This window comes from Eulemur rufifrons, chromosome 28 (genome assembly GCF_041146395.1).
Source record: "Eulemur rufifrons isolate Redbay chromosome 28, OSU_ERuf_1, whole genome shotgun sequence".
Taxonomy (NCBI): domain Eukaryota; kingdom Metazoa; phylum Chordata; class Mammalia; order Primates; family Lemuridae; genus Eulemur; species Eulemur rufifrons.
Genome location: NC_091010.1, coordinates 42,912,398 through 43,200,755, shown reverse-complemented (window position 1 = coordinate 43,200,755; position 288,358 = coordinate 42,912,398). Strand labels below are relative to the sequence as shown.

The 288,358-nt window shown below is 37.7% G+C and overlaps 7 protein-coding genes across 15 annotated transcripts in view; 5 read left to right on the top strand and 2 right to left on the bottom strand.

The window, feature by feature from the left end:
• Positions 1–18,496, top strand: part of LOC138376338 (cytochrome P450 2C21-like) — a 26,301-nt gene extending 7,805 nt beyond the window's left edge. The window contains exons 4-9 of one of the 2 annotated variants that reach the window (XM_069460584.1): positions 597–757; positions 1,973–2,146; positions 3,452–3,593; positions 5,877–6,064; positions 15,290–15,431; positions 17,591–18,496. In XM_069460584.1, coding sequence (XP_069316685.1) covers positions 597–757; positions 1,973–2,146; positions 3,452–3,593; positions 5,877–6,064; positions 15,290–15,431; positions 17,591–17,772 — 989 coding nt within the window. In that variant the 3' untranslated portion in view covers positions 17,773–18,496. The remainder of the gene's footprint in view (positions 1–596; positions 758–1,972; positions 2,147–3,451; positions 3,594–5,876; positions 6,065–15,289; positions 15,432–17,590) is intronic. The other variant, XM_069460586.1, reaches the window with a different exon arrangement.
• Positions 18,497–50,399: 31,903 nt separating this feature from the next.
• Positions 50,400–80,475, top strand: LOC138376063 (cytochrome P450 2C20-like). Of its 2 annotated transcripts, XM_069460045.1 has the most exons (9): positions 50,400–50,700; positions 61,564–61,726; positions 61,889–62,038; positions 64,262–64,422; positions 65,592–65,768; positions 69,131–69,272; positions 71,198–71,385; positions 77,226–77,367; positions 79,730–80,474. In XM_069460045.1, the coding sequence occupies exons 1-9, from the start codon at positions 50,533–50,535 to the stop codon at positions 79,909–79,911; spliced, it is 1,473 nt and encodes a 490-aa protein (XP_069316146.1). In that variant the 5' UTR covers positions 50,400–50,532; the 3' UTR covers positions 79,912–80,474. The 2 variants fall into 2 exon arrangements, with proteins under 2 accessions (XP_069316146.1, XP_069316147.1); XM_069460046.1 differs by lacking the exon at positions 65,592–65,768 and having other exon boundaries at positions 50,401–50,700; positions 79,730–80,475.
• An 18,600-nt stretch (positions 80,476–99,075) lies between these two features.
• LOC138376067 (cytochrome P450 2C21-like) lies at positions 99,076–125,394 on the top strand. 3 transcript variants are annotated; one of them, XM_069460055.1, is made up of 9 exons: positions 99,076–99,266; positions 102,080–102,242; positions 103,589–103,738; positions 107,053–107,213; positions 108,432–108,605; positions 109,894–110,035; positions 112,319–112,506; positions 121,731–121,872; positions 124,060–125,394. In XM_069460055.1, the coding sequence occupies exons 1-9, from the start codon at positions 99,099–99,101 to the stop codon at positions 124,239–124,241; spliced, it is 1,470 nt and encodes a 489-aa protein (XP_069316156.1). In that variant the 5' UTR covers positions 99,076–99,098; the 3' UTR covers positions 124,242–125,394. The 3 variants fall into 3 exon arrangements, with proteins under 3 accessions (XP_069316156.1, XP_069316157.1, XP_069316158.1); XM_069460056.1 differs by lacking the exon at positions 108,432–108,605; XM_069460057.1 differs by lacking the exon at positions 121,731–121,872 and having other exon boundaries at positions 124,060–124,171.
• Positions 125,395–138,242: 12,848 nt separating this feature from the next.
• Positions 138,243–169,846, top strand: LOC138376064 (cytochrome P450 2C20-like). Of its 2 annotated transcripts, XM_069460047.1 has the most exons (9): positions 138,243–138,497; positions 149,888–150,050; positions 150,212–150,361; positions 152,638–152,798; positions 153,969–154,145; positions 158,444–158,585; positions 160,497–160,684; positions 166,638–166,779; positions 169,098–169,846. In XM_069460047.1, exons 1-9 carry the CDS (start codon positions 138,330–138,332, stop codon positions 169,277–169,279), a joined length of 1,473 nt encoding a protein of 490 aa, XP_069316148.1. In that variant the 5' UTR covers positions 138,243–138,329; the 3' UTR covers positions 169,280–169,846. The 2 variants fall into 2 exon arrangements, with proteins under 2 accessions (XP_069316148.1, XP_069316150.1); XM_069460049.1 differs by lacking the exon at positions 153,969–154,145 and having other exon boundaries at positions 138,244–138,497; positions 169,098–169,845.
• Positions 169,847–178,488: 8,642 nt separating this feature from the next.
• LOC138376065 (cytochrome P450 2C20-like) lies at positions 178,489–210,620 on the top strand. 2 transcript variants are annotated; one of them, XM_069460050.1, is made up of 9 exons: positions 178,489–178,746; positions 190,500–190,662; positions 190,825–190,974; positions 194,260–194,420; positions 195,596–195,772; positions 201,779–201,920; positions 203,519–203,706; positions 208,989–209,130; positions 209,838–210,607. In XM_069460050.1, exons 1-9 carry the CDS (start codon positions 178,579–178,581, stop codon positions 210,017–210,019), a joined length of 1,473 nt encoding a protein of 490 aa, XP_069316151.1. In that variant the 5' UTR covers positions 178,489–178,578; the 3' UTR covers positions 210,020–210,607. The 2 variants fall into 2 exon arrangements, with proteins under 2 accessions (XP_069316151.1, XP_069316152.1); XM_069460051.1 differs by lacking the exon at positions 195,596–195,772 and having other exon boundaries at positions 209,838–210,620.
• A 6,040-nt stretch (positions 210,621–216,660) lies between these two features.
• LOC138375979 (cytochrome P450 2C19-like) lies at positions 216,661–239,857 on the bottom strand. Of its 2 annotated transcripts, XM_069459864.1 has the most exons (9): positions 239,555–239,857; positions 238,042–238,204; positions 237,723–237,872; positions 234,408–234,568; positions 232,862–233,038; positions 228,777–228,918; positions 226,484–226,671; positions 223,408–223,549; positions 216,661–221,561 (listed from the first exon to the last, which is right to left on the bottom strand). In XM_069459864.1, exons 1-9 carry the CDS (start codon positions 239,720–239,722, stop codon positions 221,380–221,382), a joined length of 1,473 nt encoding a protein of 490 aa, XP_069315965.1. In that variant the 5' UTR covers positions 239,723–239,857; the 3' UTR covers positions 216,661–221,379. The 2 variants fall into 2 exon arrangements, with proteins under 2 accessions (XP_069315965.1, XP_069315966.1); XM_069459865.1 differs by lacking the exon at positions 232,862–233,038.
• Positions 239,858–256,446: 16,589 nt separating this feature from the next.
• Positions 256,447–287,887, bottom strand: LOC138376120 (cytochrome P450 2C18-like). 2 transcript variants are annotated; one of them, XM_069460155.1, is made up of 9 exons: positions 287,518–287,887; positions 283,115–283,277; positions 282,802–282,951; positions 277,399–277,559; positions 274,711–274,887; positions 267,130–267,271; positions 262,853–263,040; positions 258,818–258,959; positions 256,447–256,985 (listed from the first exon to the last, which is right to left on the bottom strand). In XM_069460155.1, exons 1-9 carry the CDS (start codon positions 287,683–287,685, stop codon positions 256,804–256,806), a joined length of 1,473 nt encoding a protein of 490 aa, XP_069316256.1. In that variant the 5' UTR covers positions 287,686–287,887; the 3' UTR covers positions 256,447–256,803. The 2 variants fall into 2 exon arrangements, with proteins under 2 accessions (XP_069316256.1, XP_069316257.1); XM_069460156.1 differs by lacking the exon at positions 274,711–274,887.
• Positions 287,888–288,358: the final 471 nt, after the last annotated feature.

The following is a 288,358-nucleotide window of genomic DNA, read 5'->3' as shown; positions in this document are numbered from 1 at the left end:
TTTCTATATAGATTTTTAGGTGTCCATATAATGTCTTTCTATTTTTAGTAGAGACGGGGTCTCGCTCAGGCTGGTCTCGAACTCCTGACCTTGAGCAATCCACCCGCCTCGGCCTCCCAGAGTGCTAGGATTACAGGCGTGAGCCACCGCGCCCGGCCTACATTTATGTATTTTTAAAGACAGGGCCTCACTATGTTGCCTGGGCTGGCCTTGAACTTCTGGGCTTAAGCGACCCTCTTGTCTCAGCTTCCTGGGTAGCTGGGTCTATAGGCACACACCACCATACCTGGCACTATAGATATTTTTAAATGATCTCTTTTTATTTGTATTATTTCTGGTGAATTAAAAAAAATTTTGGAAAATAATGCAAATAGACTATTTGGGGGAAAATTAACAACTGGACTGGATCAGACGCTTTTGTTTGGGAAACACAATAAATTTTATTTTAGGCATGTGGAGTTTATAGTAGTGACATGTCCAGATCGTTCTTATTCTTAAAAAAATCTTTGAAGCCAACCTTTTCCAATTATTTGGAACAGTCAATTTAAGATTTATATGAAAATTATGTACTAACTCCTCATTTCTATTGTTTTTAGCATCTCCCTGTGATCCCACTTCCCTTCTGTCCTGTGTTCCCTGCAATGTGATCTGCTCTGTCATTTTCCACACTCGTTTTGACTACAGTGACCTGAAATTTCAAACCTTGATGAAGCATTTTCATGAAAACCTTATGATTGCAAGCACCCCTTGGATGCAGGTAAGGTCAAGGTTCTACTCAAATGGGTAATAATTTTCTAGCTAATCTATTGCTCTTGCCTGCCTCATTCCTCTGCCCTATTTAAAAGTGGCCAAGGTAATATTTATCAAACTATCATTTGTAAACCATTAGTGAGTTACCAAATCAATTTAATGTGTTGAAATGAAATTTAAAACATGAAATAACATAGAATAGAAAGAAAAATGTAACTTAGAGTGTTTCATTTATAGTCAAGCATTTTTTTGAGAAATTTCTTTTTCTGATTTTTATATCTATAGATAGAGAAGACAGTAATATAAAATGTGTTTCTTACTATGGCACACTGTCAGAAAATGTTAGTCATCTATGGTGTACAATCATTAACAACTAAAATTCTGTATAGATCATAAGATCATGATGTGTCCCACCTGAGAAGGACCTCAGAGAACAAAAAGTCCAACCTCTCATTTTTTGGAACAGAAAACTGTGACCCAGAGCTATCAATCATAATTTCCAAAGTAACCTAATCAAGACAATGCGTGAGCTAGGTCTAGAATCTAGATTCTCTGATTCTGTAACTAGTTGATTCAAAGTGTTAGCCTGAACAAATTGCTTTGGTGCCTACCAAGGGTATTAAGTCATTAGATACACTCTAAAGCAGAGTCAGTGATCTCTAGGAGCAGCAAAGACCAGATGAGTAAGGTAAGTGTGAACATTTCTGAAGTGGAACATGCATAAATTACCAAAAAAATGCTAAGTGATTCAGGCAGGTCATTAATCTTTCTGATGTACTGTTTCTTCATTACAACAAAAGAGTATGAGCCTCCATATGTTTTTAGATGATTCCCTTGAGAAATATGTGTAGGGTAAACTGTTAGGAACACTGGGTTCTAGCTCTGATATCACTAGTTTGGTGTCTCAGAATTATTGACTAACCTTTCTGAACCTCAGTGTTCTCATTTGGAGAGAGGGGACAGCAGTATTAAGTTCCTGACTTCCTTCAGAGAGTTGTGGTTAGGAAATGAATGTGAATGGCTTTGAAGTTGCTTTATAACCTGTGCATACTGTAACTCTAGCGACTTATTGGTGCTCTCTCCTTCAAATTTCAAGTGTGTGCTAGTGCAGAAAACATGTCTTATCCATCTTTACCTGCTTAGCAGATAGCAAAGCGTCGACACATAATAAAGGCCATAATAAATGCCTAGTGAATTAACGGAAGGTTCTTTCTTCTTTCAGCTCTACAATGCTTTCCCTCTTTTACGTTATCTCCCAGGATGTCACGAGGAGTTATTTAAAAATGTTGCTTACCAAAAAGAGTTTATTTTGGAGAAAGTAAAACAGCATCAAGAATCTCTAGACATCAATAACCCTCAGGACTTTATTGATTACTTCCTGATTAAAATGGAAAAGGTATTTTAAAGTGCCCCTGATTTGGTATTTCATCTTTGAGAGTGATGTGATTCATAGATTTGCTCTGTTTTTCCTGGTGAAACTGGGATATTTCATCAGGAAATGCTCTTTCCTACAGATGTAGTCGTTGCTTGGGCAACCTGTTGCTTGCGTAAACCATATTGAGTGCATCAGAATATTTCTAAATTGTCACTGAAAAAGATTTGGCATGTTTTATATTTACCATGTTAAAGCTGGTTATTTAGTTGGGGGCAGATCAACACATACACACACACGCATACACTCACGTACATATATTCAAGATTGATGATAACATATCATGGTACATAGAATAAGTTCTTTGAGTGGAAGATGCAACGAAGGAACACAGGAATGGATAGGAATCCAGAAAGGCTTACCTTTAGAAAAAATCTAGATGAGGTAGGTTTTGAGGAAACTCTGGCTTAGATTAACAGGGAAGACAAAATAGGTCTAGGGAATGATAAGTGTAATAATCAAGCATGTGGAATTTTCAAAGAGGTTAACTTAATTGCAATTGAGGAACAGTGGTGGGTGTAATGACTGATGGGGTTGGGAATAGTGAGTGATGTAATTTGGGGGTAGGCATTTCCAGAGGGTCTGAATGAAAAATTTAGACATGATAAAATAGACAATTGATGCTAGAATTGACAGTGATTAGCAGTGATGGCTTAATAAAAATTATGTTTGAAAGAAATTATAGGCCGGGCATGGTGGCTCATGCTTATAATCCTAGCACTCTGGGAGGCTGAGGCGGGTGGATAGTTTGAGCTCAGGAATTCGAGACCAGCCTGAGCAAGAGCGAGACACCATCTCTACTAAAAATAGAAAGAAATTATATGGACAACTAAAAATATATACAGAAAAAAAAAATTAGCCGGGCATGGTGGCACATGCCTGTAGTCCCAGCTACTTGGGAGGCTGAGGGAGGAGGATCACTTGAGCCCAGGAGTTTGAGGTTGCTGTGAGCTAGGCTGACGCCACGGCACTAGCCTGGGCAACAGACTGACACGCTGTCTCAAAAAAAAAAAAAAAAAAAAAATTATCAAGGAACTGATTGGCTCTAGTGGGTGAGAAAGTGAGGGATCAGAAAGGACTTGGAAGTTTTTAACTGTGATTATATTGTAACCATTTGAAAAAATCCTAACGATTCCTCTAACTTTCCCTACAGCTATAGCACACCTCAAAGTCTGGTTTAACTTGTCAGATACTGATGTTATATTTAGTAATTCTCTGTTACCTGAAAAGCTTTTTATTTATCAAGTAATTCTAACATATCATTGCTAGGAAAAACACAATAAACAGTCAGAATTTACCATGGACAACTTGGTCATTACCGTATGGGATATGTTTGGTGCAGGGACAGAGACAACGAGCACCACAATGAGATATGGACTCTTGCTCCTGCTGAAGCACCCTGAGATCGCAGGTATGATCATACGTGATGGGAAGGGTAAAATTCCAGGTAGACATTGGCAGACAATACTGATAACCATCCCACCCTTTACCTGCCTGGACAATTACAAGAAAATTTCTCATCATTAGTACATTAACCTACCTTGGGATGGATTCAATTCAAACTAGACCATAATATAAAAAAGAATGAAATAATTAAACAACAGAGATTTGAAGGGCAGAGGTCATTAATCTCTCTGCTCTGATGCAGTATCTTTGATTTGGGTTGGGAAAAATACAGTAATAGGGTTGTCTTAGCATCTGGGTAGAACTAGCTTCTCTCGTTCTCCAAAAAGATCCACTCAAGTATGCTTTCCCTGTCCAGATAAATATATGTTTGTTAAAAGATACTTCTACCCAAATGCATTTGCAATGTAGGGATTCACTCAACAAAGTTACAATCTTTCTCCATCAAAAAGAGTGACTCTCCAGTAAAAGAGTTATACCCAAATAAAAAAATTCTTTTTCATATACCCTTTGGGTAAAAAAACTTTTCTTCACAAACATGACTTCTCTTTCAAATGCAACTTCTCTATTGTTTCTACCTCTTGATGTTTCCTTCACTGCTACCTCATGTTTTGTGATTTGGTGCATTTTTAGTATGATTAAACCTTATGAAGCTTATCTCCATGACATTAGCACCAAATTTTTCCACTTTGTTTAAGGTCCTTCTGCCCTGCCATTATAAATAGCAGATACTTTCTGAATAGTGTAATTTAGAAACATAGCCTAAAAATTCCTTTACTAGTGCACATTGTGAGTTAGGGTGCTTCTTGTTTCTTTCCCATGACACAGACTCCCTCAGCCAAATAACTTCTCTAACTCTTACAAGACCTATGTTGATTATGACTAGAAGTCGTATACGACATTTTCCTCCAAACCTTAAAATCTTGCACACATTGCAAAAGCCCTCTGTGTGTCATATTTCCCTGTCACTTCCATTTTTGTTTTCCATTTGGATTTTTTCCTAAGTCATGTCCATATCCATTTCCTTTTTCTTTCTTTCCATTTTCATTCCTCACTGGGCTGTTCAACTGAGCATTCCGATTTTAGAAGTAGTTTCTGACTACTTTCTTTCACCACTCTCTTCTAGATGAAAGTCCAGCCTCTCAACCTGAAAAGGTGAAATTTAAAACTTGCCTGAAATTCCTCTTTATAGCTATCACACCACAGAATTTTCACATGCTCCCTTACAAAGACACATTTTTTAGGTAAATAAATGAATACTATTTGACCAAATTAGCAGCATGGCATTGCTACTTTGAAAAATGGGTTATAGACTCTTAACAGTGGTGGCTTCGAATTCTGACTCTACTAGTAGGCAGCTGTGTGACCTCAGACTCAGGATTACCTCCCCATACCGCTGGTCCCCTATCTATTTAAGTGGGATAATGTGGGAAAGACCATAAAGTCTCTTGGTATCCTTAGGAAACATATTTACTTCTTTGGACCTGTTTCTTTATAAAATACAAAAAATAATGCCTAAAACATATATTTTGAGGAATTATAAAGTAATATAATGAATAGTGCAGAATGTCTGTCGTATATTACATTCTAAATAAATGTTAACTTACTTTTTGTTTCTCTGTGCTGAATCAACTAAGTGTTCTGTTTATTAAGCATTTACTGCACTGGGTAGTTATTTTTTTTAAATAATTTTAATTTCAAAACATTAGGGGGTATAAGTGTTCTTGTTATGTGGATGAGTTTTACAATGCTGAAGTCAGGGCATTTAGTGTGCCTGTCATCAGAATAGTGCACGTTGTATCTGGTAGGTAAGATTTATCCTTCAGCCTCCTCCCATCCTCCCCACTTCTTAGGTTCCAGTGTCCTTTACACTGCTTTATGACTATGTGTATGCACTGGGTAGCTTCTACCCTCTTGAAACTTACACATTAAAAATAAAAATTGGCATACACAAGGTGGTTAAACAACAAGGTCATTAGTGAACCTTCAAGATCCTAGATCTCTGAGTCTACGAAGCAAAAGTACACAAAATAGAAAATCAGAGTGCAGAAATGAGTCTCATGGTTCAATTGTGTTTTATATAATACATGCATATATTTAAGTCTCTAATGAGTTTTCAATTCACCCAGGGAACTGAAACTCTGTTTCTTTTTTTCCCTTATGGAGGTAGTGTCACAAAATTCCCCCATCTCCCCATTTCCAACTTGAATGAGACAATGATTAATGGGTCAAACAAAAGGTACTTCAAGTCTAGTCTGCTTAACATTAATTCTGATTCCTGCCTGGCCAGCTAAAGTCCAGCAAGAGATTGACCGTGTGATTGGAAAACACCGAAGCCCCTGTATGCAGGACAGAAGCCGCATGCCCTACACGGATGCCGTGGTACACGAGATCCAGAGATACATTGACCTGGTCCCCACCAATTTGCCCCATGCAGTGACTGAGGACATTCAGTTTAGAGAATACTTTATTCCAAAGGTGAGAATATTTTATCTATACTCTTCCTTAGTAATCTAAGGCCATCATTATCATGGTGGTAGAACTCTAGATTGCCTAACCTTCTACAGGTGTGGCAGAAGCATAACTCGGGCACCTCACCCTCTGACTGCATCCTCCTTTCCTTCTAGTTTGTTGATACAATTTTCTAAATATAATAGTGCTTAGACTTTCACAGGATTTTTAGTAGATTCATAGCTCCACACTCTGTCTGTCCATTAGCCCAATCTGTTGTCCACTTCCCTGCTTTGCAATGTATGTTTTATTACTCTTACCAGTTAACCAATATCCTATACCCCCACCTCTCTCCATACTGTTTCACTTATTTGTAAAAAGTCCAATACAAAAGTCTCCTTCCTCCTGCCTGCCTTTGGGCTACTGATCCCTGTTGCAAAAAATCATGCAGCCCAGCAGGTTGATATTAGTATCATCAACCCCAAGTGTATGGGTATAATTTTCACTAATGTCAAATGTACTTTCAGTTGTGCTCAACAATCCTGCCTTATAACCTAACTCAACTTGCCTTACCATGCTCCACAGTGACTCTCTTAGCCTTAAACTCTCCTCAAACTTCCAACTCTCCATTATCTTCTTTTTCTCAGGTGACCAGCCCTTCTGTCTGACAGAGAAAATCAGAGCCATTGGAAGGAAACTCTCTCAATTCTCTTCCTTTAGATCTACACACTTAGCTATATCCACAGCCTTTGGATTCTCTTTCATGTCTATTGTTGTTAAGGAAGGGTTCTCCTTTTATCCAATAAAAGCCTTTCTACCTGTGGCATGAATCCCCATGTGTCTGTTTTTATGCTAGTACCACTAAGTTTTGGTTACCATAGCTTTGTGGTATGTTTTGAAGTCAGGTAGTATGATTCCACTATTGTTCTTTTTGGTGAAGATTGTTTTGGCTTCTTGGAGTCTTTTGTAGTTCCATACGAATTTTAGCATTGGTTTTTATATTTCTGTGAAGAGTGTAATTGCTACTTTTACATGGATTGCATTGAATCCGTAGATATTTTGGGTAGTATAACATTTTAGCAATATTGATTCTTCTAATCCATAAACATGGAGTATATTTCCAGTTATTTGTGTCTTCTTCAATTTTTTCAATGTTTTATAATGTTCATTGTAGATATATTTCAGCTCCTTGGTTAAATTTATTTCTAGGTATTTTTTTGGGAGGCGTACTTATTGTAGATATGATTGCTTTCTTGATTTCTTTTTGAGATAATTCACTATTATAGAAACACTACTGATTTTTGTATATTGATTTTATTTCCTGCATTATACAAATTACTGAATTTGTTTACTAGTCCTAATAGTATTTTGGTGGAGTCTTTAGGGTTTTGTGTATATAAGATCATGTTATCTGCAGTCAGGGCCAATTTAACTTCCTCTTTTCCGATCTGAATGCTCTTTATTTCTTTTCTCTTGCTCTGGCTAGGACTTCTAGTACTATACTGAATAAAACTGTTCAAGTGGGCATCTTTGTCTTGGTCCAGAACTTAGAGAGAAAGCTTTCAGGTTTTCCTTATCCAGTATGATGTTGGCTGTCAGTTTGTTACATATGGCCTTTATTATGTTGAAGAATATGAGAGTTTTTTTTTTTAATCATTAATGGATGTTGAATTTTATCAAATACTTTTTCTATGTCTATTGAGATGATCATATGGTTTTTGTCCTTCATTCTGTGATGTATCCCATTTATGTATTTGTGTATGCTGAACCATCTTTGCATTCCTGGAATGAATCCCCACTTGATCATGTTGAATTATCTTTTTGATGTGATGTTGGATTCAGTTTGATAGTACTTTGTTGAGGATTTTTGCATCCAAGTTCATTGGGAATACTGTCCTGTAGTTTTCTTTTGTTGTTGTGTCATTGTCTAGCTTTGCTGCTCTCACAGAATGTGTTTGGAAGAATTTCTTCCCTTTGAATTTTTGGAATAGTTTTAGAAGAGTTAGTATTTATTGCTTTTTGAAACGTTTGGTAGAATTCAGCAATGAAGGTATTTGGTCCTGGCTTTTCTTTGATGGGGGATTTTAAATTACTAATTTGATTCTGTTACTCATTATTAGTCTGTTCAGATTTTCCACTTCTTCATGATTCAATCGTGGCAACTTGTATGTGTCCAGGAATTTGTCTATTTCTTCTAGGTTTTATAATTGGTTGGGTTGTAGCTATTGATAATGGTCTCTAATGATTTTTGTATTGCTGTGGTGTCAGTTATAACGACTCCTTTTTCATCTCTATTTTATTTGAGTCTTGTCTCTTCTTTCATAGTTATTCTAGTTAAATGTTTTTTCATTTTTGTTTATTGTTCAAAATCCCAACTCTGCTTCATTGATCTTTTTTTCCCTAGTCTCTATTTCATTTATTTTGGTTCTGATCTTTCTATTTCTTTCCTCTAATTTTGGATTTTTTTTTCTTTTTTTTTCTAGTTCCTTGAGTGGCGATAATAGGTTGCTTCTGTGAGATCTTTCTATTTTTTAACCTTGGAACTAATTGTTATAATCTTCCCTCTTAGTACTGCTTTTACTGTATCCCATAGGTTTTGGTATGTTGTGTTTCCATTGTCATTTATCTCAAGAGATTTTTAAATTTCCTGTTTTCCTTGAGTCATTGGTTGTTTAGGAGCATGTTGTTGAATTTCCATGTATTTGTATAGTTTTCTAAGTTCTTTTTGTTATTGATTTCTGGTTTTATTGTGTGGTAGTCAAAAAAAATACTTGATTTGATTTCAGTTTTTAAAAATTTGTTGAGACTTGTTTTGTAGCCTACTGTATATTCTATCCAGGAGAACATCTCATGTGCTGTCCTGAAGAGTGTGTATTCTGCAGTTTTTGGGTGAAATGTTCTATAGATGTCTGCTAAGTCCATTTGTTCAAGTGTGTACTTTAATTCAAGTGTTTATTTGTTGAATTCTTGTCTGGATGATCTGTCCATTGCTGAAAGTGGAGTGTTAAAGTCCCCTACTATTATTGTGTTGGAGTCTATCTCTCTTTAGATCTATTAAGGTTTGCTTTATATATTTAGGTGCTCTGATGTTGGGTGCATACACTTGTTATATCCTCTTGACAAACTGACCCCTTTGTCATTGTCCAGTGACCGTCTTTGTCTCTTTTTACAGCTTTTGATTTAAAGTCTATTTTATCTGATATAAGTACAGTCATGCCATGATATCCATGTGGGATTGGTTCCAGGACCCTTTGTGGATGCCAAAGTCCATGCATATTCAAGCCCCGCAGTCAGCCCTGTGGAACCAGCACGTACCAAAAGTTGGCCCCCTGTATTTGTGGATTTCACATCCTGTGAATACTGTATTTAAATTTGTGTTTGATTGCAGATATGGAACCTGCATGTACAGAGGGATGACTGTATTTAATGAAGAAAAATCATGTATAAGTGGACCCATGCAGTTCAAACCCTTGTTCAAGGGTCAACTGTAGAGCTACTCCTGCTCTCTTTTGGTTTTAATTTTCATAGATTATCTTTTTATTTCCCTTTAAATTTATTCAGTTACTCTATGTCTTTTAGTTGGAGAATGTAATCCATTTATGCTTAAGGTATTTAATGATACATTATGGTCTTACTACTGCCATTTTGTTATTTGTTTTCTAGGTTTTTTTGTAGTTTCTTTCTTCCTTACTCCCTCTCTTGCTATCTTCCTTTGTGGTTAGGTGATTTTCTCTAGTAGTGTGTTTTGAATCCTTGATTTTTATTTTTGGTGTATCCAATAGGTTATTGCTTTGTGGTTTTCATGAGGCCCACAAAACACTTTTACTTGTTATAACATCTTGTTATAACTAATTAATTTAGGCTGATTGTAATTCAACTATGATGCTAAAGGTAGGAAAACAAACAAACAAAAACTAAAAAGACTCTACACTTTAACTCCATTGACCCCCACATTTGGAATTTTTGATATCCCACCCCATTTTACATTTTTTATATCACCTATCTCTTGTCAAATTACTGTAGTTATTGCTATTATTATTTTAGAGATGGAGGCTCACCATGTCACCCAGGCTGGAGTACCGTGGCAGGATGATAGCTCACTGTAGCCTCAAACTCCTGGGCTTAAGTGATCCTCCTGCCTCAGTCTCCCAAGTTGCTGGAATTATAGGTGTGGACCATTGTGCCCAGATAATTTATTATTTGTAATAATTTTGTCTTTTAGTTTTTATACTAAAGATATAAGTGGTTTACACAATGTTTACAGTATTACAGTATTCTGAGTGTGTCTAGATATCTACTCATCTCAGTGAGTTTTATACCTTCATGTGTTTTCTTGCTACACATTAGCATCTCTTTCTTCCAGTTTGAAGAACTCTCTTTAGTATTTCTTGTAAGACAGGTATGATGGTGATAAATTCTCTGAGCTTTTGTTTATCTGGAAAGGTCTTTATCTTGCCTTCATTTCTGAAGGATAGCTTTGCTGGGTATAGTATTCTTGGTTACCATTTTTTTTCCTTTGGTACTTTGAATATAGCATCCCACTCCTCCTTGTATGGTTAGATTTCTGCTGAGAAGCCTGTTGCCAGATGAATTGAAACTCTCTTATGTGTTAATTACTTCCTTTCTATGGCTTCTTTCAGAATCTTTTCTTTGTCTTTGACCTTTGAATGCTTGATTGTGGCCTATCTTGGGGTAGACTTATTTGGAGTGAATCTAGTTGCTGCCCTTTAACCTTCCTGTATCTGGGTATTTGTATCTTTCTATAGCTTTGGAAAGTTTTTTGTTATTATCTCTGAATAAACTTTCTATTCATTTGGCATTCTCAAATCTTTCTTGAATTCCCATAACTTGAATATTTGCTCTTTTGATGCTTTCCCATAGTTCCCATAAGCTTTCATTATTCTTATTCATCTTTCTCTTCTGACTATATATTTTCAAACAGCCTGTCTTCAAGGTTACTAATTCTTTCTTCTGCTTTATCAACTCTGCTGTTGATGGCCTCTGTTGCATTTTTCATTTGGTGTATTGTGTTTTTTGCTCCAGGATCTCTGTTTGACTTAAAAGTATTATTTCAATCTATCTATTAAGTTTACTTGATGAATTATAAATTGTCTATATTTTCCTGAATTTTATTGGGTTTCCTTAAAATAGCTATTTTTAATTTACTCTCCACGAGATCAGACATCTCCATCACTTTAGGCTTAGTCTCTGGTGCCTTCTTTGTCCATTCAGTGAGGTCATGGTTCCCTGAATTCTCTTGATGCTTGTGAGCAGGAAGTGATATCTGTGCATTGAAGGATTAGATGTCTATTCCAGTCTTCACAGTCTGGGTTTGCTTGTGCTCATCCTTTCAGAGATTCTAAGTGGGCTAATTATTATATTCCCTGAGCCTGTGGTCACTGCTGCTATTTCAGCACTAGATGGTGCCCTATGCCCAGGTTTGCCATGAGTGTGTGGTTAGTGTGTTGCCACTTTTTCAGAACTAGAGGGTACCTTAAGCCCTGCTTGGGGCTGGGACAGTTCCAGATACTCTGTCCATGGTCACCAGCAAGGGTTATGTGCTGTGGGGCACTGCCTGACATGGGGCCTTACTGTGGCAGGTCTCGTTGCAAGCAAGATAGCATCTCCTATCTACTTCCCGCTCCTTCCCCCAAACATACAATGCCTCTCTCTCTGCTGTGCTGTCTAGGGGTTGGGGAAGGGATGGAAAAGGCAGTCCTATGCCACTACAGCTGCCATAATGCTGGGTCATGCCAAGAGACCAAAACTGCTGTGACCAGCACAGCACAGGGGTACAGCTAATGCTCATGCTACTGTGGCCTGCCTGCCACTGAGGCTCAAGGTTGTGGGAGACAGCAGGCAGTGATGTAGGGCAGAACACAAGACTGTCCCACCAGGGCCACAGGTGTCCATCTGGTGCTGATGCAGGTCCAATGACTCTGTCAGACCTTGTTTGATTCTTCCTGGTGTTCAGTTTCACCCTGGGAGAGCCAGCACTGAGTTTCAAGGCAAAGTTCTGCACTTACTTCCCTCTTATTCCTCCCAATAGATGGAGTCACTCTCTGTGTTGCATGTCTGCGGTTGCGGGAGGTAAAGTGAGGGCAGTCTTTTGGCACCAAGGCTGATGTTCAGGTGGGTCATACCTGAAGCCCACAACTTCTGGGACCAGTGCAGCTGAGGACATGCCCCAGCCCATGCTACTATGGCCTGCCTGCCTGCTGAGATTCACTCACGACACTTAATACTCTTAGGGATGTCTTCCATTAGAATACATTCAATTCCCGCATCAGTGTGGTGATAATCTCCTAGTTTCTTCCTCTCTCTGGGTAGTTATTCTCCATATTCTTTATCCTGTAGAACTTTGGTAGCATTTTTTGAATTCTAGGTTTGCTAGAGATAAAGTTTTAGCTTCTGTCTGGAAATGTCCTTCTATTACATTATTGTTCTGTAATTTTTTGGGGGTGTAATGTCTTTTTCAGGTTTTGGGGTTAGAATTATGCTGGCTTTATTAAATGTTTTGAGAAGTGTTTTTCTCTTTTCTGTATTTTCTGAAAGAGTCAAACTCAAACCTCTGAATTCTCAGTTTAGTTCTTTTAACTTTAGGTGAGTTATTTGGAGTTTGCCCACACTTGTCTAACTCAAGAGCTAGCCAGAGATTTGAAAGTGCTCATAAAAAGAATTTAGGGCTTCTCCTCTCTGGCTCTCTCTTTATCCCCTTTCTCTTCAGGTTCTGTGTGGGGTGAGGTCACCGAATGATTTTTGGTTCTTCAAGCCAGTGAGACTGAAGACAAATTTTAGTCATCCAGTATTTTGCTGCCTGGGGCTTGCCCTCAAAATAAAATCATGAAAATGGAAACTCACCTGCTACCATTCTCTTTTTTCAAGTGTCTTCTGTGATGCAGTACCTTCATGTTTTTGGTAATCCTCCAGTGTATACATATTTATTTGTGAGAGTTCTTCCAATAGCAGCTTCTCAGCAAGTACCCTATTGATATGTCTCTAAGTTCACTAACCTTTCCTTTTGTGGTCTCCAGTGCTATTACTCCCATCCAGTAAGTTTTCATTTTTGCTCTTTTTAATTCTAGAATTTCTATGTTTATAGTTTTCATTCCTCTGCTGATATTTCCCATCTATTTCCTTATTATTCTTCTGTAGTACTTGGGATATATTCATGATATCTTCTTTACTATGGATATTTCACATATATTCCCTTATAATTGTTCCTTTAAATACTTGGATACATTCAAAATATCTACTTTGAAGTTCTTGTGTGATAATCCTGCCATTTAGGATTTCATGGGTCTATTTCTATTGATTGGCTTTTTTCTCTTATTTTGGGTCACATTTCTTTCTTTTATGGGTCTAATAATTTTTTATTGTATGCTGAACATTTTGAATGATGCCTTTTGGGGAGTCTGGATTATGCTGTCTTCCTTTAAAAGGCATTGTCTTTTATTTTAGCAAGCAGTTATATTACTGACAGATGTTTATCATTCTGTTAGGCTTAGTATAATTCTTTGTCATTGTGGGTTAATTTCAATTTTAAATTTGGTCTTTGGGCCTGGCCCTTAGTCCAGGGTAGAGTTTCTTAGTCCAACAGTTTGGAATTTTGGGGGTCAGCACAGAATATCTGAGGATACAAGAAAGTTTACTCTGTCCTAGCTGAGATGGAACTTCAGCTCCATCTGTTGCTATACAACATCTGGTACTTATCTTCAGTTCTCAACTCTCCAGCAGTCATACTCTAACAGGCTTCATGGAGTTTTCTACTGCACATGAGCCACCCAACCCACAGCCATGGGCTTACAGAGAAGGGTTTTGTACACTTTTGAGATCCTCACTATTTGTGGATTCCTCCCCCTGTACCCTAGAATTTGTCTTTGCAAATTCTAGGTGCCAAATTTTGATCTCTGTTTTCTTAGCTTGAAAATAACACCACTTTGCTTGTCCCTCACTACCACACATAGTGGGAGGAAAGTGTTCCCAAGTCAGAAATCCAAGGTGCTTATGGGGACTAACTTCTCTTTAGTAAAGTGTTGCAATCCTGGATTGCCTCTTGTGTAATGACGAAAAACTCTACGTTATAAATGTTTTCCAAATTTCTATTTGTTTAATTGTGAGGGCAACTCCAAAGTAGTTACTGTGTCATAGCCAGAAGCAGATGACCCCACCAGCCAGAAGAAGTGTTTTATCACAACTTAACTTTATCTGGAAGCCCATTTGGGGGCTGAACCTACAAGTTTCCTGTACTTCATGCTGAGGGTGTGTTCTAAGTTCACCCGGGCAGGAAATGAATCACAGGAATAGCTGTGTTACTAGGAAGAGGGTCAGGAGGGACTGATACTTCTTCTTCTCTTTCATTTATCCACATTTATCTCCGCTACCTAGTAAAAGTATGGCCTTTGTTAAGATCCCAAACTATTGTGAATGTAATCATTATCATCATATCAGTAATGAAACCCTTTCTATTGAGTATTTTAACATGTGGTAATCTTTGCATAAAAAAGTATTTCCTATATTATCTCTTCTTACGTTCATAAAAAACTAACACAAACATGTTATTTACATGTTACTAGTGATGAAAATGAGACATTGAACTGTTAAACAACTTAACTATGGTCACAGAGCTAAATTTGGTGGAGAGAACGATTTTACTGATTCTGAAACCTAAACTGTAACTCACTATTATTTCTGAGTTTCAGAAAAACCTACTAGAAATTGAAAATTCTCTGTCCTTTTCATAAGAATATGTGAAAATTCAGTTGAAGGAACTTAGTAGAAGAAGGGGATACTTATCAGTTTCTCATCTTGATGAGAAAATGAAGTTTTTCACAACCAGGCCACTAAACTGCTGAGTTCTGAGGAAGGCTCATAACTGGTTGTTCTAAAGGGAATGAGCTGGATTTTCAGTCGTATCAGCGCTCTTAGAAAATACTGCAATTTATTCGCCAAGAGCAATGTGCTCCAGGGAGCTTCCTGGTTTTTCTGCAAATACATGTTGGTGTCACACTACACACTGGTGAAGATGGCCTTGCAATCAAAGAACAGTGCCCTGGACTGGCCATTATATGATTTAACACCTATTGAGCTTGGTTAATAATTTGTTCTGTGATATGGAGCAAATAAATTCTCCTTTTTTGTGTCTCAATCTCCTTTTATAAAACTAAAGGATTAGATAAGGGATTTCTAATTTTTTTTTCAAGCTTCATGACCTTCTTTATAATCTGCTTTATCTCTTTCTCTTTCTATCAGGGAACAAACATATTAATACACCTGTCTTCTGTGCTACATGATGACAAAGAGTTTCCCAACCCAGAGCAGTTTGACCCTGGCCACTTTCTGGATGAAAGTGGCAGCTTTAAGAAGAGTGACTACTTCATGCCTTTTTCAGCAGGTAAGCTAGCTTTCTTTTTATTTCTACATCAGAGGTTAAGTGAGATGAGGAAGCACTTTTGTGTGGAGGGTATTCTGGGATGGGCAAATTATCATTTGTATGAGGCCAGAGACACCACTCCCAAAGTCCTGGGTGTTTCTCATTGGATTGGTGGCTATACTCACTGATTCTGCTTCCTGACCCCCACTGAGTCCTCAAGATTTCCTTGTAGAGCTCCAATTCTAGAAAGGCTTTTCTCATCTACTCCAAGAGGCCAGTTCACTTAACAAATGTTACTGAACACCTTACAGGTAGCAATCCCATCCTCAGATCTAGGGATCCAAGTGTGAACAAGAAACAGATCTTCCCTCTAAGAGAGAGGAAAACAAATTAACAGGCAAAGAGACTCCAGTGTGACAAATGCTGTGATCGGGGCTTTTGTGTGAGCCCAAAGAGAGGAGCTCCTGACTCTGGTTTTTTCCCCAGGGGGCAGGACCAGAGAAGTTGGAGGGTAAGGGAAATTTTCTTTCAGGAAGTAACATTTGCATATCGTCCCTTGATTTGTAGGGGCCCTGGAAAGAAACAGGTGGGCACACTCCAAAAGTTTAATTAAAGTGAGTTTAATGAAGAGACTGTTTTCAGAGGTGTGGGCAGGATAAGGGAAGAAACAAAGCATTGTAAAGTACTCAGGACTAACATCAGCAGGGAGATGTTACCATCCTAGGCCAGAAGGGACAAGGGAAAGGGAGTGTTATTGGAACGTGAACAGACCTTTAGCCAGGAGAGAGTGGATGTAGGAGAACCATCTATATAGATAGGAACACAGCCACTGCCAAAACTGCGGCCTGGCAGGGTGGGATTGAGGAAATAGACACTCTGACCTTCTCAGCATCTAATCTTCTGAATTTACTCAGCACCCAGAAGGGAACTAACTTCTGGGTTAACGCAGTCCATAGAAGTGAGTTTCCTGGGAACAGTTAGGCACAAAGGCAAGCAAATGCAGAATGCATTTGGAAGGAGGAAAGAAGCGAGAGGAAGATTAGAGAGGCCAAAGGACATTTCCCACAGAAGTAACTGAAACAGAGAGAGAAATAAGAGATTTGCTCCTGAGTATTTAAGAAAATAAATATTGAGCAATCCTTATGATAGTGATCCCAAGATTATGTACCACGCCCAGGGATAATCTCAACAGGAGCCACTGCTGGGCTGCTCCTTGTCTTCCTTCCTGTATTTTGGAGTCCCCTGTTGCATAATGAGCGTGACTCAAATTCCTATTCATTTCACATCGTTTGCTGGCCTGCCTTTTGTCTTGTCACTGTGAGTATTACAAGATAGATCTAAGGGCTTACCATAAAAGTTTATATTCCAGTCTGTGAGAAAGTGAATAATTTAAATTTCATGTGAAGTGTACTGTAGTAGCATTAATGAGTGTTGTGGAAAAACAGATAAGAGTGTGAATTGTATGCCCTGAGCACCTCAAAGAAGTTTGCATGGAATAAATGAAGTCTGAACTGAATCTGGAAGGATATATAGGCTATTGGCATGCACAGTAGAGGGGAAGATCATTCCAGATAGAAGAAGATCTGGAGTCTGAGATAAAACTTGAAATTGCCAATTTGTTTGGGGCGTGGTGTAGTTAGTAATGGCTGGGATGTGGGGAACTGGTTGGAAGGAATGGAAAGAAATGAGACTCTAAGAATTGCTTTTGGCCAGTTTGTGACATTTATTTTTCATACCTGGGAATTCTAAGCTCTTGAAAATTTTTAAAGCAGTTATGTGAAAAGATTAAGATTATCATTTAGAGTACAGACAAGGAGAAATAAATCTATTATTTAGTACTAGGTCAGACATAGATTGAAAAGTAGATACAGTGTTGTGTATTGTTCCAGTTGGGATAGGAGAGTGTGTGTGTGTGTGTGTGTGTGTGTGTAGAAATATGTCAATGGCAAGCCTCAGCATAGCAGTTCTAGCACATACAGAAAAGATGTTTTCATATAGTATGCATACAGAAATATGTGCTGAGGAAATGAAGGAAATCAGGTTTGGGTATAAATAGAAGCAGCCATAGGTTAATTAGTCATTCATTAATGTATTTCTTCATTCCCTATTTATTTAAGCCTCCCTGTGTGCTAACTCAGAAATAGAATTAAATGAAAAATTAATTCATATGTCATTTTTAGGAAAAAGAGTTTGTGTTGGAGAGAGCCTGGCCCGCATGGAGCTGTTTCTAATCCTGACCAGCATTTTGCAGAATTTTACCTTGAAACCTCTGGTTGATCCAAAGGACATTGACACCACCCCAACTGAGAACGGGTTAGGTTCTGTACCACCCTTCTATGAGCTCTGTTTCATTCCAGTCTGAAGAAAGGGCAGCCTACCGAACTTCAGAGCAAGACCCTCCAGCCTCATCTGAACAAACCAGACGCTTTCTGACCTTGTGCCAGCTATTTATCGTCCACCTCTATCTTAATAGCAGGAATGTCATCTCTGAGCCCTGTCTCTTCTAATTTTCCCCACCATTCAAATTTCCCAGCATAAAATAAAGCTCCCCTTTTCATCTCCAATAAGATTCTCTTTTTGTAATAGAACCCTTAGATCATAAGCTCCATCTCATTTGCACTGTATACCAAATGGAAAGTAGACTATAAATGTTAGGGTATAAGGTTAGAGTGTGAGTTAGTGTATGCGGGTTTTGAGAAAGATTTCTCCAGACAGAAATTAGGATAGAAATAAGAGATTTATTTACTTTTCCCAGGCAGAAAACGGCCAACACAGTAGTGAAGGAAGTAGAGAATATTGGTAGAGAGAACCAGGTATTCGGCCTTTTTGTCTAGGGGGAGGTTGTAAATTAGCAGGATATAGTTGAGAAACTGCTGTGTCTGCCCCTTTCTTTAATGCTGGTGGTGAGCTGATAGCAGAAATGGCAAGGATGTCAAAATCCAGGAGTTGCCTACCACCTCTCTTTGGAGATGGGATTAGCACAGGAAATGTGACTCTGCCCTTGAGATATGGCCTAAGCCTGAGAGTTGTGTCCTGCTATTCATTCAGGAACTGCAAGGCTGTAAAACAAATTCTAAGAAAGGCAGTTTCTGGTGAATGTAAAGAGAACACATTTCCTTTCTGTTTGTTAGGCTGTTTTCAGATGTAGTGAAAATGGAACCCTGCAGGTGCCAGTAGGCTAATCAGCTAGGGGGAGAGGAGGAGAGAGAGAGAGAGAGAGAGAGAGCGCGTGCACAAGTGCCAGCACAGGCAGGGAGAGAGCAGAGAGCTTATTTTCTTTACTATTTTTTTTTCCTGCTAGCAAGATTGACACTCATTTCATAAATATCATATTTTGGTTTACTACAAACTGAAAATCAGAAATTGTCCTATGAGATTTAAAAAAAATTTTAAATAAAATAAGTAAAATTCACTCATCTCTCACTCCTATCTAATTCTCCAGGGGAATGGTCTCTTGAAAGTTTGGCATGTATATTTTCTGTCTTTTCTCAGTGGATATTAAAATATAATTATGTGTGCATGTGTATATGTGTGTGATGTTTATGTTGTTAGATCCGGTCCCCCTTGGCCCCAGGAACAGAGAGGCAGAGTCACTGAGGCTGCAGAAAGGCAAAGGAGTTTATTGACTAGCCCCGGGCCAGGGTCCAAATTCCAAAGCACCAACGCAGTGGCCTCTCCAGGAACTAGGACCCCGCCCTGGGGTAAAGGTTAAGCTTTTATACTTTTCTGTATGCTAGTTTTTACACGACAGTTAGTCTGCACACGACACGTTATTCTGCACACAACACGTTAGTCTGCACATGACATACTAGTCTGTACACGACACACTAGTCTGCACATGACACACTAGTCTGCACTTCATCCCCCTTCAGTTTATTTGTTCTTTTTTTAGAACTGGCTGATCGCGTTGGCTTCAGGTTTGTTGACTCTAAGCTTTGGGCTTTTCGCAGTGTTGCCAGCTGTAGTTAACGTCATCCAGGGGAAGAGGAGGGTCTCCGAGGGGGGATGGGGGCTGTTGTTGCATAACTTCTAGTTTTTGGTTACAAGCGATACTGGGAACACACGCCCTGCACAAGCCGTTCATGCGCTGATCATGTCTCGCTCTTTTTATCTACTTAGTTGGTTGGAGGGCACCTGGACTCTCCAGTCCTTTATCAGGAAGCAACTTGCGGTTACCTCCCCGGGGCTTTGTTTTCCTTTACTTTAGTGAAGCCTGCCATACGCTAAGCACCAAGCCAGCAAGCCATATATACAGAAGCAGAACTAGGCTTCTCACATCCAGGAAGCCTAGCCTATCATGGAGTTACCTTTGTTCTTGTCTCTGTTTTTCATTCTGATTAACTATATTTATTAAACAACTAAAAGCAAGCATAGTCGCAGAAGCGAATAGCATCAGTTAGAATCAAAGAGAGCACACATTTTCCTACTATCAATTCCTGTTCTTCATTGTTTATGTATGTATGTATATGTGTATACATGCAGGGAGAAAACAAGGGAAGATCATTCCAGCCAAAGGGAATAACATGAAATAAAACTTGAATTAACTGGTCTACTCAAGGATGTTCTTCTTTTCCCTCTTATTGGCTAAGTACACATAAAAAGACACACACACACACACACACACACACAGACACACACACATACTAAGGAAAACAAGAGGGAAATATGTACATATGGTTATATTTGAACACATGCAAACAGAAATATACAAGGAAACTTCACTGCTGGGCATGGCAGTTAAGCCTACAATCCCAGCACTTTTGGAGGCCAAGGCAGGAGGATCGCTTGAGGCCAGGAGTTCAAGAACAACCAGGGCAACATAGGAAGACCTAATCTCTGTAAAAAATAAAAAAACCCACCCACACACACACACACACACACAAAAAAAAACTAGCTGGGTGTGGTGGTGCACAACTGTAGTCCCAACTACTTGGGAGGCTGAGGCAGGAGGATTGCTTGAGCCCAGGAGTTGGAGGTTGCAGTGAGCTATGATGATGCTGATGCATTCCATCCTGGGCAACAGAGTAAGACCATATAGGGATTGTCCCTGAGCAAGAATTGGCTTGAGCTCAGAGTCAGCGAAGCTGGACGTGCTTCTTGGGTCCAAAGGTCAATGGGTCCAGACCGCTCCTTGAGGCCAGAAGTCAATGGGTCCGGACACGGCCCATTGACTGCTGAATGCTTCCTAGAGCTAGAGGTCAATGGCCTATTGAAATAGACAAACTGTTTTCTATGGCAAATAGCCAAGGTGTGTCTCATTGTCCTGTACATGGGTAATGAGGTCCAAAGGTAAAGATGCAAAAGGTTAAGATGCAAACGTTTGCCTTCCCTTGAGCAATTTCCATAAGAAATGGAACATGTCGCCTCAGGGCTCTAAAGATAGTCACATACCAGGAATTAGCTGCTGGACAAAAGGAGTATAAAAATAAAGCGACTAGTGTTTTCCGGACTGCAGTCTTTACCGTTTTCGTGTGTGTCTGCGTGTTTCTTTGTGTTGTCTGTATGTATGTTTATGTGTTCATCCCCCGTTCTGTAAATGGGCCACAACAGACCACGTCTCAAAAAAGAGAAACAATGGTGGTATAGCACCTCTTGTATTTTCCTGGAAAGAGTTGGAACCCATTGTACTAAGTGAAGTATCCCAAGAATGGAAAAATAAGCATGTACTCACCATCAAATTGGTTTCACTGATCATCACCTAAGAGCACATTTAGGAATAACATTGATCAGGTGTCAGGCAGATGTGGGTGGGGGAGGGGATGGGTGTATACATACATAATGAGTGTGATGCGCACTGTCTAGGGGATGGACATGTCTGAAGCTCTGACTGGGGGGGGCGGTTCGGGGACAAGGGCAATATACGTAACCTAAACTTTTGTACCCCCACAATATGCTGAAATAAGAATAAAAAAATATTTATTTTTATTGCTGCTATCATTGCCATTGGGGACTCAGTCATAAATTCTTTGAAAAGACTGTCTAGAAGAGTTATTCCTACATTTTCTTCTAGAATTCTTATGGTTTCATGTCTTACATTTAAGTCTTTTATCTATCTTGAATTAATTTTTGTGAGTGGCGAGAGATAGTGGTCCTGTTTCGTACTTCTGCATGTGGCTATCCAATTTTCCTAGCACAATTTATTGAATAGGGTTTCTTTTCTCCAGTGTGCATTGTTGCCTGCTTTGTCAAAGATCAGTTGGCTTTAGGTAGATGGCTTTTTGTATCAGTTGGCTTTTTGTACCTCTGGGTCTCTATTCTGTTCCACTGCTGTATGTCTCTGTTTTTGTACCAGTACAAAGCTGTTTTAGTTACTATAGCTTTGTAGTATAGTTTGAAGTCTGGAATGTGGTGACTCTAGTTTTGTTCTTTTTCCTTAAGATTGCTTTGGCTATTCAGACTCTTATCTGGTTCCAAATGAAGCATAAAATTATATTTTCTAGATCTTAGTTAAGTATATATACCACATGAAAAAAATCCTTTCATCCCTTGGTGGAGACTTAGGTTGTTCCTATATTTTGGCTATAGCAAATAACACTACAATAAACATGGAGGTGCAGACATCTATTCAACATATTGATTTCAATTCTTTTAGTACCTACCCAGAGGTGGAAATGCTGGATCATATGATCATTCTGTTTTTAGTTTTTTTGACAGGTCCTCACATTGTTTCCCAAAATGGTTCTACTGATCTACAATACCACCAATAGTGTACAAGTTTCCCTTTTCTCCACATCCTCACCAACACTTACCTTTCATCTTTTTGATAATAAAAATCTAACAGGTGTGAAATGATAGCTTATTGTACTTTTAATTTGTGTTTCTCTGATTAGAGATGTTGAGCATGTTTTTGTATGTCTGTCGACAATCTGTATGTCTTCTTTTGAGAAATGCCTATTCAAGTCATTTGCCGTTTTTTAAAAATAAATTTATTTATTTTCTTGTTATTGGATAGTTTAATTTCCTCATATATTTTAGATATTAGCCCCTTATGCAATGTATGGTTTGCAAATATTTTCTCCCAATCTGTGGGTTGTCTCTTAGCTGTATTAATTGTTTCCTTTTTTGTGTAGTTTTTTTATTTGATAAAATCTCATTTGTTTATTTTTTATTTAATTGCTTGTGCCTTTGTGGTCATATCCAAAAAATCACTGCCTAGACCCAAGCAATGTATATGACTCTGTGTCTGTGGAGGGCTTCCTGCTACTATATTGCAAGGCTATAGTAATTAAAACATCTTGGTACTGGCACAAAAACAGCGACATTGACCAGTGGAACAGAACTGAGAACCCAGATATAAAACCATACTCATGTAGTCATCTAATCTTTGAAAAAGCAGACAAAAACATACCGTGGGGAAAAGAATCCTTGTTCAATAAATGGTGCTAGGAAAACTGGATAGCCACATGTAGAAGACTGATATAGGATCCACACCTTTCACTTCTCACAAAAATCAACTCATGATGGGTAACAGATTTAAACCTAGGTGTGAAACTATTAGAATTTTAGAAGAAAATGTTGGTAAATCTCTTATAGACATTGGCCTAGGCAAAGAATTTATGAAGAAGACCCCAAAGGCAATCACAGCAACAATAAAGATAAATAAATGGGACCTGATCAAATTAAAAAGCTTCTGGACAGCCAAAGAAACTGTCACGAGAGCAAACAGACAACCTACAGAATGGGAGAACATTTTTGCATGCTACACATCCGATAAAGGGTTGATAACTAGCATCTATTTAGAACTCAGGAAAATCTGCAAGAAAAAAATCAAACAACCCTATCAAAAAGTGGGCAAAGGATACGAACAGAAACTTTTCAAAAGAAGACAGAAGAATGTCCAACAAACATATGAAAACATGCTCAACATCTCTAATCATCAGGGAAATGCAAATCAAAACCACAATGAGATATCATTTATCTCCAGTGAGAATGACCTTTATCATAAAGTCCCAAAACAACAAATGCTGGCATGGATGTGGAGAGATAGGAACACTCATACACTGCTGGTGGGACTGCAGACTGGTGCAACCACTGCGGACAGCAATATGGAGATACCTCAAAGAGATACAAGTAGATCTACCATTTGATCCAGCAATCCCATTACTGGGCATCTACCCGAAAGAACAAAAGACCTTCTATAAAAAAAGACATCTGCACTTGAATGTCTATAGCAGCACAATTCACAATTGCAAAGATGTGGAAACAACCCAAGTGCCCATCACTGCATGAGTGGATTAAGAAAATGTGGTACATGTATACCATGGAGTACTACTCGGCGATAAGAAACAATGGTGATATAGCACCTCTTGTATTTTCCTGGATAGAGCTGGAACCCATTCTACTAAGTGAAGGATCCCAAGAATGGAAAAATAAGCACCACATGTACTCCCCATAAATTTTTTTTCACTGATCAACACCTAAGTGCACATATAGGAATAACATTCATCGAGAGTTGGGCAGGGGCAGATGGAAGGTGGGAGGAAGGGATGGGCATATACATACATAATGAGTGTGATGAACACCGTCTGGGGGATGCATACGTTTAAAGCTCTGACTCGGGGGTCAGGTAGGACAGTATACGTAATCTAAACATTTTTACTCACATAATATGCTGAAATAAAAATAATGATAGAAATAAATGGATTAGGCTACAGAATCTCTAACATCCTTTCTGTCACTAATTATTTATAATTCTCTCATTCTATAAAAAGAGAAAGGACCAGACAGGAGCCTCATGACAGGAAAGAAGAAAGTAGAGACACCCATCACTTAGGGAATAAAGTGAACAATCTAAAGAGAGCCATCAAGGTTATTTTATCCAAAATAAAGGACTGTGGTTCTTTTAGAGTTTAAAGCTACATGAACCAGGCATTAAATTAGTGCTACTCTTTGTTCTAGGTAAAAGTTCACTGGGACCTGGGTTCATGAAAGTACTAAATGTTATAAAATCAAACTTTTATAACCCCTATTTTAGTTAACTGGTGCTGCAATGATTAACTCAATGTTTATTTTGAAAGTCACTGATTAGGGTAAATCATTGACTATTGCATCATAGCACACACTCAGTAAATGCTGAATTTGCCTGAAGTGACTGTTTTGCTTGGAGGGAAGCATGTGAGATGGAGGGGTTATGGGTTCCAGGGTCAGCTTTACCAACTGCAGACACCATGTCCTTGGCCAATCTATGAGGCCTCACTTTCTTATCCTTAAACTGATAATTTTACGTTAGGTAAAGGTAATTGAGAGAATCAAAAAGGATATTATTGCTGTGAAAATTTTCTGTGAATTGTCAGAATCCCTATAAAAAGGAGGGTTAAACCTTTTGTACCTGGAGGTCTTGAGAAAAACTTTATTTTTCCTTACAAAATAGCTCAGAAATAACTATACTAACCAACTTAAAACAAATATTATATCTTTACAGGCCTTACCTTTGTACAAGCATTGGCATTAGTGATCTAGTAATGTATATCATTCCAGTGATATACTGATTTCTTTTCCTTTGGATAAATACCCACCAGTGGGACTACTGGATTGTATGGTAGTTCTATTTTATTTTCTTTGAGAAATCTCCATACTGTTTTCCATAATGACTGAAGTAATTTACATTCCCACCAACAATGTATGAAATTCCCTTTTCTCTGTGCACTTACCAGTATCTGTTATTTTTTTCTTTTTAATAACAGCCATTCTATCTAGGGTAAGATAATATCTCATTGTGGTTTTAATTTATTTTTCTTTGATAGGTAGTGATGTTGAGTATTTTTTATATACCTGTTGGCTATGAGTATGTCTTCCTTTGACAAATGTCTATTCATTCCCTTTTTTGGTGGAATTTTTATTATTATTTTTATTCTTGAATTGTTTGAGTTCCTTGTATATTCTGAATATTAGTACCTTGTCAAGTGAATATTTTGCAAATATTTTTCCCCTTCTACATATTTTTTCTTTATTCTGTTGATTGTTTCTTATCTGTGTGGAAGCTTTTTAGTTTAATATAGTCCCATTTGTCTTTTTGTCTTTGTGGCCTGTGCTTTTGTGATCTTAGCCATAAAATCTTTGCCTAGACTAATGTCCTGAAATGTTTCCCCTATTTTTTCTTCCAGTAGTTTTATAGTATTGGGTCTTATGTTTAAGTCCTAAATGCATCTCAAGTTTACTTTTGTATATGGTGATAAGTACGGGTAAGGTTTCATTCTTCTGCGGATGGATATCCAATTTCTCCAGCACCATTGATTGAAGAGAGTATCCCTTCCCCGATGTATGTTCCTGGTACCTTTGTTGAAAATTGGTTAGCTGGAAACATGTAGTTTTATTGATGGGTTCTTTCTCTATTCTGTTTTATTGGTCTATGTGTCTATTTTCATGAGGTTTTGATTACAATAGCCTTGTAGTATATTTTGAAGGCAGGTAGTGTGGTACATCTAGCTTCGTTCTTTTTGTTCAGGATAGCTTTGGCTATTCAGGCTCTTTTTTCATTCCATACTAATTTTAAGATAGTTTTTTCCATTTCTGTGAAGAGTGTTATTGGTATGTGATAGGAATTGCATTGACTTTGTAGATTGATTTGGGCAGCATGATCATTTTAATATTTATTCTTTTGCTGTATGAGCATGAGATGTCTTTCCATTTGTTTGTGTCCTCTTCAACTTCTTTCATCAGTGTTTTATAGTTTTTTTTTTTTTTAGAGATCTTTGACCTCCTTGGTTAAATTTATTACTAGGTATTAATACTGTTAGGTATTTTATTTTTTCATAGCTGTTGTAATTAAATTGCCTTCTTGATTTCTTTCTCAGTTCATTATGCATAGAAATGCTACTGATTTTTGTATGTTGGTGCACCTTGTGACTTTAATGAATTTGTTTACTAGTTCTAACAGGTTTTTTTTTTTTTTTTTTGTGGGGTCTTTACTTTTTCTCTAGATATAAGCTCATATGATGTGTAAAGAGGAAGAATTCAACTTCCTCTTTTCCAATTTGGATTCCTTTTATTTGTTTTTCTTGCCTGAATGTTCTGGCTAGGACTTTTAGTTCTATGTTAAATAGTAGTGGAGAAAGTGGGCATCCTTGTCTTATTCGAGTTTTTAGATTCATTCAATATGATGTTAGCTATGGACTTGTCATATATGGCTTTTATTATATTGAGGCATATTTCTTTTATGCCTAGTTTGTTGATAATTTTTATAATGAAGGGAAATTGAATTTTATCAAATGTCTTTTCTGCATATATTGAGGTGATCATTTTGGTTTTGTTCTTCATTCTGTTAAAGTGGTATATCATGTTTATTGATTTCTGTATGTTGAATCATACATGCATCTTTGAGGTAAATCCCACTTGATCATTGTATTTTCTTTTTGGTGTACTGTTGGATTTGGTTTGCTAATATTTTCTTGAGGATTTTTGTGTCTATGTTCATCAGAGATATTGGTATCTACTTTTCTTTTTTTGTCCCATCCTTGTCTGATTTTGGTATCAGAGTAATAATGTTCTCATAGAATGAGTTAGGGAGAATTCACTCCTCTTCACTTTTTTGGAATAGTTTGAAGAGAACTGGTGTAGTTCACTGAAAGTTTCATAGAATTCAGCACTGAATCTGTCTGGTTCTGTAATTTTCTATTGTGAGAGACCTTTATTACTGATTATTTTTAAATATTTGCATCTCCTTTTCATTTTCCAGTTCTCAAAAGTCTATGGCTCTGTGTTCACTGTGTATTTTGGAATAAATCCTACTGTCATGTTGCATGGGTGCAAAGCAGTGAAATAAGCCTTGAGAGATAAGGGAGAGGAGTTCTTTGGAACAGGCAGAGTTTCCCAGTGATAGAAATATTTAATAAAGTATTATACTTGGTAGGTGTTCATGTAGCTCTGTTGGCATTGGTGATGGGGTTGAGGAGGGTAGACTTCAGAGACTTGAAGAGCTCCTCAGTCAGAAGTTGGCCCATCTATGTGACTTATAATTGTCATCTGTTTCTTTCTTGCCTGGGATCTCTCTCCTAGTCTGTTTCATCTACTGTTAGAAATCATTTTCAGCAATGGTATGAAATAGAAGGAGTTTGGCGTTTCTCACTTGTGACCTTGTGGAATTTCAGGATGGGGAAGAGGGACATTGAGGACTGTTTTTGAGAGGAGGCCTGCTGCATTGTGGAGGAATTGAGAAACACCAAGCATGTGTGACTCTCTACTCTGTATCACTGACCTTAACAGTCAGCTGTCTTCTCTAATGGTGCTCATGGAAACATTTCAGGGGTGGCTAGATCTTTCATCATGGGTCCGGGTTGTCAGCCCCCAGGAGGAGGAGAGAGATTTGAAGCAGAAATCCAAGGTAGCTTGTATCTGTTCTTGTTGTGTTTGTACACAATGACTTGCATTCAGTGTATAAAAGTCTCATTTAATCCTATTCTAGCCCAAAGTTTGTTTTCAAATCCTTACATCATGAAGACAGAAGATTTTGAGTTTCATTTTTACAAATTGTTAAAGAGCAATGGTTTTTTTTCATAGTGTAACCATGGATTATCTATTCTAGAACATTTCACCAAGGAATATTTGTCAAGTGATCTTGGTAGGAATGATCTCATCACAACCTTGTGGAGCATGAAAAAATGATATGCGCTTTCAATCTATTAGTCTATATTTGTGTAGTCAGCCTCACTGACATGTCTGAGGAGTTTTCCAATCTCTATAGTTCTGATGCATACTTTTCTGAGAATAATGATGGTTATCTATGGCTTTAATTGGCTCAACGTCTCTTAATGCATCCCTCATCAACTGCCTTCTCCCTCTAAATACAGGAATATTTTAAAAGTCTCAGCATGTGCTTTTTAATGTTACTAACTACTTACTATATTGGCATATAGTTTAAGAAAATGTGCTAATGCATAATTCTGTAAAATACAGAAGTAGCAGGTTATAAAATGATTTAACTAGGTTTCAATTATTATTAATAACTCTTTAATCTGTCTTTTCTAACTGTAAGTTTGTCTAATTCACTTTTATGAATTTTACCTTGAGAAATTCTACCAAGTTCTCACAGTGAAGATTGGAGAAAAATCCCCTCACGCTTCCAGTAGGGGAAGGAGGGAAGTAGCCATTTTGAGCATTTCTGTTCTTAATAAGATCTGGTCTCAAGAGAAATTATTTTACTAAAATCTACCTACTGGATTTCTGAATGGATACTGTAGTCTCTGGACATTATTTATGTAATACCCCACCTTTTATTAAACATTTCAAAGGCAAAAAAAAAAAAATAAATAAAGTCTACCTACTGGGACTTTATAAGAGCCTAATGGATCTGGGGGTAGGTAAATAATTAACTTTAGATCCTTCTAGCCTTCCTATCTTACCTAAGTGGTTCCGGAGGGAAAGGCTCACTAAAAGACTAAGACCTAATCATTGAAGTGTAGAATATTGCCCTTCCTCCAACAATTTGCTACCACATTATTAAAGGCCTATTTACAGCAGTTTCTTTTAGTACATCATATCTGGACTTCAACAAAAAATTATTAACACAAGGCCTCCTAAAATGCAAAAACCAGTGAAGAGACATATCCAGCATCAGAACCAAACTCAGATATGTCAGGGATGTTGGAATTATCAGACGAGGAATTTAAAGTAACTAAGAATAATATGTTAAAGGCTCTAAAGGAGAAGTAGATGTCATGAAAAAATGCATGGGTAATATAACCAGAGAGATGGGAATACTTTGAAGGGCTAATTAGTATACTGCAAAGAACTACTGAGGTTGAGGATATGTCAATGGAAACTTCCAAAATTTATAAAGTAAAGAGAGAAAGACTGGAAAATTAGAATGGAAAAATCTAAGACTAAATGTCTCTATCTCTGTTCTTGTGCCAGTACCATGCTGTTTTAGTTACAATAGCCTTGTAGTAAAGCTTGAAGTCTGGTAGACTGATGCCTCCCAATTTGTTCTTTTTGCTTGAGATTGCTTTTTCTATACAAGGTCTTCTCTGCTTCCATACGAAGCATAGAATTATTTTTTCTAGATCTGTAAAGAATGATGATGGTATTTTAATATAGATTGCATTAAATCTGTAGATCACTTTAGGTAGTATGGACATTTTATTTTTATTTGTTTATTTATTGATACATAATAATTGTACATATTTATGGAGTACATGTTACATCTTGATACAAGCACACAACATAAAATGATCAAATCAGTGTAAGTGGGACATGATTCACCTGAAACATTCATCATTGCTTTATGTTGGGAGCATTTGAAAACTTCTAACTATTCTGAAATACAGTAAACTCTTGTCAACTATAGTTGCCCCATTGTACCACTGAACATCAGAACTTCTTCCTTCTATTAAACAGAATTACCCCTTCACCAACACCTCTTCATTGCCCTTTCCCACCACCCTTACCAATCTCTAGTAGCCACCATTCTATTCACTACTTTCTTGAGATCAATTTTTTTTTTTAGGTCCCATATATGAGTGTGAAAATGAAATATTTGTCTTTCTGTGCCTGGTTTACTTCACTTAAATTAATGTCCTCCAGATCTATCCATGTTTCTGCAAATGACAAAATTTCTTTCTTTTTCAAGGCTAAATAATATGCCATTGTGTACATACACCACATCTTTTTTATCCATTCATCCCTTGATAAACCCTTAAGCTGATTCCGTATTTTAGGAATTGTTAGTAATGCTGCAAAAACACTGAAGTGCAAATATCTTCTGGTTACATTTTATGTCTTTGCCTCACCCAAGCAAGGTTTAGAGGCATGCCCTTTCCCTCTACAATGCTCACCGTGTCTATGACCATTAGTTGTGAGTTTACTCCCCCAACCCCCTAATCTCTGGAGAATATTACTACCATGTGAGCACCATAGTGTTGATCAGTTAGTAGCAATTTGACACTGAGTACATGTGGACACTATTCCTCCAATCTTGTGATACCTCACTGCTGATAATGGGCTCAAGCTCAATCCAGGAAAATATAAGAGGTGCTAGATCACTGTTGTTTCTTATAATTGAGTAATATTCCATTGTATACATATACCAAATTTTAGTAATCCACTCATGAATTGATAGGCACTTGGGTTGTTTCCACATCCTTCCAATAGTGAATTGTGCTGCCATAAACATTCGTGTGCAGATGTGTTTATTATAGAATGTCTTTTGTTCTTTTGGGTAGATCCCCAACAGTGCTATTGCTGGATTGAATGGTATTTAGTATGGGCATTTTAACAATATTGATTCTGCGAATCCATGAGCATGGTAGCATTATCCATCTGTTTCCATCTTCTACAATTTCTTTTCTCAGTGTTTCATACTTCTCCCTATATAGGTCTCTCACCTCCTTCATTAAACATATTCCTAAATATTTAACTTTCTTTGATGCTATTGTGAAAGGTGTTGTGTCTTCATTTGATTTTTGGCTTGGCTGTTATTTGCATATATGAATGCCACTTATTTGTGTTCATTGATTTTGTATCCTTAGACTTTGCTGAATTCATTTATCAATTCCAGGAGTCTCTTGGTTGAATCCTTGGGATTTTCTAGATACAATACCATATGGTCAGCAAAGAGAGTTTGGCCTCTTCTGCCCAAATTTGGACACCCTTAACTCCCCTCTCTTATCTGATTGCTCTGGCAAGGACTTCCAGCACTATGTTGAATACAAGTGGAGATAGTGGGCAACCTTGTCTGGTTCCAGTTCTTAGCAGGAATGCTTTCAATTTTTCCCCATTCACTATGATATTGGCTGTGGGTTTATCAAATATGGCTTTAATAATTTTAAGGTATGACCCATCTATGCCTGTTTTATTAAGCGTTTTTATCATAAAAGTGTGCTGGATTTTGCCAAATGCTTTTTCTGCATCTATGGAGAGAATCATATGGTCTTTGTTCTTGCTTTTATTTATGTAGTGAATTGCATTTATAGATTTGTGTGTATTAAACCATCCTTGCATCTCTGGAATAAAGCCCAATTTGTCATGATGAATTATTTTTTTTATGTGCTGTTGGATTCGGTTTGCTAAGATTTTGTTGAGGACTTTTGCATCTATATTCATGAGGGATGTTGGTCTGTAGATTTCTTTTTCTATTGTTTCCTATCCTGGCTTTGGTATCAAGGTGCTATTGACTTAGTAGAATGAGTTGGGGAGGATACCATCCTTCTCATGTTGTGGAATAATTTCCACAGTATATGGTATGAGTTCTTTGTAAGTTTGGTAAAATTCAGGTGTGAACCCATCTGGTATTTGAATTTTTGTTGTTGTTTTGTAGTAAGATTTTTAATACTCCTTCAATTTCTGTGCTTGGTATTGGTCTACTGAGGAATTCTATTTCTTCATGACTGAGCCTAGGGAAGTTGTGTGTTTCAAAGAATTTATCCATTTCCTCCACGTTTTGCAATTTGGGGGCATATAGGTTTTTTATAGTATTCAAAGATAATGTTTTGTATTTCTGTGATGTCTGTAATGACCTCTCCTTTTTCATTTCTACTTGAGTTTATTAAGGTCCTTTCCTTTCTAGTTCTTGTCAATAGAGCAAGAAGGCTGTCAATTTTTTATGTTTTTGAAAAGCCAACTTTTGGTTTTATTAATCTTCTTCATGGTTCTTTTGTTCTCAACTGCCTTTAGTTCCACACTTATCTTAGTTATTCCTTTTCTTCTACTAGGTTTAGGATTCATTTGCTCTTCCTTTTCCAGTTCCTTGAGATGGTTTATTATTTTGTTCATTTGTGCGCTTTCTGTCTTTTGGATATGAGCATTTAATGCTATTAGTTTCCCTCTCAGGAATGCTTTTGCTGTATTCCACACATTTTGATAACTTTTGTTCCCATTATCATGTAGTTTAAAGAATCTTTTTTTTTTTTTTATTTCAGCTTATTATGGGGGTACAAAAGTTCAGGGCACACTTGGAGCTCTGACTTGGGGGGATAGGCGGTACATGGGCAACATATGTAACATATGTAAAGAATCTTTTGATTTCCATCTGGATCTCCTCCTTGACCCAATAGTAATTAAGCAATAGATTGTTTACTTTCCATGATTTTGTGAAGTGGTGTGTGTTTCTGTTGGAATTGATCTCTAATTTTATTCCACTGTGGTCTGAGAAGATACATGGTATAATTTCTATTTTTTTTAATTTGTAGAGAACTGATTTGTGGCCTACGATGTCATTGGTTTTAGAAAAAGTTCCATGAGCTGATGAGAAGAATGTATATTCAGTGTTTTTTGGTGGAATGTTCTGTAGATGTCTGTTAGACTCATTTGTTCTAGAGCTCTGTTTAAGTCCACTGTTCTTTTGCTTATTTTCTACTCATAGGATATGTACTGTTCAGTCAGTGGGGTATTGAAATCCCCAGCTACTATAGCATTACTGTTTATCATGTTATTTAGATTAAACAGGCTTTGCTTTACATATCCGGGCACTCTTATTGGTGCATAAATATTAAGAATTGTTAAGTCTTCTTGTTGAATTTTTCCTTCCACTACTACATAGTGACCATCTTTGTCTTTTTTTAGTTTTGGTATTTTAAAGTTTCTGTTATCTGATACAAGTGTAGCTACCCCAGCTTTCTTTTGGTTTTGATTTGCCTGGAAGATTGTTTTCCAACCCTTCACCTTGAGTCTGAAAGTGGCTTTGTGGGTAAGATGCATTTCCTGGAGAAAGCAGATATGTGGTTTGTATTTTTTTTATCCAGCCAGTCAGCCTATGTCTCTTGAGTGGGGAATTCAAGACATTCGCATTTACTGAAAGAATTGGTATGTGGGGTGGAATTCCGTTCATCATGTTGGGTAGAACTGTATTGCTTTGTTTTACCTCTTGAGCCATTATGGTACATGGGTGCGCTGCATCAGTTTTTGGGTGATTTTCCACCAGTGGGTGTCTATTGTGCTGTTTGACATATAATACAGACATGAGTACTTCCTGTAGGGCAAGTCTGGTCTTCACAAATTCCCTCAGGGTTTGCTTGTCTGAGAAAGTCTTTATTTCTTCTTCATAGAAGAAAGTTTTGCAGTATACAAAATTCTAGGCTGACAATTTTTCTTTTTGAGAAGATTGAGAATTGGGCCCCAAATCCCTTCTGGCTTATAAGGTCTCAGTTGAGAATTTTGCAGTTAGTCTGATGGGTTTTCCTTTATAAGTTACCCAATGTTTTGACCTTACAGCTCATAGGAGTTCTTCCTTTGTGTTAACTTTGGCCATTCTGTTGACTACATGTCGTGGTGATTTCCTCTTTGTGATGAATCTCCCAGGTGTCCATTGAACTTCCTGTACCTTGTTATCTAATTTTCTAGCTAGACCAGAGAAATTTTCCTCAATTATTCCCTCAAATAGGTTTTCCAATCTTTGTGTAATTTCTTCTTCATACTCAGGATGCCTATGATTCTTATGTTAGGCCTCCTTACATAATCCCATCTTTCTTGTAGGCTTTGTTCATTCCTCTTATTGCTCTGTTATTTATCCTTGACTGAATTGTTTAATTCAAAAGTGATGTCTTCAAGCTCTAAGATTCTTTCTTCTCCCTGATCCAGACTCTTCTTAAAGCTTTCCATTCTGTTTTGTATTTCCTTGAATGAATTTTTCATTTTCAGAAGTTATGTTTGATTTTTTTAATTCAATTTCTTTAGTGAATTTTTCATTCATTTTCTATATTGTTTTTGTGGTTTCTTTGTGTTGGGTTTCAATTTTCTCTTTTATTGTGTTGAGCTTCCTTATAATCCATATTCAAAACTCTTTATCATGTTGATATTTTCCTTTTCCTTATCATGCATTGGAAAAGTGTTGTTTCCTTTGTTGTTGCCTTTTCAGTCTGATTTTTCATATTTCTGGAGGTCCTTTGATGATTTCTTCTCATCTGGCCTCTCAACCAAGTACTGGAGGTATTGGGTCTGGCTTGCAGGCCTGTCCCTGGAACCCTGAAGATCAATCCCTGACCATGCCAGGGAGAAGACTGCTGGTCCCAAGTTGCCTATGAGGTGTTCAAGCAGATTTGATGATCCTCTTGGTTTGCCTCCGTCATGTTGTCTTCACCTCTTCCCAGCAGTGTGAATTATGTTGGGTCCCCCAATTTCATCTCTGATATGGTGGGTGGTACTTTTGAGTATGAATAAATTTCACCCTATTTGCTTGAGTTGGAGGATGCTATGATGAGCTATATATTTCTTCTGCCTGTCGTTGGTTGATATTTGTGTGAAAGAGCCAGCTGCGGAGGTGTTCTTTTGTGTCTGTGGTAGACTGTTGTCCCTCATGTGGAGTATGTGAGTGCCCCAAGCCTTAGGAGGGGCCCTGTAGCTCCCAGGGGATTTCTTGATCTCTAACCACCACTGCAGTGGGGGGGAGGAGCAAAGTAGTTCATGGCTAGGTTGTGGGAGCCTGAATGGCTTTGCGAAGCCTTAGCAAGGCTCATAAGTTGTTTTTCCAGCCACTATGGGGAGCTTCTGGTAAGAGAGTCAGAACAAACTTTCCAATTCTAGAGGGCTGTTCATGGGGAGGGGCCTAAGCATTGGTATGCTATGGCTCTGGGCTGGGATCTTTCCAACCTTATCCAGTAGCACAGTTTTTCTGTGGGAAGGGGTATGTGCTCCCTGAAATGGCCACTCCTTGGACCCCCACACACCCCGTAAAATTGAGTCAATAAGTGCTGTAAAGGGTGTGCAAATTGACCTCTCTGTTAGTAGGTGGTGCTTGCTGTAAGGAATAAGGTGCAATGTTATTTTTGGCTCCTTGACTGGCTCTAGTCCCTCAGGAGAAGCAGTTGAATGCTTCAGGTGGTGAGTGGTGCCCTCGAACTTTCAGGTGAGTGCTTGTTCTCTGCAACAACAGAGGCAGGTGGGGGAGTGCACCCAGGTGGGGCTGGATTGGGTGTGCTTGCCCTCAGGCTCTACAAAAACTGGCAAGGTAGCTTTTTTGTCAGGGGTCAAAGATCTGCTCTCAGCTTCTGGGCAGAGCTGCCAGGAAGGGGCTGAAGTGGCCCCATCTAACGAGAAAGTCTGTTTGTGCCGGCAGGGTCATCTGAGATTCACATTCTGGTGGTCTGTAGTGAGCTTCTTTACACCCTCATCTACTTTATGGTCTCTTCTTGGTGTCTACGAGCAGGCAGGAGCCCAAGACAGCTGATCTGCCCAATGACTGTGCTGTAGGCTGGGACGTTTCCTGCCCAGGATCTCAGCCTGAGCTGAAAGTGAGGCCCTCTCATGGGGGAATGGGTGCCCCATGATCATGCTGTAGCTAGGACCCACACTACATTCTCCCCCAAGATCTTCCCTTGCAGGCTCCCTCACATCCCAAGATCAATTCACAAATCTCCCCTCTGTGCAGCCGAGCAACACTATCAAGTCCTGGGGGTACAAGACCTGGACTATGGAGCTGTCCCTGGGTCCCAGAAGATCAATCCCTGACCATGTCAGGGAGAAACATGCTGGTCCTGAGTTGCCCATGGGGTGCCTGAGCAGGATTGATGTCCCTCCACCTTTGAGCATGTCCTGTTCTGATGGAATGCCAGGCAAGAAGCACCAGGGAAGGCCAGTGAGCAGGGAGCTTACAGACAGTGCATAACTCGGTCGACTGCAGGACCTCAAAAGGAAAGGCCTAAGCCCCACTCTCTGTGGAAGCGTTGGTGTGGTGATTCAATTATCTCTCTTGGTAGCCATGGTTGAGGGAGGGGATGGCAGGAATAGAGTCTGCATGGCATGCTAGCCCTCTGGTCATCTCCAAACCTCTCTCTGGAAGGCAGCCTGCCCAGAATGTCCAGGCTTCAGTCACGGAAATTACCTGGGGTCCACTGGAACCCTGTGGCTCCTGAAGTCTGGGAACGAATTGGGGAATGTCTGTGTGGGGAAAAAGCAAGACCAAATCTGAGGAGTTGAAGCCCCCTAGGAAGCACAAAGGCATGTGATGGGTACAGAAGCAGATGCGGCCTGCCATCCTGACTTAGGTTTTTGGGGCAGTTAGCTCCCCACAGGGGCTAGAAGCCTGGTGCCCTGTCCACAAGAAGTTCCTAGCTCATTGACAGCAGCATCCCCTGGGCTTTAGTGGTCAGAAAGTCTCTCCAGCAGCTAGAGAACACACTGACTTTCAGTGATGGAAAGGGGAGAATCAAACCACTCCACTAACACTTCTCCCTGGAATTCATGCCTCTTGGGGGTTGATCTTTGCCAATACCTTGCTCTTTTTTGTTTTGCTCTGCAACTTTTTCCAGTGGAGTCTCCAGGAGGTTCTGACACCCTTCCTTCAAACCCACACCTAATCTATGCTGTCTGGTTTTCATTTTTTCACTTTGATCTGAAACTTCTTCTTATTACTGAGATGCTCTGGTAGCTAAAGTCTCTTGTCAGCCATCTTCTGAACCCCTATTCACTTTTACAGAGGCAATGGACCACAGGAGTGGGAAATTTTCTGTAGATCCAGGAGGTCCACGATTAACTGTGGGATCAGGAAAACCTTGGGAATGTGGCAGGATACTCCACAATGAATCCAGAGCACTTTTATCTTCCACCGTTCACGATCATATCTTGCATATTTAGTCTCCACAGCTAGTGTCTGTGTCTCTAGTTATGAAGTTGCCTTCATCTTTTTCTATGACTTTTGATGCCTGCTTTGGGTCTGGCACTGTACACATTAAGATGTCCAGGACAGAGCCCTTCTTTTAAGAGAGTCACATTTTAGTGGGATAGAAAGATAAATAGAGAGCAGGACTCAAGGTGATCTGTGCTCCAGTGGAAGCATAAATATGATGAGGTAACCTAGAAAGGTCAAGCTTCTATTGAACAAATGGGACTGTAGGAGATAAACTTTGCAACCTCATGGTGTGTTGGAGATTGATGAATAGTGGATATGCCTAGAGCTGAGAGCAGAGTATGTGAAGGATGAAAGGAATGATACAGAATGATAAATTGGGAACAGAATGTGAAGGGTCAAGTCATTTGGACCTTATCCTGTAGGGCAGACAGGGAGCCATTTAAGTGAGGGAGTAACATGTTTAAACAGGTGTATTGAAAGTATTCTAAGGAAACAAATCTTCAGGTGAATATTGTGCCAGAGATACAAAGAGAAACAGGGTCTATGAGCCTGCTCATCTTAGCCCTTCTCCCATCAACCCACCGGACAAGAAGTATGAGTCTGTTTCTAGAAAAAGTTTGATGGAAACTTGAAATGTCCAAAGAGCAGTTACAATGTGAGAATACTTAATAAAGTGTGTGGCATAGAGCTGTTACTCCATAAAAATTTATTGAATGAAGGGTACCTGGTAAAATAGGACATTAAGTGAACAGTATGTTTGTTATTGCTGTTCTTTGGTGTTTCCTGCCATCCTTCCAGCCATCCTATCTTCGATCCGTCCATCCCTTCTTTCATTCATCCAATAGTTACTGCATACTTTCTGTGACAGTTCATAACCTCATATTTTAGGAACAGACTTTCTCTCTATTTTGTTTTCTTTAGGAAAATGGATTTGTGTGGGAGAGGGCCTGGCCACATGGAGCTGTTTTTATTCCTGATCTCCATTTACAGAAATTCACCCTGAAATCTCTGGCTGACCCAAAGGATCAACATCACCCCTGTTGCCAATGGCTTTGGCCGTACTCTGCCCTCATACCAGTTTGGCTTCATACCTGTCTGAGGAAGGGCAGACTGTCTGCTGCTGCAACCCTCCCTTATCTGGGCATCATCACTTCATTCCCGGTATTAGGGATGCCTTCTCTGACCCTCTCTGACTTCCATCTTATTTTCCCACTTCCTCAAGACCCATTGAACACTCCGACTCCATTAAGGAGAGTTTCCTGGGTCATTGCACTTCTCTGCATTCTGTTCTTCTCTGCACTCTGTAAAACTGGTATTGACCACCACATATGCTTATACTTAAGAAGTGCTGAGTCATTAATATGATATCACCACAAAGCAGAGCAACATGATTAGTATATATGGTAATTCAGACCCATTGCTCCTCTGCATGTTCTAAATAAAAAGCATTATCATCTTCTGGGTCAGAATGCAGACTTTCTATCTTTTGTGCATAATACAAGTAAGACAATAAAGAAAATAGAGTCCCAAGGGGCCATACTGGTCCTCAGAATGATAAGCACAGAAGAGGACAAAAGGGGAGAGAGTAGGAAAGCTCTCGTGCCTGAGTGTCACCTAGAGTTACTGGAGTTTTGAATTTGAAAGAAAGAAACTGTCCAGGAGCAGCTGCAACCTGTACGGAAATATTAACAGGATAAGCAACAGGTAGGAAAAGACACTAAATGTTAGAATTCATGTCCCTGCTTGGGTGTTACTGTAAATACAAATAAAGAGTTGGAATAGTTTTCTCACTGCGTATTTCCAACTTAGAGTCAAGTATGAATCTATGCTTTCATATTGCTACCCACATGTTCTGAGTGTTATTCTTCTATCCTCAAACAAGAGCAGAATCCCTGGAAAGCCTGACTAGATACTATTATTTTTCTACTTTCTACTACATAGTTTTAAACATAATATAAATGTGATGGTAATTTAATGTTATGGCTCTAAAATCATTAGCCTCATGCCGTCTCTAAAGCACAGACAATGGAACATCTTATATATAACAATATCTAGTCATCCTTTTCCCTTCCTTTTGTCTTGAAGGTATGAAATGAGACATAATATCACCCGTTAACCTTTTCCAAGCTCATTTCCTAGAATAAGCATTTATACTTGGCATGCATTTGTAAGATAACACACGTGTATAGTTGCACATTTATATCTATACATATGGATGTGCATAGGAATATATGCACATGTAACATGTTGTATACACACATATGCATATGAAATTAAAAGTGGTTCTTTAAAATATTGGGTTCATATTTCATATATTATCATGTCCTTGCTGTTTTTCACTAAACTGTATGTCAGGTAAACTTCTAAGGTAAGAGAAACATGGGCAAATGATTTGATTGGACAGATTCCGGAAGAATAAATGGAAATGGCTGTTAATCATATAAATAGCTTAAAAAGAAAAAGTACAAATTAAAAGTACATTTCACTCCTTTAAACCTGCTTCATTAGCAAATGAAAAATTTTTAATGTGTTAGCAAAAGTGTGGGGAAGAGACAGTCTTGAATATTTTTCTAATGTCCTTTTTCCAATGCCATTGATTTTTCCTCTAATTTTTATGATTTTTTTTCTTCTGCTTACTTTGGAATTAATTAGCTCCTCATATTCTAGTTCCTAATATGGATGCTTAGATTTTTGATTTTATGTCTTTCTCCTTCTCATGAGAAGGAAGCATTTTTAAATGCATTCAATGTTATAAATTTCCCTGTGAGCATTGTCTTTACTTTGCAAAACTCTGGTACTTAACACCCAGCATGAATGTATTCTTTAAATTAGCTGACATTTATCAAGTCCCAGAAATATCTTCTGCTTTCTCTTAGCACAGTGGTCCAGAAAAGATTAAAAGAGGAAAGAGTTTTGATATTTCAAATGATTATGATGGCTGAACGACTTTTGGAAAATATTGTATTTAGGGTGAGAGGACTGACTTGTTAAATTATAATTTACTACTTATAGAAAAGTTTCATGACATTGAATTTGGCAATGATTCCTTGAATATGGCAGAAACTCATAGGCAATAGAAAAAATAGAAAAATAAGTCTTCAAAATTAACTCTGTGATACACTGCTGGTGGGACTGTGAACTAGTACAATCTCAGTGGAAAGTAATATGGAGATACCTTAAAGAGATAAAAGTAGAACTACCATTTGATTCAGCAATCCCCTTACTGGGCATCTACCCAAAGGAAAAAAAGACATTCTATAAAAAAGACATCTGCACTCAAATGTTTATAACAGCACAATTCACAATTGCAAAGAAGTGGAAACAACCCAAGTGCCCATCAATACATGAGTGGACTAAGAAAATGTGGTATATGTATACCATGGAGTACTACTCAGTCACGAAAAACAATGGTGATCTACCACCTCTTATATTATCCTGGATAGAGCTAGACCCCCTTCTACTAAGTGAAGGATCCCAAGAATGGAAAAACAAGCACCACATATACTCACACATCAAACTGGTACTAACTGATAAACACTTCTATGCACATATAGTAGTAACATTCATTGGGTGTTGGGCAGTGGTAGGGGGAAGGAAATGATGGGTATATTCATACCTAATCCGTGCAGTGTGCACTGTCTGGGGGAAGGATGCACTTCAACCTCTGACTCGGGTGGGGCAAAGGAAATATATGTAACCTAAGCCTTTGTACCCTCATAATATGCTGAAATAAAACACAATCAAACAAAAAACTCCAAAATTACCTTATTGCATCAAAGGGCACGATTAAGACAGTAAAAAGACAACCCATGGAATGGCAGAAACATTTACAGATCATATGTCTGTTAAATGTTAATATGAAAAATGTATTTTTGCACCACATGTACTCACGATCAGATTGGTTTCACTGATCAACGCCTAAGTGCACATATAGGAATAACATTAATCGGGTGTTGGGCAAATGCGGTGGAAGGGATGGGTGTATACATATATAAAGAGTGCGATGCGCACTGCCTGGGGGATGGACACACTTGAAGCTCTGACTCCGGGGGTGGGGGTGGGGGGGAGAGCAAAGGCAATATACATAACTTAAACTTTTGTACCCCCACAGCATGCTGAAATTAAAAAAAATATATCAGCAGTAGCTGTAAGTTTCCTTGAGCAAAAAATAAAAAATAAAAAAAATAAAGAATTCTTATCACTCAAAACAAACAACAAAAACAACTAACTGGTTAAAAAAAATGGACAAATGACTTTAATTAAAATTTCTCCAAAGAATATATAAGATGGTCAATGAGCACATAAAAAGATGTACAACATCACTAATCATTAGGATAATGCAGATCAAAACCACAATGAGATACTATCTTTCACCCATTAGGGCAAGTGTTACAAAAACACAGCAAATAATCTCCTGATGAGAATGTGGAGAAATTGGAATGATGCTGTCACTATGAAAAACATTATAGTGTTTCCACAAAAACTTAAGAAGAGAATTACCATATAACTCAGCAATTCCACTTCTGGGCATATACCCCAAAGAAATGAATGCAGGGTATCGTAAAGATATTTATATACCCCTTTTCATAGCAGCATTATTCACAATAATCCAAAGGTAGAAGAATCCCAAGTGTCCATTGAGCAAGCAAAGGATAAACAAATTGTGGTGTGTACATATAATGGGAGATTATTCAGGCTTTAAAAGAAAGGAAAATATGACACCTTCTGCAACACAAATACCACTTGAATACATTATGCAAAGTGAAATAAACCAGTCACAATTATACAAAATTCTGTACAATTCCATGTATTTGAGGTACATAGAATAGGCAAATTCACAGTGACAGAAAGTCTCAATGGATTATTATGTAGGTGGTATCAAGGACAGGAGGAAGTTGAGAATGAGGAGTTATTGCTTAATGATACAAAGTTCAGTTTTGCAAGATAAAAAGAGTATTGACAACAGTGGTGTTGGCTGTATAAGGATGTGAGCATACTTGATGCCACTGAACTGTACACTAAAAATCATTAAACTATTTAATTTTATGTTATATACATTTTACCACAATTAATAAAATATTCACATTCCAAAGAAAACTACCACTTATATTATCTAGACAGTACAATAGAATGAAAATAACTTAAATGAGGTTTCTTTAATAAATCTATCTAAAAACTATAATACAATCAAGACAAAAAAGAGCACAAGTGAAGCCACTCATGGGGAATGTGTTGGTGAACAGCTGTGCACTCAGTGACCTCAATCTATGTAGTTCTTTTCACAGGTGTCCTCTCCAGAATATGCCAGATTTGTGTTACTCTCTGGTGACTTCCATGAACTGAGTTCTTGTGAGTAATTTCACCAGACTGAAGCAGTGTTACCCATGGGCAGCTGGGACTGATGAAGCTACTCCACCACGACCAGAAGGATGAGCTTCCCCACTACATCACTAAACTTAGGAAAGGCCCCACTTCCTGTCTATCCCCTGTGCCTTTCTCAGAGTGGTCACTGGAGCAGGGCTGGTTTATCCTGATCCCAATGCCCTGACCTCAGTTTGTCTGCAAATCCTGGAGACGGTGAAGGGTGAGGAGCTCAGAGGGACCACACCTTGGGGGTGAGGCTCCTCACGGAGACTTTTCTTCCTCAGGACCTACCCATGGACCCTGGGCCTTGTAGTGACTGGTTCTAAGAAAAGCAAGGACTCAAATTTCAGGTGTGGGGAAAGGAAGAGCCTCCCTTTTTCTAAAAGAAAAACTGTTTTGGATTTAGGGGAAACTTGACATTGGGAAGTGAATGTGGAGGACATCCTGGCAGCCAAGGGGGTTGTCTGAGGAGAGTGGTGGGGAACCCTCCTGTGTCAGAGGAAGAAGTACCCCAGGCATGGAGAGCAGGGAGTAAATGCTCCCTGCCAAATGCTCCATAGGGACCATCAACTCCCTGAGGATTTATATCTGGAAGTGGGACTTTAATCATAGCTAGGAGATTCTTTTTTTTTTTTTATTTCAGCTTATTATGGGGGTACAAAAGTTCAGGTTACATACGTTGCCCATGTACCGCCCATCCCCCCGAGTCAGAGCTCCAAGCATACCCATTCCCCAGACAGTGCACATCGCACTCATCATGTAGTTATACCCCCATCCCCTCTTCCCATCCCCCATCTCCCCGGGTCAACACCTTCAAGCGTGACCATTCCCCAGACAGTGCGCAACGCACTCATCATGTAGGCATACACCCATCCCCTCCGCCCACCCCCCACCTCAGCCTGATATCCAATTGGTATCATTCCCAAATGTGCATTTAGGTGATGATCAGGGAAACCAATTTTCTGGTGAATACATGTGATGTTTGTTTTTCCATTCTTGGGATACTTCACTTAATATAATGGGTTCCAACTCTCTCCAGGAGAACCAAAGAGATGTCTTATCACTGTTATTTCTTATTGCTGAGTAGTACTCCATGGTATACATATACCACAATTTACTAATCCATTCATGAATTGATGGGCATTTGGGTTGTTTCCACATCTTTGCAATTGTGAATTGTGCTGCTATAAACATTTGGGTACAGGTGTCTTTGTCATAGAATGACTTTTGTTCCTTTGGGTAGATGCCCAATAATGGGATTGCTGGATCGAATGGTAGGTCTACTTGAATCTGTTTAAGGTACCTCTATAATGCTTTCCACAGGGGTTGCACTAGTTTGCAGTCCCACCAGCAGTGTATGAGTGTTCCTGTCTCTCCGCATCCACGCCAACATGTGTTGTTTTGGAACTTTTTGATAAAGGCCATTCTCACTGGAGTTAAGTGACATCCCATTGTGGTTTTTATTTGCTTTTCCCTGATGATTAGGGATGTTGAGCATTTTTTCATATGTTTGTTAGCCTTTCTTATCTCTTCTTTTGAAAAATTTCTATTCATGTCGTTTGCCCACTTTTTGATAGGGTTGTTTGATTTTTTCTTGCAGATTTTCCTGAGTTCTAAATAGGTTCTTGTTATCAGTCCTTTATCTGATGTGTAGTACGCGAAAATTTTTTCCCATTCTGTAGGTGGTCTGTTTATTCTCGTGACTGTTTCTTTGGCTGTGCAGAAGCTTTTTAATTTAATCAGGTCCCATTCATTTATTTTTGTTGTTGCTGTGATTGCCTTAGGGGTCTTCTTCATAAATTCTTTGCCTAGGCCAATGTCTGTAAGAGTCTTTCCTACATTTTCTTCTAGAATTCTAATCGTTTCACACCTAAGGTTTAAGTCTGTTATCCACTGTGATTTGATTTTTGTGAGAGGTGAAAGCTGTGGGTCCTGTTGCAGTCTTCTACATGTGGCTATCCAATTTTCCCAGCACCATTTATTGAATAGGGATCCTTGTCCCCAGAGTATGTTTTTGTCTGCTTTGTCAAAGATTAGATCGCTATTAGAGGATGGTTTTATATTTGGATTTTCTGTTGTGTTCCACTGGTCTGTGTCCCTGCACTTGTGCCAATACCAGGCAGTTTTAAGAACCACGATAGCTAGGAGATTCTTAATCTCATGTCTGCAAGCTTTTGTCTGCAGATGATGAGGTTTCTTTTAGCCTTTTAGGCTCTCAACCAATGATCATGGGCTTTTGTTTCCAGGGATGGAATCTGACTCTGACAAGACAAAATGTCTCTTTCCAGCATTTCCTCTGGATCTTTGATTCCCTTTCTGCTGGTCTCCAGTTCTTCATTTTTATAGCTGATCATGTCATTTGCTATGGAAATTCTCACCTTTTGCTGCAAGTCATGATTTGCCTTGATAGGCAATAACTCAAGACAATCAATTTCTTTGTGGTGTTAAAGTCCAGTCATTTCATTTTCTTTCTCATCAAGATACATATTATAGCTATAGTGCACATTTTCTTTAGCTCTATTCTCTGGGATGGGGCCCTGTGATACTCTCCTAGCAATGAGCACGACTAATGCACAGATCTTGATTCTAAACCACGTTAATAGATAAAAAGTCTCAGGGGTCCTCACAGAAATGAAAGAGTCCTCAGAGAAATGGCAGATTGGAGAGCCGAGTTAGGGAAAATGCAAGATGAACTGAGAATATATTGCTGTGTCAAAAATTTAAAAAATCTCAAGGATTGAATTGGTCATGGAAAAGGACATAGAATCCAGTCATTTAGGAGACGTGAACTCAAAAATAAGGGTAAAATTGGATTATAACAATTCAAAAACAAACAATTGAATTCATGATTACTTACTGATATTAATAAATATATGAATACCTGGAAAATTCATGAGGAATAAATAATTACAGTATTTCAAAGAATATCCCCACAAGATACTTCTAAATTATGCAATTGAAAAGAATTACTTTACAGTGGAGGAGGCAGGCAGGCAATATTGAAATCTGGTAATCAAATGAACATCATTCTTAATGGAACACATTGAAATTGTTTGTCTCCCAAAAATGAGAAGAAAAAGTGTCATCCAATGATATTCCTGCCAGATGCATGCACTGAATTTTATCATTAGGAAACATCAGACAAGCTTCAATAAGGAACATTTTTTGAATATTCAGCCAATACTTTGAAAGAATATCAGTGTTATACAGTTCAAGTGTCAACTGAAGAATGGTTACAGACTTAAGTTTACTAAAGAGACATGACAACTAGTTGCATCATGAGATTCTGGATTCTGATGTGAATTCTGAACATGACATAGCTCATATTTTTGGCACTTATTGGTGAAACACCAATGGAAATGAGGATTAGAAAGTCCCAATTTATTGACATTAATTTCCTGATTTTCATGGTTTTACTCCATCTATATAAGTGAATCACCTTATTTTTGGGAAATACTACAATATCTCACATCTTTCAACTCAGGTCAGCAATTTACTTTCAAATAAGTCAAAGTAAAACAGGTGTTTGTTTATACTAGCAACTTTCCTATATACCTGTGATAGCTAAAGAAAAATGAAGGCACTGTGGATTTATATATGAAAAATAAACTAAGCTTTCAAGCAGTGTAGCAACAATAAAAATGAACAAATGGGACTTAATTACATTAAAAAGCTTCTGTATAACAAAGGAAATAATCAACAGGGTAAATAGACAACCTATAGAATGGTATAAAATATTCATGAACTATATATCCTATAAAGGGCTAATACCTAGAATCTACAAGGAACTCAAAGAGATCAGCAAGAAAAAAACAATACTGTTAAAAAAGTGAGAAAAATACATGAACAGAAGTTTTTCAAAAGAAGATAGACAAATGGCCAACAAACAAATGAAGGAATGCTCTGCATCACTAATCATCAGGGCAATACAAATTAAAACCACAATGAGACATCACCTTTCCCCTGTCAGAATTGCCATTACTGAAAAGTCAAAAAACAATAGATACTGGCATGGATACAGAGAGAAAGGAATGCTTATACACTGTTGTTGAGACTGCAAATAAGTAAAACCTCTATGTAAAACATATGGAGATTCCTCAAAAAAATAAACGTACACTTATCATTTGACCCAAAAATCCCACTACTTGGTATCTACATATAGGAAAAGAAGTCATTTTATCAAAAGGACACTGACACTGGAGTGTTTATTGCAGTACAATTAATTCATAATCACAAAGATGTGGAACCAACTTAAGTCCCAATGCACTCAATTTATGAGTGCATTCACAATATGTGTTTTATATATACCATGGAGTACTGCTAAATTTCACACAAGAAGAAATAGGTAATTTGAATAGGGCTTTATCTATTAAATTAATTCAATCAATAATTAATAACCTCCAAAATAGAATGTACCAGGCCTGTATAGGTTCACTGATGAATTACGCTAAACATTTAAGGGAGAAATTACACCAGTTCTCTACAATCTCTTCCAGAATGTAGTAGCAGAAGGAATTCTTCCTAACTGATCCTATCAGGCCAGCATTATCCTATTACCAAAACCAGAGAAGGACATTATGAAAAAAAGAACTACTAGAGACCAATATATCTAATGAAAACAGATGCAAAACTCCTCAATAAAGCATTATCAAATTGTATTCAGCAGTATATAAAAGGAATTATAACATATACCAGTGCAAAGTGGGATTTATTTTAGGTATGCAGGACTGGTTCAATTTTTAAAAATCCCTTAATGTATTCCATTACTTCAACTTGCTAAAGAAGAGAATATCACTTGATGATATTAATCGATGTGGAAATGTATTTCACAAAATTCAACATACCTTCATGATAAAAACTCTCAGCAAACTAGAATTGAAGGGGAATTCTCTCAATTTGATACAGAGCATCTACAACAACCTTATAGCTAACATCATCATTAATGGTAAAAAATTGAATCTTTCTGGCTAATCACAGGAACAAGGCAAGATGCTTCCTCTCACCACTTCTATTTGACAATATACTGGAAATCCTAACTAATGCAATGACAAGAAAAGGGAATAAAAGCTATATTGGTTGAAAAGGAAGAAATAAAACTGTCGTTTGCAGATCACATAATTGTCTATGTAGAAAATTGCAAAGAATAAAAGAACCCCTGGAAAAACAATAAAGGCAATATAAAACAAAACAGGAACAACAAAAAAATCTGCTGGAATTTTAAGCAATTAGAGGAAAGTTGCAGGATATAAGCCTAAGGTATAGCAGTGAATTAATTTCCTAGTGAATTACATACTAGCAATGAATGATTGAAATTTGAAATTAAAAACATAATATCACTTATATTAATACAAACATTACAAAATGCTTAGGTATAAGCGTGAGACAATATGTACAAGATAATATGGAGAAAACTGCAAAACTCTTATGAAATAAACCAAAGAAGATCTAAATAGATGAAGAGATATTCCATGTTCACAGACGAAGACTCACTATTGTCATCAGTCTTCACAATATGATCTATGGATAAAATGCAATCCTAGCTAAAATCCAAACAAGTTCTTTTTTCTTTTTTAGTTAACAGTCTGATTTTAAAGATTATATGGAGAGGGAAAGAACCCAGAATAGCCAATGTTAAGAAGAACAAAGTTGGGAGACTGACCCTGCCTTACCCGACTTAAAGACTTACTATACACCTACAGTAATGAAGACAGTGTAGTTGCTAAAATATTAGTTAAATAGAATAATAGAACAGAATGTAAAGCCTAAAATATATACTACACAATATTAGAAATATAGTTAACAGAATAATTATCCACACAATATAGTTAACTGATTTTTGACTAAGAAGCAAAGATAATTCAATGGAGAAATGATAGTCTTCTCAACAAATGTTGCTGGAACTATTTGACTTTTTTGCACAACAATGAATCTAGATGTACACCTTACAGTATTCACAGCAGTTAACTCAAAATAGTTCAAAGACTTAAATGTAAAATGCAAAACTATAAATTTTCAATAGATGAATGGGTAAAGTTTGATGCATTGTTTATCTGTACAATGGAATTTTATTTAATGTTAAAAAGAAATGAACTGTCAAGACATGGAGGAAACTTATGCATATTAGTGGATGAAAGGAACCCATCTGAAAAGACTACGTACTGTTTGATTCCAACTATTAATATATGACATTCTGGAAAAGTCAGGACAAAGGCAACACTACATGATCATTCATTGCCAAGGGCTTTTAGGAGACGGAGGAATGTATAGGGAGATCACAGAGGATTTTTAGGGTAGTGAAACTATCCTGTATGGTACTAGAATGATGGGTACATGTCGTGTATACATTAGTCAAAACCCATAGAACCTACAACACAAATAGTGAAGCCTATATCAACTATAAAGTTTGGTTGATGATTTTGTGTAACTGTTGGATCATTGATTGTAACAAATAAACCACACTGATTAGGATAGTTAATGTGGGAGAGAAATATGATTGTGTGTGGGGAGAGGGTATGTGGGACCTCTGTACTTCTTACTTAGTTTATCTGGAAACCTGAAACTCCTCTAACAAATGAATTCTATAATTTAAAAAACCCTCTATAATCCACAACTCTAGCAAAGCAAAGGCTTGCTTTACTCTTTGACTGGGGTGGGCTTAATACTGTTAAGCTCCTGATGAACTATGCTAAGATGGGAATTCTGTGGAAAGGGATGTGAGATGTCACTGAGCTGGAAGTTGGACCATGGAGATTCTATTAATAATATGTCTTGTGCTGATGCCTTGGTGACACTTTATCTCACTAGGTTGCCAATTGCTCATTTCTAAATACCAAAGCCAAGTTTAGACCTGTTGATGTGAGAGATTCATTTAAATTGTCTATGATTCTTTCATTCTGTAAAAAGAAAGGTCCATGCAGGAGCCTCAGCTCAGCAGAAGGGAGGAAGAGCAGAGCAGGGACACCTATGTCTCAAGGAATGAAATGATTGCTCTCCAGAGAGCAACTGAGCTTATTTTATCAAAATAAGGTGGTGTGGTTCTTTCAGACCAATGTGAGTCAGGTAGAAAATTCCTCCCCTTTGCTCTGGATAAAGTGTTTAACATGCCTGTGCTGACTCAAGTTTTAAAGGTTGTAAAAACAAACTCTTTTGACCCCCAGTTTAGTCAATTGTGGTGTAATATTTAGCTAAATTAATGTTCAAGTTGAAAGTCACTGACTAGGTTGAATAATAAAATACTGAATCTTAGTACACAATATGTAAATTTTGGTGTACAAAGTTGAACTGAATGTTTTTCTTGCACGTAGGGTGCAAATCTTGCGTTATCGATTCCAGACTAGCATTTCTACCTGCAGTCTGTGTGTCCTTGGCCAAAGTACTGAATCTGCAAGGCCCAGCTTTCCCTTCCCCAAGATGAGAATAATATTAACTGAGGCAAAGGTAATTAAGAGAATCAAAAGGTATATGGTGTGTGTGAAAATTCTCTGTAAATTGTCAGAATCCCTGTAAATATGACTGATAAAACATTGTGTAACTGGGTGTTGACATAACTTAATTTTTCTTAATAAAACAGGTGGAAATAACTGCACTAGTTAATTTAGGAGGAATATGATGATATCTTTACAGAACACGCCTTTGCTCAAGCACTATCATTAGTGATCTGTAACTTTCATCATTCTGATTGTATTGAGATCCTCATGGCCACTGAATGTCAGTCAGCTTCCATTCAGGTCTGCACATTGTGGTGCTTCTGTGCTGTGGGTCTGTTTAGTGACTTCCCTGCCTCCCATACTCTATTGCATCTACAACTGTTATTTGGTGTACATTATTCCATTCTATTGTTTCTGATAGTGACAGACCAAAAACATCAGAAGCAGCTGTGTCTGGAGGAGACTGTGAGGTGGAGAAGCAGTAGTTTCTGAAACCCTGCCCGCTAAATCTCTGAGTTTGACTCCTCCATCAGTTGTTCTGAGCAACGTTCACCTCTGCAGTGATGGAAAAGGGAGACCCCTGTCTTTTATTTTATATACTTGGGCTGCAATCCAGTGCAATTAAACCAGAATGTCCAGGGTGGGTAGAGGAAAGAAGGCTAAAGAGCATTTTATTTTTATCTCTCTCAGTGGGACAAAGTCCACTCAGAAGACAACAACATCAGCAGATATAGGTGATTCACCATTTTATATGTCAAAGAGCACACACTGAATTAGAGCGTTATAAAAGCCTTGGAATGGAAGCTCATAGTTGTCTGGGTTAGAAGAGAAGGCTGCAATGGACCCAGCTGTGGTTCTGGTGCTCTGTCTCTCCAGTTTGCTTTTCCTCTTCCTCTGGAGACAGAGCTCTGGGAGAGGGAAGCTTCCTCCTGGCCCCACTCCTCTCCCAATTATTGGAAATATCCTACAGATTGATGTTAAGAACAAGAATAAAAGTTTCAGCCATGTAAGTATGCTTTATGTTCCTTCAGTGGCTTGCAAAATTGTAAGTTATAGGACTACCATTTTTAAATAAAATATATTCTGCCTATTTAGGTCTCTCACTTCCTTAGTTAAATGTATTCCTGAATATTTAATTTTCTTTGATGCCATTGTGAAATGCATTGCATCTTTGATTTAATTCTTGGCTTGACTATTATTGGTATATAAAATCTTATGATTGGTGTGCATTGATTTTGCATTCTGAGACTTGGTTGAATTCGTTTGCCAATTCCAGGAGTCTCTTGGTTGAATCATTGAGACTTTCTATATATAATATTATCTTGTCAGCAAAGAGAGACAGTTTGAGCTCTTCTGCCCCCATTTGGATGCCCTTGATTTCTTTCTCCTGTCTGATTGTTCTGACTAGGACTTCCAGCAATATGTTGGATAGAGGTGGTGATAGAGGGCAACCTTGTCTTGTTCCAGTTCTAAGGGGGATGCTTTCAATTTTTCCCCGTTAAGTATGACATTGGCTGTGAGTTTGTTGTATATGGTTCTAACAAATTTGAGGAATGTCTCATCTATGCCTATTTTCTTAAGAGTTCTTCTCATAAAAGGGTGATGAATTTTGTCAAATACTTTTTCTGTGTCTATTGAGAGGATCATATGGTCTTTGTTTTTGCTTTTATTTATATGGTGAATTGCATTTATAGATTTGCATATGTTGACCCATCCCTGCATCTCTGGGATGAGGCCCATCTGGTTACCATGAATTATTTTCTTTGATGTGCAGTTGACTTCATTGGGCTAAGTTTTTATTGAGAATTTCTGCATCTATATTCATAAGGGATAGTAGTCTGTAGTTTTCTTTTTTTGTTTTTTCCTTTCCTGGCTTTGGTATCAAAGTGATATTGGCTTCATGGAAGGAGTTGTGGAGGATTCCATCCTTTTTAATGTTGCATAATAATTTCTGCAGTATAGGTACCAGTTCTTCTTTGTAGTTTTGGAACCAAAGAGTTTGTACCCTCATACTATTTTGAAATAAAAAAAAAATCACTGGTATAGAAAATGTCTCAAGTCCTTTCAAAGAACAAAATGATTCATGAAACTAGTTCTAGAAAATATTTAAAATAGTTGTGGTGAGAGAAAAAAATGGCAGATTAGTGGTCACCTCTTGGCTTTCTGTTTCCAGAGAAGTAGGTGAAGAATTCAGACAACACATGATTGCATCATTCCTGCTCAATAAGAGCATTGTGAAACTGCAGAGAAATAGCATTGGATATGCAACACGGTGGGCCGGTGGGGGATGGGGGCGGGGTGGGGGGGAGGCGGGAAAGGTGAATAGGAGACACGATGGCAAAGACTGGAGAGTGCCAGATATACAAAAGGTAATAGAGTGTGGGATGGCCATGCCTGCCTGGCCAGCCAGTGAAGTGTGATCTGACCCACAGGAGGATGCCCAGCTTCACCACTGACCTACAGACCCACTCAGACAGGGACATGCCTGAAGTTGGTGCAAAGTCCTGGCATGGGAGGACAGGCTCTGTGGAGAGGAGACAATATGGAGGAACATTTTGAACTCCCTGGTGCTCTGTGCTGGGACCACACTGGGCAGGGGAGGGACAGGTCTGAGTGGTTACTTCCCACTACTGCATGAGAGAATTTGGAGACAGGAACCTCACCCTGGTGGTCAGTGGGAGCAGAACAAAGGAGGTGAACTCTGAAAAGGGGACTCTGCCCCTGAAAACCACTGATGATTAGGTTGGGTCAGGGTGAGAAATAAAGAGCAGGACCCTCTGCTAGGCAGATGTGAGACTGTGGGACTGTGATGCAGATGAGACAGCTGGCAGTCTGTTGATTCAGCCTGCTGGACTAGCATCTGCCAATTCCTGAGTGGTCACACCCAGCACTAGCTGTTGAAGTGTGGGCGTCCACCATTATTGAGGTGCACAACTCAGAGATGCTGTGGCATGCTACAGTTTCAGGCAGCACCCCTCCCCCTTCATGGGGACTTCTGTGCCAGTGCAGCAGGCTGCACACTTGAAGGTGGGGAGAAGTGAGAAAAGCTGCCTTCTCTGTGCAGCTGGCATGAATCCCCAAGATTTTGGTGCTAAAAAATAGCACACAACTTGTTGATTTGGATAGATGGGCTGGAGTCAGCAGGTGAATCCTGAGTGCTTCTCCCTAGTGCTAGTTCTCCAGGGGTGGGGGGCCACCATCTGTGGGATCCCCAGCCTGCAGATGCTGGGGAGCATCGTGATGTTGGGCAACACTCCTCCAGCAGCCCAGTGACTTTCATTTGCAGGTGGCAAGAAGTGAGAAAAGCTGCTTTCTCTGTGCAAGTGGTGTGAATCTGTGGTACCTTGGTGCTGAACAATAGTTGGCAGCCTGTTGATTTGGCCTGCTGGACTGACTTCAGTCATCTCATAAGATCATAACTCCAGGGCTTGCTGTCTGCATCTGGGCAGCTGCCGGGATTGGGGTTTGTGGATAGGGAAGGAAAAACCTGCCCAGAGACTTCAGCAATTGTACCAGTTGACCCCTCCCAGCAGGAGCAGCCTTCCAAGTGTGGTGAAAGAGCCCTGAATCACATATTGGTGGCTCACCCTACTGGCAGATCAAGCAACCATAGAACTACACACACCAAGGCTTGCAAGCAGGAGCTATGACCTATCTTACCCTTTCCCCCTCCTCAAGGGGGAACCGGGTCCAAGTAACCCTTGCAAGTTGCAAGACCCTCTCCCAAGATTGAGGCATTCATATACCACATCCAGGAGACCAGAGCCTAACACAGAGACATCAATAAGTGGCTCCTCCATGTAAACTACAATCAATGACCGAGAGGATAATTCCATAGCTTAACACAGTGCCTTCCATCTCAAGCTATTAGAGGGCAGTGGAGTTATATACACAAATGTGATCCACCAGCTGGGTGCTTAAGCTGTGGGACCAAACTCACTAGTCTCCATTGGCAAGAGGTGAAGAAAACACGTCAGAGTTAACACAAATTCCTCAAATACATCTAAGGCAATACAGGACCAGTGCACCTCTCCCCAGCACTGTCAGGAAACGACCCTTGGGGACATGGAGATTGGGTCATAAAGCAGTCCTAGCACCCCCAGTTGTTGACCAAGTAGCCTGATGAGAAAGAATCAGTGAAAGAACACAGGAAACATTAAAGACCAGAGAGAAATGTCACCCCCAAAAGAAATCATTAAATCCTCAACACTAGATACCAAGTTAAATGAAACGATTAAAATGACAAGGGAAGAATTATGACATGGATTGTTAGAAAACTCAATGGAATGGAAGAGAAAATAGAAGCCCAACACAACGAAGCCACAAGAACAATACAAGAAATGAATAAAAAATTCTCTAAAGAAATTTAAATATTATGAAAGAACCAAACAGAAATACTGGAAATGAAAGAGGCATTCAAGGAACTATAAAACACAGTGGAAAACATTAAGGATAGGATGGATCACACAGAGGAATGAACCTCAGAGCTTGAAGATAATGCCTATGTGCTAAACAAATCAGATGAAGAAAAAGAACACAGAAACAAGAGACAAGAACAAAACATACAATAAATGTGGGATTATGTAAAGAAATCAAATATAAGAATTATAGGCATCTTGGAAAGAGAAGAACAAAATATACAAGGGCTGAATAAACTATTTCCTGGAATACTGGAGGAAAACCTATCTGCTCTGGCCAAAAATCTAGATATCCAGGTACAAGAAACACACAGAATTCCTGGGAGACTCAATGTAAAAGGCAATCACCCCATCACATAGTTATGAGGCTGGACAAAAATGAACATCAAAGAGGCAATCCTTTGAGCAGTAAGACAAAAACAGCAGATAACCTACAAAGGAAAATCTGTCAGACTAACTGCAGACTTCTCAACTGAAACCTTACAAGCCAGAAGGAACTGGACACCCACCCTCAACCCTCTAAAACAGAATAATGGTCAACATAGAATTCTTTATCTGACAAAACTAAGCTTCCTTTATAAGGGAGAAATAAAGACTTTCCCAGACAAGCAATCACTGATGGAATTTGTGAAGACCAGACTTGCCCTGCAAGAAGTACTCAGACCTGCATTATACACTGAACAGTGCAACAGACACCTACAAAGGTAAAATCACTCAAGAGTAAAAGTTCAGAACCTTGATTCCACAATTACTCAAGAGGTAAAACAAAACAATAAGCATTTATCCAACAATATGAATAGAAATCTACCCCAAATATCAATTCTCTCAATAAATGTAAATGGCTTGAATTGTCCACTGAAGAGACATAGACTGGCTGGCTGAATAAAAAAACAGAAGCCAAGTATCTGCTGTCTCCAGGAAATGCATCTTACTCACAAAGACCCTTTAGACTCAAGGCCAAGTGTTGGAAAACAAGCTTCCAGACAAATGAAAACCAAAAGAAAGCTGGGGTAGCTATTCTTATATCAGATAACATAAACTTTAAAATGGCAAACTAAAGAAAGACAAAGATGGTCACTATATAATGGTGAAGGGAAAAATCCAACAGGAAGACTTAACAATTCTTAATATTTATGCACCCAACACCAGAGCACCCAGATACATAAAGCAAACCCTACTTGATCTAAATAACATGATAAACAGTAATGCCACAGTAGCTGGGAATTTCAATACCCCAGTGACTGAAATGAACATATCCTCAAAGCAGAAAATACGCAAAAAAAAGAATGAACTTAAATAGAGCTCTAGAACAAATGGGTTTAACAGACATCTAAAGAACATTCCACTCAAATAAAACTGAATATACATTCTTGTCATCAGCTCATGGAAATTTCTCTAAAATCGATCACATCTTAGGCAACAAATCAGATCTCAACAAATTTAAAAAACAAACACAGGAATTTTACCATGTATTTTCTCAGATGAAGAAGAATAAAATTAGAGATCAATCCCAACAGAAACATTCAACACTTCAGAAAGTCATGGAAATTAAACAATCTATTGCTGAATGATTGTTGGTTGAAGGAGGAGATCCAGATGGAAATCAAAACATTCTTAGAACTAAGTGATAATGGGGACACAAGTTATCAAAATCTGTAGAATACAGCAAAAGCATTCCTGAGAGGGAAACTAATAGCATTAAATGTTCACATCCAAAAGACAGAAAGCTCACAAATCAACAAACTAATAAACCATCTCAAGGAATTAGAAAAGGAGCAACAAATTAATCCTAAACCTAGCAGAAGAAAAGAAATAACTAAGATCAGAACATAACTAAATGACATTTAGAAGAACAGAACTATATAGAAGGTTAATACAACCAAAAGTTGGTTTCTTGAAAACATAAAAAAATTTACAGCCCTCTGTGTAGCTTGACAAGAACTAGAAAGGAAATGATTATAATAAACTCAAGTAGAAATGAAAAAGCAGAGATCACTACAGACATCATGGAAATACAAAATATTATCTTTGACTACTATAAAAGTCCACATGTCCAAAAACTACAAAATGTGGAGGAAATGGACAAATACTTTGAAACACACAGTCTTCCTAGGCTCAATCTGGAATAAATAGAATTCCTGAATAGACCAATGTCAGGCACAGGAACTGAAGCAGCAATTAAAAATCTTCCAACAAAAAAGTCTTGGACCACCTGCATTTAACAAACTTACAAAGAAGAACTCAGACCTATACTGCAGAAATTATTCCACAACATTGGGAAGGATGGTATCCTCTGAAACTCATTCTATGAAGCCAATATCACCTTGATACCAAAGCCAGGAAAGGACACACACACAAAGAAAACTAGTGACCAATATCCCCCATGAATATAGATGCAAAAATACTCAACAAAATCTTAGCAAACTGAATCTAACAGCACATCAAAAAGATAATTCATCATGAGCAGGTGGGCTTTATCCAAGTGATGCAAGTTTGGTTCAACATACGCAAATCTATGAATGCAATTCACCACATAAATAAAAGCAAGAACAAAGACCATATGATTCTCTCCATAGATGCAGAAATACATTTCACAGAATCCAGCACACTTTTATGATGAAAACTCTTAACAAAATAGACATAGAAGGGACATACCTTTAAATTATTAAAGCCATGTATGATAAACCCACAGCCAATATCATAGTGAATGGGGAAAAATTGAAAGCATTCCCACTTAGAACCAGAACCAGACAAGGTGGTCCACTATCTCTGCTTCTATTCAACATAGTGCTGGAAGTCCTTGCCAGAGCAATCAGACAAGAGAGGGTAATTAAGGGTGTCCAAATGCACACAGAAGAGGTCAAACTGTTAGTCTTTGCTTACCGTATGATATTATGTCTAGAAAATCCCAAGCATTAAGCCAAGAGACTACTGGAATTGATAAATTAATTTAGTAAAGTCTCAGGATACAAAATCAATGCACAGAAATCAGTGGCATCCACATACGCCAATAGAAGTCAAGCCAATAGTCAAATCAAAGACGTAACACCTTTCATGATAGCATCAAAGAAAATTAAATATTTAGGAATATATTTAATGAAGGATGTGAGAAACACATAGAGGGAGAACTACAAAACAGTCAGAAAAGAAATTGTAGAAGATGGAAACAGATGGAAAATCCAACCATGTTCATGGATTGGCAGAATCACTATTGTTAAAATGTCCATACTAACCTAAAGTGATCCACAGAATTAATGCAATCCCTATCAAAATACCATCATCATTTTACAGATCTAGAAAAAATAATTCTACGCTTTGTATGGAACCAGAGAAGACTTCATATAGCCAAAGCAATCTTTTTTTTTTTTTTGAGATAGAGTCTTGCTTTGTTGCCCGGGCTAGAGTGAGTGCCGTGGCATCAGCCTAGCTCACAGCAACCCCAAACTCCTGGGCTTAAGTGGTCCTACTGCCTCAGCCTCCCGAGTAGCTGGGACTACAGGCATGTGCCACCATGCCCAGCTAATTTTTTCTATATTTATTTTTAGTTGGCCATATAATTTCTTTCTATTTTTGGTAGAGACGGGGTCTCGCTCTTGCTCAGGCAGGTCTCGAACTCCTGACCTCAAGCGATCCACCTGCCTCGGCCTCCCAGAGTGCTAGGATTACAGGCATGAGCCACTGTGCCCGGCCTAGCCAAAGCAATCTTACACAAAAAGAACAAATTGGGAGGCATCAGTCTACCCAACTTCAAGCGTTACTACAAGGCTATAGTAACCAAAACAACACAAGACTGGCACAAGAACAGAGATATAGACCTTTGGTCTTAGATTTTTCCATTCTAAGTGCCCAACATCTATAATCATTAGGGAAATGCAAATCAAAACCACAATGAGATATCACCTAACACCAGCGATAATGGCCTTTATTAAAAAGTCCCAAAACAAGAAATGCTGGCATGGATGTGGAGAGATTAGAGGACTCTTACACTGCTGAAAATTAATGCAATCCCTGCGTAAAGAAATTTGGAGATATCTCAAAGAGCTAAAAATAGATATACCAATTGATCCAGAAATTCCACTACTAGGCATCTACACAAGAAAAAATAAGACGTTCCATAGTAAAGATATCTTTAGCCAAATGTTCATAGCAGCATAATTCACAATTGCAAAGATATGGAAACAACCCAAGGGCCCATCAATACATGAGTGGAGTAACAAAATATGGTATATGCTTACTATGGAATACTACTCAATTACAAAAAACAGTTGCAATCTAGCACCTCTTATATTACCCTGGATAGAGATTGAGCCCATCCTCTGAAGTGAGGTATAACAAGAATGGAAAAACAAGCACCACATGTACTTGCCATCAAATTGGTACTACAGTGCTCACATGGTAGTAATATTCACTGGGTGCTGGTCAGGTGGGAGGGGGGTAGTAGGGGTGGGTAGACTCACAACTAATGGATGCATAGTCCACTGTAGGGGGAAGGATACGCTTGTAGCCCTGGCTTGGACGAGGCAAAGGCATTATATGTAACCAAATGTTTGTACGTTTATAATATTCTGAACCCCCTCAAAAAAAGAAAAAAAAAAGTAAAATATCTATTGCTAAAAAAAAATACTTCTGTTTCCCCATTGTTTTAAGCCCACAATTGTATGTTTTAGAGACATTTTTAAGGTATAAAAATGTAAAAAAATACAAACTCATCAAATTGTATTTTTAAAGGTGGTTTACCCGTTTTAGATAAATTAATTTTGTAATGTGTAAAATAAAGGATTGAAATGGAAAAAAATAAATAAAATATATTCCTGGAAGGATACTGTTATAACAGATCATTGTAAAGCAACATAATGCCTACAAACTTTGATGCTTCTGTTGCCTTTTCTAGTCTGTTACTGTCAGAAATAGTGGAGTCAGGTAATGAATTTTGTGAGTAGAGGAACATTTACGTTGTTGTATGGTAGAACGAAAATAATATAGTGACAATGGATTGGAGTGCTGTGTCCTGTCTTTGTACTGTAGCCATTTGGTATGATTTTGGCTCAAGGTAAATGGTAGGAAAACTGTGTGTGATTAGAGATTTTATTCAATAAGTCAGAATAGCCATAGGTTTTATTCAGAATAGCCATGAAAATTGAACTTCTCTGAATAATCAATCTATGTCTGACATCAAAGAAATAGCTACACATTCAGGAATGAGCATAAGTGAATGAAAGAAAAACGTGATGAGTCAGGGCACAACTGGTGGTATCAGACTTCTTTTGGGTTCTGCAGAAAGCTGCTTTCTCTGGCCCAGAATGCTGGTGGATGGAAAATATGGTGCTGCCTGGAGATGTTACATGTCCTGGCGCTGCCTCTGTGATGTTCGCTCTTTCAGCATCAGTAACAACAGCAGATCCCAAAGAGGTCTGGGCATTAGAATCATCTATTGTGATTTTTAAAAATATAAGGTTTTAGTGTTCACCCAGGGGTACTGAGTGAGGATCCCCATAGCAAGATCTACTCATGTGATCCTGAAGCAGTCAGCTGGGTATTGGTCTCAAGGCAGACATGAGGGACTGATAAATTGCTCAAGGGTCAGAGTTTGAATAAGCAGAGATTAAAATTTGGATGTTCTCTACATCACCTCTGGGACACTGAAAATGAATTTGGAATTCTCTGACCTGAGTCTCCTCATTTGTAAAATAGGGCAAATAAACCTCCTAAATGTATTGAGGTGAGAATTTTTTGATTGCAAAATATTAAAGGGTTAGAAGTGTTTTTGTTAACGAGATAAATTGTGTCATGCTGAAGTCAAGGCTTTGGTGTACCTGTCACCAGAGAAGTGTTCATTGTACCAGATATGTACGTTTTTATTCCTCACTGCACTCCCATCCTCTCCCCTTCTTGATTTCCAATATCCTTTACATCTCTTTGTGGCAGTGTTTACCCATTCTTTACCTCCACTTATTAGTGAGAACATGTGATGCTTGTTTTTCCATTGCTAAGATATTTCATTTAGGATAATGGTCTTCATTTCCATCCAAGTTGCTCTAAAGGGCATTATGTCATTCCTTTTTATGGCTGAGTACCACTCCATGGTGTGTGTGTATGTGTGTGTGTGTGTGTGTGTGTGTGTGTTTGCCTTTTTGAAATTATGAGTTCTTTTCCTTTGAATAGGTAACCAGTCATGGGATTGTTGGATCAATTGGTAGATAAACTTTTCGTTTTTTGATGCATCTTGATACTGTTTTCCATGGAGATTTTACTAGTATATGTCCCACCAACAGTGTATAATCATTCCTTTTTCAGTGCACCAATGCCATCATCTATTCTTTTTAGACTTTTGTATAAGGGCCATTCTAACAGGGGTAATATGAAATCTCACCGGGTTTTTAATTTGCATTTCTGTGGTGATTAGTCATGTTGAGCATTTTTTCATGTGCTTCTTGGCCACTTGTCTATCTTCTTTTGAGAAAACTCTGTTCATGTCTTTTGGGCTATTAGTTTTTACTTACTGACTTGTTTAAATTCATTGTAGATTCTGGTTGTTAGACCCTTTTTGGTGTATAGTATGAGAATGTTTTCTCTCATTCTGTAGATTGTCTGTTTAGTCTCTTGACTTTTTTTCTTGCACTGCAGAAACTTTTTAATTTAATTGCCCCACTTATTAATTTGTTATTTCTGTGTTTGCCATCTGGGTATTATTCATAAATTCTTTGCCTAAGGGAATGTCTAGAAGAGTATTTCCTAATTTTCCTTCTAGAAATTTTATGGTTTTAGGCCTTACATTTAATTCTTTAATCCATGTTGTATTAAGTTTTTTATATTGTAAGAGAGAGAGGGATCCTGCTCAATTCTTCTGTATGTGGCTATCTAATTTTACCAGCACTATTTATTAAATAGGCCATCCTTTTTCCAGCATGTTTTTGACTGCTTTGTGACAATTCAGTTGGTCATAGCTATATGGTTTTATATCTGAGGTCTCTACTGTGCTCCATTGGATTATGTCTCTACATTTACACCAGTGCCATGATGTTCGGGTTATTACAGCCTTGTAATATAATTTGAAGTCAGGTAAGGTGATGTCTCCAGATTTGTTCTTTTTGCATAAGCTTTCTTTGGCTCTTTGCACTCTTTTTTGGTTTCACTTGAAGATTAGGATTAATCTATCTAGATCTGTGAAAAGTGACATTGGTATTTTGATGGGATTGGCAATGTGAGAATCAATTGTAATCTGTTTACTAATTGTCTGGACCATTGCAGGGCACACTGGAGTTCATTGATAAGTAGCCGCTATGACTATCACCATCACATTTATGCATAAAATTCAGACATATTTGAATATGTGTGTGGCAGAATAAAAACATTAACTAATACAGTGATAATATCAGTCTGAATCAGGCACAAAATATCGACCAAATACTGACTACTTTTGCTGTTATTTGCATCTTTCTTCCATTTCCCAGTTCTCACAAGTCTATGGCCCTGTGTTCACTGTGTACTTTGGCATGAAGCCCGTTGTGGTGTTACATGGATATGAAACAGTGAAGGAAGCCCTGATTGATCATGGAGAGGAGTTTTCTGGAAGAGGCCTTTTCCCACTTGCTGAAAGAACTAGTAAAGGATTTGGTAAGTGTACATGTGCCTGAGTCAGCAGTGGTAAATGGGGTAGGGAGGATGGAAACATAGCTTGGTTGGACAGAGCTTGGCCCACTCACATGACTGTGGAGTGTCAGCTCCCTCCTCCTTGCCTGGAATTTCCCTCTTGGTTTCTGTTTCCCATTCTGGTAGGAATCATTTTCAGCAATGGAAGTAGATGGAAGGAGATCCGGCGTTTCACCCTCATGACCCTGCGGAATTTTGGGATGGGGAAGAGGAGCATTGAGGAACGTGTCCAAGAGGAGGCCCACTGCCTTGTGGAGGAGTTGAGAAAAACCAAGGGTGGGTGACTCTCTACTCTCTATCATTGACCTCTACAGACTGCTGTCTTCTCTTAGGACATCCTTGGACAGATTCAGGGGTGGCCAGATCTTTCATTATGAGTCTTGGTTGTCAGCCCTGTAGTGGAGGAGGGAGGTTTGAAGCAAAGAGCCCTGGGAGCTTGAGTACATCTGGGCTGTGTGTACAAGCATGATTGTGTGTACAGTGTGGACATAAAAGGTCATTTTATCTGAGTTTTCTCCTTAACTGTGTCTTTCTTTTCAAATCAGAAATCATGAGTATAGGTTTTGAGTTCATTTTCAGAAAGTGTTAAAGAGCAATGCTTTTTCCATAGCATAAATGTAAGTTACTATTTCAGAACATTTCATCAGAGAATACATGGCAAATGGTCATGGTGGGAATGACTCTATCACACACTTACAGAGCACCTACCACGTGACCTGTGCTTTCATTTAATTGGACTATGTTTGCATGGTCAGTCTCACTGACATGTCTGGGTGTTTCTGCCAGGCCTTGCTCAGTTCTGGCCAGTGAGGATGCTATGTATGGTACTACTTGCTTAAGTATATCTCCGTGCAATTCAAAAAATATCAACATTAATTATTTCTTATTTACCGTTTCTTACTGTATTGATTTCTTTTTTGAGCAAATATATTTTGTAGTATAATTCTGAAAAACACACAAATGAAAATTTATAAATTATTTGTTTAACTATATTTTACCTACTATCAATAACTCTTTACCTTTTCTTTTCTAAAAGCACTTTGGCTCTGTTTTCAGTTTTTCTTATCTCTTTTCCCTCTGTTTATTGGATTTAGTTTAGATATTTATGGTAATTATTTTCCTCCCATTTCCAATTCTACTAACCTATGAAGTGCGGGTAACAATGAATCTGATTATCCACTCAGATTCTAAATTACCCTTTTAAAAATTCTCTCTTTCAAATGAAATGAAAGGAAAGATTGAAAATCAGATTTTATCTGTGCTGATGCACACACATACAGACAGAGGCACGCACACCAGATACAATCCCAAGGCTTTGCAAATTACCTTCCTCCTCTTTGGTTGAAATACAACTTTTTCTGAAAGCTTAGAGAACTGTAATGTTGAAAGGAGCCTGGCATAGATGCAGCTAACTCAGCAGGTTCCTGTTGTTCAATGCTCTACCATTTATTTGGAACACTTTTGATTGAGCTCATTCTTATTTAGGGTCTATAGGCATGTGTTTGGGAGATTTTACATATAACATTTACTGATCACTTAATTACAACATTTTCATGTTAGAGACACCCTACCAAAAGAAAAAGACAACTTTTCTTATAATTTAATTTGTTTACCTGTAATATGACAGACTTGGCTTAAGTTATGGTCAAATTTTAAAATTTATTAAAACATACTTCTTTTGACGGCTATAGAGAGCATTATCCCAGAATGCACAGAGTGGCTTTGCTCAAATGAATTAAATTTGGAGGATGATTGGAAATTATGGAGGCCTACTTACTAGGGAAGGAAGTTTTAAAAAAATCGTTGAAATGAAAAATGAAAAGACTTCATTTATCAATATTTTGTTGGCTTGCCTAACTTGCATTTATATTTGAAATAAAAATTACTCATTTTATTTTATTAGATATACAAATCCATCTTACATTTAGTATTCGTTTGTATTAGTTTTTCATCTCCTGTAACGTGGCTATATTGTATGTTTCACATTTGTTCTTTACAGTGCAGGAATCCACCCACAGTCTCTCTCTCTTCAGTTCCTTTCTATTGCTTCAACACAGGATTCTTGCAGCTATCCGTTATATATAAATACTTTGCATGTCCAAATTATTCACTCTTTTTCTATCTCTATGCTTTAGTGGTCACAGCCTTTGAAAACAGATGTGATTCTGCTATACAAAGTTGGATCATTAGCTTTTAAAAATGTTTTCTCTTTCCTTCCAAAATAATATACACTTTGGCTTAAAAGAGTGTAAGTAAAGGCAATGGATGTGAATTGCCACATGTGAAATTCCATTATTTAACCACTGAGGTTGTAATGTTCAACTCAGGTTTAAGGTAAAAGTGAAGTTTATTGATTTCACGTGTCCTAAATTTAATTTTTGATGTTAGGGGAATTTGTTGATCAGATAGTGCTTAATATATCAAAATTACCTTTACCTGTTACGAAGGTAAATTATTTTATATTTTAATGGTATTTAAAAATTGTTTTGAATTCATTAGCCTCATCGTGTGATCCCACATTTATCCTGAGTTGTGCTCCCTGCAATGTGATCTGCTCCATCGTTTTCCAGAGTCGTTTTGATTACAAAGATCAGAATTTTCTTACCTTGATGGAGAGGTTCAATAAAATCATCAAAATGCAAAGCTCCCCATGGATCCTGGTGAGTCTAGGATTTCTTTTTCCTGAGAAACCACTTACGCTCTTTTCTCTGACAAATCTAAAATTCTACATGGACCAAGCTGTCAGGTGCATGATTGAATACTGCTATCCTTCCCAGAGCTTTATGAAGTGACCATCTGGAATACATGGCTGAGCCCTTTATTTTACACACAGAAAGTGAATGTCCAAATGTAGGGCTGGATTGTGAGCCTATTAGCTCCCTGACCAGTGGCTTTTCCACTCACTCCCAAAGCCCTACTTCTATAAGGTACTTGGGTGACAGCCCAAATACGCCTATGTTATTCGATGCACACCCAAGCCCTTTTGGAAGACTTCCATTATCCACATGTCTTGTCCTCAACACTTAGAGACCTCTTCATCCTATTACTTGGCAAAGGTATCCTAATTTAGGAAGAGAATATCTCCTGCAAGGACTGCAACTATTTGGGACCATAGGAACTGTCAGGAAACACTGCCTAATGCAGGGTGTTTGATGCCTCAGATGGGAACCTAGCTGACAGATAACTGTGTTAAGAATGACAAACTGAATGTTTTTATGGTGTATGAACCAGAAACAAGCATCACAATGTTACCCTATGCTGAGCTGGCATGATGTACACTCTGGCTAAAGAGTAATTGTTTGGTCTTACAGAAGTTATTGAACTAGTCTGATGTACGGTTGGCTTTCAAGATACTTTTGAGAACCACCCTCCTTCTAAAGTGCTGATTCCATTTCTGAGGCTGCTTTAAAGAAAGAAAAACAGCAAGGACCAGTTTTCTGGCCTCAATCATGTTGCCCAAACTCCCTTAACCTCTGCTGTCATCTAAAAAATGTGAATGCTAATAATCCATACCATGTTATCTTTCAAGGTTATAGGGAAGAATTGGTGTGAAAATTGAGAGAACTGATGGAAAATTGTTTTATGCAATAAAAATGATGTATGAGTCTAGGAAATGATTAACATTTTTGATTCTCAGGTCAGAGTTTTCTCCTTCGAATCTTTTTATAAGCATAGAGGATTACTATATATGCACAATAAAAATATCTTTGTCAATAGGACACTATGTTTTACACAATTATACCTGTAATTTCTTAGCACAGCTTGCTATATGGTATATATGTTTTTGTTACATGTTTTTTATTAAATAAATCATTGTTCTCTATTTTAGCTTTGCAATAATTTCCCTGTTCTCATTGATTATTTCCCTGGAATTCATAACAAAATATTGGAAAACATTGCTCTTATAAAAAGTTATGTTTTGGAGAAAATAAAAGAACACCAAGAATCGCTGGATGTTAATAATCCTCGGGATTTTATTGATTGTTTCCTGATCAAAATGGAGCAGGTAAAATGTCAGCAACAGTTTAGTTATTTGATTGTTTGTGCATTGTGTGATTAAAATTGAGGCAAAATTCATGTAACATGCAATTTGCCTATATAAAGTATACACTTTAGTGGCATTTATTGTATTCACCATGTTGTGCAACCACCAGCTATCTCTAGTTTCAAAACCTTTTCATCATCCCAGAAAGCATAACAAATGCATTCATGATCACTCCCCTTTCCCCATCCCATAATGTCGTAACCTTTAATCTGCTTTCTGCCTCTATGGATTTGCCTATCATGGATATAGCATACAAAAAGGACTCGGAGTGTGTGTGACCATTTGTTTCTGGCTTCTTTCACTTAACATAGTGATTTGGAGGCTGACCTACATTGTAGAATATATCGTTATGTTATTCTTTTCTGTGACTGAATAATTTTCCATTTTCCATGCATTCATACAATAATTTAAGCTTCATCTGTTTATGGGCATTTGTGTTATTTGTATTATAAATAACGCTGCTATGAACATTTGAGTACATATTTCTTCATGGATATTTTTCATTTTTCTTAAGTATAGTCCTAGGATTGGAATTTCTGAGTCATATGGCAATTTTAGGGTTATCTTTTTTAAAAACAAGTAAGACTTTTTGCAGGAATGCAACATTTTACATTCTTACCAGTAATCTGCAAGGGTTCCTATCTGTACATAATTGTTACTACTTGTAATTTTTGTGTCACTGAAAGTGATTTTGACTTGCTTGCCCTTCATGACCAAAGATATTGAGCATCTTTTCCCATGCTGTTTCTCATTTGCATATCTTCTTTGCACAAATGGTATTCAAGTCCTGTGCTCATTTTTTAAATTGAGTTTCATGTCTTCTTGTTGTTGAGCTGTAAGAATTGTTTATGTAATCTTGACATTAAACCCATTAAAGTATTTAACTAACCCATATTACATAAATGATAGGAAAATACTTCCTCCCATTCAGTAGGTTGTCAGTTTACATTTCAATTATGTCCCTTGATGTGCAAATATTTTAATTTTGATGAAGTCCAGTGTATCTATTTTTTCTTTTGGTCATTTAGTATGAAATCTATGAATGCATCGGCAAATCTGAGGACATTAAAATTTACCCCAATATTTTATTCTAGGACTTTCATGGTTTTAGTTCCTATCCTTGAATTTTCATCTACTTTCAGAAGTATTTTGAGTATGGCATGAGGGATGGGGCCAACTTCTTTCCTTTGCGTGTGATTATCCAGATGTCCCACCACTGTTTGTTGAAGAAACTCTTCCTTTACATTGAATGGTCTTGCCATGCTTGTTAGAAATTAATTGGTGATACATATTAAAGTTTATATCTAGATGTCAATACGACTTGTATGATTGTACTTGATGTCTCTCCTCATGCCAGTACCATAAGGTTTTCATTATTATAGCTTTGATTTGAAGTTTTGAAGTTGGGAAATTGAGTCCTACACCTGTAGTTACATATGAATTGGGGATTGGCTATGCCATTTTTGCCAAAAAAGCCACTATGATTTTGATAGGGATTACATTGAATATTCACATCATTTTGGAAATCAATTTCCATCTTAATAATATGATGTCTTCCAATTCTTGAAGGTGGGGTGGTTTTCCATTTATTTAGATATTCTCTATTATTGTTATTATTGTGAGCAACAGTTGTCAGTTTTCATTGTATGAGTTGTTCCTAAGGTTCCCCTAAGGTTGTTAGGCCTTTTATCCTTTTCAGTGCTATATAAATTTAACTATTTCCTTGATTTAGTTTCAGATTGTTCATTGTTGATGTATAGAGGCACATCTTAGTTTCACATTGATCTTGTACCCTGAAATATTGCTGAAATAATTTCTTGGCTCTAGTTACTTTCTTTGTGAATTTTATGGACTTTTCTTCATATAGTATCATGTTATCTTCAAATAGAATTAGTCTTATTTCCTCCTTTTCTATCTAAATGACTTTTTTTTTTTCTTGCCTAACTGCTCTGTCTAGGTTCTCAGTGCTATATTGAATAGAAGTGGTGAATGTTGACATACTTGGGGTTATTTTTTCTGGGAAATGGGTAGAGACTCGAAAACTTTGAGGGAGAAGCCTAGAAGCCTAGGTTGCCATGCCTGGAGTGTTAAAGGCAATTCTAGTGTAGGCTCAGAAGGAGACAAGAATTTGTACAGAGAGCCTAAATCAGCTTAGAGATTATTTCAGTTGTATTGTTCAGTATATTGATAGAAAAAGGAATATTACAGGCCATTCTGATGAGGTGACAGATGGAAATGAGGAACAAGTTATGGAAGACTGGAATAAAGATTTTCCTTGTTACAAAGTTACAAAGAAGTTTGCAGAACTATGTTCACTACCTAGGGCTTTATGGAATGTGAATTTATGAGCAATTAGTTAGGATATCTGGCAGAAGGGATACCTAAGCAGCAAGCATTCAGGGTGCCGCACGGCCTCTTTTGGCCACTTACAGTAGAATGAGAGAAGAGAGATGTTTTCAAGCTGGAATTTATTGAGAAGACGGGAAACAATAGAAAAATTTGAAAAATTTCCAACGTGGCCAAGTAAAGAGTAAAAAGGCACCTTTAGGTGAGCAAACCAAGGGAATGGCCAAGCAATCATTTGCTAAAAAGGATTAGTACGTATAGAAAGGGGGCAGGTGCTATTCATCAAGACAGTAGGAGGATGACCCCAAAGGCATTTCAGAGATCTTCAAGCCAAGCTGGGACCTGTAGGACAATGTTTCCAGAGAAGTGCTAGAGGGACCTCAGCATTTGTTGCTGTTCACAATGTGGGGAGTCTGCACCCTGCATATAGGACTAGCGTTCAAGTAAGTTCTCAAGAGTAGATTTGTTATCAAAGTAAATTTGGCCGCCTCTTGCTCACTTGCTCTAGCCCTCTCTTGCTCTTCTGCCTTGTTCCACGGGATGACACAGCATGAAGGGCAAAACCAAAGGTCAGTTCTTGGACTTTCCAGCCTCTGGAACCATGAGAAATGAGCAACTCTTTTAAATAAAGCACTCATTCTGTTGTATTCTTTTATACAACACAAAATGGACAAAAAAAGGACACCAATGCACTTTTTATTATAATTTGGGGGGAAAGAAATACACTGCATAGCTCACCTAGAGGCAAATAGTCTCCATAATGAAATTTATAGGCATGCCAGAGACAGAGAGTAGGAAATGAAATTTCAGTCAACTGATCTGCAGTTTCTACCCTGCCATATAGTAGTTTTGTCTACTAATAATTGCTTCGGGTTATGTGTTGTATAACCTTATAACAATGTGAGGTATTTTAAAATCACTGTAATTAAGTATTCTGGTAAATACTTGGTCAGATAATTTTATCAAATGTTTCCTAGGAAAAGCACAACTCACAATCTGAGTTCACTATGGAAAACTTGCTGAGCACAGTATTTGATGTATTTGTTGCTGGGACAGAGACAACAAGCACCACTCTGAGATATGGACTTCTGCTCCTGCTGAAGCACCCAGAGGTCACAGGTATGAGCACAGATGATGGGCATAGTGAATTGCAGAAAAGATGTTGGGTAGATGTTGCTAGGGTCCTCTATCTTTTGTATACTCCAGAAAGAGGAAAATTCTAGAAAAAGATACTTGTATTTGTCATCTTTGTAGACTATTCTCTCCAAGTGTTCAGCAGAGTGAATGAAATAAAAATTTGTACCCCAAGTTAAGGGGTCATGGAATTTTTGGAACACCAGGATAAAAGAGAAAAGCTTCAAGTGTTTCAGAGAATTCTATTAGATCATGTATAAAGGAGTAGGTTCAGATATTATCAGAATTCTCAATAATATTTTGCCTATTAAAAGAAAAGGGTATGTTCAAACATGTGTGGGATTGTCACAAACTTTATACTCTATTTTCTCTTTCTCCAATACTGGAGGCTGAGCTCCATCTAAATATTAATATTTGAAACTAAGTCAGAGGACATCATGAGCTCCAGCTGTCAGGGCACCTCCTGTAGGAGAAGGAGCGTGTCAGGGAGGCTGCTGTGCACCAGCACTTCATAATGTCCTTGGTGGATAAGACGTGTTGAGGGGAGACTCCAGGAACAAGGGAGAAGTGATCAATAGTCTGTGGTTTCCCAATAATTGGGAAATTATTAGTTGGACTTTGAAACATCCACCTGAGCATTTGAAAATAATTCTAACTTGAGCTATAGAAATTATGAATTCAAGTAAAAAGACATTTCATGCACAAGAAAGTACTAAAAAATAATGTAATCATAGTTGTCTTAGGAGGGAAGAATATGTATGTAGTCAGAATGATGTAAACAAAATAAGCAGAAATTGTGGCCTAAATATATTGAGTTAAATAGAGTGAGAGGAACTGTGTGTGTGGAGGTGTGTATCTGTGTGTGTGTGTGTGTGTGTGCCTATATATGGTGTGGAAATAGAAATTAAAATTCTCATCTCCTATACCAGGAAATCTTTAAATATTATTTAAGAGTAGTTATAGAAGAAATAGAAACATTATTTAGAAATATTAACATCAATTTAGAAGAAGCTGCTAGAATGCTCAAAGTGGCCACATTTGAGAAGTAGGATGATAAAGAGAGTACCATTCTAAGTTCCATATGCATGCACACACAGAGACACACAGAAAAAACACATACACGTAAAAGTGTCATATTGAGTGGAATAAGCCAGACCCCAAAGACTATAAACTCTATGCTCCCATTTTGTGACATGCTAGGAAAACCAAACTTTAGTGACAGGATGCAGTTCAGTGGTTGCCTGAAGCGAGGAAGTTGAGAGGGGCCAAAAGAAATTTTTTGGGGTGATGAAAATATTCCATATCTTGACTATGATAATAGTTACAAGATTGTCTTGAGTTTGTTAAAACTCATCAAACTATACACTTAAAATGGGCGACTTTTTCTATGTAAGTTAGACTTGAATAGATCTCATTTTCAAATTAAAAAAAAAAAAAACTAAACACATACACATACATAGATCCATTCCAATGTATTTTTAAACCTCATACCTTATTTTGCCATTAATGTAATATTTGTTTTACGTTTTTCATTTTGCAAGGATTGCAATTTCTTGACTTAATTTTGTTGTGTTTATTTTTTTAAATATTTTATGTTTATTATATTATACATAAAATAAATGTGGAGCAACATAGGTTCAATGTTTACTATTTGTTAATGTTGTCCTCGATGCTAAGGTATAGGTATGTACTAATGCATTGTGATACCTAGTTTGCAGGAGAGTGGTATGTGTATATATATATATATATGTTATGGCAAATCTCAGTATAAGTGTAGGTGTACATATGGGCATATAACTCACGTACATAATGCTGTTGAGACACCTTCCTCATGTTCATGTAATCTTAAATTGCTATTACAAATGTGATATTTTCTCTTTTTCCTTCACTTCTTACTTGTGTCTTATCAGCTAAAGTCCAGGAAGAGATTGACCGTGTGATTGGCAGACATCGGAGCCCCTGCATGCAGGACAGAAGCCACATGCCCTACACGGATGCCGTGTTGCATGAGATCCAGAGATACATTGACCTGGTCCCCAATAATCTTCCCCATGCAGTGACCCGTGACATTAAATTCCGAAACTACCTGATCCCCAAGGTAAACTGTTGGTCCTCCACTGTACCTCAGTACTCTTGAAATTCCCAAATTCACAGTCTGGTTCCAATCCTCTACCAACACAACATGAGAAGTGCAAAATTCATACGTGTGGCAGGTTGATGGACTTTGTGTTCTTTTGTTTGCAGTTATAAAGCTTTTTAAAAGGTCTTGGTTCCTGGCAGTGTGTGTCTTCCACGTTGATCCTGCCTCTTTAATATTGTTTTGGCTACACTTAAGTGTTTACACTCTCAAATAAATATTAAAAGTATCACTTTGTCATTTTCCCAAAACACCCTCTGGGAATTTTAACAGGGTCATATTAAATCTATAGTTCAGTTTGGAAAAAATTAACATCTCGATGCCTTACATCTTTCAATTTATGCATATGGTTATACTCCCGATCTATTTGGACTTTCTTCTATTTTTCTCAGTAATGTGCTTTTAGTGCTCTGGTTTGCAAATCTTTGGCCAGATTTTTCCTAAAGGATTAGTACTTAGTTGCTGCTATAAACTTTTTTTTATTTCAGCGTATTATGGGGGTACAAATGTTTAGGTTATGTATATTGCCCCTGCACCCCCGCAGTCAGAGCTTCAAGCATGTCCATCCCCCAGACAGTGCGCATCGCATTCATTATGTATGTATATACCCATCCCCTCCTCCCCCCTCCCATCTCCCCGACACCCAATTAATGTTATTCTTATATGTGCACTTAGGTGTTGAACAGTGAAACCAATTTGATGGTGAGTAAATGTGGTGCTTATTTTTCCATTCTTGGGATACTTCACTTAGTAGAATGGGATCCAGTTCTATCCAGGAAAGTATAAGAGGTGCTATATCACCATTGTTACTAATAGCTGAGTAGTACTCCATGGTATACATGTACCACATTTTATTAATCCACTCATGTAGTGATGGGCACTTGGAATGTTTCCACATCTTTGCAATTGTGAATTGTGCTGCTATAAACATTCTAGTGCAGATGTCTTTTTTATAGAATGTCTTTTGTTCTTTTGGGTAGATGCCCAGGAATGGGATTGCTGGATCACATAGTAGATCTACTTGTATCTCTTTGAGGTATCTCCATATTGCTTTCCACAGAGGTTACACTAGTTTGCAGTCCCACCAGCAGAGTATGAGTGTTCCTCTCTCTCTGCATCCACACCAACATTTATTGTTTTGAGACTTTCTGATAAAGGTCATTCTCACTGGAGATAAGTGATATCTCATTCTTGTAAAATTTTAAAATGCCCTCTTCATTACTTTATACCTACTATCTGGAAATACCATTGGTTTTGTCATTCTTATGTCCTCATATGTAGTAACCTTGCTAAGTTGATTAATCATTGCTAATAATTTGTTGGTAGATTCGTCTGGAATTTCTGTGTATATTATCCTTCTGTTTAGGTTATTATTTGTTTTATTTTTATTTTACAATTCTTGTGTCCTTAATTCCTCCTTACTGTATTATTGAACTGGTCAGGATTACAGAATAGTGTTGAATAGAATGCTGATAGTGGGCCTCCCTGTTTCATTTCTGATCTGTGGGAAGTGATGGAGGTTTAGTATTTCATCATTGAGAATGCTGCTTTAAGTAGATTTGGGTATATATTCTTTATGACATTAGGAAATTTTGCTGCCTTCTCTTATTTTTATATAATTTTTGTCATGAATGTGTGGATTATTTTATCAAATGGTTCTTGGCATCTCTAGGTATGATTATATATTGGCCTCACTTTCCTCACTAAATATGCATAAGTGTATACACATAGTTGGATTTGATCTCCATGTTATAGAGGAAATATTATATTTTTATTCATAATACTTTTTGATCTGTAATCTTTTCCTCAAATTTTTTTGTCAGAGTTTTGGTATCAAGATTATGGTGGTATGCGAAAGTTCGTGAGAAATGTTCCCTAATGTGGGTCTGTTTTTATGACCTTCTCCTCCCCCTACTTTTCTTCTCCTGCCCCTTTAGATGTTTCATTGAATCGTCTAACACCTTCTGGATAAATACCAGATATTATATATGAAAAAAATGCAAAATTTGGGACGATGTTTATCTTCCTCCAGAAAGGGAGCATTCTCCTCCCATGGCAGTCATAATGCTGCAACATCTCCTGCCCTGACTCCAAGGTGGATATGATGTGAACACAGTCGATAGTTAACTATAGCTGTGAGCGTATCTCTCTGATATTTTCCCATCTCTGGATCTCGAGACCAGTTTTTTTCCTTAGCAGCTATACAATGCCTTTTTCACATGGTTTCCATACTCATAGAGATGTTCTAGTTGCTATGCTGCAGACAACGCTATTCCACCTGACCTAGGACATATTATTGCTAAAATTAAAAATTATGTATATATAAATATTGTATTTTCATGGGGCAAAAATAAATGAGATTGGCAGGTTGCAAATACTTACATCATTTCTTGGAGGAGATAGAATCGATAACTTTATCAAGTGGTTTTGGGGATCTCCCTGAGGTCACTGATTGGGTACAAGGATTAGCATTTCAGCTCCTTCTGTTTTCACCAAGGATATAGCTAAGAAGGAATTTGCTTCTCCCTGTTCAGGTCTGAGGGTAATAGTAATGAAACTTGGTCTCCTGTAGTTATCTATGTGGGAAATAGACTGAGGAATCAGACAGGGATATCCACTTCCACACTCCCATCCACTGCATCCGACTGGACACCTGCCTCTAGGGAGCGCTGCGTGTGCTGAGATCTCCCATTCACCAGGGAGTAGGGCAGCTGATGCTGTGCCTGGTGAATTTTGAATTGAGAGAGCCCAGAGCCCAGGGAATGACACATTCATTTCCTTCTGTGTGGGTAAGTCTAGTATAAAAATATGCAGCTGTTTGGCTAATTCCATCCTCTTACAAGTGAGATAAATGGGTTCTTTTGCCACAGGCTGGAGCCACTAATCTCGGTTGAGATAATGGTCTAAGACAGGAGTCGGTCAACTATTTCTAGAATGGCCACATAGTAAACATTTTAGACATTTCAGGCCATAGGTTTTCTGCTACATTACTGAGCTCTGCCAGTGTGGCACGGAAGCAGTCACAGACAATGTGTGAAAGAATGAGGAAGAATGTGTGCCAATTTTTATGGAGAATGATATTTAAATTTCGTATATTCTTCATATTTCAAAAATGTTATTCTTTGGCATTTGTAAAAACATTCTTATTGATGGGCTATTCTAGAATAGGAGGTAGGTTAAATTCGTGCATGGTCTTGCAAGTACTGTGTTTGTGCCCAGTAGAACACATTTCTGTTCAGTAGAAATTTATGCAATGATGTGAGACTGATTGTGCTTTTGTGCACCATATTTGAAGAATATTTGCCACCAAATGGCTCAGAGATTTACCTTTATCTTTTCATAGATGTTTTATTGTTTTAGCACTTCCATTTAGATAAAAACATATTTCAAGTTAATTTTCATTTATGATGTGGAGTAGTAATGGTCATGCTTCAATTTTTTCCTTATGAATTTCCAGGTGTTTGAGTATTATTTCTTGAAAGCATATCTGCTTTTATATCTTTAAGAAACATTTTCAAATATTTTTGTTTAAACATTGAGAGAAATAGTTTTAAAAAGTAAATTATAGGCATTTAATATTACAAATTTAGGGATGGATTTTTTCCCATATTTGTACTTAAAAAATTTAATCTAAAGAAAATTAAAACACATACAGACATATATGTCTATATATATGAAAGTGTGTCTATATGTACTTTTATATCTTTCTATCCATTTCTCTATATATCAGCACTTTCCCACGTAGGCCCTAAGAGTAAAGATTGTCTCCTAACTTAATAAAAATAGCATTCACATTCAGGAGTTACTGTTACAATAATATGATCTAATATATAGCCTATATGTAAATTTTTCCAATTTTACTAGAATTATTTTAGTTTTTATTCTCTTGCCATTTACCATCCAGTCAAGGAACACGCATATAATTTGCTTATCGTGTTCTTTAGTCTCCTGTGACCAAGGACACAGTTCCTTTCCTTCATTTGTTTCCTTTCAGTATGTTGACCATTTTTGTGGAGTCCAGGCTAGTAGTCATTTTATATGTTCCTTAGGCTGTTTTTGTGTGATTGTTTTGTAAAGATTAGGTTCCAGTTATGATTTTGGAGGGATAAGGCATAGGTGCTTTGTGTATCACACAGAATCTCATTGGTGAGGTGGGGGCACATATGTCACTTGTGCCATTATTGGTTACGCTCATTTCCTCAGCAATAAGGTGGTATCTGCCAGATCTCTGCATTGCAGAGGTTTTGCTCTTTATGTATATTTAATAAATATCCAATGTACAGTACTTTAAGCCTTTATGTAAATCCTGCTTCCCAAATGACACACCCCACAATTTCAGCTTTAACTGATACCCTGACTTGAATAGTCACAAACTGAGCATTTTTCTTTTTTCTTTTTTTCTTTTTTTTATTTTATTTTATTTTTTTATTTATTTTTATTTCATCTTATTGTTATGGGGGATACAGAATTGCAGGTTACTTATGTTACCCATGTACCGCCTTTCCCCCCAAGTCAGAGCTCCAGGCGTGTCTGTTCCCCAGACAGTGCGCATTGCACCCATCATGTAGGTATATATCCCTCCCTTCCCCACCCCCCCTTCCGGAGTCAGCACCTTCATTTGTTACCATTCCCCAAACGGTGCGTAATGCACTCATTGTGTAGGCATACCCCCATCCCCTCCCCCACCCCCCACCTCAGTCTGATATCCGATTGGTGCGTTCCCAGATGTGAATTTAAGTGACGTTCAAGGAAACCAATTTTCTGGTGAGTACATGTGATGCTTGTTTTTCCATTCTTGGGATACTTCACTTAATATAATGAGTTCCAACTCTCTCCAGGAGAACCATAGAGATGTCGTATCTTCATTATTCCTTATAGCTGAGTAATATTCCATGGTATACATATACCACAGCTTACTAATCCAATCATGTATTGATGGGCATTTGGGTTGTTTCCACATCTTTGCAATTGTGAATTGTGCTGCTATAAACATTCGGGTACATGTGTCTTTGTTACAGAATGACCTTTTTTCCTTTGGGTATATGCCCAGTAATGGGATTGCTGGGTCAAATGGCAGGTCTACTTGAATCTGTTTAAGATACCTCCATAATGCTTTCCACAGGGGTTGCACTAGTTTGCAGTCCCACCAGCAGTGTATTAGTGTTCCTGTCTCAAACTGAGCATTTTTCTAATTTCATCATGCCTTCTGTGGTTTCACGTTAGGATCAATCTCTAATGAATATCTCCCCCATGATTTTATATCAAGACAAAAATCCTGCTTGGCAAAGATAAACAATCAGTTTATTCTTAATACTGTACTTCTTGTTTTCATGTTAGATGATGTCATTTTAAACTTTACTGGATCATATGATTTAGTTTAAAAGAGTCCTATGAACAGGTACTCCAAATATTTTAAGTGCCAACAGAGATTTTGATTTTACACCATAGTCTATATATAGGGTGTGTGAAAACTGAAGTGATGAAATAGTGCAGCCTGTGGGGATAAACCCTGGCTTCCAACCTTGATGATAAAGACAACAGCATCAGAAGGTTTATCACCACAGTGACCAAGTGCTCAGGATTTCAACTGTGATGGGAGAGCCCTTCAGCAAGATCATCACCACTGGTCTTAAACTCATTCTTGTTAATTACTGGATCTGTGTGTCTGGAACTGTTCCTGCTCTTCTTTGGACCTGTGTTTCTTCATCTATAGATCAAAAGATTTATCTAGGTAATTACTATTGTTTCTTAAAGCTTTGTGACTCCTTCATAACTTGGTTACCTATGTCTGTTTCATCCAGGGCACAACCATATTAACATCCCTGACATCTGTGCTGCACGATGACAAAGAATTCCCCAACCCAGAAAAGTTCGACCCTGGTCATTTTCTGGATGAAAGTGGCAACTTTAAAAAAAGCAACTTCTTCATGCCTTTCTCAACAGGTAATAGAAATTTATTTCCTTTGTTATTATAGAAGACAAGAAAACTTTTGGGAATTAGTTGGAACATACATGGATTCTCCTCTGGGGCTGGTGGACATGCTCCTTGTACATGATCAGGAGTACCACTGCCAATATCTATGCACTTCCTTCATCATTATACATCCTCATCATTGGGCCAGAGTCATGATGGTGCTTTGGGGAGTTGAACTGGTTCTTCATAATCAGGAAAGCTGAAGTATAGGTCAATTGAATTCTGCCTTGGATACATCACTGAGGTACTCAAGAACTCCTCCTAGAATGCAAAATGTATTTAGACTTTCCTCATGTGCCACTGCAAAAGTTCTCACTCTGCAATTTCACCGAGTGTCTTCCACTTGGTGTCCTCACCACTCATCTGAGCTTTGGGGATTCATATGTCAACAAGCACAGAATGGGGCCTAGGATGTGGAGAGATAGGAACACTCTTACACTGCTGGTGGGACTGCAAGTTAGTACAACCTCCGTGGAAAATAATTTGGACTTACATCAAAGAGCTAAAAATGGAAATACCATTTGATCCAGCAATAGCACTACTAGGCATCTTCCCAAAGGAACAAAAGACATACTATAATAAAGACATCGGCACTCAAATATTTATGGCAGCAAAATTCACTATTGTAAGGATGTGAAAAAAACCCAAGTGCCCTTCAATCCATGAATGGATTAATAAAATATGGTATATGTACACCATGGAATACTACTCAGTTGCAAAAACAATGGTGATCTAGCACCTCTTGTATTATCCTGGATAGAGCTTGAGCCCATCCTCTGGAGTGCGATATCACAAGAATGGAAGAATAAGCTCCAACATGCCCTTGCCATCAAATTGGCACTAACTGATCAACACTAAGGTGCTCACAAGGTATTAATATTCACTGTGGGTCAGGGGTTGGGGTTGGGGAAACTCACCACTAATAGATGTGGTGAGCACTGTATGGGGGAATGGCAAACCTCTAATCCTGGCTTGGGTGAGGCAAAGTCATAACAAGTAACCAAAATATTTTTACCCACGTAATATCCTGAAATAAAAAAAACAAACTCAAAAAAAAAAAAAAAAAAAGCACAGAATGGGAACCAAAGGGCCTCACCCCCACTTAGGCAAGCAGATGAATAAACAGCCTATTGTAATTCAGTAGGACTGAGCTGAGGGTGGAAAGCAAAACACAGGCTGCTGGGTGTAGGGGACAGAGGGAGAAGCTTCCTGCTTCTTGCTCTCTCATACTCCACATTGAGGCATAATAAGCTGGAGTAAGCAACATTCTAACAGAATCTACCTCAAAGGAGGTAGAGAAAATAGAAAATAGAGAAGGCAGGGCATTCTCAAGGAGGTAATGAATCACAGGAGCAAGACATTTGCTCTAAATCAAGGATGTTAGAACCTTTGCCACCTAACCATGGGGCCAAGGAAACATTGTGAATGAGGCTGGATCCTCTGCAATGATTCCACAGAACCCTGCTGTTCCTCCAATCATGACCATGCACCTTGGGTATTGGATCTCCACTCTTTCCATGTGTGTGCTGAGTTTCTGGCCATGGAACTCCTCTATTCTGTGACCTTTTATGCCTGCTTTATATCTGGCAGTGTAGATACCAAGACGATAAAGATGGAAACCTCCCTTCAAGAGTTCACATTTTAGCACAATAGAAAAATCAATAAATGAAATAAGTAAATAGGCAATTATGATTCTAAGTGAACTTCATTGCTTCATTGAAAGCAATAATATTATGCTGTGGAAACCCAGAGAGTGCAAGGTTTTATTACTTGAGTGCATGACAAAGGGTGCAAAGAAGAAATGATATTTCACCTATGACCTGAATTTAGTCTCTGAAAAGTACATCTTGGCCAAAAGGAACAGCATAGTATAAAACTTCAAACTGCTTGTTTGGAGGCTGATGAAGAGCATGTATGGCTTGAGCTGAGCATAGAAGATATGAAGAGTGGAAGGAAAGATCATTCAGACTGGGAAGAGGAAACACGAGAATATGGATGTGGTTTTGTAGATATATAGATTTAAACTCAAAATGCCAAGGGAGCTATTATAATGTGGGAATAGTTAATGAATTGCTTGGTATGGAGCTGTTATTCAGTGACCATTTGTTGAATGAAGGGTCTTTGTTAAGATCAGATGTTAGGTGGATGGTAAGTGTGCCTATTCTTTGTTCATTTGTCTATCCAGTCATCTTTCCATCCATCCATCAATTCATTCTTCCATCCAAACATTCATCAAAGAGTTCATCAAAGAGTGACAGTCACAAACACAGTACCTGTTACAGTCACAGTTGCACATCACTAGTAACTCCCCCTGCTGTTTATTACTTTCAGGAAAACGGATTTGTGTGGGAGAGGGACTGGCCCGCATGGAGCTGTTTTTATTCCTGACCAGCATTTTACAGAACTTTAACCTGAAATCTTTCACTGATGCAAAGAAGCTCAATATCACTTTGAATTCTGGTGGTTTTATTTCATTGCCACCCTTGTACAAGATCTGCTTCATTCCTGTGTGACGAAGGTCAGATCATCTGCCTGCTGTGGCTGTCTTCTGCCTCTCTCTCTTGTCAATGACGTCCTCCACCTCCTTGCTCTTATTAGGGATGTCTTCTCTGACCTGTTGTCTCACATCTCCCAATTCCCTTAAGATGCAATGGACATCCAATGTCCATTAAGGTGATTTTCTGGAATTTTTCATACAACTGTATCTGTATCTGCTTTTCCTCACACTTTGTAACACAGAATTTACTGCCCCATGTGACAATACTTACCTAGTGTTGAGTTGTTAATATGTTATCACTAGAAAACACAGTCGAATGATTAATGTATGATAATTCAGAGCCATTTCTCCTGTGCATGTTTTAAATAAAAAGTGTTATTAATTGCTGAATCAGATTGCAGACTTTCCTTCTTTTGTGCATAATGCAAGTAAGAAAAGAAAGAAAACAGAGTCCCCAGAAGCCATGCTGGTCGTCATAATTATAAGCACAGAGAGAGACAAAGGGGAAGAGGGCAGGGAGGCTCTCTTGGAGAAGTGTCACCAAGAGTTACTGGAGGTTTGCATTTGAAAGAGAGAACCTGTGTCCCAGGGCAGCTCTGACCTTTATATTGACAGGATCAGTGACAGTTAGGAATGGACATTAAGTGTTGGAATTCCTGTTCTGCTTGAGTGTTACTGTAAATACCAAGTAAAGATCTAGAATACTCTTTTCACTTTCTATCCACCTTAGAATGGACTATGAATATATGGTTTCATATTGCTACTCGTGTGTTCCGAGTGTAATTATTCTCTCCCCAGACAAGAACAACATCTCTAGAAAGCCTAACCAGATTCTATTATTCTTCTAGTCTCTATGTCTATGTTTTATACCTCATATATATGTGATAGTAATTTGATGTTTTGGGGCTCAAATGATAAGTCTCATAGCATCTGTACAGCATCAGCAGGTGAACGTATATCTGACAAATTCTGGTCTTCTTTCCCACTTTTTTCTGTTTTGAAGTAAGATGAGAAATGACATAACCCATCAACCTATTCCAAGCTCATCTATAGAGGAATCCATTTATACTTGGCATGCATTTGTAATTTAACACACGCATATATCTGTGTGTATATCTCTATGCACGTATGTGTGCATAGGTGTAAATTAAAATATAGCATATAATTATAAACAAACATATACATGTGGATTTAAAAGTCATTCTTTAAAATATTGGGTTCATATTACACATACAATTAAAGAACTTGCTGGTGTTTACTAAACAATATGCCAGGTTGCCAGGTAAACTTCTAAGGTACTAGAAACATGGTAAATAATTTGATAGGACTTGTTACACATTAATAAATGGAAATAGCTATTAAACTTCAAAAACAGCTTAAAGATAAAAAGTACAAATTTAACCTGCATTATCCTCCCTTAACCTTCTCGGTTGGCCAATGAAAACATTTTTAATTTGTTAGCAAATATGTGAGAAACAGGCAGTCTTTTTTATTTTTTCATGTCCTATTTCCAATTTCATTGATTTCTGCTCTAGTTTTTATGATTTCTTTTCTTCTGCTTACTTAGGAATGAACAAGCTCTTCATTTTCCAGTTTCCTAATGTAGATGCTTAGATTACCAATTTTATGTAATTTTCCTTTTTTTGAAAGGAAGTTTCTTCATATGCATTGAGTGCTGTAAATTTTCTTGTAAGTACTGTCTTTAATCCATAGCCTCTCTCCCACTCAAGACCCAGCACTAAAGTATTCTTTAAATTAACTGACACTTATCAAGTTCCAAAACTGATTTTCTGGTTTCTCTTTCCTTGGTGGTTTAGAAAACCTAGAAGAGGGAGAAGATTTTCATATTTCAAATAATTCTGGTGGCTGAATGTCTCATAGAAAATGTTGAATTTAGTAATATTGGACTGACCTGCTGAATTATAATTTACTACTTACAGAAAGTCTTCATGACACTGGATTTGGCAATGATTTCATTAATATGACAATCAAAGCATAGGCAATTAAAGCAAAGATAGATGTATTGGTCTTCATCAAAATTAATTTTGTCCATACAAGGAGACTATCAAGAGTGTAAAGACAACCCACAGAATAGCAGAAAATATTTGGAATCATATATTTTTTAAAAGTTAATGTCCAAAATATATAAAGTATTTCTATAACTCAATAACATCAACAAAAAGGACAAACCTGGTTAAAAATGTGCAAAGTGCTAGAATGAACATTTCACCACAGAAGATAAAGAATGGCTTAAGCACTTGAAAACATGCACATCGTCACTGATCATTAGGGTAATGCAAATCAAAACATCAGTTAGACACAACCTTCTACCCATTAGGATGATTGTTCAAAGATTCAGCAAATAGTAAGTGTTGATGAGAATGTGAAGAAATCAGGAAAGCTGTGCACTTCTTGTGGGAATGTATAGTGATGCAGCCACTGTGAAAAATAGTATAGTGCTTCCACAAAAACTTAATTATAGAATTACCATATGACCCAGCAATTCAAACACTCGGTATGTACCCAAAAGAAATGAAAGCTGGGTATCATAGAGATATTTGTACCCCACTGTTCATAACAGCAGCATTCACCGAATCCAAAGGTAAAAACATCCCAAGTGTGCATTGACTAAGCAAAGTGATAAACAATATGTGGTATACACATACAATGGAATCTTATTCAGGCTTTAAGAGAATGGAATTTCTGACACGTTACAATATGAATGAAACTTGAAGATATTATGTGAAGAGAAAATAGCCAGTTATAATTACATAAAATATTGCATTATTCCACTTCTATGAGATCCCTAGAATAGGCAAATTCATAATAACGGAAAGTCTCTATGGGTTATCATATGGTTGTCAGGGACAGGAGGTATTTGGGAATGTGCAGTTATTGTTGATACAAAGTTCAGTTTTGTATGATGAAATCAGTTCTGGAGATAGTGTTGTTTGCATAATAATGTGAATGTACTTAATACTACTAAACTGTACACTAAAAATGATTAAACTGGATAATTTTATATTAAGTATGTCTTGCCACAATTAAATTACTCCAAAAATTTACTACTTATACTATCTGGATAGTACAATAGAATGATAATAACTTAAAGAATGTTTCTTCAATAAAGCTATTCTGAAAACTATAATATATTCAAGATGAAAAAGATCACTGGTGAAACCTCTCATGGGGCATGTGTTGCTGAAAAGCTATGAGTTCAGAGACCTCAATCCACGTAGTTCCTTTTCACAGGTGTCCCCTCCAGAATATGCCTGTCTTGGGTCACTCTCCAGAGACTTCCATGAATCGAGTTCTTGTCAGTATTTTCTCCAGACTGAAGCAGTGTTACTCATGGGCAGGTGGGACTGATGAAGCTACTCCACCATGACTAGAAGGATGAGCTTCCCCCACTGCATCACTAATCCTAGGAAAGGCCCCACTTCCTGTCTAGCCCTGACTCCTTTCCCAGAGTGGTCACTGGAGCAGGGCTGGACAGGTGGTTTATCCTGATTTCAATGCCCTGACCTCAGTTTGTCTGCAAATCCTTCAGGCAGTGAAGGGTGAGGAGCCCAGTGGGATCACACCTGGGGGTGAGGCTCCTCACAGAGACCTTTCTTCCCCTGGACCTACCAATAGACACTAGGCCTTGACGTGACTGGTTCTAAGAAGAGGAGGGACTCAAATTTTTGTTGTGGGAAAGGAGAAACCTCCCTTTTTAATTTTAAGAATAGCTCTTTTGGATTCAGGGGAAACTTGAGATTGGGAAGTGAATGTGGAGGAGAGGCTGGAAGGCAAAGGGATTGTCTGAGGAGAGAGGCGAGGAATCCTCCTGTGTCAGGGGAAGCAGTACCCTGTGCATGGAGAGCAGGGAGCAAATGCTCCCTGTCAAATGCTCCATCACGACCATCAGCTGCCTGTGGATTTATACCTGCAAACAAGTGTTTAATCATAGTTGGGAGATTCTCGGTGTCGTGTCTGTCAGCTCTTGTCTGCAGATGATATTTCTTTTAGCATTTAAGGCTCTCATCCAATGATCATGGGCTTTTGTTTCCAGGAACAGAATCTGCCTCTGAGAAGAAGAGTTGTCTCTTTCCATCATTTCTTCTAGATCTTTGATTCCTTTTCTGTAGGTGTCCAGTTCTTCATTTTTAAATTTTATCATGTCATTTGCTATGGAAATTCATATGATGGAATCCAGCACGGTTCATGATAACAACCCTCAAAAACTAGGCATAGAAGGAACATATCTCAAAATTTTAAAGCCACATATAATAAAAACCCACAGTAGACATCATACTACATTGGGAAAAATGGAAAGCCTTCCCCTATGAACTGGAACAAGACCGTCACCACTTTTATTCAACATAGTACTGGACATCCTAACCAGAGCAATCAGGTAAGAGAAAGAAAGGAAGAGTATTGAAATCAGGAAAGAGGGGCTGATATAATCACTTTTCTCTTATGATATGACCTTGTACTTGAAAATCCCAAAGACTCCACCAAAAGAGTCCTAGCATAGATAAATAAATTCAGCAAAGTCACAGGTAACAAGTCAAGGCACACAAATCCATAGCATTTCTATATACTAAAAATAGTAAGTTGAGAGTCAAATCAAAGAGTCAATGCTATTCACAATAGCTACAAAAAAAAAAAAAACAACAAAATACTTATGAATGCACTTAACCAAGGAGGTGATAGATGTCTACAAGGAGAAGTATGAAACCCAGCCCTAACCTTTTGTCATCAATGATATAAACAAATGGAAAAACATCATGATCATGGATGGGTAGAATCAACATGTCCATACTGCCCAAAGTGTTTTAAAGACTCAAGACAATCCCAATCAAAATACAAACGTAATATTTCATGGATCTAGAGAAAATAATTTTGTGTTTCATTTGGATCCAAAAAAGAGCCCAAATAGCCAAAGCAATCTTAAGCAAAAAGAACAAATCTGGAGGCATCACATTACCTGACTTTATTTTTTAAATTTCAAAATATTAAGAGGTTCCAAATATTTATGGTTAAATGGATTGCTTTTATAATGCTTGAGTCATAGCCACAGATGTGTTCATTGCCCAAATAGTGTTCATTATACCCATTAGGTAGGTTTTTGCCCCTTCCCTTCTCCCTCTTCTCCCCTGCTTGATATCCACCTAGTTTTACTTCCCTTTGTGCACATCTGTGCTCGTCACTTAGTTTCCATTTAATAATGAATACATGTGTTTGTTTTTCCCATCCTGAGATACTTCCCTTAAGACAATGGTCTCCTGTTCCATCCTACCTGACTTTAAGCAGTATTACAAGGATATAGTAACCAAAACAATACGGTACTTGTATAAAAGTAGAGACATACAACAATGGAAAAGAATAGAGAACCTAGATATGAAACCATCTGCCTACAACTGTTGTTGGAAAAAGTAGACAAAAACAAACATGGGGGAAGGGAAGCCCTATTCAATAAATGCTTCTAGGAAAACTGGATAGCCACACACAGAAGAATGAAACAGGACCCCTATCTTTTGCCTTATATGAAAATTAATTAGAGATGGCTAAAATATTTAAATGAAGGCATGAAACCATAAAAATTATGGAATAAAATGTGGGAAAGCCCTTCTGGATATTGTCCTAGGCAAAGTATATATGACTAAGATCCCAAAAGCAAATATAGCAATAATAAAAATGAACAAAAGGGAGTTAACTAAATTAAAAAGCTTCTGTATAAGAAAGCAAATAATCAGCAGGGTAAACAGACAACCTATAAAATGGTAGAAAATATTTACAAACTATATATCTGATAAAGGGCTAATAACCAGAATCAACAAGGAACTGAAGCAAATGAGCAAGAAAGAACAAACCAACCAACAAACAACCCCATTAAAAAGTGGGAAAAATACATGAACAGAAGTTTTTCAAAAGAAGATATACAAATGGCCAATAAAAAAGTGAAGAAATGCTCAATATTTGTAATCATCAGGGAAATACAAATTAAAACCACAATGAGATATCACTTTTTCCCTGTCAGAATGGCCATTGCTGAAAAGTCAAAATACGATAGATGTTGGCATGGATACAGAGAAAAAGGAATGCTTATACACTGTTGTTGGGAGTGCAAATAAGTCAAACCTCTGTGTAAAACAATATGGACATTGCTCAAAGAAATAAATGTAGATTTATCATTTGATCCAGCAATCCCACTACTGGGTATCTATCCAAAGGAAAAGAAATCATTTTATCAAAAAGAACCAGCACTTGGTTGTTTATTGCAGTACAATTCACAATCACAAAGACTATGCCCAACCTAAGTGCCCATCGATTCATGAGTGCATTCACAATATGTGTTTTATATATACCATGGAGTACTATTCAGCCATGAAAAGAAATGAAATAATGTCTTTTGTAGCAACTTGGATGAAACTGGAGACCATTATCCTAAGTGAAGTATCTGAGGAAAGGAAAAACAAACACCACATGCACTCTCTAATAATTGGGAACTAATTAATGGGTACACATGGTCACAGAGAGATGTAGAGATAATTGGAAATCAAGAAGGAAGGGGGAGGAAGAGGGAAGGGGTAAAAACCTACCTATCAGGTATAATGAACAGTACTCGGGTGATGGGCATGCTAAAAGCCCTGCCTTAAGCATTAAACAAGGTATCCATGTAACAAAAACATTTGTACCCACTTAATATTTTCATATTAAAAAATAGAACTTTACAAAATTTGTGGAATACAGTGAAAACAATTCTTACAGGGAAATTTATTGCACTGATTGCCAATATTAGAAAAGAAGGAAGACTTTATAAAATCAATATTGTAACAATCCACCTTAGGAAACTAGAAAAAGAAGAGCCAATTATATACAAATATACCAAATAAAGAAACAATAAAAATCAAAGTAGAAATGGCTGAAATTGAAAATAGGAAATGAACAGAGAACATCGATGAAATCTAAAGTTGTTTCTTTGAAAATAAAATCAAGAAACCTCTATTCATTCTAAGAACAAAAAGAGAAAAGACACATTTTAATGTCAGAATTTAAACAAGGATCCGTTACTACTGATACCTCATACCATGAACATTAAAAGCATAATAAAGTAATGTTATGCACAAGTCTATATCATTAAATATAATAACTTAGATGAAGTCGACTAGTCTTTAAAGACAAAACCTGCTAAATTGCACACAAGAGGAAATAGGTAATCGAATAGGTCTTTATCTATTAAATTAATTCAATCATTAATTAATAACCTCCAAAACAGAATGCACCAGGCCCGTATAGTTTCACAGGTGAATTACACTAAACATTTAAGGAAGAAATTATACCAGTTCTCTACAATCTCTTCCAGAAAGTAGTAGTAGAAGGAATTCTTCCTAGCTCATCCTATGAGGCCAGCATTATCCTAATACCAAAACCAGAGGACATTATGAAAAAGAACTACTAGAGACCAATATATCTGAGGAAAATAGAAACAAATCTCCTCAACAAACTATTATCAAATTGTATTCAGCAGTATATAAAAAGAATTGTAAGATATACCAGTACCAAGTGGGATTTATTTTAGGTATGCAGGACTGCTTCAATATTTGAAAATCCCTTAATGTATTCCATTACTTCAACTTGCTAAAGAAGAGAATATCACTTGATGATATTAATTGATGTGGAAATGTATTTCACAAAATTCAACACACCTTCATGATAAAAACTCTCAGCAAACTAGAATTGAAGGGGAATTCTCTCAATTTGATACAGAGCATCTAACAACCATCATTAATGGTAAGAAACTGAAACTTTCTGGCTAATCACAGGAACGAGGAAAGATGCTTCCTCTCACCACTTCTATTTGACAATAGACTGTAAATCCTAACTAATTCAACGACAAGAAAAGGAAATAAAAGCTACACGGATTGAGAAGGAAGAAATAAAACTGTCATTTGCAGATCACATAATTGTCTGTGTAGAAGATCCCAAAGAATCAAAGAACTCCCAGAAACATGAAAAAGAAAATATAAAACAAAACAAGAACAAGAAAAAAATCTCCTGGAATTTATAAGCAATTATATTAATAGTAATGTTGCAGGATATAAGGCTAACATGAAACAGCAAATTACTTTCCTGTATACTGGCAATGAACAATTGAAGTTTGAAATTAAAAACATAATATTGCTTATATTAGTATAAAAATTCTGAAATACTTGGGTACAAGTGTGAGAAAGTATGTATGAGGTAATCTGAAGAAAACTACAAAAATCCAAGGAAAGAAAACAAAGAAGACCTAAATAGATAAACAGATATTCCATGGTCATACATGAAGATGACTATTGTCATCAGTCTTCTTAATTTGCTCTATGGATAAAATTCAATCCCAACTAAAATCCAAACAAGCTATTCTTTCTTTTTTAGTTAACAACAATCTGATTGTAAAATTTATATGAAGAGGCAAAAACTCAGAATAGCCAATATTGAAGAAGAACAAAGTTGGGAGACTGACCTCCCTTACCTGACTTCAAGACTTAGTATAAAGCTACAGTAATCAAGACAGTGTGGTAGTGATAAAATATTAGACAAATAGATTACTAGAATAGAATTTAAAGCCTGAAATAAATACTATACATATTAGAAATATAGTTAATAGAATGAAGTTCCACACAATATAGTCAACAGATTTTTGACTAAGAAGCAAAGGCAATTCAATGGGGAAATGATAGTCTTCTCAATGAATGTTGCTGGAACTATTGGACATTCACACAAAACAATGAATCTAGATATATACCTTACAGTAGTCACATAAGTTAACTCAAAATAGTTCAAAGACCTAAATGTAAAATGCAAAAGTGTAAATGGATAAACTCTGATACATTGTACATCCATATAATGGAATATTATTTAATGTTAAAAAGAAATGAGCTTGCAAGACATGGAGGAAATTTATTCATATTAGTTGATGAATGGAACCAATCTGAAACGACTACATACTGTTTGATTTCAACTATGAATATATGACATTCTAGAAAATGTGATATATTGCACTATGACAACACCAAATGATCATTCATTTGCCAAGGGCTTTGGGGGAAGGGAGGGATGCATAGGCAGGGCACAGAGGAATTTTAGGGCAATGAAAGTATCCTGTATGATACCACAATGAAGGGTACATGTCATTACACGTTAGTCAAAACACATAGAATGTACAACACATAGAGTGAAGCCTATGTAAACTATAAACTTTGGTTGATGGTCATGTGTAACTCTTGGATCATTGATTGTAACTAATAAACCACATTGATTAGCAAAGTTTATTGTGGGAAAGGATATGGGTGGGTGCTGGGAGAGGGTATATGATCACCTGTGCACTTCTTACGTAGTTTTGCTGGGAACCTGAAATTCCTCTAAAAAATAAATTCTATAATTTAAAAAAATCCTCTCTAACCCACAATTGTAGTGAAGCTAAAGCTTGCTTTACCCTTTGACTGTGGTGGGGTTACTGCTGATAATCTCCCGATGAACTGGGCCAAGATGGGAATTCGTGAGACGGGATGTGAGATGTCACTGAACTGGGAGTTAGACAAGCAATGAACAATACCATGTTGGAGTTGTCTTGTGCTGATGTCTTGGTGACATTTTATCTCACTGAGTCGCCAATTGCTCATTCCTGAAAAGCAAAACAAAGCTTAGAACAGTTGATCTAAGAGATCCCTTTCAATTGTCTATGAGTCTTTCATTCTGTAAAAAGAAAGGTCAGTGCAGGAGCCTCAGCTTAGCAGAAGGGAAGAAGAGCAGGGCAGGGACGTCTCAAGGAATGGAATGATTATAGAAAGCAATTGAGCATATGTTATCCAAATAAGCTGGTGTGGTTCTTTTAGACCAATGTGAGTCAGGTAGAAAATTCCTCCCCTTTGCTCTGGAGAAAGTGTTAAACATGCCTCTGCTGACTCAAGTTTTGAAGGTTGTAAAACCAAACTCTTTTCACCCCGACTTTAGTCAATGGGTGCTGTAATATTTAACTAAATTAATGTTCAAGTTGAAAGTCACTGACTAGGTTGAATAATGAAATACGAAATCTTAGTACACAATATGTGAATTTTGGTGAACCCGGTTGAACTTAATGTTTTCCTTGCAGGTAGGGTGCACATGACGGGTAGTTGATTTCAGACTCAGCATTTCCACCGGCAGTCTGTGTGTCCTTGGCCAAAGTACTGGATCTGCAAGGCCCAGCTTTCCCTTCCCCAAGATGAGAATCATTTTACCTGAGGCAAAATCCACTGGGATCATTTCTATCCACCCTTTGAGTCAGGGGTGTCTTTGCTTGGAGGAGGTGTCTGGTGAAGTTATTTCTAACTTCTGACATGTCCTAATGAAGAGAACATTCTTTACAGCTTAGACCATTCTCAGCCTCCAAGCGGCCTCGTCATTGACAAGGAATCTGAAGTTTACAAGATGCTCCAGGAGAAACAGGAGTTAAGCGAGCCCCCGAAACAGTCCACGTCATTTCTGGTTCTGCAGGAAATCCTGGAGTCTGAGGAAAAAGGTAATCAGCCCCACCTGCGGGTAGAGGCGCCTGTTCCGGGTCTGGCGTGGGGGTCAGTCATTGCGGAAGCACAGGTGAGCGCAACCTGGAGTAGGTGGAAGGAGCACAGTGTGCTTTGGAGGGCACAGGCTGTTAAAATGTTAAAGCTTCTTTTCTACGAAAGTGAGAGACAGAGAAAGAGAGTGTGCCCTCCTGACCACACTTTCCTTCACTGTGGTCTTTGTGTAGGGCGCTCCCTGCCTGGCTGGCTGTGTCTCTCCCATGTGCATCAGGACGCCGAGGTCAGAGTGAGCTTTGTGGGATTCTGTTGGTCTGTCCCTCGGCCATTTGTTTGGTTGGAGCCCACGCACCACGGTCTGGTGGTGGCCGAGGAACAGGAGAGGGTGAGGGCCGTGGCGATGAGAAACAGAACGGGGATGCATCAGTGCCCAGTGATGCCAGGAGCCTGGCTCGCCTCGAGGCCGTGTGTTTGCTTTTGCTCTAGGCTAGCTGTCCTGTCGAGGGCCTGAGAGCCCAGTGTGGCCACATCCTTACCGTGTGACCTCAGGCAGGTCTCTCAACCTTTCCGGGTCTGTTATTCTTATCTGTCCACTGGGGACAAAAATCTTTTCCTCTAAGACTGTCGTGAGGATCAAATGTCATAAATGTGCGAAACACCCATCGTGCGACTGAATAGGCACTTCATAGTTATCATGATGTTTGAAAGCTCATCAAGATGCTCACTTGTCCGCGGGGTGAGCTCTGATGCACGAGGCACCCAGGGCCACCTGTGTGGTTCTGCAGGTCTCAGGAGACAGGGCTTCACCTTGTAAACATCAAATACTGTCTGTTTTATAATATAATATTCAAGTGGATAGCAGGAAAGGTCTCTTCACTGAATAACAATAGTATATTATGAGAAATTTGTGGCAGGTGCTTGTGTTGGAGAAGGATGCTTTTCCCCTTCTCCCAAAGACCTCCTGTGGGTGGGCGGCCTGCTGGCTGCTGTCAGCCCCTCCTGGGATTCTCACTGCCAGCCGTCTCTGGAGAACTGGGTTTGCACCCTGTCCTGGTCCCTGTGATGCCCCACCCTCCGCACTCTGTCTTGGTCCCCTTCCCCGGGGCTCGGGCACCACCCTGTGCCACCCTTCCTGCTCTCTCTTCCTCCCCACAACGTGCCCACCTGTGAGACAGAGTTGGCGCTCCAGGGAGCGACCCCTGGTGGTGACGAGCCTGGGACCCGCCTCAGCCAGCTGCAAAGAGACCGGCGTGTTGGCCGGGACTGAGCGCCCTCCGGAAGGAGGGAGAGCAGCCTCCCTCAGCGCTCCCAGCAGCAGATTCTTCTTCCCGGGGAGAATCTCCTGAGTGGCAAGCTCCCTACCGAACACGCCCGGAAATATTAGGGAAGAAGAGAAATTTGGACGTCGTTTTAGTTTCCTGGAGTCCAAAGGAAGCTAATATCTTTACTGTAAGCTAGTTGTGAAGAAAGGAAGGAGGAGGATTTCTTTGAATTTAGTGTTGGCTGGATTGGTGAGAGACAAAAAAACCTCAGGCCAGCAGGTGGCGCTGCAGGGCTGAGCAGCCTGCAGTGAGGCCTGTGTTACCCAGCGGTGCCCAATTTTATCCAGTTAAGCCTCTTCATTCCAGAAAGGAATGTGGTTTCTCCTACCACGTGGGGATTTCATGTCCCTCCTGGCCTTCTCTCATTGCACCCTCTCGCACCCCTCCGCTTTCCTGGTGATTTTTCTGCTGATAGGTGAGTTTGGGGAAAAAGCTCATCCTATAAGAGACCCCCACCTCATTGGGCTGGTTCTCTTGGCACAGCTGCTTTGCATTTCTGAGCTGCGAGGTGTGCACAGGTGCTGCCATTTCCTCGTCACAGCGGGTAGGCAGCTGGGTGGCGACAGCACCCTCGGTCAGAAAATAAAGGAGCCCGTTTGGGATGCTCGAGGCACAATACCTGGAGAAACTGCCCACTCAGGCCCTTCTGAGACCCCTCTAGGCAGGGACAGGGTTAGGGTGAGGTGAGTGAGGCATTGCCTTGGGTGCAAACTTTAAGGGGGCAGTAGAAAACTCAATAATTAAGACTAAAATGTCAGTTTATGCAATATTAAAAAAATCAAAATTAATACAAAAAATATGAGTGGACAAAATTGGGGCTGTGGCCTCCTCCCAAAGGAAGGGAAAATGGAAGCGCTCAGGTGCTTCCCCTCGTGGGCCTGCTGGCGGGGCAGAGGCGGGCCTTCCCAGGCCTGTCTGTAGAGCTCACGACAGAAAGCGACGGAGCCCCCCAGTCGCCGCCCCATCTCCTGTGTTGCAGATGGACATCTGTGTGCATGAGGTCCCCAGTGCAGGAGGGTCCCGGCTCTGAGGGGGAGGCTGACTGTGCCACGTGCAGCACGAGAGGGCTACGGGGAGGCCAGGCTTCATTCACGTACCTCCAGCAAAGCACCCCAGACCAGCTCTCGTGTGGTATTAGTCAGCAGTGGGCACCTTGTATCCACAAGGGCTGCTGGGCAGCTGTGGCTCAGCGGGGCTTGGCAGGGAAGGGCCTGGCGCCCGGAGCCTTCTCATTCCGGAAGCCCAGTGAAGGGAGAGGCTGTCTCTGAGGCCTGCTGTTCATGGCACAGGGCACAAACTCTATGGGGACGAGGCCAAACCACACAGTGTACTTAGTGCTTTTGCCTGGACAAAGCTCACATCTGCTCAGATTCCACTGGCCAAAGTCTGTGGATGGGGGATGTCTTCTCTCCTGAGAGCAGGGTTTCTCAGCCTTGATGCTATTGACATTTTGGGCTGTAGGAGTCCTTGTTGTGGGCTGCCCTGTGCATTTTGGGATGTTTACCAGCAACCGTGGCCTCTGCCCGCTCGATGCTAGTAACACTCCTCTCCAGTTGTGACAACCAAAACTATTCTCTAGGGGACAAAATCACTCCCAGTGGAGAAACACTGACCAGAGAGAAGCATGGCAAGGTGGGGAGGGATAATTGTGGGCAAAACATATAGCCAGCCATGCCAGCCAGGGGCATCCTGCACCACTTAGGAACTTGTTGGACATGCAAATTCTTGGGCCTTCTGGATCAGAAACTCTGGGGATGCGGCCGAGCAATCTTTGGTTTAACAAGCTCTCCAGGCAATTCTGATGCACAATAAAACTTGAGAACAGCTGCTTTAATCAAAGAAAGACGCTGGTTTAGTCAGAGGTGTAGGATAGACTCTCCTGCACCTGGAGATGCCCATTCAGCTGGTCTATGGGAGAGCCCCTGGTCTGTGAATTTTATGAAATCTCTCCTGGAGCCTGGGATGCTCCCAGGTGGGTGTTCAGAACTGCCAATGGTGTAGAGACTTCTGTAGCTTCTTGGGCTAAAGCATGTTGGACTAATGTAGGGACCGTCATGCACTTGTCACGGTATCTTATCATTCATTTCTGCACATTTATTGAGCCTCTGTTATTTGCTGAGCCCTGTGCTAGGCTCTGTGGGGTGTTGAAAAGTATATAAAACAAGATTCTTGTGCTTGGGTAATTCGCAGTCCAGGGAGAGAGAGATGTATAAATAGCTGACGAACATAGCAATACTGCTAGGCCCTGTCATGGTACAGAGATAAGTGATATGGAAGCTCAGCCGGTTGAATCTACTGTAATAATGGCAATATTAACACCTTAGCATATTAATAGCTACCACAACACAGGGCTTTGTTACCTAAGGTGTGATGAGCTGGGCGGTAGACAGTTCTGCATCCAGCAGCCAGGGGCTTATTTTAGATGCACCCAGCTGACTGCAGAGAGGCCCCTTTCTCTGCTCTGTAGCAGATGATTTTTATCTGGCTGCTGTGTAGCTTGCTGTACTGTGATGATTTTGTCCTTTTTGTGATCTGGTTTCTCTCTGTATCTAAGTAATTTGTGTTGCCAGGTACTGTAAGAGGACTTTATGTATGTATATACATGTATATTAATCCTTCTGTACAATCGTAAAGGGAAAAATGATCTGTTTTATAGAAAAAGAAACTGGGGACCAGAGAGGTTAGGTAACTTGCCAAGGATCACACAGCAGAGTCACTTCTGATATCCAATTTTCCCAGTATCATTTATTGAAGAGATTGTCTCTCCCCCAATGTGTGTTCTGGAACCTTTGTCAAAAATCAGTTGGCAGTAGGTGTGTAAATTTATTTCTGGGCTCTCTATTCTGTTCCATTGGTCTATATATCTATTTTTATGCCAGTATCATGATATTTTCGTTACTATAACTTTGTAGTATAGTTTGCTGATGCCCCTAGCTTTGTTGTTTTTGCTCAAGATTGCATTGGCTATTTGGGCTCTTTTGTGGTTCCATACGAATTTTAGGATTTTTCTCTGTGAAGAATGTCATTGGTATTTTGTTTGATAGAGATTGCATTAAATCTGTAGATCACTTTGAGTAGTGTAGACTTTTTAACAATATTAATTCCTCCAATTCATGAGCATGGGATATCTTTCCATTTATTTATGTCCTCTTCAATTTTTTTTCATCAATATTTTATAGTTTTCAGTATAGAGATCTTTCACCTCTTTGGGTAAGTTTGTTCCTAGGCATCTTATTTTAGGGTAGCTATTGTAAATGAAATTGATATTTTGATTTCTTTTTCAGACTTTTCACTATTAGTGTAAAGAAACACAGATTTTTGCATGTTGATTTTGTATCTTACAACTTTATTGAATTTGTTTATTAGTTGTGAAAGGTTTTCTGGTGGAGTCTTTAGGGTTTTCTATCTATAAGATTATGTTCTCTACAAACAGGGCAATTTGACTTCCTCTTTTCCAATTTGGATGCCTTTTATTTCTTTCTCTTGCATGATTGCTCTGGCTAGGACTTCTAGTACTATGTTGAATAGAAGTGGTATAAGTGCTATCCTTGTCTTGTTACTGATCTTATTTTCCCCTTTTCATGTGATGTTAGCTGTGAGTTTGTTATATATGGCCTTTATTATGTTGAGGTACAGACCTTTTGTACTATTTTTTTTGGGAGTTTTTGTCAGGAGGGGATATTGAATTTTGTCAAATGCTTGTTCTGTGTCTATTGAAAATGTTATATGGTTTTTGTCTATCTTTCTGTTAATGTGTTATATCACATTTCTTGTTTTGCCTATGTTAAAAAATCCTTGCACCCCTGGAATGAATCCAACTTGTTCATAATAAATGATCTTTTCAGTGTGCTATTGGATTTAGTTTTCTAGTATTTTATTGGTGATTTTTGCAGAGATGTTCATCAGGGATATTGTCCTGTAGTTTTCTTTTTTTGTTGTGTCCTTGTCTGGTTTTGGAATCAGGGTAATGCTGGCCTTGTAAAATGAGTTTCAAAGTATTCCTTCCTCTTCAATTTTCTGGAATAGTTGAGGAGAATTGATATTAGTTCTTCTTTAAATATTTGGTGGCATTCAGCAGTAAAGTCCTCAGGTTCTGGGCTTTTCTTTAATCAAAGACTTTTTATTACTGATTCAATTTCCTCACAAGTTTTTTTTTTTTTTTTTTTTTGGTCTGTTTAGATTTTCCATTTTTCATAATTTAATCTTAGTAAGTTGTATGTGTCTGGGGATTTATTCATTTTTTCTATGTTGTAAAATTTGTTGACATGTAGTGGTTCATAATAGCTTCTTATGATCCTTTGTATTTCTGTGGTGTCAGTTGTAATGTCTCCTATTTCATCTCTGATTTTATTTATTTGCTTCTTCTCTCTTTTTTCTACTTATCCTATTAATAGCTAAAGTTTTGTCAATATTCTTTATCTTTACACAAACCATTTATTTTGTTGCTCTTTTGAATTTTGGGGGATTCTATTTTATTTATTGCTTCTCTAAGTTTTAATATTTCCTTCCTGCTACTAATTTTGGTTATATTTTGTTCTGGTTTTTATAGTTCCTTTAGTTTCATTGTTAGGTTATTTATTAGAAACCTTTTTCCTTTTAGATGTAGGCATTTATTGATATCAACTTTCCTCTTAGGACTACTTTTTCTGTGTCCCATAGGTTTTGGTATGATATGTTTCCATTCATGTTTGTCCAAAGAAAATTTTTAATTTCCCTTTTGATTTCCTCATTTCCCCATTGGTGGTATAGGAACATATTGTCTGATTTACATGGATTTGTAAAGTTTTCAAAGTTTTTTTGTTGTTGATTTCTAGTTTTATACCATTGTGGTCGGAAATGGTACTTTATATGATCTCTATCTTCTTAAATGTGCTAAAACTTGTTTTGTGGCTACTGTAGTTTGAATGTTTATCCACCAAATCTCATGTTGAAGTTTGAACTCCAATGTTGGAGGTTGGGCCTAATAGGAGGTGTTTGGGTCATGAGAGTGAATCCCTCATGAATGGCTTGGTGTCATCTTTGCGGTAATGAGTTCTTACTCTATTAGTTCCCACCAGAACTGGTTGTTAAAAGAGCTTCGTACCTTCTCCCTCTCTCTCTTGCTTCCTCTCTCGCCATGTGATTTTTGCACACACTGGCTCCCCTTCCCCTTCCACCATGAGTGGAAGCAGTGTGAGATACTCAGCAGAAACACATGCTGGCACTATGCTTCTTGTACAGCCTGAAGAACTATGAGCCAAAGAAGTCTCTTTTCTTTATAAATTACCCAGCCTCAGATATTCCTTTATAGCAACACAAACAGACTGACAGTGGACTAAGATGTGATCTATCCTGGAGAGTATTCCATGTGCTGCTTAGAGGAATGTGTATTCTGCAGCCGTTGGATGGAATGTTCTGTAAATATTTGTTAGGTCTATTAGGTCTATGGTGTAGTTTAAATCTTGTGTTTTTTTGTTAATTTTTTGTGTCTAGATGATCTGTCTGTTATTGAAAGTGGGGTGTCAAAGTCCCCTTCTATTATTGTATTTCAGTCTATCTGTCCTATTAGGTCCAATAATATTTGCTTTATATATCTGGGTGCTCTGGTTGGATGTATATATATTTATAATTTTTATGTCCTCTTGTTGAATTGATCCCTTTATCACATTGTATAGTGACCTTCTTTGTCTCTTTTCACAATTTTTACTTAAAGTTTATTTTACTTGATATAAGTATGGCTACTCCTGCTTGCTTTTAGTTTCTGTTTGCATGGTATATCTTTCTCCATCCCTTCATTTTCAGTCTATTTTAGTGCCTGTAAGAAGAAATATGCCCTGACTTTGAGCTGATCCTGGTGGGGAAGACAGCGTAGCAGAAGCAGGATATCTTGCTCTTCTCTCTGTGATGCTATCCTGGGCTTCCATGCTCCACAGGGATTTTGCTGCCCCCTGGTGCTCTCCAGCATACTTCTTCAGTCACTCTAGTTAAGATATAGTTGTTCATTGTTTTGGTCCATTTTTGTGGGAGGCATGAAGGCCCTGTAACTCTAGTTGTCTATCTTGCTGATGTCACTCTACAGATTGGGTCTTTTTACTTTAATCCTGCTTAGAACTTGGTGGATCCAAGTGTTTTCTTAGTCCAGTTCTTTGGCTTATTTTTATGTTTGATTACTTTTCTCTCTTCTTGAAACTCTTATCAGAAATTTACTAAAACCTCTAGAACTATTTTTCATACCACTTAGTTTATAGTTGTCATTGTTATTATTTTGAAATATATTCTTGGGAAACTCTTGTTTTTATCTTCCTGCTAAATAACTTGAACTGTAGCTAAATATAATTTATTACTCAGGATACCTGTTTTCTTTAAAAAATATTTTTGCAATCTTATTTTTAATTACCAAGAATATTTCCTTTTTTCTAATAAATTGTTCTTTGTATGTAGCTAAATTAACCTGATGCTTTTATAATTATTTTAGCATTTTTTTCTATTTTCTCTAAGTTAACTTCTTCAGGGTTAAGTTTTCTGATTTTCAGTTTGATGTTTGTTATGCTGTTGGATTTCCTCAAATATCTTTCAAGTCTTGAAGTTTTGTTCACATTTGTGAATTTCTTGACACTTTCAAATGTTCATAGTGTTAAATGCTGGATCATTTCCTCACCTAAGTGAGAACGGGCAAAGCAGGCTCTGGCTACCAGTCCCTCACTGGGAATGGATGTGCCAGGAAGGAAACAACTGATATGCAGCCAAGGGACTTTCCTTTGCTGTGTGTGAGCAGTTTCTTTTCTTGACTTGGTGGATTCCTCTCTCCTGTTTTATTTACCTTCCATATCCTTTGAGAGTATTTTTATTTCTGCTTTATAGAATAGGGCTCTGGCAGGAGAGTTGGGATATCTCTACTATTATCTAAGATAAGACTGGCTTCCTATACCCTAATACCTCTGATTCTGGCCTTTTCCCTGGCATCTTTTGGGAACAGGCACTAAGAAAGAGAGCACTTCTTTGTTTTGCTCATATGATAATAGATTTTGACATGTGAGATATTCTTTTTAATTATTTGTTGAGATCATGAACTCCAACTACCCCTTTGAAAATCTGATAGTTTTCACTGTTACTAATATGCCACTAAGATCACTCTTGCTCAAGAAATGAGAGTTAGTTTTTTGGTTGGAATATCCACAGAAACTCAGGAATTAATCAATACTAAAGTGCCGGGTTTTGTTTTTATTTCTACCAACAGGCCAAAGTGTACTAAAGACAAAACATGTTTACTCAGATTTCAAAAACTCAGTATGTATTTAGTGATAAGCTTGCCCTTTGTGTTTATAAAGCCTTTGGATTCTAAGCTTTCAACTGCATTTACACAAAGCACATCAATGGATCTCTTCATTGTCCTGGTGATTTGTCTTTCTTGTTTGATTCTATTTTCTCTGTGGAATGGAAGCTATGCCAAAGGAAAGCTCCCCCCTGGCCCGACTCCTCTCCCAATTGTTGGAAATATTCTACAGTTAAATACTAAGAACATCAGCAAATCTCTAAGCATGGTAAGTATGATTAATTTTCTTTCAGTTGCTTGCAATGAATAAATAAGATAGCTCTATGGTTAAATAAAATATTGTCCCACATACCACTAGGCACACAGATATGATTTTAGAATATATACAGATTGAAAAGAATGAGATCTATTAACCCTTATCAAAAGTAGGAATCAACAGGTCAGAGGCAAATAAGTGTTTACTCAGGAATGGAGGTTGCAACCTGTACCACCCAAGAGGAATGATGGGGCTTACATTTATAGACATTTATTTAGATTACATAAGTTGTTAGTTTAATTTGTTGGTGGATTAAACAAAGAATCCACCATCAGTCATTAGTAGAAGGCTGTGTTTATATCAATTAGTCTGGAAAAACCTATATACAAACTGTGAAGATTAAGACCAGTTTTCTTGTATTGTATATTGTTTAGAGCCCGGTTGTTCGTGAAGAAAATGCTTTCCACAGTTCCTTCGTTGGTCTGAAAGTTCTTCAGCAGTTTAACATGGAGTCAGTAGCCCAAGTTTGAGTCATGATGTCAAGCTGGAACAAGCTATTAGGTTGATGCGAAAGGAATTGCAGTTTTGGACCTTGAATTTTAAAGTACTATAACTAGGCTCAAAAAACATCTTTATTAATCAAAATAGGAACCATTACAGTCAACACATTTTGACAATGAGAAATAAGTTTGTTCATTCCTGTAGCATAAAAATCCATGCTTCGGGATTCAACGAACTCTTGGAAAGCATTTTCTGCATCCTGCTGGTTGTGAAAGGGTTTTCCCTGCAAAAACCTTTTGAGTTGCTTGAAGAAGTGATAGTTGGTTGGCGAGAGGTCAGGGGAATATGGCAGATGAGGCAAAACTTTGTAGCTCAATTGGTTCAACTTTTGAAGCATTGGTTGTGTGACATGTGGTTGGGCGTTGTCATGGAGAAGAAAGCTGTAGTGGATGAGATCAGCAGCAGACCACCAAACAGTGGCCATGACCTTCTGGTGCAAGTTTGGCTTTGAGAAGTGTTTCGGAGCTTCTTCTCAGTCTAGTCACTGAGCTGGTCTTTGCCAGTTGTATAGAATCCACTTTTCCTCGCACAACACAATCTGATCTAGAAATGGTTCATTGTTGTTGTTTACAATAATAGAAGATGACACTTCAAAACGACGATTTTTTGATTTTTCGTCAGCTCATGAGGCACCCACTTCTGGAGATTTTTCAACTTTCCAAGTTGCTCCAAATGCTGAACGACCATAGAATGGTCGACGCTGAGTTCTTCGGCAACTTCTCCTGTAGTTGTAAGAGGATCAGCTTTGATGATTGATCTCAATTCGTTGTTGTCAACTTCTGATGGCCAGCCACTGCACTCCTCATCGTCAAGGCTCTCATCTCCTTTGCAAAACTTCTCAAACCACCACTGCATTGTATGTTCATTAGCAGTTCCTGGGCCAAATGCGTTGTTGATGTTGCAACTTGTCTCTGCTGTTTTACGAGCCATTTGAACTCGAAAAAGAAAATCACTCTAATTTGCTTTTTGTCTAACATCATTTCCATAGTCTAAAATAAATATAAAATAAACAGCAAGTAATAAGTCATTAGCAAAAAACATAAAGTGAGAGATGTGCATTAAATGATTTTTAACATTAAAATGAGATTATAATTAGGGAAAAGTCAGTGTATATTCAGTGTGGGGGTCCTTTTTGGCTTGAGGTGGTTAGATCTGGATAGGTCTGGTTTCTTTGCAGCCAGGTTCCCTATCAGGTGGTGTCAGCATCTTGCTTCAGTGGTCTTGGAGAACATTATTCAAGAGGCAGACAGTTTGGCTCCCTCCTTATATGGGTATGGGCTGAATTCCAGCAGCTAGGAGCTCATTTGTTTTTTTTTTTCTACAGTCAATTAGGTTGGGTCATGCAGTCCCATGTTGCCCTCTTTGGTCAGCAGTGAGGCCTGAGTCCTGTCCCTATACTGTCTCACAATGGCTAAAAGAAAATAGGAGTTAATTTTTATCTCACATAATGATTTAGAGGTGGGTGCCCATGGCATGACACTCCTCTATAAGGTCATTCAGAGAACTAGTTCTTCTCAATCTTGCAGTTCTACTGTCTTGTGCCCCTAGGCTGCCATTCTCATTTGCATGGTCACAGGGGGAGCATCTCCATGCTATTATTTCAACCCAAAGGTAGGGGAAGAAATGAAGGGCAAGCAATAACCTTTTGTGGAGTAGAATTTGCACACATCACTTCTGCTAACATCAGTTCATGGAAACTTTTGTCACATAGCCACATCTAGCTTCACGTGAAGCTGAGAAATGTCTATGACCAGGCTGTCAAGTTCTCAGGTGTTATTAAAACTTAGAGGTCTCTGGTGCTAAAAAGAAGTATGGAAAATTGACAATGAGGGACGATTATTAGTCTACACATGGGGCAAGTTGGAAGGGCTTTCCTTAAACAGGAGGAGAAACACATTTATTGTAACTGTAGGAAGGAAGGAGAAACTTGATGTGGTTGGTTTTGCAGAAAAAAGTTAATAAAATAATAGTAGCAAAATGCATAATATAGCCCCTGTCACACAATAGAAACTCAATAAAGGATAACTATTGAGGATAATATTAGTATTAATAATGATAGCAATATTACTAATAATGTGATGTTAATTACCATTTAAATAATGTACTTTCTTATTAAATAACTGGTTCTAAAAGTTGCAATCTTTTATAACAGGTGGATGAATATTAAAATGTCTCTTCAGTAAGAATTAAAAATATTTCTCTCATTTATCTACATTTCTGTTGTGAAATTCTCACTTTTCTTGCATCTTTTTTTCTTTTTCCAGCTAGCAAAAGATTACGGCCCTGTGTTCACTGTGTATTTTGGCATGAAGCCCACCGTGGTGTTGCATGGATACAAAGCAGTGAAGGAAGCCCTAATTGATCAGGGAGAAGAATTTTCTGGCAGAGGGAGTCTCCCAATGTCAGAAAAAGTTAGCAAAAATTTAGGTATGCTTCTTTTTGGGGAATGTGTGTGGGTTTGTAAGTTGCAAAGACTCCAAATAGGCTAAGAAATTGAGAAATTATAAGCACTTGGAGAGATTCATAAGACATACTTTTCATAATTCCAACATAAGACTATTAATAATTTTTGTATAAAGGAAAGCAAACCATCTAACCACTAATGTTCTAAGAATTTGTGACTAAAACACCTTCATTTTAAATTATGGCCAGTTAAGATAATGAGAAAGAGACAAAGAGAAAAGAGAGAGGAGGCAAGTGACTAAATTATACTATTCACTAAATATTTTGCTTCCTGAGTCATGGATACTCAGAGACTATTTAGGAAACTGGTATAGTATGCATGGGACCAACATAGGTTTGAAATATTTTCAGCCTCACTTTCAATCTTCTATTCTCAAATGGCATAGGAAGTATTGGAATCCAATAGAATACAAAGCATAAATCAAAGATATGCTTTGAAAAGATGATCATGGAGAAACACATGAGTATGGATTGGAATTGATATTAGAAAAAGCATTTTCTTTAAGTGCCTGAACTATTTCCCACTTGATTTCGAAGCTGGCCTTAAACTGTCCAGGCTTCTGGTGGATCACTGGGTTCTGACAAAAAGACAGAAGACCGGAATGGGGTCGTCTCCTCTCCATTGTTCTCGAAGAGGCTTCCTGGACAAGTTTCCTATGAGCTTATTTTTCTCCTGATCTTGTCTTGACTCTGGAAGTCTGATGTTGAACTTCGTTGGTGTTAAGACCACATTGCATGGAAAGATTTAACAAATAGAAAAGAGTGTTAAAATAAGAAGAGTTATCTGTCAATGACGGCATCCCTTATCTGAGAAATAGGTTGTTAGGAGATTCCTTCCAATGCAGATGCTGTCTCACCTTCTCTTGAGAATTGCCTCCTCTTGTTGTTTCTGTAAAAATTCACTTGTAATCAGAAAAGCCAGCCCTGAAAATTTAGCCTATGAGTCGGACTCACCATGATTTACTGCTATGTGATCACAGAGCAAGCATTTTCCCTCCAGGATTTTCCACACCTTTGTCAGTAAAATGGGGGCAAACCCCTCAGTTTACAGAGTTATTCTGAGATTTAGAGCAGCTGATGGGTCAAGAAGAGTTTAGTAAGATGTAAAATCAAGAGTCCTGACGGTAAAATATTAGGTTCGGTTAAGGGGGGAGGCAAGTGAGGTAGGGCTCAATGAGAATTCCTTAAGCTGACAGCACTATATTCACATCCCTGCTTCAGTGTCAGCATCATTTCCTGAGATGAGTACTCTCAGCTAGAATTATAGCAATGGAGGATAGGCTTCTCTCTCTCTCTCTTTGTCCTGCTAGGAATTGTTTTCAGCAATGGAAAAATATGGAAGCACACCCGGCGTTTCTCCCTCATGGTTTTGCGGAATATGGGGATGGGGAAAAAAACTATCGAAGACCGAATTCAAGAGGAAATCTCGTATCTGGTGGAAGCGTTAAAAAAAACCAATGGTGTGTATTTCTTTATATAATTAACAATAATAGTTTGAGTAGAATAAATGCTATTACAAATAGACTAAAAAAAGATATGATGACTCAAGTACAACAGTTACTTTTTGCTCATATATTATTAATAGTAATAAGAGGCGAGGTGGTCAGCATAACAGCCTTTTCAGACACCAGGTTGATAGGAGCACTGATATCTTCAACATCTGGCTTCCGGTATCACCCAGGCTTCATCTCTTTGTGTGGTAGTGGAAGGAGAAAAGAACAAGGAAAAGAGCTAATAGTGTTTGGGCCAGGCAAAGAGGTGGCACAAAACTTCCCTCGTGTGCCATGGCTACAAGTTAGTAACAGGGTCACACCTAACTGCAAGAGGAACTGGAAAATGTGGTTCACTCTGTGCACAGGAAGAAGAGGAGAACATGGATTTTGGTAATCAGCCGTGGCAGCATTAACTTGAAAAATTTAGTAAATTTTCTAGTAACTACTTGAGAAACAATACAGAGACTGCCAAATTCTCCCAAAGTGCGGGGCTGCAATTCAGCTCCCGTGGAGGAGTGTGCGTATGAAGAGAGAGAGCTAGAGCAGCACAGATCTCTGCAGTGTGTCGATGTGTGTATGCCCACGCAGGACGGGCAGAGGGGATGAGGGAGAAAGGGGTGGGCAGGAGACCAAGCAGGGAGGGAGTAAGATCAGAATCATAAGATATATGTAGCTTTACAACCTCAATATTTAAATGCTCCTAGAGAACTTATTAACTTAATACTATATTCTCTATGGTGAATTGACATTGTGTTTTTAAATCAATGTTATGTTATTGTCCAGATAGGCTGTTTTTCTCTCCTCCTCCTCCTCCTTCCTCTTCTTTCTTCTCCTCCTCCTCCTCCTCCTCCTTCCGCTTCTTCTTTGTTCTTCTTCTTTTTATTTGCAGACAGAGTCTCACTCTGTTGTCCTGGCTAGAGTATAGTGGCAACATTTTAGCTCACTGCAACCTCAAACTCCTGGGCTCAAACAATCCTTTTACCTCAGCCTCCTGAGTAGCTGGGACTACAGCCACATGCCACCATGCCCAGCTACATTTTTTTCTATATTTTGTAGAGATGGGGTCTTGGTCTCACTCTTGCTCAGGCTGGTCTCGAACTCTTGAGCTCAAATGATCCCCTGCCTTGGCTTCTCAGAGTGCTAGAATTACAGGCAGGAGCCACCATGCCTGGACAAGACAGGCTGTTTTCTATTTTATGAATATTTTGCTGCTATTAATATTGCAAATATTTGCATGACCTGGTTTCTTCCTAATTTCTGTACATGGAGTTAGAGTGTTAGTGAACATTGTTTGGGCTTTTGATACATTAGTACCTAGGTATTGAGGGGACATTTGACAGAAAAGAGATAAGAACATGTGTATATTGTTCTATAAACTTGTTTTTAAGTATAATATATTGAAAGAATATTTTCATGTGTTTAACTTTTAAATGTTTTTCAAAGAACATTATTAACCAAATAGTACGGAAGTAGTCCATTATTTTGGACATACCATAGTTTATTTAACTAATCGTCTATTTCAGCCAGATGGGTTTTTTTCCCAGTCTTTGCTGTTATTAATATTAAAAAGTGCAATCCATATGAATTATTGCAAATCTCTGACTACTTTCTGAGAATTTTAGAAATAGAATTACTAAAGCAATGAATATTGGGTTCTGATACATATTATCTGGGAAATGATTTTGTGCATCAATTTATATTTCAAGCAGAACTTATTGGTTCACCTTTTCCCATAGTTGATCTCAGCTTCCTAATCTGTGATCACCCAGACTCTGCTTGATGCCACCTGATTAGGGGACCCTCACACTCTTAGGGAAGCCCATTTCATCACTGGATAACTCTAACTGTTGGAAGTTGTTTTCACAGGTTGAACAGAACTGTTTTTTTTTTCTTTTTTCTTGTAACTTCTCCTTTTTGATCCTAGCTAGCTTTTTCCTTCTGGAGTTACAGTATTGTGGTTGTCACCAGATAGAAACAGGAGTGATCTATTAATACCTTTCATCCAAAATCTCAGATGATTTCAGATGTTGAGATTAATCATGCCACACACACAGCCCAATAGGATAGGAAAGTTTTATGATTTACATAATGCTGCTTTCTATGAAGAGCAGAGTGACTCCCAAGCATGTCCAAGAATGGCCTGAGAGAGCAGGGAAAGGACACTGGCAAGAGTTTTTATTTTTTGTGTTTTTTTTTAATTATTTTTATTTTTTATTACAGCATATTATGGGGGTACAAAAGTTTAGGTTACAGATATTGCCCTTGCTCCCCCTTCCCCCCTGAATCAGAGCTTCAAGCGTGTCCATCCCCTAGATGGTGTGCATCGCACTCATTATGTGTGTATATACCCATCCCCTCCCGCCTTGGCATGAGGTTTTTATGGTGGTTAGTGGCCGGGCTGGGAGGAGGATTCCTGTGTGCAAGCCAGGGTTTGTGTGGCTCAAATTTCCTGCTTGTGCCAAAGAAGGGAGCAGTTGAGCTTCTTTATCAGCAGGTCTAGATGTGGGTAGAAGGGAAGAGGTGGGGTGAGGATTCAACACTTCCAGCAAACATCAAAAAATAGAGTCATATTCTTTTTTATATTAATATAGAGAGCCTGTTTCCAAAGCTGTAAGATATTTTTTGAATTATCTGAACATAACTCCAATTTCTCTCATTATTCTTCTCCTCTATAAACACACCCAATTTTTTCAACTATGTTTCATAAATTACAATTTCAAGTTTCCTCAGTCACTTGATTTTCTTATTGGGCTGCTCAGCTTTCTGTGGACATCACGAGGAAGTATCCACACTAAGAGCTAAATTCCACACATTTAAAGAGACACACACGCAGAGAGACACATACACATTTATGTATTTTTAAAGATAGGGCCTCACTATGTTGCCTGGGCTGGCCTTGAACTTCTGGGCTTAAGCGACCCTCTTGTCTCAGCTTCCTGGGTAGCTGGGTCTATAGGCGCACACCACCATACCTGGCACTATAGATATTTTTAAATGACCTCTTTTTATTTGTATTATTTCTGGTGAATTAAAAAAAATTTGGAAAATAATGCAAATAGACTATTTGGGGGAAAATTAACAACTGGACTGGATCAGACGCTTTTGTTTGGGAAACACAATAAATTTTATTTTAGGCATGTGGAGTTTATAGTAGTGACATGTCCAGATCATTCTTATTCTTAAAAAAATCTTTAAAGTCAACCTTTTCCAATTATTTGGAACAGTCAATTTAAGATTTATATGAAAATTATGTACTAACTCCTCATTTCTATTGTTTTTAGCATCTCCCTGTGATCCCACTTCCCTTCTGTCCTGTGTTCCCTGCAATGTGATCTGCTCTGTCATTTTCCACACTCGTTTTGACTACAATGACCCGAAATTTCAAACCTTGATTAAGTATTTTCATGAAAACCTTATGATTGTAAGCACCCCTTGGATGCAGGTAAGGTCAAGGTTATACTCAAATGGGTAATAATTTTCTAGCTAATCTACTGCTCATGCCTGTCTCATTCCTCTGCCCTATTTAAAAGTGGCCAAAGTAATATTTATCAAACTATCATTTGTAAACCATTAGTGAGTTACCAAATCAATTTAATGAGTTGAAATGAAATTTAAAACATGAAATAACATAGAATAGAAAGAAAAATGTAACTTAGAGTGTTTCATTTATAGTCAAGCATTTTTTTGAGAAATTTCTTTTTCTGATTTTTATATCTATAGATAGAGAAGACAGTAATATAAAATGTGTTTCTTACTATGGCACACTGTCAGAAAATGTTAGTCATCTATGGTGTACAATCATTAACAACTAAAATTCTGTATAGATCATAAGATCATGATGTGTCCCACCTGAGAAGGACCTCAGAGAACAAAAAGTCCAGCCTCTCATTTTTTGGAACAGAAAACTGTGACCCAGAGCTATCAATCATAATTTCCAAAGTAACCTAATCAAGACAATGCGTGAGCTAGGTCTAGAATCTAGATTCTCTGATTCTATAACTAGTTGATTCAAGGTGTTAGCCTGAACAAATTGCTTTGGTGCCTACCAATGAATGGTATTAACATTACAAACTGTCTAAAGCAGAGTCAGTGATCTCTAGGAGCAGCAAAGGCCAGATGAGTAAGGTAAGTATGCACATTTCTGAAGTGGAACATGCATAAATTACCAAAAAAATGCTAAGTGATTCAGGCAGGTCATTAATCTTTCTGATGTACTGTTTCTTCATTACAACAAAAGAGTATGAGCCTCCATATGTTTTTAGATGATTCCCTTGAGAAATATGTGTAGGGTAATCTGTTAGGAACACTGGGTTCTAGCTCTGATATCACTAGTTTGGTGTCTTAGAGTTATTGACTAAGCTTTCTGAACCTCAGTGTTCTCATTGGAGAGAGGTGACAACAGTGGTGAGTTCCAGACTTCCTTCAGAGAGTTGTGGTTAGGAAATGAATGTGAATGGCTTTGAAGTTGCTTTGTAACCTGTGCATACTGTAACTCTAGCGACTTGTTGGTGCTCTCTCCTTCAAATTTCAAGTGTGTGCTAGTGCAGAAAACATGTCTTATTCATCTTTACCTGCTTAGCAGATAGCAAAGCGTGGACACATAAGAAAGGCCTGTAAATGTTTGCCTAGTGAATTAACGGAGGGTTCTTTCTTCTTTCAGCTCTACAATGCTTTCCCTCTTTTACATTATCTCCCAGGATGTCACAAGGAGTTATTTAAAAATGTTGCTTGCCAAAAAGAGTTTATTTTGGAGAAAGTAAAACAGCATCAAGAATCTCTAGACATCAATAACCCTCAGGACTTTATTGATTACTTCCTGATTAAAATGGAAAAGGTATTTTAAAGTGCCCCTGATTTGGTATTTCATCTTTGAGAGTGATGTGATTTATAGATTTGCTTTGTTTTTCCTGGTGAAACTGGGATATTTCATCAGGAAATGCTCTTTCCTACAGATGTAGTCGTTGCTTGTGCAAACCATATTGAATGCATCAGAATATTTCTAAATTCTCACTGAAAAAGATTTGGCATATTTTATATTTACCATGTTAAAGCTGGTTGTTTATTTGGGGGCAGATCAACACATACACACACACGCATATACTCATGCACATATATTCAAGATTGATGATAACATATCATGGTACATAGAATAAGTTCTGTGAATGGAAGATGCAACGAAGGAACACAGGAATGGATAGGAATCCAGAAAGGCTTACCTTTAGAAAAAATCTAGATGAGGTAGGTTTTGAGGAAACTCTGGCTTAGATTAACAGGGAAGACAAAATAGGTCTAGGGAATGATAAGTGTAGTAATCAAGCATGTGGAATTTTCAAAGAGGTTAACTTAATTGCAATTGAGGAACAGTGGTGGGTGTAATGACTGATGGAGTTGGGAATAGTGATGTAGTTTGGGGGTAGGCATTTCCAGAGGGTCTGAATGAAAAATTTAGACATGATAAAATAGACAATAGATGCTAGAATTGACAGTGATTAGCAGTGATGGCTTAATAGAAATTATGTTTGAAAGAAATTGTAGGCCGGGCATGGTGGCTCATGCTTATAATACTAGCACTCTGGGAGGCTGAGGCAGGTGGATAGTTTGAGCTCAGGAATTCGAGACCAGCCTGAGCAAGAGCAAGACACCATCTCTACTAAAAATAGAAAGAAATTATATGGACAACTAAAAATATATACAGAAAAAAAAATTAGCCGGGCATGGTGGCACATGCCTGTAGTCCCAGCTACTTGGGAGGCTGAGGGAGGAGGATCACTTGAGCCCAGGAGTTTGAGGTTGCTGTGAGCTAGGCTGACACCACGGCACTAGCCTGGGCAACAGACTGACACTCTGTCTCAAAAAAAAAAAAAAAAAAAAAAAAAATTATCAAGGAACTGATTGGCTCTAGTGGGTGAGAAAGTGAGGAATCAGAAAGGACTTGGAAGTTTTTAACTGTGATTATATTGTAACCATTTGAAAAAATCCTAACGATTCCTCTAACTTTCCCTACAGCTATAGCACACCTCAAAGTCTGGTTTAACTTGTCAGATACTGATGTTATATTTAGTAATTCTCTGTTACCTAAAAAGCTTTTTATTTATCAAGTAATTCTAACATATCATTGCTAGGAAAAACACAATAAACAGTCAGAATTTACCATGGACAACTTGGTCATTACCGTATGGGATATGTTTGGTGCAGGGACAGAGACAACGAGCACCACAATGAGATATGGACTCTTGCTCCTGCTGAAGCACCCTGAGATCGCAGGTATGATCATACGTGATGGGAAGGGTAAAATTCCAGGTAGACATTGGCAGACAATACTGATAACCATCCCACCCTTTACCTGCCTGGACAATTAACAAGAAAATTTCTCATCATTAGTATATTTACCTACCTTGGGATGGATTCAATTCAAACTAGATCATAATATAAAAAGAGAATGAAATAAACAACAGAGATTTGAAGGGCAGAGGTCATTACTCTCTCTGCTCTGATGCAGTATCTTTGATTTGGGTTGGGAAAAATACAGTAATAGGGTTGTCTTAGCATCTGGGTAGAACTAGCTTCTCTCATTCTCCAAAAAGATCCACTCAGATATGCTTTCCCTGTCCAGATAAATATATGTTTGTTAAAAGATACTTCTACCCAAATGCATTTGCAATGTAGGGATTCACTCAACAAAGTTACAATCTTTCTCCATCAAAAAGAGTGACTCTCCAGTAAAAGAGTTATACCCAAATAAAAAAATTCTTTTTCATATACCCTTTGGGTAAAAAAACTTTTCTTCACAAACATGACTTCTCTTTCAAATGCAACTTCTCTATTGTTTCTACCTCTTGATGTTTCCTTCACTGCTACCTCATGTTTTGTGATTTGGTGCATTTTTAGTATGATTAAACCTTATGAAGCTTATCTCCATGACATTAGCACCAAATTTTTCCACTTTGTTTAAGGTCCTTCTGCCCTGCCATTATAAATAGCAGATACTTTCTGAATAGTGCAATTTAGAAGCATAGCCTAAAAATTCCTTTACTAGTGCACATTGTGAGACAGGGTGCTTCTGTGTTTCTTTCCCATGACACAGACTCCCTCAGCCAAATAACTTCTCTAACTCTTACAAGACCTATGTTGATTATGACTAGAAGTCGTATACGACATTTTCCTCCAAACCTTAAAATCTTGTGCACATTGCAAAAGCCCTCTGTGTGTCATATTTCCCTGTCACTTCCATTTTCATTTTCCATTTGGATTTTTTCCTAAGTCGTATCCATATCCATTTCCTTTTTCTTTCTTTCCATTTTCATTCCTCACTGTGCTGTTCTACTGAGCATTTCGATTTTAGAAGTAGTTCCTGACTACTTTCTTTCACCACTCTCTTCTAGATGAAAGTCCAGCCTCTCAACCTGAAAAGGTGAAATTTAAAACTTGCCTGAAATTCCTCTTTATAGCTATCACACCACAGAATTTTCACATGCTCCCTTACAAAGACACATTTTTTAGGTAAATAAATGAATACTATTTGACCAAATTAGCAGCATGGCATTGCTACTTTGAAAAATGGGTTATAGATTCTTAACAGTGGTGGCTTCGAATTCTGACTCTACTAGTAGGCAGCTGTGTGACCTCAGACTCAGGATTACCTCCCCATACCGCTGGTCCCCTATCTATTTAAGTGGGATAATGTGGGAAAGACCATAAAGTCTCTTGGTATCCTCAGGAAACATATTTACTTCTTTGGACCTGTTTCTTTATAAAATACAAAAAATAATGCCTAAAACATATATTTTGAGGAATTATAAAGTAATATAATGAATAGTGCAGAATGTCTGTCGTATATTACATTCTAAATAAATGTTAACTTACTTTTTGTTTCTCTGTGCTGAATCAACTAAGTGTTCTGTTTATTAAGCATTTACTGCACTGGGTAGTTATTTTTTTTAAAATAATTTTAATTTCAAAACATTAGGGGGTATAAGTGTTCTTGTTACGTGGATGAGTTGTACAATGCTGAAGTCAGGGCATTTAGTGTGCCTGTCATCAGAATAGTGCACGTTGTATCTGGTAGGTAAGATTTATCCTTCAGCCTCCTCCCATCCTCCCCACTTCTTAGGTTCCAGTGTCCTTTACACTGCTTTATGACTATATGTATGCACTGGGTAGCTTCTACCCTCTTGAAACTTACACATTAAAAATAAAAATTGGCATACGCAAGGTGGTTAAACAACAAGGTCATTAGTGAACCTTCAAGATCCTAGATCCCTGAGTCTACCAAGCAAAAGCACATAAAATAGAAAATCAGAGTGCAGAAATGAGTCTCATGGTTCAATTGTGTTTTATATAATACATGCATATATTTAAGTCTCTAATGAGTTTTCAATTCACCCAGGGAACTGAAACTCTGTTTCTTTTTTTCCCTTATGGAGGTAGTGTCACAAAATTCCCCCATCTCCCCATTTCCAACTTGAATGAGACAATGATTAACAGGTCAAACAAAAGGTACTTCAAGTCTAGTCTATTTGACATTAATTCTGATTCCTTCCTGGCCAGCTAAAGTCCAGCAAGAGATTGACCGTGTGATTGGAAAACACCGAAGCCCCTGCATGCAGGACAGGAGCCGCATGCCCTACACGGATGCCGTGGTGCACGAGATCCAGAGATACATTGACCTGCTCCCCACCAACTTGCCCCATGCGGTGACTGAGGACATTCAGTTTAGAGAATACTTTATTCCAAAGGTGAGAATATTTTATCTATACTCCTCCTTAGGAATTTAAGGCCATCATTATCATGGTAGTAGAACTCTAGATTGCCTAACCTTCTACAGGTGTGGCACAAGCATAATCAGGCACCTCACTCTCTAACTGCATCCTCCTTTCCTTCTAGTTTGTTGATACAATTTTCTAAATATAACAGTGCTTAGACTTTCACAGGATTTTTAGTAGATTCATAGCTCCACACTCTGTCCATTAGCCCAATCTGCTGTCCACTTCCCTGCTTTGCAATGTATGTTTTATTACTCTTACCAGTTAACCAATATCCTATACCCCCACCTCTCTCCATACTGTTTCACTTATTTGTAAAAAGTCCAATACAAAAGTCTCCTTCCTCCTGCCTGCCTTTGGGCTACTGATCCCTGTTGCAAAAAATCATGCAGCCCAGCAGGTTGATATTAGTATCATCAACCCCAAGTGTATGGGTATAATTTTCACTAATGTCAAATGTACTTTCAGTTGTGCTCAACAATCCTGCCTTATAACCTATCTCAACTTGCCTTACCATGCTCCACAGTGACTCTCTTAGCCTTAAACTCTCCTCAAACTTCCAACTCTCCATTATCTTCTTTTTCTCAGGTGACCAGCCCTTCTGTCTGACAGAGAAAATCAGAGCCATTGGAAGGAAACTCTCTCAATTCTCTTCCATTAGATCTACACACTTAGCTATATCCACAGCCTTTGGATTCTCTTTCATGTCTATTGTTGTTAAGGAAGGGCTCTCCTCTTATCCAATAAAAGCCTTTCTACCTGTGGCATGAATCCCCATGTGTCTGTTTTTATGCTAGTACCACTAAGTTTTGGTTACCATAGCTTTGTGGTATGTTTTGAAGTCATGTAGTATGATGCCACTATTGTTCTTTTTGGTGAAGATTGTTTGGGCTTCTTGGAGTCTTTTGTAGTTCCATACGAATTTTAGCATTGGTTTTTATATTTCTGTGAAGAGTGTAATTGCTACTTTTACATGGATTGCATTGAATCCGTAGATACTTTGGGTAGTATAACATTTTAGCAATATTGATTCTTCTAAGCCATAAACATGGAGTATATTTCCAATTATTTGTGTCTTCTTCAATTTTTTCAATGTTTTATAATGTTCATTGTAGATATATTTCAGCTCCTTGGTTAAATTTATTTCTAGGTATTTTTTTTTCGGGGGAGGTACTTATTGTAGACATGATTGCTTTCTTGATTTCTTTTTGAGATAATTCACTATTATAGAAACACTACTGATTTTTGTATATTGATTTTATTTCCTGCATTATACAAATTACTGAATTTGTTTACTAGTCCTAATAGTATTTTGGTGGAGTCTTTAGGGTTTTGTGTATATAAGATCATGTTATCTGCAGTCAGGGCCAATTTAACTTCCTCTTTTCCAATCTGAATGCTCTTTATTTCTTTTCTCTTGCTCTGGCTAGGACTTCTAGTACTATACTGAATAAAACTGTTCAAGTGGGCATCTTTGTCTTGGTCCAGAACTTAGAGAGAAAGCTTTCAGGTTTTCCTTATCCAGTATGATGTTGGCTGTCAGTTTGTTACATATGGCCTTTATTATGTTGAAGAATATGAGAGTTTTTTTTTTTAATCATTAATGGATGTTGAATTTTATCAAATACTTTTTCTATGTCTATTGAGATGATCATATGGTTTTTGTCCTTCATTCTGTGATGTATCCCATTTATGTATTTGTGTATGCTGAACCATCTTTGCATCCCTGGAATGAATCCCCACTTGATCATGTTGAATTATCTTTTTGATGTGATGTTGGATTCAGTTTGATAGTACTTTGTTGAGGATTTTTGCATCCAAGTTCATTGGGAATACTGTCCTGTAGTTTTCTTTTGTTGTTGTGTCATTGTCTAGCTTTGCTGCTCTCACAGAATGTGTTTGGAAGAATTTCTTCCCTTTGAATTTTTGGAATAGTTTTAGAAGAGTTAGTATTTATTGCTTTTTGAAACGTTTGGTAGAATTCAGCAATGAAGGTATTTGGTCCTGGCTTTTCTTTGATGGGGGATTTTAAATTACTAATTTGATTCTGTTACTCATTATTAGTCTGTTCAGATTTTCCACTTCTTCATGATTCAATCTTGGCAACTTGTATGTGTCCAGGAATTTGTCTATTTCTTCTAGGTTTTATAATTGGTTGGGTTGTAGCTATTGATAATGGTCTCTAATGATTTTTGTATTGCTGTGGTGTCAGTTATAACGACTCCTTTTTCATCTCTATTTTATTTGAGTCTTGTCTCTTCTTTCATAGTTATTCTAGTTAAATGTTTTTCATTTTTGTTTATTGTTCAAAATCCCAACTCTGCTTCATTGATCTTTTTTTCCCTAGTCTCTATTTCATTTATTTTGGTTCTGATCTTTCTATTTCTTTCCTCTATTTTTGGATTTTTTTTTCTTTTTTTTTCTAGTTCCTTGAGTGGCGATAATAGGTTGCTTCTGTGAGATCTTTCTATTTTTTAACCTTGGAACTAATTGTTATAATCTTCCCTCTTAGTACTGCTTTTACTGTATCCCATAGGTTTTGGTATGTTGTGTTTCCATTGTCATTTATCTCAAGAGATTTTTAAATTTCCTGTTTTCCTTGAGTCATTGGTTGTTTAGGAGCATGTTGTTGAATTTCCATGTATTTGTATAGTTTTCTAAGTTCTTTTTGTTATTGATTTCTGGTTTTATTGTGTGGTAGTCAAAAAAAATACTTGATTTGATTTCAGTTTTTAAAAATTTGTTGAGACTTGTTTTGTAGCCTACTGTATATTCTATCCAGGAGAACATCTCATGTGCTGTCCTGAAGAGTGTGTATTCTGCAGTTTTGGGGTGGAATGTTCTATAGATGTCTGCTAAGTCCATTTGTTCAAGTGTGTACTTTAATTCAAGTGTTTATTTGTTGAATTCTTGTCTGGATGATCTGTCCATTGCTGAAAGTGGAGTGTTAAAGTCCCCTACTATCATTGTGTTGGAGTCTATCTCTCTTTAGATCTATTAAGGTTTGCTTTATATATTTAGGTGCTCTGATGTTGGGTGCATACAATTGTTATATCCTCTTGACAAACTGACCCCTTTGTCATTGTCCAGTGACCGTCTTTGTCTCTTTTTACAGCTTTTGATTTAAAGTCTATTTTATCTGATATAAGTACAGTCATGCCATGATATCCATGTGGGATTGGTTCCAGGACCCTTTGTGGATGCCAAAGCCATGCATATTCAAGCCCTGCAGTCAGCCCTGTGGAACCAGCACGTACCAAAAGTTGGCCCCCTGTATTTGTGGATTTCACATCCTGTGAATACTGTATTTAAATTTGTGTTTGATTGCAGATATGGAACCTGCATGTACAGAGGGATGACTGTATTTAATGAAGAAAAATCATGTATAAGTGGACCCATGCAGTTCAAACCCTTGTTCAAGGGTCAACTGTAGAGCTACTCCTGCTCTCTTTTGGTTTTAATTTTCATAGATTATCTTTTTATTTCCCTTTAAATTTATTCAGTTACTCTATGTCTTTTAGTTGGAGAATGTAATCCATTTATGCTTAAGGTATTTAATGATACATTATGGTCTTACTACTGCCATTTTGTTATTTGTTTTCTAGGTTTTTTTTGTAGTTTCTTTCTTCCTTACTCCCTCTCTTGCTATCTTCCTTTGTGGTTAGGTGATTTTCTCTAGTAGTGTGTTTTGAATCCTTGATTTTTATTTTTGGTGTATCCAATAGGTTATTGCTTTGTGGTTTTCATGAGGCCCACAAAACACTTTTACTTGTTATAACATCTTGTTATAACTAATTAATTTAGGCTGATAGTAATTTAACTATGATGCTAAAGGTAGGAAAACAAACAAACAAAAACTAAAAAGACTCTACACTTTAACTCCATTGACCCCCACATTTGGAATTTTTGATATCCCACCCCATTTTACATTTTTTATATCACCTATCTCTTGTCAAATTACTGTAGTTATTGCTATTATTATTTTAGAGATGGAGGCTCACCATGTCACCCAGGCTGGGGTACCGTGGCAGGATGATAGCTCACTGTAGCCTCAAACTCCTGGGCTTAAGTGATCCTCCTGCCTCAGTCTCCCAAGTTGCTGGAATTATAGGTGTGGACCATTGTGCCCAGATAATTTATTATTTGTAATAATTTTGTCTTTTAGTTTTTATACTAAAGATATAAGTGGTTTACACAATGTTTACAGTATTACAGTATTCTGAGTGTGTCTAGATATCTACTCATCTCAGTGAGTTTTATACCTTCATGTGTTTTCTTGCTACACATTAGCATCTCTTTCTTCCAGTTTGAAGAACTCTTTTTAGTATTTCTTGTAAGACAGGTATGATGGTGATAAATTCTCTGAGCTTTTGTTTATCTGGAAAGGTCTTTATCTTGCCTTCATTTCTGAAGGATAGCTTTGCTGGGTATAGTATTCTTGGTTACCATTTTTTTTCCTTTGGTACTTTGAATATAGCATCCCACTCCTCCTTGTATGGTTAGATTTCTGCTGAGAAGCCTGTTGCCAGATGAATTGAAACTCTCTTATGTGTTAATTACTTCCTTTCTATGGCTTCTTTCAGAATCTTTTCTTTGTCTTTGACCTTTGAATGCTTGATTGTGGCCTATCTTGGGGTAGACTTATTTGGGGTGAATCTAGTTGCTGCCCTTTAACCTTCCTGTATCTGGATATTTGTATCTTTCTATAGCTTTGGAAAGTTTTTTGTTATTATCTCTGAATAAACTTTCTATTCATTTGGCATTCTCAAATCTTTCTTGAACTCCCATAACTTGAATATTTGCTCTTTTGATGCTTTCCCATAGTTCCTATAAGCTTTCATTATTCTTATTCATCTTTCTCTTCTGACTATATGTTTTCAAACAGCCTGTCTTCAAGGTTACTAATTCTTTCTTCTGCTTTATCAACTCTGCTGTTGATGGCCTCTGTTGCATTTTTCATTTGGTGTATTGTGGTTTTTGCTCCAGGATCTCTGTTTGATTTAAAAGTATTATTTCAATCTATCTATTAAGTTTACTTGATGAATTATAAATTGTCTATATTTTCCTGAATTTTATTGGGTTACCTTAAAATAGCTATTTTTAATTTACTCTCCAAGAGATCAGACATCTCCATCACTTTAGGCTTAGTCTCTGGTGCCTTCTTTGTCCATTCAGTGAGGTCATGGTTCCCTGAATCCTCTTGATGTTTGTGAGCAGGAAGTGATATCTGTGCATTGAAGGATTAGGTGTCTATTCCAGTCTTCACAGTCTGGCTTTGCTTGTGCTCATTCTTTCAGAGATTCTAAGTGGGCTAATTATTATATTCCCTGAGCCTGTGGTCACTGCTGCTATTTCAGCACTGGATGGTGCCCTATGCCCAGGTTTGCCATGAGTGTGTAGTTAGTGTGTTGCCACTTTTTCAGAACTAGAGGGTACCTTAAGCCCTGCTTGGGGCTGGGACAGTTCCAGATACTCTGTCCATGGTCACCAGCAAGGGTTATGTGCTGTGGGGCACTGCCTGACATGGGGCCTTACTGTGGCAGGTCTCGTTGCAAGCAAGATAGCATCTCCTATCTACTTCCCGCTCCTTCCCCCAAACATACAATGCCTCTCTCTCTGCTATGCTGTCTAGGGGTTGGGGAAGGGATGGAAAAGGCAGTCCTATGCCACTACAGCTGCCATAATGCTGGGTCATGCCAGGAGACCAAAACTGCTGTGACCAGCACAGCACAGGGGTACAGCTAATGCTCATGCTACTGTGGCCTGCCTGCCACTGAGGCTCAAGGTTGTGGGAGACAGCAGGCAGTGATGTAGGGCAGAACACAAGACTGTCCCACCAGGGCCACAGGTGTCCATCTGGTGCTGATGCAGGTCCAATGACTCTGTCAGACCTTGTTTGATTCTTCCTGGTGTTCAGTTTCACCCTGGGAGAGCCAGCACTGAGTTTCAAGGCAAAGTTCTGCACTTACTTCCCTCTTATTCCTCCCAATAGATGGAGTCACTCTCTGTGTTGCATGTCTGCGGTTGCGGGAGGTAAAGTGAGGGCAGTCTTTTGGCACCAAGGCTGATGTTCAGGTGGGTCATACCTGAAGCCCACAACTTCTGGGACCAGTGCAGCTGAGGACATGCCCCAGCCCATGCTACTATGGCCTGCCTGCCTGCTGAGATTCACTCACGACACTTAATACTCTTAGGGATGTCTTCCATTAGAATACATTCAATTCCCGCATCAGTGTGGTGATAATCTCCTAGTTTCTTCCTCTCTCTGGGTAGTTATTCTCCATATTCTTTATCCTGTAGAACTTTGGTAGCATTTTTTGAATTCTAGGTTTGCTAGAGATAAAGTTTTAGCTTCTGTCTGGAAATGTCCTTCTATTACATTATTGTTCTGTAATTTTTTTGGGGTGTAATGTCTTTTTCAGGTTTTGGGGTTAGAATTATGCTGGCTTTATTAAATGTTTTGAGAAGTGTTTTTCTCTTTTCTGTATTTTCTGAAAGAGTCAAACTCAAACCTCTGAATTCTCAGTTTAGTTCTTTTAACTTTAGGTGAGTTATTTGGAGTTTGCCCACACTTGTCTAACTCAAGAGCTAGCCAGAGATTTGAAAGTGTTCATAAAAAGAATTTAGTGCTTCTCCTCTCTGGCTCTTTCTTTATCCCCTTTCTCTTCAGGTTCTGTGTGGGGTGAGGTCACCGAATGATTTTTGGTTCTTCAAGCCAGTGAGACTGAAGACAAATTTTAGTCATCCAGTATTTTGCTGCCTGGGGCTTGCCCTCAAAATAAAATCATGAAAATGGAAACTCACCTGCTACCATTCTCTTTTTTCAAGTGTCTTCTGTGATGCAGTACCTTCATGTTTTTGGTAATCCTCCAGTGTATACATATTTATTTGTGAGAGTTCTTCCAATAGCAGCTTCTCAGCAAGTACCCTATTGATATGTCTCTAAGTTCACTCACCTTTCCTTTTGTGGTCTCCAGTGCTATTACTCCCATCCAGTAAGTTTTCATTTTTGCTCTTTTTAATTCTAGAATTTCTATGTTTATAGTTTTCATTCCTCTGCTGATATTTCCCATCTATTTCCTTATTATTCTTCTGTAGTACTTGGGATATATTCATGATATCTTCTTTACTATGGATATTTCACATATATTCCCTTATAATTGTTCCTTTAAATACTTGGATACATTCAAAATATCTACTTTGAAGTTCTTGTGTGATAATCCTGCCATTTAGGATTTCATGGGTCTATTTCTATTGATTGGCTTTTTTCTCTTATTTTGGGTCACATTTCTTTCTTTTATGGGTCTAATAATTTTTTATTGTATGCTGAACATTTTGAATGATGCCTTTTGGGGAGTCTGGATTATGCTGTCTTCCTTTAAAAGGCATTGCCTTTTATTTTAGCAGGCACTTATATTCCTGACAGATGCTTATCATTCTGTTAGGCTTAGTATAATTCTTTGTCATTGTGGGTTAATTTCAATTTTAAATTTGGTCTTTGGGCCTGGCCCTTAGTCCAGGGTAGAGTTTCTTAGTCCAACAGTTTGGAATTTTGGGGTTCAGCACAGAATATCTGAGGATACAAGAAAGTTTACTATGTCCTGGCTGGGTTGGAACTTCAGCTCCATCTGTTCCTATACAACATCTGGTATTTATCTTTAGTTCTCCACTCTCCAGCAGTCATACTCTAACAGGCTTCATGGAGTTTCCTACTGCACATGAGCCACCCAACCCACAGCCATGGACTTACAGAGAAGAGTCTTGTACACTTTTGAGATCCTCACTATTTGTGGATTCCTCCTGTCCTGTACCCTAGAATTTGTCTTTACAAATTCTAGGTGCCAAATTTTGATCTCCATTTTTCTCAGCTTGAAAATAACACCACTTTGCTTGTCCCTCACTACCACACATAGTGGGAGGAAAGTCTTCCCAAGTCAGAAATCCAGGGTGCTCATGGAGCCTAATTTCTCTTTAGTAAAGTGTTGCAATCCTCGATTGCCACTTGTGCAATGATGAAAAACTCTACGTTATAAATGTTTTTCCAAATCTCTATTTGTTTAATTGTGAGGGCAACTCCAAAGCAGTTACTGTGTCATAGCAGAAGCAGATGGCCCCACCGGCCAGAAGAAGTGTTTTATCACAACTTAACTTTATCCAGAAGCCCATTTGGGGGCTGAACCTACAAGTTTCCTGTACTTCATGCTGAGGGTGTGTTCTAAGTTCACCCAGGCAGGAAATGAATCACAGGAATAGCTGTGTTACTAGGAAGAGGGTCAGGAGGGACTGATACTTCTTTTTCTCTTTCATTTATCCACATTTATCTCCGCTACCTAGTAAAAGTATGGCCTTTGTTAAGATCCCAAACTATTGTGAATGTAATCATTATCATCATATCAGTAATGAAACCCTTTCTATTGAGTATTTTAACATGTTGTAATCTTTGCATATAAAGTATTTCCTATATTATCTCATCTTATGTTCATAAAAAACTAACACAAGCATGTTGTTTACATGTTACTAATGATGAAAATGAGGCATTGAAATGTTAAACAACTTAACTATGGTCACAGAGCTAAATTTGGTGGAGAGAAAGATTTTACTGATTCTGAAACCTAAACTGTAACTCACTATTATTTCTGAGTTTCAGAAAAACCTACTAGAAATTGAAAATTCTCTGTCCTTTTCATAAGAATATGTGAAAATTCAGTTGAAGGAACTTAGTAGAAGAAGGGGATACTTATCAGTTTCTCATCTTGATGAGAAAATGAAGTTTTTCACAACCAGGCCACTAAACTGCTGAGTTCTGAGGAAGGCTCATAACTGGTTGTTCTAAAGGGAATGAGCTGGATTTTCAGTCATATCAGCGCTCTTAGACAATACTGCAATTTATTCGCCAAGAGCAATGTGCTCCAGGGAGCTTCCTGGTTTTTCTGCAAATACATGCTGGTGTCAGACTACACACTGGTGAAGATGGCCTTGCAATCAAAGAACAGTGCCCTGGACTGGCCATTATATGATTTAACACCTATTGAGCTTGGTCAATAATTTGTTCTGTGATATGGAGCAAATAAATTCTCCTTTTTTTGTGCCTCAATCTCCTTTTGTAAAACAAAAGGATAAGATAACGGATTTCTAATTTTTTTTCAGGCTCCATGACCTTCTTTATGATCTGCTTTATCTGTTTCTCTTTCCATCAGGGCACAAACATATTAATACACCTGTCTTCTGTGCTGCATGATGACAAAGAGTTTCCCAACCCAGAGCAGTTTGACCCTGGCCACTTTCTGGATGAAAGTGGCAACTTTAAGAAGAGTGACTACTTCATGCCTTTTTCAGCAGGCAAGCTAGCTTTCTTTTTATTTCTACATCAGAGGTTAAGTGAGATGAGGAAGCACTTTTGTGTGGAGGGTATTCTGGGATGGGCAAATTATCATTTGTATGAGGCCAGAGACACCACTCCCAAAGTCCTGGGTGTTTCTCATTGGATTGGTGGCTGTACTCACTGATTCTGCTTCCTGACCCCCACTGAGGTCCTCAAGATTTCCTTGTAGAGGTCCAGTTCTAGAAAGGTTTTTCTCATCTACTCCAAGAGGCCAGTTCACTTAACAAACATCACTGAACACCTTACACGTAGCAATCCTATCCTCAGATTCAGGGATCCAAGTGTGAACAAGAAACAGATCTTCCCTCTAAGAGAGAGGAAAACAAATTAACAGGCAAAGAGACTCCAGTGTGACAAATGCTGTGATCAGGGCTTCTGTGTGAGCCCAAAGAGAGGAGCTCCTGACTCTGGTTTTTTTTCCAGGGGGCAGGACCAGAGAAGTTGGAGGGTAAGGGAAATTTTCTTTCAGGAAGTAACATTTGCATATCTTCCCTTGATTTGTAGAGGCCCTGGAAAGAAACAGGTGGGCACACTCCAAAAGTTTAATTAAAGTGAGTTTAATGAAGAGACTGTTTTCAGAGGTGTGGGCAGGATAAGGGAAGAAACAAAGCATTGTAAAGTACTCAGGACTAACATCAGCAGGGAGATGTTACCATCCTAGACCAGAAGAGACAAGGGAAAGGGAGTGTTATTGGAACCTGAACAGACCTTTAGCCAGGAGAGAGTGGATGTAGGAGAACCATCTATATAGATAGGAACACAGCCCTGCCAAAACTGCGGCCTGGCAGGGTGGGATTGAGGAAATAGACACTCTGACCTTCTCAATACCTATCTTTGAATTTACTCAGCACCCAGAAGGGAACTAACTTCTGGGTTAATGCAGTCCATAGAAGTGAGTTTCCTGGGAACAGTTAGGCACAAAGGCAAGCAAATGCAGAATGCATCTGGAAGGAGGAAGAAATGGAGAATTTTCAGCACATTCCAAGGAAGAAGCGAGAGGAAGATTAGAGAGGCTAAAGGACCTTTCCCACAGAAGTAACTGAAACAGAGAGAGAAATAAGAGATTTGCTCCTGAGTATTTAAGAAAATAAATATTGAGCAATCCTTATGACAGTGATCCCAAGATTATGTACCACGCCCAGGGATAATCTCAACAGGAGCCACTGCTGCGCTGCTCCTTGTCTTCCTTCCTGTATTTTGGAGTCCCCTGTTGCATAATGAGCGTGACTCAAATTCCTATTCATTTCACATCGTTTGCTGGCCTGCCTTTTGTCTTGTCACTGTGAGTATTACAAGATAGATCTAAGGGCTTACCATAAAAGTTTATATTCCAGTCTGTGAGAAAGTGAATAATTTAAATTTCATGTGAAGTGTACTGTAGTAGCATTAATGAGTGTTGTGGAAAAACAGATAAGAGTGTGAATTGTATGCCCTGAGCACCTCAAAGAAGTTTGCATGGAATAAATGAAATCTGAACTGAATCTGGAAGGATATATAGGCTATTGGTAGGCACAGTAGAGGGGAAGATCATTCCAGATAGCGGAAGACCTGGAGTCTGAGATAAAACTTGAAATTGCCAATTTGTTTGGGGTGTGGTGTAGTTAGTAATGGCTGGGATGTGGGGAACTGGTTGGAAGGAATGGAAAGAAATGAGACTCTAAGAATTGCTTGTGGCCAGTTTGTGACATTTATTTTTCATACCTGGCAATGTTAAGCTCTTGAAAAATTTTAAAGCAGGTATGTGAAAAGATTAAGATTATCATTTAGAGTACAGACAAGGAGAAATAAATCTATTATTTAGTACTAGGTCAGACATAGATTGAAAAGTAGATACAGTGTTGTGTATTGTTCCAGTTGGGATAGGAGAGTGTGTGTGTGTGTGTGTGTGTGTGTAGAAATATGTCAATGGCAAGCCTCAGCATAGCAGTTCTAGCACATACAGAAAAGATGTTTTCATATAGTATGCATACAGAAATATGTGCTGAGGAAATGAAGGAAATCAGGTTTGGGTATAAATAGAAGCAGCCATAGGTTAATTAGTCATTCATTAATGTATTTTCTTCATTCCCTATTTATTTAAGCCTCCCTGTGTGCTAACTCAGAAATAGAATTAAATGAAAAATTAATTCGTATGTCATTTTTAGGAAAAAGAGTTTGTGTTGGAGAGAGCCTGGCCCGCATGGAGCTGTTTCTAATCCTGACCAGCATTTTGCAGAATTTTACCTTGAAACCTCTGGTTGATCCAAAGGACATTGACACCACCCCAATTGAGAACGGGTTAGGTTCTGTACCACCCTTCTATGAGCTCTGTTTCATTCCAGTCTGAAGAAAGGGCAGCCTACCGAACTTCAGAGCAAGACCCTCCAGCCTCATCTGAACAAACCAGACGCTTTCTGACCTTGTGCCAGCTATTTATCGTCCACCTCTATCTTAATAGCAGGAATGTCATCTCTGAGCCCTGTCTCTTCTAATTTTCCCCACCCTTCAAATTTCCTAAAATTCCCCACCATTCAAATTTCCCAGCATAAAATAAAGCTCCCCTTTTCATCTCCAATAAGATTCTCTTTTTGTAATAGAACCCTTAGATCATAAGCTCCATCTCATTTGCAGTGTATACCAAATGGAAAGCAGACTATAAATGTTAGGGTATAAGGTTAGAGTGTGAGTTAGTGTATGTGGGTTTTAAGAAAGATTTCTCCAGACAAAAATTAGGATAGAAATAAGAAATTTATTTACTTTTCCCAGGCAGAAAACGGCCAACACAGTAGTGAAGGAAGTAGAGAATGTTGGCAGAGAGAACCAGGTATTCTGCCTTTTTGTCTAGGGGGAGGTTGTAAATTAGCAGGATATAGTTGAGAAACTGCTGCATCTGCTCCTTTCTTTCTTCCTGGTGGTGAGCTGATAGCAGAAATGGCAAGGATGTCAAAATCCAGGAGTTGCCTACCACCTCTCTTTGGAGATGGGATTAGCACAGGAAATGTGACTCTGCCCTTGAGATATGGCCCAAGCCTGAGAGTTGTGTCCTGCTATTCATTCAGGAACTGCAAGGCTGTAAAACAAATTCTAAGAAAAGCAGTTTCTGGTGAATGTAAAGAGAATACATTTCCTTTCTGTTTGTTAGGCTGTTTTCAGATGTAGTGAAAATGGAACCCTGCAGGGTGCCTGTCAGCTAATCAGGTAGTTGGGGGAGAGAGAGAGAGCCTGAGCATGCACAGGGAGAGAACAGAGAGCTCATTTTCTTTTCTTTCTTTTTTTTTTCTTGCTGGCCAGACTGTCCATCCCTTTGTAAATGTCACATTTTGCTTTACTACAAATTGAAAATCAGGAATTGTCCTATGAGATTTTAAAAAAATTTTAAATAAAATAAGTAAAATTCACTCATCCCTCACTCCTAACTCTCCAGGTGAATGGTCTCTTGAAAGTTTGGCATGTATATTTTCTGCCTTTTCTCAGTGGACATTAAAATATAATTATGTGTGCATACGTATACGTGTGTGATGTTTCTGTATGTATGTATATGTGTATACATGCAGGGAGAAAACAAGGGAAGATCATTCCAGCCAAAGGGAATAACATGAAATAAAATTTGAATTAACCAGTCCATCCAAGGATGTGCTTCTTTTCCCTCTCAGTGGTTAAATACACATAAAAAGATGCAGACACACAGACATACTAAGACAAAAAAGAGGGAAATATGTACATATGTTTATATTTCAACACATGCAAACAGAAATATACAAGGAAACTTCACTGCTGTGCATGGTAGCTAAGCCCGCAATCCCAGCACTTTTGGAGGCCAAGGCAGGAGGATCGCTTGAGGCCAGGAGTTCAAGAACAACCTGGGCAACACAACAAGACCTAACCTCTGCAAAAAAAAAAAAAAAAAAAATAGCTGGGTGTGGTTGGTGGTGCACAACCGTAGTCCCAGCTACTTGGGAGGCTGAGGCAAGAGGATTGCTTGAGCCCAGGAGTTGGAGGTTGCAGTGAGCTATGATACTGCTGCTGCATTCCATTCTGGGCAGCAGAGTAAGACCATGTCTCAAAAAAAATATTTATTTTTGTTGCACTATAATTGCCACTGGGGTCTCAGTCATAAATTCTTTGCCTAGAGTGGTGTTTAGAAGAGTTATTCCTACATTTTCTTCCAGAATTCTTATGGTTTCACGTCTTACATTTAAGTCTTTTATCTATCTTGAATTAATTTTTGTGAGTGGTGAGAGATAGTGGTCCTGTTTCATACTTTTGGATGTGGCTATCCAATTTTCCCAGCACTGTTTATTGAATAGGGTTTCTTTTCTGCAGTGTGCATTGTTGTCTGCTTTGTCAAAGATCAGTTGGCTTTAGGTAGATGGTTTTGTATCTGGGGGTCTCTATTCTTTTCCATTGCTCTGTGTCTCTGTTTTTGTACCAGTACAAAGCTGTTTTGGTTACTATATCCTTGTAGTATAGTTTGAAGTCTGGTAATGTGATGACTCTAGTTTTGTTCTTTTTGCTTAAGATTGCTTTGGCTATTCAGACTCTTTTGTGGTTCCAAACGAAGCATAGAATTATTTTTTCTAGATCTGTGAAATATGACATTGACATTTTGATGGGGATTACATTGAATCTGTAAATGACTCTGAGTAAAGTCATTTTGCTCAATGACTGGACATTTTGACAATGTGGATTCTACTGATCCATGAGCAAGATGTTTTTCCATTTGTTTGTGTCATCTGTAATTTCTTTCCTCAGTTTCTTGTAGTTCTCCTTGTAGAGATCTTTCACCTCCTTGGTTAAGTATATATACCACATGAAAAAAATCCTTTCATCCCTTGATGGACACTTAGGTTGTTCCTATATCTTGGCTATAGTAAATAACACTACAATAAACATGGGAGTGCAGACATCTGTTCAACATATTGATTTCAATTCTTTTAGTACATACCCAGAGGTGGAAATGCTGGATCATATGGTCATTCTATTTTCAGTTTTTTTGAGGGGTGCTCACACTGTTTTCCAAAATGGGTCTACTAATCTACAATACTACCAACAGTGTACAAGTTTCCCCTTTTCTCCACATCCTCACCAATACTTATCTTTCATCTTTTTGATAATAAAACTCTAACAGGTGTGAGGTGATAGCTTATTGTGGTTTTAATTTGTGTTTCTCTGATTAGAGATGTTGAACATGTTTTTATGTGTCTGTTGGCAATCTGTATGTCTTTTTGAGAAATGCCTATTCAAGTCATTTGACATTTTTTAAAAATAAAGTTATTTATTTACTTCTTATTGGGTAGTTTGATTTCCTCATATATTTTTGATATTAGCCCCTTACTGAATGTATGCTTTGCAAATATTTTCTACCAATCTGTGGGTTGTCTCTTAACTCTATTAATTGTTTCCTTTTTTGTGCAGAGCTTTTTTATTTGATGAAATCTCATGTGTTTATTTTTTATGTAATTGCTTGTGCCTTTGTGGTCATATCTAAAAAATCACTGCCCAGACCCATGTTATAGAAATTTCCTCCTGTCTTTTCTTATAGTAGTTTTATATTTTCAGGTCTTGTGTTTAATTCTTTAATCCATTTTTAGTTGCTTCTTGTGTAAGGGATGACATAAGGGCTCATTTTTATTCTTCTGCATGTGGATATCCAGTTTTCCCAACACCATTTATTGAAGAGACAGTTTTTCCCCATTGTGTGTACTTGCTACCTTTGTCAAAAGTCAGTTGACTATATCTGTGTGGGTTTATCTCTGGACATTCTATCCTATTTCATTGATCAATAGAAAATTGTAAAGGCTTTATGAAAAAACTGTTAGAACCAACAAAATTAACTTAGACAAATCAGTAGTGTTTCTACATATTTACAATGAGCTATCTGAAAAAGAAATTAAGTAAACAACATCAATTATAATAGCATAAAAGTACTTATGAGTTTCTTACTCTTTACTCAGAAAATCACAAAAAGGAAAAAAATACTTAGAAGTAAATTTAAAAAAATTTATTAAGACTATTACAGGGGTACAAATGTTTTGGTTACATGGGTTGCTTATGTACTGCTTGAGAAAAAGTTCTAAGTGTGTACATCACCCAGATAGTGCACACTGTAGCCATTAGGTATGATTTCACCATCCCCTTCCCTCTCCCACCTGCTTGATGTCTGTTGAGTTTTACTTCCATCTGTGCACATGAGTGCTGTTTGATGAGTTCCAGTTTAATAGTGAGTATACATGGTATTTGTTTTTCCATTCTTATGGTACTTCACTGAGGAGAATGATCTCCAATTCCATCTAGATTGTTACAAAGGGAATTAATTCATTCTTTTTTATGGCTGAGTATACTCCATGACATACATATACAACATTTCTTTCCTGCAAGTAAAGAAAAAATCACCTAAACAGGATGCAAAAAGCACCAACCATGATGGAAAAGATGAACTGGTTAATGAAAGTCCTCATTTTAAAAGCAACATGTTATTGAATTCTCACAATAAGAGTGTGGGAGTCTTCTCAAAATGAGGAAACTGAGTGTTAGAGAAAGAAAGCAAACCTGAGCTTTGGCTGAGTCAAGCATCAAGTCCAGTCCTGTATCCTTTTCCTAACTCTTGACACCTTCACCTGATACTGATACCAGCTCCTGCCAACCATAGGGCATGCAGTGCAGCATGGCTTCTCAGCAACCCTCCTATCTCTTGAGGCCAGGTCCCAGGTTCCAGGGCTGAATTCACAATCACTCGTTATCCATACAAGGAGACAGATACAATAATCCATGATAATCTTCGCAAGATCCTTAATTTAATCACTTCTGCTAATTCCATTTTCCCATGAAAAGTAAAATATTTGCATGTTCCAGTGATCAGGATGTGCACATATTTTGGGGACCACTATGTTGCACACTAAAGGTAGGAAAATATTTGTTAAATAGGACAAAAAAAGCATGAACAATAATAGAAAAGATTAATAAATTGATGAAAGTCTCCCTTAAAATATTAAAAACATAGCCACCTGAGGAGGAGATATTTGTTAAATACATAACCAAATCCTCTCCTTCCTTCTCCCCTTCCTTTCCATTCCCTCTCAGAACAATCCAGTACCAAATCCAGTAGGGGGTCCAAGTAAGTTAGGTATTTATAGCACTAGCAATAGAATTGTGTTCTCTGAGTTAATTGTGAGAGCCCAATCAGGTTAAAAAGACACTCCCACACAGGGGCTGCCTGCGGTGGTGTATGAGATGCTAATCAGAGAGAGGGCGGTATCACAGAATGGGCATGTGCATCAAACCTCAGCAGATGATGAGGACCTCCATGCTGTTGGGAATTTAATTTGGGGTTTCACAAATTGTACCAAACAAAGAAGTGGACATCCACTATGGTAGCTGGGCATGGGGTATCAGAGCGACATTGATGCAGAAGATGGGGCTGCCTGGTGAGGGAACACAGAGCCTAGCAATGTGAAAACAGCATCCCCATGGAGGAGTGGTCTAGCATGGGTGTCAGAGCCCAAGAGAGGCGAGGAAGCCACCCACATGGGGAAGTTCAGGGAGGCTGCCTTGTTTGGGGAGTCAGAGAATGGATTCTGAACTGGAAATAAAGGAATCATTGGAATTTATTAGGGAAATATGAATGGGCCCTGACGGTTAGATGGCTATAATGCATCAATATTCATTTTTTGATTTTGATAGTTGTGTTATAGTTATATAGGAGAATTGCCTTGTTTTTAGGAAATGCATTCTAACATATTTTAGGTTTTAGAAACATCAGGTCAGCAATTTAAAATAGTTTAAAAGAAAAGAAATTCTTTCAGCAGGGTGCGGTGGCTCACACCTGTAATCCTAGCACTCTGGGAGGCCGAGGCAGGTGGATCGCTCGAGGTCAGGAGTTCGAGACCAGCCTGAGCAAGAGCAAGACCCCATCTCTACTAAAAATAGAAAGAAATGATCTGGACAGCTAAAAATATATATAGAAAAAAATTAGCTGGGCATGGTGGCACATGTCTGTAGTCCCAGCTACTCAGGAGGCTGAGGTAGAAGGATGCTTAAGCCCAGGAATTTGAGGTTACTGTGAGCTTGATGCCATGGCACTCTAGCCTGGGCAACAGAGCCATAATCTGTCTCAAAAAACAAAAACAAAAACAAAAAAAAAGAAATTCTTTGTATGTATATTCAACTTTTCTGTACACTGGTCATTGTCAGATATACATATCTATCTACCTATCATCTGTCTGTGAGCAGGAGGAAGCATAAGGGGGTCTTTTGGGGTCCTGGAAAATTTTTTTTCTTTTCTTTTGTTTTTTTTCTTTTTGGAGACAGAGTCTCGCTCTGTTGCCCTGGGTAGAGTGCAGTGGTGTCATCATAGCTCACTGTCACCTCAAACTCCTGGCTCCAGTGATCCCTCTGCCTCAGCCTCCAGGGTAGCTGAGACTACCAGGTGGAGACCAAAATGCCTGGATAACTTTTCTATTTTTAGAAAAGTTGCTCAGGCTGGTCTAGAACTCCTGAGCTCAAATAATCCTCCTGCCTCAGCCTCCCAGCGTGCTAGGAATATAGGCATGAACCACTGCACCTGGCCAAAATTCTCTTTCTTGATTTGTGTGTTGGTTACACAGATATTCAGATATTTACTTTTTGACAATTCTTTGAGCTACATATTTAGGACATGTGCAACATTCTCGACATATGTTATTATTCAAAGAAAATGGTTATTTATAAACAAACAGCTATAGCCAAGCAATGTGTATGACACTGTGTCTGTGGAGGACTTCCTGCTGATGCTGCTTGTCCATCCATTTGGGCAGTGATGGGAACTCTTCAATGTGAGAATAACTGAACTGGGAATTGGAAACCTGAATTCTAAAACAAGGTCTTGTTGTGATGCATTGGTGACACTTCATCTCACTGAGTCACCAATTCCTTATTCCTAAAAATAAAGAGATTAGGCTACAGGATCTCTGAGATTCTTTCTGTCTCTAATTATTTATAGTTCTCTCATTGTATAAAAAGAGAAAGGGCCAGGCAGGAGCCTCATGGCAGGGAAGAGGAAAGTAGAGACACCCATCACTTAGGGAATAAAGTAAATGATCTAAAGAGAGCCATCAAGCTTGTTTTTTCCAAAATAAGGGAGTGTGGTTCTTTTAGAGTTTAAAGCTACACGAAGCAGACATTAAATTACTGCTTCTCTTTGTTCTAGATAAAGAGTTCACTGAGACCTGGGGTCATGAAAGTTGTAGATGTCATAAAATCAAACTTTTCCAACCCCTATTTTAGTTAACTGGTGCTGCGATGATTAACTCAATGTTTATTTTGAAAGTCACTGATAAGGGTAAATCATTGACTATTGCATCATAGTACACGCTCAGTAAGTGCTGAATTTGCCGGAAGTGACTGTTTTGCATGGAGAGAAGCATGTGAGATGGAGGATTTATGGGTTCCAGGGTCAGCTTTACAACCTGAAGACACCATGTCCTTGGCCAATCTATGAGGCATTGCTTTCTTATCCTTAAGCTGGGATAATTTTACCTTAGGTAAAGGTAATTGAGAGAGTCAAAGGGATATTATTACAGTGAACATTTTCTGTGAATTGTCAGAATCCCTATAAAAATGAGGGCTACAGTACCTAGGAATATATTTATCTAAGGAGGTAAAAGACCTCTACTGGGAGAACTATGAAACAATGAGGAAGGAAATAGCAGAGGACGTAAACAGGTGGAAAACCATAAGATGCTCATGGGTCGGCAGAATCAACATTGTTAAAATGTCTATACTACCCAAAGTGATCTACATATTCAATGCAATCCCTATTAAATTACCAACATCATTTTTCACAGATAAAGGAAAAATAATTTTATGCTTCATATGGAACCAGAGAGGACCCCATTTAGCAAAAGCAATTTTAGGCAATGAGAACAAAATGGGAGGTATTAATTTACCAGACTTCAAACTATACTACAAGACTGTGGTTATTAAATCAGCTTGGTATTGGCACAAGAACAGAGACACAGACAAGTGGAACAGAACTGAGAATCCAGATATAAAACCATGCTCATACAGCCATCTAATCTTTGACAAAGCAGACAAAAACATACACTGGGAAAAGAATCTTTTTTTTTTTTTTTTCAGCTCATTTGGTGCTGGGAAAACTGGATAGCCACATGTCGAAGACTGAACCAGGACCCACACCTGTCACTTCTCACAAAAATCAAATCACGGTGGATAACAGACTGAAACCTAAAGTGTGAAACTATTAGAATTCTAGAAGAAAATGTGGGGGAAACTCTTATAGGCATTAGCCTAGGCAAAGAATTTATGAAGAAGACCCCAAAGGCAATCACAGCAACAACAAAAATAAATAAATGGGATCTGATTAAATGAAAAAGCATCAGCCATCTTCTGAACCCCTATATTCCTCTTTGTCTTTCTTTACCTTTGTTGGCTTAACATCAATTTTATCTGATATATGAATGGCTATACCTCCTCTCTTATGATTTACGTTTATGTAGAATCCTTTTTTCCATCCTTTCACGATGAGTCTGTGTGCAGCCTTGTGGTTTAGATGTGTTGCCTGCAGACAATGGATAATCGAGCTATATTTTTTCATCCATTCAGCCAGCCTATGTCTTTTGAAAGGAGCATTCAGTACATGCATGTTGACTGATAGTGTTGACATATGGGATATTGCTCTGTTTATCTTTTTGTAAAGACACCTATTGCCTTGTTTTACTTCTTGTTCTATTGTTTTATAGGAGATGTGAGTAGGACTAGTGCTGTGAGAAAGGAAAACACAGGCCCCTGGGAGGAAAGAGATAGGGAGAGAAGCTGCCTGATTCCTGCTCATCATAAGCCACAACAAAGCCACAAAATTCAACAGGAGAAAGGAAGTTTGCGTTGTCTCACAGAAGGAGGGGAGCAAGACAAGAAGAGAAGACAGATCACTTTTACAGAGGCAATGGACCACAGGAGTGGGAAATTTTCTGTAGATCCAGGAGGTCCACGATTAACTGTGGGATCAGGAAAACCTTGGGAATGTTGCAGGATACTCCACAATGAATACAGAGCACTTTTATCTTCCACTATTCACGATCATATCTTGCATATTTAGTCTCCACAGCTAGTGTCTGTGTCTCTGGTTATGAAGTTGCCTTCATCTTTTTCTATGACTTTTGATGTCTGCTTTGGGTCTGGCACTGTACACATTAAGATGTCCAGGACAAAGACCTTGTTTTAAGAGAGTCGCATTTTAGTGGAATAGAAAGATAAATAGAGAGCAGGACTCAAGGTGATCTGTGCTCCAGTGGAAGCATAAATATGATGAGGTAACCTAGAAAGGGCAAGCTTCTATTGAACAAACGGGACTGTAGGAGATAAACCTTGCAACCTCATGGTGTGTAGGAGATTGATGAAGAGTGGATATGCCTAGAGCTGAGAGCAGAGTATGTGAAGGATGAAAGGAATGATATGGAATGATAAATTGGGAACAGAATGTGAAGGGTCAAGTCAAGTCATTTGGACCTTATCCTGTAGGGCAGACAGGGAGCCATTTAAGTGGGGGAGTAACATGTTTAGACAGGTGTATTTGAAAGTACTCTAGCAAAAAAAATTTTTAGGTGAATATTGTGCCAGAGGTATAAAGGGAAACAGGGTCTATAAGCCTCCTCAGCTTAGCCCTTCTCCCATCAACCCACTGGACAAGAAGTGTGAGTCTGTTTCTAGAAAAAGTTTGATGGAAACTTGAAATGTCCAAAGAGCAGTTACAATGTGAGAATACTTAATAAAGTGTGTGGCATAGAGCTGTTACTCCATAAAAATTTATTGAATGAAGGGTACCTGGTAAAAAAAGACATTAAGTGAATAATATGTTTGTTATTGCTGTTCTTTGGCATGTCCTGCCTTCCTTCTAACCATCCTACCTTCGAACCATCTATCTCTTTTTTCATTCATCAGATAGTTACTATATACTTTCTGTTCATAACCTCATATTTTAGGAACAAACTCTCTCTCTTTTTTTCTTCAGGAAAATGGATTTTTGTGGAAGACGACGTGGCCACATGGAGCTGCTTTTATTCCTGATCTCCATTTACAGAAATTCACCCTGAAATCTCTGGGATCTGTTGATCCCAAAGGATCAACATCGCCTCAGTTGCCAATGGCTTTGGCCATACTCTGCATCATACCAGTTTGGTTTCATACCTGTCTGAGGAAGGGCAGACTGTCTGCTGCTGCAACCCTCCCTTATCTGGGCATCATCACTTCGTTCTCAGTATTAGGGATGCCTTCTCTGACTTCCGTCATATTTCCCCATTTCCTCAAGATCCAGTGAGCACTCCAACTCCATTAAGGAGAGTTTCCTGGGTCACTGAACTTCTCTGCACTCTGTTCTTCTCTGCACTCTGTAAAACTGGCATTGACCACCACATATGCTTATACTTAGGTAGTGCTGAGTCATTAATATGATATCACCACACAGCATAGCAACCTGATTAGTATATATGATAACTCAGACTCATTTCTCCTCTGCATGTTCTAAATAAACAGCATTATCAGCTTCTGGGCCAGATTGCAGACTTTCTATCTTTTGTGCATAATGCAAGCAAGAAATTAAAGAAAACAGAGTCCCAGGGGGCCATGCTGGTCCTCAGAATGATAAGCACAGAGGAGGACAAAAGGGGAGAGGGTAGGGAAGCTCTCGTGACTGAACGTCAACTAGAGTTACTGGAGTTTTGAATTTGAAAGAGAGAAACTGTCCAGGAGCAGCTGCAACCTGTAGGGAAATATTAAGGGGATAAGCAACAGGTAGGAAAAGACACTAAATTTTAGAATTCATGTCCCTGATTTGGTGTTACCGTAAATACAAAATAAAGAGTTGGAATAGTTTTCTTACTGCATATTTACAACTCAGAGTCAAGTATGAATCTATGCTTTCATATTGCTACCCACATGTTCTGAGTGTTATTCTTCTCTCCTCAAACAAGAACAAAAATCCCTGGAAAGCGTCACTAGATTCTATTATTTTTCTACTTTCGACTACATTGTTTTACACTTAATATAAATGTGACGGTAATTTGATGCTATGGCTCTAAAATCATTAGTCTCATGCCATCTCTAAAGCACAGACACTTGAACATCTTATACATAACAAAATCTAGTCATCATTTTCCCTTCCTTTTGTCTTGAAGGTATAAAATGAGACATAATATCACCCATTAACCTTTTCTAAGATCATTTCCTAGAATAAGCATTTATACTCGGCATGCATTTGTAAGATAACACATGTGTATATTTGCACATATATATCTATACATATGGGTGTGCATAGGAATATATTCACATGTAACATATGTTGTATACACATATGCATGTGATATTAAAAGTGGTTCTTTAAAATATTGGGTTCATATTTCATATATTATCATGTCCTTGCTGTTTTTTACTAAAGTGTATGTCAGGTAATCTTTCAAGGTAATAGAAACCTGGGCAAATGATTTGATTGGACAGATTCCAGAAGAGTAAATTGAAATGGCTATTAATCATATAGATAGCTTAAAAAGAAAAAGTACAAATTAAAAGTACATTTCACCCCTTTAAACCTGCTTGATTAGCAAATGAAAAATTTTCAAAGTGTTAGCGAAAGTGTGGGAAACAGGCAGTCTTGAATATTTTTCTAATGTCCTGTTTCCAATTCCATTGACTTCTCTTCTAATTTTTATAATATTTTTTTCTTCTGCTTACTTTGGAATTAATTAGCTCTTCATATTCTAGTTCCTAATATGGATGCTTAGATTTTTGATTTTATGTCTTTCTCCTTCTCATGAGAAGGAAGCATTTTTAAATGCATTCAATGTTATAAATTTCCCTTTGAGCATTGTCTTTACTCTACAAAACTCTTAACAACACCCAGCATGAATGTATCCTTTAAATTAGCTGGCATTTATCAAGTCCCAGAAATATGTTTCTGCTTTCTTATAGCACAGTGGTCCAGAAAACATTGAAAGAGGAAAGAGTTTTGATATTTCAAATGATTATGGGGGCTGAGCGGCTTTTGGAATATATTGTATTTAGGGTGAGCAGACTGACTTGTTAAATTATAATTTACTACTTATAGAAAAGCTTCATGACATTGAATTTGGCAATGATTCCTTGAATATGGCAGAAACGTATAGGCAATAGAAAAAATACAAAAATAAGTCTTCAAAATTAACTTTGTGATACACTGCTGGTGGGACTGCAAACTCATACAATCTCAGTGGAAAGTAATACGGAGATAGCTGAAAGAGCTAAAAGTAGAACTACCATTTGATCCAGCAATCCCATTACTGGGCATCTACCCAAAGGAAAAAAAGACATTCTATAAAGAAGACATCTGCACTCAAATGTTTATAGCAGCACAATTCACAATTGCAAAGATGTGGAAACAATCCAAGTGCCCGTCAATACGTGAGTGGACTAATAAAATGTGGTGTATGTATACCATGGAGTTCTACTCAGCTACGAAAAACAATGGTGATCTACCACCTCTTGTATTATCCTGGATAGAGCTAGAGCCCCTTCCACTAAGTGAAGTATCCCAAGAATGGAAAAACAAGCACCACATGTACTCACACATCAAATTGGTACTAATTGATCAACACTTGTATGCACATATAGTAGTAACATTCATTGGGTGTTGGGCAGGTGGGATGGGGGGAGGAAAGGATGGGTATATTCACAGCTAATTGGTGTGATGGGGGATGAATTCACTTCAACCTCTGACTCGGGTCGGGCAAAGGCAATATATATAACCTAAGCATTTGTACCCCTATAACATGCTGAAATAAAAAAACAAACAATCAAACAAAAAAATCCAAACTTACCTTTTTGCATCAAAGGGCACCATCAAGACAGTAAAAAGACAACCAATGGAATGGCAGAAACATTTACAGATCATATGTCTGTTAAATGTTAATATTAAAAATATATTTTTTAAACAATTCTTATCACTCAAAACAAACAACAGAAACAACTAACTGGTTAAAAAATGGACAAATGATTTTATTTAAAATTTCTCCAAAGTATATATAAGATGGCCAATAAACACATAAAAAGATGCACACCATCACTAATCATTAGGATACTGCAAATCAAAACCACAATGAGATACTGTCTTTCACCCATTAGGGCAGCTGTTATAAAAACACAGGAAATAATCTCTTGATGAGAATGTAGAGAAATTGGAATGATGCTGTCACTATGAAAAACATTATAGTGTTTCCACAAAAAATTAAGAAGAGAATTACCATATAACTCAGCAATTCCACTTCTGGGTATATACCCTAAAGAAATAAATGCAGGGTATAATAAAGATATTTATATACCCCTTTTCATGGCAGCATTATTCACAATAATCCAAAGGTAGAAGTATCCCAAGCGTCCATTGAGCAAGCAACGGATAAACAAAATATGGTGTACACATATAATGGGAGATTATTCAGTCTTTAAAAGAAAGGAAAATCTGACACCTTCTACAACACGAATGTCACTTGAAGACATTATGCAAAGTGAAACAAACCAGTCACAATTATACAAAATTCTGTATAATTCCATGTATTTGAGGTACATAGAAAAGGCAAATTCACAGTGAGAGAAAGTCTCAATGGATTATAATGTAGGTGGTGTCAAGGACAGGAGGAAGTTGAGAATGAGGAGTTATTGTTTAATGATACAAAGTTCAGTTTTGCAAGATGAAAAGAGTATTGACAACAGTGATGTTGGCTGTACAAGGATGTGAGCATATTTAATGCCACTGAACTGTATGCTAAAAATCATTAAACTAGTTAATTTTATGTTATATACATTTTACCACAATTAATAAAATATTATTCACATTCCAAAGAAAACTACCACTTATATTATCTAGACAGTACAATAGAATGAAAATAACTTAAATGAGGTTTCTTTAATAAATCTATCTAAAAACTATAATACAATCAAGACAAAAAAAGAGCACAAGTGAAACCACTCAGGGGAATGTGTTGGTGAACAGCTGTGCACTCATGGACCTCAATTCGTGTAGTTCCTTTTAACAGGTGGCCCCTCCAGAATATGCCTCATTTGGGTTACTCTCTGGTGACTTCCATGAACTGAGTTCTTGTGAGTAATTTCACCAGATTGAAGCAGGGTTACCCATGGGCAGCTGGAACTGATGAAGCTACTCCACCACGACCAGAAGGATGAGCTGCAATCCAGTACAATTATACCAGAATGTCCAGGGTGGGTCACAGAAAGAAGAAGGCTAAAGAACATTTTATTTTTATCTCTCTCAGTGGGCCAAAGTCCACTAGGAAGAAACATCAGCAGATCTAGGTGATTTACTACTTTATATGTCAAAGAGGACACACTGAATTACCAGGGAGCATTATAAAAACCTTGGAGTGCAAGCTCATAGTTCACTCCAGAAGAGAAGTCTGCAATGGACCCAGCTGTGATTCTGGTGCTCTGTCTCTCCAGTTTGCTTCTCCTCTTCCTCTGGAGACAGAGCTCTGGGAGAGGGAAGCTCCCTCCTGGCCCTACTCCTCTCCCAATTATTGGAAATATCTTACAGCTTGATGTTAAGAACAGGAAAAAAACTTTCAGCAATGTAAGTATGCTTTATGTTCCTTCAGTGGCTTGCAAAAGGGTAAGTTATTGGACTTCCATTTTTAAATAAAATATATTCTGCCTATTTAGGTCTCTCACTTCCTTAGTTATATATATTTGTAACCATTTAATTTCCTTTGATGCTATTGTGAAATGTATTGCATCTTTGATTTCATTCTTGGTTTGACTATTAGTGACATATAAAAGCTTCTGATTGTTGTGCATTGATTTTGCATTCTGAGACTTGGTTGAATTCATTTATCAATGCCAGGAGTCTCTTGGTTGAATCATTGGTATTTTCTATATATAATATCATGTTGTCAGCAAAGAGCAATAGTTTCAACTCTTCTGCCCCAGTTTGGATGCTCTTGATTTCTTTCTCCTGTCTGATTGTTCTGACTACGACTTCCAGCAACATGTTGGATAGAGGTGGTGATAGAGGGAAACCTTGTTTTGTTCCAATTCTAAGAGAGAATGCTTTCAATTTTTCCCTGTTCAGTATGACATTGGCTGTGAATTTGTTGTATATGGTTTTAATAATTTTGAGGAATGTCCCATCTATGCCTATTTTGTTAAGGGTTCTTATCATAAAAGGGTGATGAATTTTGTGAAATACTTTTTCTGTGTCTATTGAGAGGATCATATGGTCTTTGTTTTTTCTTTTATTTATATGATGAATTACAGTTATAGGTTTGCATATGTTGAACCATCCTTGCTTCTCTGGCATGAGGCCCATCTGGTTATCATGGATTATTATTATTTTTTTTTGTGCAGTTGACTTCAGTGTGCTAAGATTTTATTGAGAATTTTTACATCTATATTCATAAGGGATAGTTGTCCGTAGTTTTCTTTTTTTGTTGTGTCCTTTCCTGGCTTTGGCATCAAAGTGATATTGGCTTCATAGGATGAGTTGGGGAGGATTCCATCCTTTTTAATGTTGTATATTAATTTCTGCAGTATAGGTACCGGTTCTTCTTTGTAGTTTTGGAACCAAAGAGTTTGTACCCCCATACTATTTTGAAATAAAAAAAAAAAATCACTGGTGTAGAAAATATGTCAAGTCCTTTCAAAGAACAAAATGATTCATGAAACTAGTTCTAGAAAATATTTAAAATACTTCTGGTGAGAGAAAAAAATGGCAGAATAGTGGTGACCTCCTGGCTTTCTGCTCCGAGAGAAGTAGGTGAAGAATTTGGATGGCTACACATGAGTGGATCACTCCCCCCACCGCCCAAGAACAGAGTTGTGAAACTGCAGAGAAACAGCATGGGACACACAACGCAAGTGGGAAAAAAAGGTGCATAGGAGATACGGTGGCAAAGACTGGAGAGTGCAAGACATACAAAAGGGAATAGAGTGTGGGATGGCCATGCCCACCTGGCCAGCCAGGGCAGTGTGATCTGACCCACAGAAGGATGCCTGGCTTCTCTACTGACCTACACACCCACTTAGACTTGAACATGCCTGAAGTCAGTGCAAAGTCCTGGCATGGGAGGACAGGCTCTGTGGAGAGGAGACAACAGTGAGAAACATTTTGAACTCCCTGGTTCTGTGCTGGGACCACGATGGGCAGGGGAGGGACTGGTCTGAGTGGTTACTTCTCACTACCCTGTCAGGGAGTTTGGAGACAGGCACTTCACCCTTGTGGTCAGCATGAGCAGAACAAAGGAGATGAACCCTGAAAAGGGGGTTCTGCTCCTGAAAACCAATGATGATTAGGTGGCTCATGGTGGGAAAGAAAGAGCAGGACCCTCGTCTAGGCAGATGTGAGACTGTGGGACTGTGATGCAGATGAGACAGCTGGCATCCTGCTGATTCAGCCCACTGGGCCAGCATCGGCCACCTCCTGAGTGGTCACACCCATCACTAGCTGTCCACATGTGGGTGTCTGCCATTTTTGGGGTGCACAACTCGGAGATGCTGTGGCATGCTGCAGTTTCAGGCAGCACCCCTCCCCCTTCCTGGGGACTTTCGTGCCAGTGCTGTAGGCTCCACACTTGGAGGTGGGGAGAAGTGAGAAAAGCTGCCTTCTCTGTGCAGCTGGCATGAATCCTCAGGACTTTTGTGCTAAAAAATAGCGCACAACCTGTTGATTTCGATAGCTGGGCTGGTGTTAGCAGGTGAATTTTGAGTGCTTCTCCCCAGTGCTAGTTCTCCAGGGGTGGGGGTCCAAGTAACGCTTGAGAGTGGCAAGACCCTTCCCAAAGATTGGGGCATTCATATACCCCATCCAGGGGACCAGAGCCTAACACAGAGACATTGATAATTGGTTCCTCTATGCACACTATAATCAATGACAGAGAGGGTAATTCCATAGCTTAACACAGTGCCTTCCATCTCAAGCTATTAGAGGGCAGTGGAGTCATACACACAAGTGTGATCCACCAGCTGGGAGCTTACGCTGTGGGACCAAACTCACTAGTCTCCACTGGCAACAGGTGAAGACAACAGGTCAGGGGTAATGCAAATTCCTCAAGTACATCTAAGGCAATACAGAACCAGTGCACCTCTCCCCAGCACTGTCAGGGAACGATCCTTAGGGACTTGGAGATAGGGCCATAAAGCAGTCCTAGCACCCCCAGTTCTCCACCAAGAAGCCTGATAAGAAAGAATCAGTGAAAGAACACAGGAAACATTAAAGATCAGAGAGAAATGTTATGCTGAAGAGAAATCATTAGATCTTCAACACTGGATACCAACTTAAATGAAATTATTAAAATGACAGGTGTATATGGTAGCAGAGGGTTCTAAAAATAGCAGAAAAGGGCTACAGTTCTTAGCAGGAGAGAGAGCGAGGAGCTGTCAGGAAAGCTGAAGGTTACTTTGAGTTAGTCGTCCCAAATGCATTAGCGGAACTGTAAAAATCTGCCACAGAAGGAACAATGATTCATAGTCAGAAAAGTTACTGCAACTTAAACAGGAAACCCTTCTTGTTCAGGACTGTCATAGCCACAGTTTGCAAAAAGTGCAGCTATTGATTAATGCAATGTAGTTTCAATTAGATGTATATTCCTGAGGTATTTTATCTGTTGTAGCCTTTTCTTTTTCTTTTCATTACATCAGGTATATTGCCCTGTAAATTGTGGTAGTGGTATCAGGAATAAAAAATTAAGGAATTTTTAACTTTTCAAAAAAAAATGACAGGGAAATAATTTTGAATATGGATTGTAAGAAAACTCAATAGAATTGAGGAGGAAATAGAAGCTCACACAACGAACTCACAAGAACAATATAGGAAATGAATAAAAAATTGTCTAAAAAATTGAAATATCATGAAAGAACCAAACAGAAGTACTGGAAATGAAAGAGGCATTCAAGGAAGTACAAAACACAGTGGAAAGCCTTAAGGATAGGATGGCTCACACAGAGGAACAAATCTCAGAGCTTGAAGATAATTCCTATGCGCTAAAGAAATCAGATGAAGAAAAAGAACACAGACACCAGAGACAAGAACAGAACAAACAATAAAGGTGGGAGTATGTAAAGAAACAAAATATAAGAATTATAGGTATCCTGCAGAGAGAAGAAGAAACGATACAAGGGCTGGATAAACTATTTCTTGGAATACTGGAGGAAAACCTACCTGGCCAGGCCAGAAATCTAGATACCCCAGTACAAGAAACACATAGAACTCCTGAGAGACTCAATATGAAAGGCAATCACCCCATCACATAGTCATTAGGCTGGACAGAAATAAACATGAAAGAGGCAATCTTTTTAGCAGTAAGACAAAAACAGCAGATAACCTACAAAGGAAAATCTATCAGACTAACTGCAGACTTCTCTGACTGAAACCTTACAAGCCAGAAGGAACTCGACACCCATCCTCAATCTTCTAAAGTGGAATAATGGTCAACGTAGAATTCTTTACCTGGCAAAACTAAGCTTCCATTATGAGGGAGGATGAAAGACTTTCCCAGACAAGCAATCATGGATGGAATTTGCAAAGACCAGACCTGCCCTGCAAGAAGTACTCAGACCTGCATTATACACTGAACAGCACAATAGACACCCACAAAGGTAAAATCACTCAAAAGTTAAAGTCCAGAACGTTGATTCCACAATTACTCAAGAGGTAAAACAAAACAATATGAATTTATCTAGCAATATGAATAGAAATCTACTCCAAATATCAATTCTCTCAATAAATGTGAATGGCTTGAATTGTCCACTGAAGAGACATAGACTGGCTGAGTGGATAAAAAAACAGAAGCCAAGAATCTACTGTCTCCAGGAAATGTATCTTACTCACAAAGACCCTTTAGACTCAAGGTCAAGGGTTGGAAAACAAACTTCCAGGCAAATGAAAACCAAAAGAAAGCTGGGGTAGCTATTCTTATATCAGATAACATAAACTTTAAAATGGCAAAGTGTAGAAAGACAAAGATGGTCACTATATAATGGTGAAGGGAAAAATCCAACAGGAAGACTTAACAATTCTTAATATTTATGCACGCAATGCCACAGCACCCAGATACATAAAGCAAACCCTGGTTGATTGAAATAATGTGATAAACAGTAATACCATAGTAGCTGGGGGTTTTGATACCCCACTGACTAAACTGAACATATCCCACAAGCAGAAAATAAGCAAGAAAAACAATGGACATAAATAGAGATCTAGAACAAATGGGTTCAACAGACATCTAGAGAACATTCCACCCAAATAAAACTGAATATACATTCTTCTCATCAGCTCTTGGAAATTACTCTAAAATTGAACACCTCTTAGGCAACAAATCAGATCTCAACAAATTTAAAAAAATAGAAATTTTACAATGTATTTTCTCAGATCAAGTAGAATAAAATTAGAGATCAATTCCAACAGAAACACTCACCACTTCACAAGATCATGGAAATTAAACAATCTATTGTTGAATGACTATTGGGTGAAGGAAGAGATTGAGATGGAAATCAAAAGATTCTAAGAAATATGTGATAATGGGAACAAAGTTATCAAAATTGGTGGAATACAGCAAAAGCACTCCTGAGAGGAAAACTAATAGAATTAAATGTTCACATCCAAATGACAGAAAGGTCACAAATCAACAAACTAATAAACCATCTCAAGGAACTGGAAAAGGAGGAGCAAATTAATCCTAAACCTAGCAGAAGAAAAGAAATAACTAAGATCAGAACACAACTAAATGACATTTAGAAGAAAAGAACTATATAGAAGGTTAATAAAAACAAAAGTTGGTTTTTCGAATACATAAACAAAATTGACAGCCCTCTTGGTAGACTGACAATAACTATAAAGGAAAGGACTATAATAAACTCAAAGGCCGGGCGCGGTGGCTCACGCCTGTAATCCTAGCACTCTGGGAGGCCGAGGCGGGTGGATCGCTCAAGGTCAGGAGTTCAAGACCAGCCTGAGCGAGACCCCATCTCTACTAAAAATAGAAAGACATTATATGGACAACTAAAAATCTATATAGAAAAAATTAGCCGGGCATGGTGGCACATGCCTGTAGTCCCAGCTACTCGGGAGGCTGAGGCAGTAGGATCGCTTATGCCGAGGAGTCTGAGGTTGCTGTGAGCTAAGCTGATGCCACGGCACTCACTCTAGCCTGGGCAACAAAGTGAGACTCTGTCTCAACAAAAAAAAAATAAAAAAATAAAAAAATAAATAAACTCAAGTAGAAATGAAAAAGGAGAGATCACTACAGACATCTTGGAAATATAAAACATTATCTTTGACTATTATAAAAATCTATATGCCCCAAAACTCCAAAATGTGGAGGAAATGGACAAATACTTTGAAACACACAATCCTCGTAGGCTAAATCTGGAATAAATAGGATTCCTGAATAGACCAACATCAAGCACAGAAACTGAAGCAGCAGTTAAAAATCTTCCAACAAATAAAGTCCTGGACCACCTGTATTTAACAAACTTACAAAGAAGAATTCATACCTATACTGCAGAAATTATTCCACAACATTGGGAATGATGGTATTCTCTGAAACTCATTCTATGAAGCCAATATCACCTTCATACCAAAGCCAGAAAAGGACATAACAAAAAAAAAAGAAAACTACTGACCAATATTCCCCATGAATATAGATGACAAAATACTCAGCAAAATCTTAGCAAACCGAATCCAACAGCACATGAAAAAGATAATTCATCATGACCAGGTGGGCTTTATTCAAGTGATGCAAGTTTGGTTCAACATACACAAATCTATAAATGCAATTCACCACATAAATAAAGGCAAGAACAAAGACCATCTGATACTCTCCATAGATACAGAAAAACATTTCACAGAATCCAGCACACTTTTATAATAAAAACTCTTAATAAAATAGGCATAGATGGGACATACCTATAAATTATTAAAGCCATGTATGATACACCCACAGCCAATATCATAGTGAATGGGGAAAAATTGAAAGCATTCCCACTTAGAACCAGAACCAGACAACGTTGTGCATTATCTCCACTTCTATTCAACATAGTGCTGGAAGTCCTTGCCAGAGCAATCAGACAAGAGAGGGGAATTAAGGGTGTCCAAACACAGGCAGAAGAGGTCAAACTCTTAGTCTTTGCTGACTGTTATGATATTATATCTAGAATATCTCAAGCATTAAACCAAGAGACTACTGGAATTGACAAATTAATTTAGTAAAGTGTCAGGATACAAAATCAATGCACAGAAATCCATGGCATCCATATACACCAATGACAGTCAAGCCAACAATCAAATGAAATATGCAACACCTTTCACAATAGCATCAAAGAAAATTAAATATTTAGGAATGTATTTAATGAAGGATGTGAGAAACACATAGAGGGAGAACTGCAAAACACTCAGAAAAGAAATTGTAGAAGATGTAAACAGATAGAAAACCCTACCATGTTCATAGATTGACAGAATCACTATTGTTAAAATGTCCATACTACCTAAAGTGATCTACAGAACTAATGCAATCCCTATCAAAATACCATCATCAGTTTACAGATCTAGAAAAAATAATTCTACGCTTTGTATGGAACTAGAGAAGATCTCGTATAGCCAAAGCAATCTTAAGCAAAAACAACAAATTGGGAGGCATCAGTCTACCAGACTTCAAGCTTTAATACAAGGTTATAACTAAGGAGAACACCATGGGACTGGCACAAGAACAGAGATATAGACCTTTGGAACTGGACTGAGAACCCATGTATAAAACCATGCTGATATTGTCATCTAATCTTTCACGAAGCAGACAAAAATATACACTAGGGTAAAGAACCTCTATTCAATAAATGGTGCTGAGACAACTGGATAACCACATGCAGAAGATTGAAACTGGATCCCCACCTCTCACCTCTCACAAAAATAACTCATAATGGATAACAGACTTATACCTGAGGCATGAAACCTTAAGAATTCTAGAAGAAAATGGGGGGGGGGACTCTTATAGACATCAGCCTAGGGAAAGAATTTATGAGGAAGATCCCCCAAAGCAATCAGCAGCAACAAAAATAAATAAATGGGACCTGATCAAATTAAAAAGCTTCTGCATAGCCAAGGAAACATTCATTAGAGTGAATAGACAACCTACAGAATGGTAGAAAATATTTCCATTCTACACATCCGACAAAGGGCTGATAACAAGAATCTATATATAACTTAAGTTAACAAGAAAAAAATCAAACAACCCCATCAAAAAGTGGGCAAAGGACACGAACAGAAACTTTTCAAAAGAAGACAGAATAATGACCAGTAAACATAAAAAATTGCTCGAAATCTCCAATCATTAGGGAAATGCAAATCAAAACCACAATAAGATAATCACCTAACTCCAGTGAGAATGGCCTTTATTAAAAAATCCCAAAACAGGAAATGCTGGCATGGATGTGGAGAGATTGGAGCACTCTTACACAGCTGGTAGGACTGCAAATTAGTACCACTCCTGCGTAAAGTAATTTGGAGATACCTAAAAGAGCTAAAAATAGATATAACATTTGATCCAGTAATTGCACTACTAGGCATCTACCCAAGGAAAAATAAGACATTCTACAATAAAGATATCTTCACCCAAATGTTCATGGCAGCACAATTCACAATTGCAAAGATGTGGAAAAAACCCAAGTGCCCATCAATACATGAACGGAGTAATAAAATGTGGTATATGTATACCATGGAATGCTACTCAATTACAAAAAACAGTCATGATCTAGCACCTCTTATATTAGCCTGGATAGAGCTTGAGCCCATCCTTTGAAGTGAGGTATCACAAGAATGGAAAAACAAGCATCACATGTACTTGCCATCAAATTGGTACTAACTGATCAACACTACAGTGCTCACATTGTAGTAATATTCACTGGGTGCCAGTCAGGTGGGAGGGGGTTGTGGGGCTTGGTAAACTCACAACTAATGGATGGTAGCACACTGTAGTGGGGAAGGATATGCTTGTAGCCCTGGCTTGGATGAGGCAAAGGACTTATAAGTAACCAAAATGTATGTACCACCATAATATTCCGAAACAAACAAACAAAAAAAAAAAAAAAAAGAAAGAAAGGAAAAAAAAAAAGTAAAATATCTACTGGCAAAAAAAAAAAAAATCCTTCTATTTACCTGTTATTTTAAGTCCACAAGTGTATGTTTTAGAGAAATTTTTTAAGGTATATAAAGTATAAAAATGTAAAAAAATACAAGCTCATCAAATTGTATTTTTAAAGGTGGTTTACCTTTTTTAAATAAATTAATTTTGTAATGTGTAAAATAAAATATTGAAATGGAAAAATAATAAATAAAATATATTCCTGGAAGTATACTGCTATAATAGATCATTGTAAAGCAACATAATCCCTACAAACTTTGATGCTTCTGTTGTCTTTTCTAGTCTGTTACTGTCAGAAATAATGGAATCGGGAAATGAATTTTGTGAGTAGAGGAACATTGAGGTTGTATGGTAAAACCAAAATAACATAGTGGCAATGGTTTGGAGTGCTGTGTCCAATCTTTGTATTGTAGCCATTTGGTATGATTTTTGGCTCAAGGTAAATGATAGGAAAACTGTGTGTGATTAGAGATTTTATTCAATAAATCAGAATACTCATGGGTTTTATTCAGAATAGCCATGAAAATTGAACTTCTCTGAATAATGAATTTATGTCTGACATCAAAGAAATAGCTACAGGCTCAGGATGAGCATAAGTGAATGAAAGAAAAAAGTGATGAGTCAGGGCACAATGAGTGGTATCAGAATTCTTTTGGGTTCTGCAGAAAGCTGCTCTCTGTGGCCCAGAATGCTGGTGGATGGAAAATGTTCTGCCAGGAGATGTTACATGTCCTGATTCTGCCTCTGTGATGCTCACTCTTTCAGCATCAATAATAATAGCAGATCCCAAAGAGGTCTGGGTATTAGAATCATCTGTTGTGACTTTTAAAAATATATAAGGTTTTAGTGTTGAGTAAGGGTACTGAGTGGGGATCCCCACAGCAACATCTACTCATGTGGTCCCGAAGCAGTCAGTTGGGTACTGGTCTCAAGGCAGACATGAGGGAATGATAAATTACTCAAGGATAAGAGTTTGAATAAGCAGAGCTTGAAATTTGGATATTCTGTACATCACCTCAGGGACACTGAAAATGAATTTGGAATTCTCTGACCTGAGTCTCTTTATTTGTAAAACAGGACAAATAAACCTGCTAAATGTATTGAGATGAGAACTTTTTAATTGCAAAATATTAAAGGGGTACAAGTATTTTTGTTAAAGGGATAAATTGTGTCATGCTGAAGTCAAGGCTTTGGTGTACTTGTCACCAGAGCAGTGTTCCTTATACCAGATAAATGCATTTTTATTTCTCACTGCCCTCCCATACTCCCCCCTTCTTGATTTCCAATATCCTTTACGTCTCTTTGTGGCAGTGTTTACCCATTCTTTATCTCCACTTATTAGTGAGAACATGTGATGTTTGTTTTTCCATTGCTAAGGTATTTCATTTAAGATAATGGTCTTCACTTCCATCCAAGTTGCTCTAAAGGGCATTATGTCATTCCTTTTCATGGCTGAATACCATTCCATGGTGTGAGTGTGTGTGTGTATGTGTGTGTTTGCCTTTTTGAAATTATGAGTTCTTTTCCTTTGAGTAGATAACCAGTCATGGGATTGTTGGATCAATTGGTAGATCAACTTTTAGTTCTTTGATGAATCTTCATACTGTTTTCCATAGAGATTTTACTAGTACACAGTCCCACCAACAATGCATAGTCATTCCTTTTCCAGTGCATCCATGCCATGATGCATTGTTTTCAGACTTTTCTATAAGGGCCATTCTGACAGGGGTAATATGAAATCTCATTGTGTTTTTAATTTGCATTTCTGTGGTGATTAGTGATGTTGAGCATTTTTTCATGTGTTTCTTGGCCATTTCTCTATCTTCTTTTGAGAAAATTCTGTTCATGTCTTTTGGCCATTCTCTAATGGGTTATTAGTTTTTAGTTACTGACTTGTTTGAATTCCTTGTACATTCTGGATGTTAGTCCTTTGTTGGGTATAGAGTTTGCAAATATTTTCCCTCATTCTGTAGATTGTTTAGTCTCTTGATTTTTTTTCTTGCTGTGCAGAAACTTTTTAATTTCATTGCCCCATTTATTAATTTGTTTTCATTGCTGTGTTTTCCATCTGGGTCTTATTCATAAATTCTTTGCCTAAGCCAATGTCTAGAAGAGTTTTTCCTAATTTTCCTTCTAGAACTTTTATGGTTTTAGGTCTTACATTTAAGTCTTTAATCCATGATGTATTAAGTTTTTTATGTTATAAGAGAGGGAAGGATCCTGCTCCATTCTTTTGTATGTGGCTATCTAATTTTCCCAGCACTATTTATTGAATAGGGCCTCCTTTTTCCAGCATATGTTTTTGACTGCTTTGTGACAATTCAGTTGGTCATAGCTATGTGGTTTTATATCTGAGGTCTCTACTGTGCTCCATTGAATTATGTCATTACATTTACACCAGTGCCATGATGTTCAGGTTATTACAGCCTTTTAATATAATTTGAAGTTAGGTAAGGTGATGTCTCCAGATTTATTCTTTTTGCATAAGTTTGCTTTGGCTATTCACACTCTTCTTTGGTTTCACATGAAGATTAGGATTAATTTATCTGGATCTGTGAAAAGTGACATTGGTATTTTGATGGGATTGACAATATAAGAATCAATTGTAATCTGTGTCCCAATTGCCAGGGCCATTACAGGGCACACTGGAGATCATTGATTAGTGGCCGATATGACTATCACCATCTCATTTATGTATAAAATTCAGACATATTTGAATCTGTGTGTGGCAGAATAAAAACATTAAATAATATAGTTATAATATCAGTCTGAATCAGGCACAAAATACAGACTGAATAGTGACTTCTTTTGCTGTTATTTGCATCCTGCTTCCCAGTTCTCAAAAGTCTATGGCCCTGTGTTCACTGTGTACTTTGGCATGAAGCCCGCTGTGGTGTTACATGGATATGAAGCAGTGAAGGAAGCCCTGATTGATCATGGAGAAGAGTTTTCTGGAAGAGGCCTTTCCCCACTTACTGAAAGAACTAGTAAAGGACTTGGTAAGTGTACATGTGCCTGAGTCAGCAGTGGTAAAGGGGTAGGGAGGATGGAAACATAGCTTGGTTGGACAGAGCTTGGCCCACTCACATGACTGTGGAGTGTCAGCTCCCTCCTCCTTGCCTGGAATTTCCCTCCTAGTTTCTGTATCCCATTCTGGTAGGAATCATTTTCAGCAATGGAAATAGATGGAAGGAGATCCGGCGCTTCACCCTCATGACCCTGCGGAATTTCGGGATGGGGAAGAGGACCATTGAGGAACGTGTCCAAGAAGAGGCCCGCTGCCTTGTGGACGAGTTGAGAAAAACCAAGGGTGGGTAAATCTCTACTGTATCAATGACCTCTACAGACTGCTATTTTCTCTAATGATATCCTTGGGCACATTCAGGGGTGGCCAGATCTTTCATTATGAGTCTTGGTTGTCAGCCCTATAGTGGAAAAGGGAAGTTTGAAGCGAAGAGCCCAGGGAACTTGAGTGCATCTGGGCTGCATGTACAGGCATCATTATGTATACAGTGTGGACATAAAAGGTCATTTAATCTGATTTTTCTCCTTAACTTGTGTCTTTGTTTTCAAATCAGAAATCATGAGTTTAGGTTTTGAGTTCATTTTCAGAAAGTGTTAAAGAGCAATGCTATTTCCATAGTATAAATGTAAGTTACCTATTTCAGAACATTTCACCAGAGAATACGTGGCAAATGGTCATGGTGGGAATGATCCTATCACACACTTACAGAGCACCTACCACGTGACTTGTGCTTACATTTAATTGGACTATGTTTGCATGGTTAGCCTCACTGACATATCTGGGTGTTTCTGCCAGGCCCTGCTACGGTTCTGGCCAGTGAGGATTCTATGTATGGTTTTATTTGCTTAGGTATATCTCAGTGCAATTCTTATTAGTTATAATTTCTGTAGAGATTCAGCACTATTCCAAAAATACCAGCATTACTTATTTCTGGGTTATCATTACTTACTGTATGGATTTCTCTTTTTTGAGCAAATATATTTTGTAGCATAATTCTGAGAAACACAGAAATAATTTATAAATTATTTGTTTAACTAGATTTCAACTATTATCAATAACTCTTTACCTTTTCTTTCCTAAGAGTACTTTGGCTCTGTTTTCAGTTTTTCTTATCTCTTTTCCCTCTGTTTATTGGATTTAGTTTAGATTTTTATGGTAATTATTTTCCTCCCATTTCCAATTCTACTAACCTATGAAGTGCGGGTTACAATGAATCCCGCTCAGATTTAGAATCTGAGCATATCAGCTCAGATTCTAAATTACCCTTTTAAAAATTCTCTCTTTCAAATGAAGTGAAAGGAAAGATTGAAAATCAGTTTTTATCTGTGCCAGTGCACACACATACAGACAGAGGCACGCACACACAGACACAATCCCAAGGCTTCACAAATTACCCGCCTCCTCTTTGGCTGAAATACAACTTTTTCTGAAAGCTTAGAAACCTGTAATGTTGAAAGGAACCTGGCATAGAAGCAGCTAACTTAACGGGTTTCCTATTGTTCAATGTCCCACCATTTATTTGGAGCACTTTTGATTGAAGTCATTCTTATTTAGGGTCTTCAGATGTGTGTTTCGGAAATTTTACATATAAAATTTACTGATCACTTAATTACGATATTTTCATGTTAGAGACACTGTACCAAAAGGACAACCTTTCTTATAATTTAATTTCTTTACCTATAATATGACAGACTTGGCTTAAGTTATGGTCAAATTTTAAAATTTATTAAAACATACTTCTTTTGAAGGCTATAGAGAGCATTATCCCAGAATTCACAAAGAGTGGTTTTGCTCAAATGAATTAAATTTGGAGGATGACTGGAAATTATGGAGGCTAACTTACTAAGGAAGGAAGTTTTTAAAAAATGATTAAAATGAGAAATGGAAAGGCTTCGTTTATCAATAATTTGTTGGCTTGCCTAACTTGTATTTATATTTGAAATAAAAATTACTCATTTTATTTTATTAGATACACAAATCAATCTTACATTTAGTGTTCGTTTGTATTAGTTTTTCATCTCCTGTAACATGGCTATATTGTACGTTTCACATTTTTTCTTTACAGTGCAGGATTCACCCACAGTCTCTCTTTAGTTCCTTTCTACTGTTTCAACACAGGATTCTTTCAGCTATTCGTTATGTATAAATACTTTGCACGTCCAAATTATTCACTCCTTTTCTATCTCTGTGCTTTAGTGTGCACAGCCTTTGAAGACAGATGTGACTCTGCTGTACAAACTTGGATCATTAGCTTTTAAAAATGTTTTCTCTTTCCTTCCAATATAATATACACTTTGGCTTAAAAGAGTATAAGTAAAGGCAATGGATGTGAATTGCCACATGTGAAATTCCATTATTTAACCAGTGAGGTTGTAATGTTCAACTCAGGTTTAAGGTAGAAGTGAGGTGCTTTGATTTCCCATGTGCTGAATTTAATTTTTGATGTTAGGGGAATTTGTTGGTCAGATATTTCTTAAAATCTCAAAATTAGATTTATCTCTTAAAAAAGACAAATTGTTTAATGTTCTTATAGTATTTTAAATTGGTTTTGAATTTTTTAGCCTCATCCTGTGATCCTACATTTATCCTGGGTTGTGCTCCCTGCAATGTGATCTGCTCCATCATTTTCCAGAATCGTTTTGATTACAAAGATCAGAATTTTCTTACCTTGATGGAGAGGTTAGATAAAAACTTCAAAATGCAAAGCTCCCCATGGATCCAGGTGAGTCTGGGATTTCTTCTTCCTGAGAAACCACTTATGCTCTTTTCTCTGACAAATCTAAAATTCTACATGGACCAAGATTTCAGGTGCATGTCTGAATACTGCTGTCCTTCCCAGAGATTTATGAAGTGACCATCTGGAATAGATGGCTGAGCCCTTTATTTTACACACAGAAAGTGAATGCCCAAATGTAGGGCTGGATTTCAAGCCCATTAGATCCCTGACCAGTAGCTTTTCCACTCACCCCCAAAGCCCAACTTCTATAAGGTACTTGGGTGACAGCCCAAAATATGCCTATATTATATGATACACTTCCAGGCCCTTTTTGAAGACTTCCATTACTCATAAGTCTTGTCCTCAACACTTAGAGAACTCTTCATAGTATTACTTGGCAAAGGTATCCTAATTTAAGAAGAGAATATCTCCTGCAAGGACTACAACTATTTGAGACCATAGAAACAGGCAGAAAACATTGCCTAATGCAGGGGTGTTTGATGCCTCAGATGGGAGCCTAGCTGACAACTGGGTTAAGGATGACAAAATGAATGTTTTTATGGTGTATGAACCAGAAACAAGCATCACAATGTTATTCTGTGCTGAATTGGCATGATGTACACTCTGCCTAAAGAATAATTGTTTTGTCTTAGAGAAGTTATTGAACTAGTCTGATGTACTGTTGGCTTTCAAGATACTTTTGAGAACCACCCCTCTTCTTAAATGCTGATTCCATTTCTGAGGCTGCTTTAAAGAAAGAAAAACAGCAACGACCGGTTTTCTGGTCTCAATCAGGTTGCCCAAACTCCCTTAACCTCTGCTGTCATCTACAAAATGTGAATGCTAATAATCTATGCCATGTTATCTTACAAGGTTGTAGGGAAGAATTGGTGTGAAAATTGAGAGAACTGATGAAAAAGTGTTTCATGCAATAAAAACGATGTATGAGTCTAGGAAATGATTAACATTTTTGATTCTCAGGTCAGAATTTTCTCCTTTGAATCTTTTTATAAGCATAGAGGGTTACTATATGTGCACAATAAAAATATATTTGTCAATATGGACCCCATGTTTTACATATAGTAATACCTATAATTTCTTAGCACGGCTTGGTATAGGGTATATATGTTTTTGTTACACGTTTTTTATTAAATAAATTATTGTGCTCTATTTTAGCTCTGCAATAATTTTCCTATTCTCACTGATTATTTCCCTGGAATTCATAACAAATTATTTGAAAACATTGCTCTTACAAGAAGTTATATTTTGGAGAAAATAAAAGAACACCAAGTATCACTGGATGTTAATAATCCTCGGGACTTTATTGATTGTTTCCTGATCAAAATGGAGCAGGTAAAATGTTAGCAGCAATTCAGTCATTTGATTATTTATGCAATGTGTTGTTCATTGAGTAGTTCTTTAATGTACTTGGGTTTAAATGGTCAGGCCTCAATTCTTTGCAAGCATATAAAATGCATATTGTATTTATGAATCTGCACTAAGCATCATAGAAAATGGACAATTAAATTGTCTCATAGGTAGAATGCATTGATTTCTTTAAATAAAAATAATCTACCTGAAGACAAGAGAATTTACTTCTCATATGAAATGGAAATAATTGCAACGTAGTTAGAAAATATAAAATATGATGCCATTGGATGAAGATGGGCAGCATCATTGCATACAGTGTATGGAAGAATGACTCAACCTAGGTGGGCTTCCTCCATGTCCTGCAGATTGAAATAGACCTGAAAATATTTGCAGTGAGGTATAGGAGCTGAGTTTTTAGTTAGGTTGAATGGTTTATGTAGAGGTATAGACGTGTGTCATGGGAGAAGTAGGTAGATGGAAGAGGGAAAGTTTGATTGAGTGTAATCTAAACTGAGTTTGCACAGATAAGAACTTGGAGGCTGCTGTCTATCAGGTAAGCTTTTAACATAAATCCTGTCATCACTGCATTATTTATTGAGAGGCTATTTTTTCTCTATTGAACTGTCTTGGTCAAAAAACAATAGACTACAAATGTGAGGGTTTATTCTTGGGCTCTCAATTCTACTCCATTGATCTGTATGTCTGTCCTTATGCGAGTTGTGCAGTATATTGAAGTCGTAATTGCTGTAGCGTTTCGTTAACTTTTCATATCACAAACTATGAGTTCTCCAAGTTTCTTGTTCTTTTCCCAGACTATTTTGGCTATTCTGCATCCCTTGCATCTTTGTATGAGTTTTAGGATGAGCTGGTCAACTTTCAAAGAAACCAGTGTGTATTTTGACAAGGGTCACATTAAATCTGTAGTAATTCAGGAAGTGCTGACATTTTAAAATTGAGGCAAAATTCATGTAACATGCAATTAGTCTATATAAAGTGTACACTTTAATGGCATTTATTGTATTCACAATGTTGTGCAACCACCAGCTATCTCTAGTTTCAAAATCTTTTCATCATCCCAGAAAGCATACCAAATGCATTCATGATCATTCCCCATTCCCCACCCCATAATGTAGTAACCTTTAATCTACTTTCTGCCTCAGTGGATTTGCCTATCATGGATATAGCATACAAAAAGGACTCAGAGTGTGTGTGACCATTTGTTTCTGGCTTCTTTCATTTAACATAGTGATTTGGAGGCTGACCTAAATTGTAGAATATATCGTTATGTTATTCTTTTTTGTGACTGAATAATTTTCCATTTTCCATGCATTCATACAATAATTTAAGCTTCATCAGTTTGTGGGCACTTGTGTTATTTGTATTATAAATAATGCTGCTATGAACATTTGAGTACATGTTTCTTCATGGATATTTTTCATTTTTCTTAAGTATAGTCCTAGGATTGGAATTTCTGAGTCACATGGCAATTTTAGGGTTACCTTTTTTAAAAACAAGTAAGTCTTTCTGCAGTGAATGCAATATTTTACATTCTTACCAGTAATCTGCAAGGGTTCCTATCTGTACATAATTGTTACTACTTGTAATTTTGTAATTTTTGTGTCACTGAAAGTGATTTTGACTTGCTTGCCCTTCATGACCAAAGATATTGAGCATCTTTTCCCATGCTGTTTCTCATTTACATATCTTCTTTGCACAAATGGTATTCAAGTCCTGTGCTCATTTTTTAAATTGAGTTTCACGTCGTCTTGTTGTTGAGCTGTAAGAATTGTTTATATAATCTTCACATTAAACCCATTAAAGTGTTTAACCCATATTAAATAAATGATATGAAAATACTTCCTCCCATTCAGTAGGTTGTCAGTTTATATTTCAATTATGTCCTTTGATGTGCAAATATTTTAATTTTGATGAAGTTCAGTGTATCTATTTTTTCTTTTGGTCATTTAGTATCATATCTATGAATACATTGGCAAATCTGAAGGCATTAAGATTTACCCTGATATTTTATTATGGGACTTTCATAGTTTTAATTCCTATCCTTGAATTTTCATCTACATTCAGAATTATTTTGAGTATGGCATGAGGGATGGGGCCAACTTCTTTCCCTTGCATGTGATTTATCCAGATGACCCATGACTGTTTTTTGAGGAAACTCTTCCTTTACATTGAATCGTCTTGCCATGCTTGTTAGAAATGAATTGGTGATACACATTAAGGTTTATGTCTAGATGTAGATTCAACTTGTATGATTGTTTTTGATGTCTGTCCTCAAGCCAATACCATAGTTTTTTGATTATTATAGCTTTGATTTGAAGTTTTGAAGTTGGGAAATTGAGCCTTTCCCCTGTAGTTACATACGAATTAGGGATTGGCTATACCATTTTTGCCAAAAAGGCCATTGTGATTTTGATGGGGATTACATTGAATATTCACATTATTTTGGGAAGGAAGTGCCATCTTAACAATATGATGTCTTCCAATTCTTGAAGGTGGGGTGGTTTTCCATTTATTTAGGTATTCTCTATTATGGGTATTATTGTGAGCAACAGTTGTCAGTTTTCATCGTATGAGTCTTTCCTAAGGTTCCCCTAAGGTTCTTAGGCCTTTTCTCCTTTTGGATGCTATTGTAAATTTAACTATTTCTTTGATTTAATTTTGAGATTGTTCTTTGTTGATGTATAGAGACACATCTTAGTTTTGCATTGATCTTGTACCCTGAAATATTGCTGAAATCATTTATTGCCTTTAGTTATTTTCTTTGTGGATTTTATGGACTTTTCTTCATATAGAATCATGCTATCCTCAAACAGAATTAGTCTTACTTCCTGCTTTTCTATCTAAATGACTTTTCTTTTCTTGCCTAATTGCTCTGTCTAGGATCTTAGTGCTATATTGAATAGAAGTGGTGAAAGTTGACATACTTGAGGTTATTTTTTGTGGGTAATGGGTACCGGCTTGAAAAATTTGAGGGAGAAGCCTAGAAGCCTAGAAGCCTAGATTGCCATGCCTGGAGTGTTAAAGGCAATTCTAGTGTAGGCTCAGAAGTAGACAAGAATTTGTACAGAGAGCCTAAATCATCTTAGAGATTATTTCAGTGGTATTGTTCAGAATATTGGTAGAACAAGGAATATTACAGGCCATTCTGATGAGGTGACAGATGGCAATGAGGAACAAGTTATGGAAAACTGGAATAAAGATTTTCCTTGTTACAAAGTTGCAAAGAAGTTTTCAGAGTTATGTTCATGTCCTAGGGCTTTATGGAATGTGGATTTTATGAGCAATTAGTTAGGATATCTGGCAGAAGGGATACCTAAGCAGCAAGCATTCAGGGTGCTGCCCGGCTTCTTTTGGCCACTTACAATAGAATGAAGGAAGAGAGATGTTTTCAAGGTGGAATTTATTGAGAAGAAGGGAAACAGTGGTAAAATTTCGGAAATTTCCAGCCTGGCCAAGTATAGAGTCAAAGGCACCTTTAGACGAGCAAACCAAGGGATTCCTCAAGGAATCATTTGCTTAAAAGGATTAGTATGTATAGAAAGGGGGCAGGTGTTATTCATCAAGACAGTAGGAGGATGACCCCAAAGGCATTTCAGAGATCTTCAAGCCAAGCTGGGACCTGTACGACAATGTTTCCAGAGAAGTGCCAGAGGGACCTCAGCATTTGTTGCCCTTCACAATGTGGGGACTCTGCACCTTGCATATAGGACTAGCATTCAAGTCATTTCTCAAGAGTAGATTTGTTATCAAAGCAAAGTTAGCCCCTTCTTGCTCACTTGCTCTAGCCCTCTCTTGCCCTTCCACCTTGTGCCGTGGGATGAGACAGCATGAAGGGCAAAATCAAAGGTCAATGTCATGTTCTTGGACATTCCAGCCTCTGGAACCATGAGAAATAAATAACTGTTTTAAATAAAGCACTCAGTCTGTTGTATTGTTTCATAGAACACAAAAATGGATGAAGAATGGACATCAATACACTTTTGATTATAATTTTTGGCAAAAGAAATACACTGTGTGGCTCACGTAGAGGCAAATAGTCTCCATAATGAAATTTATAGGCATGCCAGGGACAGGGAGTAGGAAATGAAATTTCAGTCAACTCATCTACAGTTTCTACCCTGCTGTATAGTAGTATCATCTATTAATAAACGCTTCAGCTTATGTGTTTTATAAACTTATAACAATGTGAGGTATTTTAAATTCACTGTAATTAAATATTCTGGTAAATAATTGGTCGGATAATTTTATCAAATGTTTCCTAGGAAAAGCACAACTCACAGTCTGAATTCACTATGGAAAACTTGCTGAACACAGTATCTGATTTATTTGTTGCTGGGACAGAGACAACAAGCACCACTCTGAGATATGGACTTCTGCTCCTGCTGAAGCACCCAGAGGTCACAGGTATGAGCACAGATGATGAGCATAGTGAATTGCAGAAAAGATGGTGGGTAGACGTTGCTAGGGTCCTCCATCTTTTGTATACTCCTGAAACAGGAAAACTCTAGAAAAAGATACTTGTATTTGGCAACTTTGCAGAATATTCTCTCCAAGCGTTTAGCAGCATGAATGAAGTCAAAACTTGTACCCCAAGTTACAGGGTCATGGAATTTTTGGAACAGCAGGGTAAAAGAGAAAAGCATAAAATCTGTCAGAGTATTCTATTAGGTCATGTATAAAGGAATAGGCTGAGAAATATTCAGAATTCTCAATATTATTTTGTGTATTAAAAGAAAAGGGTATGTTCAAACATGCGTGGGATTGCCACAAACTTTATACTCTATTTTCTCTTTCTCCAATACTGGAGGCTGAGCTCCATCTAAATATTAATATTTGAAAGTAAGTCAGAGGACTACATGAGCTCCAGCTGTCAGGGCACCTCCTGTAGGAGAAGGAGCGTGTCAGGGAGGCTGCTGTGCACCAGCACTTCAGAGTGGGCTTGGTGGATAAGGCGTGATGAGGGGAGACTCCAAGAACAAGGGAGAAGTGATCCATAGTCCATGGTTTCCCAATAATTATTAGTTGGAGTTTGAAATATCCACCTGACCATTTGAAAGGAATTCTAACTTGAGCTATAGAAATTATGAATTCAAGTTAAAGACATTTTTATGACCAAGAAAGTACTAAGAATGTTAAAAAATATAATGTAATCATAGTTGTCTTAGCAGGAAAGAATATTTATGTGCTCAGAATGATGTAAACAATGAATACTGATATAAGCAGAAATTGTGGTCTAAATATATTCTGTTAAATAGAGTGAGAGGAAGTGTGTGTGTGTGTGTGTGTGTGTGTCTATATATGGTATAGACATGGGTATTAAAATTCTCATCTCCTATACCAGGAAATATTTAAACATTATTTAAGAATAGTTATGGAAGAAATAGAAACATTATTTAGAAATATTAACATCAATTTAGAAGAAGTTGCTAGAATGCTCAAAGTGGCCACATTTGAGAAATGGGATGATAGAGTACCATTCTAAATTCCATATGCATGCACATACACAGACACACAGAAAAAACACGTATACATAAATGTGTCATATTGACTGGAAAAAGCCAGACCCCAAAGACTGTATACTCTATGCTCCCATTTTGTGACATGCTAGGAAAACCAAACTGTAGTGGCAAGATGCAGATCAGTGGTTCCCTGAAGCCAGGAAGTTGAGAGGGGCCAAAGGAAATTTTTGGGGGTGATGAAAATATTCCATATCCTGACTATGGTAGAAGTTACAAGACTGTCTTCAGTTTGTTAAAACTCATCAAACTATACACTTAAAATGGGCAACTTTTGTATGTAAGTTAGACTTCAACAAATCATTTTAAAACTCAAAAAAAAAAAAAAACCAACCACATACTCATATATAGATCCATTCCAATGTATTTTTAAACCCCATATATTATTTTGTCATTAATGTAATATTTGTTTTATGTTTTTCATTTTGCAAGGATTGCAATTCCTTGACAATTATGTTGTGTTTATTTTTTAAAATATTTTATGTTTATTATACATAAAATAAATGTGGAGCAACATAGTTCTATATTTATTATTTGTTAAAGTTGTCCAGGATGCTATTGTATAGGTAGGCATTGTGATACCTAGTTTGCAGGAGAGTGGTTTGTGTGTGTGTGTGTGTATATATATATATATATATTACGGCAAATCTCAGTATAAGTCTAGGTGTACATATGGGCATATAACTCATGTACATAACATTGTTGAGAAACCTTCTTCATGCTATATGTAATCTTAAATTGCTATAACAAATGTGCCATTTTTCTCTTTTTCCATCACTTCTTACTTGTGTCTTATCAGCTAAAGTCCAGGCAGAGATTGACCGTGTGATTGGCAGACATCGGAGCCCCTGCATGCAGGACAGGAGCCACATGCCCTACATGGATGCTGTGGTGCATGAGATCCAGAGATACATTGACCTGGTCCCCATTAGCCTGCCCCATGCAGTGACCCGTGACATTAAATTCCGAAACTACCTGATCCCCAAGGTAAACTGTTGGTCCTACACTGTACCTCAGTACTCTTGAAATCCCCAAATTCACAGTCTGGTTCCAATCCTCTACCAACACAAGATGAGAAGTGCAAAATTCATACATGTGACAGCTTGATGGTCTTTGTGCTCTTTTGTTTGCAGTTATAAAGCTTTATAACAGGTCTTGGTTCCTGGCAATGCGAGTCTTCCAAGCTAGTTCTGCCTCTTTAATATTGTTTTGGCTACTCTTAAGTGTTTACATTCTCAAATAGATGTTAAAAGTATCACTCTGTCATTTTCCCAAAACACTCTTTGGGAGTTTTAACAGGGTCATATTAAATCTATAGTTCAATTTGGAAAGAATTAACATCTTGATTCCTTACATCTTTCAATATATGCATATGATTATGCTTCCAATCTATTTAGACTTTCTTCTATTTTTCTCACTAACGTGTTTTCGGTGCTGTGATTTGCAAATCTTTGGCCAGATTTTTCCTAAAGAATTAATACTTAGTTGTTGCTATAAACTTTGAAAATGCCCTCTTCATTTCTTTATACCTGCTATCTGGAAAAACCATTGATTTTATCATTCTGATGCCCTCATATGTAGTAACCTTGCTAAGTGGATTAATAATATGTTGGTAGAGTCATCTGGAATTTCTATGTACATTATCCTTCTGTTTAGGTTATTATTTGTTTTATTTTTATTTTCCAATTCTTATGTCCTTAATTTCTCTTTATTGTATTATTGAACTGGTCAGGATTACAGGATAGTGTTGAATAGAATTGGTGATAGTGGGCATCCCTGTTTCATTTCTGATGGGTGGGAAGTGATGGAGGTTTAGTATTTCATCCTTGAGAATGCCACTTTAAGTAGATTTGGGTATATATTCTTTATGAAATTTATGAAATTAGGAAATTTTGCTCCCGTCTGGTTTTTTTTTTAGTTGTATTTTATTTTATTTTTTATTTCAGCATATTATGGGAGTATAAAAGTTTAGGTTATGTATATTGCCCTTGCCCCTCAACCCCCCGAGTCAGAGCCTCAATCGTGTCCATTCCCCAGACAGTGCTCATCGCACTCATTAGGTAGGTATACACGCATCCCCTCCCCCCCCAACATCTGCCCGACACCCGATTAGTGTTATTCCCAAATGTGCTCTTAGGTGATGATCAGTGAAACCAATTTGATGGTGAGTACATGTGGTGCTTATTTTTCCATTCTTGGGATACTTCATTTAGTAGAATGGGTTCCAACTCTATCCAGGAGAACATAAGAGATTCTATATCACCATTATTTCTTATAGCTGACTAATACTCCATGGTATACATATATCACATTTTATTAATCCACTCATGTATTGATGGGCACTTGGGTTGTTTCCACATCTTTGTGATTATGAATTGTGCTGCTATAAACATTCAGGTGCAGATGTCTTTTTTATAGAATGACTTTTGTTCTTTTGGGTAGATGTCCAATAATGGGATTGCTGGATCGAATGGTAGGTCTACTTGAATCTGTTTAAGGTATCTCCATATTGCTTTCCACAGAGGTTGCACTAGTTTGCAGTCCCACCAGCAGTGTATGAGTGTTCCTGTCTCTCCGCATCCACCCCAACATTTATTGTTATGGGACTTTTTGATAAAGGCCATTCTCACTGGAGATAAGTGATATCTCATTGTGGTTTTGATTTGCATTTCCCTGATGATTAGGGATGCTGAGCATTTTCTCATATGTTTTTTGGCCATTATTCTATCTTCTTTTGAAAAATTTTTATTCATGTCCTTTGCCCACTTTTTGATAGGGTTGATTTTTTTCTTGCTGATTTTCCTGAGTTCTAAATAGATTCCGGTTATGAGTCCTTTATCAGCTGTGTAGCATGCAAAAATTTTTTCCCATTCTGTAGGTTGTCTGTTTGCTCTTGTGACTGTTTCTTTGGCTGTGCAGAAGCTTTTTAATTTAATCAGGTCTCATTCATTTATTATTATTTTTGCTGTGATTGCCTTAGGTGTCTTCTTCATAAATTCTTTGCCTAGGCCAATGTCTGTAAGGGGCTTTCCCACATTTTCTTCTAGAATTCTGATAGTTTCACACCTAAAGTTGAAGTCAGTTATCCATTGTGATTTGATTTTTGTGAGAGGTGAAAGGTGTGGGTCCTGTTTCAGTCTTCTACATGTGGCTATCCAGTTTTACCAGCACCATTTCTGTTTTTTTATATAATTTTTGTCATGAATGTGTGGATAATTTTATCAAATTGTTCTTGGTGTCTCTTGGTATGATTATATATTGGCCACACTTTCCTCACTAAATATGCATAAGTCTATACACATAGCTGGATTTGATCTCCTTCATATTATAGAGGGACTTTTGTATTTTTATTCTTAAGGCCTTTTGGTTTCTAATCTTTTATCACAATTTTTTTGTCAGAGTTTTGGTATCAAAATTATGGTGGTCGGCTAGGCGTGGTGGCTCATGCCTGTAATCCTAGCATTCTGGGAGGCCGAGGCAGGTGGATCGCTCGAGGTCAGGAGTTCGAGACCAGCCTGAGCAAGAGTGAGACCCCATCTCTACTAAAAATAGAAAGAAATTATCTGGCCAACTAAAAATATATATAGAAAAAATTAGCTGGGCATGGTGGCACATGCTTGTAGTCCCAGCTACTCGGGAGGCTGATGCAGTAGGATGGCTTAAGCCCAGGAGTTTGAGGTTGCTGTGAGCTAGCCTGATGCCACGGCACTCACCCGGGGAACAGAGTGAGACTCTGTCTCAAAAAAAAAAAAAAAAAAAAAAAGATTATGGTGGTGTATAAAAATAGGTGAGAAATGTTCCCTAATGTGAGTCTGTTTCTATGACCTTCTCCTCCTGCTGCTTTTCTTCTTCTGACCATTTAGATATATCTTTGAAATGTCTAACACCTTCTGGATAAATTCCAGATATTATATCTAAAACAATGCAGAATTTGGGACGATGTTTATCTTTTCCAGAAAGGGAGCATTCTCCTCCCATGGCAGTCATAATGCTGCAACACCTCCTGCCCTGACTCCGAGGTGGACATGATGTGAACACAGTCGATAGTTAACTATAGCCATAAGCGTACCTCTCTGATGTTTTCCCATCTCTGGATCTTGAGACCAATTTTTTTTCTTAGGAGCTATGCAATGCCTTTTGTCACATGGTTTCCATATTCATCCAGATGTTCTAGTTGCTATGCTGCAGGCAACCCTATTCCACCTGACCTAGGACATATTATTGTTAAAATTAAAAATTATATATATATAAATACATATTGTATTTTCATGGGGCAAAAATAAATGAGATTTGTAAGGTTGCAAATACTTATGTAATTTCGGAGGAGACAGAACTGATAACTTTACCAAGGGGTTATGGGGCTCTCCCTGAGGTCATTGATTGGGTACAAGTATTAGCATTTCAGCTCATTCTGTTTTCACCAAGGACATAGCTAAGAAGGAATTTGCTTCTCCCTATTCAGGTTGGAGGGTAATAGTAATGAAACTTGGTCTCCTGTAGCTATCCATGTGGGAAATAGACTGAGGAATCCTGGATATCCACTTCCCCACCTCCATCCACTGCATCAGACGGGGGACCTGCCTCTGGGGAGCACTGAATCTGCTGAGATCTCCCATTCACCAGGCCATTGGGTGGCTCTTGCTGTGCCTGTGGGTTTTGAATGGAGAGAGCCCAGAGCCCAAGGAATGATCCATTCATTCTCCTCTGTGTGGGACAGTCTAGTATAGAAATATGCAGCTCTGTTTGGCTAATTCCATCCCCTACAAGTGAGATAAATGGGCTCTTTTGCCAAAGCCTGGAACCACTAATCTAGGTGGAGATAATGGTCTAAGACAGAGTTGGCCAATGTTTTCTGTAATGCCCACATAGTAAATATTTTTAGACATTTCAGGCCATAGCTTTTCTACTGCACTACTAAGCTCTGCCAGTGTGGCATGGAAGTGAATTGTGAAGTGTGAAGAATGAGGAAGGATATGTGCCAATTTTTATGGAGAATGAAATTTAAATTTCATATGTTTTTCATATGTCAAAAATGTTATTCTTTGGCATTTGTAAAAACATTCTTACTGATGGGCTATGCCAAAATAGGAGGTAGGTTGAATTCGTGCATGGTCTTGAAAGTACTATGCTTGTGCCCAGTAGAAGACAATTCTGTTCAATGGAAATTTATGCAATGATGTGAGGCTGATTGTGCTGTTATGTCCCATATCTGAAGTATATTTGCCACCAAATGGCTCAGAGATTTACCTTTATCTTTTTATAGATGTTTTATTGTCTTAGCACTTACAATTTAGATAAAGAAACATTTCAAGTTAATTTTCATTTATGATGTGGAGTAGTAATGGTCATGCTTCAATTTTTTCTTATGAATTTCCAGGTGTTTGAGTATCATTTGTTGAAAGCATATCTGCTTTTATATCTTTAAGAAACATTTTCATATATTACTTGTTTCAACAGAGAAATAATTTTAAAAATTAAATTATAGGCATTTAATATTATAAATTTAGGGATGGATTTTCCCCATATTTGTACTTAAAAAATTTAATCTAAATAAAATTAAAACCCATATGGACATATATGTTTGTGTGTGTGTATGTATATATATATATATATATATATATATATGATAGTGTGTGTATATATACTTTTATATCTTTCTGTCCATTTCTCTGTATATCAGCACTTTCCCATGTAGGCCCCAAGAATAAATAATTTCTCCTAACTTAATAAAAATAGCATTCACATTCAGGAGTTACTGTTACAATAATATGGTCTAATATACAGCCTATATGTAAATTTTTTTAATTTCACTAGAATTAGTTTAGCTTTTATTCTCTTGCCATTTACGATCCAGTCAAGGACCAAGCATATAATTTGCTTATCATGCTCTTTAGTCTCTTGTGACCAAGGACACAGTTACTTTCCTTCGTTTGTTTCCTTCAGTCTGTTGACCTTTTTATGGAGTCCAGGATAGTAGCCATTTAAAATGTCCCTTAGGCTTTTGTGTGATTTTTCTAAAGATTAGATTCCAGTTATGATTTTGGCAATAATAAGGCATAGGTGCTTTGAGTATTCCACAGAATCTCATTGGTGAGGTGGGGCAACTATGTCACTTGTGCCATTATTGGTTATGCTCATTTCCTCAGTAAAAGGTGGTATCTGCCAGATCTCTGCATTGCAGAGGTTTTGCCCTTTATATATAATTAATAAATATCCATGGCAGTGTACTTTAAGACTTTATGTAAATCCTGCTTCCCAAATGACACACCCAATAAATTCAGCTTTAACTGATGATCCTGACCTGAATAGTCACAAAATGAACATTTTTTTCTAATTTCATCATCACTTCTATGGTTGTAAGTTAGGATCAATCTCTAATGAATATCTCCTCCATGATTTTATATCAAGACAACCTGCTTGGGAAAGATAAACACTCTGTCGTTTTATTCTTGTTACTGTACTTCTTGTTTTCATGTTAGATGATGTCATTTTAAACTTTACTAGATCATATCATCTAGTTTAAAAGAGTCATATGAACAGGTACTCTGGATATTTTAAGTGCCAACAGAGATTTCAATTTTACACCATAGTCTCTATATAGGATGTGTGAAAACTGAAGTGATGAAATAGTGCAGCCTGTGGGGATAGACCCTGGCTTCCAACCTTAATAATAAAGACAACAGAGTCAGGTTTATCACCGCAGTGACCAAGCGCTCAGAATTTCAACTATGATTGGAGAGCCCTTCAGCAAGATCATCACCACTGATCTTAAACTCATCCTTGTTGATTACTGGGTCTGTGTGTCTGGAACTGTTGCTGCTCTTGTTTGGACCTGTGTTTCTTCATCTATAGATCAAAAGATATATCTAGGTAATTAATATTGTTTCATACAGCTTTCTGACTCCTTCATAACTTGGTTACCAATGTCTGTTTCATCCAGGGCACAACCATATTAACATCCCTGACATCTGTGCTGCACGATGACAAAGAATTCCCCAACCCAGAGAAGTTTGACCCTGGTCATTTTCTGGATGAAAGTGGCAACTTTAAAAAAAGCAACTTCTTCATGCCTTTCTCAACAGGTAATAGAAATTTATTTCCTTTGTTATTATAGAGGACAAGAAAACTTTTGGGGATTAGTTGGAACTTACATGGTTTCTCCTCTGGGGCTGGTGAAAATGCTCCTTGTACATGATCAACAGCACCACCGCCAACACCTATATACTTTCTTCATCATTATACATCCTCATCGTTGGGCCAGAGTCATCATGGTGCTCTGGGAAGTTGACCCAGTTCTTCATAATCAGGGAAGCTGAAGTATAGGTAAATTGAATTCTACCTTGGATACATCACTGAGGTACTCAAGAACTCCTGCTAGAATGCAAAACATATTTAGACTTTCCTCATGTGCCACTGCAAAGGTTCTCACTCTGCAGTTTCACTGAGTGTCTTCCACTTGGTGTCCTCACCACCCATCTGAGCTTTGGGGATTCACATGTCAACAAGCACAGAATGGGGACTAGGATGTGGAGAGATAGGAACATGCTTACACTGCTGGTGGGACAGCAAATTAGTACAATCTCTGTGGAAAATAATTTGGAGATACCTCAAAGAGCTAAAAATAGAAGTGCCATTTGATCCAGCAATAGCCCTACTAGGCATCTACCCAAAGGAACAAAAGACATACTATAATAAAGACATCTGCATTCAAATGTTTATGGCAGCATAATCCACTATTGCAAGGAGGTGGAAACAACCCAAGTGCCCTTCAATCCATGAATGGATTAATAAAATATGGTATATGTATAGTATGGAATACTACTCAATTACAAAAAACAATGGTGATTTAGCACCTCTTATATTATGCTGCATAGAGCTTGAGCCCATCCTCCAAAGTGAGCTATCGCAAAAATGGAAGAATAAGCACGGCATACACTTGCCATCAAATTGGCACTAACTGATCAACACTAAGGTCCTCACATGGTATTAATATTCATTGGGGTTTGGCGGATGGGGGTGGGTAAACTCACCGCTAATGGATGCAGTGAGCATTATGTGGGGGAATGGCACGCCTCTAATCCTGGCTTCAGTGAGGCAAAGTCATAACATGTAACCAAAACGTTTGTACCCATGTAATATCCTGAAATAAAGAAAAAAAACTAAAAGAAAAAAGAAGTACAGGATAGGCACCAAAGGGCTTCACCCCCACTTAGGAAAGCAGATGAATAAACAGCCTATTGTAATTCAGTAGGACTGGGCCATGAGAGAGGAAAGCAAAGCACAGGCTGCTGGGTGTAGGGCACAGAGGGAGAAGCTGCCTGCTTCTTGCTCTCTCATACCCCACACTGAGGCATAATAAGCTGGAGTAAGCAACATTCTAACAGCAGCTACCTCAAAGGAGGCAGAGAAAATGGAAAAGAGAGATGGCAGGGCATTTGCTCTAAAGCAAGGATGTTAGAACCTTTGCAAACTAACCATGGGGCCAGGGAAACATTGTGAATGAGGCTGGATCCTCTGCAATGATTCCACAGGACCCTGCTGTTCCTCCAATCATGACCATGCATCCTGGGTATTGGATCTCCACTCTTTCCATGTGTGTCCTGAGTTTCTGGCCATGGAAACTCCTCTATGCTGTGACCTTTTATGCCCGCTTTATATCTGGCAGTGTAGATACCAAAATGATAAAGATGGAAACCTCCCTTGAGGAGTTCACATTTTAGCACAATAGGAAAATCAATAAATGAAATTAATCAATAGGCAATTATGATTCCAGATGAACTTCATTGCTTCATTGAAAGCAATAATACTATGCTGTGGAAACCCAGAAAGGGCAAGGTTTTATTACTTGAGCACATGGCAAAGAGTGCAAAGAAGAAATGGAATTTGACCTGTGACCTGAATTCAGTCTCTGAAAAGTGCATCTTGGCCAAAAGGAACAGCATAGTATAAAACTTCAAACTTCTTGTTTGGAGGCTGACGAAGAGTGTGTATGGCTTGAGCTGAGCATAGAGAATATGAAGAGTGGAAGGAAAGGACATGGAATTTCAGAGTAGGAACAGGAAACATGAGGATATGGATGTGGTTGTGTAGATTTATAGATATAAACTCAAAATGTCAAGGGAGCTGTTATAATGTGGGATTACTTAATGAATTTCTTGGTATGGAACTGTTATTCAGTGACCATTTGTTGAATGAAGGGTCTTTGTTAAGATCAGATGTCGGGTGGATGGCAAGTGTGCCTATTCTTTGTTCAGTTGTCTATCCAGTCATCTTTCCATCCATCCATCAATTCATTCTTCCATCCAAACATTCATCAAAGAGGGACAGTCACAAACACAGTACCTGTTACAGTCACAGTTGCACATCAGTAGTAATTTCCCCTGGTATTTATTATTTTCAGGAAAACGGATTTGTGTGGGAGAGGGACTGGCCCGCATGGAGCTGTTTTTATTCCTGACCAGCATTTTACAGAACTTTAACCTGAAATCTTCGATTGATCCAAAGAAGCTCAATGCCACTTCGATTTCTGGTGTGTTTATTTCATTGCCACCCTTGTACAAGATCAGCTTCATTCCTGTGTGAAGACGGTCATATCCTCTGCCTGCTGTGGCTGTCTTCTGCCTCTCTCTCTTATCAATGGCATCCTCCACCTCCTTGCTATTATTAGGGATGTCTTCTCTGATCTGTTGTCTCACTTTGGCCCATTCCCTTGTGATGCAGTGAACACCCAATGTCCATTAAGGTGAGTTTCTGGAATTTTACACACAACTGTATCTATATCTGCTCTTCCTCACACTCTGTAACACAGTATTTACTGCCACATGTGACAATGCTTACCTAGTGTTGAGTTGTTAACGTGTTATCACTAGAAAACACAGTAAAATGATTAATGTATGATAATTCAGAGCCGTTTCTCCTGTGCATGTTTTAAATAAAAAGTATCATTAATTGCTGAATGAGATTGCAGACTTTCCTTCTTTTGTGCATAATGCAAGTAGGAAATTAAAGAAAACAGAGTCCCCAGAAGTCATGCTGGTCCTCATAATGATAAGCACAGAGAGAGACAAAGGGGAAGAGGGCAGGGAAGCTCTCTTGGAGGAGTTTCTCCAAGAGTTACTGGAGGTTTGCATTTGAAAGAGAGAACCTGTGTCCAGGGGCAGCTCTAACCTTTTTATTGACAGGATCAGTGACAGTTAGGAATGGACATTAAGTGTTGGAATTCCTGTTCTGCCTGAGTGTTACTGTAAATGCCAAGTAAAGATCTGGAATGCTCTTGTCACCCTCTATCCAACTTGGAATCTACTATGAATATATTGTTTCATATTGCTACTCATGTGTTCTGAGAGTAATGATTCTCTTCCCAGACAAGAACAACATCTCTGTAAAACCTCACCAGCTTGTGTTATTCTTCTAGTTTCTATGTCTATGTTTTACACATCATATATATGTGATAGTAATTTGATGTTTTGGGACTAAAATGATAAGTCTCATAGCATCTGTACAGCATCAGCAGGTGAAAATGTATCTGTGACAAATTCTAGTCTTCTTTCTCCCTTCTTTCTGTTTTGAAGTAAGATGAGAAATGACATAACCCATTAATGTTTTCCAAGCTCATCTAGAGAAAGTCATTTACACTTGGCATGCATTCATAATTTAACACATGCATATAGTTGTGTGTATATCTCTATTCATGTATGTGTGCATAGGTGTAAATTAAAATATAGTACATAATTATATACAAACATATACATGTGGATTTAAAAGTCATTCTTTAAAATATTGGGTTCATATTACACATACTATTAAAGAATTTGCTGGTGTTTACTGAACAATATGCCAGGTTGCCAGGTAAACTTCTAAGGTACTAGAAACATGGGACAATAATTTGATAGGACTTGTTACATATTAGTAAATGGAAATAGCTATTAAACTTTGAAAATAGCTAAAAACTAGAAAGTATAAATTTAATCTACATTATCCTCCATTAACCTTCTTGGTTGGCAAATGAAAAAATTTTAATTTGTTAGCAAACATGTGAGAAACAGGCAGTCTTTTTATTTTTTCATGTCCTATTTCCAATTTCATTGATTTCTGCTCTAATTTTTATGATTTATTCTCTTCTGCTTACTTAGGAATGAATTAGCTCTTCATTTTCCAGTTTCCTAATGTACATGCTTAGGTTACTGATATTATATCATTTTCCTTTTTATGAAAGGAAGTTTCTTCATATATGTTCAGTGCTATAAATTTCCTTGGAAGTGCTGTCTTTAATCCATAGCCTCTCTCCCACTCAAGACCCAGCACTAATGTATTCTTTAAATTAACTGACACTTATCAAGTTCCAAAATTAATTTTCTGGTTTCTCTTTTTTGGTGGTCTAGAAAACCTTAGAGAGGGAAGAGGGTTTTCATATTTCAAATAATTCTGGTGGCTGAATGGCACATAGAAATGTTGTATTTAGTAATATCGAACTTACCTTCTGAATTAGAATTTACTACTTACAAAACATCTTCATGACACTGGAGTTTGGCAATGATTTCATTAATATGACACCCAAAGCATAGGCAATGAAAGCAAAGATATATACATTGGTCTTCATCAAAGGTAACTTTCTACATCCAAGGACACTATCAAGAGTGTAAAGACAATCCACAGAATAGCAGAAAATATTTGGAATCATATATCTTTTAAGAGTTAATGTCCAAAATATATAAAGTGTTTCTATAACTCAATAACATCAACAAAAAGGACAAAAAGTGGTTAAAAATGTACAAAGTGCTAGAATGAACGTTTCAACAAAGAAAAAGAATGGCTTAAGCACTTGAAAACATGCACATCATCACTGATTATTAGGGTGATGCAAATCAAAACCTCAATGAGACACCACCTTCTACCCATTAGGATAGTTGTTTCAAAGATTCAGCATAGTAAATGTTGATGAGAATGTGGAGAAATCAGGAAACTTGTGCACTTCTTGTGGGAATGTATAATGATGCAGCCACTGTGAAAAATAGTGTAGTGCTTCCACAAAAATTTAATTAGAGAATTACCATATGACCCAGCAATGGAAACACTGGATATGTACCCAAAAGAAACGAAAGCTGGGTATCATAGAGATATTTGTACCTCACTGTTCACAGCAGCAGCATTCACAGAATCCAAAGGCAGAAGCATCCCAAGTGTCCATTGACTAAGCAATGGGATAGGCAACATGTGGTATATGCATACAATGGAATCTTATTCAGGCGTTAAGACAATGGAAATTCTGACACATGCTACAACATGAGTAAAACTTGAAGATATTATGTGAAGACAAAATAGCCAGTCATAATTATACAAAATATTCTATGATTCCACTTTTATGAGTTACCTAGAATAGGCAAATTCATAGTAATAGAAAGTCTCTATGGGTTACTATATGGGTGGTTGTCAGGGACAGGAAGTATTTGAGAACATGGAGTTATTGTTTAATGATACAAAATTCAGGTTTGTAAGATGAAAAGAGACCTAGAGATAGTGTTGTTGATTGCATAACAATGTGAATGTACTCAATGCTACTAAACTGTACACTAAAAATCAATAAACTGGATAATTTTATGTCAATTATGTCTTGCCACAATTTAATACTCCAAAAGTTTACTACTTATATTATCTACATAGTACAACAGAATGACAATAATTTAAATAACTTTTCTTCAGTAAAGCTGTCCTGAAAACTCTAATAAAATCAAGATGACAAAGAGCACTGGTGAAACCACTCATGGGGCATGTGTTGCTGAAAAGCTATGAGTTCAGAGACCTCAATCCATGTAGTTCCTTTTCACAGGTGTCCCCTCCAGAATATGCCTGTTTTGGGTCACTCTCCAGAGACTTCCATGAACTGAGTTCTTGTCAGTATTTTCTCCAGACTGAAGCAGTGTTACCCATGGGCAGGTGGGACTGATGATGCTGCTCTACCATGAACAGAAGGATGAGCTTTCCCACTGCATCACTAATCCTAGGAAAGGCCCCACTTCCTGTCTAGCCCCGACTCCTTTCGCAGAGTGGTCACTGGAGTAGGGCTGGCCAGGAGGTTTATCCTGTTTCCAATGCCCTGATCTCAGTTTGTCTGCAAATCCTTCACGCAATGAAGGCTGAGAAGCCCAGTGGGATCACACCTGGGGTGAGGCTCCTCACAGAGACCTTTCTTCCCCTGGACCGACCCATGGACACTAGGCCTTGACATGACTGGTTCTAAGAAGAGGAGGGGCTCAAATTTTTGTTTTAGGGAAAAGAAGAGCCTCCCTTTTTAATTTTAAGAATAGCCTTTTTGGATCCAGGAGAAACTTGAGATTGGGAAGTGAATGTGGAGGAGAGGCTGAAAGGCAAAGGGATTGATTGTCTGAGGAGAGAGGCGAGGAATCCTCCTGTGTCAGGGGAAGCAGTACCCTGTGCATGGAAAGCAGGGAGCAAATGCTCCCTGTCAAACGCTCCACCAGGACCATCAACTGCCTGTGGATTTATATCTGTAAATAAGAGTTTAATCATAGTTGGGAGATTCTCCATGTCATGTCTGTCAGCTCTTGTCTGCAGATGATGAGATTTCTTTTAGCCTTTAAGGCTCTCATCCAATGATCATGGGCTTTTGTTTCCAGGAACAGAATCTGCCTCTGAGAAGAAAAATTGTCTCTTTCCAGTATTTCCTCTAGATCTCTGATTCCTTTTCTGCAGGTGTCCAGTTGTTCATTTTTAAAGCTTATCATGTCATTTTCTATGGAAATTCTCACCTTTTGCTGCAAGTCATGATTTGCCTTGGTAGGTAATAACTCAAGACAATCCATTTGTTTGTGGTGTTAAAGTCATTTCGTTTCCTTTCTCATAAGATGCATATTATAGCTACAATGCATATATTCTTTAGTTCTGTTTTCTGACATGCTTTGGATCTGCTGATACCCACTTCAAATGAGCACAACTAGTGCAGAGATCTTGGTTGTAAACCACATTTTCAGATGAAAAGTCCCAGTGGTCCTCACAGAAATGGCTGATTGGAGAGCTGAGGTAGGGAAAATACAAGATGAGCTAAAATATATTGCTTTGTCAAAAAATAAAAAAATCTCAAGGATTGCATGTGCCATGGGAAATGTCACAGAATCTAGCCATTTAGGAGACATGTGAGCACAAAATAAAGGATAATTGTAGCAAATTATAACCCTTAGAAAACAATTAAATTAATGATTGCTTACTAAGATTAATGAAAAATGAATAACTAGAAATTTGATGAGGAAGAGATAATTACAGAATTTCAAAGAATGTAACTACAAGACACTTCTAAGCTACACAGTTGAAAAGAATCACTTTACAGTGGAGGAAACAGGAAGGCAGTATGCAAACCTAGTAATCAAATGGACATCATTCATACTGGAACAGATCAAAATCGTTTGTGACCCATAAATGAGAGGAAAAAGTGTCATTCAGTGATATGGCTGCCAAAGATACATATGCTGAATTTAATCATTAGGTAACATGGGACAAGCTTCAACTGAGGGACTTTTTATAAAGATTCAGCCTGTATTTTGAAAGAATGTCAATGTCATGGAGCTCAAGTATCGACTGAAGAAATGTTCCAGACTGAAGCTGACTAAAGAGACATAAAAACTAGTTGCACCATGTGATTCTGGATTCTGATCTGAATTTTGAATTTGGCATACCTCATATTTTTGGTACCGATTGGTGAAACATCAATGAGTATGAAGATTAGAAAGTCCCAATTCATTAATTCCCTGATTTTTATAGGTTTTCTCTATCTATATAAGAGAATCACCTTATTTTTTGGAAATACTACAATGTGTCAGGTATTTGGACTCAGGTCAGCAATTTACTTTCAAATAAGTCAAAGTAAAACAATTCTTTGCTCATTCTAGCAACTTTTCCATACACCTGTGATTGTTAAAGAAAAATGAATGCAGTTTGGATTTTTATACGTGAAATTAACCTTTTGCAAATGAAGAATCAATATTGTCACTGGACATCTGAAGTCCTCAGCATCATTAAACTTTATAAAAATTCAAATTGAAACTTCAATAAGATATTATATGATACACCAGAATGGTTATAATAAAAAAAGATACCGCTATGTGTTCACAAGAATTTGAAGCAACTGTCACTCTTATATTTAAACTGGGAATTGGTTCAATCATTTGGACAATTCTTTGTCAGAATTTACTTAAAATGATCACATGCATGTCTAGCAAATCCACTTTGTAGGTATGTACTGAGTAGAAATGTAAAACATTGGGATGCCAAAAAAATGTACATGAATGTGCACATCTGTGCTTGTCACTTAGTTTCAGTTTAATAATGAGTACATGGTCTTTGTTTTCCCCACCTTGATATACTTCACTTAGGACAATGTTCTCCTGTTCCATCCTACCTGACTTTAAGTAATACCATAAGGCTAGAGTAACGAAAACAGCATGGCACTAGTATAAAAGTAGAGACATGCAACAGTGGAAAAGAATAGAGAACTCAGATATAAAACCGTCTACCTACAACCACTAGTTCTGGAAAAAGTAGACAACAACAAACATGGAGGAAGAGAGGCCCTATTCAATAAATGCTTCTAGGAAAACTGGATAGCCACACACAGAAGAATGAAACAGGACCCCTATCTTTTGCCTTATACAAAAATTAATTAGAGATGGATAAAATATTTAAGTGAAGGCATAGAACCATAAAAATTATGAAATAAAATGTGGGAGAAACTCTTCTAGATATTGTCCTAGGCAAAGTATATATGACTAAGATCCCAAAAGCAAATATAGCAACAATAAAAATGAACAAGTGGGACTTAATTAAATTAAAAAGCTTCTGTATGACAAAGGAAATAATCAACAGGGTAAATAGACAACCTATAGTATGGTAGAAAATATTCACAAACTATATATCTGATAAAGGGCTAATAACCAGAATCTACAAGGAACTCAAGCAAATCAGCAAGAAAAAAACAAACCACCACATAAAAAAGTGGGAAAAATACATGAACAGAAGTTTTTCAAAAGAAGATAGACAAATGGCCAACAAACAAATGAAGGAATGCTCAGCATCACTAATCATCAGGGAAATACAAATTAAAACCACAGTGAGATATCACCTTTTTCCTGTCAGAATGGCCATTACTGAAAAGTCAAAAAACAATAGATGTTGGCATGGCGACAGAGAGAAAGGAATGCTGATACACTCTTGTTGGGACTGCAAATAAATCAAACCTCTGTGTAAAACAATATGGACATTCCTCAAAGAAATAAATGTAGATTTATCATTCGATCCAGCAATCCCTCTACTGGGTATCCAAAGGAAAAGAAGTCACTTTATCAAAAAGAACCAGCACTTGATTGTTTATTGCAGTACAATTCACAATCATGAAGACTGTGCCCACCTAAGTGCCCACCAATTCATGAGTACACTCACAAAGAAGCAAAGACAATTCAATGAGGAAATGATAGTCTTCTCAACAAATGTTGCTGGAACTATTGGACATTCATGCAAAACAATGAATCTAGATGCATACCTTACACTAGTCACAGAAGTTAACGCAAAAGAATTAAAAGACCTAAATGTAAAATGCAAAAGTGCAAATGGATAAACTTTGATACATTGTACATCCATACAATGGAACATTATTTAATGTTAAAAAGAAATGAGCTATCAAGACATGGAGGAAACTTATGCATATTAGTTGATGAATGGAACCAATCTGAAAAGACTCCGTACTGTTTGATTTCAACAATGAATATATGACATTCTAGAAAATGTCATATATTGCACTATGGCAACACCAAATGATCATTCATTTGCCGAGGGCTTTGGGGGAAGGGAGGGATGTGTAGGCAGGGCACAGAGGAATTTTAGGGCAATGAAACTACCCTGTATGATACTATAATGAAGGGTATATGTCATTACACATTAGTCAAAACCCATAGAATGTACAACACAAAGAATGAAGCCTACGTAAACTATAAACTTTGGTTGACGATCATGTGTAACTCTTGAATCATTGATTGTAACTAATAAATCACATTGATTAGCACAGTTTATTGTGGGAGAGGATATGGGTGGGTGCTGGGAGAGGGTATATGGTCACCTGTGTACTTCTTATGTAGTTTTGCTGGGAACCTGAAACTCCTCTAAAACATAAATTCTATAATTAAAAATAATCCTCTCTAATCCACAATTCTAGTGACGCTAAAGCTTGCTTTACCCTTCGACTGTGGTGGGCTTACTGCTGATAATCTCCCGATGGGCCAAGATGAGAATTCTGTGAGACAGGATGTGAGATGTCACTGAACTGGGAGTTGGACAAGCAAGGAACAATACCATGTTGGAGTTGGACTAGCAAAATATGATGTCTTGTGCTGATGCCTCGGTGACACTTCATCTCACTGAGTCACCAATTGCTCATTCCTAAAAAGCAAAACAAAGCTTAGAACAGTTGATCTAAGAGATCTCTTTAAATTGTCTATGAGTCCTTCATTCTGCAAAAAGAAAGGTCAGTGCTGGAGCCTCAGCTTAGCAGAAGGGAAGAAGAGCAGGGCAGGGACATCTATGTCTCAAGGAATGGAATAATTATAGAGAGCAACTGAGCATATGTTATCCAAATAAGCTGGTGTGGTTCTTTTAGACCAATGTGAGTCAGGTAGAAAATTCCTCCCCTTTGCTCTGGATAAAGTGTTTAACATGAGTGTGCTGACTCAAGTTTCAAAGGTTGTAAAAGCAAACTCTTTTGATGTCCAGTTTAGTCAATGGGTGCTGTAATATTTAACTAAATTAATGTTCAAGTTGTAATCACTGATTAGGTTGAATAATGTAATATTGAATCTTAGCACACAATATGTAAATTTTGGGAACCCCATTGAACTGAATGTTTTGCTTGTGGGTAGGGTGCACATGCCAGGTTATTGATTCCAAACTCAGCATGTCCGCCTGCAGTCTGTGTGTCCTTGGCCAAAGTACTGAATCTCCAAGGCCCAGCACTCCCTTTCTCAAGATGAGAATAATTTTACCTGAGGCAAAGGTAATTGAGAGAATCAAAAGATATATGGTGTGTGTGAAAATTTTCTGTAAATTTTGAGAATCACTATAAAGATTACTGATAAAACATTGTATTACTGAGTTTTGACATAACTTAATTTTTCTTAATAAAACAGGTGCAAATAACTGCACTAGTTAATTTAGAAAGAATATGATGATATCTTTACAAAACATGCCTTTGCACAAACACTATCATTAGTGATCTGTAACGTATATCATTCTGACTGTATTGAGATCCTTATGGCCACTGAAAGTCAGCTTCCATTCAGGTCTGCACATTGTGGTGCTTCTCTGCTGTGAGTCTATTTTGTGATTTCCCTAAATCCCATGCTCTATTGCATCTACAGCTGTTATTTGGTGTACATTATTTCATTCTATTATTTCTGATAGTGACAGATCAAGAACATCAGAGGCAGCTGTGTCTGGAGGAGACCGTGAGGTGGAGAAGCCATAGTTTCTCAAATGCTCCTCACTAAATCTCTGAGTTTGGCTCCTCCATCAGTTGTTCTGACCAATGTTCACCTCTGCAGTGATGGAAAGGGGAGACCCCTGTCTTTCATTTTATATACTTGGGCTGCAATCCTGTGCAATTAAAGCAGAATGTCCGGGGAGGGGGGTAGCAGAAAGAAGAAGACTAAAGAACATTGTGTTTTTATCTGTCTCAGTGGGTCAAAGTCCACTTGGAAGACAACATCAGCAGATCTAGGTGATTCAGCACTTTATATGTGAAAGAGCACACACAGAATTAGCAGGGAGTATTATAAAAGCCTTGGAGTGCAAGCTCATAGTTGTCTTGGTAAGAAGAGAAGGCTACGATGGACCCAGCTCTGCTTCTGGTGCTCTGTCTCTCCTGTTTGCTTCTCTTCTTCCTCCAGAGTCAGAGCTCTGGGAGAGGGAAGCTCCCTCCTGGCCCCACTCCTCTCCCAATTATTGGAAATATCCTGCAGATGGATATTAAGAACGTGAAGAAATCTTTCAGCAATGTAAGTATGCTTTAGGTTCCTCCAGTAGCTTGCAAAATTGTAAGTTATTGGACTTCCATTTTTAAATAAAGTATATTCTGCCTATTTAGGTCTCACCACCTTCATTAAATTGATTCCTAAATATTTAATTTTTTTGATGCTATTGTGAAATGTATTGCGTCTTTCATTTAATTCTTGGCTTTCATTTAATTCTTGGTTTTATATATTATTGGCATATATAAAACCTTATGACTAGTGTGCATTGATTTTGTATTCTGAGACTTGGCTGACTTTGTTTATCAATTCCAGGAGTCTCTTGTTTGAATCATTGTGGTTTTCTACCTATAATATCCTATTGTCAGCAAAGAGCGATAGTTTGAGCTCTTCTATCTCCATATGGATGCCCTTGATTTCTTCTCTTGTCTGATTGCTCCGACTAGGACTTCCAGTAGTATGTTGGATAGGGATGGTGATAGAGGGCAAACTTGTCTTGTTCTGATTCTAAGAGGGAATGCTTTCAATGTTTCCCTGTTCAGTATGATGCTGGCTGTGGGTTTGTTGTACATGGTTTTAATAATTTTGAGGACTGTCCCATCTATGCCTATTTTGTTAAGAGTTCTTATCATAAAAGGGTGATGAACTTTGTCAAATGCCTTTTCTGTGTCTATTGAGAGGATCATATGGTCTTTGTTTTTGCTTTTATTTATATGGTGAATTACATGTATAGATTTGCGTATGTTGAACCATCCTTTCATCTCTGGGATGAGGCCCATCTGGTTATCATGAATTATTTTTTTGATGTGCAGTTGACTTCAGTGTGCTAAGATTTTATTGAGAATTTTTGCATCTATATTCATAAGGGATAGCTGTCTGTAGTTTTCTTTTTTTGTTGTGTCCTTTCCTGCCTTTGGTATCAAGGTGACATTGGCTTCATAGAATGAGTTAGGGTGGATTCCATCCTCCTTAATGTTGTGCAATAATTTCTGCAGTAAAGGTACCAGCTCTTCTTTGTAGTTTTGGAACCAAAGTACTTGTACCCCCATACTATTTTTTAATAAAAAAAAATCACTGGTATAGAAAATGTCTCAAGTGCTTTCAAAGAACAAAATTATTTATGAAACTAGTTCTAGAAAATATTTGAAATCCTTCTGGTGAGAGACAAAAATGGCAGGTTAGTGGGGACCTCCTGGCTTTCTGCTCCCAGAGAAGTAGGTGAAGATTTCAACAGCTACACATGAGTGGATCACTCCCCTCAAAGAACAGTGTTGTGAAACTGCAGAGAAACAGCATGGGACACACAATGCAGTGGGGGGAATAAGGTGAATAGGAGTGTTACAATGGCAAAGACAGCAGAGTGCCAAATATACAATAGGGAATAGAGTTTGGGATGGTCAGGTCCACCTGGCCAGCCAGTGCAGTGTGATCTGACCCACATGAGGATGCCCACCTCCTCCACTGACCTGTGCACCCACTCAGACAGGGACGTTCCTGAAGTTGGTGCAAAGTCCTTGCATAGGAGAACAGGATTTATGGAGAGGAGACAATAGTGGGAAATATTTTGAGCTCCCTGATGCTCTGTGCTGGGACCACACTGGGCAAGGGAGGGACCAGTGTGAGTGGTTACTTCCCACTACAATGTGAAGGAGTTTGGAGACAGGCACCTCACCCTGGTGGTCAGTGGGAGCAGAACAAAGGAGATGAATGCTGAAAACGGGGCTCTGCCCCTGAAAACCACTGATGATTAGGTTGGCTCAGGGTGGGAAAGAAAGAGCAGGACCCTCTTCTAGGCAGATGTGAGACTACAGGACTGTGATGTAGATGGGACAGCTGACAGCCTGTTGATTCAGCCTGCTGGACCGGCATCTGCCAACTCCTGAGTGGTCACCCCCAGAGCTAGCTGTCCAGGGGTGGACGACTGCCATTTTTGGGGTGCACAACTCGGAGGTGCTGTGACATGCTGCAGTTTCAGGCAGCACCCCTCCCCCTTCATGGGGACTTTCATGTCAGCGCAGTGGGCTCCGCACTTGGAGGTGGGGAGAAGTGAGAAAAGCTGCCTTCTCTGTGCAGCTGGCATGAATCCCCAGGACTTCGGTGCTGAAAAATAGTAGTATGCAACCTGGTGATTTGGATAGCTAGGCTGGTGTCATTGGGCAAATCTTGAGTGCTTCCCCGCAATGCTAGCTCTCCAGGGGTGGAGGACCACCATCTGTGGGATCCCCAGCCTGCAAATGCTGGAGATCATGGTGGTGTCAGGCAACACTCCTCCAGCAGCCCAGTGAATTTCCTTTGGAGATGGCGAGAAGTGAGAAAAGCTGCTTTCTCTGTGAGAGTGGTGTGAATCTGTGGTGCTTTGGTGCTGAACAATAGTTGGTGGCCTGTTGATTTGGCCTGCTGGACTGGCTTTGGTCATCTAACAAGATCATAACTCCAGGGCTTCTTCTCTGCATCCAGGCTGCTGCCAGCTTTGTGGTTTGTGGACAGGAAAGGAAAAACCTGGCCAGAGACCTCAGCAATTGCACCAATTGACCCTTCCCATCAGGAGCAGCCTTCCAAGTGAGGTGAAAGAGCCCTGAATGACACATTAGTGGCTCACCCTACTGGCAGATCAAGCAAGCAATTAAAAACAAACACCCAGGCTTGCAGTCAACAGCTGCAATCTATCTTGCCCTTACCCCCACCTCAAGGGGGAACAGGGTCCAACCAACCCTTACGAGTAGCAAGAGACTTCCCAAAGATTGAGGCATTCATATACCCCATCCAGGAGACCAGAGTCTAACATGGAGACATCGATAACTGGCTCCTCCATGCTAACTGCAATCAATGACAGAGTGATAATTCCATAGCTTAATGCAATGTCTTCCATCTCAAGCTATTAGAGGGCAGGGGAGTCATAAACCAAGTGTGATCCACCAGCTGGGAGCTTAATCTGTGGGACCAAATTCACTAGTCTCCATTGGCAAGAGGTGAAGACAACAGGTCAGAGGTAACACAACTTCCTAAAATACCTCTAAGGCAATACAGGACCAGTGCGCCTCTCCCCAGCACTGTCAGGGAATGACCATTGGGGACTTGGTGGTAGGGTCATAAAGCAGTCCTAGCACTCCTAGCTTTCAATCAAGTAGCCTTATGGGAAAGATTCAGTGAAAGAATGCAGCAAACATTAAAGATCAGAGAGAAATGTAACCCCCAAAAGAAATCATTAGATCCTCACCACTAGATACCAACTTAAACAAAATGATTAAGTGATGGAGGAAGAATTCTGGATATGGATTGTAAGAAAACTCAGTGGAATTAAAGAGAACATAGAAACCCAACACAAAGAAGCCACAACAACATTACAAGAAATGAATAAAAACTTCTCTAAAGAAATTGAAATATTATGAAAGAAGAAACAGAAATACTGGAAATAAATGAAGCATTTAACAAAATACAAAACACAGTGGAAAGCCTTAAGGATAGGATGGATCACACAGAGGAACAAATCTCAGAGCTTCAAGACAATGCCTATGTGCTAAACAAATCAGTTGAAGAAAAAGAACACAGAAGCAAGAGACAAGAACAAAAAATACAATAAATGTGGGATTATGCATACAAACAAAATATAAGAATTATAGGCATCCTGGAGAGAGAAGAAAATGTACAAGGGCTAGATAAACTATTTATTGGAATACTGGAGGAAAATCTACCTGGCCTGGCCAGAAATCTAGATATCCAGGTATAAGAAGCACACAGAACTCCTGGGAGACTCAACGTGAAAAGGCAGTCACCATGTCACATAATTATTAGACTGGCCAAAGTAGACACAAAAAAGGCAATCCTTCAAGCAGTAAGATGAAAACAGCAGATAACCTACAAAAGAAAAACCTATCAGACTAACTGCAGACTTCTCAGCTGAAATCCTACAAGCCAGAAGAGACTGGAGACCCATCCTCAGTCTTCTAAAACAGAATAATGGCCAACCTAGAATTCTTTTCCAGGCAAAACTAAGTTTCCCTTATGAGGAGAAATGAAGACTTTCCCAGACAACCAATTACTGATGGAATTTGTGAAGACCAGACCAGCCTTGCAGGAAGTACTCAGACCTGTACTATACACTGAACTGTGAATAGACACCCAGGAAGGTAAACTCACTCAAGAGTTAAAGTCCAGAACCTGAATTCCACAATGACTCAAGAGGTAAAACAAAACAGTAAGAATTTATCCAACAGTATGAACAGAAATCTACTCCAAATATCAATATTCTCAATAAATCTAAATGGCTTGAATTGTCCACTGAAGAGACATAGACTGGCTGAGTAGATAAAAAAACAGAAGCCAAGTATCTGCTATCTCCAGAAAGTGCATCCTACCCACAAAGACCCTTTCAGATTCAAGGTCAATGGTTGGAAAAAAACTTCCAGAAAAAAGAAATCTGGAGTAGCTATTCTTATATCAGATAACATAAACTTTAAAATGGTAAAGTGTAGAAAGACAAAGATGGTCACTATATAATGGTGAAGGGGAAAATCCAACAGGAAGATTTAACAATTCTTAATATTTATGCAGCCAACACTGGAACACCCAGATATATAAAGCAAACCCTACTTGATCTAAATAACATGATAAACAGTAATGCCATCATAGCTGAGGATTTTAACTCCCACTGACTGAACTGGACAGATCTTCCAGGCAGAGAATAAAGAAGAAACAATGGACTTAAACAGAGCTCTAGAACACATCAGTTTAACAGACATCTACAGAACATTCTGCCCAAATAAAATACAATATACATTTTTCTCATCAGCTCGTGGAAATTTCCCTAAAATTGATCACATCCTGGGCCACAAATCAGATCTCAAAAAATTTTAAAAAATAGAAATTTTACCATGTATTTTCTCAGATTAAGTGGAATAAAATTGAGATAAATTCCAACAGAAACACTCATTACTTCACATAGTCATGGAAATTAAACAATCTATAGCTGAATGACTATTGGGTCAAGGAGGAGATCCAGATGGAAGTCAAAAGATTCTTAGAACTAAGTGATAATGAGGCACAAGTTATCAAAAGCTGTGGGATACAGCAAAAGCATTCCTGAGAGGAAAACTAATAGCATTAAATGTTCACATCCAAAAGACAGAAAGCTCACAAATCAACAAACTAATAAACTGTCTCAAGGAATTGGAAAAGGAATAGCAAATTAATCCTAAACCTAGCAGAAGAAAAGAAATAACTAAGATCAGAACAGAACAAAATTGCATTTAGAAGAAAAGAACTATATAGACGATTAATAAAACCAAAAGTTGGTTTTTGGAAACATAAACAAAATTGACAGCCCTCTTGGTAGAATAACAAGAACTAGAAAGGGAAGAACTATAATAAACTCAGGTAGAAATGAAAAGGGAGAGGTCGCTACAGACATCATGAAATTCAAAACATTATCTTTGACTACTGTGAAAATCTACAAGCCCAAAACTACAAACATGGAGGAAATGGACAAATACTTAGAAACACACAATCTTCCTAGGCTCAATCAGGAATAAATAGAATTCCTGAATAGATCAATATCAAGCAGAGAAACTGAAGCAGCAATTAAAAGTCTTCCAACAAGAAAGTCCTGGACCACCTGCATTTAACAAACTTACAAAGAACTACTCATATCTATATTGCTGAAATTATTCCACAACATTGGGAAGGATGATATTCTCTGAAACTCATTCTATGAAGCCAGTATCACCTTGACACCAAAGCCAGGAAAGGGTAAAACAGAAAAAGAAAACTACTGACCAATATCTCCCATGAATATAGATGCAAAAATACTCAGCAAAATCTTCACAAACTGAATCCAACAGCACATCAAAAAAATAATTCATCATGATCAGGTGGGCTTTATCCCAGAGATGAAAATTTGGCTCAATATTCACAAATCTGTAAATGTAATTCACCACATAAATGAAGGCAAGAACAAAGACCATCTGATTCTCTCAATTGATGCAGAAAAACATTTCACAGAATCCAGCACACTTTTATGATAAAAACTCCTAACAAAATAGGCATCGATGGGACATACCTTTAAATTATTAAACCCATGTTATGCTAAACCCACAGTCAATATCATACCGAATGGGGAAAAATTGAAAGCATTCCCACTTAGACCTGGAACCACACAAGTTTGCCCACTATCTCCACTTCTATTAACCATAGTGCTGGAAGACCTTGCCGGAGCAATCAGACAAGAGAAGGGAATTAAGGATGTCCAGATGCATGCAGAAGAGGTCAAATTGTTACTCTATGCTGACCATATGATATTATATCTAGAAAATCCCAAGCATTAACTGAAGAGACTGCTAGAATTGGTAAATGAATTCAGTAAATTCTCAGGATACAAAATCAATGCATAGAAATCAGTGTCATCTATATACACCAATAGCAGTCAAGCCAACAGTCAAATCAAAGATGCAACACCTTTCACAATAGCATCAAGGAAAATTAAATGTTTAGTGATACATTTAACAAAGGAGGTGAGAGACACATAGAGGGAGAACTATGAAACACTCAGACAAGAAATTGTAGAAGATATAAACAGATGGAAAATCCTACCACGTTCATGGATTGGCAGAATCACTATTGTTAAAATGTCCATACTACCTAAAGTGATCTACAGAATTAATGCAATTCCTGTGAAAATACCATCATCATTTTTCAAATCTAGAAAATAATTCTACCCTTTGTATGGAACCAGAGAAGACCTTGTATAGCCAAAGCAATCTTAAACAAAAAGAACAAATTGGGAGGCATCAGTCTACCAGACTTCAAGCTTTAATACAAGGCTATAGTAACCAAAACAGCATAAGACTGGCACAAGAACAGAGATATAGACCTATGGAACTGGACTGAGAACCCAGATATAATACCATCCTCATTTTGTCATCTGCTCTTTGACAAAGCAGACAAAAATATACATTGGGGTAAAGAATCTCTATTCAATAAATGGTTCTGGGACAACTGAATAACCACATGCAGAAGATTGAAACTGGATCCCCACCACTCACCTCTCACCTCTCACAAAAATCAAGTCACAGTGGATAACAGACTTAAACCTGAGGCATGAAACCTTAAGAATTCTAGAAGAAAATGTGAGGAAAACTCTTAAAGAAATCAGCCTAGGCATAGAATTTATGAAGAAGACTCCAAAGCAATCAGCAGCAACAAAAATAAATAAATGGGACCTGATCAAATTAAAAAGATTCTGCACAGCAAAGGAAACTATCATTAGAGTGAATAGACAACCTAAAGAATGGGAGAAAATATTTGCATGCTATACATCTGATAAAGGGCTAATAACAATAACGTATATAGAACTTAAGAAAATTAACAAGAAAAAAAATCAAACAACCCCATCAAAAAGTGGGCAAAGGACATGAACCAAAACTTTTCAAAAGAAGACAGATTAATGGCCAGGAAACATATAAAAAGTTGCTCAAAATCTCTAATCATTAGGGAAATGCAAATCAAAACCTCAGTGAGGTATCTCCTAACTCCAGTGATAATGGCCTTTATTAAAAAGTCTCAAAATAAGAAATGCTGGCATGAATGTGGAGAGATTGGAGCACTCTTACACAGCTGGTAGGACTGCAAGTTAGTACAACTGCTGTGTAAAATAATTTGGAGATATCTCAAAGAGCTAAAAATAGATATACAATTTGATCCAGCAATCCCATACTAGGCATCTACTCAAGGAAAAATAAGATGTTCTATAATAAAGACATCTTTAGCCGAATGTTCAAGGCAGCACAATTCACAATTGCAAAGATGTGAAAACAAACCAAGTCCTCATCAATACATGAGTGGAGTAATAAAATGTAGTATATGTATATCATGGAATACTACTCAATTACAAAAAACAATGGTGATCTAGCACCTCTTATATTACCCTGGATAGAGATTCAGCCCATCCTGTAGTGAGGTACCACAAGAATGGAAAAAGAAGCAGCACGTGTACTTGCCATCAAATTGGTACTAATTGATCAACACTAAGGTGCTCACATGGTAGTAATATTCCCTGGGTGCCAGTCAGGTCGGAGGGCGGTTGTATGGGTGGGTAAACTCATACCTAATGGATGTGGAGTGCATTGTAGGGGTGAAGGATAAGCTTGTAGCCCTGGCTTGGATGAGGCAAAGGCATTATATGTAACCAAAATGTTTGTACCTTCATAATATTCTGAAACAAACAAACAAAAAAAGTAAAATATCTATTGCTAAAAAAAATACTTGTGTTTCCCCATTACTTTAAGCCCACAAGTATATGTTTTAGAGAAATTTTTTAAGTTTTTATGCTTTAGAGAAAGTATAAGTTTTTATACTTTAAAGTATAAAAATGTAAAAAAATACAAATTCATCAAATTGTATTTTTAAAGGTGGTTTACCCTTTTTAGATAAATTAATTTTGGATTGTGTAAAATAAAGGATTAAAATGGAAAAAAATAAATAAAATATATTCCTGGAGGCATACTGTTATAATAGATCATTGTAAAGCAACATAATCCCTACAAACTTTGATGCTTCTGCTGCCTTTTCTAGTCTGTTACTGTCAGAAATAGTGAAATCAGTATGAATTTTGTGAGTAGAGGAACATTTAGGTTGTTGCATGGTAAAAAACAAAATAAAATAGTGGCAATGCAAATTCATAGAGACAGAAGAATAGTGGTTAGCAGGGTTGGGGAGGAGGGGAGAGAAAGTCTGTGTTTAATGTGTGCAGAGTTTCAGTCTGGTAAGATGAAAAGTTCTGGAGATGGATGGTGGCGATGGTTATACAATGATGTGAATGTACTTAATGCCACTGAACTCTACACTTAAAAAGTGGTCAAAATAGTAAATTTTATGTTATGCATATTTTACCATCATAAAATGCATTATACAAAATGTAGAGAATAGAAAAAATAAAATAAATATCACCCATAATTCTCACCATCTTAGCATACCACTATTATGCATTTCTTCTGGTATTTTCTGTTTCATGATGCACATTTTTTACATAGTATTAATTTTCTTCATTGCTACTATGAAGACTTTGTAATTTTTTATCTATACCTATGGCATCAGAAAATTGCTCTGTTCATTTTTTTTAATTTAGAAAATAATTTGATACTGAATGTCTTTGTACTTCTAACTTTCTACATTATATATTATTTTCTTAGGATAATTTCCTGTAATGAAATCATTGAGTCAAACGTATGAATCCATTTTTGCCATTTAATATATGAGATAAATTGCTTTTCAAAAGATCTGTATTAAATTATAATGTTATCAGCAAGGTAAAAAAAATAAAATAATGGCAATGGTTTGGAGTGCTGTGTCCTGTCTTTGTATTGTAGCCATTTGGTATGATTTTTGGCTCAAGGTAAATGGTAGGAAAACTATGTGTGATTAGAGATTTTATTCAATAAGCCAGAATAGCCATAGATTTTATTTAGAATAACCATGAAAACCAAATTTCTCTGAATAATCAATTTATGTCTGACATCAAAGAAATAGCTACACGTTCAGGATGAGCATAAGTGAATGAAAGAAAAAAGTGATGAGTCACAGCACAACTGGTGGTACAAGAATTCTTTTGGATTCTGCAGAAAGCTTCTCTCTGTGGCCCAGAATGCTGGTGGATGGAAAATGTTTTGCCAGGAGATGTTACATGTCCTGGTTCTGCCTCTGTGATGCTCACTCTTTCAGCATTGGTAATAACAGCAGATCCCAAAGAGGTCTGGGCATTAGAATCATCTGCTGTGACTTTTAAAAATATAGGGATTTTCGTGTTCACCCAGGGGTACTGAGTAGGATCCCCATAGCAAGATCTACTCGTGATCCGGAAGCATTCAGCTGGGTATTGGTCTCAAGGCAGACATGAGGGACTGATAAATTGCTGAATGGTCAGAGTTTGAATAAGCAGAGATTGAAATTTGGATGTTCTGTATATCATCTCTGGGACACTGAAAATGAATTTGGAATTCTCTGACCTGAGTTCCTTTATTTGTAAAGTAGGGCAAAAAACCCTGCTAAATGTATTGAGGTGGGATCTTTTTAAATCACAAAATATTAAAGGGGTACAAGTGTTTTTGTTAAAGGGATAAATTGTGTCATGCTGAAGTTAGTGCTTTAGTGTACCTGTCACCAGAGCAGTCTTCATTGTACCAGATATATATGTTTTTATCCCTCACTGCCCACCCATCCTACCCCCTTCTTGATTTCCAATATCCTTTACATCTCTTTGTGGCAGTGTTTACCGATTATTTACCTCCACTTATTAGTAAGAACATGTGATGTTTGCTTTTCCATTTCTGAGATATTTCATTTAGGATAATGGTCTCCAGTTCCATCCAGGTTGCTCTAAAGGGCATTATGTCATTCCATTTTTTGGCTGAGTCCCACTCCATAGGTGGGGTGTGTGTGTGTGTTTGCGTCTTTTTCAAATTATGACTTCTTTCCCTTTGAGTAGATAACCAGTCGTGGGATTGTTGGATTGACTGGTAGATCAACTTTTAGTTCTTTGACGAATCTCGATACTGTTTTCCATAGACATTTTACTAGTATACAGTCCCACCAACAGTATATAGTCATTCCTTTTTCAGTGCATCCATGCCATCATCTATTGTTTTTAGACTTTTCTATAATGGCCATTCTGACAGGGCTGACATGAAATATCACTGGGGTTTTAATTTGCATTTCTGTGATGGTTAGTGATGTTGAGCATTTTTTCATATGTTTCTTGGTCATTTGTCTATCTTCTTTTGAGAAAATTCTGTTAATGTCTTTTGGCCACTCTTTAAGGGGTTATTAGTTTTCATTTACTGATTTGTTTGAATTCGTTGTACATTCTGCATGCTAGATCTTTGTTGAGTATATAGTTTGCAAATATTTTCTCTCAATCTGTAGATTGTCTGTTTAGTCTCTTGATTATATTTCGTGCTGTGCAGAAACTTTTTAATTTAATTGCCCCATTTATTAATTTGTTTTCATTGCTGTGTTTGCCATCTGGGTCTTACTCATAATTTTTTTGCCTAAGCCAATGTCTAAAAGAGTTTTTCCTACTTTTTCCTTCTAGAAATTTTATGGTTTTAGGTATTACATTTAAGTCTTTAATTCATATTGAATTAAGTTTTTTTATGTTGCAAGAGAGTGAGGGATCCTGCTCGATTCTTCTGCATGTGGCTATCTAATTTCCCCAGCACTATTTATTGAATAGGGCATCCTTTTTCCAGCATATGTTTTTGACTGCTTTGTGACAATTAAGTTGGTCATAGCTATGTGGTTTTATATCTCAGGTCTCTGCTGTGCTCCACTGGATTATGTCTCTATGTTTATACCAGTGCCATGATATTCAGGTTATTATGGACTTGTAGTATAATTTGAAGTCAGGTAATGTGATGTTGCTAGATTTGCTGTTATTGCATAATTTTGCTTTGGCTATTTGCACTCTTTTTTGGTTCCATTTTGGATTAATTTATCTAGATCTGTGAAAAGTGACATTGGTATTTTGATGAGATTCGCAATGTGAGAACTGATTGTAGTCTGTGTACCAGTAGCCTGGACCATTTCAGGGCACATTGGAGTTCATTGAGGAGTGGCAGCTATGACTATCACCATCACATTTATGCATAACATTCAGATATATTTGAATCTCTGGATGGTAGTATAAAAACATTAAAAAAATACAGTAATAATATCAGTCTGAAACAGGCAAAAAATATTGACCAAATTGTGACTTCTTTTGCTGTTATTTGCATCTTGCTTCCATTTTCCAGTTCTCAAAAGTCTATGGCCCTGTGTTCACTGTGTACTTTGGCATGAAGCCTATGGTGGTATTACATGGATATGAAGCAGTGAAGGAAGCCCTAATTGATCATGGAGAGGAGTTTTCTGGAAGAGGGTATTTCCCAATTTCTGAAAGAACTAGCAAAGGACTTGGTAAGTGTACATGTGCCTGAGTCAGCAGCGGCAAAGGGGATAAGGAGGATGGAAACATAGCTTGGGTGAGCAGAGCTTGGCCTTCCCACATGCCTGTGCAGTGTCAGCTCCCTCCTCCTTGCCTGGGATTTCCCTCATGGTTTCTGTTTCCCATTCTGGTAGGAATCATTTTCAGCAATGGAAATAGATGGAAGGAGATCCGGCGCTTCACCCTCATGACCCTGCGGAATTTTGGGATGGGGAAGAGGACCATTGAGGAACGTGTCCAAGAGGAGGCCCGCTGCCTTGTGGAGGAGTTGAGAAAAACCAAGGGTGGGTGACTGTATACTCTGTATCACTGATCTCTACAGACTGCTGTCTTCCCTAATGACATCCCCGGACACATTCAGGGGTGGCCAGATCTTTCATTATGAGTCTTGGTTGTCAGTCCTGAGGTGGAGGAGGGAGGTTTGAAGCAGAGAGCCCAGGGAGCTTGTGTGCATCTGGGCTGTGTGTATAGGCATGATTGTGTATGCAATGTGGACATAAAAAGTCGTTTAATCTGATTTTCTCCTTAACTTGGGTTTTTTTTTTCAAATCAGAAATCATGAGTATAGGTTTTGAGTTCATTTTCAGAATGGAAAAAGAGCAATGCTTTTTCCATAGCATAAATGTAAGTTACGTATTTCAGAACATTTCACCAGAGAATACATGACAAATGGTCATGGTGGGAGTGACCCCATCACACACTTACAGAGCACCTACCACGTGACTTGTGCTTTCATTTAATAGGACTATGTTTGCATGGTCAGCCTCACTGACACGTCTGGGTGTTTCTGCCAGGCCCTGCTACAGTTAAGGCCAGTGAGGATGCTATGTATGGTTTTACTTGCTTAGGTATATGTTATTGCAATTCTTATGAGTTACTAATTCTCTGGAGATTCAGAACTATTAAAAAAATCAACATTACTTATTTCTTCTTTACCATTACTTAATATATTGATTTCTCTTTTTTGAGCAACTGTATTTTGTAGTATAATGCTGAAATACACAAAAATAACAATTTAAAATTATTTGTTTAACTAGATTTTAACTATTATCAATAACTCTTTACCTTTTCTTTCCTAATAGTACTTTGCCTCTGTTTTCAGGTTTTTTTTTTTTTTATCTCTTTTCCCTCTGTTTATTGGATTTAGTTTAGATTTTATGGTAATTATTTTCCTCCCATTTCCAACTATACTAACCTATGAAGTATAAGTTACAATGAACCTGATTATCTGCTCGGATTCTAAATTACCTTTTTAAAAATTCTCTCTTTCAAGTCAAGTGAAAGAAAGGTTGAAAATCAGATTTTATTTGTGCAGATGTACACACACACAGAGGCACACACACAGATACAATCCCAAGGCTTTGCAAACTACCTTCCTTCTCCTTGGCTAAATAAAACTTTTTCGGAAAGCTTAGAGACCTGTAATGTTGAAAGGACCCTGGCATAAAAGCAGCTAACTCAACAGGTTTCCTGTTGTTCAACACCTTACCATTTATTCAAAACACTTTTGATTGAGGTCATTCTTATTTAGAGTCTATACATGTGTGTTTCGGAGATCTTTACATAAAAAATTTACTGATCACTTAATTACAACATGTTCATGTTAGAGACACCATACCAAAAGAAAAGAACAACCTTTCTTATAATTTAATTTCTTTACCTGTAATACAACAGACTTGGGTTAAGTTATGGTCAAATTTTAAAATTTATTAAAACATACTGCTGTTGACGTCTATGGAGAACATTATCCCAGCGTCCACAAAGAGTGGCTTTGCCCAGATGAATTAAATGTGAAGGATGATTGGAAATTATGGAGGGTTACTTATTAGAGAAGGAAGTTTTTAAAAAAATCATTGAAATGAGAAATGAAAAGTCTTCATTTAATAATACTTTGTTGGCTTGCCTAACTTGCATTTATATTAGAAATAAAAATTACTCATTTTCCACTGGTCTGTGTCCCTGCACTTGTGCCAACATCCCTAATCATCAGAGAAATGCAAATCAAAACCACAATGAGATATCACTTAACCCCAGTGAGAATGGCCTTTATCAAAAAGTCCCAAAACAACACATGTTGGCGTGGATGCGGAGAGACAGGAACCCTCATATACTGCTGGTGGGACTGCAAACTAGTGCAACCCCTGTGGAAAGCATTATGGAGATACCTTAAACAGATTCAAATAGACCTACCATTCAATCCAGCAATCCCATTATTGGGCATCTACCCAAAGGAACAAAAGTCATTCTATGACAAAGACACCTGTACCCAAATGTTTATAGCAGCACAATTCACAGTCGCAAAGATGTGGAAACAACCCAAATGCCCATCAATTCATGATTGGATTAGTAAATTATGGTATATGTATACCATGGAGTATTACTCAGCTATAAGAAATAACGATGATACGACATCTCTTTGGTTCTCCTGGAGAGAGTTGGAACCCATTATATTAAGTGAAGTATCCCAAGAATGGAAAAACAAGCATCACATGTACTCACCAGAAAATTGGTTTCCCTGATCATCACCTAAATGCACATTTGGGAATGCACACCAATCGGATATCAGACTGAGGTGGGAGGTGGGGGGAGGGGATGGGTGTATGCCTACATGATGAGTGCGTTGAGCACCGTCTGGGGAATGGTCACGCTTGATGGTGCTGACTGGGGGGGAGGGGTGTGAGGAGGGGATGGGTGTATACCTACATGATGAGTGCAATGCGCACTGTCTGGGGAATGGACACGCTTGGAGCTCTGACTCGGGAGGATAGGCAGTACATGGGCAACATATGTAACCTGAACTTTTGTACCCCCATAATAAGCTGAAATAAAACTAAAAAAAATAAAAAAATAAAAAAAAGTAAAAATTCTCTATATTCATGATAAAAACTGTAGATTATATGCATAGACATGGAAAGATAACTACAATAAAATAAAATTATGAAAGGTTAAAAAAATTACTCATTTTCTTTTATTAGATACACAAATTCCTCTTACATTTAGTGTTCATTTGTATTAGTTTTTCATCTCCTGTAATGTAGCTATATTATACTTTTCACATTTGTTTTTCACAGTGCATGATTCACCCACAGTCTTTCTCTTTAGTTCCTTTCTACTGTTTCAACGCAGGATTCTTTCAGCTATTCGTTATGTATAAATACTTTCCACGTCCAAATTATTCACTCCTTTTCTGTCTCTGAGCTTTAGTGTTCACAGCCTTTGAAAACAGATGTGACTCTGCTATACAAACTTGGATCATTAGCTTTTAAAAATGTTTTCTCTTTCCTTCCAATATAATATACACTTTGGCTTAAAAGAGTATAAGTAAAGGCAATGGATGTGAATTGCCACATGTGAAATTCCATTACTTAACCAGTGAGGTTGTAATGTTCAACTCAGGTTTAAGGTAGAAGTGAAGTGCTTTGATTTCTTGTGTGCTGAATTTAATTTTTTATGTCAGGGGAATTTGTTGGTCAGATATTGCTTAAAATGTCAAAATTACCTTTACCTGTTTACAAAGGCAAATTATTTTATATTTTAATGGTATTTAAAAATTGTTTTGAATTCATTAGCCTCATCCTGTGATCCCACATTTATCCTGGGTTGTGCTCCCTGCAATGTGATCTGCTCCATCGTTTTCCAGAGTCGTTTTGATTACAAAGATCAGAATTTTCTTACCTTGATGGAGAGGTTCAATAAAAACTTCAAAATTCTAAGCTCCACATGGATGCAGGTGAGCCTAGGATTTCTTCTTCCTGAAAAACCACTTATGCTCTTTTCTCTGACAAATCCAAAATTCTACATGGACCAAGCTGTCAGGTGCATGTCTGAATACTGCTGTCCTTCCCAGAGATTTATCAAGTGACCATCTGGGATAGATGGCTGAGCCCTTTATTTTACACACAGAAAGTGAACGCCCAAATGTAGGACTGGAATTCGAGACCATTAGCTCCCTGACCAGTGGCTTTTCCACTCACTCCCAAAGCCCTACTTCTATAAGGTACTTGGGTGACAGCCCAAAATATGCCTATATTATATGATGCACTTCCAGGCCCTTTTGGAAGACTTCCATTACCCACATGTCTTGTCCTCAATACTTAGTGACCTCTTCATCCTATTGCTTTGCAAAGGTATCCTAATTTAAGATAAGAATATGTCCTGCAAGAACTGCAACTATTTGGGACCATAGAAACTGTCAGGAAACACTGCCTAATGCAGGAGTGTTTGATGCCTCAGATGGGAACCTAGCTGACAAGGTAACTGTGTCAAGAATGACAAAATGAATGTTTTTATGGTGCATGAACCAGAAACAAGCATCACAATGTTACCCTGTGCTGAACTGGCATGATGTACACTCTGCCTAAAGAATAGTTGTTTGGTCTTAGAGAAGTTATTGAACTAGTCTGATGTACTGTTGGCTTTCAAGATACTTTTGAGAACCATCCCCCTTCTAAAGTGCTGATTCCATTTCTGAGGCTGCTTTAAAGAAAGAAAAACAGCAACAACCGGTTTTCTGGTCTCAATCAGGTTGCCCAAACTCCCTTAACCTCTGCTATGATCTATAAAATGTGAATGCTAATAATCCATGCCATGTTATCTTACAAGGTTATAGGAAAGAATTGGTGTGAAAATTGAGAGAGTTGATGAAAAAGTGTTTTATGCAATAAAAATGATGTATGAGTCTAGGAAATGATTAACATTTTTGATTCTCAGGTCAGAATTTTCTCCTTTGAATCTTTTTATAAGCATAGAGGATTACTATATATGCACAACAAAAGTTTCTTTGTCAATACGGACAGCATGTTTTACTCACAGTTATACCTATAATTTCTTAGCATGGCTTGGTATATGGTATATATGTTTTTATTGCATGCTTTTTATTAAATAAATTATTGTGCTCTATTTTAGCTCTGCAATAATTTCCCTGTTCTCCTTGATTATTTCCCTGGAATTCATAACAAATTATTTGAAAACATTGCTCTTACAAAAAGTTATATTTTGGAGAAAACAAAAGAACACCAAGAATCACTGGATGTTAATAATCCTCGGGACTTTATTGATTGTTTTCTGATCAAAATGGAGCAGGTAAAATGTTAGCAGTAGTTCAGTTATTTGAGTGTTTGTGCATTGTGTGGTTCATTGAGTAGTTCTTTAATGTACTTGGGTTTAAGTATTAAATAATTCTTTCCTTCTAAGTTTGCCTTACTCCACTGCAGATTATTTTTGCACAAATTTTTATTTCATATTCTAATATAAAATCTCCCCTCATCTCTGCTTCTGATATTCTGGCTGTTAAAAACTCAATTTTAATGTGCTAATTTCAGTATATTATGCATAAGTGCAATAGTTTTGTTAGTACTAACATATATTTTACACAAGTGTTGCAAAACTAAAAATTTGAGCAGCTGTAGCTGTTAAAGAGTTGTTATAACTAAAATGGCTGCTCTCAGGGAAACAGTCTTCTTGCCTATCTTCTTAAAATTTAGCACATTTGTTTCATGAAAATATATAGGTAGGTTTTCTTAAGACTATATGTCTAGGACAGCAGTTAGGTTTAACCGGAATGTCATGATGGGTATATCCACTTTGCTATTTACAAAGCTCTTTAACACATAGCAAATCATAGAGTTAAAACTGATAAAGTGTTTTAATAAGTAGCCGGATAATGTATTTTGAACATTTTCATAGTCCTGGAAATGCTGTCCTAGTTTACCTTTGACAACATATGATATTGTCAATATTAGATACATATCCTGTGATTGTCAACATTAGGTGCCTGTCTTTTTTTTGAAAATATCTTTTATCTTTTCTATTTTCTTTATTTCATGAAACTATTGAAATCTAGCTTACCAAAGTCACTTTGCATATAATTATCTTTTTCAATTCATTTTCTGTTTTCTATTTTGTTGATTTATCACCTAATTTTGTATTATGTCTTTAATCATCTTACTTTGAATTTGATTTTCTCTTCTTTTACTGGTTTTATAAAGTATAGGCTTAGATTATCGATTTTAGATTTTTTTTCCTTTTTTAATATATACATTCAGTTCTATAAATTTCCTTGAAAGTACTACATCCCACACATTTTGATAAGGCCTATTTTTATTTTAGTTTAGCTTAAAATATTTTTAAATTTATCTTGAGATATCTTTGACCCATGTATTACTTAAAAATATGGTTTTTGGCATACAAATATTTTGGAATTTTCCAGGTATATTTATGTTTTTGATTTCTAATTTAATTCCACTGTGGTCTCAGAACATAATTTGTATGATTTTTGTTCTTTTATATTTGTTTATGTGTATTATGTGCTTCAGGATGAATGGTCTATTTTGTTGAATCTTCTGTCTGAGCTTGAGAAAAATGTGTATGCTGCTCTTGTTAGATGAAGTATTCTATAAATGTCAATTAAAAAGAGTTGCTTGATGGTGCTATACAATTCAACTATGTCCTTACAAATGTTTTGGTTGCTGGATCTGTATATCATAGATAGAAGGGCGTTGGCATCTCTGACTATAATAGTGGAGTCTACTATTTCTCTTGCAGTCTATCATATTGTAAATGTGGAACACGCAACATATAGAGGATAAGTAACTTGGCCTTGTTCCCATGGCTATAAGTATATGCTTTAAAATGATCATGGAGGAACTAATTTGTTAACCTAATAAGTGATACTTATTTACATGCTCAGGAATGAATAAAATAGTGATGTACAAATGTAAAAAAAAAAAAAAAAAATTTACTTGGGTTTAAATGGTCAGGCCTCAATTCCTGGCAAGCATATAAAATACATAGTGTATTTATGAATCTGCACTAAGCATCATAGAAAATGGACAATTAAATTGTCTCATAGGTACAATGCATAGACTTCTTTTAATAAAAACAATCTCCCTGAAGAGAATACAATGTATTTCTCATACAAAATGGAAATAATTGCAAAATGTTTAGAGCCATTAGATGAAGATGGGCAGCATCATTGCATACAGTGTATGGAAGAATGGAAAAGAATGGCTCAACCTATGTGGGCTTCCTCTGTGTCCTGCAGATTGAAATAGACCTGAAAATATTTGCAGTGAGGTATAGGGCGGGGTTTTTAGGTGGGTTGAGTGGTTTATGTAGAGGTGTAGAAGGGTGTGGTGCGAAAAGTAGGTAGGTGGAAGAGGGAACGTTTAATTAAGTGTAACCTAAAATGAATTTGCACAGATAAGGACTTGGAGGCTGATGTCTATCAGGTAACCTTTTAACGTGAATCCTGTCATCACTGTATTATTGAGAGGCTATTTTTTTCTCTATTGAATTGTCTTGGCAACCTTGTCAAAAACCAATAAACTACAAATGTGAGGGTTTATTCTTGGGCTCTCAATTCTACTGCATTGATCTATATGTCTGTCCTTACGCCAGTTGTGCAGTATCTTGAAGTCGTAATTGCTGTAGCTTTTCATTAAGTTTTCATATCGCAAAGTATGAGTTCTGCAAGTTTGTTGTTCTTTTTGCAGACTATTTTGGCTATTCTGAATCCCTTGCATCTCTATATGAGGTTAAGGATAAGCATGTCAATCTTCAAAGAAGCCAGTGTGTATTTTGACAGGGGTCACATTAAATCTGTAGTAATTCAGGAAGTGCTGACATTTTAAAATTGAGGCAAAATTCATGCAACATGCAATTAGCCTATATAAAGTATACACTTTAGTGGCATTTATTGTATTCACAAGGTTGTGCTACCAACAGCTGTCTCTAGTTTCAAAATCTTTTCATCATCCCAGAAAGCATACCAAATGCATTCATGATCATTCCCCATTCCCCACCCCATAATGTAGTAACCATTAATCTGCTTTCTGCCTCTATGGATTTGACTATCATGGATATAGCATATAAAAGAACTCAGAGTGTATGTGACCATTTGTTTCTGGCTTCTTTCACTTATCATAGTGATTTGGAGGTTGACCTACTTGTAGAATGTATCATTATGTTATTCTTTTTGTGGGTGAATAATTTTCCATTTTCCATGCACTCATACAGCAATTTAAGCTTCATATGCTTATGGGCATTTGTGTTATTTACATTATAAATAATACTGCTATGAACATTTGAGTACATGTTTCTTCATGGATATTTTTCATTTTTCTTAAGTATAGTCCTGGATTGGGATTTGTGAGTCATATAGCAATTTTAGGGTTGTCTTTTTTAAAAACAAGTAAGCCTTTCTGCAGGAATGCAACATTTTACATTCTTACCAGTAATCAGCAAGGATTCCTATCTGTACATAATTGTTACTACTTGTAATTTTGTAATTTTTGTGTCACTGAAAGTAATTTTTTCTTGCTTGTCCTTCATGAGTAAACATATTGAGCATCTTTTCCCATGCTGTTTCTCATTTGCATATGTTTTTGCACAAATGATATTCAATCCTGCACTCATTTTTTACATTGAGTTTCATGTCTTCTTCTTGTTGAGCTATAAGAATTGTTTCCGTAATCTTGTCATTTAACCCATTAAAGTGTTTTACCCATATTACATAAATGATATGAAAACACTTCCTCCCATTCAGTAGGTTGTCAGTTTACATTTCAATTATGTCCCTTGATGTGCAAATATTTTAATTTTGATGAAGTCAAGTGTATCTATTTTTTCTTTTGGTCATTTAGTATCAAATCTATGAATACATTGGCAAATCTGAAGGCATTAAGGTTTACCCCAATATTTTTTTTCCCAAGTACCCAATTGCACATAGACCCTATATGTGACTTTACAGTTGGTGTTGGGATCCTGTTGATGACTCCAGATGTTGGAGGCAGAGCTCATATTCAGTTGGCTGCATTACATGTTTTTTTTTAATTTTTATTTTTTATATTTTATTCTAGCACTTTCATAGTTTTAATTCCCATCCTTGAATTTTCATCTACTTTCAGAGTTATTTTGAGTATGGCGTGAGGGATGGGGCCAATTTCTGTCATTTGCATGTGATTATCCAGATGTCCCCCCACTGTTTGCTGAAGAAACTCTTCTTTTACATTGAATGGTCTTGCCATGTTTGTTAGAAATGAATTGGTGATACATATTAAGGTTTATATCTAGATGTCCATTCAACTTGTATGATTGTTCTTGATGTCTCTCCTCATGCCAGTACCATAGTGTTTTGATTATTATAGCTTTGATTTGAAGTTTTGAAGTTGGGAAATTGAGTCCTCCCCTGTAGTTACATATGAATTGGGGATTGGCTATGCCATTTTTGCCAAAAAGGCCATTGTGATTTTGATAGGGATTACATTGAATATTCACATCATTTTGGAAAGCCATTGCCATCTTAATAAAATGATATCTTCCAATTCTTGAAGGTGGGGTGGTTTTCCATTTATTTAGGTATTCTCTATTATGGTTATTATTGTGAGCAACAGTTTGTCAGTTTTCATTGTATGAGTCTTTCCTATGGTTCCTCTAAGCTCCTTAGGCCTTTTATCCTTTTGGATGCTATTGTAAATTTAACTATTTCCTTGATTAAATTTCAGATAGTTTATTGTTGCTGTATAGAGACACATCTTAGTTTTGCATTGATCTTGTACCCTGAAATATTGTTGAAATCATTTATTGGCTCTAATTATTTTCTTTGTGGATTTTATGGACTTTTCTCCATATAGTATCATGTTATCTTCAAATAGAATTAGTCTTGCTTCCTCCTTTTCTACCTAAATGCCTTTTCTTTTTCTTGCTTAATTGCTCTGTCTAGGACTTAGTACTGTATTGAATAGAAGTAGTGAAAGTTGACATACTTGTGGTTATTTTTTATGGGTAATGGGTAGAGGTTCAAAAAAATTGAGGGAAAAGCCTAAGCCTAGATTGCCATGCCTGGAGTGTTAAAGGCAATTCTAGTGTAGGCTCAGAAGTAGACAAGAATTTGTACAGAGAGCCTAAATCATCTTAGAGATTATTTAAGTTGTATTGTTCAGTATATTGGTAGAGAAAGGAATATTAAAGCCATTCTGATGAGATGACAGATGGAAATGAGAAACAAGTTATGGAAAACTGGAATAAAGGTTTTCCTTGTTACAAATTTGCAAAGATGTTTGCAGAATTGTGTTCATGCCCTAGGGCTTTATGGAATGTGGATTTATGAGCAATTAGTTAGGATATCTGGCAGAAGGGATACATAAGCAGCAAGCATTCAGGGTGCTGCCTGGCTTCTTTTGGCCACTTACAGTAGAATGAGAGAAGAGAGATGTTTTCAAGCTGGAATTTATTGAGAAGAAAGGAAACAGTGGTAAAATTTGGGAAATCTCCAGCCTGGCCAAGTAAAGAGTGTAAAAGTACCTTTAGGAGAGCAAACCTAGGGAATGACCAAGCAATCATTTGCTAAAAAGGATTAGTATGTATAGAAAGGGGGCAGGTGCTATTCATCAAGACAATAGGAGGATGGTCCCAAAGGCATTTCAGAGATTTTCAAGGTAAGCTGGGACCTGTAGGACAACATTTCTAGAGAAGTGCCAGAGGAACCTTAGCATTTGTTGCTCTTCACAATGTGAGGAGTCTGCACCCTACGTATAGGACTAGCATTCATGTCAGTTCTGAAGAGTAGATTTGTTATCAAAGCAAATTTGGCCCCCTCTTGCTCACTTGCTCTAGCCCTCTCTCGCCCTTCTGCCTTGTTTCATGGGATAATGCAGCATGAAGGGCAAAACCAAAGGTCAGTGCCATGTTCTGGGACTTTCCAGCCTCTGGAACCATGAGAAATAAACAACTGCTTTAAATAAAGCGCTCAGTCTGTTGTATTCTTTCATACAACACAAAATGGATGAAGAAAGGGCACCAATGCACTTTTGATTATAATTTTGGGGGAAAGAAATATGCTGCATGGCTCACCTAGAGGCAAATAGTCTCCATAATGAAATTTATAGGCATGCCATGGATAAGGCATAGGAAATGAAATTTCAGTCAACTGATCTACAGTTTCTAGCCTGCCATATAGTAGTTTTGTGAGTAATAAATGCTTCAGGTTATGTGTGTATAACCTTACAGCAATGTGAGGTATTTTAAATTCACTGTAATTAAATATTCTGGTAAGTACTTGGTCAGATAATTTTATCAAATGTTTCCTAGGAAAAGCACAACTCACAGTCTGAGTTCACTATGGAAAACTTGGTGAGCACAGTATCTGATTTATTTGTTGCTGGGACAGAGACAACAAGCACCACTCTGAGATATGGACTTCTGCTCCTGCTGAAGCACCCAGAGGTCACAGGTATGAGCACAGATAATGAGCTAGCGAATTGCAGAAAAGATGGTGGGTAGATGTTGCTAGGGTCCTCTGTCTTTTGTATACTCCAGAAAGAGGAAAACTCTGGAAAAAGATATTTGTATTTGCCATCTTTGTGAACTATTTTCTTCAAGCGTTCAGCAGAGTGAATGAAATCAAAACTTGTACACCAAGATAGAGGATGATGGAATTTTTGGAACACCAGGATAAAAGAGAAAAGCATAAAATCTTTTAGAGAATTCTATTAGGTCATGTATAAAAGAATAGGCTGAGAAATATTCAGAATTCTCAATATTATTTTGCATATTAAAAGAAAAGCCTATGTTCAAACATGCGTGGGATTGCCACAAACTTTATACTCTATTTTCTCTTTCTCCAATACTGGAGGCTGAGCTCCATCTAAATATTAATATTTGAAACTAAGTCAGAGGACATCATGAGCTCCAGCTGTCAGGGCACCTCCTGTAGGAGAAGGAGTGTGTCAGGGAGGCTGCTGTGCACCAGCACTTCAGAGTGGGCTTGGTGGATAAGGCGTGTTGAGGGGAGACTCCAGGAACAAGGGAAAAGTGATCAATAGTCCGTGGTTTCCCAATAATTGGGAAATTATTAGTTGGAGTTTGAAAAATCCAAGTGAGCATTTGAAAATAATTCTAACTTGAGCAATAGAAATTATGAATTCAAGTAATAAGACATTTTTATGTCCAAGAAAGTACTAAAAATATAATGTAATCATAGTTGTCTTAGCAGGGAAGATTATTTATGTAGTCAGAATGATGTAAACAATGAATAGTGATATAAGAAAAAATTGTGGTCTAAATATATTCTGTTAAATAGAGGGAGAGGAATTGTGTGTGTGCATGTGTGTATCTGTTTGTGTGTGTGTGTGTGTCTATATATGGTGTGGACCCGGAGATTAAAATTCTCATCTCCTATACCAGGAAATCTTTAAATATTATTTAAGAATGGTTATGGAACAAATAGAAACATTATTTAGAAATATTAACATCAATTTAGAGGAAGCTGCTAGAATGCTCAAAGTGGCCACATTTGAGAAGATAAAGAGAGTACCATTCTAAATTCCACATGCATGCACACACACAGACACACAGAAAGAACACATACACATATATAGATCAATTCCAATGTATTTGTAAATCCCATACATTATTTTGTCAATAATGTAATTTTTTTATGTTTTTCATTTTGCAAGATTGCAACTTCTTGACTTAATTATGTTGTGTTTATTTTTTTAAATATTTTATGTTTATTACATTATATATAAAATAAATGTGGAGCAACATAGGTTCTATGTTTATGTGTATAATTTGCCCCATATGCTAATTTATAGGTATGTACTAATGCATTGTGATGCCTAGTTTGTAGGAGAGTGATATGTGTGTGTGTGTACATATATATTTATATTATGACAAATCTCAGCATAAGTCTAGGTGTACACATGTGCATATAACTCATGTACATAATGCTGTTGAAACACCTTCCTCATGCTTCATGTAATCTTAAATTTCTATAACAAATGTGCCATTTTTCTCTTTTTCCATCATTTCTTACTTGTGTCTTATCAGCTAAAGTCCAGAAAGAGATTGACCGTGTGATTGGCAGACATAGGAGCCCCTGCATGCAGGACAAGAGCCACATGCCCTACACGGATGCTGTGGTGCATGAGATCCAGAGATACATTGACCTGGTCCCCAATAATGTTCTGCATGCAGTGACCCGTGACATTAAATTCAGAAACTACCTGATCCCCAAGGTAAACTTGTTCGTCCTACACTGTACCTCAGTACTCTTGAAATCCCCAAATTCACAGTCTGGTTCCCATCCTCTACCAACACAAGATGAGAAGTGTAAAATTCATACATTCGGCAGCTTGTTGGACTTTGTGCTCTTTTGTTTGGGGTTATAAAGCTTTATAACAGGTCTTGCTTCCTGGTAGTGTGTGTCTTCCAAGTTGGTCCTGCCTCTTTAATATTGTTTTGGCTACTCTTAAGTGTTTATACTCTCAAATAGATGTTAAAAGTATCACTTTGTCAATTTCCCAAAACACTGTTTGGGAATTTTAACAGGATTATATTAAATCTGTAGTTCAATTTGGAAAGAATTAACATCTTGATGCCTTACATCGTTCAATTTATGCATATGGTTATGCTCCCAATCCATTTGGACTTTCTTCTATTTTCTCAGTATTGTGTTTTCAGTGGTGTGGTTTGCAAATCTTTGGCCAGATATTTGCTAAAGAATTAGTGTGTTTCTGCTATAAACTTCTAAGATGCGCTCTTCATTTCTTTATGCCTGCTATCTGGAAATACCATTGGTTTTATCATTCTGATTCCTTCATACGTAATAACCTTGATAAGTTGATTAATCATTGCTAATAATTTGTTGGTAATCTGGAATTTCTATGTACATTATCCTTCTGTTTAGGTTATTATTTGTTTCATTTTTATTTTGCAATTCTTGTGTCCTTAATTTCTCTTTATTGTATTATTGAACTGGTCAGGATTACAGGATAGTGTTGAATTGAATGATAATACTGGGCATCCCTGTTTCATTTCTGATCTGTAGGAATGATGGAGGTTTAGTATTTCATCATTGAGAAGGCCGCTTTAAGTAGATTTGGGTATATATTCTTTATGACATTAGGTAATTTTGCTCCCTTCTCTTATTTTTATATAATTTTTATCATGAATGTGTGGATAATATTTATCAAATCAGTTCTTGGCATCTCTTGGTGTTATATATTGGCCTCACTTTCTTCAATAAGTATGCATAAGTCTATACACATAGCTGGATTTGATCTCCTTAATATTATACAGAGACTTTTGTATTTTTATTCATAAGGCCTTTTGGTCTGTAATCTTTTCCTCACAATTTTTTTGTCAGAGTTTTGGTATCAAGATTATGGTGGTGTATAAAAGTAGGTGAGACATGTTCCATACTATGAGTCTGTTTTTATGACCTTCTCCTCCCCCTACTTTTCTTCTCCTGCCTACTTAGATGTATCATTGAATCATCTAATACATTCTGGCTAAATACTAGATGTTACATGTGAAAAAATGCAGAATTTGGGATGATGTTTATCTTCTTCCCAAAGGGAGCATTCTCCTCCCATGGCAGTCATAATGCTGCAACACCTCCAGCCCTGACTCCAAGGTGGACATGCTGTGAACACAGTTGATAGTTAACTATAGCCGTGAGCATACTTCTCTGATGTTTTCCCATCTCTGGATCTTGAGACCCATTTTTTTTCTTAGCAGCTATACAATGCCTTTTTCACATGGTTTCCATATTCATCCAGATGTTCTAGTTGCTATGCTGCAGGCTACTCTATTCCACCTGACCTAGACACATTATTGTCTAAATTAAAAATTATATTTAAAAATTATATATATGTATATATACGCATATTGTATTTTCATGGGGCAAAAATAAATGAGATTGGTAAGGTTGCAAATACTAATGTCATATCCTGGAGGAGACAGAACTGATAATTTTACCAAGAGGTTATGGGGCTCTCCCTGAGGTCATTGATTGGGTACAAGGATTAGCATTTCAGCTCATTCTGTTTTCACCAAGGACATAGCTAAGAAGGAATTTGCTTCTCCCTATTCAGGTCTGAGGGTAGTAGTAATGAAACTTGGTCTCCTGTAGCTATCTACATGGGAAATAGACTAAGGAATCAGACAGGGATATCCACTTCCCCACCCCCATCCACTGCATCAGACTGGGGACCTACCTCTGGGTTGCATTGCATCTGCTGAGATCTCCCATTCACCAGGCCATTGGGCAGCTCTTGCTGTGCCTGGTGAGTTTTGAATGGAGAGAGCCCAGAGCCCAAGGAATGACTCATTCATTTCCTTCTGTGCAGGACAGTCTAGTATAGAAATATGCAGCTCTGTGTGGCTAATTCCATCCTCTACAAGTGAGATAAATGGGTGCTTTTGCCACAGACTAGAGCCACTAATCTAGGTGGAGATAATGGTCTAAGACAGGAGTTGGCCAACATTTTCTATAATGGCCACATAGTAAATATTTTAGCCATTTCAGGCCGTAGGTTTTCTGCTGCACTACTGAGCTCTGCCAGTGTGGCATGGAAGCAGTCACAGACGATGTGTGAAAGAATGAGGAAGAATATGCGCCAATTTTTATAGAGAATGATATTTAAATTTCATACATTTTTCAGATCTCAAAAATGTTATTCTTTGGCATTAGTAAAAACATTTTTACTGATGGGCTATGCCAGAATAGGAGGTAGGTTGAATTCGTGCATGGTCTTGCAAGTACCATGTCGTTGAGCCTAAGAATACTGAATTATAGAAATGCCCCCTGTATTTCTGGAGACAAGATTTGATTTCAGAAGTCAAATAAAGCTTTGCCTTAAGGAAAAAATAAATGTGTTAGTTCAAAAGCTGCCTTGTCTCAGGAGGGCGTCTTGCTGGTCAGTAGAAGCTGCACTTCAAATAGACAGCTGTAAACTGGGCCTTTGGTTCTCACCTGTTTTGAAAGACAAGGCAGGCCTTCCTTAGAACCAAAGGTTGCTGGAGCTGACAGGTGGACCCCCCCGGAGATGAGAGCTAATCAGATAGATATGCTAATGCCCAAGCTGGGCCCAGATGGAATCATGAGGTTAAAGTAATTAACACAAAACACAGCCCATGTTGACTTCTGGGATCATCTCTGTCTCCAAGAACACAATCACCGGAGCCAAGATGTCTCTGTTTGTTGCTAAAGTAATAGCCTTATCATAAAACTTAGAAGTTTGCCCCAAGACGATTTTATAACCCATTGTTCCCCTGGTTAGAGTTAGTTAAAGGATCGGTAGTAGCCTTTTAGGAGACTTTGACCCTAGAGCAAACTGCCTGTTAGTATGAAAATCCCGTTGCCCTTGGCAACCGGAGCCTGTATGTACTCTATATAATACCTGTGTGGAGTTTCAGTCGGGGAGATATTTTATGCGGGTAAAATATTTCCTCTGGATACCCTCCTTTATCTATTTTCATAAACTTTTACTTTATAAACTATATCTTTGGCTCTGTGTATTATTATTGCCATTACTTTATCTTTTATTTCTGTTTCCTACTATATTTTTCATACTTTGCGATGACCCCTGCCTGAGAGACCTGATCGGAAGAAAAAACTTCTTTGCAGGGAGCGTAGCTAACTCCCTGCAAACTGGTGTAGTCAACTTAGAGACCATGATCGGAACAAAGAGAAAAGGACCTCTTTGCGGGGAGCGTAGCTAACTCCCCGCACCATGTTTGTGCCCAGTAGAAGACAATTCTGTTCAGTAGAAATTTATGCAATGATGTGAGGCTGATTGTGCTTTTGTGCCCCATATCTGAAGAATATTTGCCACTGAATGGCTCAGAGATTTACCTTTATCTTTTTATAGATGTTTTATTGTTTTAGCACTCTGTTTATATAAAGATACAATTCAAGTTAATTTTCATTTATGATGTGGAGTAGTAATGGTCATGCTGCAATTTTTTCCTTATGAATTTCCAGGTGTTTGAGTATCATTTGTTGAAAGCATATCTGCTTTTATATCTTTAAGAAACATTTTCATGTATTAATTGTTTAAACATTCAGAGAATAATTTTAAAAATTAAATTATAGGCATTTAATATTACAAATTTAGAGATGGATTTTCCCCATATTTTTATTTAAAAAATTTAATCTAAATAAAATTAAAACACATATAGACATATATGTCTATATATATGAACATGTGTATGTATCTACTTTTATATTTTTCTATCCATTTCTCTATATATCAGCACTTTCCCATGTAGGCCCCAAGAGTAAAGATTTTCTCCTAACTTAATAAAAATAGCATTCACATTCAGGAGTTACTGTTACAATAATATGATCTAATATATAGCCTATATGTAAATTTTTCCAATTTTACTAGAAATATTTTAGCTTTTATTCTCTTGCCATTTACCATCCAGTCAAGGAACAAACATGTAATTTGCTTATTGTGCTCTTTAGTCTCCTGTGACCAGGACACAGTTACTTTCCTTTGTTTGTTTCCTTTCAGTATGTTGAGTCCAGGCTAGTAGCCATTTAAAATGTTCCTTAGGCGGTTTTTGTATGATTGTTTTCTGAAGATTAGGTTCCAGTTATGATTTTGGAAAAATAAGGCATAGGTGCTTTGAATATCCCACAGATTCTCATTGGTGAGGTGGGGGCACATATGTCACTTGTGCCACTATTGGTTAAGTTCATTTCCTCAGTAATAAGGTGGTATCTGCCAGATCTCTGCATCACAGAGGTTTTGCTCTTCATATATGATTAATAAGTATCCATGGCACGGTACATTAAGACTTTATGTAAATCCGGCTTCCCAAATCACACACCCAACAGTTTCAGCTTTAACTGATGATCCTGATCTGAGTAGTCACAAACTGAGCATTTTTCTAATTTCATCATTCCTTCTGTGGTTGTAAGTTAGGATCAATCGCTAATGAATATCTCCCCCATGATTTTATATCAAGACAAAAATCCTGCTTGGCAAAGATAAACACTCAGTATTTTATTCTTGTTACTGTACTTCTTGTTTTCATGTTGGATGATGTCATTTTAAACATTACTAGGTCATATGATCTAGTTTAAAAGAGTCATATGAACTGGTACTCTGGATATTTTAAGTGCCAACAGAGATTTCGATTTTACACCATAGTCTCTATATAGGATATGTGAAAACTGAAGTGATGAAATAGTGCAGCCTGTGGGGATAGACCCTGGCTTCCAACCTTGATGATAAAGACAACAGAGTCAGAAGGTTTATCACCGCAGTGACCAGGTGCTCAGGATTTCAACTATGATTGGAGAGCACTGCAGCAAGATCATCACCACTGGTCTTAAACTCATCCTTGTTGATTCCTGGGTCTGTGTGTCTGGAACTGTTCCTGCTCTTCTTTGGACCTGTGTTTCTTCATGTATAGATTAAAAGATTTATCTAGGTAATTACTATTGTTTCTTAAAGCTTTGTGACTCCTTCATAACTTGGTTACCTATGTCTGTTTCATCCAGGGCACACCCATATTAACATCCCTGACATCTGTGCTGCACGATGACAAAGAATTCCCCAACCCAGAAAAGTTCGACCCTGGTCATTTTCTGGATGAAAGTGGCAACTTTAAAAAAAGCAGCTTCTTCATGCCTTTCTCAACAGGTAATAGAAATTTATTTCCTTTGTTATTGTAGAGGACAAGAAAACTTTTTGGGATTAGTTGGAACTTACATGGTTTCTCCTCTGGGGCTGGTGGGAATGCTCCTTGTGCATGATCAGGAGCACCACTGCCAACACCTATGCAACCCAGAAAGGGCAAGGTTTTATTACTTGAGCGCATGGCAAAGAGTGCAAAGAAGAAATGGAATTTGACCTGTGACCTGAATTTAGTCTCTGAAAAGTGCATCTTGGCCAAAAGGAACAGCTTAGTATAAAACTTCAAGTTTTATACTAGTGTGTATGGCTTGAGCTGAGCATAGAGAATATGAAGAGTGGAAGGAAAGGACATGGAATTTCAGAGTAGGAACAGGAAACATGAGGATATGGATGTGGTTGTGTAGATTTATAGATATAAACTCAAAATGTCAAGGGAGCTGTTATAATGTGGGAATACTTAATGAATTTCTTGGTATGGAGCTGTTATTCAGGACCATTTGTTGAATGAGGGGTCTTTGTTAAGATCAGATGTCAGGTGGATGGCAAGTGTGCCTATTCTTTGTTCAGTTGTCTATCCAGTCATCTTTCCATCCATCCATCAATTCATTCTTCCATCCAAACATTCATCAAAGAGGGACAGTCACAAACACAGTACCTGTTACAGTCACAGTTGCACATCAGTAGTAACTCCCCCTGCTGTTTATTACTTCCAGGAAAACGGATTTGTGTGGGAGAGGGACTGGCCCGCATGGAGCTGTTTTTATTCCTGACCAGCATTTTACAGAACTTTAACCTGAAATCTTCGATTGATCCAAAGAAGCTCAATGCCACTTCGATTTCTGCTGCGACTATTTCTTTGCCACCCTTGTACAAGATCTGCTTCATTCCTGTGTGACAAAGGTCATATCCTCTGCCTGCTGTGTCTGTTTTCTGCCTCTCCCTCTTATCAATGGTGTCCTCCACCTCCTTGCTATTATTAGGGATGTCTTCTCTGATCTGTTGTCTCACATCTTCCCATTCCCTTAAGATGCAGTGAACATCCAGTGTCCATTAAGGTGAGTTTCTGGAATTTTACACATAACTGTATTTATATCTGCTCTTCCTCGTACTCTGTAACACAGCATTTACTGCCACATGTGACAATACTTACCTAGTGTTGAGTTGTTAATATGTTATCACTAGAAAACACAGTAAAATGATTAATGTGTGATAATTCAGAGCCATTTCTCCCGTGCATGTTTTAAATAAAAAGTATTATTAATTGCTGAGTCAGATTGCAGACTTTCCTTCTTTTGTGCATAATGCAAGTAGGAAATTAAAGAAAACAGAGTCCCTGGAGGCCATGCTGGTCCTCATAATGATAAGCACAGAGAGAGACAAAGGGGAAGAGGGCAGGGAAGCTCTCTTGGAGGAGTTTCTCCAAGAGTTACTGGAGGTTTGCATTTGAAAGAGAGAACCTATGTCCAGGGGCAGCTCTAACCTTTATATTGATCGGATCAGTGACAGTTCGGAATGGACATAAGTGTTGGAATTCCTGTTCTGCTTGAGCGTTACTGTAAATACCAAGTAAAGATTTGGAATGTTCTTTTCACTTTCTACCCAACTTAGAATCAACTATGAATATATGGTTTCATATTGCTACTCATGTGTTCTGAGTGTAATAATTCTCTTCCTAGACAAGAACATCATCTCTGGAAAGCCTCACCAGACTGTATTATTCTTCTACTTTCTATCTCTATGTTTTACACATATTTGTGGTAGTAATTTGATGTTTTGGTGGTAAAATAAGTCTCATAGCATCTTAACAGCATCAACAAGTGAACATGTATATGTGACCAACTCTTCTCATCTTTCCCCCATTTTTCTGTTTTGAAGTAAGATGCGAAATGATATAACCTATTAACATTTTCCAAGCTCTTCTAGAGAAAGCCATTTATACTTGGCATGCATTCATAATTTAACACATGCATATAGTTGTACGTATATCACTATGCATGTATGTGTGCATAGGTGTAAATTAAAATATAGCACATATTATATACAAGCATATACATGTGGATTTAAAAGTCATTCTTTAAAATACTGGGTTCATATTACACATACTATTAAAGAACTTGCTGGTGTTTACTGAACAATATGCCAGGTTGCCAGGTAAACGTCTGAGGTTATAGAAACATGGGTAAATTATTTGACAGGACTAGTTACATATGAGTAAATGGAAATAGCTATTAAACTTATTAAAATAGCTTAATAAAAAGTACAAATTAAACCTACATTATCCTCCATTAACTTTCTTGGTTGGCAAATGAAAAAATTTTAATTTGTTAGTAAATCTTTGGGAAACAGGCAGTCTTTTATTTTTTAATATCCTGTTTCCAATTTTATTGATTTCTGTTCTAATTTCTATGATTTCTTTTCTTCTGCTTACTTAGGAATAAAGTAGCTCTTCATTTTCCAGTTTCCTAATATGGATGCTTAGAGTACTGATTTTATATCATTCTACTTTTTTTTTTTTTTGAATGTCACCAGATAATTAAATTTTTATTGAAGCTTAAATTCTGGTACAGAAATACATTTCAACTGATTTAAGTCCAACACCAATGAAAGGAGAAAGTATAGCACCAAAACTTTCCCTCCTCTATCATACTAAAGATTACTTTAGATTACTATTCAATCTAGTTCTCATTTTTCTAGGCTGTGTTCCACACAAATGTGCAGGTTTTCAATATTAGAATTATTAAATCTATTAGGAAAAAAAATCACACCTCAAGCCAATAAATGTTATCAAATCTACTGGGATACTGTTCAAGAACAAAATCCACTTTTGAGCATTGGTCCTCAAAACAGAGCAATTTTGTTACTTGATGTTGGTCTGTCAGGAGTTCTGTTTCTTCCTGATTGAGCCTAGGGAGGTTGTGTGTTTCCAAGAATTTGTCCATTTCCTCAATGTTTTCAAGGTTATGTACATAGAGATTTTTTTTAAAGTATTCAAAGATGATATTTTGTATTTCTGTGGTACCAGTTGTAATATCTCCTTTTTTGTTTCTGATTGAGCTTATTAAAGTCCTTTCTTTTCTGTTTCTAGTTAATCTATTGAGAGGTCTGTTGATTTTGTTCATTTTTTTTCAAAGAACCAACTTTTTGTTTTATTAATCTTCTGTATAACTCTTTTGTTATTGATTTCATTTAGTTCTGCTCTGACCTTAGTTATTTCTTTTCTTCTGCTGTGTTTAGGATTACTTTGCACTTCCTTTTCCAATTCCTTGAAATGATTTATTAGACTGTCGATTTATGATCCTTCTGTCTTTTGGAGGTAGGCATGTATAGCTATGAATTTTTCTCCTATGATTGCTTTTGCAAAATCCCACAGATTTTGGTAACTTGTGCCCCCTTTGTCATTTAGTTTCAAGAGTCTTTTCGTTTCCATCACAATTTCCTCCTTGAACCTAATAATTGTTCAGCAGGATGTTTTTTAATTTCCATGACTTTGTGTATAGTTCAGCATTTCTGTTGGAATTTCTAATTTTATTCCACTGTGGTCTGAGAAGATACATGGTATAATTTCTATTAAATTTGTTGAGGCATGTTTTATGACCTAGAATGTGATCAATCCTACAGAATGTTCCATAAGCTGATGAGAAGAACATATATTCAGTAGTTTAGGGGTAGAATGTTCTGTAAATGTCTGTTAGGCCCATTTTTTCTCAAGTCCTGTTTAAGTTCATTGTTTCTCTGTTTATTTTCTGATTAGAGGATCTATCCCATTCTGTCAGTGGGGTTTTGAAATCCATGACTATTATGATGTTGCTGTTTTTCATTTTGTTTAGATCAAGTAAGGTGTGCTTTATAAATCCTAGGGGCATAAATATTTAGGATTGTTATGTCTTCTTGTTGAATTGCTCCATTCATCATTATATGATGACCATCTTTGTCTTTCTTTACTTTTGTTGATTTGAAGTCTATGTTATCTGATATGAAAATGGCTACACCAGCTTTCTTTTGGTTTCCATTTGCATGGAATATTGTTTTCCATCCTTTACCTTGAGTCTGAATGAGTCCTTCCTTGTTGCTTAGATGCATTTCTTGGAAACAGCAGATACTTGGCTTATATTTTTTTTATCCATACATCCAGCCTATTTCTCTTCAGTGGGAAGTTCAATTTGTTCACATTTATTGAAAGAATTGATAAGTGGGGTAAATTTCTGTTCATCCTGTTATGCAGAACTTTATTGCTTTGTTTTACCTCTTGAGCCATTATGGTATCTAAGCTTTGACCTTTAGCTTTTGGGTGATTTTACACTGGAGGGTATCTATTGTGCTGATCCATATATAATGCAGATCTGAGTACTTCCTGCATGGCAGGTCTAGTTATGACAAATTTTCTCAATGTTTGCTTGTCGGGGGAAGACTTAATTTCTCCATCAAATGTGAAACTCAGTTTTTCAGGATACAAACTTGTAGGCTGGCATTTTTTCTGTTTAAGAAGACTGAAGATGGGGGCCCACTCCCTTCTGGCTTGTCAGGTTTCCATTGAGAAATCTGCTGTGATCCTGATGAATTTTCCCTTGTAGGCCAGTTTTTGCTTACATCTAGCTGCTTGTAGAATTTTCTCTTTCATTTTGACTTTAGCCAAGTTGGTTACTATCTGTCTTGAAGATATCCTATTTGCTGTGAATCTTCCTGGAATTTGATGACCGTCTTGTATCTGGATATCTAGATCTCTCGTGATGCTATGGAAATTTTCATCCATAATTCCCTCAAATAGATTTTCCATGTTTTTAGTGCTTTCTTCTTCTCCCTCAGGGATACCTATAATTTGTATGTTTGTTCACTTTTCATAGTCCCATATCTCTCTAAGGGATTGCTCTGCCCTTGTTTTTCTCTTCTCTGCCTCTTTAAATGATGGGGTTAAGTCAACAGCCTTGTCTTCAAGCTCTGAGATTCTTTCCTCTCCTTGGTTTATTCTGTTGCTGAAACTTTTTGTTGTGTTTTGGAAATCCCTGAATGACTCTTTCATTTCTTTACATTCTTGTATATCTTTCCTAATTTTGTCCTCTTTAGTGACTTTTTCATTAATTTCCTGAAATATTTTTTGGGCTTTTTTTATTGGTTTTTAAATTTCTTTTCAATTCCATTCATCTTATTTGCCATCCATTTTTTGAATTCCACACCAGTATTTATTATTACAGCAAATAGTTGTCTTTTGTTACAGAATTATGTGTACAGCTCATTCTTTGAGGTTTCCAGGGGAACCTTACCTAATTCTGTTTACAAGAATAGATAGTTACAAAATGTTTCTAAGATAAGCATGTTAAGCCCTAAGTTAGAAAGAGACCTAGCTGAGCATACAAATTAAAGATAAAATGTATAAAGTGAGAACACTGAGTCTGTGTACTACTCTAATCTACTTCTTCTAAACACAAACATATATTCAGGAGTGAAGCAGGAATAGCCTTGAAGTCTAGGATAGTTCCAGCTGCACGTTATCTGCTGGGCAGGCATTTTAATCAGCTTCTCCACCAAGGACCCAAACCCAGCTTCTGACTTGCAAAAAAGCTCAAGGCGATGGCCAGCAGCAAAGAAGAAATGTTGCTGTGCAGACATCCTCCGACAGTGCCTGTCTTTGTTGGAAACAGCTTCTATTCTGTGAACTAATATGTCCACAGATTCCTTCAAAGCAAAGCCCTGCAAAACTCCTAAAAACTTTCACATCTCTTAGCCTATTTTCCCAACACAAGTGGACCTCATTCGGCAGGACTGATGCTGTGTCATTAGGCTTCTAGGAGGTTGTACGGGCTAAAAGTAAAGCCCACTGTCCTGAGTCAATATTTTTTCACCTAAGTTTCTTTTTCATTAAATAGAATATGCATTTACTGTAGATTAACAGTTTTAAAGAAGAAAAAAATTCACTGACAATATTAAGAGATAATAGTTAACATTTTTAATATAACTTCTTTCTTTTAATTACCTTTATGAATATGTGTGTGAACAAAAAAAGGAATTTTAAATACATTTAGCTTTGTAAAAATTCCCTCTTTCACTTAATAGTGTATAAGCATGCTTCACTCTTTTCTTGCCCTATCATTTAGATTTTCAATCTCTGTCTTTTTTACATATTCCTTTTCTATGAGTAGTATGTTCACCTTTTCCTCTGTCTTCCTAAACATGTGGAATCTAGTTATTCTGTTTTATTAATATTTTTCTTGGCCGGGCGCGGTGGCTCACGCCTGTAATCCTAGCACTCTGGGAGGCCGAGGTGGGCGGATCGTTTGACCTCAGGGGTTCGAGACCAGCCTGAGCAAGAGCGAGACCCCATCTCTACTAAAAATACAAAGAAATTATATGGACAGCTAAAAATATATATAGAAAAAAAATTAGCCGGGCATGGTGGTGCATGCCTGTAGTCCCAGCTACTCGGGAGGCTGAGACAGGAGGATCCCTTGAGCTCAGGAGTTTGAGGTTGCTGTGAGCTAGGCTAACGCCACGGCACTCACTCTAGCCTGGGCAACAGAGTGAGACTCTGTCTCAAAAAAAAAAAAAAAAAAAAAAAAAAAAGAAAAAAAAAATATATTTTTCTTGTCATGAATTCAATCCTCTGTGTAATTTGTAGGTCTGCTTTTATTGATTACTTTTCTCCCCTCATTACCGGTCACATTTCCCACTTGCTAGCATGCCTGGTAATTTTTGTTTGTATGCAAACTATTGCAATTTTAGGTCAAGGCTGCAGAATATTTGTATGTTCTCATAAATATTTCTGTGTGTTCTTCGAGATGTAGTTAAGTTACTTGAAAAGAGTTTCATCCTTCCCCAAATTGTGTTTAAGTTTTATTAGGGGGTACTAGAGTAACTGTTAGCCTAGGCTTATTTTGCCCCACTACTGAGGCAATATGCTTCCGAGTACTCTACCTGATGTCCTGTGAATTATGAGGTTTTTCATGCTGGATGACAGGGAGTATCACTGACATTGTGTGAGCCCCTGGCATTGTTTCTTATGCTCCTTTCAGGTGGTTATTTCTTTGACCTCAGATAATTTCCTCACACACATAAGCTCATCAATCCTAGGCTGAAGATGTGAGGGCAGCCTCTGAAAAACCCCAGAATTCTCTCTTTGTGCAATTCCCCTGCACTTCTATAATCTTCCCTGTGAACTCCAGCCGCCTGGACCTCTCCAATCTTCCCAGCCCCTTGATTTCCTCAATTCAGTAAAACCACCAGGTTCATCAGAGAATCCCCTCCCTGCACGAGGTTGAGAAACTCTCTGTAGGCTGCAAGCTAGGGCAATTATGGGTCTCAGCTAGTTTGTTTCTTCTCCCTGTGATCACTGCCCTGTGCTGGCTGATGTCCAGTGTGTGAAAATTGTTTCATGTATTTTGTAGTTTTTAATTGTTTCAAGCAAGACAGTAATTGTGTTTTCATATTATAGGTGTTTCCTATTGACTGGAAACTAAAGTAGAGATGTAAACTCAGATTGTAGTATTTTATCTCTCAGAAAGTTTCACCTAGCCTGGCATTTAAGATTTGGGGTCCTGAAAAATCTGGATCCGTAACTTCTCAAGACTTCTAAAAAAATCAGTAAAACCATTTACAAAGAAATATCTTCTATTACTATTTTGCAATTGTCCTTTTCAAAAAAAGTCACTTCCAAGTGAAACTTGGATTTAAGATTACAAATTTCAAATATTCATTTGGGGAAAAAATATTTTTTCTCTATAATCACAACTTAAAAATAAACTCATTCATTTGTCTATCTCTTCTGCTCTTATCCCTTAGTGCAACAACTTGATAACTAAAATATGTGTCACTTATGTTGAGTTTTGTTGATTTAACCATTCCTAACCCTACTTTTCCTACTGCATGAATGAATATTTGTGAATTTCAGGTATATATTCATTGTTTAAAATTTATTCACACCAATATCATAGCATTTCATACATCAAAAGTTGTATCCTTTACTTCATTGTTCCTCAAAAAATAAACGTTTCTGCTCTTTTGAATTTGAGATTTTAATGGCTCTTATGAACTCCAAGGTTACCTAAAAAGATAAATTTAAGCGCTCATTTTCTCATTAACAGTTACTGATATACATACTTTCCTGTAGAAGCCTTGAGCCAATTTTCAGACTTGCCCCCAAAAGTATATTGGTTTCTTTTCCCCATAACTTCTTATTTGTGTCCTGCTACCTAATGTTCATAAAGAAAATAACCATGTAGGCCGGGTGCGGTGGCTCATGCCTGTAATCCTAGCACTCTGGGATTCCAAGGCGGGTGGATCGCTCGGGGTCAGGAGTTCGAGGTCAGGAGTTCGAGGTCAGGAGTTCGAGACCAGCCTGAGCAAGAGTGAGACCCCATCTCTACTAAAAATAGAAAGAAATTATCTGGCCAACTAAAAATATATATAGAAAAAATTAGCCGGGCATGGTGGTTCATGCCTGTAGTCCCAGCTACTTCAGAGGCTGAGGCAGTAGGCTCGCTTAAGCCCAGGAGTTTGAGGTTGCTGTGAGCTAGGCTGATGCCACGGCACTCACTCTAGCCCGGGCAACAGAGCGAGACTCTGTCTCAAAAAAAAAAAAAAAAGAAAGAAAATAACCATATGATTGGCTGACACCACAGCATACCCTACTTGGACTCTGTGGTGCACAAAATCCAAAGATAAGTTGACATTCTCCACAAAGCCTGCCCACTCCATGAGTCACAACATTCAATTATGAAACTACTCTTTCCACAGAGTGACATTTGTTTTTCCTATTCTTTGCTCCATGCAATTGAAGGTAACTTGCACAGTAGAATCAGAGGTTTTTCAAACCCTGCATAACACAGAAGAAGATCAGTAGCAGAAACACTGACAGATAGTTGTCTGCAGAGATCAGAATGTGGAAGAAATCTAATGTTCAGACACTGCTCTAGATCTCAGCTATTCTAATAGGCCTTGATTCTTCCAGTGGAGTTTTCCATTGAATGGAGGAAAAAACTTTCCCTTTGGGCTTGTCCCTAAATATACTAACAATAGAATGGCCAGTTCCTTGCTGATATTATGATCCTTCATAATTTCTAAGGTTTTTTTAATATGCCTCTAAATTCCTGTAAACTGTGGTAGACTAAATACTTTCTAGCCTCCTTTTCTTGCCACAGATTTCTAGGCATAACACAACTATATACATAAACAAACACATATTCACACACACATACTGTACTTGTTTAAATATCTATAACTGCATTGCAAAAGAAAATTCCAAACTCATAGAAAATTTGGGAAAATAAAAACAAAAAAGAATATACAACAATGACAACCACAAGACAGCAAAGGAGATTACAGCCTCAAATGATGAAAGAACTCCAAGATTACTCAAAGCCTGAAAGAGGTAGAGGACTCCACAGAGGTGGTGGGGAAAAACCTAACATAGAGCTCTAATCTCTCTTCTCTCCAGGACTTCTGGAAAACAGTGTGATTACCTTGACATAGAGCGTCCATATCGCAGAAAGTTAGTATAGAGGGACTGAGAGGCTAAGGCCTTTCTGCCCAAATTCTGGAATAGCAGAGAAGAGACATGAAAATGGAGATACGGACATGAAGATAGTTTTAGGTGGAAGAAGAGAGACTATACCTCTGAGAGCCACTACCCAGGAGGACTCTACAGATGAGACTCCTCAGAAATGAACCCAGCACACTGTAGAGTTTGAGAACACAGACTCTGGAGTCAGACCACTCCAGTTCTGTCACTTACTGGCCTTGTGACTTTGGACATGTTAATAAACATATCTGTGCCTCGGTATAGTTATCTGTTACATGGAGATTGAATTATAATTATACCAATCTCATTGCATTGTTATAAGAAGTGAATGAATTGATGTTTTCATATTATTAGAAGTGCCTGTCATATAATACTTCATCATTATATATTTATGAAGATCATTTTCATCTACTACATACATGCCCATTTGTAAAGGTCCACCATAATTTATTTACCACTTCAAATAGGTCTTTTATTTGTTTCAAATCTATTATAACCAATCATGACATGAGCATTGACATACAGGTTAATTAATGTACCCATTCAAGGATAGTCATGAAATAGATACCCAAGAAGTTGAATTGCTTAAAGATTTGGTATGTTCATTTACATTTTCATGCATATAGTTACAATGTCCTTCAACAAGAATGTAGGGTTCACATGCCTAGGAACGATTTATTCATTCATTCATTTAAGTAGCCATTTATTTATTGAATATTCATTGAGCCAATATGTTCCAGACACTGTTTCAAGTAGTTGATATTCATTCATTAAGTGAGCAAAACAAAGATTCTGCTCATATGGAACATGTATTTTAGTGAATGAAAACAAACAATAAAAAATAAACACATAAGAGGGATTAACAAATTTGTTAGCAACCTCTACTTTTTAGCCAGATTGCCCAAGTTCAACTCCTACCTCTAACACATAAAAAGCTGTGTGACCTAGAATCACAAGGTTCAACCATACTTCACTGAGCATCTGCTTAGTCATTTGGGTATTAAAATGGGTAGAATAATAGTATAGTAGGCTGAATAATGCCTTGACATAGCGAGATTGTTCTAGATTATCCAGGTGGGCTCAATGTAATCACAAGGGTCCTCATAAGAGGGAGATAAGAGGGTAAGAGTCAGTGGTAGGAGGTGTGACACCAGGGGCAAGGGTCTGGAGTGAAGCAAGGAAGAGTTCACCAGCCCAGGAATCCAGGCAGCCTTTAGAAGATGAAATAGGCAGGAAATCAGATTCTCCCCTAGAGCCTCCAAAAAGAACCAGCACAGCCAATTCCTTCATTTTATCTCACCTGTGGGTGTTTGCTCACACCTTTACTAACACTACATTAAAAAATTTTCATTTCCCAATCAAGAAGCTTTATAATGTATAATGTGTAATTTTAATTTGGATCTTTTCATCCATGTAATAGCCATTTCCACTTTCTCTTCTGTAATCTATTTGGATCATTTGCCTATGTTTCTATTACTTTAGAGGTTTGCTCTGTATATAGTTTAGTAGAAAAGCAGCAAGTTGTAATACAATATGTATAGTATGAGTTTGATCTTGTAAATAACTATTTAACACTGTATGCGTGCATAAATTATATTTTATCTATTGTGTGAATATACACTAATGTCCACATATATGTATAGATGTATATGTATGTCTGTACCCATATGTTGTCTTTAAAATGTATCCCAAAGTTTAGGTAGCCTCGTCTGAAAGATGAGCTTGGAGAAGGGTAATGAGTGATATCAATTCTCATATCACACACTTCAAGCAGAAGATAGGGAAAAAGAGATGAGTATAATTCGATGTGATAAAATATTCAGTTTAATAGGCTTTGGAGATGACATGAGGGTAATGATTTCAGAACCACACCATCAAATTATCATCACACTTATGTTAAGTGTAAAAGAACGTAATGGAAACTAAAAAATAATAAAACCTGGTAATTCCTCTCAGGGATTTTGTTTGTGTTTGAGGAGAGAAGAGTAACTCTCAGAACACATGAATATCAATATGAAAGCATATGTTTCCAAACTAAGTTGGAAACTAGAAGTAATAAAAATAATCCAAATCTTTATTTAAGATAAAGTAATGCCACAGCAACATCAAAGCAGGTACATAAATTCTAGTACATATTGTTCATTCCTCCATATTACTGATCTTCCCAATATTTCCCTAAAGCTTGGAGCTGCTTCTGGACACAGATTCTCCTTCAAATCCAAACCTTGAGTAACTCTAGGTGACACTCAGCCAAGAAAGCTTCCCTACTCTCTTCCCCTTTGTCCCCTTTTGTGCTTATCATTTTGAGGATCAGCATGGCCTCCTGGGACTCTATTTTCATTTATTTTTTACTTGCTTTATGCATAAAAGAAGGAAAGTCTGAGAACTGACCCAATAAATAATAATGATTTTTATTTAGAATGTGCAGGAGAAATAAGTCTGAATTATCATACACTAATCATTTTCTCTGTTTTATCATGATAACATTAATAACTGAATATTAGGTAAGGATTGGCATATGTGGTGACTAATACAAGGGTTGCAGAATATGAGGAATAGTAGATATATTTGTGCAGGGAAACCTTCCTAAAAGGAGGAATGATGTCCACTGGATCTTGAGGGATGGGGAGATGTGAGAGCAGAGGTCAGAGAAGGCATCTCTGATGGTGGGAAGGAGGTGGATGATGTCCCAGAGAAGAGGGAGTTGCAGAGGATAGCCCTTCAGCACCCAGACTGTGTGACCTTCTTCAGACAGGAATGAAGCAGAGCTGGTAAAAGGGTGGCACAGAAGTACATCCTTTTGCAGCTAGAGTGATATCAAGGTCCTTTGGGTCAACCAGAGATTTCAGGTTAAAGTTCTGTAAAATGGAGGTCAGGAATAAAAATAGCTCCATGCGGGCCAGTCCCTCTCCCAGACAAATCCGTTTTCCTAAAAATAACAAGCGTAGAGAGTAGTTACTCCCTGTGTGTAGCAGTGACTGTGACAAACACTGTTTGTGACTAGAACAAAGAGAATACATAGTAACTCTCTGACGATGGTTGGATGGATGGATGGAAAGATGATTGGATAGACAAATGAAAAAAACATGGACACACTTGCCCACCTAATATCTGATCTTAAGGGGCACCCTTCAGTTAACAAATATTAATATTTATTAAGTATCAGCTCCATGCCAAGCACTCTATTAAGTGTTCTCATATTAAAACTGATGTTTTGATGTTTTGAGTTTCCATTTACATTTTACAAGAGAGCACACCCACATTCTTGTGTTTCCTGTTCCTAGTCTGACATTTCCACAATCTTTCCTTCCATTCTTCATAATCTCTATTCTCAGTTCAAGCCATGCTTCAGCTGAAGCATGTGTCATGTTCTGAATGTTTCTCCCCCAAATTCATATGTTGAATTTTAATCCCAATGCAACAGTATTAATAGGTGTATGGCCTTTATAAGATCAATAAACTGTGCAGGCTCTGCATTCATTGGACTAATGACCGTGTAAAAAAGATGCAAGGGAACTATTTCTCCCCTTCTTGTTCTTTCTGTCCTTCCATCATGTGAAGACACAAAGAGGGCATGATCTAGAGGAATAGGCCCTAACCACACACCAATCTTTCTGGTGCCTGGATCTTGGACTTCTCTGCCTCCAGAACTGTAAGTAATAAATTTCTGCTCTTTATAAATTACTCAGTCTTGGGAATTTTGTTAGAGCATCACAAAGGGATGAAAACACCATGAATCACCTAGAATCACATCTCTGTTTATTTTTGACTGCACTAAAATATGAATTTTGAAGGGAGAGCTCTGAGCACTTTCCTTGTTGTATCAATATCTACAATGCCAGATATAAATCAGACATCAAAAGTCACAGAATATAGAATGAGGTTCCATGTACAGAGACCCAGCATACACACTGCAGGTGTGGAGATCCAATATCCAAGATATCATGACTGGATGAAGAGCGGGATGCTCTAGAATCACTGCAGAGTATCCCGCCACATTCCTAATGTTTTCCTGATTATTGGGCAAAGACATCCTTGATTTAGAGCAAATGTCCCACTCCTATAGTTCATTGCGTCCTTAAAAACGCCCTGCCTTCTTTTCATTCTATTTTCTGCCTCCTTTGAGGCAGCTCAAATGCCATTTCGTGCTATTAAAACATTGCTTACTCCATTTTATGTCTCAGTGTGGGTTATGAGAGAGCAAGGGCAGGCATCTTCTCTCTCTGTCCCCTACATCCAGCAGCCTGTGCATTTCTCTCTCCCAGCCCCAATCATACTGAATTATAACGATCACATTTACTCATCTGCTTCCTTACCTTGGGCGTGAGCTCTTAAGATTCCTTTCTGTGTCTGAGGACACTTGTATCCCCAGAACTCAGCTTGGGGGATAAGAAACACCACATAGAAACATTCAGTGAAGTTTTAGAGTTAGATGCCTTTCTTGTGGTGGGAGATGAAAGAAGAAATGAGTTTTAAGTTCTAATACGAGCTCTAGGGTACCTCAGTTATGTATCTAGTGGCAAAATTCAACCAACCTATACTTTAGCTTTCTCAGTTTGGAAAAAATGGGCCAATTCCCCAAACCCCCTCTAATCTGGCCCAATAGCAAGGAAGTATCATGTCAGGGGAACCACATGGGCATTGGGAGTGGTGCTCTGATCATGTACAAGAAAAATTAATTCTACAGGCTTCCAGAAGAGGCACCATGTAAGTTCCAACTGATCTCCAAAAGTAATCCTGTTGTCTGAAGTGTTATGTAAAGGAATTTCTATTACCTGCTGAGAAAGGCATGAAGTAGTCACTTTTCTTAAAGTTGCCACTCTCATCCAGAAAGTGGCCAGGGTCAAACATTTCTGGGTTGGAGAATTCCTTGCTGTCATGCAGCACAGATGTTAGGAATGGTAATATGGTTGTGCCCTGGAAACCACAAACATAGATAAACCAAAATATAAAGAAGTCATGGAACTGGAAGAAACAATGGTAATCACCTAGTTAATTCTTTGATCCATATATGAGGAAATGCTAGTCCAAGAAGAGCAGCAACATTTCCAGCCAGACAGACTCAGCAATGAAGGACATAAGTTTAAGGCCAGTGCCAATGATCTTGCTAAAGTGGCCTCCAATCACATATGAAGTACTGAGTACTTGGGTACTTTGATACAAAACCTTCTGAATTAGTTCACCTTATAATCAATCCTAGATGTTAGTGTCTGTCCCCACTTTCTGCACTATTTCATCATTTCAGTTTTCACACATCTCATATGTAGAGTATGGCTTAAAATGTAGGTCTCTGTTGGCAGTTGAAATGTCTGCAGTATCTGTTCAGAGGGCATTTGTAATCAAACATATGATCTAGTTTAAAAAAACATCTGGGATAGTAACAAGTACAGTAACAACTATAAAACTGTTGTGTTCATCATTGCCATGCAGTTTGTTTGTCTTAATTAAAAATATGGGAAAGATATTCATTACAGATTAATTCTAGCTTAAAAACACAGAAAGGATCATGAAATTAGAAAAATCATCACTTTGTAAGAATTCAGGTCAGGATCATCAGTTCAGGCAAGGATCATCAATTAAAGCTAAAATTTTTAGGTGCGTGATTTGGGAAGCAAGACTTTTATGCAGTCTTAAAGTACAATGCCATAGATTTTTATTAATTACATATAAAAAGCAGAATCTCTGCAATAGAGAGATCTGTTAGGTACCACCTTATTACTGAGGAACTTAGCATAACCGATAATGACTTAAATATTTGAAATTTTACAAATCTCATTGATTTTTTCCCCTTGTAAATATTAATACAACTTTTGGTTATACTATTTTTAGTTTTTAATTTTTTTTTATTTTTATTTTTTATTTATTTATTTTTTTTTTGAGACAGAGTCTCACTCTGTTGCCCAGGCTAGAGTGAGTGCCGTGGCGTCAGCCTAGCTCACAGCAACCTCAAACTCCTGAGCTCAAGGGATCCTCCTGTCTCAGCCTCCCAAGTAGCTGGGACTACAGGCATGCACCACCATGCCCGGCTAATTTTTTCTATATATATTTTTAGCTGTCCATATAATTTCTTTGTATTTTTAGTAGAGGTGGGGTCTCGCTCTTGCTCAGGCTGTTCTCGAACTCCTGAGCTCAAACGATCCACCCACCTTGGCCTCCCAGAGTGCTAGGATTACAGGCGTGAGCCACCGCACCCGGCCTATTTTTAGTTTTAATAATAATATGACCTGGCTTCAATGGAATTAGAGTAGCTTGTAGCATAGCAACTACAATGTCTGGATGAATATGGGAACCATGTGTTAGAGGGCATTGCAAAGCCACTAAGATAAAAATTGTTCTCAAGATTCCAGAGAGGGGAAAACATCAGAGAGGTAAGTTAACAGCTACAGTTAATTTTTAACTGTGCTCACTTCATGTCCAACCCTGAATCAGGGCAAGAGGTCTTACATCATCATGACTGCCTATGGAAGAGGAATGAATCCTTTCTAGAAGGAGATAAACATCTCTGATACTCTGTATTTTTTCATTTATACTATCTGGTGTTCAACCAAATGTTGTTAGGTATTTCAAAGATACAACTAACTGATCACAAGAAGAAAAGTGGGGTTAGGAAGGCAACAAAAAAAGACCGAAATTTAGGAACATTTTTTGACTAAATTCATGAGGCCAGCATTATCTTCGCATCAGAAATCTGACAAGAAACTTTTGAGGAAGTAAAAACACAGATCAAAATATCTTATAAATATAAATACTGAAGTCCTGAATAATATGGAGCAGATCCAATCCAGCTACCTGTAGACTTGTGTATATTTAGAAGGAGGGTGAGGCCAATATATGCAATCATGCCAATAGAGGCAGAGAATCAATTTGATAAAATTAGACACAAATTTCTGACAAAAATTCATTAAAAAATTTGAGCCAAGAGCAAACTTTCTTAATGTGATAAAGAATATGTACCTAAATCTACTTAAAGCATCATTCTCAATAGTGAGATGTTAAATCTCTACCTTTTCTCGCAGATGAGACATGAAACAAGGATCCCCACTATCAGCAATTCTGTTCAGCACCACTCTGGAAATCCTAGCCAGTGCAATAATGCAATAAAGAGAAATTAAAGACACAAGAATTGGAAAATAAGAAATAAAACAAATATTAACCCAGACAGAAAAATAATTGCACATGGAAATTCCCCATGAATCTATAGTCAAATTATTAGCAATGATTACTCAGTTTAGAAAAGTTATTAGATTCATGTCATAAGAATGATAAAATTAATTATATTCCTAGATAGTAGGTATAAAGAAATGGAAAAGGCATTTTATAAATTTATAACAACAAAAATATTCATTATCTAGCAAAAACCAAACAAAAGATTTGCAAACCACTGCACTGAAAATAAAATATTACTGAGAAAATAAAAGAAAGCCCAAATAAATTTGTAGTATAACCATATTAATGAATTGAAAGATTCAATGTGACAAGATATCAATTTTTGCCAAATTGATCTATAGATTGAATATCATCCTGATAGAATATCATCCTGATAGAAATCCCAGCACAGTGTTCGGGTAATTGACAAACAGATACTTATAAAATGTATTTGGAAATGTGTACACCTAAGAGTAGCCAAAATAATCTTGAAGAAGCAGAACAGATTTGGAAGACACAAGCTGCTAGGAACCAAGACCTGTTCTAAAGCTCTATAGCCCCAACTAGAAATAACACAAGGTCCATCAAGCTGCCACACATGAGTTTTGCGTTTCTCTCATCTTGTGTTGGTAGAGGATTGGAACCATACTGTGGATTTGGGAATTTCAAGAATACTGAGGTACAGTGTAGGAAAAACAAGCTTACCTTGGGGATTAGGTAGTTTCTGAATTTAATGTCACAGGTCACTGCATGGGGGAGGTCAGTGGGGACAAGGTCAAGGTATCTCTGGACCTCATGTATCACAGCATCCGTGTAGGGCATGTGGCTCTTGTCCTGCATGCAGGGGCTCCGGTGTCTACCAATCACATGGTCAATCTCTTCCTGAATTTTAGCTGATAAGACACAAGTAAGAAGTGATGGAAAACGAGAAAAAATGGTACATTTACTGTAGGAATCAGGACTACATGAAGCATTATGAAAGTGCCCCAATGTCATTTTAAACTTAAATTATAGAGCTAGAAGTACCTATAGACTTAGGGAATTGTTATAATACAAATGCATATAATTGCACCATAAGCTAGGCATTAAGATAAATCTTTTATGTATATGTATTGACATATATGATAAGTACTACAAACAGAAATGATGAAATGTTTGGTATATAAAGTAAACATATAATGAAGTCATGAAATTACTGTCTTGCAAGAGTAAAAACAGGAATCAGATATTAATTTCACATGAAAACAATATGAGGTTTTAAAAAAATTAAATTCTACTAAAAGATTTATACATATGTATTTGTGTCTGTATTCATGTATCACTGTATATGTGTGTGTCTGTACCACATACAATGGTACTCTCTTCATCTTCCCACTTCCCAAATGTGGCTACTTTGGACATTCTAGTAGCTTCTTCTGAAAAATGTATTCCATTTTTCTAAATAAAGACTGTTTCTATTTCTTATCCATTTGTAGATAATATTTAATGATTTCTCATTATGGGATATGAAAATTTTAATCTCCATCTCCACCTCATATTTGGACACACTTTCAAACATATACACAAATGCACACTTCCCTCACTCCATTATCCAGAATATATTTGGACCACAATTTCTGGTTATATTAGTATTCATTAATTACATCATTCTAACGACATAAATATTAATCCTGGTAAGATAGCTATGATTTTACATTTCATTTTTGGTATTTTCTTGTACTTAATGGTGTCTCTTTACTTGAATTCATAATTTTTTATTTCCCTAGTTAGAATTATTTCCAAATTCTTGAGTAGATGTTTCAAACTCCCACTAATAATTTCCTAATTATTGGGAAACCTCAGACTATCAATCACTTTTCTTTTGGCTGTTTCCTGTACTCTGTTCTTCCTAATTTAAAAGGACTGATTTTCATTTATAATTAAGCTGTTGTCATTTCAGTGGGATCTTGACACATAAAAAAGTATCTGTTGCATAAAAGATAAATTTCTGAAGTAAAGTTATTCATAAAAGATAAAATTATTGACCCACTCCTCAAAACATTTTTTATATTGTCAAACACCAGTTTTATGGATCAGACTTCTGGAGTAATAAACTTCCTTTGGGTATATTTTTGCCTACATGGAAACACCTGTCTTACAAATCTAACTTTTTAGAATACTTTCCAGACTGGAAATTATCTCAGGCAGCCTCATTAAATTTCTGGGATTTCTAAGTATGATTCAGTAAAGAGAGTTTCCGTTTTCCCTAATTCAATATTAGAACGTGGAATTTTCATAATGAGGAAAGGTATCTTCAAAAATGTACCTACTGTTCAAAAAGTTTCTTTTCCATAATAAAATCAAAGTACAATCCTAAGCCAATTTGTGTTGGCTCTGTCTGGCATATATCATTACCCGGGAAATCCAGATACTGCACTAGAGCTCTATCACTCTTCCTACTGCCATGGTGGCTTTACTTTTCTCAGTCATTTTTTCCCATTGTGCAAAGATGTCCCATTTTAATCACATCATTAAATTTGGACACACTACAGCTGTTGGCACAGAATTTTTTTTTTTTTTTTTTTTGAGACAGAGTCTCACTCTGTTGCCCGGGCTAGAGTGAGTGCCGTGGCATCAGCCTAGCTCACAGCAACCTCAAACTCCTGGGCTTAAGCGATCCTACTGCCTCAGCCTCCCGAGTAGCTGGGACTACAGGCATGCGCCACTATGCCCGGCTAATTTTTTTGTATATATATATTTTAGTTGTCCATATAATTTCTTTCTATTTTTAGTAGAGACGGGGGTCTCACTCTTGCTCAGGCTGGTCTCGAACTCCTGACCTTGAGCGATCCACCCGCCTCGGCCTCCCAGAGTGCTAGGATTACAGGCGTGAGCCACCGCGCCCGGCCACAGAATTTTAAATAATGTACCTTTTTAAGAGAAACAGGATGGAGGACACCAGCAGTGTCCTCCCAACATCATTTCTGAAATTCACATTGCTCATCATCTGTGGTCATACCTGTGACTTCTGGATGCTTCAGCAGGAGCAGGAGAGCATACTTCAAGGTTGTGCTTGTTGTCTCCGTCCCAGCTCCAAATAAATCAAACACAGTGCCTACTAAGGCTTCAAAAGTAAACTTTGACGGTTGATTGTTCTTTTCCTAGGAATGATTTGATGCAATAATCTGACAAATTCATATGCCAGCATATTTGATTACAGTGAATCCATAGTAACTCACATTGTTATAAAGTTATCCAACACAGAAAGTAGAAAGTATAATATTAGAGAAAACTACTGTATGGTATAGCAGAAGCTACAGATCAGTTGATCCAAACTTTATTTCCTGCCCCCTTATTCCATACTTGCCCCAAAATTCCATTCATCAAACTCTTTGCAGTTAGCTGAGTTAGGCAACACATTTTTTTCCAAAAAGATATACACAGAAACCTGCTGCTGCCATTTCCTCTATTTCCTCCTTCTTATTCAAACACAAATGTGAAGGAGGAGGTAGAGTAGACCTCATCTTGGGACATGAGGATTTAATCATTAAAATGAAGGCCTATATATGAAATATAGCAGAGGGAGAAAAGAAGGCATTCAACTCTGTAACGCTTTGGGACTACTATATCATCCCTATTTTGCCCCACCAGGAGATGCTGTGTATTTGAGTTAAATATTCCCACTGTTTGTTTAATTATTAACTAGATTTTCCTTTATTTGCAGACCAATACAATCTAAATTAACAGAAATAGGTAAATAGAACCATATCATGAAAAATGTTATAAGCCTGAATCAATAGTCTACAATTCTCTTCTTCTGTCAGAAATTGACATGGACCCATTATTGTCTGCAGACCTATTATGAAGTTGACATTGTGTAAAAGCTAATATAATATAACAGCAAAGCATAGAATGAATTTTAGGGGAAAAGAATGGATTGACAATGACAAGATAAGGTGAGCACTATTGTAATCCAGATGGGAAGCAAGACGCAACCTGATCTAAGGAACAGGTACTGAAATAAATAGAAATATTCAAATTGAAAAGACAGTGCAATCAAGGAGACAGACAGTTGAGGCATTAACTGTCCATACAGCATAAAAAACAGAGTAGGGGTAATGCACATGCCAAGGCTAAGGGACTAGTTGAATGGAGTTCTTATGAATTGGAAGTTAGAAGAGAAAGCAATTGATAAAGAACAGTAAGTTTGGTTCAGGGCTGAGGAGATGATGTGACACAGAACTGACAAGTAGATAGTTTCAAATATTGAGTACAGGGGATCTTTAATGTACAAAATATGTTATTTTCTCTTTTAAAAATTTTAACTAACATCATGACAGATAACAAAATATGTTATTTGCTAACCAGTTCCTAAGCTAGCATTAAATTTTTAACGATTTTATAATCTCCAGGTGACCTGTAGCATGTCTAATATTATGGAATCAACACACGAAAATAGACTAGACCCTCTCAACAAGTGTACTTGCCTTATAATTTATTATCCACTCAGCCAGTCTATGTCTCTTCAGAGGACAATTCAAGCTATTCACATTTATTGACAGGATTGATATTTGGGGTGGATTTCTGTTCATATTGTTGGGTAAATTCTTATTGCTTTGTTTAACCCCTCGAGCCATTGTGGAATCCAGGTTCTGGACTTTAACTCCTAAGTGATTTTACTTTAGTGAGTGTCTATTTTTCTGTTCAGTGTATAATGCAGGTCTGAGTACTTCCTGCAGGGCAGCTCTGGTCTTTGCAAATTCCATCAGTGATTTCTTGTCTGGGACAGTCTTTATTTCTCCCTCATAGATAACGTGTAGTTTTGCCAGGGAAAGAATTCTAGGTTGGCCATTATTCTGTTTTAGAAGATTGAGGATGGGTCCCCAGTCTCTTCTGGCTTGTAGGATTTCAGTTGAGAAGTCTGCAGTTAGTCTGATAGGTTTTTCTTTTGTAGGTTATCTGCTGTTTTCATCTTACTGCTTGAAGGATTGCCTTTTTTGTGTTTACTTTGGCCAGTCTAATAATTATGTGACGTGGTGACTGCCTTTTCACGTTGAGTCTCCCAGGAGTTCTGTGTGCTTCTTGTATCTATATATCTAGATTTCTGGTCAGGTCAGGCATAGTTTTCTCCAGTATTCCAAAGAATAGATTTTCCAGCCCTTGTGTATTTTCTTCTTCTCTCTCCGGGATGCCTATAATTCTTATATTTGGTTTCTTTACATAACCCCACAATTATTGTATGTTTTGTTCCTGTCTCTTGTTTGTGTGTTCTTTTTCTTCATCTGATTTGTTTAGCACATAGGCATTATCTTCAAACTCTGAGATTCCTTCCTCTGTGTGATCTATTCTATTATTAAGGCTTTCCACTGTCTTTTGCAGTACCTAGAATGCATCTTTCATTTCCATAATTTCTGTTTGGTTCTTTTGTAATATTTTGATTTCTTTAGATAATTTTTTATTCATTTTCTGTATTGTTCTCATGGCTTCTTTGTGTTGGGTTTCTATTTTCTCTTCGACTCCATTGAGTTTTCTTACAGTCCATATTCAGAATTCTTCCTCCATCATTTCAATAATTTCATTTAAATTAGTATCTGGTTTTGAAGGTCTAATGATTTCTTTTGGGGGTGACTTTTTTCTCTGATCTTTCATGTTTCCTGTGTTCTTTCACTGGTTCTTTCTCATCGGAATACTTGGTCAAAAACTGGTAGTGCTAGGACTGGTTTTTGCCCCTAATTTCAAGCCCCCAAAAGATGTTCCTTGACAGTAGTGGGAAGAGGTGTGCTGTTCTTGTATTGCCTTAGAGGTATTTTAGCAAGTTGGGTTACCTGTGACCTGTTATCTTCACCTCTTGCCAATGGAGATTAGTGAGTTTGGTCTTCCAACTTAAGCTCCTAGGTGGTGGATTGCCCTTGTGTGTCTGACTCCACTTCCCTGTAATATCTAGAGATGGAAGGCACTGTGTTAAGCTATGGGGTTACCCTTTCTGTCATTGGATGTACATTGCATGGAGGAACCAATTATTGAGGTAATCTGCTGCCTTGGTGTTCGTCTCTGGTCTGCTGGATGAGGAATAGAATGCCCTGATCTTTAGGAAGGGTCTTGCCACTCCCAAGGGTTACTTGTACCCTATTTCCCCTTTAAGTGGAGGTAAGGGCAAGACAGTTCTCAGCAGATGCCTGCAAGCCTGTGTGTGTGCCTCTATGGTTGCTTGACCTGCCGCTACAGGGAGCCGCTAATATGTTATTCAGGGCTCTTTCATCACGCTTGGGAGGCTGCTCCTGATGGGAGGGGTCAATTAGTGGAATTGCTAAAGTCTCTGATCAGGATTTTCCTTCCCTGTCTACAGCCCCCACTGTTGGCAGCAGCCTGGATGTGGAGAGCAAGCCCTAGAGTTATGTTCTCATTAGCTGACCTACCCCAGTCCAGCAGGCCAAATCAATGGTCTATCAATTATTGTACAGTGCCAAGGCCCTGCAGATTCACAGGAAGAAGTTGCAGAATAGAACAAAAAGGAGCAAGATATTGGCCCCAAGGAATCTGTAGTCTCACAGAAAGTGTAGGTGGGGGTCAATATCTTTTCTCCTCTCATATTTGTAGCAGACTACTGGCTCCCAAACTGTTGGCAAACCCCTCTACCCTCATGAGCCCAAGAAATGCTGCCATTGGCAAACTGAGAACTCCTTAAATACAGAGTACCCAGCTGCCAGCCTACATGGGACTGCTTCCCCCACCATAGTCCTGAGCCCAGATGGCAGGCACCATACCACTGGTGTGTCCATTGTGTGCCTCTATCCCGTCCAGGGAGATCTCCTTGTCACTGGATCCCACACAAGTATTCCCCAGCAATCACTTGGACTGTGATAACCACAAAGGTCATGGGAAGGACAGGAGAGCTGCAGAATTCCCAGAATTCTGACTTCTAGAGCGGGCTTCCCCTAGAGAATGGGAAAGTGCCTTGAGCCACATAGCCTTTGGGGACAAAGGAAAGTGGAGCACATACTCTCCTCTACCTGAGAGACCATGGCTTGTGACGCAAATTTCTCTCCACCCACCCAAGTGGAGACATGGGTGCAGGTTGGGGTCCATATGTCCTTAACATCTTACCTGCTCCATTTTGATCAGGAAACAATCAATAAAGTCCCGAGGGTTGTTAACATCCAATGATTCTTGGTGTTCTTTTGCTTTCTCCAAAATATAACTTTTTACAAAAGCAGAATTGTTAAATAACGTGTTAAAAGTCGCTGGGAAATAATCAATGAGAGCAGGGAAATTATTGTAGATCTAAAAGACAAACAATTTATTGAATAAAAAATACTAATTGAAGATATATACCATAATCCAAGCCTTGGTTAGAAATTATAGTTATTTTTTTTTTATCTCAGCTTATTACGGGGGTACAAAAGTTCAGGTTATATATATTGCCCATGTCCCGCCCATCCCCCCCGAGTCAGAACTTCAAGCATGTCCATTCCCCAGACAGTGCGCATTGCACTCATCATGTAGTTATAAATTATAAATTATAGTAAATTATTATAAAGTATTATAAATTATAGTTATTAAAATGAACATATGGTGTCTATCTTGAGGGAGAAATTTTTATTATGCATATATAGCAATTCTTGATGCTTATGGAAAGATTTGAGGGAGAAAATTCTGACCAGAGAATCAAATATAATAATTATTTCCTAGACTTATACATAATTTTTATAATGTAACAGCACCTTTATGTTCTCTTATTTTTATGCCAATTATTCCCCACAACCTCAAAATATAAGATGGAACGAATTATTATAATTCACATTTTGTAGATGATACCACATTTTAAGTGAGTCTGGGCAATTGGTTGAGAGCACAATACTAGTCCCTGCCTTATTTATTTCTATCAAATAGCCTCAGAAAGGGAATTATTATTTTTAGTAGCAGGAGGGGCTCAAATATACCTGGAAACCAACTGTGCACCAGAACAGTTAAGTGACTTCTCTAAGATCACACAATTATTATTTAAGCAGAGTATGGGATATGCCAATTCAGCACAGGGTAAGATTATGATGGTTATTTCTGGTTCATACACCATAAAATTAACCATTTTGTCATTTCTAACCCAGATGCCTTGTTGGCTAGGATGCCACCTGAGGCATCAGACACCTCTACCCTATGCAATGTTGTTTCCTGGCAGTTTACTGGCAGTATTTCTATGGCCCTACATATTCTCTTTCCTTGAGAAGATATTATCTCCCTACTTAGGCTATTTCTGACAGGTAATATAACAAATAAGTCTCAAAGTGTTGATTGGTAGGCAAGCCTTCTGGGTATCAGAAGCATTCAGAAAGGGCTTGGATGTCCATTGACCAAAATAGGCATACCTTGAATAGTTAACAAAGTACTTTCTAAAAACAGGACCTTGGGTTTAATGGAAAAATCACTACATAGGAAGCTAATAGGCTTGAAAGCCTGCCCTATATTTAGGCATTCATTTCCTGTGTGTAATATAAAGAGCTCGGCCATCTTTCCCAGAGGTTTATTCCATGCCTTTCTTGGCAGAATAGTGGTATTCAAAAGTGCACTTCACAGCTTGGTCCACCTAGAATTTTGGACTTCTCAGAGAAAAGAGCATGACTGATTTCTCAGGAAGAAAGGATCATGGTCTCACCTGCATCCATGGAGAGCTGAGAATGTTGACATTAACATGTAATTTTTCTATCATCTTAAGAAAATGCTTATCATTATAATCAAAACGATTCTGGAAAATAATGGAGCAAATCACGTTGCAAGGAGCACAGCTCAGGAAAAAAGTGGGATCACAGGGTGAGGCTAAAGAATTGGAAACAATTTTAAAATACAATAAAATATAAGTAAAAAACAATTGGTCTTTATTAATAGGTAAAGGCAATTTTAAATTTTTAAGGAATATCTTACATACAAATTCCCTTAACAGCGAAAAAGAATTCAGCATGCATAAAATCAACACATCACTTTGATCTTAAACCTGAGCTGGCCATTACAACCTAGCTGGTTAGATAATGGTTTTACAAATACTCAACTCTCATTCGCTGCCTTTCTTTATACCCTTTTAACCCAAGGTGTCTGTCATTTTCAAAAGAAGGAAAAGACATTATTTGAAAACCTAATAATTCAAGTGTTCAGAGCAGAATCACATCTGTCTGCAAAACTTGTTGACAATAAAGCACTGAGATAGAAAGGGAGAGAAGAGGTGGGGAACTGGAAACTTTTTATATATAATACCAGCTGAAAGAATCATGTATTGAACCAATAGAGAGGTACAGAAGAGAGAGAAATTGTGTATGAATTCATGTATTTTGAAAACAAGTGTAAAAAGCAGAATGCATCTATGGTACATGAGAAGAAAAACTAATAAAAACAAACTATAAGTATAAGATGGATTTGTTTGTCACAAAAAAATAAGATGAGAACTTTTTATTTTAAATGTAAATCCTGGATAAGGAAAACAAAACAAAGAATTTATAAATGCAGATATTTTTATTATTTCAATTTTTTTTAAAAAAACAGATTTCTTCTTTAAAAAATAAATGTCTATCATCTCCAATCATCCTCAAAACTTAAGTTATATGAGCAACGCTGCTATTTTGTAGATTCTGAGATATTGTTCCATATAGCCATCAACAGTATATAGTATGTTTTAAGAATTTTTTTTATATTATATATCAGATGTCTTATTTTACAAATAACGTATGTTTAAGAAATTTTAAAATTTGATAATCAGCTAGGCCAAGTCTGTCATTTTACAGGCAAGGAAATTAAATTATAGGAAAGGTTTTCTTTTTTCCTGAGGGATCTCTAAAATGAAATTCTTGTAATCAAGTGACCAATAAACTTTATATGTAAGGAGCTCTTAAATTCACATCTATAGATGCTAAATAAGGGTGACTTGAATCAAAACTGTTCCGAATAAATTGTAGGACACTGAACAACAGAGAGCCTCTTGAGTTAGCTGCTTCTATGCCAGGCTCCTTTAAATATTACAGGGCTCTAAGCTTTAGAAAAAGCTTTATTTTAGCCTAGCAGGTGGAGGGTAATTTGAGAAGCCTTGGGGATTTTGTTTGTGTGTATGTAATAATTTTCAGTTTTTCCTTTCACTATATTTGGAAGAGAGTATTTTTTGAAAGGTAATTTATAATCCAAGCTAATAATCAGATTCATTGTGATGAGAACTTCATAAGTTAGTAGAGTTGGCAGCTGGAGGAAAACAAGTACCACAAATTTCTAATCCAAAAACCAATTAAACATGAGGGAAAAAATAAGCATAACTCTAAACAGAGCCAAATTACACTTAAGTCGGGGTAAAGAGTTAACTGATAATAGTCAAAGTCGGCCGGGCGCGGTGGCTCACGCCTGTAATCCTAGCACTCTGGGAGGCCGAGGTGGGCGGTTCGTTTGAGCTCAGGAGTTCGAGACCAGCCTGAGCAAGAGTGAGACCCCATCTCTACTAAAAATAGAAAGAAATTATTTGGACAGCTAAAAATATATATAGAAAAAATTAGCCGGGCATGGTGGCGCATGCCTGTAGTCCCAGCTACTCAGGAGGCTGAGACAGGAGGATCGCTTGAGCTCAGGAGTTTGAGGTTGCTGTGAGCTAGGCTAACGCCACGGCACTCACTCTAGCCTGGGCAACAGAGTGAGACTCTGTCTCAAAAAAAAAAAAAAAAAAAAAAAATAGTCAAAGTCTAGTTAACATTTTATAAACAGGTATTTTTGTACTTTGCAGAATTATACTATAGCATGTTTACTCAAAATATATAACAATATGGTAATGTTTAATAAGAAATAATTAATGCTGATATTTCTAAATAGTATAGTGGTTATAGAGAAATAAAAATTGATGAAAATTGTACTAAGTTACACCTAAACAATTAAAACTATACATATGCCCATCACTAGCCAGAACTGTAGCAGGGCCTGGAAAGAAACCCACAGACATGTCAGTGAGGCTGACTGTACAAACGTAGTCCAGTCCAGGGAAAGCAAGGGGTTATTCCCATAATCACCATTTGCCAAGTATTCTCTGGTGAAATGTTCTAGAAGAGGTAACTCACATTTATGCTATGGGGAAAACATTGCTCTTTAATTCATTCTGAAAATGAACTCACAACCTATATTCATGATTTCTGATTTGAAAACAAAGAAACAATGTTTGGGAGACAATGGGATTTGTTAGGTAGGGATGAGGGCATGCAGGTGGCAAGGCAAGTGGTTAGACATGCAGGTGGCAGGGCAGACAATAGGGGGATGTGGTCAAGGGCCGGGGAGCGGGACCAATAAAAACAGAGAAAAGAAACCACAAGAACAAGAACTTGAGGTTGGGGACTTTTCCTGACTGGGGTCATACGCAAAAGCGAGGAGCTTACGACCAAATGTGACCTTTCCCTCACTGACATAGTAAAACTCACGCCCCCTAGTGACATGACAGTTCCGGAGCCAGATATACAAGGACAGACAATGGGAGGGTACACGATTCTGGGAATCTCCACCCACTTCCCAAAGAGACATGAATATTCCACCCCCAGTTTAACATATTATTAGGGATTAGCACAAAGGACAGACCCTAACCCTGGGATGACGCTGTTCCTTATTGGAGCAGTCCTCTCTACTGAACTTAAGGTGTGCACTATACTTTCTAGACTCTGTCTTTAAACTCGGGGTCATCTCCACTCACAGGGACAGTGTGAGACCAGGACAACTCTCAAAAATCACACCTGACAGGATTAAATGACCTTCTGTGCCCATGCTCTATGCACAGTCATGCCTGTCCACACAGCACAGACGCACACAAGCTCCCTGGGCTCTCCGCTTCAAACATCCTCCACTTGAGGGCTGACAACAAGGACCCATAATGAAAGATCTGGCCACCCCTAAATGTGTCCAAGGACATCATTAGAGAAGATAGTAGTCTGCTAAGGTCAGTGATACAGAGTAGGGAGTCACCCACCCTCAGTTTTTCTCAACTCCTCCACAAGGCAGCGGGCCTCCTCTTGGATACGTTCCTCGATGCTCCTCTTCCCCATCCCGAAATTCCGCAGGGTCATGAGGGTGAAGCGCCTGATCTCCTTCCATCCATCTCCATTGCTGAAAACAATACCTACCAAAATGGGAAACAGAAACTAGCAGGGAAATCCCAGGCGAGGAGGAGGGAGCTGACATTCCACAGCTGTGAGTGGCCAAGTTCTGCCCCAGGAGCTCTTCAGGCCTCTGTTGTCCATCCCCCCCACTCCCATTACCACTGCTGACTCAGGCACAGGCTCACCTACCAAGTCCCTTATTAATTCTGTCAAGCACTGGGAAATGGCCTCTTCCAGAAAACTCCTCTCCATGATCAATCAGGGCTTCCTTCACCACCTCATATCCATGTAACACCACAGCGGGCTTCATGCCAAAGTACACAGTGAACACCGGGCCATACACTTTTGAGAACTAAGAAAGAAAATACAGATAATATCAAAAGAAGTCACTATTTGCTCCATATATGTTGTGCCTAATTGGGACTGATGTTATCATTATATTGTTAATGTTTTTATTATGCCACACACAGCTTCAAATATTTCTGAATTTTATAAATAAATATGATGGTGATTGTTATAGCTTCCACTTACAAATGGACTATGTTATGCAAGGCTTTGGCCTAGCCAGTTTGTACACAGAGTACCATTAATCCTCACATCAACACATTCAGCAAGTTTATTTGGTCTGTTTTAAACAAAGAAACTGAGTTCAGAGAATTCCAAATTCATTTCCAGTGTTCCACAGCTAATATAAAAAAGAACCAAAATTTGAAATTTTGCTTATTCGAACCCTGATGCTTGAGCAAATTTAGCACCCCCATGCCCACTTTGAGACCAATACCCCGCTGCCTGTTTCAGGATCACCTCTGAAGGTCTTCTTGTGGGGATCCTGACCACATAGTCATGTGATGAACACTAGAAAACTATACTTTTAAAAGCCACTCCAGATGATTCTAATGCATACACAAGTTCGGGACCTGCTGGCATTACTAACACAGGGACAGTGCACACCACAGAGGCAGCACCAGGACATGCGACATCTCCTGAAAGAACAATTTCTTCCATCCACCAGCATTCTTGGCCACAAACAGCAGCTTTGCACAGAATTAAAAAGAATTCGGACACCATCAATTGGGCTTTGACGGATTTCTTCTTTATTTCATTCATTTATGCTAATCCTGAACACATATTTCCTTGACACCAGGCATAAAATGATTCTTCAGAGAAGTTCAACTTTCATGACTATTCTAAATAAAACACATGGCTAACAGAGTAGATGACTCATTGAAGGAAATCTCTAATCACACACTTCCCTTACCGTTTACCTTGATACAAAAATCATAGCAAATGGCTACAAAACAAAGAAGGGACACAGAACTCCAAACTTTTGCCACTTTATCATTTTGATTCTATCACACAAAGTCCTAAATGTTTCTCTATTCACAAAATGCATTATTTCATTTCACTGTTTCTGGCAATGACAGACTGGAAAGGGCAACAGAAATGTCAAAGTATTTTATGAATACTTTGACTTTATTACTACTGCACCAAGCTGCTGTTTGTGGCCAAGAATGCTGGTGGATAGAAGAAATTGTTCTTCCAGGGGATGTCACATGTCCTGGTGCTGTCTCTGTGGTGTACACTGTCCCTGTGCACAATGATCCACTGTGATAGTGTGCCTCTAGGAGTATAGTTTATCTAAAAATAAGGGTCAGTTTACTTACCCATTGCAAGCCACTGGAGGAGTGTAAAACATACTTACATTGGTAAAGGATTTGCCAATGTCCTTAGCATCCAACTGCAGCATATTTCCTATGATTGGGAGAGGAGTGGGGCCAGGAGGGAGCTTCCCTCTCCCAGGGCTCTGTCTCCAGAGGAAGAGGAGAAGCAAACAGGAGAGACAGAGCGCCAGGACCACAGCTGGGTCCATCGCAGCCTTCTCTTCTTACCAAGACAACTGTGAGCTTGGACTCCAAGGCTTTTGTAACACTCTCTGCTAATTCAGTGTGTGGCCAGTTAGCTAGATGCACTTTATGCTCTCTTTTGAGTGGAATTTGGCCTACTGATAGTGATAAAAATAAAATGTTCTTTAGGTGTGTTCTCTTTCACTGTAGTACCCACCCCCATAGATTCTGGCTTAATTCTACTATGTTGGGGTCCAGGTATTGATAATTAAAACAAATAAAACAAGTGGTTCCAAGGTGAAGCCATGATTGAGAAATACTAAAGTAAATGATTTGCTCTAAAAAATTACTCAAAATTCTGGAGTGTTAGACTAATGAAAAGTTATGACTCTGAGAGAAATAAATGTATTCTATGCTTTGTATATAAAAAAAACATGTTGTAATGCTATATCAAAGATGAGCAGACTTTATCCTTGATAGTGAAATCATTTCAAATAGTTAATATGCTCTACTAGCCATAGAACAGCCTAAACCTAAAATAGCTAACATAACTCATACACCTTGAATGAGGAAACATATATCAAGTAACTGGCTCAGCAAATATATGTCTTTTAACCTTAAACCCTCTAAAAAAAAACCACTTGAAAGCAGAGGTTATTAATATAATTTTTTATTTTCAAATGAAGAGAGACTTTGGGAGAATAGGAGACCTTTCAGTTCTCACAGCTCATAGGTGGCAGAAAAGGGATTTGAGCTGAGACCTACTTTTCCATTGTGGTGCATCATCATTTACACCAGAGCTGCCTTGAAAACAATTTTAGGAAAACTAAACACACCTGCAAACAATTGTTACTCTGAGTGTACACCACATAGACTCTGCTAGGAATGCAACAGGCTTCACATTAAATTGAAGCCTCTTATTTGACTCCAAGGATAACAGGACCAGAGGTGCTTCAGGGAAGAAATAAAAGATAGGGTTCTCCCCTTCTCCGTCACTGCAAAGATAAAAGTTACTCAGTGCAACTGACAGAAGAACCAATCTCAGAGCTTTAGTGGGGAGGGCTTGAGAAACTATAGCTTCTCCACTTCCCAGTCGCCTCCAGACACAGCTACTTCTCTCATTTTTGGTCTGTCATTGTCAGAAATAATAGAATGAATAATGTACAGCAAGGAAGAGAAATTACAGACAGAACGCTGCAGTGGATGCAATAAAGGATGGGAGGTAGGGAAATCATTAAATGGACCCACAGCACAGAACCACCACAAAGTTCAGACCTGAACAAGAGCTGACATTCAGTGGTTAAGAGAATCTAAATACAACCAAAATGATATATATTACTAGATCACAAATGACAATGTTTTTGCAGAGGTGTGTTCTGTAAAGATAGAATCATGTTTGTTCTAAATTGACTAGTGCAGTTATTTCCAGCTCTTTTATTACGAAAAATATGTCAACACCCAGTTGCAAAAGCAATCACAGCAGCAACAAAAATAAATAAATGGGATCTGACCAAATTAAAAAGCTTTTGCACAGCCAAGGAAACTATCATTAGAGCGAATAGACAGCTTACAGAATGGGAGAAAATATTTGCTCTCTATACATCCAATAAAGAGCTGATAGCAAGAATCTATCTAAAACTTAAAAAAAATCAACCAGAAAAAATCAAACAACCCCATCAATAAATGGGCAAAAGAAATGAACAGAAACTTTTCAAAAGAAGACAGAATAATGGCCAGCAAACATAAAAAAATGCTCAACATCGCTAATCATTAGAGAAATGCAAATCAAAACCACAATGAGGTATCACCTAACCCCAGTGAGATTGGCCTCTATCAAAAAAATCCCAAAACAACAAATGCTGGTGAGGATGTGGAGAGACAGGAGCACTCTTACACTGCTGGTGGGACTGCAAATTAGTGCAACTTTTGTGGAAATGCATTTGGAGATACCTCAAAGAGCTAAAAATAGAAATATCATTCAATCCAGCGATAGCACTATTAGGCATCTATCCAAAAGAGCAAAAGACATTCTATAATAAACACATCTGCACCCAAATGTTTATGGCAGCACAATTCACTATCGCAAGGATGTGGAAACAACTCAAGTGCCCGTCAATTCATGAGTGGATTATTAAATTTGGTATATGTATACAATGGAATATTACTCAATATAAGAAATGGCAGTGATCTAGCACCTCTTATATTTTCCTGGATTGAGCCCATTACCTGAAGTGAGGTATCACAAGATCGGAAGAATAGGCTCCACATGTACTCACCATCAAATTGGCCCTAACTGATCAACACTATGGTGTTCACATGGTAGTAATATTCTCCATGGATTAGAGGGTTGGTGGGGTGGTAAACTCACAACTAATGGATGCAGTGAGCATTGTAGAGGGGAGGGGTGTGCCTCTAATCCTTGCTTGGATGAGGCAAAGACATAAAATGTAACCAAAATGTGTGTACCCTCATAGTATCCTGAAATTTAAAAAAAAGACAGTGTTTTATCGGTCATGTTAACAGTGACTGTGAAAATAAACAGAAAATTTTTGCATTATATCCCTTTTGAATCTCTCAATATGTAAAGTAAACTTAACCCATTTTGGGGATGGGTAAACTAAGCCTCAGATTCAGTACCCTGGCCAAGGACTTGGTGTCTGAAGATGATAGGTCTGAGGCTGCAACACCTATTCCTCTGTGTCTTGTACCCTTTCTTGAAAGCAAAACGCTGAGTTCACTGAGTTTACCAACATTGACTGATGGTGTACCATGATTCAATATTGTGTTACTCAGCCTAACTGCTGATTTTTAAAATTAATATTAATTTAGTTAATAATTACAGCACCAGTTTACTAAAATCGGTGTCAGAAGAGTTTGTTTTTATACTCTGAAGAACTGAGTCCAAGTCTTGCTGAACTCTTTATCCAGGGCAAAAAGAAGCAATAATTTAGTGCCTGACTCACATAGCTCTAAATACTAAAAGAACCACAGAACCACACCAGTTTATTTTGAATAAAATAAGCTCGGTTTCACTTTTTACACAGTTTAATTTTTCTTTTTTGTTCTCTTTCTCCTATCCTTTTCATATGTATAAATTTATGGGGAACAAGTGCAATTTTCTTACATTGATATGTTGCATTGTGGTGAAGTCAGGGCATTTAGTGTATCTATTACTGGAGTAATGGACATTGCACCAACCCAATAATTTCTCATCATCCACCTCCCTCCCACTTCTCCCACCTGTTTAAGTTTCGATTAAGTCTCAATTATCTATCATTCCACACTCCACATCCATGTGTACCCATTGTTTAGCTCCCACTTATAAGTGATAACATGCAGTATTTTTCTTTCTGTGTCTCAGTTATTTCACCTGAGATAATGGCCTCTAGTTCTATCAATATTGGAGCAAATGACATGATTCCATTCTTTTTATGGCTGAATAGTATTCCATTGTGTATATATACAACATTTTGTATACAATACCCCATCACTAATCATTAGAGAAATGCAAATTAAAACCATAATGAGGTATCTTACACCAATCAAAATGGCTCTTATTAAAAAGAAAAAAAAATAACAGCTGTTGGTGAGGATCCAAAGAAAAGGGAACTGCTATATACTGTTGGTGGGAATGTAAATTACTACGATCTCTATGGAGAACAGTATAGAGAGCTCTCAAAAACTAAAAATACAACTACCATACAACAGAGTGAGGAGACAAGATGGAGGACCAGAGTCACCAATAGCCAGACCACCTCTATAAAAAGGAGAAGTTTTAGATGAAAGAGGAAAAATAAACAGACAGACAAACGTAGATCTAATGAGGTTCTGAAGGAAGGGTAACTGAACCTACAAGAGATTCTATGGGAAGAGGTTGCAGAGAAGAACTGGAAGGAGAAACATAGCAGGGCCTAAACCTGGAGAGGCTTAGAGACCAGCCAGAAGAATAAGTGGAATGGTTAATTTCTTGCTCCCTCATATCTCAGACTGCTGGTGGGCTCCTGAGCAGCTGGAGAGACTTTCTGCCCACACGAGCCCAAAGACTGCTGTTGCCAGTGAGCAGGGAGCTCCTTGTGGACAGAGTACCAGGCTCTCACCCCACCAGATCAGAGGTGAGAGGGCAGAGTGGGTCCTGCACATGGCGGCATCCTCCCAGGGCACCCTTCCCCACAAGAGGGCCACACTCCCAGCTCATGCCAGGATCCTGGACAGGGAACCTCCCATCCTACATCACAGTTGCGGGAGAGCTCAGCTGGCTTGAGGTCCTGCCTGCCAGCAGAGGCCCAGAAGAAACTGCAGAACAAGGGAAGGTAGAAAGGAGTGAGACCAGCTCCAGACTGCCAGATTGCAGGTCTCAGCCTGCCTCTACAGCCAGACTTTTTGGTTGAGTTGGGCCACGTCAGCCCCAGCCTGGCAGCTTTGTCCAGAGGGAGGGAACAGACCTTCCACCCCTGCTAAAAGCATCTGTGAAGCTTGAGGGCAGACTCACCCAACCCTGCCATGTCCAGCCTCACTCTCACACCTGCCCCTGATGAAATGGAGAATTAGACCATACCTGGAAGTTCCAGGGCCCCACCCACCACCTGGGGCATTAGAGTGCTTCTCCAGAGGAAATAGAGCTGGTCACAGGACCCCAAAACAGCATTGCAGCTTGTTCCTCCTGGCCTCGCCACCTACTGACAGGGAGGTCAATTTGCATCCCCCTCCCTTACTGCATTTACTGATTCATCATACAGGGTGTGGTGGATTCTCACCCACAAGCATCACCTACTGGCTCAGAGATTAAACTGGGTGTGTCATTATCAAAACAAAAGAAGATCCAAAGGTAAGAAGCAACAGCTGCTCCAGATGGGAAGGAATCAGTGAAAAAACTCCAGAAATATGAAGAATCAAACTGAAAAGACACCCCCAAAGGGGAAGGAACACCAGGTCTCTAGCAATGGATACTAACCAAATTCACAACACTGAAATGACAGAAGAAGAATTTCAAACATGGATTGTAAGAAGACTTCTAAGTATTTATACTCATTAACTCAATTAAGATTTAATATGGGTTCCAGCTCTATCGAGGAAAATACAAGAGGTACTATATCACCATTTTTTCTTATAGCTGAGTAGTACTCCATGGTGTGTGTGTATATATATATATATATATATCACATTTTATTAATCCACTCGTGTATTGATGAGCACTTGGGTTGTTTCCACATCTTTGCAATTATGAATTGTGCTGCTATAAACATTTGAGTGCAGATGTCTTTTTTATAGAATGTCTTTTGTTCTTTTGGGTAGATGCCCAGTAATGGGATTGCTGGATCAAATGGTAGATCTACTTGTATCTCTTTGAGGTATCTCCATATTGCTTTCCACAGCGGTTGCACTAGTTTGCAGTCCCACCAGCAGTGTCTGAGTGCTCCTGTCTCTCCACATCCATGCCAACATTTGTTGTTTGGGGACTTTTTGATAAAGATCATTCTCACAGGAGATAAATGATATCTCATTGTGGTTTTGATTTGCATTTCCTTGATGATTAGACATGTTGAGCATTTTTTATATGTTTGTTGCCCATTATTCTTTCTTCTTTTGAAAAGTTTCTGTTCATGTCCTTTGCCCAGTTTTTAATAGGGTTGTTTGATTTTTTCTTGCTGAGTGAAGTATCCCAAGAATGGAAAAATAAGCACCACATGTACTCACCATCAAATTGGTTTTAACTGATCAACACCTAAGGGCACATATAGGAATCACATTCATTGGGCATTGGGCAGATGGGAGGGGGGAGGAGGGGATGAATATGTACATACATAATGAATGCAATCAACACCGTCTGGGGGATGGAAATGCTTGAAGCTCTGACTCAGGGTGGGTGAAAGGACAATATATGTAACTTAAACATTTGTACCCCCATAATATGCTGAAATAAAAAAAAAATCCCTGGACCAGATGAATTCACAGCTGAATTCTACCAGACCTACAAAGAAGAGCTGGCACCTATTGTAAAGAAATTATTCCATAACATTGAGAAAGAGAGAATCTTCTCTAACTCATTCTACAAAGTCAGTATCACCTTGATACTAAAGCCAGGAAAGGACACAACAAAAAAAGAAAACTACAGAAAGATACCCCATATGAATATTGATGCAAATTTCCTCAACAGAATACTAGCAAACTGAATCTAATAGCACATCAAAAATACAATTCACCATGACCAAGTAGGCTTTATCCAGGGATGCAAGGAAGGTTGAGTATATGCAAATCAATAAATATGATTCACCACATAAACAAAAGCAAAACAAACACCATGTGATCATCTCAATAGATGCAAAAAGAGCATTTGATAAAATCCAGCACCATTCATATTAAAAAGAAAAAACCCTCCACAAACTAGGAACAGAAGAGGAATGTGCCTCAAAATTATAAAAGGCATACATGACAAACCCACAGCCAACATCATACAAAATGGGGGAAAATCGAAAGCATTCCCCGATAAGAACCAGAACAAAACAAGACACTGTCACTACTTCCATGCAATGTAGTACTGGGAGTCCTAGCCAGAGCGATCAAGCAATTGAAAGAAATAAAGAGCATCCAAATCAGAAAGAGGAGGTCAGATTATCGATAGTCACCAATGTTATGATCCTCTATCTATAAAACTCTAAAGACTCACCAAAAGAATGCTAGAATTGATACATAAATTCAACAAAGTCTCAGGTTATAAATGTACACAAATCAGTAGCATTTCTACATACTAATAATATTCAAGCTGAGGGTCAAATCAAGGACTGAATACCATTTACTATAGCTATGAAAGAAATAAAATACTTAGGCATATATTTAACCAAGGAGGCAAAAGATCTCTACAAGGAGAACTACAAAACACTGATGAAAGAAATCACAGATGATACAAATAAATAGAAAAAAATCCCATGTTCATGGATTGGTAGAATCGATATAATTAAAATGTCCATTCTGCCCAAAGCTATTTATAGATTCAATACAGCTCTCATCAAAAATACAAACATCTTATTTCACAGGTCTAGATAAAATAATCCTAAGATTCATTAGGAACCAAAAAAGAGCCCAAATAGCCAATGCAATTATAAGCAAAAAGCAATTATAAGCAAAAAGTACAAATCTGGAGGCATCACATTACCTGACTTCAAATTACACTACAAGACTATAGTAACCAAAAAAGCATAATACTGCGATAAAAGTAGACACATAGAATGATGGAAGATAGTGAAGAACCCAGATATAAAATCATATATCTATGACCAACTGATCTTTCACAAAGCAGACAGAAACATGCACTGGAGAAAGGGCATCCTGTTCAATAAATGGTGCCAGGAAATTTGATAACCATATGCAGAAGAATGAAACAGGACTGATATTTTTCACCATATACAAAAATTAATTCAAGATAAATTACAGAGTTAAATGTAGGTCATGAAATAATAAAAAATCTAGAATAAACAGGAAAAACTCTCCTAGACATAGGAAAAATTGTTGTCAAGACCCCAATACACAGTTTTATTGGTCATGTTTACAGAGACTCTGACATTTACAGAGAATTTTCATACCTATGGTATCCCTTTTGATTCTCTGAATTGCCCTTTCTTTAAGGTAAAATTATTGCCATTTGAGGGATGAGGAAGCTTAGCCTTAGAGATTCAGTTGCTTGGCCGAGGACACATAGATTGCAGGTGATAGAATTGAGGCTGGACGCCATATCCCCTGATTTTTGCATGCTTCCTCCAAGCAAGAAATTCAATTCAACCAGATTCACCAACATTTACTTACCGTGAACTATTACTCAATATTTCGTGATTCATCTCAACCAGTGACCTTCAAATAAACATTGAGTCAATAATTACAGCACAGATGGATTAAAATGAAGGTCAGAGATTGGTTTTGTAACATTTAGCACTGGAGTGTGTTTTGGTCTTGGTGAACCCTTTATCTGGGACAAAGATAAGCAGTTATTTTATTGCTAGACCCATGTAGCTCTGGGCTCTAAAACAATCACACAAGTTTTTTTTTTTGAGACAGAGTCTCTCTCTGTTGCCCAGGCTAGAGTGAGTGCTGTGGCGTCAGCCTAGCTCACAGCAACCTCAAACTCCTGAGCTCAAGGGATCCTCCTGTCTCAGCCTCCCGAGTAGCTGGGACTACAGGCATGCACCACCATGCCCGGCTAATTTTTTCTATATATATTTTTAGCTGTCCATATAATTTCTTTGTATTTTTAGTAGAGATGGGGTCTCGCTCTTGCTCAGGCTGGTCTCGAACTCCTGAGCTCAAACGATCCGCCCACCTCGGCCTCCCAGAGTGCTAGGATTACAGGCGTGAGCCACCGCGCCCTGCCGAATCACACAAGTTTATTTAGGATAAAATGAACTCATTGGCTCCCTTTAAAGCAATCGTTTTATTTCTTGAGAAATGAGTCCCTGTTCTGTTTCTCCTTTCTGCTGAGGCTCTTCCAGGCTTTTTTTCTTTATAGAGTGAAAGAATCATAGATGTTAGGGACAGAAGGGACCTCGGAGATCCACTAGGCTAATCCCTACTGTATTTTTCAGAATAAGCAATTGGTGATCCAGTGAAATGAAATGTCATCAATGCAGGTATGAGATCTTGTTCTATAATAAAATGTAGGTTTCAATTCCCAGTTCAGTGATTCCCACAGCAAAGAGATTTCCCATCACTGCCCAAATGGATGGTCAGGAGGGCATCTGACTGAAGCTCTCCACAGTGACAGAGTAATGCAGACCTCAACTTGCGTAGAAGTATGAATTAAAACTATTTCTTTTTAAGTAAAAATTTTCACTGGAGCATAACATACATGAAGAACATTGTACTCATCCGAAATGTATAGCTCAAGTCATCATAAAATGAACATGTCTGTGTAATCAACACACAGATAAAGAAAAACAATTTTGCCAGGCCCCAGAAGCCCCCTTGTGTCCCCTCTTGATCACTACCTTTCCCCTCTCTAAATGTATCCAGTCTCAGACCATAGGTTAGTTTTGCCTGTTTATGAACTTAATATAAATGGAAACATACAGTATTTGGTTTTTAGTATCTAGTTTTTCCACTTAATATTGTGTTTCTGAGATTCATTCATGCTGTTTCACATAGCAGATGTTAAGCAATGCTTTTTTTATAGTGTTTTATAACTATTTCTGAACTGATTTTCTTCAATGTATTGTTATCAACATATGTGTTGATTCTAGTTTGTGGTTATTGTGAATAGTGCTGTTATCCCAATATAGGGATTTCTGTTCAGTACACCTATGAGCATAATTGCTAGTCATGCAGGTGTACTGTTTCATTAACTACTGACAAAGAATTGTCCAAATGGCTTAATCAATTTGCAGTTTTACTATGAGAGTGTCAGCTTCTTCATATTCTTGACAACACTTAGTGTATTCAGTCTTTTTCATTTTAACCATTTTGATGAGTATGCAATAATATCTCCTTGTATTTTAATTTGCATTTTCATTAAGTTTCATGATGCTGAACATTTTTTCAAATGTCCTTTGGGAATATCAAATCTTTTTTGAAAGGTTTATATAGTTTAAATATGAACCCATTGCTTGTTTTACATACATAATTTATGTTTTACATATATATACAAATACATATATTTTTATTTTATTTCATTTATTTATTTATATATAAATTTGTTACACTTATAAATGTGCAGAAAAGTTAGAGGTTATCATGTCAGTAGGTTCTGGTGGTCCAAGTTAACTACCTTCTCCAGGGGCCACTTCTCCCCTTTCATCCAATTTGTCTCAGATATGAGTCTCAAACACCTTCTGATGTTCAAGCAGCGTATTCTTGCAGCACTCTTATGAGGCAGCAGGCTGGTAGCATAAGCCCAACATATCCAGGGCTCAGATGACCACCTACCAGGAGACTGTTCTTGGAGTTGAATAATCCTTCCTTCTTCCTTATGTCTGTGTTCAATCTGGGTCAGTTACCAAGTGTTTTTTAAAAAAGAGAATTTAAGCTATGCTAGTTAGTACCAAGTTCGTTCTAAGGTTGTTGAGAGTTGCATCTGTGTGGAGGTGCTCTTGTCTCTTGGAAATCTCTGGGTCAGGGTTAGTAATCTCCAGATGGGTGGCCAGGCGCGGTGGCTCATGCCTGTAATCCTAGCACTCTGGGAGGCCGAGGTGGGTGGATTGCTTGAGGTCAGGAGTTCGAGACCAGCCTGAGCTGAGCGAGACCCCGTCTCTACTAAAAATAGAAAGAAATTATCTGGCCAACTAAAAATATATATATAGAAAAAATTAGCTGGGCATAGTGGCGCATGCTTGTAGTCCCAGCTACTCGGGAGGCTGAGGCAGTAGGATCGCTTAAGCCCAGGAGTTTGAGGTTGCTGTGAGCGAGGCTGATGCCATGGCACTCAGAGCGAGACTCTGTCTCAAAAAAAAAAAAAAAAAAAAAGAGCCAGTTACACAATGTTTTATCAGTCATATTTACAGGGATTCTGACAATTTACAGAGAATTTCCACACCTATGATATATCTTTTGATTCTCTTAATTAGCTTTGCCTAAGGTGAAATAATTCCAATTTTAGGGATGAGAAAGCTGGGCCTCAAAGATTCAGTACCTTGACAAAGGATATGTCTGCTGATGGTAGAGCTGAAGCCAGAACCCATACCCCCTGCATCTTGCACCCTACCCTGCAAACAAAACATTCAGCCTAACCCGGTCCACTAACATTGACTCATTGTATAATATAATGCAACATTTCATGACTAAGATTAGTCAGTGACTTTCAAAATAAATATTAATTTAGTTAATGAACATTGACTCATTGTGTAATATAATGCAACATTTCATGACTAAGATTAATCAGTGACTTTCAAAATAAATATTAATTTAGTTAATGATTATAGCACCAGTTGACAAAAATGAGAATCAGAACAGTTTGTTTCATAACCTTTAGTAATTGCGTGGGTCCAGGTCTTTGACTCACTTGAGCCGTTTGTCCTGGGCAAAGAGACGCAATCATTTACTGCCTGACTTATATAACTCTAAACTCTACAAGAACTACACCAGCTTATGTTGAATAAAACAAGTTCAGTAGCTCTTGTTATTTTATTTATTTATTTATTTATTTTAACCAAGCCAAAGGTTTGGAGAACCTTTAATCACACACTTCATCTTAATTTTTAAAATTTGTTTTTATTATAATAGATTTAGAAGTTACAAGTTGAATTCTGCTACATGTATTTATTGTGTAGTGATAAAGTCTGGGCTTTTGGTGTGCCCAACACTTGAATAGTATACCTTGTACCCCATAGGTAATTTTTCATTCCTCACTACCTCCCACTCTACCCTATTTTGTCTCCAGTGTCCATTATACCCCTCTTTTTGCCCTTGTGTACCTACAGTTTAGCTCCCACATATAAGTGAGAACATGTGGCATTTATTTTTCTGTTCCTGAGTAATGTCACTTAAGATAATGGCCTCCAGTTCTATCCAAGTTGCTGCAGAAGACATTATTTCATTCTCTCTTATCACTAAGTAGTACTCCATGGCATATAGCTACTACATTTTGTTAATCCACTCATCAATGATGGGCACTTAAATTGATTCCATATCATCGTGATTGTGGATTGTGCTGCAATTAACATATGAGTGCAGGTATCTTTTTGATATAATGATTTCTTTTCCTTTGGAGAGATACACAGCAGTGGTATTGCAAGATCAAATGGTAGATCTACTTTGAGTACATTGAGAAATCTCCACAGAGATTCTACTAATTTACATTCCCACCAACAGTGTATGAAGTGTTCCCTTTTCTCAGCATCCATGCCAATATCTATTTTTTTTTTTTTGTCTTTTAAATGATAGCCATTCTAATTGGAGTAAGATGGTATCTCATTGCGGTTTTAATTTGCATTTCCTTGATAATTAGTGATGTTGAGTATTTTTTTCATATTTTTTTAAGCATTTGTATATCTTCTTTTGAAAAGTGCCTGTTCATGTCATTTGCCCAATGTTTAAGGGGGTTGTTTGTTTGTTCTTCCTGATTTGTTTGAGCTCCTTGTAGATTCTGGATATATATTGGATATATGCTTTGTGAATATTTTCTCCCTACATTGTCTATTTACTCTTCAGGTCATTTCTTTTGCTATTTTTAGGTTAAGCCCTCTTTGTCTATTTTTGTTTTATTGCATTTGCTTTTGGGGTCTTAGTTATAAATTCTTTGCCTAGGCCAATGTCCAGTGGAGTTTCTCCTAGGTTTTCTTCTAGAATTTTTATTGTTTCAGGTCTTACATATAAAGTCTTTAATCCATCCTGAAGTTAGTTTTTGTATATGGTGAGAGATAGGGATCCAATATCATTCGTCTGTATGTGGCTATCCAATTTTCCCAGAAGAATTTATTGAAAAGGGTGTCCTTACCTTATAATACATTTCTGTAGACTTTATCAAAGACCAGTTGACTGTAAGTATATGGCTTTATTTCAGTTTTCTATCTGTTTTATTGATCTATGTGTCTATTTTTATATCAGTGCCATGCTGTTTTGGTTATTATACCTTTTAGTATAATTTGAAGTCAGGCAATGTGATGCCTCCAGTTTTGTTCTTTCTGCTATGGTTGCCTTGGCTATGTTGAGCCATCCCTCCATTCCTGGGATAAAACTCGATTGATTGTGGTGAATTTTGCTAGTATTTTGTTGAGAATCTTTGCATCTCTGTTCATCAAAGATACAGGTCTGTAGTTTTCTTTTTTTATTACATCCTTTCCTGACTTTGATATCAGAGTGACACTGGCTTCATAGAATGAGTTAGGGAGAAATTTCTCCTTCTCAATCTTTTGGAATAGTTTCAGTGGGATTGACACAAGTTCTTCTTTATATGTCAGGTAGAATTTGGCCGTGAATCCATCTAGTCCTGAGCTTATTTTTGTTGAGAGCTTTTTTATTACTGATTTATCTTGCCACTTGTTATTGGTCTATTCAGTAGTTCCATTTCTTCCTGATTTAATCTCGGGAGGTTGTAAGCTTTCATCCATTTTTCTCTAGGTCTTCTAGTTTGTGAATATATAGTTGAAGATAATAGTCTCTGATGATCTTTTGTATTTCTGTGGTATCAGTTGTAATGTCTCCTTTTTCATATCTGATTGTGTTATTTTGATCTTATTTCTTTCTTTCTTGGTTAGTCTAGCTAGTGCTTTATCAATTTTCTTTATCTTTTTGGAGAACCAACTTTTCATGTCATTGATCCTTGATCTTATTTTTTGGGGCGTGGGTCTTTATTTCATTCAGTTCTGTTTTGACCTTCATCATTTCTTTTCTTTTGCTAACTCTGAGTTTGGTGTCTTCTTGTTTTTTTAGTTCATTGAGGTGCAATGTTAGGTTGTTAATTTGTGACTTCTCTATTTTCTTGATGTAGGCCTTTAATTTTATAAACTTTCCTCTTGGCACTACTTTTACTGTGTCTTACAGGTTTTTGTATATTGTGTTTTCATTATCATTCATTTCAAAATTTTTTAAATTTCTGTCTTTATTTCTTCATTGGCCCAGTGATCAACAAAAGTAATGAAAGAGAAAAACAGTCATTATATAATGGTAAAGGGAACAATTCAACAAGAAGACATAACAATCTTAAATATTTGTGCACCTAACTCAGGAGAGTCCAGATTCATAAAGCAAATCCTACTGTCCCTTGGTGCTGGGATGGAACTAGCTCAGTTTTTTTCTGGCCTGGTCCCACATTGGTGGGAAGTAATTGGCAGCTAGGAGTAAGTGTCAAAATTCCTTTAGCCACATTTGAGCAAAAAGGGAGGTTTGGAAGGAGTTATCCTCAGGCTAAATCTACCTGGAGTCTGCTGTTAGTTCAATTTTGTCTGTTCCATAGGTGTTAGCTATCATCTCAAAGTGATGGACTAGCATTATTCTGTTAAGAGTTGTAGTTTGGCAAAAATTTAACAAGTAACAGATACAAAGCTTAAAAAGGAAAATACAAAGTAAAATTAATAGTAATATAATAATCTCAGTTTGCATAACAGTTTTAAGCCATGAAACTAGGCTTTTAGGCACCGAATTGAACAAATCAAGTGACCATTAGGAGTTAGGTTAAGGGGAAGGAAGCCTTGTGGTGAAATGGTAACACATCTGACTGCAGGAGATAGGTAAGGCTTCTTGTGACCATGTGACCTCTTTTTTAATTTTCTATATGAGAGTCTCAATTTTCCCAGATGAATTTATTCAGCTATGGCATATAGTATTACCAATAGCACAATCATTTCTCTAATGAAGCAACCAATTAATTTGTAAAACTACTAATCAAAATCAAGCAGAAAAACAATTAATCCCACAAGATTAACTGATAACTTTTTATGACTTTTATTTGAAATATTGTTTCTTTACTTAAATGTTTTGTTTTCCTGACTTAAGGAAACTTTTCAGCTATTTATAGCTTACAGAAATTTGGTAAAGTATACTTTTGTGAATAAAGGTCAAAATTTTTACTTTCTTTTCCTATTTGGTTTCTCCAAAACTTAGAAAGTATTTCATGGGTATTCTGATGGCAATATGGCGATTGCATAAGTGCAATGAAAATATGCTGCCTCTTATAACAGGATGCAATTAGGAACATGAGTTATATTCCCAATACATTGATTGGAACATCATATTTGAGGATGTGCATAGGCTTCCTGGCTTCAAGGGTTCCCAGCCTGACAGTGATAGCATAAAAATTGTCAGGCCCAAGAACCTTAAGACTGTAGGTAAAATCTAAAAATTTTGCATTGATTTGGCCTCTTGCCTCACGAGGTTCTTAAATCTGAGATTGCTATGTGATCAATGTAGAGAGAAAAAGTTATGTTTCTAAGGAAGTTAAAAAACACCTGTTATTAGACTGTAACCCCATGCATTGTTTTCTAGTTCTTGTTATCTACCTATAAACTAGACTAGTATCTGAATTCTTCTAGGTTTCTTCAATCTAATTTTCTTCCATAGAATTACTAAAAAATAAGAACTTCTCTGTTCCTAAAGCCCTATAAGTTGAAACTAGATGAATTTTAAGGGACAAGTTTCATGCCTGACATGAGTCACACAGGCAATTTACCAAACCATCCACTACCATAACCAGAGATATTCCAACCAGGATGAGAAGTGGATGGCTGTAGACAGCTTCTCACAAGATTCTGGCAGAATACTCTATATCATAAGAATCTTAGTTCCATTAATGGCTACATTTTTCACTTAGCAGGATAATGGTGTAATTGAAATTTCACAGTCAGTAGCTTCTCCAAGTATCTTGACCAAAATCTGACCTAAGAGAATCTTCAGTCCAGCTGGTGGGTGACTTTGGCAACATCCTTAATACAACTGTTGCTCACTCTCTCCTTTAAACTCAACACAGTCATGGGATACTAGATGAGAAATTGGTCTATATTATCTGTTGGTTAATTAGGAAGCGTCTGTTTTATTGCAAATACTACATGTAATGTAGTTTTAATTAGTATTTTTTATGTTTAAGCTATTTTCATATATTTAATAGCCATTCCAATATCCTCTTCTGTAAACTGTCTAATAAAATCATTTACCCGTGTTTCTACTACCTTGGAAGTTTCTCTGGCATATTGTTTAGCACACAACAGCAATTTATATAATATGTACCTATCATGTTAAAGAATCTTTTTTATTTTTTTAGACAGGGTCTCTGTCACCCAAGCTGAAGTGGCACAATCATAGCTCACTGCAGCCTCCAATTCCTGGGCACAAGTGATCCTCCTGCCTCAGCCTCCTACCTGCAGCTGGGACTGCAGGCATGCACAACCACATTTGGCTAATTTCTGATTTTTTTTTGTAGAGACAGAGTCTTGCTGTATTGCCCAGGCTGCTCTTGAATTCCTGGCATCAAGCAATCCTCCCACCTTGGCCTCCCAAAGTGCTAGGATTATAGGCATGATATACAGCACCTGGCCTAAAGAACCATTTTTAATCTCACATGTTTATGTGTGTATATAGTATGTTTTGTGTGACTATATATCTCTGTACACATATGTATATCTACACATAGACCTATACACATGTGTTACCTTACAAATGCATGCCAGGTACAAATGGCTTTCTCTTAAAGATGAGCTGGAAAAAAGTTAATGGATAGTGTCACTTCTCATTTCATACACTCAAGAAAGGACAGAAGATGACTAGAATTTGATGTGTACAAGATGTTCGCTTGCCTAGGCTTTAGAGATGACATAATGCTAGTGATTTCAGGACCATAGAATTAATTTACCAATGCATTTTTGTTAAGTGAAAAAGTATGTGGTGGAAAGTGGAGAAATAATAAAACCTAGTGAGATTAATAGGGATTTCATTGTTATTCAATGAAGAGAAATAACAATCATGAACATGATTACAGTATGAAAGCATATATTCAACTTGATCTACCTTGGTAACACAAAGTAAAAAGAATATTACAAATATTTTTCTTATGTTCACAGTAACAAAAAATCAGGGCATGAATTCTAAATCTTAATGTTCATTCCTCCCTATGGCTGGTCATCTCACTATAACCCTACAGGTTGTAGCTGCTCCTGGACGTGGTTTTTCTGTTTTCAGTCCAAACTTCCAGTAACTCTTGGTGACCCTCAGCCAAAAGAGTTTTCCTACCCACTTCCCTTTTGTCCCTCTCTATGCTTATCATTATAAAGAACAGCAAGGCCTTTTGGAACTCTACTTTTTATTTCTTACTTGCATTATGCACAAAAGAAAGAAATCTGACATCTGACCCAGAAAATAATAATGATTTTTATTTAGAACATACTGAGGAGAAATGTCTCTGAACTGTCACACACTAATCATGTTTCTCTGTTTTATAGTGATATCATATTAACAACTCAGTACTCCATAAGTATTAGCATATGTGGTGATCAACAGAAGTGTTACAGAGTTTGGGGAACAGCAGATATATTGGTGCAATGACTCAGGAAACTCCCCTTAGGCTGGAAGAGGATAGATGTTCACTGGATCTTAAGGGAATGGGGAGGTGTCAGAGAAGGCATGCCTAAAGTGGGAACAAGGAGAGCAATGCCCACAGGGGAGTTGCAGACAACACATCATCTGCCAGACGATCTGCCCTTTTTCAGACAGGAATGAAGCAGAGCTGGTATGAGGGTGGCAAATGGGACATCCCACTGATAACTGGGGTGATGTCAATGTCCTTTGGGCCAACCAGAGATTTCAGGGTAAAGTTCTGTAAAATGGTGGTGAGGAATAAAAATAGCTCCATGCGTGCCAGGCCCTCTCCCACACATATTCGTTTTCCTGAAAATAAAAAACATAGAGGATTTGATCCTTGAACACTATAATGTGAACTGTCACAGAAAGTATGCAGTAACTGAGGAATGACTGAACAGATGGGTAGATCAAAGACAGGAAGGCTGGAAGGCTGGTTAGACACACAGAAGGACAGAAGATGGACACATGTACCATCCACTTCATATCTTATTTGACCAGAAACCCTTCTGTCAGCAAATATTTACGGAGGATCAGTCTATGCTGTGCACTTCACTGAATATCCCCACATTATAACTGCTTTTGGGACATTTCAAGTTTCCATCAATCTTTTTCTAGAGACACACTCACATTTCTTGTCCAGTGGATTGAAGGGCTAAGAGGAGGGCTAAGAGGAGGCTCACAAACTGCATTTCCCTTGTACCTCTGGCACAAGATTCAGCCAAGGATTTTTCTCACTAGCATATTTTCTAAACCACACTTCCAAACATGGCACTCCCTCAATTTAAAACCTTAAGTGGTTCCCGGGTCTCTCCAATGACTAAGGTCCAAATGCATTGACCCGACGCTTCACATTCTGTTTCCAGTCTGACATTCCATACCACTCCTTCCCTCCTCACATCCTCAACTCTCAGCTCCAGGCATATCTACTCTTCATCAATCTCCAAAACACCCTGAAGCTTCAAGCTTTATCTCATGCTGTCTCATTTGTCTAAAAAGCACTTCCCTTATACTTCCTTCAAGACCTATGTCCCAAGTCATTTTCTCTTTATGATCTCTGTGATCTCCTCAGGCAGTAGAATCTTGCTCTCTTTAGGGTTCCGCATCATATATTGCCTCCATGGGAACATGGATCAATTTCAATTCTATTCTGTTTATTTCTTTTTCTACCCTGCTAAAATGTAAACTCTCAGCTCTCAACATCTTGGTAGGTACAGTGACAGAACCAAAGCAGGCACCAAAAGCCATACCAAAAAATTAAGTTAACTCCATATCCAGAGACTCAGCACACAGACTTTAGCTGTGGGGACCAAATATCCAAAACATATGCTCATGAATGGAGAAACATCAACGTGCTCTGGAATCACTGAAGAGTATCCTGCCACATTCCCAAGGTTTTCCTGACCCTACAGTTAGTTGGAAGGTATGAGATCCTGGATCTACAGAAAATTTCCTGCTCCTCTGGTCCATTACCTCTGGAAAAGGGCCCTGCCTTCTTTTCTTGTCTTGCTCCCTGCCTCCAGTGAGGCAGCTCAAATTTACTTGTTCCTGTGGAATGTTATGGCCCATAAATGAGCAGGAAGGGGCCAGCGCCCCCTCTGTCCTCCCCGCCAGCCTGTGCTTTCCTGTCTCACAGCACTTGTCATACTGGTTCACAATGATCTCTTGACTCACGTCTTTCCCTGTATCCAGAGTGAATCTCTTAAGAGTACACTCTGTGCTTGTGGACACTTGTATCACCAGACCTCAATCTGCGGAGTGAGGAACACTACAGAGGAAATACTCAAAGTTGTGGGGTTAGAAACCTTTCTGGTGGGTGAGAAAAGTCTAAATGAGTTTCACCCTCTAAGAGGAGCTCTTGGGTAGCTCGGCGATATATCTAGAGGCAGAATTCAATCAACCTATAATCTAGTTTTCTCAATTTGGAAAACTGGAGCAACTCCTCAAAGCCCCACTAACCTGGCCCAATAATGAGGATGTGTCATATGCAGGGAAATCGAATGGCCACCGGGAGTGGGGCTATTTATTGATCATGTACAAAGGAATTCCACCAGCCCCAGAGGAAATATCGTGTAAGATCCAATTGATCCCAAACAGTTACCTTGTTCCCTGAAGTACAAATGTAAATGAATTTTTATTACCTATTGAGAAAGGAATGAAGTAGTCACTTTTCTTAAAGTTGCCACACTCATCCAGAAAGTGGCCTGGGTCAAACCTCTCTGGGTTGGGGAATACTTTGTCATCGTGCAGTGCAGAAGTCAGTGAAGTTAATACGGTTGTGCCCTGGAAATAACAGAGCAAAGAAACTGAGTTATAAAGAAATCAAAAAGTAGAGAGAAATGATGGAAATCACCTAGTGCAATCTCTTTGATCTTGAGGAAACCCAGATCCAAAGAATAGTGACACATCCAGCCAGACAGACCTCGTAACAAGCAGGGATGAGTTTAAGGCCAGGAGCAGTGATTTTGCTGGTGTGCCCTCCAATAGCATTTGAAGTCCTGAGTGCTTAAGTATGTGGGGCAAAGCTTTCTGAATCCCCCCTGTTTATCACCAAGCTTGTACACTGTTGTCAATCCCAGTTGCTGCTCTATTTCATCACTTCAGGTCTCATGTATCTCACATGTGAATTATGCTTTAAAGTGGAAGCCTCTGCTGGCTCTTCAAGCATCGAGAGCATTTGGAATCTGTCCATAGGCCTTTTTTAAATGGAGGTCTGATCTAATTACAAATGACTTCTGGCATGATACACTAACGTGTATTGTGTGCTTATCATTGAGAGACAATGTGTTTCTTCTAATTTAAAAATATGAGGAAACTCTTCATTATACATGCATCCTCCCTAAAAAAACACAGAAGGGATGATAAAATTAGAAAACTCATCATTTTGCAACAATTCAGGTAGATCATCGATTCAGGCAAGGATCATGAATTAATGTTAAAACTTTTGGTGAATTATTTGGGAAATTGATATTCACAAGGTCTTAAAGTACCATGTCATAGATATTTTTATTAGTTTCATATGAAAAACAGAACCTCAGCACTAGAAACATCTAGCCAATACCCCCTTACTAAGTGTGGACCACACATGCAATGCAATGGGACATACATAACATCACCTACATAATTTTCATGCCAAAAACATATACCTAGAATCTAAGCTCCAAGAAAACATTCACACAAAACCAAACTGAGCAACATTTTAATCCAGTCCACAGACAAGTAGACTGGACTCTTCAAAATTATCAACGTATTGAAGTGAAACAAACGAAGGAAAAGAAAATGATCTTAATTAAGGGAGACTAAAGGGACTAGATGACTAAATTAAAGGCTTACTTCTTGATTATACCATAGGAAGTCCACCTAAAAAAAAACTATAAAAGGTATTTTAGCATACCCGTGAAATTTAGTTATAGGCTATTAGATAATATTATTGTATCAACGATAATTCCTTGAATGTAAATACTATTATTGTTATGTATGAGAAAGTCTTTGTTCTTGGGAGTTACATACTGATGTATTTAGGTGTTAAGTGTGATAGATTACATATATGCAGATAAATATATAGATTAGCATCTAGATACATACACATTTCCATTTTATTATATGTATACAATATATATACACATATATATTTATTTTAGAAAGATATTATAATGTAGTTGCTATAGATTTTATAATATTGCCAATAACGTGAGGGGTACCACACAATCAAATACACTGATTATTCTTTAGGAAAATATTTATATTTACACGGTGTGATAAATAAGAAATATAAATAGATTCACTCAGTTCAAATAATGTTTTGGCCACCAAAGGAAATGATACCCAACTTGAATTGTTTTTAATTTTCCAAGCTTTTAATATTGCAGAATTGAGAATGAGGGATTTCTAAACCAGTATTACGGGGGGAAAAAAACAAAACAAAGAAAGAAAACCCTTGGATCCGCATTGTCCAACATAGTAGCAATGAGTAATTCATGGTAATTTATGTTTAAATTTAAAATAATTAAAAGTAAGCAAAATTTAAAATTCATTTCCTCGGTTGCACTGATCACATTTCAGGTGCTCAATAGGCACCTGTGGCTAATGGCAACCATACCGGACAGCATAGATATTCAGAATTCCCTCTCTCCCAGAAGATGGCAATAATAATTTCAACCTTAAAAAATGCACAATCCTTTTTTCCCTCAAAGTAGAACTGCAAGTAATCTTATTTTTTTTATAATAGGAATATGTGCTGGCTTCAAGTGAAACGGAGTAGCTTGTAGCGCAGCAACTAAAAAGTCTGAATTAACACAGAAACCATGTATTAGAAAGCATTAGAAGCTGCTGACACAAAAATTAATCTCAGGATTCCAGAGATCGGGAACTTTAGAGAGGTCAGCTGACAGCTTGACGGCTACAGTCAAGTTTTGACTATGTTCGCATTCAATTCTCACTCAAGACAGGAGACATTACTTAATTCTGTTTGCCTAGTGAGGGAGGAATAAACCCTTTCTGGAATAAGATAAACCTCATCTGACACTCTGCATTTTTTCATATGTAATAACTAGCATTTAACCATGCTTATTAAGTACCACAAAGGCACAACCAAAATGACCAAAAAAAGAATAGAGAAGCAGGAAAAGGCAATAAAAATATACCCACAGTAGGAAACATTACCTATACGTTTCAAAGCCAATATTACCCCAGTATCAGAAAGAAAATATGGAGGAACAAAAAATGCAGACCAATGTCTCATAAATATAAATGCACATAAACTAAACAAAACATAGCAAATCAAATCCATCTGTGTATGTGCATGTTGCATGTGTGTGTATTGTAATTAATACATATATGTTATAAATGTGGAGATCAAAATATATCACCATACTAATAGATGCAGAGAATCCATTTGATCAAATTGTACACACATTCATGACCCCCAAAAAAAATCATAAAAAGAAAGGGGCAACCTTCCCAAATATGATTTTTAAAGTTTATATAAATATATTTAAAATATCATTCTCAATGGTGAGATCTTAAACCTCCACCCCCTCCCAGAGATCAGTTATGAAACAAGGGTTCCCACCATCTTGACCTATTCAATGCTGTCTAGAAATCCTAACCAGTAAAATAATGTAATAAAAAGTAAATTAACTTATGAGAATTAAAAATAAGATAAAAACAAACATTAAAACAGATCACAGAATTGCACATAGAAATTACAAATAAATCTACAAGCAAATAATTAGCAATAATAAGTAAATTTAGCAAAGTGCTAGATATAAGGTCAGCAAAATGATACAGTCAATTATATTTCCATGCATCAGAAACAAAGAAATGGAAATGGCATTTTTAAAAGTATACTATTCACAATAACAGCAAGAGTATCATTTATTTAGGGAAAAAATAGGAAAGATTTGCAAGCCACTGCACTGAACACAAAATATTACTGAGAAAATAGAAGAAAGCCCAAATAAATTAGTAGCATAACCAGATATTGAATTGAAATATTCAATGCATCAAAATGTTAAATCTGTCCAAATTGAACTACAGATCTACTGTCACTCTGATAAAAATTCCAAAACAGTGTTTTGGGAAAGTAACAAAATGATACTTTTTTGTTTTTAGAGAGAGGATCTTGCTCTGTCACAGAGGCTGGAGTGTAGTGGTGTCGTCCTAGCTCACTGCAACCTCAAACTCCTGGGCTCAAGTTATCCTCCTGCTTGGGCCTTTTAAGTAGCTGGAATTACAGGTGCATGCTGCCATTCTCAGCTAATTTTTCTATTTTTTTGTAGAGACAGGGTCTTGCTATGTTGTTCAAGCTGTTCCTGAAATGCTGGGCTCAAGCGATCCTCTCACCTGGGCCTCCCAAAGTGATAGGATTACAGTTGTGAGCCACTGGGCCCAGCCCAAAATGATACTTTTAACATTTATTTGAAAGTATACATGCTTAAGAGCAGCTAAAACAATACTAAAGAGACAGAACCAACTTGGAAGACACACACTGCCAGATACCAAGACCTGTTAGAAAGCTTTATAGCTCCAAACTGGAAACAGCGCAAATGCCATCAAGCTGTCACACCTATGAGTTCTGCACTTCTCTTACCTTCTATTGGCAGAGGATTGGACCTATACTGTAAATTTGGGAATTTCAAGAGTACTGAGGTGCAGTGGAGGAGAAACAAGCTTACCCTGGGGATCAAGTAGTTTCTGAATTTGACATCACAGGTCACTGCACGGGGCAGGCTATTGGGGATAAGATCAATGTGTCTCTGGATCTCATGCACCACAGCATCTGTGTAGGGCATGTGGCTCCTGTCCTGCATGCAGGGGCTCCGGTGTCTGCCAACCACACGGTCAATCTCTTCTTGAACTTTAGCTGATAAGACACAGGTAATAAACAAACTGATCTTGAACAAAGTAGACAATATGCACTGGGGAAAGGAAGCTTTATTCAATAAATGGTGCTGGGAAAATTAGATAGCCACATGCAGAAGAATGAGACAGGACACCTATCTCTCACCATACATGAAAATTAATTCAAGATGGATAAAAGACTTAAATGTAAGACATGAATCCATAAAAATTCTAGAAGAAAACATTAAAAAAACTCTTCTAGACATTGGCTTATGCAAAGAATTTATGACTAAGACCCCAAAGAGAAATAGAGTGAATAGACAACCTACAGAATGGAAGAAAATATTCACAAACTATATATCTGACACAGGTCTAATATCCAAAATCTACAAAGAACTCAAACCAGCAAAAAAAAAAAAAAAAAAAAAAAAATCAAAAAGTGGGCTAAAGACATGAACAGAAGTTTTTGAAAGAAGATAGACAAATGGCCAAAAAACATATGAAAAAATGCTCAACATCACTAATCATCAGGGAAATACAAATTAAAACTACAATGAAATATCACCATACCCCTATCAGAATGGCCATTATTAAAAAGCCAAAAAACAATAGATGCTAGTGTGGATACAGAGAGAAAGGAATGCTTATATACTGTTGGTAGGACTGCAAATTAGTACAACCACATGAAAAACATGTGGTTGTATGGAGATGCCTCAAAGAAATAAATGTAGACCTACTATTCGATCCAGCAATCTCACTGCTAGGTATCTAACCAAAGGAAATGAAGTCATTTTATCAAAAAGACACCTGCACTTGTTAATTGTAGCAGTTCTCAGTTGCAAGGATATGGAATAAACCTAAGTGTCCATCAATTAATGAGGGAAATAAAGAAAATGTGGTATGTATGTGTGCATGTGTGTGCATACACACACACACCTCATGGAGTAACCACTCAGCCATAAAAAGGAATGAAATAATGTCATTTGCAGCAACTCAGATGGAACTGGAGACCATTTTCCTAAGTGAAGTATCTCAGGAATGGATTATCAAACACCATATGTTCTCACTAATAAGTGGGAGCTAAACAATGGGTACACATAGGCACAAATCAATGTAAAGGATAGGAGAAATCAAGAAAGGGGGAGGGTGTGTTAAAAACTTACCTGTTGGGTACAATGAACACTATTCTGGTGACGGAAACACCAAAAGCTCTGACTTAATCATTATTCAAGATATCCATGTAACAAAAACAATTGTAACCCCTTAATTAACATTTTGAAATAAAAAAAGAAACAAGTAATAAATCATGGAAATGGACAAAAATGGCATATTTGTTGTAGCAGTTGAGGGTTACATGAAGCATTATGAAAGTGTCCAAACATCATTATAAATATAAATTATAGGTCCAGAAGTACACTTAGAGAGAATTACTGTATTATACATATATATAACTCTCCTATAAGCTAAGCATTAAGATAAACCTGTACTCACCTGCATATTAGCATACAGGATAATCGATACAAATAGAAATGAAATTGTTCAAAATATAAATATTTAGTACATTATAAACTCAAAAATATTACTGCCCTTACAGAAAGAAAAAAACAAAAATTAATTTTGTATTTAAATAATATCTGATGTTTCAAAAATTGAATTCTAACAGATCTATCCATATGTATGTGTTTGTGTTTTGTGTATGTGTGTGTTTCTTTGCAACTTGCAATGATATCCTGTTATCAGCACACTCTCCAAAGGCAGCCACTTTGAAACATTCTAGAAGTTTCTTCTGAAACTTATGTTCTCATTTCTAAATGACTCTATTTCTATTTCTTGATTTTATCTGTTTTTAGAAAATTTCTATAACTTTATGGTAGGATAGATGAGGACTTACATCTCCATAACCATCTCCTACAAAATATACACACACCCCCCCCACACACACACCCATGCACACAAACACAAACACACCAGTTTCCCTAGTGTATTTGTATCACAATTTCATTATACCAATATTCATTGTTCACACCATTATGACTTCATAAACATTGATCAAATGTAAGACAACTACCATTATGTTTCATCTTTTGTACATTCTTCAACTTAAAAGTGCCTATTTCAATTCCTAATTTTTAGATATCAATTAAGAATTATCACTAATGCTCAGGCATATTTCAAACGCCTAATTATAATTTTCTAAATACTAAAAAAATCAAATAATCAATCACTTCTCTCTTGTTCTTGGTGTCTCCCCCCACACCTGCATTATCCACCTGGTCCATTCTGACATGTTTTCTAGGCCTGGTGCCCAGCAGCCTCCCTGACACTTCCAACCTCGTACATGGACACTCCTGATTCGTGGAGCCACAACTTCCCCTGACTTGGTTTCAAACATTCGGGTGGTTTTAAGAAAGTAAAAACAGAGGGTAACATTTTTTTGCCAACGTGCATGTATAAAAATATTCCCTATCTATGGATACACAAGATGATAGCTGCTCTTGAGAATTCTAATGCCACACTGATTCCTAATCCCTTATATATGACCTGATTTATCTCAGGAAGTTTTTAGGATTTTCCCTTTAATCCTGGCATTCTAAAATAATTCTATAGCCCTATGTCTTAGATGGAGACTTTCATTTCATGCACTTTGCTGTACATTTGGTGAGAATCTTCTATCCAAATAGTAAAAAAAAAAAAAAAGAAGGTAGGTCTTTCCACTGGTGCTGTTCATTCTCTGGAGTTTACATCTGGCTGCTGAATTTAGGAACAAAATGGAGAAAGGAGCTAAGGGCCTCAGAATCTCTCCTTCCCTGTCTCTCTCTGGTGTCCCTGGGTGCAGGACCTTTTAGTTCCAGTTTCTCAAGAGAGTAAGCTTCCCCTTCCTACAGGGAGCGGAAAAACAGTTACCTGATAAATAGAGTTGTAGAAACTGAACCTGTGTAGAGGAGCTTCCTGTTTTCTGCCTCATTCTCCCTCTACCTTCTTTGGGTCTTGGTTCTTTTAAATATTGAGCCTGTGGGGATTGTAGGAACACAAATTGGCCTGTTGTTCCATGATAACTCTTCCGCTTAATGGCAGTAGGTTATAACCCAATCTCTGCTGAATTGGTTATCATCCATCTTTCTCTTCTCTGTGTTTCAGAAGTTTGTTAAAGACTTGATGGCTCTTTCCGATACTCCTCTACTCCAACTTAAACAGGGGTGATTTTCATTTATAATTAATTTATCATCATTTCAATAGGCTCCTGGCCCAGGAAAACATAATGGATGTGACGAATACGCTATGCAGAACCAAATCTCCTTACGGGTAAATAAATATAAAATATTGGGGAAAAAGCTGTTTATAAAGATAAAATAGTCGACCCTAAGAAAAATTCTTATATTGTCAAATATTATTTTCCTGTACTCAGATGTCTATAATAATTATATTCTCTAGGCACATCTTCTTACCTAAATAACATGCACCTTTATTATAGATCTAAAATTTTAAAATGCTTTCCAGATGATGGAAATTTTCACAGGTCATCTTATCAAATTTCTAGAACATCCACTATAAGTTTCAATAAATAGTTTCCATCTTTCCTGCCCCAGCATTAAAACACTACATTTCAGAATTAGAGAAGATCTGTAAGAAGATGCCTACCATTCAAAGTGCTCTGTTCTGCTTGAAAACAGAATTTTGTACACCTGGCTATAGGTGAAATAAAATTTCTGCTCATCTCAAAAAGAAAAAAGTGGTCTGTTCTTAAGAAAAAAGACATACAATCTTAGACCAGTTCGTGATGCCTGTGCCTGCTACAAATCTGCTCCCATGAAATCCAGACACTTTATTCAGAGTATTTTGTCACTAATATTCAAAGCTTTATCACTTTTGCTACTGCTCACACTGTCTTCACTTCTGTCAGTCACTCTTCCCTGTTGTGCAAATTTGTCTCATTTGTCTCCCTTCATCATATTTGGACAACTTAGAGCCAGTGTCACAGAAATTTTAATAATGAAGCTTCTCTTAAAAAAAACCAAACAAACAAACAAAAAAAAACTTTCTCAGAGAAGGACACTAGCAGTCTTCCAAACATCTTTTGTGAAATTCACCTGCTCACTGTATATGGTCATACCTGTGACCTCTGGGTGCTTCAGCAGGATCAGGAGTCCATATCTCAAGGTGGTACCCGTTGTCTCTATTCCAGCTCCAAACAAATCAACTATAGTGCATAGCAAGTTTTCAATAGTAAATCTGGACTGTGGATTTTGCTTTTCCTAAAAATTATTTGATTATTTAATTATTTCAAAAAAGTTTAGCAACATATTTAAGAACAATGAATTCAAAATAAATCAAGTCATGCCAAAGATAAGCAAACTTAGAAACTGGAGAGTACAGTATTAAGACTCCAACAACTATTCTGGCAAAATCATTATGGCAGAGAATGTAGTTTAGTTGAACCAGTCTTCATTTTCACACTGCTACTTATCCCTTATTTGCCTAAAAATTCTATTTCCCACTCTCTTTTGCAGCTATATTGGCCATGAAACATATTTCTTGTCAATGACACATCATCAGGAACCTGCTGATAGCATTCCTCCCTTTCCTTCTTCTTACTCAAAACACATATGTAAATGTAGAGGTGGTGTAGACATCACCTTGGAACATGAATATTTGAACATCAAGATGCTCAGGTATTAAGTGTGAAAATGAAAAATGGTAGGCACTTGGTTCCATGGTGGTTAAGGTCTACATTACTGGGTCTGGACTGAACAATGTGTAACTCCTTGAATGTGAAATAAATAAACACTATTTCTTTAAGCCACTGTTAATTGATTTTTCTCTTGTTTATATACATATACAATATTAATTGACAGAAATGAGTAAATTAAAGACATATCTTGAAAGATGTTATAAGCCAAAATCAACAGTTCCCATTCTAGGAGTGTGATGACAGTAACATTGTGGAACAGAAAGTTCCAGTCTTTCCCTCCACCCATGGATGTACCAAATAAACAACAATTCATGGATCATTCTGAGAGAAAGTCAAAAATGAGGTGAGAGACTCCTATGCACTGAGAAACTGGTAAAATATCCACATTGACTGGGAATAAAAAGGTGCAGCACACTTGTGCAGTAACTGTGCCCTGGGCACTGCAATATACAATCATGAAGGGATTTCCAACACGCAGCTTCTCCATGGGGACAAGATGATTTAGAACACACATATAATGCCCTAACTGTAAGGTTCGCTGCAATCAGGCACTTAATTAACCAACTCTGGGAGCAGAAGGAACTAGGCATACAGCAGTCTCTCTAAATTTCAGAAAATTTTCTGATATTATACAGGTGCCCAAGCACTTCATGGGCTTTATCCCCTGAAATCAAGGCAAATAAAGGGCTAACACTCAAAGATCCCAGCTTCTCCCAAGGCAAGATATGTTAGCATACTCTGCAAACTGCTACTTTGACAATTGAGCATCTAACTAGCCTGCATCAGGGAGTTAACTGGACCAACAAACAGTAGACCTCTGGAAGCCTGAGCAAAAGGTTGTCACTTCCTGAGACTTCTCCTCTGGCTCCCCCTAGTGATTAAATCCAAGTCCTCCCATTCATCTTGGAAGGAGTTTGTCCATAAACTGAGTGCCACAATTTCTGTAGCTCTCACCCAAAGGATTGCATCTTTAACCACCTAGCTCTGGGAGTTGGTAGGACTCTGCATTCCTGAGTCTCCTTAGATCACACAGGTAAAAAAAAAAAAAAAAAAAAGGTAGACATACAGCAGGCCCACTTCCAGCAGCTGTCCCCAAGCACCAAAAGATATAGTCTAAACATGAGTGCAGGCATGTGCCACAGATCCTCTCCCCAGTCCAGTGCAGAGACAGTGGGAAATAAACACCCATTCTCAGTGTCAGTATGATGATAGAGTGATCTGGAACACACACCTCAATTTTCCAACTACATCTAGGGGGTCTGGCTTCTACCTTAACTGTCTTGTGGTACTGACAGGACATGGCACATCCTACTATCCTACTCACCAAAAACAGAGACAGCAATTAGGACAAACACAAAGATTTGAGATGTACCTTAGCATTTCTGGGTGGACATATTGGTGAGGACTTTCTCCTCTATCAGGCCAGTGGAAACAAGACAGGGAGAGACAGTTGTCTTAGCTAACGCACAGAAACCATCACAGAGAGTCAAGGAAAATGAATAAACAGCAAAATATGTACCAAATAAAAGAATAAGATACATTTCTGAAGGCAGTCAGGGAAGAGTGACTTGTTACATATGAGGGAAGCACAAAAAGAGTCTAAGCAGATATTTTTCAGCAAAACTCTTACAGGCCAGAAGGGAGCAGGATAATATATTCAGAATCCTGAAGGGAAAAAAATTGCTAACCAAAAATAGTTTACCTAGAAAACCTATCTTTCAAAAATAAAGGGAAGATAAAGACTGTCTCAGACAAAGCAAAGTTGAGAAAGTTTGTCACCACTAGACTTGACTTACCATAAATGCTAAAGTGATTTCCTCAAGCTGGAGGAAAAGGATGCTAATTAGTAACATTTTAAAAATATGAAAGCATAAAACTCACTGGTAAGAGAAAGTACATTGTCAAATTCAAAACACTCTCATACTGTAACAGTGGTGGGTAAATCAACTGTATGTCTAGTACAAAGGTTAAAAGACAAAACTGTTAAAAAACAATAGCTACAATAATTTATTAAAAGATATGAATTATTTAAAAATGTAAACAGTGACACCAAAAACATAAAACACAGGAGAGGGACAGTAAAAGTGCAGAATTTGTGTATATAACCAAAATTAATTTCTCAGCTTAAAATAGTCTATTTTAAGTATACAATGTCTTATATAAGGCTCAGGGTAAACACAAAGCAAAAGCCTGTAATAGATATACAAAAATGGGTGAGACTAAGCTGACTTTAGGTGTGACCTGGTGCTAGTGGCCACAAGGGAGTCCCCACGTCACTCCTCCCCAAACTCCAGCAGCCCAGCACATAGGGAAGAGAGTGAGAGACTTTGCCTGGCAATCCAAGGAATTCTCCTGTACCTTACGCAAGTCCACCAAGGTGGTACCACTAGGAGTCTACAAGAGTAATAGTATTACTGGGCTTGGGGCACCCCCAGTGCTAATACGGTTGCAGTGAACAAAGACTTAAATCATAACACTCAATTTCCTTTGAATATCTGGAAAGCCTTCTCAAAAGGGACAGGTTCAAACAGGCCCAGACTGTGAAGATTAAAATAAATACCTATCTCTTCAGTGCCCAGACATAGACACACATCCATAAGCATCAAGAACCTGACCAAACGAACTAAATAAGGTACCAGTGACCAATCCTGGAGTGATGGAGATACATGTCTGTTCAGACAAAGAATTCAAAATAGCTATCCTGAAGAAGTTCAATGATCTTCAAGACAACATAGAGAAGGAATTCAGAAGGCTCTCAGAGAAATTGAACAAAGAGATTGAAATGATTTTTAAAAAATCAAGCAGAAATTCTGGATCTTAAGAATTCAATTGACAAACTGAGAAATGAATCAGAGTCTCTCAATAGCAGAACTGACCAAGTAGAAGAAAGAATTAGTGGGCTTGAAGACAGGCTATTTGGAAATACACAATCAGAAGGGAAAAAATAAGAAAGAATAAAAAAGAATGAAGCACGTATACAAGATCTAGAAAACACCCTCTAAAGGGCAAATCTACAAGTTATTGGCCTTAAGAAGGAGGTAGACAGAGAGAGACTGGAGTAGAAAGTTTATTGAAACAAATAACAGAGAAATTTTCAAACCTAGAGAAAAATATCAATATTCATGTACAAGAAGATCACAGAACACTAGCAGATTTAACCCAAACAAGACTACCTCAAGGAATTTAATAATCAAGCTCCCAAAGATCACAGATAAAGAAAAGTTCCCGAGGGAAGCAAGAAAACAGAAAGAAAGAACATGTAAAGGAGCTCTAATACACCTGGCAGCAGATTTCTCAGTGGAAACCTTACAGGCTAGGAGAGAGTGGCATGATATATTCAAAGTGATGAAGGAAAAAAACCTTAACCTGAGAATATTACACCCTGAAAAAATATAGTTGAAACATGAAGGAAAAATAAAGACTTTCTCAGACAAACAAAAGCTGAGGGATTTCATCGACACCAGATGTGTCCTACGAGAAATGTTAAAAGGAGTTTTTCAGTCTGAAAGAAAAAGACATTAATGAACAGTAAGACATCATCTAAAGGTATAAAACTCACTGGTAACAGCAAGTACACAAATACAGAATACTCTGTTGTAATTGAGGTATATAAACCACTTATACCTTGAGTATGAAGACTAAAAGACAAATCTATCAAAAATAACTACAACAACTTTTGGAGAGATAGTATAAAAAGATATGGATGGAAAGAAGAAAAATTTAAAAGGAGAGGTGGAGTAAAGAGTAGAATTTCTGTTAGATTTCTCATTGCTTATTTGTAAGCAGAGTTGTCATGTGTTTAAAATAATTGGTTATAAAATGTTTTTTGCAAGCCTCATGGTAGACTTAAATCAAAATACCTACAACAGTTACACAAAAATAAACAGTGAGAAATTAAAACACACTACCAGAGAAAATCACTTTTAACAAAGGAAAACAGGAAGGAAAAAAGAAAGAGAGGACCACAAAACAACCGGAAATCAAATAACAACAAGACAGGAGTAAGTCCTTACCTATCAATAATAACATTGAATGTGAATCAACTAAATTTTCCCATAGAAAGACATAGAGTGGCTGATGGATAAAAAAAAAAAGCCAACTATATGTTGTCTGCAAGAAACGCGCTTCACCTATAAAGACACACATAGACTGAAAATAAGGGATTGAAAGATATTCCATGTAAATGGAAACCAAAAAAAAAAAAAAAATAGCAGGAGTCGCTATACTTGTATCAGATAAAATAGATTTCAAGACAAATACTCTAGAAAGAGATAAACAAGGCCATTATACACTGATAAAGCGGTCAATTCAGCAAGGGGATATAACAATTCTAAATGTATTTGCACCCAACATTGGAGCACCCAGATATATAAGCAAATATTATCAGAGTTAAAGAGAGAGATAGACCCCAATATAGTAATTGTTGGAGACCTCAACACTTCACTTTCAGCATTGGACAGATCATCCAGACAGAAAATCAACAATGAAATATTGGACTTAATCTGCACTGTAGACTAAATGGACCTAATAGATATTTAGAGAACATTTCAACCAACATCTGCAGAATACAAGTTCTTCTCAGTTTGTGGATTATCCTCAAGGACAGATCATAGGTTAGGCCACAAAACAAGTGTTAAAATATCCAAAAAAACCGAAATCAGGCGGGCGCAGTGGCTCACGCCTGTAATCCCAGCTACTTGGGAGGCTGAGGTGGTAGGATCGCTTAAGCCTAGGAGTTTGAGGTTGCTGTGAGCTAGACTGATGCCATGGCACTCACTCTAGCCCGGGCAACAAAGCGAGACTCTGTCTCAAAAAAAAAAAAAAAAAAAAGAAAACTGAAATTATACCAAGTATTTTCTCTGACCACAATGTAATAAAACCAGAAATCAATAACAAGAGGAACATTGGAAACTATGCAAACACATGGAAATTAAACAATATGCTCCTGAACGACAAATGAGTCAATGAAGAGATTAACAAGGAAATTTAAAAATTTCTCAAAACAAATGAAAATGAAAGCACAATATATCAAAACCTATGGGATACAGGAAAAGCAGCAATAAGAGGAACGTTTATACAATAAGTGCCTGCATGAAAAAAGTAGAAAAGTTTCAAATAAACAACCTAACAATACATCTCAAAGAACTAAAAAAATGAGAGCAAACCACACTCAAAATTAGTAGAAAAGAAATAAGATCAGAGCAGATAAATGAAATTAAAACCAAAAAAATACAAAAGATTAATGAAAGGAAAAGTTGCTTTTTTGAAAAGATAAAGAAAATAACACACCCTTAGCCAGACTAAGAAAAAAAGAGAGAAGACCCAGATAAATAAAAGTACAGATAAACAGAAGACATTGCAACTGATAATGCATGAATTCGAAGGATCATTAGAGACTACCATGAGCAACTTTATGGAAAACCTAGAAGAAATGAATAAATTCCTAGACATATACAACCTACCAAAATTGAACCAGGAAGGAATCTAAAATCTGAATAAACTAGTAACAAGTAATGAGATAGAAGCAGTAATAAAAAGTCTCTGATCAAAGAAAAGTCCAGGACCCGATAGTTTCACTGCTGAATTCTACCAAGCATTCAAAGAACTAATACCAATCCTACTTAAACTATGCCAAAAATTGAGGAGGGAATACTCCCAAACTCATTCTATGAGGCCTGTGTCACTCTGACACCAAAACTGGACAAAGACACAACAAAAAAAGAAAACTATAGGCCAATATCTCTGATGGACATAGATGCAAAAATCCTCAAAATCCTACCAAACAGAAGTCAACAACACATTAAAAAGATTATTTATCATGATCAAGTGGGATTCATCCCAGGGATGCAAGGTGAGTCAACATACACAAATCAATAGATGTGATACATCATATCAACAGAAAGAAGAACAAAAACCATATGATCATTTCAATTGATGCTGAAAAAACATTCATTAAAATTCAACATCCCTTCATGATAAAAACTCTCAAAAAACTGGCTATAGGAGGAACTGACCTCAACATGAAAAAGATATATGACAGACCCACAGAGTATCATACTGAATGGGGAAAAACTGAAAGCCTTTCCTCTAAGATCCAGAACAAAACAAGGATGACCACTTTGACCGTTGTCATTCAACATAGTACTAGAAGTTCTAGCTAGAGCAATCAGACAAGAGAAAGAAATAAAGGGCATCCAAACTGGGAAGGAAGAAGTCAAAGTATTCTTGTTTGCAGATGATATGACCTTATATCTAGACTTGAGAAACCTGAAGACGCCTCAAGAAAACTATCAGAATTGATAAACAAATTCAGTAAAGTTGCAGGATACAAAAATCAATAGTATTTCTATATGTCAACAGTAAATAATCTGAAAAAGAAAACAAGAAAGTAATACCATTTACAAAAGCTACAAATAAAATAAAATACCTAAGAATAAACTTAACCAAGTAAGTGAAATAGCTCTATAATGCAACAACCTACAACTCCCAATTTCATTTTTGGTTCCACTCAATGAGGCTTCTCTCCTACATCTCTTTGCCACCACACACCTCTGAACCTCTCATCACACCATCCTACCCAGCTGAAATCCGCTGCCTTGTTGTTCACTGCAAATATTTGAAGATCTACATAAAACATCAGGACATGCAGGAGGCCCACCTACTGCCTTCTTTAAACCCTTCCTTCTCACTCTCCCACACACTGTGCGATGTGAACATTTTATGGCTACATATTTTGTATTTTCTAATTCATTTGTATTTCCATTTCACCTGAGGTGTGCATTCCATCTTTCTTAAGATAATTAGTACCGAAAACAATGCCTATCTATTCTAATTGCTCAATAATTTATTTTTAAATCTTCCATGATGCTTAGCACAGACCCATACACACAATAGGTACTCAAAGTGCTTGTTAAGCCTTTCTTGCCTGATGATTTAAGCATGCCCAATCAGGACAGACTGCTCAATGAACCACAAAATTCAGGCAAAGAAATAAGATTTCACCTGTTCCATTTTGATCAGAAAATAATCAATGAAGTCTTGAGGATTGTTCATGTCCAGGGATTCTTGATGTTCTTTTGTTTTCTCCAAAACATAACTTTTAATATAAGCAAAATTTTTAAAAAATTTTCTATGACTTCCTGGGAGATAATCAATGACAGCAGGAAAACTATTGCAGACCTTAAAGATAAAAAAAATTATTAAATTAAGCATATATTGAAAACATATTTATCATATGTTAACTGCTGATTTAAAACTGACATGAATAAAAAATGGTTTTCCTCTTTAGGAGAAGCATTTGATTGTACATAAAAGTAATCCTCTATGCTGATAGAGAGATTTAAGGGAGAAAATTATGACCAGAGAATCAAAGATGATAATAATTTTCTATACTCATGTACTATTTTTACAGTATTAAAGCATTTTTATGTCAATTCTCTTATTTTTTACATTATTTCTTCTCTACAGCTTGAAATATAGAATGGCATGAATTGCTATGATTCATATTTTATAGATGAGGACAGAGGTTAAAGAAGTTTTGGTAACCTGAAATAGAACACAAAGTCACTCCCTGCTATTTCTACTAGCAAGCAGCCTCAGGAAGAGAATCACTATTTTAAAACTGGGAGGGGTGCAAAGATACCATGAAATACCAATTCAGCATTTTATGGATAAGTAACCGTGTACCAGAACAGTTAGGTTACTTCTGTAAAATCACATGATTATCTCTTAGGCAGAGCGAAAGACAAGACATGTCAGCTCAGCACAGGAAAAACGATAGTGTTTTTTTTTATGCTTCATAAACCCCAAAAGGCAATCATTTTATCATCCTAACCCTGGTTACCTTATCAACTAGGATCCCAGCTGAACCATCAAATACCCCTAAGGCTACACAGAGTTTCGTGGCTGCGTCTGTGCTACCAAACATTATCCCCCTTTGTTTTTTTTATTTCAGCTTATTATGGAGGTACAAAAGTTCAGGTTATATATATTGCCCATGTTCCACCCATCCCCCCCCACCCCGAGTTAGAACTTCAAGCGTGACCATTCCCCAGATGGTGCACAACGCACTCATCATGTAGGTATACACTCATCCCCTCTCCCCACCCCCCATTATCCCCTTTTGATGTGCTAAATCAGGATACTTCTTGCCAGTATTATGATGAAGAGGTCTCTAGATGTTGCCTCGGAGATAAGCCTGTGGGTAGCCGGAAGCTTTTTAACAAGGGCCTTGGATCTCCTTTGAGAACCATGGGCATGCTTTTGGGAGTCACCAAAGTACTCCCTGGAAACTGGGTTTTGAGGTTTGGTGGAAAAGCCACTAGCCAATTCCAGCTCTATATTCGGGCATTTGTTTTCTTGTCTGTAAAATAAAGACATCTGCTACTTTTCACAGACGTTCACTTTGTGATGCTAAGATCTAGACAGGACTGTGGCATTCGACCATTCACTTCACAAAGTGATGTCGGCAAAACAGACACAGCAGACACCTCCAAGATCCACAAAAACATCCAAAAAAATCAAGGAAAAACAGAATCAACTTTGACAGAACTCTGGAAAACAGTCAAAGGTTTACAGCAACCAAGAGAAAGCTGAATCATAAAAAAGGGAACTTAAAAATGGTAAGGTAGCTTTGTGGTAATTGTATTTGCCCTGTCCCACCTCCCTCACTGGTTTGGCAGTGGGCTTGACAAGGGCAGCTCCTGTCCCAGAGTGGGATCCAGGGTGCTGGTTCCAGAGGGACCAGAGAAGACCTTACTTGTAAAGAATTCTGTTTGTGTCTAACATGTCTGAGGACTACCTGAAGGACTAACACAAGGCCCTTGCCTTTGTTTCACCTGATTCAGAATTCACTCAAGAGGGAAAAACAATGGACATTTCTCAAACACCTTGTAAGGCAAATGAACAACCCACAGTCACCTGGAACAAAAGATTACAATTGAAGCACACAATAGAGCACTAAAACCCTGGAGACAAAAGCCAGGAAGACAGTATCTTTCGAAAATTGAGACATTCAAAAATACACACGTGTACTGAGAAAGTTAGAAAGCCACAGACATGACCAGGGCAGATTATAGGCTAACAAAAGACCTGAGAATACTGTAAGCTTTCACCTCTGGCTGAAATCCAGACTCGGCTTCAGCAGCAAGTGGAGGCTGTAACAAGGAGTGCGCCAGAACAGAGCCAATCTGGAAACGTTTTCCTCCCTCCTCCTTCCTTCCTCACTTCCTTCCTTCTCTTCCTCCTTCGTTGTTTCTTTCTTTCCTTCCTTCCTTACATCTTTCCTTCTCTATTTCTCTCTCTCTCTCTCTCTCTCTCTCTCGCCCTGTCTTTATCTATATCTATCTATCCTTTTATGTTGGATGCTCATATTCAAGGAAATTTCTATCAAAACTAGCTGACCATAATAAGCTAAGGAAAAAGAGACTACAGAGACCACACATGTCAAAGAATACAGACTTTACAACACTAGTTTATAAAGAAAACTAAACCACAGCTAGAGCTTTCAAAAAGAAAGGAAAAGAAACTCCCTAAGGAGTGAGAAGAATCTGATTTCCAGAGTCATCACACTATATTATTGAAACTGTACAATTTTCACGCAGTCACTTCACAGCTTAGTCCATGTAGAATTTGGGACTTGTCAGAGAAAAATGTAAATAATGTGTTAGGAACAGAGGCTATTGACCTCACCTGCATCCATGGGGAGCTCATAATCCTGTGGTTTTCACCAAATTTTTCCATCAAGTTAAGAAGAGTCTGATCTCTATAATCAAAACGATTCCGGAATATAATGGAGCAGATCACATTGCAGGGAGCAAAGTTCAGGATAAATAGAGGATCACAAGGTGAGGCTAAAGAATTGAAAACATTTTTCAAATACCATTAAAGTACACATACAAAACACTTTGATAGCAGGCAAATGTCATTTTAGAATCTATAAAGCAATGTCTACCTAGAAATTCCCTTATTAGCAAAAAGTTGAGCATACTTAAAATGAGCACATCACTTTTCCTGTGAACCTGAATTAATCATTCCATCCTAGTCCATTTAATAATGGTTTCCCAAATACTCCATTTACAATACTGCCTTTCTATACACAATTCTGACCCAAGGTCCCTGTTGCTTTGGAGGCCAAAAGAAAAAAAATAAAGAGGCCACATTTAAAAGGCTAATAATGCAAGTCCTCAGTACAGAATCATGTTTATCTAGAAAATTTGTACACAATTAAGCATTGATATAGGGAGGAAGAAAATGTAATACTTAGGGACTTGGGAATATTTTATATATTAATACAATGAATAATTGAAGAAACTGTGTAGAACAAGCAGAGGGGAAGACTAAAGAGAAAAAGATATGGGAAATTCAGTTATGTGATGGAACAAATGTAAAAAGAAAAAAGCCATCCCTGTCATATGAGAAAAAAGCTAACACAAATGAACACAAATGAGAAGATAGATTTGTTTGACAAAAATCAAAGTAAAATAAATAATCTTCACTTCAGACTTAAATTACAAACAAAATAGGTTAAATTGATAAATGGAAAATTTTTAGTTCCTTATTTCAATATGGAGAGGAAAAAAAAAAAAAAAAAAAAGAATTTCCAGCTCTAGGAAGTGGCATCATCAGGGCCCACATTTAATTTATCTGGACAAAGTCTGCCCTTTGTTGAATTCTGGGTTATTGTTCTATCTAGCCATCAAAAAATATCACATTATTATAAATTTTTACATTTGACCATCATGTAGGTCAATTCTATCGTTTCACAGATAAATAAAATAAGCAATTTGTGGACAATTTTTAAACTATATTGTTATAATCAAATCTTTAATAAACTTATGTGTCAGAGTATCATAGATGTAATTACGAGTGACTTGACGTGAATCAAAAGTGTTGTGCAGTAACTATTGGGAATTAAATGGTAGGAAGCCTGCATTAACTAACTAATGGTAGTTAACTGCTCCTATGCCAGACCCCTTTTCAGCTGAAACATGCCTGGGCATTAGGCTTTCAGAAAACCTTTTATTTTAGCCAGCAAGGTAGGAAATTAGTAATTTGAGATTTCTCAGGGTGTGTGCATGTGCATGATTCACAGGAAAAATCTGGTTTTCCATCTTTCTTTTCTCTTTGTTTGGGAGAGATAAAAACAGAGTAATTTGGAATCTAAGATGACAATCAGACTCATTGTGACAAGCACTTCATAGGTGAGTTGAACTGGCAGGGGAAGGTTAATAATTACCATAAAACTTCTCATTCTAAATTCAATTGTTTTAAAATTCACTGGAGAGATAGGAACACTCATACACTGCCGGTGGGACTGCAAAGTAGTACAAGCTCTAGGGAGAGTAATATGGAGATACCTCAAAGAACTAAAAGTAGAACTACCATTTGATCCAGAAATCCCACTACTAGGTATTTACCCAAAGGAAAAAAAGACATTCTATAATAAAGACATCTGCACTCCAATGGTTGTAGCAGCACAGTTCACAGTTGCAAAGATGTGGAAACAACTCAAGTGCCCAACAATACATGAGTGGCTTAATAAAATGTGGTATATGTATACATGGAGTTCTACTCAACCATAAGAAAAAAAAAAAATGGTGAACCAGCTCTTGTATTATCCTGGATGGAGCTGGAGCCCATTCTTCTAAGTGAAGTATCACAAGAATAGAAAAACAAGCACCACATGTACTCACCATTAAATTGGTACTAACTGATCACCTATGTGCACATATGGAAGTAACATTCATCCAGTGTTGGGCAAGTGGGAGCGGGGAGGACGGGATGGGTAAATTCACACCTAACGGGTGCAGTGCACACCATCTGGGGCATGGGCACGCTTGTAGCTCTGACTCTGGTGGTGCAAAGGCAATATATGTAAGTAAAGTGTTGTACTCCTGTAATATTCTGAAATTTTAAAAAAATTTAAAAATAAAAATAAATAAAATTCACCCAGGATTTTGTGTTTATTCAGATACAGTGAGGTCAACAGAGTAGGTTGCCCTTCAACAGACTGCGCTTGAAAGGTAGCTTGTTTCTCACAGTTCCAAGAGGAGAGGCACCCACACCGCTGCGGGGCGTGGGAACAGGGAACCCCCAGGGTTGGGCAGGAGGCAGAAGGAGCAAAAGGAACTGTAGGTCAGAGCCCTTATTGAGGTTTTCATGGGAAGGATTGAGTGAGGCAGGGTAGGTACTCAAGTAAGCTTAGGAATGGATACTTTCAATAATTTCTGTGGCTGTGGGCTTATAGGGGTGATTCCTCCCTAGCTGTCTAGCATTGGCCCTGGGGTGATTTAGGGCAAGGACAATACAATCAGCCCTCCTGTCTATGAGTTCCACATCTCAAGATTCAACCAAGCATAGAAGAAAAGTATTTGGGAATAAAAAAGCATCTGTACTCAACATGGACAGACTATACAGACATTTTTTTCCCCTGTCAATATTCTCTAAACAATACAGGGTAACAATTAGTTACATACCTTTTTTTTTTTTTTTTTTTTTTTTTTTGTTGAGACAGAGTCTCACTTTGTTGCCCAGGCTAGAGTGAGTGCCGTGGCGTCAGCTTAGCTCACAGCAACCTCAGACTCCTCGGCTTAAGCGATCCTACTGCCTCAGCCTCCCGAGTAGCTGGGACTACAGGCATGCGCCACTATGCCCGGCTAATTTTTTCTATATAGATTTTTAGTTGTCCATATAATGTCTTTCTATTTTTAGTAGAGACGGGGTCTCGCTCAGGCCGGTCTCGAACTCCTGACCTTGAGCAATCCACCCGCCTCGGCCTCCCAGAGTGCTAGGATTACAGGCGTGAGCCACCGCGCCCGGCCAGTTACATACCTTTTAAATTGGATTAGCTATTATAAGTAATCTAGAGATGATTTGAAGCATACAAGAGTGTTAGGTTTACTTAGAGTGGGAACCTGAAAAATATGTATAAGACGTAATACTCAGATAGCGATCATAGCCTGTGAAACAAAAGCCGCAGGAGTCTGGGAGTCCAAGGCTGTAAATCTAACTTCCACCGGAGACAGCTGCATGATGGACAGCTGCAGCAACACAGATTTCCTATCCCCGCTGATAAGGATGAAGCTACTCCCTCCCCTATCTCTGCAGGGGCTGCTCACTCCACCCAGAAAAATCCCCCTATAAAACCCAAGGCTTTCCCCTGCCTCAGGGTGGACACCCTTTTGGCCTCCACCCATCTGCAGCCAGATGCTCAAATAAACAACATTTTGCTACACCTCAGGCTTCATGTGTCTCCCTCTTGGCTCTGGACCTAACAAAGAGAATACACAGAAGTTATATGCAAACACTACATCATTTTACGTAAGGGACTTCAGCATTCATGGATTTTAGTACCTGCAGGAAGACCTGGAACCAATTCCCCGTGGATAACATGGAACAATTATATCATCTGGCTGTGTGAGAGTTTGATAAAGGAAGTAGATGGGGTTTGGCGTCTGAACACATTGGTTTATAAATCAAAGGTATGCTGCAGGCAAGATATTTGCTATGTCTAGGAACTAGCTAACCCTGGGAGGGGCAGTCCATTCCTGGGTCCACAAGGTCCCCAAGATGTCAAAGCATCATGAACTATAGGAAATAAAAAACATGATTAATACACATAAAGATGGAGAAAAACATAATGAAAGCTGAATACTGAGCCAATTTACAATTAGGGAAGGTGGGGTAAAGAGTTATAATAATACTTGAGTCCAGGTGCAGTGGCACACGCCTGTAATTCTACCACTTTAGAAGGCCAGGACAGGAGGACTACTTGAGGCCAGAAGTTCAAGACCAGCCTGGGAAACATAACCAGACCCAGTCCCTGCTTGAGCCCAGGAGTTCGAGGCTTTGGTGAGCTATGGTCATGCCACCACGGCCAACCCTGGGTGACAGAGCAAGACCTTGTCTCAAAAAAAGAAAAAATAGTTGATATTTAGTTAAATAAATCATTTTATAACTTGGTATTTGTGTAATTTGCAGGATTATGGTAGAGCATATATTTTCTGAAAATATATAAAACAATATAGTAAAAGTGACATTAAATAATGCCAGCTGATAGTTTTCAAATAATTGTTTAACAGGCAAACAACAATTGATGGGAGCTGCACTAAAGATGCCTGGGCACTTAAAACCATAGATAAGCATCATTACTGGTGGAAATTGTAGGCACAAGGCTTGGAAGAAGGCCCCAGACATGTCAGTGAAGCTGATCGTGCAAATACAGACTAATTAAGGTAAAGCATATGTCATTTGTTTCATGCTTGATAAGGGGGTAAGGGGGTCATTCCCATCCTGTCCATGTGACAAGTGTTCCCCAGTGAAAAGTTACGAAATAGGTAACCCACAACGACAGTATAGGAAAAATCTTGCTCTTTAAAATTTTTTCAAAATTAGACTCAAACTTCGATCTTCATGATGTAATGATCTGAAAACAAACAAGGTTTGGGACAAACTAGGATTACATGACCTCCACAGTGTATGCACAGTCATTGTGTACAAACACAACAAGCACAGATACACACAGTTCCCTTGGCTCTTCAAACCTCCCCCATCATCTGAGGGCTGACCACCAGGACCCATAATGAAAGATCTGGCTGCCCTGAAATGTTTCCAGGGACATCATTAGAGAAGGCAGCAGTCAGTTAAGGTCAGTGTATTGTAAATATCAAAATAGGTAGAAGAAAGGTCTTGAAATGTTCTCAACATATAAAATGATAAATGTTCCTAGTGATGGATATCCTAAATACCTTGACTAGATCATTAAACAGTCTATGCATGTAACAAAATATCACAATGTGTAAAAATATGTAAAAATACTATGTATCAATAAAAAAATTAAATTAATTTTAATGTAGCTGGTGTCAGGCAGATGTGGGTGGCGGAGGGGATGGGTGTATACATACATAATGAGTGCGATGAGCACTGTCTAGGGGATGGACATGTTTGAATCTCTGACTCGGGGGAGTGGGGGGGGGGCAAGGGCAATATACGTAACCTAAACTTTTGTACCCCCACGATATGCTGAAATAAGAATAAAAAAATTAAAAAAAATTAATTTCAAAAACTTTTCTAGGCAAAAAAATAGTCACCCACCCTTGGTTTTTCTCAACTCCTCCACAAGGCAGCGGGCCTCCTCTTGAACACATTCCTCAATCCTCCTCTTCCCCATCCCAGAATTCCGCAGGGTCATGAGGGTGAAGCGCCTGATCTCCTTCCATCCATCTCCATTGCTGAAAATGATTCCTACCAGAATGGGAAACAGAAACTAGCAGGGAAATCCCAGGCGAGGAGGAGGGAGCTGACATTCCACAGCTGTGAGTGGCCAAGTTCTGCCCCAGGAGCTCTTTGGGCCTCTGTTGTCCATCCCCCCCACTCCCATTACCACTCTGCTGACTCAGGCACCTACCAAACCCTTTATTAACTCTTTCAGGCACTGGGAAATGGCCTCTTCCAGAAAACTCCTCTCCATGATCAATCAGGGCTTCCTTCACCACCTCATATCCATGTAACACCACAGCAGGCTTCATGCCAAAGTACACAGTGAACATCGGGCCATACACTTTTGAGAACTGAAAATAGGAAAGGAGATTCAAAGAGCAGCAAAAGAAGTCAGTATTTGGTCTATGTATTGTATATGATTCAGACTGATATTATCAGTATATTGTTGGCATTTTTATTCTCTCCAATACAGCTTTAAATATTTCTGGCTTTAATACATGTATTGATAAATATGATGGGGATTATTATAGCTACACATACAGAGCACCTCGGATTGTGCAGGCAATGGCCCAGGCAATTAGCACACAGATTATTACACTTGATCATCACATCAACGCCTCAAACTAGGTTTAGTCACTCTGTTTTACACATAAGAGAGATTGAGTTTTAAGGAATTTTAAGTTCATTTCCAGTGTTCCAAAACTAATAAATAGAAGATCCAAATCTGAACCCTGCTTAGTCAACCTCTGATGCCTGATCAATTCATCATCCCCAATGTTCACATTTGGATCAATATTCAGCTGCTAGAACACACTTCAGGACTAACTGCAAAGCTCTTCCCACAGGATTCTGAGTCAGAAGTCCTGTTATAAATACTAGAAATCTACATTTTTTAAAATCACCTCAAGTGATTCTACCACCCAGCCCACTTTGAGATCCTCTGGTATGATCACCACAGAAAGAGAGTGGGCACAACAGAGGCAGTCCCAGGACATGTAGCATCTCATGGAAGAACAATTTCTTCCGTGTTACACATGCTTATGTCACAGACAGCAGCTTTGTGACCAGGCCAAAAGTACAGCGGTACTACCCAGCCAGCCCTAATTAATTCTTTCTTTCATTCACATGTGTTTATCATGAATTCATAGATACTTCCTTGACATAAGGCATGATTTGCTACCTTGGAGAAGTTTAATGATCGTGGATAATCTAAATGAAATATATAGCATATACAGTAGCTGACTTCTTGAATAAAATCTATAATCACAAAACACTTCCATTACCATTTACCTTCAGGCAAAAAAAAAAAAATCATAGCAAATGACTGTGAAACAAAGAAGGGCAGTATGGCAAAATGCATTATTTCATTCCACTATTTATGACAATGACATAGGAAAAAAAAATACTCCACAGTGGGTATGTGCTTTACAATAACATATTTTAATAATTTGCCTCCAGGAATATAGAAGGAATGTTCCCTTACACTATAAAAGCCATATCTAACATCACACTTAATGGTGAAAAGCTAAAAGTTTTCCTGTAAGATCAGGAAGACAAGGATATCCCCTCTCAATACTTCTGTTCAACAGAGTATTGGCAGTCCTAGCCAGAGCAATTAGACAAGAGAAATAAAATAAAATATATCCATATTGGAAAGGATGAAGTGAAATTGTCTGTTTGCTAACCACATGATCTTGTATAGAGAAAATCCTAAAGACTCCACCAAAAGCTGCTACAACTGATAAATTCAGTAAGTCATAGGATCAACATAAACATGCAAATATCAGTAGCATTTCTATACACTAACAACAAACTGTCTGAAAAAGAAATTAAGAAAACAATACATTATGGTAACATAAAAAAATACTTAGAAATAAATTTAACCAACGAAGTGAAAGATATGTATACTGAAGACTATAAAACATTGATTAAAGAATTTGAAGATGACACAAATAAGTGCAAAGATAACCCATTTTCATGGATTGGAAGAACTAATATTCTTAAAATGTCCACACTACCCAAGGCAACATCCAGATTCAATGCAATCACTATCAAAATCCCAATCTTATTCTTCACAGAAAACAATTCTAAAATTTGTGCAGAATCACAAAAGACCCCAAATATCCAAAGCAATCTTGGCCAAAAAGAATAAAGCTGGAGGAAGGTATCACACTACAGGATTTCAAAATATATTACAAAGCTATAGTAATTCAAACAACATGGTCTTTGTGTAAAAACAGACACATCGACCAAAAGAATAGAATAGAGAGCCCAGAAATAAACTCACCCATCTTCAGTCAATTGGTTTTTGACAAAAGATACCAAGAACATATGAGGAAAGAACAGTTTCTTCAGTATACAGTGTTGAAATGTTGGATATCCTCGGCCAGGCACAGTGGCTCACGCCTGTTAATCCTAGCACTCTGGGAGACTGAGGCGGGAGGATTGCTCGAGGTCAGGAGTTCGAGACCAGACTGAGCAAGAGCGAGACCCCATCTCTACTAAAAATAGAAAGAAATTAGCCAGACAACTAAAAATATATAGAAAATATTAGCCTGGAATGGTGGCACATGCCTGTAGTCCCGGTTACTTGGGAGGCTGAGGCAAGAGGATCATTTGAGCCCAGGAGTTTGAGGTTGCTGTGAGCTAGGCTGAAACCATGCCACTCACTCTAGCCTGGGCAACAAAGTGAGACTCTGTCTCAAAAAATAAAAATAAAAAATAAAATATTGCTTCTTAAGGGTGAACAAAGAAAAGAAAAAACAAAAAGAGAGAATAAAAAAAAGAAAAGAAATAAAATAAAATAAAATAAAAAGAAAAGTTGGATATCCACATGCAAAAGTATGAAAATGGACACTTATTCACCCCTTATACAAGAATCAACACAAAATAGATTAAAGACTTAAACATAAGACCTAAAACTAAAAAATTGCTAGAATAAAATAGAGAGAAAACTCCATGACATTGGTCTGTGCAGATATCTTTTGGAGATTACCCCAAAAGCACAGGCAATGAAAGCAAAAATATACAAATGGGATTCCACCAAGAGAAAAAGCTTCTACACAGCAAAGGAAACAATAGAGTAAATCGATGCACTGGGAGAAAATATTTGTAAATCATACTTCAGATAAGGGGCTAATATTCAAAATATATAGAAACTAAAACTACTCTACAAAAGAAAATAAATAGCCCTATTTAGACTAGGCAAATGACTGATGGACATTTCTCAAAGGAAGACATACAAATGACCAACAAATATATTTTTTAAATGCCAAAAAACTTTATTCATCAGAGAAATGCAAATTATAACCACAGTGAGATATTGCCTCACATCGCTTAGTTTGGCTATTATAGATAAAAATGATAAAAGATAACAGGTGTTGGCAAACGTGAAGAAAAGGGAACCCTTATACACTATTGATGGTAATGTAAATTAGTACATGCAGTTGGGAAAACAGTATGAGGTGTCCTCAAAAAAACTAAAATTAGAACTACCAGATGAACTAGCAATCCCACTATTGGGCATATACCCAAAGGAATTGAAATCAGTATGTCAAAGAGGTGTCTGCATGCCCATGTTTATTGCAGCATTATTCACAATAGCCAAGACATGGAAACAACCTAAGTGTCCATCAGCAAACAATTTTTTTAAATGTGCTATATATAAACAAATACCATTCAGCCTTAAAAAAAAAAAAAAAGGAAATTCTGTCATTTGCGATAACATGGATGAATCTAGAGGGCATTATGTTTAGTAAATAAGCCAGGTGCTTATTTACTAGCCAGACAAATACTGTATGATCTCACTTATATGTGGCATCTAAAAAAGTTACACTGGGCCGGGCGCGGTGGCTCACGCCTGTAATCCTAGCACTCTGGGAGGCTGAGGTGGGCGGATCGTTTGAGCTCAGGAGTTCGAGACCAGCCTGAGCAAGAGCGAGACCCCACCTCTACTAAAAATAGAAAGAAATTATATGGACAGCTAAAAATATATATAGAAAAAATTAGCCGGGCATGGTGGCGCATGCTTGTAGTCCCAGCTACTCGGGAGGCTGAGACAGGAGGATCGCTTGAGCTCAGGAGTTTGAGGTTGCTGTGAGCTAGGCTGACGCCACGGCACTCACTCTAGCCTGGGCAACAGAGTGAGACTCTGTCTCAAAAAAAAAAAAAAAAAAAAGTTACACTGATAGAAGTAGAGATCAGAGGCTAGAAGGGTGGAGGTGGAAGGGAAAGGGGAAGATGTTGGACAACAGGTACAAAGTTACAGTTATAGAGGAGGAATAAATTCTGGTGTTCTACTGCAAAGCAAGGTGACTATAATTTTAATAATAATGTATCGTATATTTGAAAACACATAAAAGAGAGGATTTTAACTGCTCTCACTACAAAGAAATAATAAATGTTTGAGGCGATGAATGTGCTAATTACCCTGATTTGATCATTCCACAATGTTTCAAAACATAACATTTTACCCCATAAATATATATGATTATTATTTATTAGTTAAAAATAAAATAAAATTTTTCTTAAAAAGTATGGGTTAATTATTTAGCTTTTGCAAGTCATGAAAGGAGCATAAAGCATACTTACATTGGTAAAGGATTTGCCAATGTCCTTAGCATCCAACTGCAGGATATTTCCTATGATTGGGAGAGGAGTGGGGCCAGGAGGGAGCTTCCCTCTCCCAGAGCTCTGTCTCCAGAGGAAGAGCAGAAGCAAACTGGAGAGACAGAGCACCAGAACCACAGCTGGGTCCATCGCAGCCTTCTCTTCTTACCAAGACAACTGTGAGCTTGGACTCCAAGGCTTTTATAACACTCCCTGATAATTCCTTATGACTCTTTCACACATAAATAAACAATCAGCTGGATAGACTTTACTCTCTCTTCTGAAAGGACTCTGGCTCACTGAAAAATATAAAATCGATGTGGTTTTTTTTCTGGCTCTCATTTTCAATACCCCACCGTAGAGATTCTGGTTTAACTAGTCTGAGCTAGGACCCTGATACTGCTTTGGCTTTTTTAAACACCCCAATTGTTTTCAATGTTTAGCCAAATTTGAGAACCAACAAAGTAAATTATTTAATCAAAAATTATTCAACAGGCCGGGCGTGGTGGCTCACGCCTGTAATCCTAGCACTCTGGGAGGCTGAGGTGGGAGGATCACTTGAGGTCAGGAGTTTGAGACCAGCCTGAGCAAGAGTGAGACCCCGTCTCTACTAAAAAAATAGAAAGAAATGATATGGACATCTTAAATTATATATATAGAAAAAAATTAGCTGGGCATGGTGGCGCATGCCTGTGGTCCCAGCTACTTGGGAGGCTGAGGCAGAAGGATTGCTTAAGCCCAGGAGTTTGAGGTTGCTGTGAGCTTGACGCCATGGCACTCTACCCCGGGCAACAGAGCGAGACTCTGTCTCAAAAAAAAAAAA

What these genes read in the sequence shown, in the direction of transcription:
- LOC138376063 (XM_069460045.1), top strand. Translation starts at nt 50,533, where the DNA reads ATGGACCCAGCTGTGGTTCTGGTGCTCTGTCTCTCCAGTTTGCTTTTC. An exon ending in AAGAACTAGTAAAGGATTTG is followed by an intron (nt 61,727 to 61,888) that starts GTAAGTGTACAT and finishes CCATTCTGGTAG; the next exon opens with GAATCATTTTCAGCAATGGA. An exon ending in GAAACTACCTGATCCCCAAG is followed by an intron (nt 71,386 to 77,225) that starts GTAAACTGTTGG and finishes TGTTTCATCCAG; the next exon opens with GGCACAACCATATTAACATC.
- LOC138376067 (XM_069460055.1), top strand. Translation starts at nt 99,099, where the DNA reads ATGGATCTCTTCATTGTCCTGGTGATTTGTCTTTCTTGTTTGATTCTA. An exon ending in AAAAGTTAGCAAAAATTTAG is followed by an intron (nt 102,243 to 103,588) that starts GTATGCTTCTTT and finishes TTGTCCTGCTAG; the next exon opens with GAATTGTTTTCAGCAATGGA. An exon ending in AGCGTTAAAAAAAACCAATG is followed by an intron (nt 103,739 to 107,052) that starts GTGTGTATTTCT and finishes TATTGTTTTTAG; the next exon opens with CATCTCCCTGTGATCCCACT.
- LOC138376064 (XM_069460047.1), top strand. Translation starts at nt 138,330, where the DNA reads ATGGACCCAGCTGTGATTCTGGTGCTCTGTCTCTCCAGTTTGCTTCTC. An exon ending in AAGAACTAGTAAAGGACTTG is followed by an intron (nt 150,051 to 150,211) that starts GTAAGTGTACAT and finishes CCATTCTGGTAG; the next exon opens with GAATCATTTTCAGCAATGGA. An exon ending in CGAGTTGAGAAAAACCAAGG is followed by an intron (nt 150,362 to 152,637) that starts GTGGGTAAATCT and finishes TGAATTTTTTAG; the next exon opens with CCTCATCCTGTGATCCTACA.
- LOC138376065 (XM_069460050.1), top strand. Translation starts at nt 178,579, where the DNA reads ATGGACCCAGCTCTGCTTCTGGTGCTCTGTCTCTCCTGTTTGCTTCTC. An exon ending in TTCTGATCAAAATGGAGCAG is followed by an intron (nt 195,773 to 201,778) that starts GTAAAATGTTAG and finishes AATGTTTCCTAG; the next exon opens with GAAAAGCACAACTCACAGTC. An exon ending in GAAGCACCCAGAGGTCACAG is followed by an intron (nt 201,921 to 203,518) that starts GTATGAGCACAG and finishes GTGTCTTATCAG; the next exon opens with CTAAAGTCCAGAAAGAGATT.
- LOC138375979 (XM_069459864.1), bottom strand. Translation starts at nt 239,722, where the DNA reads ATGGACCCAGCTGTGGTCCTGGCGCTCTGTCTCTCCTGTTTGCTTCTC. An exon ending in TTGGCAAATCCTTTACCAAT is followed by an intron (nt 238,205 to 239,554) that starts GTAAGTATGTTT and finishes TTTCTTTCTTAG; the next exon opens with TTCTCAAAAGTGTATGGCCC. An exon ending in TCAGCTCTCCATGGATGCAG is followed by an intron (nt 233,039 to 234,407) that starts GTGAGACCATGA and finishes TTTGTCTTTTAG; the next exon opens with ATCTACAATAATTTCCCTGC.
- LOC138376120 (XM_069460155.1), bottom strand. Translation starts at nt 287,685, where the DNA reads ATGGACCCAGCTGTGGTTCTGGTGCTCTGTCTCTCCAGTTTGCTTCTG. An exon ending in TGAGCTCCCCATGGATGCAG is followed by an intron (nt 274,888 to 277,398) that starts GTGAGGTCAATA and finishes TTTATCTTTAAG; the next exon opens with GTCTGCAATAGTTTTCCTGC. An exon ending in TTCTGATCAAAATGGAACAG is followed by an intron (nt 267,272 to 274,710) that starts GTGAAATCTTAT and finishes AATAATTTTTAG; the next exon opens with GAAAAGCAAAATCCACAGTC.